We start from the raw sequence: 231424 nt of genomic DNA on the forward strand, positions 1-231424 counted from the left end.
GCATGCGGCCCTCTGGGACTACACGGGTCACACACCCAGGAAGCCAGCCCTCCAGCCAGCCTTCTGCCCAGACGGGGAGGGCCTGGGCCAGGCCACCCACCTCCTGGGACCGTGGCCCTGCCCATTGGTCAGGGTGGCAGCGGCAGGCCAGTGGCCAAGCCCCCAGGGCGCTCTGTGAGGGCTCGTTCACATGCTCCGGGAGGTCACTGTTTGCTTGAGCTTCTCTGGCTCCAGGGGAGCCTGCTGGAAACACTTCTCTCATCCCCACCCAGTCTGACCGGATTCCATCCCACCCCTCGAACCACACCCTCCAGACCTGCAGGAACAGTGAGGCCACAATGACAGCCGGTGTGGGCCACGCTCTGGAGGACCCTTCCCCCCAGAAGGAGACACTGGAGGTTCCTGGTCACGAAGCCGGGAGCGGCAAGGCTGTCAGACCTGCCCAGCTCTGAGCTCCAGGCCCACCCTGCTCTGTCAGACCTGCCCAGCTCTGCGCTCCAGGCCCACCCTGCTCTGGGCCAGCGAGGTCACAGCACAGCTTCTTCTCGCTGCAGAGGCTGCTGCTAGCCCTCCCCGTGCCTGTGCACCTGGCCACTCAATTTACATTAATTGTTTGAAAGGAAAAGCACACGCTTCTGAATAGCGAAACTGTCTCCCCGGCATCAGGACTTCTGAGGTGCTTTCTCCCAGGACCGCAGGTCTCGGGCCCCTGCTCACACTGCTGCCGACCTTTGGTTTGCAGTGACGTTTCCCCCCTTTTCTCTTCTGCTGAACTTCCATGTGTTTAATAAATTTGTTCACAGTGACGCTTGTATTTTGATATCCGGTTGGTTGTTTCCGCCTCCAGGCATGCAGATGAGGTGGGGACCCCCGAGTGCTCCTGTGACCCCTCTCTCGGGGCCTACCCGTCTCCTGCTCAGAGTTACCCTGATCCTCGCTGATGGCAGAGTCTGCCAGACCCAGAGCTCCAGGAAGCACGTGTTCCTTATCTCTTTCCTCCCAGCCTCTGCTTTGTCTTAAAAGAGGGATATATATATAAGACTAATGTACTCTACAGGTCAAAATATTTGGTGGATTGAATCAATGTTAGAGAAGCAGTTTCAAAGAGGATGGACTCGGGAGCCAGGCCTGGCTACTAAAAAAATAGTCACAACCTAAAAGTCGTGGGCTTCCTTTGTGGCTCAGACCGTAAAGAATCTGCCCGCAATGTGGGAGACCCAGATTCAGTCCCTGGGTCGGGAAGATCCCCTGGAGAAGGAAATGGCAACCCACTCCAGTATTCTTATCTGGAGAATCCCAAGAACAGAGGAGCCTGGTGGGCTACATACAGTCCATGGGGTCACAAACAGTAGGACATGTCTGAGCAGCTAACAAAAGTTGAAAGTTAGGTTATTTTTGGTGGGAATTTTTAGGACTTCAAGCCCCGATCTCAAATGACCCTGACAGAACTGCTCAGAGGAGGCGGGGGAGGAGTCAGTTTACATAGAAGTTTGCAACAAACGGCAGGTAGTCTGAACATCGAAAAGAATTTTGTGAATGAAAGAAAACCAGATATCTCAAGTTGAGGAATTTAGTGCTTTTCTATGTATGGGAGAAGGCAATGGCAAGCCACTCCAGTACTCTTGCCTAGAAAATCCCATGGATGGAGGAGCCTGGTAGGCTGCAGTCCTTGGGGTCGCTAAGGGTCGGACATGACTGAGCGACTTCACTTTCACTATGTATGGGAAGATGCAAGAGTCTAGGCTCAGTGAACTCGGTCGTCTCATATGCATCTTCCCTGATGGCTCAGGTGGTAAAGAATCCACCTGTAATGCAGGAGACCCGGGTTCGATCCCTGGGTTGGGAACATCCCCTGGAGGAGGAAATGGCAACCCTCTCCAGTATTCTTGCCTGGAGAATTCCATGGACAGAGGAGCCTGGCGAATTATAGTCCATGTGATCACAAACAGTTGGACACGACTGAGTGGCTAACGTTCACACCTGGGGCCAGTATCCTGTGTGTTTTCACAACCTGAGTTCCTCAGGGTTCACTGTAGGAAGTGGCTGCAGCCTGAGGGCTGGCTGTCAGATAGCGCAGGTGTTCTCCTTCCAGAGTGCCCTTCGGGCTCAGGAATTCACATTTGGAGGGTTGGAATCACTGATGACTGTGACATCCTTGTTTACTGATATGGCAGGAAATAACTCCATTTCCCAACTGCCTGGCTCAGGCACTTATGAGCTCTGGGCCCTGCAGCCAGCTGCCCTCTCTGGTCCTCAGCATCTTCATCTGTAAAATGGGGGTTATAGTACTAACTAATACCTCACAGGCCAAAAATGGGTTAAGATTGCTGAAGTGTTTAGAATAGGGCCTGGCACACATTAGCGCTATCCAAGTAGTTGCTAAATTAGTGACACTTTCCTCTTTCCCTCCTGAGTTCAAGATCAAGTGAGAAAGACACTGGAGATTCAAGTAGCAGGTTTACTATGAATAAGACTGAACGTGAGCAGAAGGCTTGACTCACGGCCACCATTATATACCCTGGTACAAATTACACTTGGGCACGCCCCAGGCTTGCCAGGACCTGTCCTGTAGCCCTGCGTCGTCCACTCCTCTGTCTCCTGTGACTAGAGGGCAAGGTGGGCCAGGCAGAGAAGGAAAGTGGGAACCAAGCCTACTCAATGCAGCGGCCACTCAATGGGAAAGGCTGCAGAGAGCCCAGAGTTGCCCCAGCCCTTCTTTCAAATGCCTGGATGAAGGGCAGGGGGTAGGAGGCAGATGATGGGGGAATTTTCCCATTTGCCAAGGACCACTCATGGCTGGCATTTATCAAACACCTACTGTGCACCTTGTATGACCTTCCTTGATCCCTCCTCATAACTGCCTTACAAGGAAGTGCCACTAACTTTTCATGGGACTCAGAAACCTTAGGTGACTGTCCAAGGTCACACAGTTAAGAAGCAGCGGAGACAAGATGCACTCTCCCCCTTTGCCAGGCTGACTCTGGCTCCCTGCACTTGAGCAGGGCCGGTTAGCTATGGTTCTAGGGGAGGCAGTGGCTTCAGTAACTGGTACTCGGCAGCAAGGACTGTCCGTTTCCTTGGCAGAATCTGCCTGGGCACTGATGCTCTGTGAGGCATGAGGTGGGTGCAGGTGACGGTGTTTATCTACTGCCATTGTGCCTTAGGCGTGTCTGGGCACAGACTGACGGGAGGGGTCCTCATAGGGCCCTGCGGGGCTCCTGAGAGGCAGAGTCCCCCACTGAGCTGACCAGACTGAGGGCCAGGAGCCTTTCTGCCTTTGAGACCTGGCCACGGAGTGACTGTCTCTGTCCTAAGGAAGCAGGAGGAAGAGTGAGGCAAAGAGTGAGAACCCTGAGTCTGCCAGGAGACACAGCGACAGGCTTGATGAGGGCTCGCTGTGCAGGGGACCGGAGAGGGAGCTGATTCTGGTCATCTGGGCACAGGCAACAGAAAGGGATTCTGGGTGATTCGAGTGCAGAAGGAGTGTACTGGATGGATATGGATCAGCCCTCATGTCAGGGGAAGATGCAAAGACCCACTGGCCCTGGGGATCCAGGTGGGTGACCCCCTAAGGATGAAAACAGCAAAATGGATGAGAAAAGATTTGGGGGGTGAAAGAGAGAGAGACTAGTAATGGGTTGGGTGGAGGGAACTGGGGTGGAGGGAGGAGTTGGGGATAAGGGACAGAGGCTGTGAAGAGAGGCTGTTCCAGGAGCAAGGACCACCTGGTGCGAGAGGAGGGCTTCCTTTTGGGGTACGTTGACTTTCATATGTCCCTTGGCCCCCCAGCTAGGCATTCTGGGCAAGAGCCTGGTCCAAGGTGTCGATATGAGGGTCACCCATCCAGGGTGACCATGGAGGCTGAGTGAGAACCCACAAGGAGCCACAGAATGAAGGGGGAGGGGCCGGGCCCAGGACCATGTCTCAGGAGCAGCTCCTGCCTGCCCCATCCCACCAGCTGGGACCTCTGTGGTCCGCACAGGCCTTGGGCACTGCAGGCAGCGGACTTCCTTGTCCTTCCCAGCACTAGGCCTAGCGTTTCACACCTAGCGGGTGTTCGATGAATTTAACAGTTGGAAGGAGAGCTGGAAGCAGAAGTTGCTCCAGGTTTGACAGGCCTCAAGGATGACACAGAAGGCGGTGTCTCAGTGGTGCCTGGGGTCCTCCGAGGTCACAGCTTCTGCTTCCTGACCCTTTAAGGCAAACAACCAAGCTTATGTGAACGGGAGTCCTCGACCTGGCGTATAGGTGCATAGAGAGGAGATACTGGATGACACATCCCTCCAGCTCTCAAAGCCTATGTTCTCTTGAGAAATGCAAACAAATCCCCATATTTAAATACAGGCCACCCACTTGCATCAAAGTGGGTGGATCCCTGGGGAGATAAGTACACACGGTTCTGCATGGGTTTACATCAAAGTCCTTCCCACAATCTCTCATTCACGGCCTCGTTGGCCTGCTACGGTCCTAATTTAGCATTCTTTGTTCCAGATGCCCGTGTCAAGTCTGCCTTCTCATGGGCTGATTTGGGGCTCTGGTCTAATCTGCATAAGACCTCAGCTGGCTTGTAACATCAAGTGCCTTGTGATTTGTTTGTCCTCGAAATCTGCCCGCTGCCGCAAGTCAGTGCCGCTGGAGGTGTGGGAATTTTCTTAGAGCATTGTTTTCAAGCAGGCAAAATGGCTTATTTATGGAGCACTCACTGCCGGCTTTGTGATTTGTGTGAGAACAAGGCTGTCCTTGCCCCCGAGAGCTCCCTGTGGGGGACCGCTAATGCCTGTCACAGAATAAATGTCACCCTTTTGTGAATTCACAGGATTTCAGAGCTCAAGGCCCCACCCCACCCCCGCCCCCCACCACCCTGGAGCTCACGGAAGTCCATGGATAGAGGGGGCTGAGGGACCTCTGGGCGGGAGAAGCAGCTGGAGGCTCCCATGCTGTGCTCTTTCCTGCAAGGCAGGGGGAACCCACGTTGACATCCCCAGGGCACTGCCTCCTTGTCCCGAAGCTGGCCAAGGTCCAGGCTCTCTTCCTGTCCCTGAGGCATAGGTGGCATCTCCACCCAGCTGAGTCACCAGGGTTTTTTCCAGGTGGAGATGGTAATTACCAACCAGGGCGAGCCTGGATTTCCTCAGCCCTTAGTGGAGGCATCTCTGGGTTGCCAAATGAGTCTCTCCATGTCAAAATGTATCTTCAGAGCCCATTTGTAGGTGGTCAGAGTCCTGGGCACTGTGGATGAATTACAAACTATGAACAAAGTAAAGCAAAAATGATGATTGTTAACACTGAGCATTCCTGTGTCCATCCAACAGGTATTTTAGGTGCCTCCTATCAGAGGGCTTCCCTCATAGCTCAGTCAGTAAAGAATCTGCCTGCAATGCAGGAGACCCGGGTTTGATTTCTGGGTCGGGAAGATCAACCCAGGGGGAAGATCCCCTGGAGAAGGAAATGGCAACCCACTCCAGTATCCTTGCCTGGAAAATCCCATGGACAGAGGAACCTGGAGGGCTACAGTCCATGGGGTCGCAAGAGTCGGACACGACTTAGTGACTAAACCACCACCTGTCAGAGGATGTCATGCAAGCAAGAGGTACCATAAGGAGTTCTTTCCTGTGCACATGTGGTCCACTTGTTACAACACCCGTTGGAGGCAGCTGGGACAACGGTCTCCATTGTGAAGACAGAGGAACTCCATTTTCTTTTTCGGAAGCTCAAGTCACTTTGTTTCTTCTCCTAAGGAGTTTACAGCTTAAGCAAGTTGAGAAATACAAAGTCAGAGCATCAAAGGCAATGACTGTGTCCATAATCGAGGAAGAAGGGAGTAGTTAGGGAAGCCTTCTTCGGTCTTTCAGGAAACACTGGGTTCAGTATGAAGTGATCCCTGTTATTGGTTGGGTTTTGCCCATTTTTCTTATCCACCTTGTGTCTCTGGTGCTAATTTGCTGATGCCCTCAGGGAGCCACGGACCTTGCCCGGCCTCGGCCTCTGCTCAGAGTGACCTCACTACCACCTACACTGTTGACAAGGAGGCTGTAAGAACCAGGGGATGACATTTGTGGAGTGCGGACATTTGTGGAGCGCGTCTTCCGAGGGGGGCAGGCTTTTCTCCTGTTACTTAGTTTTCGCTCTGATGCTTGTGAATGCCTTCCAACCCCGCTGCTGAAGTGTGTGCAGGGCCTGTGGGTTGTCACACACATTCATTATCCATTGAGGGTTAGAGAATACCACTGACTTTGTCTTGATAACTTTACAGAAAAGGCCGTTATCGCTGTTACAGTTACATGCAAGAGCACAAAGCTGGAGCCAACGAAAAGGAAAAGAGCCCCAACCAAAGGTAAAAGACATTTCAGGAAAAGCAGAAGAGGCAGATATGACGACCCATTGTAATTCAGAGCGGCAACATGTCTGATGACTTCACTGCCAAGTTTTCCGGTGGTTTCAGGTTGGAAAGGGGCAGGTACGCCCAAGCCAGATGGGAGGCCCTGCAGCAGGGAGCGGATTTGACCTGGGGCGGTCTCATCACCTCTCTGTGCCTGCTCTCTCATCCATAACCTGGGATAATAATAACGTCTAACCTGAAGGTGATGATAAGAGATTATGGATTCATACGCCTAGTGTCTGACAGATGCTCAAAACTGTAATACGATTGTTAAGAGGCTCACTAAGAGAAAGCAAAACATAGGTGCAGAATTAACAGGTGCTTAGAATGAATTTTGTTTTGTCAGACTAAAAAGAAGCTTTGTTTTTTACATCCTTGTCTTATTTGTTTCCAAATCCTGACAATATCATCTTACCAAGTGAAACAGCGTATACACAGAGGGTGGTGTGCTAACAAGTGTTCAGATACAGGCTCTTGGGAAGGGGAGAACCCTGACTGGTAGGGTTTGCCAGTTTTCACGGTGTAGCTATTCCCACTGTGGCAGAATTCAAGTTTCCAGTGTAGTGTCAGGAGATGACAACTAAATGCAACGTGGGTTCCCACAGGGGACCCTGGAACAGAAAAATGGAGAAAATAAAAGGAAATCTGAATGAATTATGGACTTCAGTTAATAACAATGCATCAGTGTTGGTTAATGAATTACAACAAATATATCATACTAACGTAACTGGGTGCAGGGCATATGGAACTCTGTACTATTGTTCTGTAAATCTAAAACTGTTCTAAAAATCAGAGCCAAAGAAGAAATGATGTCAAAAGACATTTTGGGAAGAGACAGTAGTGTTAATATTTATTTTTAATTGAGGGCTTGCTGTGTGCCCATAATTTTACATGCTGACTCTGGCTCACGTAAGGGAGGCGTGAGCAGCACATCCCCCAAACTGAAAGAGGAACGGCAGGCTGATCAGCAGTGAGCTGTCTCCTGGGCTGGGCCTGTTTCCCTCTCTGTTGGACACCAGGGCTATATCCTGGGAGACAGCCACCTGCCCGGGAAGAGGGGACCACATTCCCCGGGACACGTGAACTGTGGGCAGTGCATGTCCTGAGGGGCAAGCGGGGTCCTGTGACCAGAGGAGAGGGGTGAGGAGGACACGGCTGCTGCCCTGCCTGCTCACAGCCCCTCCCTTCGCACCACCTCTAGGTCTGCTTGCTCTCAGTTCCGTGGTGGGCAAGGGACCTGGCAAAGCCTGGCTAGCCAGAGCCATTGAGACTTGGGTTGAAACTACAGAAAAAGGAGCCAATTCTTCTCCAGAGTTTGCTGAGGGGACAGGAGGGGACCACTTTGCTATTACAACGGAAAAACTATGGGAGAGCAGAACCTGGAGCTGCAAGGCAGAGTCAGGCCTCGTCAGCCTGAATCTGCAGTTTCAGGACCTGAAATGAGTCGGGTCCCTCTTTTTGTCATGAAAAAGTATAATTCAATGTCTTTTAGTGCCTTCAGAGTTGTGCGATCATCTCCCCATCTCAGCGTGGTATTCACAAGGGCTCACAGAGAGGCTGAAGAATATTTTGCCATATTCCTTCATTTCTGTTACTCTAAATGTGTGGCTGTGTGTATATGCAGATATCACACATGTTGTATGGATGCAGAAGCACTACATATCAAAAGAGATACCGATTGTTTATACTGGTGACCAGAAGAGCAGGAAAAATGTACGTATTTTTTTGATTCTTTGCCATTACACGTTATTACAAGATATTGAATATAGTTCTTGGTGCTATACAGCAGGTCTTGTTGTTTCTTTTATATACAGTAATGCTGCTGCTGCTGCTGCTGCTAAGTCACTTCAGTCGTGTCCGACTCTGTGTGACCCCATAGACGGAAGCCCACCAGGCTCCCCCGTCCTTGGGATTCTCCAGGCAAGAACACTGGAGTGGGTTGCCATTTCCTTCTCCAACGTGTGAAAGTGAAAAGTGAAAGTGAAGTCACTCAGTCGTGTCCAACCCTTAGGGACCCCATGGACTATAGCCTACCAGGCTCCTCCATCCATGGGATTTTCTAGGCAATAGTACTGGAGTGGCTTGCCATTGCCTTCTCCGATATATATATCTATTAATTGGGCTTCCTAGGTGGCACAGTGGAAAAGAATTTGCCTGCCAATGCAGGAGACACAAGAGATGCGGGTTCGATCCCTCGGTCAGGATGATCCCCTGGAGTAAGAAATGGCAGCCCACTCCAGTATTCTTGCCTGGAGAAGCCCAGGGACAGAGGAGCCTGGTGGGCTACATTCCATGGGGTTGCAAAGAGTCAGATACGACTGAGCATGCACACACATTTATCTGTTAATCACTTATTTCTAATAATTTAATTTTGTTGTATTTTACAAAAGTATCAGTTCACATGGATTGGAAGGAAAAAAAAAGCTGATCTTTTACTTCAGATAGTTTTCCCAAACTAGTGCTCTGGATCACTGAGAATTAGCATAAGTCAAGATCTTGATGGAAATGGTAAATATGAGAATGGAGCTGGGAACTCAGTGCCTGAGAGCAGCTTCAGAGCCACATAAGCTGGTTTGGATCCTGTGTCTGTCGCTTACTTGATGGGTAGACTTGAGCTGGGTAGCCATCCCCTTCTAGTCTCAGTTTACCCATCTATAAAATGCACTTACTGGGATGTATCCAAGGTGGTTGTGAGAATTAAATGAGATAATAGATAGTCTGGGAGCAGAATTTCCCAGGAAATATGGCCCCCTTTCTTCTGTGGAGGCTGGTGAGGGGCAGTAGCTGGTGCATGGGAACCCTGGACACTCTGATTTGAGCTCTAACTGCAAATTCTGGGCCAAAGGGCTATCTCAGGTCAGGAGGGGCAAGTAGTTGTCCCTGGCCTAGACCTGTTCAGCACCATACAGGCGAAGGGTGTCCCCTCTGTGTGCGTGTGTATGAGCAGTGGGGGTGGGGGTTGGGAAGTGAGCAGGGGGCCAAGGCCTGAGAGCAGAATCCCTGGGATGCAGCACCGCACCTGTGTCTGCTGCTGGACGTGGGGTCCCTTCACTTTCACTAGCGGGGGGAGCTGAGGGTGTGGAGTGGAGGCGGCACCTGGAAGTGGTCCCACTAGTGCTCCTTGTATCAGGAACAGCCTGGGGGTGGGGTGGGGAGGGTGATCTGTATGAGCAGGGGGGCTGGGGCACCCCTAACTTCAGCTGGGGACACTCCTCCCATCTGGGATGAATTGCTCCCAGATGCTCACAGGAGAGACGTGCCTATTGCAGGCACTTCTGGGGGGCCTGACCCTTTCTCCCCACCCTGGTGGGCGAGAAGAACCCCACATCCCTACTTCCTACATTAAATTCCCTAGGAAAGTGAAACCTCAAACATGTAGCGAAACATGCATACACTGTCTGGGTGTCCTGTGAACCCAGAAGGTTCCTCGCAGGAGAGCCGCACCCTGTGGTTGGGGTCTATCTTGTCTCTACTTGGGTCAGAACGTGAAGGAGGAACTCTGCTTTCTGACCACTCATGCTGCCTCTCCTTTGGCCTGCTTCCCTTCGGGGCATCTTCCCTAGGGACATCCCCTGACCCTTTCCTTCTGCTCTTGCAGTCACCTCCCCTCCCCACTTTACAGATGAAAAGGTTGAAGCTCAGCGGTTGAGTGGCTACTTTAGGACCACTGGGTAGCATGAGGGGAGCTGGAATTTGAATCCAGGTTTCCTGGGCTTGTCTCTTCTTCCCCTGCTTCCTGCTGCCTGGTCCCTGAGTAGTCTCTGATCCTTGACACTCCAGGGCCAGGCCCACAGCTCCCAGGGGCACATCTTAATGGGCCTAGTGGTGGGCCAGGCACCTGTCTCCCTGGTCCCACTTTTTGTCACCGCAGCCTCTTTAGGCAGATGGCAGGCTGGTCAGTGCCATGAAGTGGGCAGTAACCTGGGACTCAGTCATCAGCTTGTGTGCCCTTGTTACCATGCATCCACCTTCTGACCTTAAATCTGTGTTTCCGCTTCCCTGTGGTGAGCGAGTCCCTCCTGCGGGCAAGCCCCTTCCAGATGAGAGAGCCGAGGGGCTTCTCCAGGGGGACCTGCTCCCAGGGTAGGTGCAGCTGCTCTGCCACCACACAGGAAGCCCTTCCTGAAAGCTTCCCACACAAGGTCAGCGCTCGGCCCATCTGGTGCAGGACAGGAAGGGAGAAGCCAAATGGCATTCTGTGTTTTGTTTTTTGTACTGGGCCTGAGTGCAGCAGAGGCTCGTGGGGAGAGGGAGGAGCACAGACTTCACAGTTGGACAGATTGGGGCTTTGAATTCCAGCCTTGCTGTTTGTCTGATGGCTTCACTTTCTTTCTGAGCCACAGTTTTCACATCAATAAAATGGGGATGATGATCACAGCACCCATGGGGCAGAGTTGCTAGGAGGTTTGGAGAGTGTCTACAGGATCTGACTCACAGAGCCCAAGTACGGTTGACCTTTGGCAACACTATGCTCTAGGGGGTCCTTTGGGTATCCTGTCTGTGATCAAGATTGGTAATCTGTACATTGATGCTGCAGCTAAGCAAGAACACTCGCTGAGGGTATACAATGCCAAGCACTTTGCTGAATGTTTTAGGGGATGGTCCATTTGCTCCCCATCCTTTGTAAGCCCCATTTACAGAAGATTGAGGCTCAGAGATGCTATGCAACCTATGGCATCAGACGCTGGTGAACTTGAGCCTGGGTCAGCTCTGTTGTTCCTCCATCTCCAGAGGTTGAGCACTTAGGCACCGCAGGTATGCTCCAGGGACAAGCAGGGTCTGTTAGACAGTGCGTTCCTCACTGTTTATCTTTCTCCTTTTGTTCCTCTTTGCCCTTCTCATTTGCATTGCTTCTTCCTCTCACCCTTTCCCTATTTTCTTTCTGTATTAAGTGAAAGAATTAAGCATCAAGTTCAAACAAATCAAGATAAAGTTGAAGAAACAAAGTATCAGTTGTCTATGGCTGTGTAACAAAATGACAGACTTACAACCACAGGTTTTTATTTTATTGGCTCGGCAGTTTGGGCTGGATGCAGCTGGACAGTTCTAGGTCTCTCTGGGTTTCAGGTGGCTGCAGTTGGCAGACATCTTCTCTGGGGCTGAGCGGCCCAGTGCGGTATCACTCATCTTCCTGGTGGTTGGCAGCCTGTTGGCCAGGGTGCTTCAGTGACCACTCGCTAGGCTCACTTGGGCTTGTTTAAGACAGTGAAAAGTGCACAGCCCCTTGAGACTTCAGCTCAGAAATCATACATTACCTGTGACACATTTTAGTGGTCAAAGCAAGTTAACAAGATCAGTCCAAATGTGTGCATGCTCAGTCTCTTCAATCATGTCTGACTCTTTGTGACCCTATGGACTCTAGCCCTCCAGGCTCCTCCCTCTGTCCATGGGATTCTCCAGGCAAGAATACTGGAGTGGGTTGCCGTGCCCTCCTCCAGTGGATCTTCCTGACCCAGGGATCGAACCTGTGTCTCCTACGTCTCCTGCATTGGCAGGCGGGTTCTTTACCACTAGTACCACCTGAAAAAGTAGATTCCACCTCTTTCAGGGAGAAGTATAAAAAATTTGGTGCCCACTTTTAGTCTACACACTAAGCACAATCCTCTCCCCCAAAGATATTGTTAATATAACACCTTTTGTCCATCAGTCCCCTTCTTCTATTCTCATTCCATACTTATACTTCTGAAAATAATTGCTTACTTCACACCACGCAAAGCTTCATTCACTCACTCAACAAATATTTTATTACGTGCCAGGGTCCCAGAAGTGAACAAAACAAATCCACTCTAGAGAATCTAATATTCTAGTGGAGGGAGGAGACATTGCAGAAATAAACAAGCACACAGTGTAGGGCTGTGATGGACAATAGGTGCTTTGGACAACAGAGCAGATGAGGGGGTGGAGCATGTGTGTGAAAGGGTGGAGGGTAGTGGGTGGTTTCTATTACATAGAGTGAAGGTTGACATCTAATGAGGTGACATCTGAGCCTGAAGGAAGTGAGGGAGTAAGAAGATCCAAGCAGAGGGTAAGATTTCCAGATAGAGCAGTCAGTGCAAAGGCCCTGGGGCTAACATCAAAAGACACGATTTCTTAAGTTCTTAAATGTAGTTAAAAAGAAAATCTTACATATTCAGGAAAGAACGATGAAAGGAAACGTTCAAAAATCGCAGAACTCTTGCTAAGCGAAAGCATTTTATTCTACCTGATTTAGTTATAACCGGCTTACAGCTTCTCGGAAGGGAACAGAGGGTCACCTCTCTGAGCTTCAGAGAGTTCACCTTTCAAAAGGAGAACTGTGTGCCTATCCCGCCTCTCGCCTTGTGGCGAGGATCAAAGTGACACCATGAAAAATGAAAGTTGCTCTGCTTCTGGTTTCGTTTCCTACCGCAAGGTTGCCCGTGATTTTTTTTTTTTGTAAAGAACACAAATCAGATATCACTTCCGCTTAAAATCCTGCAAAGGATCCCTGCTGCCTAAAGTATAGACGATCTAGGCACCTGAGCAAGACTGCGAGGCTCCTAGCCATCTGCATTTCTTACCCAGCCCCCATCCCCACTCCCCCACCCTGCTCCAGGCAAATCTGCTCTCGTCGCAGCTGCCTCCCTGCCATCCCCTCGTGAGTCTCAAGCCTCAGTCCCGCGGGAACCCGCGCCTTGGGGGTTCCGGGCCCAGGTCAGCGCCCCGTGGGTGCTCAGGCAGAGGTCCACCTTCCAAGATCAAACCTGGGTCCGCCCAGCACTGGCTCTGATGCCCCTGAACCCGCTTCCTCTCCGCAAAGGGTCCTGGACACCGAACCCATTAGGGTGGGCATGAAGCCTGGAGGGGACCCGGGCCGGTGCTGGCACACAGAGGGGCTCCAAACCCGTGCCTCGTCCCCTGGGGCCCGGCTGTGGGGCTGCCGACAGCGGGGGCAGTGCCTCCAGAAGGGCCGCGTCTGAGGCTCCGGGCAGGGAAGGGGTGCGAGGGCTCCCCCGTAGTCCGCTCAACTCCGCCGGCCCAGAGCGGCAGCCTCGGGGCGTCCGCTTGGCCGGGCGCGACTGCCGCCCCCAGCCAGGGCTTCCCCCTCGGCCGCAGTTCGGGGCCGCAGCCACGCCCGCTCCCGCCAGCCCGCAGCCCTTCTCCGGCGTCCCCCCAGCGCGAGCCCGGCCGCGCGCTGGGCATGCGCGGGCCGAGGCGCGCATGCGCGGTACTCCCGGGAGGCGGAAGCTCGGGGCAGCGACGCGGCCGAGCGCGCGCAGCGGCGGGGGTGGGGCGGGGGCGCGCCTCAGCCGGCCGCCGCGCACGCGCGGCCCGCGCCGACGCAGCACGGCCCCGAGGGCGCGAGCCCGCCGCCGCCGCCGCCGCCGCCGGGCCGGGACCGCTGTGCGCCCGCGGCGTGAGGCGTGGGAGGGAGCGCGGCCCGTCAGCCGCGGCGCCGCCCGGTCGTCGTCCGCTTCCGCCTGCCGGCGTCGCCGCGGTCCGAGTGAGTGGGGCCAGGGCCGGGGCCGGGGCGCGGGGCCGACTCGCGGAGCTGCTGGTTGGCAGGGCGGCGGCCCGAGGGCTGAGGGGCCGAGCTGGGCCGGACCGCCCTGTCCCGGCGGCGGGTGCGGCGGGGACCGGCCCCTCCCGCGCCGGCCGAGGCCCCGGGAGGCAGGGGCGCGAGGGGAGCTGGGGCGGTGTGGCGGGCCGAGGGGTGCGGGGCCCGGAGAGTCAGAGGGTCTCCAGGCCGGGGACTGGTGGGGGAGGCCGGGGCTCCGGGCGGCAGGGGCTCTGGGGGGGCGCACGGAGCGCGGCGGTCCCGGGGCTCGGGAGTCCGAGGGTCTGGAGGCCGCGGGCTCCCGGAGGCCGGCCGGCCTCTGCCGGAACGGGCCGAGGGCCTCCACAACAAAAGGGCCGGGAGAGGACTCGGCCGGGGCCGGGCCGGGCGGGCCTCGAGCCCGCGTGCGGGGCGGCCGGCCGCCAGCGGCCCGCGCTCAAGTTTTCTGCCGCCCGGAGCTTTTCCGGCGGCCGCCGTAGACCTGGCCGGACTCGCTGCGCTTCCCAAGTTTCCTCCTCTTCCCGCCCCAGCCCCCAACTCCGCTGCGAGCTGGCTCTGTCTCTCTCTCCGGGTCCTCCCCTGGCACCTCTTTCTTCCTCAGAGGAGGATGGATGTGTGTGTGTGTACGTGTACGCTGCTATTAATACTTGGTTTTATTTGACTGCAGAGTTTTGCAGCTTAATGCACTCAGGGTAAAGATTTTTTCCTGTTGTTGATGTTGTTTTTTGAGCCATTTCAACAGTGTCTTATTCTTGTTCAGTTAGCCTGCAGCTGGGTTTTTGGCAGTGAGACTAACATAATAGTAATATTGTGGTAATATGGTAACCGCTTGAAATACGGTCAAGTTGAAGGCTGTGTCAGAGTTTGAGAATCTGCACTTATCTGAATCTGCGCGACCATCATTGGGATTCTTACTTAGGATGTAAACTTCGTGGTTGGCAAAACAGGCCATCACTGTTCGAGATGAAATACCAGAGCCTCACCCTTAAAACTTTTTGTCAAACGGGTAATGAAAGTAAGTCTCTTTGAAATGACGCAGCCAAGCCCTCAGGTTAGTTGTCCTGTCTTTTGACAACCTCTGAAAAGCGGGAGGAAAGTATGTGGGTGACGTGATTTAAGATTCACAGTAAGTTAGCATTCAGCTTACTTTGTGAGCTGCAGTCTAGATAATATTTTGGTCCAATTGGTTCAGTTAATTTTTAAAACCGTGCAGTATTTAAGCACATGAAACTGTGAAAGGAAGTTTGTGTTTCAACTTTCAATTCATAAAGATACTGAGACAGTATCTTTATGACTATATGGTTTCATATTTTTGGCTATCTTTGGAGGGGAAAAGCTAGTCAAGTTTACCATTAGCATCTTCTTAACACTCATGTACTAAAGATAAATATTATAGATTCTTCTCTGGAGAATTTTTCAGGTCATTATCAAATAATCCAGTTTAATGATGAGCACTGGAAAATACTGTTTAAAATACATGTTCTCTTTTAAAGGTGCCCGCACATAAGACTTCAGGAAAGGACTGAACAGAAGGACTTGTACATCATTCAGAGGTGGTGCATTGAGGAGCAAGTGCTTGGCTAAATAAAGACCCTGAATTCAAAACTTAGTATTTATGAAGCGAGGCAAAGAATGCTGGCACTCTTGCTGGAGCTCTTCTGTGGGTCCCTGAAAGTGAGTTGCTGAGTGTTAGATCAGGAGTGATATTCCACTAGTGTAGTGGTCATAAAGTGTCTGGGAAAGGTGGGAGTTAGGAGTAATGGTAAGGATCATGAAAATGTTTTTCGTGAGTAGTGAAAGTTGCTCATTCCTGTCTGACTTTTTGCGACCCCATGGGCTTTACAATCCATGGAATTCTCCAGGCCAGAACACTGGGGTGGGTAGCCTTTTCCTTCTCTAGGGGATCTTCCCTACCCAGGGATCGAACCCCGGTCTTCTGCATTGTGGGCAGATTCTTTACCAGCTGAGCCAGCCACAGGGGAAGCCCAAGAGTACTGGAGTGGAGCCTATCCTTTCTCCAGCAGATCTATTGACCCGGGAGTTGAACCAGGGTCTTCTGCATTGCAGGTAGATTCTTTCCCAACTGAGCTATCAGGGAAACCCAGTTTAGTTTAGTTTTTAACTAAACTCATTTCTGTAACGCTGTGTCCTTTGTTGAAAAGTACAGGCATTAATGTTCCAATTTTCAAAACTAGGTTCTTCAGCTAGATAACTTTTCTTATAGAAGGCTGGAGAAATTGTCTAAATAACAAAATTGTATTGTTAAAGCCTACCCCTTTAAGAGAAATACTGGTGAGTTCCCTCAGAAGAAATTACTCTGTTGTGTTTTGTGTATACATATATAGTCTGTGATGTAATAAAGTGGTATGGATAGTAAAAGAAAACTTTGAAAATTACTATCTTTGCATGTTATTTTGAGTTAGCGAGGTGGGATCTTAGCTCATATCTCTAAAGGATTTATGGAAACCTTTTTTCATGTACTTTGAAGTGTCTTAATTTTCAAAAAGATAATTAAATATTGTTTTAAGGATAACAAAAGATGCAATTCAAATAGTTAATGCAATATATAAATCTTTAACTTTTGAAATAAAACATTTTCAGTTTAGATATATTTTCATCTAGAATAAATCTGGTTTTAAATTTCAGTGGCATGAAAAGTTCTATTATTTTTTATTACTGTAGCTTTATAGTATAGTCTGAAGTCAGGAAGCCTGATTCCTCCAACTCTGTTTTTCTTTTTCAAGATTGCTTTGGCTATTTGAGGTCTTTTGTATTTTCATACAGATTTTTAGAATTTTTGTCGTTGTTGTTGTTCTAGATCTGCAAAAAATGCCATTGGTAAAAAATTGTTATTTTTATCATATTTGCAAAATGAGGTTTTTTTTTTTTTTGGCTAGTAAATCAGAACAATTTAGTTTCTGAAGTACTTTACTTTGCCTTAATGCTTTAGTTTAAGAACATATTTTCATTAGTTTTCCCCTTACTAAAGCCCCTTAAATAATTAGCAAGAAATTACTGTAGGAGTCTTTGAGAATTTTCAATGCCGTCTGTATAGATTATTTAAAATGTTTGCTTATTGGGCAAAGGAAATGACCTTATTTGAGTTGGTAGTACTAAGCTCCAAGCAGTTTATGCATGCACAGAAGGCTCCAGATGCTCCGTTGCTCACCCATCCTCAGGACCCTGGGTGAGGGAGAGCAGGGAGAGCAGGTGTGGCTCCCCTCGGGTGCGCCTGTGTTTTTCTCGCTCACCAGCCACGTTCAAGAGTTAGGGTTTTTCCCCTTCTTTTCAGTGTTTACTAGTAGATTATTGGAGCCCTTTACTGTTTTTTCTCTCTACTGACATTTTGGCAGATTTTTTTTTCCCCTTCTTCATTTCATGACTACCAAAAGACAACTCAGTGCAAGAGAAATGAAATTCATGTCTATCAGTTTCTGGTATTAATTTCTAGGAATTCTGCCAAATCTTACCATTTAGAATTACACAAGTGTGTTTCTGATTGGAAATCTACAGTAGAGGAACCTCCTCTGTTCATATCTATAACAATTGCTTGGTTTTTTTTTTTTGACTAGGCTCAATGATGGAAATAAAATTCAGAGGGAGTTGCCTAGTGGTCTAGTGGATAGGACTCCATGCCTTCACTGCAGAATACCTAGGTTCAGTCCCTGGTCAGGGAACTAAGATACTGCAAGCTACATGGTGTAGCCAAAAAAAAGAATATTTTAGCAAAACTGTTAATTAAAGTGTGATTTGTGTAAACACGAATGAAATGACTTATAGACAGAAGTAGGAAATGTCTCCCCAAGTGGCACCGTCGCCACTCTTAAGCAGTCGGAAACCTCAGAGGGAAACGCTGGTGGCATCAGCACAAGGACGTGAAGGTTTTTGCTCACAGACTTTGCATTTAATGGAAGCGGCCCTACCTAAATCTTATTCGTATAGCTTGCCATTTGCTGTAAACTCATTTCTCAGATCGAGAAGAATGACTTCAGTTACATATTTGAATATTCTCCAGGGAGGGGAAGAACATCGCTGGGCACCTGTACGGGTGCCACGTGTTGGTGGGTGTTACTGCCTTTTCACAGATGAGTTAAGTACTGGAGAAGCTCTGTCCTGTAAGCTGCAAGTGTTAGACGCCGTGTGCCAGGGCAGAGCTGAGTGCTGTAGTGCTCTATCTGCTTTATTCCTTGTGAAAACTAGAGCGGTGCTTTGGTCTGCATCTTCCTTTTGCAGATGAAACACTGGAAGCCTAGAGTTCCAGTCGCTCACCTTGGGTCTTCAGCCCACAAGGGTGGACCCAGCTTGGCCGGACCCAGGGGACTGTGCATGTAAGCTCCCGACGTTGAGTGCAGCCTCCCGGGTGGGGAGAGCAGCAGCCAGTGAAACCCTAACCTGGTCTCCTGCGCCGAGAGTAAATGGTGTGCTAGTGTAATGACCGTGTCTGGGAAAGTCTAGGTGATTAGATTTTCACTTGGACCCGACACTTTGGATTATGAAGTTCTCATCTGGGCAACATAGTGTAGGTAACCATTTTGATGAGTATACCAAGATTGTTTCATTATTTGACATCTGTTTGGAATCAGGTAGATAAAATGTATAATGCATGATGCAGTGACTGATCCTTCTTATTTGTCAAAGGATGTGCGTTAGTAACCTCCACGTTTACAACTTTTTCATTGGTGACTTTTTTGGGAGGCTGGGTGTTGTTTGAAGACAGTTTTGTGGGAAGCAGGGGGTATGTAAGGGAAAAACAAATTGCACATTTCTCACACAGGTATGAGCCCCTTATGGTAATCCTAGTATTTATAATCTCTGACACATTGCTGCTCTATAAATGTTTCTGAAATGAATGTGCTCATTCTCACCAACTTAGAATTTTCCATTCTTCTTTTAAGAGTCGGCACACACTCTGCTCCTTTATTTGGGGCCTGTGAACCAAAACCAAGGCTTAGAAGAACCTAAGCTTTCGTGTCTGTGGGCTGTCTGTGCCTGGAATCTCCCTTCTGCCTCCATTGTCTACACTGAAAGTCCTGTAGCTTGGATTCTGCTGTGAACCATGGTGCTCGTGTCTGCTGCTGCTTCTGCTGCTAAGTCGCTTCAGTTGTGTCTGACTCTGTGCGACCCCATAGACGGCAGCCCACCAAGCTCCCCCCTCCCTGGGATTCTCCAGGCAAGAACACTGGAGTGGGTTGCCATTTCCTTCTCCAATGCATGAAAGTGAAAAGTGAAAGTGAAGTCGCTCATTCGTTCCGACCCTCAGCGACCCCATGGACTGCAGCCCACCAGGCTCCTCCGTCCATGGGATTTCCCAGGCGAGAGGACTGGAGTGGGATGACAGTGCCTTCTCCGGGTGCTCGTGTCTACTGGTGACCAAAGCACTGTGTATTTGTCTTTGCTGGCCTGAAGGAAGAGCTTACAATTTTACAGATTATATATATTCAGTGTCTTGTGTGTCTTCTCATGAGAATTTAAGCACCATGAAGGCAGAAACTTGGCTTTACATATTGTTGGGTCACCAGTGCCTAGCACAATATTTACTGAGTAGAACTGAAACTTGTTAATGATTGTGTGTTTGTTTTAGTCACTCAGTTGTGTCTGACTCTTTGCGACCCCATGGACTGTACCTTGCCAGGCTTCTTTGTCCATGGAATTCTCCAGACAAGAATGCTGGAGTGGATTGCTATTCAGTTCTCCAGGGGATCTTCCCATCCTAGGGATCAAACCTGGGTCTTCCACATTGTAGGCGGATTCTTTACCACTGAGCCACCCGGGTTGGAGGACAGCTATTACATCAGCCAGTCGTTTGTGGCTTTACTTGCCTTGGTGAAGGACCTCCCTTTAAAACCATGTGAAACTCGATACTAGGCAAGAATTGGATTATCTTTGTTTTCACTTCTGTCTGCTTTATTTTAGATTACTTCTATCATCATACTTGGACTAGGGAAAACATACTGCTCTTCTCCTTATGATTTTGAAGTGTTCTTTTCTAGAAACTGATCCTGTATTAATAGATCTTGTGTTCATTAGGAGGCATCCTAAGTTCTGCAGACACAGAAGACTACTCAAGGTGACACAAAATGAGTGGGGTTTATAAAAGCGCCTTGATTACTGGTCCAGAAGCTCTAGTGTGTGTTTTACTAATCAGCTGGATTCATTGGCTGCTGTACAAGAGTTTTACATTATGCCCCGAAACCATTTTTAAAAACCCATTTCCTGTTGCTGCATGCCAGTTATATGGTATGCCAACTTTTCCTTGCCACGACAGGTCCCTTACCTTTCAGTCATTTGGGGTGTCAACATTTGGGTAGCAAAGAGTAGTTTTTTCCTGCTTCATTGAGTTCCCCCTTAGTGTTGCTGTACTGTGCAGGGAAACACACACTTGCAGTGTCTGGGGAGCTCCAGATTGTTGGCAGTGGTTCTCAGGGTCGTCCCAGGTTAGAAGTGCAGAGGCTCCAGCCTGATTTCTGACCCACTGACTCTGGCTCTGGGGGCAGGGCCGGCTGTCAGTTCCAACTTGCTGTGCTTTCAGCGTATGCTGTTTGTGAACCACTGCCTTAGAGGGCTTAAGAGAAACACAAGTTGTAGCAGGCAAACATAAGTCATAAATGGCAGAGGTATGTACGAGTATGGTCTCTTTGACCTTTTTAGATTTGCTGACAAGGTTGTCTTCCAATCAGTACTCTTAAATTTGTTTTTGGAGTCTTGAGAAGACCTCACAGTTTCTTTTGTGTAGAGATTTTGAAGGTTTTCTGCTGAGCCCACTCAGTTCTTTTGAATCCTGGTGTGGATTTTAAATGAACAGTCTCATGTTGCAGTAGCAGTTTGTATGGCTCCCAGACTTGTGCCTTTTGGCAAATAGCAGGAGAGTGCATGCGTGTGAGTGTGAAGGCACACGTTCCCTGGTGGTTTTGTTTTGGTGCTTAAGAATTGGCTAGCTTATGCTAGAGTCAGGGTGATTGCCAAGTCTTGGGGTGACTGATGAAGCGGTTTTGTGTGAATTGATTCTCTGCCTAGCACTACATCTGTACCTGAATTTCATAAATTTGGTTTTGCCCCTCCTCTTTTTTCTTGAGAGGCAGACTGAGTAGAAGTTAGTGTTCCATGGTGCGATCCACCATGGGCCGTGCAGAGTTGGATGCGTGTGTTGGTAAACAGCGTATTGTCAGCTTGGGAACAAGGGTTCTGTGTTGTCTTTTCCTCGCGCTACGTGGTCGGTCAGAAATTGTGTAATGATGGGAGGAGGGTCCCTCCTGTTGGGGTCCTGGGAGGAGTCAGTCACCCAGACGAAACCAAGTAGCTCTGTTGTGGGGGCTTTGTGGGAGGGGGGGGTCTGTAAGTGTGACAGTTGTTACAGAGGTAGGGAAGCACTTGTCAAAGGCAGATGGAATTAAATGTAATCTCAGAACACTGAGAAGGTTGTTTGCACGTGAGTTCTGACCCCCTCCCTGATCTTTGAGTCAGCTGTGCAGCTCCATGAAGGCAAAAATAATAGAAATGAGTTGGTGGAGAGAGCTCTTTGGAACAATCTTTGTCTCCTTAAAATTGGCCAAGTGAAGTTAAAGTTCTCGTCAGTAGTCTCCCATGAATGTGACTCCGGTTAAATGTACAGCTGCCCCCTCCTGGGTTTCCGAGGGGTTGGGACCAGGACCTTCCTCAGATACCAGGTTCCTTGGGTGCTCAAGTCCCTTATATACAACTGTGCACACCGTCCTTTGTACTTAATAAACGACTCTAGATGACTTACAGTACCTGGCGCAGTGGAATGCTATGTAAATCGCTGCCAGTGTGGCAAGTTCAAGTTTCCCTCTTTGGAACTTTCTGGGCTTTTCCCCAGTGTTTTCAGCCTCATGTGGAGGACCTGAGGTTGTGGAGGGCTGACTGCCCTTGGCATGCCTGGCCGAGAGCAGCTTCTCATTGGGTGTCTGTGGATGGCCCTCCTGGGCCCCTGAGCAGCCTCCCCTCTGATGACAGCATGGGCTCCTGCCCGCCTTCCCTGGTGGCTTCCGCAGTATTACCACCTTGTGGTTTCAAACAGCCTTTTCCTGGTTATAATGAGGTTACACATCTTTCTATACATTTACCGGCCATTTGGATTCACTGTTTTTGTGAAGTGCCTGTATTTTTATGTTAGTTTTAAAAAATTTATTCATAGACTTCTTTATATGTTTATGACACAGGTCCTTTGTTGGTTATATATTTTGCCACTTTCTCGTCCCACTTTGTTGTGCAGTTTCACTGACACAGTGGATTTTCTTTTTTCTTTTTGTCTTTTGAATGAAGAGAAGTTCTTTTTACTTTTATTTTTTGGCTGCACCACGTGACTTGTGGAATCTTAATTCCCTGACTAGGACTTGAACCCCGGCCCTTGGCTTTGAAATTGCAGAGTCCTAACTACTGGAATGCTGGGAAAGTCCTGAGACATTCTTAAGTTTAATGTGGTTCAGTTTATTACTGGGAATTATACTTAATTCCCAGTGATCAAGTTAAAATATGAGTCTTCAGTTTTATTTTAAAAACTTTGTGGAAGTTTTCAGACATATGCAAAAACATTGTAATGAACTCTCCATGTTCATTACCACCTTTAACAATGGTCTTCATTGTTAACTCGATCAGTGGTACTGGTTTACATTTAAAAGACGTGAAGGAACTTGCTTTGAACATACATGCTTTTGTTGGCCAGATACCACGGCTCTTGCTGAAATGTGACATAACAATTTATGACACGTTTCTTTTGGGATGGGAAGGGGTCAAGTGTCACTGTACAGCTTTTTAAAGTCGGTTCTGCTCAGAGGCATCTAATAGTCGTAACCAGCTGGGTGTTAAGCAAGGCTGTGGATCTCTCCATAGCCTCAGAAGCTGGGGTGGAAAGGCCCTTCCTTCTTTCTTCTCTCCCTCCCTTTCTCTTTCTTTCTGTTTTTCTTGTACTTGAGTCAAAATAAACGTCGCTTGTTTTGCAGTGTTTGTTTAATGCTCCTGATAGCAGTATGTCTTTTTTTTTTTAAACTTAGTCATTAGGATGGAGAAGCAGAAGCAGCATGAAGCTTTAATAGAACAAAACTCATCAGAGAAATGCATTTAGTATGTTAGTCCTTTTCAGGAGATTATTTTGTTAAACATTGAAGAGATACAGAAGAACATGTGTGGGATGTGAGTAAGTTGTAGACCAAGAGTGCTCTGACCTCCCGGAGAAAGGTGTCCGAGGCCACAGAGGTGCCGGCCAGCTCTGGCGGAAGAAGCTGAGGCAGGGAACATGTAGGTTCTGAAGGCATCTAGGGCTTCTGTCTGTGCCCAGGACTCGGCCCTGCTATTGCGGTGCAAAAACAGCCGTGAACTCTGGGCAAAGGGATGAGTTGTCTGTTCCAATACAGTTTTATTTCTGGACCCTGAAATTTGAATTTCATGTAATTTCACATGCAACAAAATGTTATTACTCTTTTTTTAAAGTTTAAGTTTACTTTTGGCTGTGCTGGGTTTTTGTTGCTGTGCAGGTTTTTTTGTTGCAGAGCATGGGCTCTAGAGAACAGGCTCAGTGGTGTGACTCCCGGGCTCTACGGTACAGGCTCAGTGGTGTGACTCCCGGGCTCTCGGGCGCAGGCTCAGTGGTTGTCACTCCCAGGCTCTAGGGCTCAGGCTCAGTGGTGAGACTCCCGGGCTCTAGGGTGCAGGCTCAGTGGTGTGACTCCAGGGCTCTAGGGTGAGGCTCAGTGGTGTGACTCCTAGGCTCTAGGGCTCAGGCTCAATGGTGTGACTCTCGGGCTCTAGAGAACAGGCTCAGTGGTGTGGCTCTGGGCTCTAGGGCACAGGCTCAGTGGTGTGACTCCCGGGCTCTAGGGCGCAGGCTCAGTGGTTGTCACTCCTGGCCTCTAGAGAACAGGCTCAGTGGTGTGGCTCCCAGGCTCTAGGGCGCAGGCTCAGTGGTTGTCACTCCTGGCCTCTAGAGAACAGGCTCAGTGGTGTGACTCCCGGACTCTAAGGTACAGGCTCCGTGGTGTGACTCCCAGGCTCTAGGGTGCAGGCTCAGTGGTGTGACTCCTGGGCTGTAGGGCGTAGGCTCAGTGGTTATCACTCCTGAGCTTAGTTGCTCTGAAGTATGTGGGATCTTCCTGAATCAGGGATTGAACCCCAGTCTCCTGCATTGACAGGCGGATTCTTTACCACTGAGCTACTTTGGAAGCCCCTGTTATTATTTTAATAATTTATTTAATCATACGCAGTTGAAAACCATGAGTTCTTAACTCATGGGCTGTGCAAAAACAAACAATGGGGCCACCCTCGTTTAGAGAAGAAAGCCAGCCTGGCAGCTGTGGGCCAGTTGCAACAATGGAGAATCCCCTCCCGCCCGGAGCCCACCTGTTCCCTACCATGGCTCCCCTCTTACTTTGTGAAGCCTGTGTAGCCATCTTCCTTCAGCCCCCTGAGCTATCACCTCCTTCTTCAAGCCCTGATATTTTTATTTTACTCACCTTTATTTTCTCTGTCACTTGAGTGTGACAGAAAATCTGAGAGCAAAGTGTTCACTACCATATCCGCAACATTAAAACAGTGGTCACGGAATGAATGTTGCATTTATCATTTCTTTGTGTTAGTTTTGTCTGTGTTGAACTCTCTACTAGGGAATCACACTACATTTGTTTTTCTGCGACTGGCCTTCTTTCCGCTCAGCACTGTGGTTGAGAGACCTGTTGGAGGGCTGTACGTGGTCAGTGTTGGTTCACTTTCTCTGTTGTGTAATCTGGTCTCCAGTTGATGGGCATTTGGATTGTTTCCAGCCTCGCTGCTGCCCACGTGCGTGGATGTCTTGCCTGCCCACATGGGGTGCGATGCCGGTTCTGGCTGGCCCAGCCTTCAGCTTGCCTGCTTCCTGCCAGATTGCTCTCAGGGTACCTGCCAGCTCGCATCCCACTGATGCAGGGAGTGACTCCTGGCTGCTCTGCTTTCTTGCCAGTGTGCTCTGGTTGATTCTGTCTGTTTTCTTCAGTGTTGCCATTCTGGTAGTTATGTAATAGTATCTGTTTGTGGCTTTACACTGAATTTCTCTTAGTACTAATTAGCTTAATAATCTTTTAATATATGGGTTATATCTCTTTCTTATGAAGAGAAGACATTGGCCTGATTTTTCTGTTATGTTTTTCTTATTGACTAGTAGTTGTTTTCTATGTGTGGATTACTATCCATTGTTGTTGTAAGCTGTGAATATATTTTTCCAGTTTGTGGTTTATCGTTTTACTTTTGAGATGTCTTGGAACTAAAGTTCTTAATTTTAACATCGTTGATTTTATCAGTCTTTTTAAGATTAGTTTTTTTGTCTTAAGGAATCTTTCTTTACCAAAGTGTTAAGGTTTGATATGAGGTATTTTTATTATTTATTCATAAAGCATGTGTTGTTCCATTCAGTAAATATGTTTGATACTTAGGTGTTTTTTCTTTTGGCCATGCCAAACGGCTTGTGGGATGTTAGCTCCTCCACCAAGGATGCAGCCTAGGCCCTTGGCAGTGAAAGTGCCAAGTCCTAGCTACTGGACCACCAGGGAAGTCCCTGTCTTTTCTGACTTCCATAAAGATTCCTTTGATGACTCATAATTTATTTTAGTGTTTGATAAATTCCAAATGAATGAGTATTCTTTGATGTGACTTGTCGTGACTTATTTCTGCACTGGGACTGTAGTGGGAAAGTGTGTTTGTATGGAGCCACCTCTGGAATTAATGTTATCTTCACTAGGCCTGTGTGTGTGCTCAGCTGCTTCAGTTGTGTCTCACTCTCGGTGACCTCCTGGACTGCAGCCCGCCAGGCTTCTCTGTCCATGGGATTCTCCAGGCAAGAACACTTGTGTGGATGCCAGGGGTGTCTTCCCCACCCAGGGATGAACCTGTGTCTCCTGTCTCCCACTCGTGCCACCTGGGAAGTCCCAAATCCTAGTTCAGTTTGACTATATCTTGACCCTAACTCTCAAAGTTCTGGACACTTAAGTACATCTCACTTCTGCCTCCGGAAACACTTGTTTTCTTTCCAGCCTGAAGTTGAGGTGTTAATGCACATTATCAGCTCTTGGACTCTGAAACTTGAGGACAGGTGACTGCCTCGACTGCCAGTTTGTTTCAGCTTAGCCAACCAGACCGGCGGGGGTTCATGCTGTGCCTGCAGCTGCTTCCTTTCAATTGTTAATTAAGCTGTTTAATTTTACCTTCTCAAGACTGACTGAAAAAAAAAAAAGGAAGAAAATCTTAGTTTGTGGTTATAGCAGGGTCTTTTAGCCAAGTGCTTACTTTGGGTATTCATTTCATTTTTGTTTACAAAAAGTAGCATTGACTTGAAAACTATAAAAATTAAATAATAGGTCAGAAGTTAAATTTTATTCCTCCCCTAACGTCTCAGGTTGGAGAAGACAATGGCACCCCACTCCAGTACTCTTGCCTGGAAAATCCCATGGACGGAGGAGCCTGGTGAGCTGCAGTCCATGGGGTCGCAAAGAGTCGTACACGACTGAGCGACTTCACTTTCACTTTCCTGCATTGGAGAAGGAAATGGCAACCCACTCCAGTGTTCTTTCTTGCCTGGAGAGTCCCAGGGACGGGGGAGCCTGGTGGGCTGCCCGTCTATGGGGTCACACAGAGTCGGACACGACTGACGTGACTTAGCAGCAGCAGCATCTCAGGTATCGCCAGTTGAGGGGTTTAGGCATCATGGTTTGTGTAGAGAGGCAGCTCTTTTAACAGCAGTCTCATCTGGGAAGCAGAAGGCATGGGTTCAAATGTTACCCCTCTGCCTTTTGTGTTGTGACTTGACAAGTTGTTTAGTTTCTCAGAGTCTCAGTTTCCGATAGCCCTTATCTATAAAGTCTAGTGTTTATGATCTCTGTCTTTGAGGGTATGTGTGCAGCTGCTTTGTAAAGTGTAGGCAGATGTCAAGTGCCAGGATCAGGGTCTTTTTCAGACTTACATAGTGCTGGATTATTACAGGCCTAGCCTTTCCCACTCACATGTTTCCCTGGCTTCTTCTTGAACTGGTCAGGTGAACTCATTTGTTTGCTTAGCATTTGTAAACCCCTGCCTCGTGCCTCGTGCTTCACTGAGCTCTGGTGATGCAGGTGGGCGGCGTGGGGCGGGCTCAGGTCAGCGACGGGCACGGCCAGTGCTCCGAGGGCCGAGGACGTGGCCCCAGTGTGGGTCAGGCTCTGGTGTCGGCAGACTTCTCTGTTCAAGGCCAGGCAGTGGACGCCTCAGGCTTTGCAGGCCTTAGGTGGCCTGCCACATATTTCTTGAGTTTTCTTTTTTAGCCCTTTACAAAGGTAAAAAATACATTCTTAGCGCAGGGACCTTATAAAACCTGGCTGTGGGCCAGATGCAGTGGCCCCTGCAGGTTCTGAGTGTCTGAAAGGATCTGTAGGAGTTCAGTGGAAAGTGGGAAGCAGGAGCGCCCTGTACAGAGGCGTGGAGGTGTGAGGGCTGCAGGGGTGGAGTGGGCTGTTCCTGTCAGATCTGGAGCTCAGCATGGGCTAGGGAGGAGGGCGGTGAGCTTGGTGTGGAAGGCAGGATGTTTGCACTTGCTTCTGATCCATAGCAGATGTGTGGGGCAGGAGGAGGCTGTGACGGGATGAGTGCTGTGGCCCTACAGAGATGTGCTTTGGAGGGGAGGCAGGAAGCAGTCGCCTGTCACTCAGGAAATGGCTGCCCGGCTGGCTTGCTCAGGGGAACCGGTGGAGCGCAGAGTTCAGTTTCACAGTCTGTGCTCCTTTAATCATATAATGATGTACAAATAAATGAGGAAAGCCTTGATCAAGGGTGCAGCTGAGGAGCTGGAGAGAAGAGGGTGATTTGAAGCCATTTTCTGAGTTAATCTCTGGGTCCTGGCCAGGCACATGATGTGGCTGGGCGGTGAGAGGAGTTGCAGGTAGCTTTCCTGAGGTGACCCGCTCATGAAGCTCTGTTTGCTCTGAAATACTAGCAACCATGGTTGCTTTGAGGAGGAAACATTCTTTCCTGGGTCCAGGAGCCCCGGAAATTAAGTTGTAAGCAGAATTGTGTGTTTTTCCCTGCGGAGAGAACTTCAGGGCTCTTGTGGGATTACTAAGAAGGAGCCCAGCACCCAGGGGAGCCACTCCTTAATAAATTGTATACACCTGGTGCTCGGCAAAGGTTTAGGCTAATCATCCGAATCATGGGTTTTACTTTCCATGTAATACATCCCAAACTGCCAGGTAAACCCCAAACGCATGCAGTCCCTCCTAAATGGAGCCATCTCAACTGGGCTATTAGAATGTTTCTCCCACCTCTCCTTCCCTCCAGAGACAAACAGCGAGACACATATTTGGTACATAGGAGGCCGACCAGGTGTGTGGGACTCTGACAGGCAACGGAATGTTTTCAGCACACTATTGTAAGGTAGGCAGAGCTGAAGTTTACAGTTAGGCTTCTCTTCATAGTCACATGCCTGTGAGAGGTGGTCATGTGTCCCTTTTAAGTAGGATTTGCCATTACCAAAATTGAGGATAGTTTCTACCTAGGAAAGTGTGACCTCAGGCCCAGCTAAACTGAGGTAGCCTCATCAGGCAGGAGGTGCCAGGGCACAGAGGTGACTTCCTGGGAGCTGTGCGTGGTCCGGGCCTTTCCTCGGGTGGGCGAAGTTCACCCTTACTGCGTGAAGCCTAATTATTGCTAGACAAGTTAATTATTTCTGTCATGACTAGGGAGTTCAAGAAATTACTGCTTTTAGGGAGATGATATATGTTGCAACCACATGCGGTATAATTTACTACAAAACTAAAAAATCAGAATTTCTACCCCTAAGATGTCTCCAGAAGTGTGTTACACTTGACACCTGTCCTAATGTTTTCCTTCGGAACTTGAATATCAAGATCAGGAGTCATGCTGGGAGATAGAATTTAGAATCAGAATTTTAAAATATTTTGACAGGTTGTAATGAAGTGCTAAAATCAATAAGTTAAAATTAAAATTTATTAGGAATAAATGTAAAATGGTAGACTTAAATCAAAAAGAAAATCAACTGAGAAAGTTGAGGGTGGGTGAAATATGTCCTAACTGTTCCTGTGCACAGAAGACGGGGTGGTGGGGGATGCTGGTTGACTTAAGACCGGGATTTTCAAGCTTTTATGTGAATGGGCACATGGGAAATAGTTTAGGTTTTTCAGACTAATCGACAAAATCAAGAATATTATGTAAATACTTCTATAACAAGAGAGAACACAGAATTTTTTTCTTGGACAGAATCCAAATTATAACTGAGCATGATTTTTTATGGTATCGGTTCCCTGATGAGAGAATGGGATTCTCTTTCAGGGGAAGAAAGGGAGGATAACATTCTTAATTGGAGTTTTAAAGCTAGTGCTGCCTGTCATCAGAGTCAGTCACACATGTTTGTCTCCTAATGCTGATCTACCAAGGAGGTATTTCATCTTTGAAAATGTCTTCATACCGATCGGTACTCTCAGATCCTGATATCCGTGCAGGAGTGTATAATTTTAATTGAGCATATTCATTGCTTGGAAGGCATTTATAGAATTCTCGTAGGTTCTTCTTGATATTTGCCTTTTAGCGTGTCGTCGTATTGCAGATTAATCACTTCTGGTTGATGGTTGGAGGGGGGCCTCAACTGCACAGTTAAATGGATTTTGAAATATGTAAATTTTCATTATACTTGCATCAAGTTTTGAAAAATGCTGCTGGAACTGTAGCTTAAACTCAGAAAATATATTTGCTGTGAATTTGTGTGGGAATGGAAATCTCACTTCTCATAACTTCTGGTAGCTTGGGGAGTGTGTAGAGAAGCGTGGTGTTCCTTGTGATTCAGACGTTGGCTGTCATTGAAGTGACTTTACAGGAGAAGGGCCTCATATAAGCAGCCTTAGAATTTTAGGTTGGGTTCATTAAGAAATGTTATCAAGTCTTTCGTGTGTGCTAAGTAGCTTCAGTCATGTCCAACTCTGCGACCCCATGGCCCGTAGCCCGCTAGGCTTCTCTGTCCATGGGATTCTCCAGGCAAGAATACTGGAGTGGGTTGCCATGCCCTCCTCTAGGGGATCTTCCTGATGCAGACATAATATGTTTCCTGCATTAGCAGGTGAGTTCTTTACCACTAGTGCCACCTGGGAAGCCCTTAGCCAGTCTTTAGTTAAAGCTAATTTCATAGACTACAGTGTTCAGTAATGGTAGTAGTCTATTTCAGAGCAATTTCAGTCATGCTTCTGAGGTCAACAAGTCACAACAAAACCTACCCCAAACTACTAAATTGCTGTGTGAAAGGACAAGTCATAATATTTCAGTGAACTTTACTGTTGATACTGCTGGTTCAGCAACATGCAAGAGATTAGAAAACTTTGCACAGAATACCTGCTGATGAAGAATCCAGTGAATAACTGTAGTTTAAATAACCATGTTTAAATGCTTTAAACATCTTAATGTTTTCACAGTCTTTGTAAATTTGTCCAGCCAACGCTTTTCCTGCTTCCTATGTATTTTCAGTCAGCATTTGTATTCTGCTTCAGGTAATACTAAATTTAGTGTTTTGTCCAGTTCTTTGAAAATATTCTCACCTGTAGTCCACATACATTGTTCTTGGAAGCCAGTTCCTCAGGACCATCGACTCCTTGAATAACATCTGTTGACAATCAGCCAAGGAAAGCCCCCTAGAGTCGTTTGCCTTGTTCTTTGACTGACTGTTGATGCTGTTTCCTGCGCCCTCAGCGTTGAGCATCTGTTCTTACTGATAGTCCTGAGCAGGTTTTTTCTCAACACATTTCTTTGGCTGTGCAAAATTGGTGTAAACTGAGGGGCCATCTAAGATTGTGAGCAGAGACGTGGTCTTTGACTGCGATGCCCCGTCACCGGCTGTGTTGGGAATGAGCGCTGGGGCGGCCGGGGCGGGTGCAGGGGCCCTCTGTCCACGCTGCTCCTGCTCGGGTGAGTGATGGCGGCAGCGCAGGCCAGCATGGTGCCGGTGGCTGTGGCGCCGAGGCCAGTTTCTGGGTGTGTTTTGCAGGAAAAGCCGACATGGTTGGGTGGGGAGTGTGGGAGGAAGGGTGGGTGGGGAGTGTGGGAGGAAGGGTCAGGGGTGACATCCACTGTTTGTGGCCTTGTTTGTTGGAAGGAGGGGCTCATAAATGGAGAGGACCGTGCACAGGAGGTTCGTGAGGGAAGATCAGGCCTGAGCTCTGTTGGGCATTTTGTGCAGTTCCCCTTGGGCAACCTTTCGCTTCTCTGAGCAGACTTCCAGCTCAGATCCAGTATATCTGTCAGGGTTTGGTCAGGAACGGAGAAGCCACTCTAGATGTTTTTTCAACATAGGAATTAGAATTCATCACTTGTATTGCAAGGGCTGGCAGGGTCGAAGGTCGGGGAAGCAGCCCTCGCAGTGCGTCCCCGGGTTCCTCTGGGCTCAGCGGTGATATAGACAGTTGGCGCTGCTGCCGCTGATCTCAGTGCGTTGAAGCAGGTGGTTCCTGGGGTCTCTCTCTGGGGCAGCTGAAATTCTCCTTGGAACGTACCCGAGGTCTTGGCTGCCACATCAGCCTGCAGCTATGCTCCTGCCCACAGCTGCCTCTGGGGAGTACTTTTCTCTTTCATTTTATCAGTCTTGCAAGAGTTTCCTCCAGCCCTGAATTGGGGCAGGAAGCAGTTCTGGCTTCTCTGTGGTACTGGGATGCAGGGTGACAGCAGTCAGTCCAGGACGACAGCCAGGCAGTGGGTCTGAGCTAGAAACACACTGTAGAGCTGTTAGCGGGAGACAGCACTTCCGTTGAGCTCACCTGGGAGATAAGCTCAGCCAGGAGGACAAAGAACAGAGCCTTGGGGGCCCTAGAATGGACTAGTCAGAGTGAGCAGGTGCCATCTGAGCGCCAAGAAGAAAGTGGGGCAGTCTGTTGGTGGTGTTGTGAGCGCTAGTTTTTCAGAACTTAGTAACTCCCCTCTTCTTTCCTGTTACTGTGCTCACGTAGTCAGTGCTTAGTACAGATGGCTGGCAACCTCTGTGTCCAGCCCTGGCACAGACGCCCGAGACGCGGCATGCCCACCTGCGAGCAGCGCCACCGTGCAGTATTACAGTGTTTTTGGCGAAAATTAGTTTGAAGCATAAAGAAGCTTTTGTTTGCCCAGATGATTTTCATAATATATTCACATACTTTATATATTTTTGGTTTTTTAGAAAGTTACTTCTGACCTTTTTTTTTTTAAGAGTACAGGTTCCAGCTTGCCTAAGTACGAAACTGTTGGTAGACTGAGCTTAGAGGAAGGGCGGTGTACATGAAGAAGTTGTGTATTTTGGACACTGGAGACCATCACAGTTAGCTTACATTATTGCAGTGTTGTGAGTTAAGAAATAGTGGGTTTGGGCCTTATTTAACAGTTAGCATCAAAAAGACCAATTCTTCTCCTGGGTTTTAGTCTGTAGGCTCAATTCGAGCCAGCTAGAATTTGTCACTGTGTCGTGTTGAATGTTACTGAGCTTTCGGAAGAATTTTCCTGTCGTGGTTGCTTTGTAAAGTCCAGATCTTGTTCATTGTTTTAACAGTAATATTATCTGGTTACTTTGGGAAAGCAGAATAGCACCATGATTTTAAGAGTGCTGGTAAGCTAGTTTTGAGCTTCCCTTGTGGCTCAAATGGTAAAGAATCTGCCTGAAGTGTAGGAGACCCAGGTTTGATCCCTGGGTTGGGAAGATTCCCCTGGACAAGGGAATGGCAACCCACTCCTGTACTCTTGCCTGGAGAATCCCATAGACAGAGGAACCTGGTGGGCTATAGTCCACGGGGTCACAAAGAGTTGGACATGACTGAGTGACTAAAACTTTCAAGCTAGCTACCACTTGAATCCCTGATTGCTCCCTTGCTTCCTGTGTGACCTGGAGAATTTTATTTCGTTAAGACTTAGGTTTCTTATGTGTAAAATGGGAACACTGATAGTAACCAGTTAGTACTGTGAGGAACTGGTACTTGGAAAATGCTCAGGAGAAAGGCTGAAACTGTATGATGATCAGGGTTGTTTTGGAGACTTGGTGAGAGATGGGTGTCAGAAAGCTGGCCAAGTTGGATTGTGCATTGAAATGAGAACAAGATGAGCAAGGTGATAGAAGGAAATATTTTACCTGTTAATGAAACACAGGTTTAGAGTGTGTGACTGGTGGAAAATTTTAGTTCACATTGTTAGAAAGGGAAAGGGGTTCAGAGTAGCCCGGGTGTTTATTTCTACCCATCTTAAAACATACCTGTTCATGCCAGAAAGGTGGAGCTTATCCACCTTACAGCCATCTTCAGGGACCTGGTAGTATATTTTGTTACATAATGAGGCAAGTTTAGTTTCTCTTTATCTATCTGGAACAAAAGATTTTTACTTACACATTTTAGTTATACAGCTTGGGAAATATTTGATTTTCTGCTTTTTTTTGAACTAGTTCAGTTTTTATGCTTATATTTTATCAGTTTTGTATGTTTGCTAAGATGCAGAGCTTCATATTCTTAATAAAGATAGATAAGCTTATGGGATAAATAGGAGTGCTGGCACACAGCAGGCCCTGAGGTGTCCACTGCTAACATGGCAAGTGAGCAGCCCTCCTGTTGCTAAAATGGAATGCTGTTGCCTATGTGAATGCTCCTTCCAGTGAAGCAGAGAGCAGTCACAAGGCACTCGGAAGTCAGTGCTCCATTCATTTATTCATGCGTTGTCATTCAGGCATCAAGTGTGTGTTTACTGATTAAGTGCTCTGGGTGTCTGATGTGGTGTATATTATTGGGGTGTACAGTGGGGAGCAAAATCCAGACCTGGGGAGCAACTGGGATGTTTTGTCTTTCACAGCAAGGAAGAGACTTGCATTTTAATGAATGATGTTTTCAGGTTGTACTCCTCTAATAGAAAAGAGGCCAAAAAAAAGAGCAGAGTTTCTAAAGAGCACATGGTTGTTTTTTTTTTACCTCTTGGAACCAACTGAAGTCAGAATTTCACTCAGGCTTTATTTAATAGTGTGTAGGTCCTGAGGCTGCAGGGTTGAAGGGGGCTGCCTTGCTCCTAGAATTTTGTGTTTGAGTGGAGGGAGGGGTCGACAGGTGGGGTTGGATTTGACAGAGTTGGTGATAGACAGGGAGGCCTGGCGTGCTGTGATTCATGGGGTTGCAAAGAGTCGGACACGACTGAGCGACTGAACTGAACTGAACTCGTGGGTGAACCCTCATGGCTCAGATGGTAAAGAGTCAGCCTGCAGTGCAGGAGGCCTGGGTTCAATACCTGGGTCAGGAAGATCCCCTGGAGAAGGGAATGGCAACCCACTCCAGTATCCTTGCCTGGACAATTCCATGAACAGAGGAGCCTGGCAGGCTACAGTCCATGGGGTCGCAGAGAAGTCAGACACAACTGAGTGACTAACACTCATGCACATGCACGCACGTGCGGACACACACGTGTTAAACCAGAATCTACACCCCAAGGGTGCTTGGGGGCAGGACCGTGTCTCTCCTGTTCACTGATGTGTGCGCCAGTGCACGGCACGTGTCAGTGACTCCAGAGGCCCCTCCGGTGAGTGACAGGAGTGGGGGAGCGCAGGGGAGGGGCGTGGCCGGTGGCCGGAGGGACTGCCAGTGGCATAGAGGTGTGAGGGAAGGTGTGCATGGTCTGTAAACCGAAGTGGTTTAACTTTGCCAGAATGTAGGCTTCTTCGGAGACACTGATGAAAGATGTTAGACTCTGGAGAGTTAGACTGGGCTTGATCCAGAAGGGCCTCAGGCCCTAACGTACAGGAAGCGCGTTCCCGACTTCAGGTCGACGCTGCATATTACATGGTGCATGCCGTGTCAGAAAAGCTCCACTGTGTCTTGGGGTCCCACTCTGTTAGTGGTAACTGCAGTACTGAAATTCTGTGAGCCACTGGTGGACTTTTATCTTTGGGGGAAGATGAGGATATAGGATAAATAATTGTTTTCTCAGGAGTGAAACTAGTCTACACTCTTGAAGGACAGGAGTCTTCTATTTCTATGTCTTGACTCCTAGTTCCCTGGAAGAATGCCAGGTGTGTTGAGTAGATTCTCAGTGTGGCATAAACGAAACACACCCTTGGCTGTCGCGGGCACTGTTGCAGCAAGCGCTGTGGTGGAAGGCACTGCTGTTGGAAGGCGGCTGCTGAGAGATGGCCTTTGGCAGGGTCTCCAGGTGAGTGAGGGGCAGACAGGAGTGGGTCACTGATGACAGGACCGGGGTGCGCGCTGTGGGCAGGCCACAGGGAGTGCGAGGGACCGTTGCCTCCCCTGGCGCGCTCGGTCCCCGGCTGCTTAGTTCTCTTTCTACTTGCTGCTTATTCCCACCCTCTGTGGTAGCCTTTTAGTAAACCTTCCACAGGTCAGGCACGCGGACTCTTCACGTCCTCTTCCTGGGCTCGGCTTCCTGGAGGTCTCTGTTCTCCTGTGTTCTCAGCCGGCTGTTCTCATGCCTTTCCTGCAGCGTTGCCCCAGTCGTTGCTTGCTCTCGCCCTTCGGCGTCTCTCCAGGGTTGGGTTTCGTGTTTGGGGTACCCCTTGTCTTTGTCTTCCATGACTGCCTGCTTTGTCTTGGTCGAGCACCGCATCCAGAGGCAAATCACTTGAGAAGGATGATCAGGGTCTTGGCCAGGGCCAGGCCGCCTCCCACGGCCCCTCCTCCTGAGCCTCTCTGCTCCGACTGTCCTCTCCTGGCCCACAGCTCCTGTTCTGGAAGCTCCCTCCAGCGTCACGTCCTTGTTGAAGCTTGTGTTCTCCTGTGACTGCCTCCTACTTCGTTCTGCTTACGTTTCGGTGGAGGACCTTCTCCAGCGGCCTCCTGAGGTAGGGTGCGTGGGGCAGAAGGTTCGGGAGTGACTGTGTTGACGAGGGTGATGAAGGTGTGGCTGGTGTGGAGTTCTGTCGGCACCGCCCTGACCCATTGCTTCCTGTGCTCTGTGTACTGCTTTGCAGTTCAGAAGCTTATTCTCATCTCTTACTCAGTGTAACTCCCTCCCCTCCCATCTTTAGAAGCTTGTAGGAATTTAAAAATTTGTCCAATTCTTTTAAAATGTCATGAAGTGTGGGTTTCTTTTCATCTACTGTTCCACTTATTCAGTGGGGACCTTCATTCTGGTAACTTTCATTCCTCAGTTCTGGGAAAATTTTTTCAAGTGATTGTGCTGATGTTTTTCTCCCTTCTGTTTCCTTGTTCTTTCTTTCCGGAAGTCTTATTATCCACGAAACTGTCTTGGCTGTCGTAATTTTCTTATTCTTTCTCTCCAGTATACTTCTGTCCAACCATCCTTCCCTTTCTTCCTTCGTTTTTTATCCTGCCTTCAGGGAGATGTCTTGAATTTAACTTAACCTTCTTTTTAGTTTTTTACGTCTATGTTCACATTCTTTAATATTCATGAGCATCCTATTTTTGTTTATTGATTGCAGCATCTTCTTATCTCTAGGTTTTTTGATAGAAGAGTTTCTGTTTCTCTCAAGTTATTTCTTTATCTTCCAACCCTCCAGAACGCCTTCCTTCTGTCTGTCATGGGGTGGGCCTTTTGACTTTTACATCAGGGTATTATGGGTGGATGATTTGTTAGGGGATCCCCTGTGTATTTTCAGGTTTTTCTTCCTGGGCTGATTGTATTGCCCAAGAATATTCTCTAGTCTCTTTCATGTAGAATTCTGACTACAGAGACCTGGGGGCTGAGTGGGTGGGTGGGTGAGGTGTGGGGAGCACAAGGACCCACCGTTGAGTTTTGTATGGTGGTGACGTCCGCCTGTGTGTGGTCCAGCTGGGCAGGGGGCCTTCAGTCGAGAGCCAGTCTGCTTTCATTGGGAGTGGCCATCAGGGCTGGGGCAGTACTCGGACGCCTGGGGTTGAGGTTCTGGCTGCTGCTTGAGCAGACTCACTGCTCCCCTGTGGCCAGTCCCCATCCTGCCCGCACTGGTGCTGCCCGTTCTGAGCCTTCCGGGACAGCCCTGTGGAAGTGGAATTGGGTCTTAGTTTTTCCACTGCTGGCTTAGGACATGGCTTTCTTGGCTGCTGAGTCATTTACTATGCTTCCAATCTTTGATAGTTTCTGTTTCCTCCAAGTTCCCCCCCCCCTTTTTTTTTTAAATTTGTTTTAGTCTTTATCTTCCGTGTGAGCAGCTTTTTTCACAGGTTGCAGAATTCTCTTTTTCTCATGTTAGTTCTGCCTGAGCTGTGTTTTGGTTTTCAGTTTTTGTTTTTTTTTTTTATATCTCTTTAGTGTAATTTTAGTGGGAGAGGGTGAAGTAGATGTATGTATTGTTGGTGATCTTCCCCTGAGCTTACTGCTAACTCTGTGTCATATCAGTGCATGCTTGCTGATGCGTTTTAGTAGTCTGCAGGTTTCCACGCGTATCTTCTTGACCGAAATGTAGGTGTGCAGACGGGCTTGATGGTGTGTCTTTACCCCTCATCCCAGGTCTGGCGCCGCATGTGTGGCAGGCGATGGTGAGACTGACTCTGAGAGGGATGAACACAGTAGCTCTTTGAAGACGCGCTGGAGAGCTGGTTTTATAAACGCACGTTGTCTTTCCTTGTCAGGTTCTCTGTGACTGCTGAGGAAAGAGGAAAGAGAAAGGAGGAGTGTTTGTAAATCATCGCGCGACTTCCTCACGGGGTTTCGGTGGCCTTCTGAACTGTGAGTCTGAGTCTCTTGCTGCGCTTGTGTCTTGGTGTTTTGTTTTGTTTTGATTTTTCTTTCCTCTGTCATAGGGTTTCTGTGACACACAGTGGAAACAAACAAGAGGTAGTGAATTTTGCAGAGAAGGTGAGAGGGAAAATAGTTATTTAGTTCCTCTATATGTGTTCCTTCTATACTTTATATACCTTTCTGTATATATGGTTAACAACTGCAGTAACATCACAAGGTTTAGAATAGAGCCAACTCTTTGCAAACCCATGAACTGTAGCCCACCAGGCTCCTCTGTCCATGGGATTCTCCACACGAGAATACTGGTGTGGGTTGCCACGCCTTCCTCCAGGGGATCTTCCTGACCCAGGGATCGAACCTGTGTCTCTTACGTCTCCTGCAAGTTTTTTACCACTAGCATCACCTGAGAAGCCAAGAGTAGGGTCTGGTACCTTATAAATACCAGGGTATGCCTGCTGATGGGTCTTCTTCCCTCTCACATTTGCCTAACTGAAGGACAGTAAGGCTACAGGTCCCAGTGCAGAGCTGGAATGCAAACTGTTTCACTCAGAGCCTGTGCCCTTTCCTCTGATACCTGGTTCTCGGGGGTTCTGGATTCAGATGTAGCTTAGCTTCTTAACGCTTTACTAACTGCCTACACCTGGCTTTCCCATCCAGCAGGGCGTGATGATAACCCTTCCCCAGGCACAGGTGGTGAGACAGGTATGTGACGTGCTCACAGATGTCAGCAGTGGTCACTCCCTGGGAGGGAAGCTGGGCCCAAGAGACTGGGCTCTTTATGATGTGGCCGTTTGTAGCTGTGGGGTTTGTTTCATGTCCCATAGTGGGGAAGTGGTAGAGTTGAGGTTCTATCCCAGTTTGTCTGATTTCTGAAGACTGCTCTCTGGTGAGTCTGGTGGAGAATTGAGGACAGGCAGCCGGAGAAGATGTGTGTCTCCTGGGGTGCTGGCGTTGGTCAGCACTCTGTTGTACCAATATGTTGTGTTGGTAAAAGCCTCATGAACTCAGACTTGATGGATTCAGACCTCACGACAGTTTATAACTGTGTTGAATTTCACCTTGGCCAGTGTCCTTGTCTTGGATGTCCAGGTGGCAGGGCCCTGGTTAAAGTTTTTCCTCTTCCTTCTGAAGGTTGGCTCACTTTCCTGCTTTGTTCTCTCTCCCCACAAGCGGCTTCCGTCTTCACGGAGGCTAGGTATTGGGGAAGGGAAATTGTGTCACGCATTTTGAATCTCCGAGCAGGGCCCGTAGGTCCTAGTCCTGTTTCTCCGTCTCTCCCCGCTCCTCACTGGCTGTGCGAGGAGCCTGCGCTGTGCGCTCTGATGGTGCTGCAGGCCATGAGGCCACAGCCCAGCTCTCTGCATTCCCCTCCGTCCAGGTGATACGCTTCTTCCTGTGACTGTAATGTCCCGTTGGGTGCAACTTTGTTTCTTAGAGTCTTGGAAATAAAATTTATTTCACCTCTGCATCTTTTGTTTGATTCATAGGTGGTTTTTACTAAATGCTGAATGAAGGAATGTTTAATGCCTGCCACAAGATAACTTCTCTTAGTAGATCCAAACAAGGCAGAATATCAAGTGCAGCTTTTCAGCAACGTTAGTGCTTAAAAATACCTCATCTTGGTACTGTACAGGGGGCAATATTTAGTAGAAGGCACTCAGAATTCTTCTTGAAATATGATGCAGTGGAAGAAAGGCCTGGCGGGAGGGCGGTGAGACGTCAGGCAGGCCAGCCCTGTTGAGCCAGGGGCCTCTTCCCCAGCTCAGTGGAGCTTTTAGCACCAGGACTGCTGATAATCTACTGATTCTGGCTTGTCCTCTCCCCACCAGTATTTGAAAATACTTAAGCCCAGAAAGATAACCGTCTTTTAACTGGTGTTCCTCCAGACAGATGGTCAGAACTAGTAGGAGTCAGTCTGGCCTCCCCCAAAGTCAGTCTGGGGCTGCGATGCTAAGAGCCAGACCCCCATCCCCCTGAGTGCGCTGTCGTAAGCTCCTGGTCCTCCTGGGCCCTGCAGAGCGGCTCTGCTTCTGGAGCTGCTTTGCCAGAGTTGGTTCTTGGTTGTCGTTTGGTTTGGTGTGTGTGCTGGAGGGCAGGAACTTGGGATGGAGGTGTTTTGCAACCTTAATTCTAGGAAAGCGAAGAAAAGTTTTGAGGAGTTGAGTCACTGAAATATGTGTGGAGATAATTTTCAGGGTTAATGTTTGTGGGAAGGTGGTAGACAGAAAGGAAGGCTGCCTCAAGACCCTCTGAAGACCCCCATTTTGTGAATAAAGGTGTCTTTTAAGCATCAGGACAACTGAGTACAACTGAGGTAGATTGGACTCTGAGGTCTTGGGGCTGTTCACTCAAAAAATCTGTTTTTTAGTGTCTGGAATTCCAGACACTGTCCTGAGACTTCCCTAGTTGCTAAGCAGGATGGACGTGGTTCATGTTCTTGTATGACATCGGTTTTGTTGGGGTGCCGACCTCTGTTGTGGGGAGAGAGTGTATAGACAGCGTGGGGAGTCAGTGCTCACAGGGCCGGGACCAGCCTGGTCGGCACAGGCCCCCCAGGGGCTGCAGTGTCCACGTGGACCCCAGAGAATGAGTGTGTGTGGCCAGACACACAAGTGTTCAAGGAGCGAAAACGTCACATGCAAAGGCCTAGGCAGGAGAGCTTGGTCTTTGTGGATATGTGAGTGTAGTTTATTTAGAGCAGTGATTGCAGGTGTTCACAGGTGAAGTGTTCGCAGGTGAGGCTGGAGGGTAGTCAGCAGCCTGACTGTGAAGGAGGGTGCGGAACCCAGGTAAGGAACCGGAGCTTTATCCTGAGGGCCTTGGGGAAGGACTGCAGGGTGGCTTTTTGGTAACTCATGTAAGTACCGTTCGGGGTGGATGGTAGTGGGCGAGACCCTGCTGGAAGCAGTGGTTCCCTAGCCTCCCCGCCCCCAGCTCCACTCGGCATCAGCCCCTCTGTAACCCTCTTCCCTTGTGGACTTTCTGGAAGTTACCTCCCAAACACCGCATTCCATTGGAACCGTGTCATCTGCGGCTTCAGCTTTAGGTGATGTGTTGGTTTTCTGATGTGGGGTGTGTGACTGAGCCTAGTGGCCTGTGCGGAGGGCGGGAGAGTGCCTTCCCAGAGGGTTCTGCGGGAGGGTGGGAAGGGCTGGCTGTAGCAGGGGTGGGCGCTCCAGGGGAGAAAGTGCACAGAGGTGGAGCTGGATGGTGTGGAGACTGCACCCTTCAGAGATGTAAGCAGGCTTCATGGGAAATGTTGCATTCTGATTGTTTAACATTTGTTATACATTTTTAATGTCCCCAAATCTGAGCCTAGGAGAAACCAGAACTCCTGAATCCAAGTGATAATCTGAAACTGTTGATTTCATGTATTGACTCATGGGGAGAAAATCCTTATAGAACACCCGTTGCAAGAACTTAATACAGTTGGCCTCTATCTGGCTGTTCAGAGCAGTCAGTGGAGCCAGGCTGTGCTGTCAAGCTGTTCTGGTTGTCAGGCACGAACAGGGCATTTAAGAAGCTGCTCCACGTTTGGCTCACCGAGGGGTGTGGGCATCAGAGGGGTTGGAGATGTCACCAAGGTGTCTGAGCACCAGTCCCACCTGTGTGACATAGTCGTAGCATCCTGGAGGGAAGGAAGCGTTCTTGACGAGGCCATGCAAGACCCAGGGTGGTTAGATTGGATCCTTTTGAAAGAAGTATCACTGCATTTGCAGTGCTGAGGCAAAATCTTGACAAATAAGGTCCATAAAGACTCTCAATGATTGCCAGCTCCAGGGCAGCTCTTCTGTAAATGCCTGGCAGTTCTCGTGTATGATCAGGACCCTGCGTTGAGTTCAGTGGGTCCTCTGCGTGCACGTTACCTGCTGTGTGAGGCTTCAGTTTCATGCTCATAGCTCTGTGAAGAGAATGTCTTTATGTTTCCAGTCTTACATTGTGATTCAGAAATTTGGGTGAAGAAAATAGTCATAATCATAATAGCTGCCATTTATGTGTCAGTCATTGCGTCAGGTTATTATTTAATTTTTTATAATAGTTCAGTAAGGTAACACTTACTGTTCCCATTTTATAGAGAAACTAGACTTAGAGATGTTAAGAGACTTGCCCAAGGTTTCATATGGTGGTCATCGAGTTTTCAGGTTCCTTTACCATAAACCTTTGCCCTGATGGTCCTGCCGTGGGTCTTGCTTTTGTAGCGGAGAGTCGCAGACCATTCCCTCAGCGCTGTGCCTCCTGTCTGTGCTGTCAGCCGCGCGTCAACCGCGGTGCGTGTTTTCAGCGTGTCTGTGTCGCCTGTGCTGACCTGCATCACTGCTGTTGTGCAGAGCTGTGAACCGGTGGTTCACAGGCCGGGGTTCCCGGCTCAGACTGAGCAGAGAGGTGGTTTCACCAAACACTGGGAAAACTAGGGAAATGGGTCCATTCCTGTCCCTAGAAGTGGGGAGACAACTTTTCCTGTGGAAATTTTTATAGATTTTGGTCTACTCCTCGTGAATTCTGAAATCAAAATACACAAACTCCTCAGCATTTCTTTAACTGTCTATTAGAAAGGGTAGATGTTTCTTAAAAGAACATTTGCAGCGGGGTGGATGAACTTGGGAGGTATTATGCTAAATGAAATAAGTCAAAGAAAGGCAAGTGCTGTATGTTATTACTTATATATGAAACCTAAAAATACAACAAACTAGTGAATATAGCAACAAAAAAAGCAGACTTACAGAGAACAAGCTAGTGGTTGCCACTGAAGAGAGGGTACTGGGGAGGGACAGTAGAGGGTGGGGGTGTGAGAGGTGCAAACTATCAGGTGTAAAGTAAGTTGCAAAATGAGCAACATAGCCAGTGTTTTATAATTGTAAATGGAGCATAACCTTTAAAAATTGTGATTTGCTGTATTGTACACCTGTAACTCAGGTAATATTGTACAGCAGCATACTTCAGTTTTTTAAAAAGTTCTGTTTTTTGACCACGTGACATCTGGGCTCTTTGTTCCCCGACCAGGGATTGAACCTGCACTCCCTGCTTGGCACACACGAGTCTTAACTGCTGGACAACTAGGGAAGTCTCTATACTTCGGTTTTAAAGAAAAGATCTCAGTAAAAATTTCAGTTGAAAATACAGCCAGAAGGTTTGAGTAGGTATTTTGTTCATTTCATATGGATAAGAATAAGCACACAGAAAGAAGCTGAGCATCATTAATCATTGGGGAAGGGCAGACAGCAACTACATTGAAGTACCATTGCAACGCAGTTAGAATGGTTAAAACTGGACAACACAAGGTGACAGTGTCCATGACAAAGATGTGAAACAGAGCTCTCTTGCTTTGCTGGTAGGAATGTAAAGTATAACCACTTCGGAAAACAATTTGGCAGTTTCTTATAAAGTTGAATATATACTTGTCATACAATCCAGTAATCCTTTTTTGAGGTATTTATCCAAGAGAAATGAAAATTTATGTCTGTGTGCATGAATGTTTATAGCAGCTTTATTCGTAATCATTTAAGATAGAAAACAACTTGAATGCCCATCAGCTGGAAAACGGATGAGCAGATTGGGGTCTACCCCTGCAGTGGAATCCTATTCAGCAGGAGCAACAGGAAGGAATTAACTACCAACAGAGGCAGCAAAGCAGTGCATTTCCAAAGCATTCTGCCCGTTGAGAACATGAAGCGCTCGTGTTGCTGGGGTTCCATTGATGTAACATTCTGGTAAAGGCAGAGCTCTGAGAGCAGAGATGAGGTGAGTGGCAGCCTGGGGCTGCCGGAGAGAGACCTGTGTTCTGGGGACATGAGGACACTCCTCGGGGCGATGGAAAGTGGCCGTTCCTCCACGTGACAGTGGCCACGCCACAGAGGACGTTCGTCAGAGCTCCTGAGCCGGAGGTTTTTCTGTGTGGAAATCATACCCCGGGCTTCAAGATAGGTGGCTTCTGTGTGTATACTCACAGATACTGCACACACTTGAGCTTAGGTTTTCTTTCAGGCTGGATTAAACTTTATTTTTCTGGACGAGGTATCCTGGAAGTTTAAGAGAAGTAGATCTTAACCATAGACACAGCCTCTGAAAACGTGTAACCTTGAAGTCCTTGGCTGAGTTTTGTATGCTTATTTATTCATGACCTCTAAAGCCTTTGTAATGTAGTTTATCTTCATATAACATGATTGTATATTACAGATGTTGTGTAATTAGCATGAGTAAAAGATGTTTTAAAAGTTAAATTATTTTAGGCGATTTCAAGTTCTTGTAGCTCTGGAGAAAAATAGTTTTACCACCGTTTACAATTAATAAATGATGTTTCTCTGGTTAATGAGACAAATTTAATTATGTGAGTCTTCAGCTGTTTTGTTTAGTCAGCTGTAATTGAAGGATACAGGTATATTTTACACTGCTAGAAGTACCAAGAATGCACAGAGAAAATGGTACACATAGGCCTCACTGAGCTTAAGACTTAATTGCAACTGTAAGTACAGTTTTTTGGAAGCATGCAGGAGAGTTGCTTGTTATTGCTCTGTGGTGCTTTTTGATGTCCTCCAGAGCGGTTATTTAGCATTTTTTCCCAGTAGGCCCTTGTTTATGTATAGAGTGGGGAGGGAAATTAAAGTGGAAGCTTGTGTGTGAGGGTTTTAATTTTTATTTAAACATCAAATTTGTTTGACTTTAGACAGTAAGCAGGCCACTGTTTTAAACAATGCCTTCTGTGATGGGAGGACACGCTCTGTGTGGTTACAGCAGGGTCAGTGGTGCAGCGAAGCGGGTTTCGGCCCCTTTGTTGCATGTGCCCCTCGTGTTTGCGGCCCTCCTTACTCTCCCCTGGACATGTAAAGCTTCCCGCCGTGTGTGTGTCCAGCCCTGCTCACCGCAGCTCCTGCCTGCCATCCTCTGTACAGTGAGCACGTGGCCATGATCCTCCAGTGGCCTCTTGAGGAACAGAAGAGAGGGTGAAGTTGTCCTGCTTACGTTTTGCTGTCTGCCTCCATCCCTGTGTTTTCCTCTGGACCCTGCATTAACTTAATCCTGGTCCAGAGGCCGAGGAGAAGGCTGGGGTGCTTCCTTCAGTTGACGGCATTTCCAGATGCTGCGGGGCTCCTGTTACATGAACTCGGGGACGGTTAGTGGGGTGTTCACTTTGATTTGGCTCGTGTTGTTGCTGCACCCATGTGGAGTGTACCATGCAGTGTCTCCTGAGAGCTTTTGGTACGAATTGCTTAAAGTTACTGTATATGCAGAATAGCAAAAAATAGTGGATTATACAATTAAAAAATATGTAACCGTATTTATTTTCCTATATATTTCAAAGGATACTTACAGGTCTTCTTAAACAAAATGTGCTGAAAGATAGCAAACTCACTTTTAGCCTTTCTGGGGGACTTGGGGTCTGCAGTGTGAACCCTTGTCGCCTTCACTGTGTGGTAACACAGCTTTTGCCTTTTGCCGTTTTGTCTGCGGTAAACCTTTTTCTCTCCTTCAGGTTCCAGTGTTTCGGTTCATTGGGCTTCCTTGTGCTTTGGTCACGTGAACTGGGTTCAACAACACAATGATAGTGGTCTGCCTTGGGGTGACTGCCTCAGAAAGCCCCTCCAGCACCCTTTCTAGTTTGCTGCTCCTTGTTGTTTGTTTTTTAATTGTTTAAAATTGAAGTATAATTGCTTTACAGTGTTTCAGGTGCACAGTGTGTTTTGTTTTTTTAGATGAAAAATATTTTTATCTTTTATAGAAAAGTTGTAAGATGTAGTATAGGGAACTCCTGAATATCTCACTTCACCTAGATTCACCAGATGTTAAAGTAGTGATCTGTTACCTTTGCCTGCATGCCCTCCCCCAACAGTTTTCCTCTTCTCTTCCTTCCCTCACTCCAACCTCTCTTTCTGTCTTTCCATGTACATGCAACGTGTATTTACTGTGAGAGTAGGTTGCAGCGGTCACACCCTTTACTGCTTAGATACTGCGATGAGTCAGGACTGGGGAAGCAGCGACTCTTGGAGGGAACAAACAAAACCTTGTGTGCACCAGGAGGAAGGAGCAGTGGCCCCACGGGAGATTGAGCCAGCCTTGCCTGTGAGTGTTCGGGAGTCTCCGGTGGAGGCGAGGGGCCACAGTACCTGCCGTGGGCCAGGACACTGACTGCAGCAGTCCTGGGAGGTGCAGCATGCTGGCGTAAGTCCTTTTGCAGGAGGTCATCACTACCTCTGCCAAAGCCAAACTATAGGGAGGGAACATAGCCCCACTGGTCAGCAGAAAATTAAAGATTTACTGAGCATGGACTTGCCCACTAAAGCAAGACCCAGTTTTCCCCACAACTAGTCTCTCCCATCCGGAAGCTTCCACAAGCCTCTTATCCTCAGCCATCAGAGGGCAGACACAGTGAAAACCACAATCACAGATAACTGACCAAACTGATCATATGGACCGCAGCCTTGTCTAACTCAGTGAAACCGTGAGCCATGCCGTGTGGGGCCACCCAAGATGGATAGATCATGGTGGAGAGTTCTGCCAAAACATGGTCCACTGGAGAAGGGAATGGCAAACCACTTCTGCCTTCTTGCCTTGAGAACCCCATGAACAGTATGAAAGGAACAGAATGACCACGATGTAATTCATGTAATTATCAAATTTATAAGAGTTAACATTGCCTTTGCAGCTCATACACTTATCAAAATGTATAGACACCATTGTCATTTTGTTGTTGAATCCAAGTTTGTGTGCCTGATGCACACGGAGGCCAAACAAACCAAAATGCTGGAATTTGAAGGAGAGAAAAGTTTATTGCAGGACCAAGCAAGGAGAATGGGTAGCTCATGCTCAAAAGACCTGAATCTTGGGTGATTCTTGGGGTACAATTCCAGGGGAGAGGGTGACTGCAGGGTGTGTGACCCTCCTCTGATTGGCTGGTGAGAGGTAACAGGTTGTATTCAAGGAGTCTCAATCGTCAGTCTTCTGCTTCTGTCCAGTTTGGATTCTGCTTAGCCTGAAGTTACGGTCCTCCACCTGGGTGGGGCCCTTAGTTGCTGTAGAAGACCTGTATCAGATGGTGACGCGTTATCTACCCTTGGAGGAGGAACCAGGACCCTGCTTTATTCAGGGGCTGTTGTTTCTACTGCTCCTCCTCTCTTTCTGCCTTCCCTTACCCCTCTGATTAGTAACTGTTTGAATCTGCCCTTTGCAACTCAGGGAAGGTCTTGGAGGCTGAAACAAGAAATGGAGGACACCGCAAGGCTTTAGTGCCTGGGAGGGCCCCAGGAAGTTCCTTCCAGCCCCTCCATGGTCACAGTCCCTGTCCCAACCACTTGCTGCTCCCCTCCCCCCATAACTACTGTGTTCCTTCTACTTCAGGTCATTTTTGCCTGTTCTAGGAGTTCATGTCAGCAGAATGGTACACTGCGTATGACTGTGAAAGGTGATTTTTAGCACGATGTAGTAGAGACTCATCTATATGGCTGTGTAGTTGATTCCTTTCTATTGCTGAGTAGTAGTGTTTCTTTCGGAGAAGGCAATGGCAAGCCACTCCAGTACTCTTGCCTAAAAAATCCCATGAATGGAGGAGCCTGGTAGGCTGCAGTCCGTGGGGTCGCTAAGAGTCAGACACAACTGAGCAACTTCACTTTCACTTTTCACTTTCACACATTGGAGAAGGAATCCCAGGGACAGGGGAGCCTGGTGGGCTTCCGTCTATGGGGTCACACAGAGTTGGACACGACTGAAGTGACTTAGCAGCAGCAGTAGCAGCAGTGTTAACTTGCAAGAATCTATCCTGTTTTGTCTGTCCATTCTTTCTCCATCGGTTCCGTTTAGTCACTCAGTTGTGTCTGACTCTTCGTGACCCCATGGACTGCAGCATGCCAGGCTTCCTTGTCCATCACCAACTCCTGGAGTTTACTCAAACTCATGTCCATTGAGTCGGTGATGTCATCCAACCATCTCATCCTCTGTCGTCCCCTTCTCCTCCTGCCTTCAGTCTTTCCCAGCATCAGGGTCTTTTTTTTTTTAATTTTTTTTTTTAGAGTCTTTTCAAATGAGTCAGTTCCTCGCATCAGGTTACCAAAGCATTGGAGTTTCAGCTTCAGCATCAGTCCTTCCAATGAATATTCAGGACTGATTTCCTTTAGGATGGACTGGTTGGATCTCCTTGCTGTTCAAGGGACTCTTAAGAGTCTTCTCCAACACCACAGTTCAAAAGCATCAGTTCTTCAGTGCTCAGCTTTCTTTATAGTCCAACTCTCACATCCATACATGACTACTGGAAAAACCATAGCTTTGACTAGATGGATCTTTGTTGGCAAAGTAATGTCTCTGCTTTTTAATGTGCTGTCTAGGTTGGTCATAACTTTTCTTCCAAGGAGCAAGAGTCTTTTAATTTCATGGCTGTAGTCACCATCTGCAGTGATTTTGGAGCCAAAAAAAAAAAAAGTCTGTCACTGTTTCCATTGTTTTCCCATCTATTTGCCATGAAGTGATGGGACCGGATGCCATGATCTTGGTTTTCTGAATGTTGAGTTTTAAGTCAACTTTTTCACTCTCCTCTTTCACTTTCATCAAGAGGCTCTTTAGTTCCTCTTCGCTTTCTGCCATAAGGGTGGTGTCATCTGCATATCTGAGGTTACTGATATTTCTCCCGGCAATCTTGATTCCAGCTTGAGCTTCATTCTGCCCAGCGTCTTGCATGATGTACTCTTTTCATATAAGTTAAATAAGCAGGGTGACAGTATACAGCATTGATGTGCTTCTAGCCACTGATTTTACTATCTACAGAATCTCAGGCAATTTCCATTTTGACAGGGGGAAGCCTGTTCTTTCTTTTGGTTTAATTTCCATTTTGTTTTGTTATTGTACTGATATGGGATATTTGGTGTATTCTGCATTGTGTTTCATGCAAAATAGCTTTTCTTGCCTGGCTTACCAAACACGCTGTGTTGTTTGTCCTGAACATAACTGTTAATCCCAGCTCCTTCAAGCAGAGGTCATTTTCTTCCAGCCACTTACCCACCTGTCAGCGATGTGTTAATGTAGTGAGCAGAGTGTAGCTGGGCCTGGTGAGGGAGCGTGAGAAGGGAGACGCCTGAGATCGTCATTGGTCAGCAGACTGCCCAGCACCTGTGTGACCCCAGCCCTGTGCTCTGCACTGCTGAAGGAGAGTTTTTCCCCCAATCTTGCAGATGATTGGTTGAAGATTTGGAATCATTTTTGGCTCTTCTTGTAGTTTTTGATGTACATTTTAGTAACAGTGTCTCCCTTAAAAAAAATCTTTGTTTATGAAATTGAGATTAGTACAGCTTAAGTACTAATTTCTCATTATGTGAGCCTTTATGAAGTGACGTGTCATAGAATGAAGTGTGTACCTGCTACGCAGTTTCTACCTACTGGTGACAGTGGTTTTGAAATAAAAAGCTTGGTGGAGTAGTGGTGGTTGGGTGTATGCATGACATTGTCTCGTAATCTTTCTATCACATTAGCCACACCCCAGAACAAGGGGTGAATGTTACTTTCAGGCACCAAGATCAGACTCATTCTTCAGATTTAAGTGGGAAAGATTTGGGTGTCCTCAAGTGTTAGTTTTCTTCTGGACCTGCAGCATTGATGCGGGCTGCCTGTTGTGTTTATGTGGAAACTCTTGATCCTAAATTGATCCTCTTTGGTAGCTGAGGACAAGTGAGATTTGGTCAGTCTTGGAGCTTTATTTTCACTGTTCAAAGCTGAACTTCACTGCCTTATATGTCAGTAACAGGGGTTTTTAACATATTTGAGAAAACGGATCACTTACATGCTTAATTTTGTCATAATTTATAAAAGATTTTAAAATTTTCTAAAAATGTACTTGTTCTATTGAGTGTGACTTTTAACCTTTAGAGTAAATCTTTAGTTTGGGCTTCCCTTGTGGCTCAGCTGGTAAAGAATCCTCCTGCAATATGGGAGACCTGGGTTCAATCCCTGGGTTGGGAAGATCCTCTGGAGAAGGGAATGGCTGCCCACTCTCGTATTCTGGCCTGGAGAATCCCATGGACTGTATAGTCCATGGATTGCAAAGAGTCAGGACACGACTGAGCGACTCTGACTTGACCTGACTTAGGTGGGAAGTTCGGAGAAGGCAATGGCAAGCCACTCCAGTACTCTTGCCTAGAAAATCCCATGGATGGAGGAGTCTGGTAGTCCATGGGGTCGCTAAGGGTCGGACACGACTGAGCGACTTCACTTTCACTTTTCACTTTCACACATTGGAGAAGGAAATGGCAACCCACTCCAGTGTTCTTGCCTGGAGAATCCCAGGGACGGGGGAGCCTGGTAGGCTTCCGTCTATGGGGTCACACAGAGTCGGACACGACTGAAGTGACTTAGCAGCAGCAGCAGCAGCAGCAGGTGGGAAGTTCAGCATAAACTTGCGCTCATTAGGCACTGTGGCGTTTTCTGTGTGACGCATACTTCTAGATAACTGAAGCAAATGTATCTGCCTTTCTGTTTGCTCCCAAACCCCCCGGGTTCCCCAGACCTTACTTTTATTCAGGTAAGAATGGGAAAGGGGGCAGGGTGTAGCTTTTCTTGCAGGATATTCTGATTGTGAAAGTGGATCAGTTCTTAAGTGGATTTTATCTGGAAGAGGGTAGAAAGCATGGTGTTTGCACGGCATTTGTGCAGTAATCATGATGGTGGTGTTACTCCAGGTCACGTTGTGGCTGCTGGCGGGAGCTTTCCCAGACGGCAGAGCAAAGTGGTTTCCTTAGCTATGCAGCAGACTCCAAGGGTGCCTTCTTTTTGCAGTGCCTGACTCTGTAAGGGAGACAAAAATGGGTTTACTGTGAATTGTGATAGATGTACAGAGAGGAGACTCTGTACAGAAGAAAGGAGACTGGGGTTTCTTAGACAACTGTGAGAATAAGGTGGAGATTGACTGTTTTGTGGATGTTGGAATGAGATTGTCCTGAGTATAGTTTTCAGCAGAAGAAAGAATTTCAGTCAGCAACTGTATGTAGAGATCATATTGTAGCAAGCATAGGTGGTAACTGAGGCTGCATGGAAAGAGCTGTAAATGCCCTGGAAATCTCGGGACTAGGAATGTGTAATTACATTTTACAGGAAACCCTGCAGGTGGTGATGCTATTATTTTTGTGTTCTCTTTTGTTCTTGTTAGATGAATTCATATTTCTATTTTTTACTTAAAGATAATATTTGATTTCCATTTAAGGCTTGGGAAATATACATTGGGAAATTCCTGTACTCTGAGTTCTTAGGTGATAATTCAAGGATCCCAGTGAGAGGACTGTGCTTTAAACCACCTGTAATCATATCCAGACTGTGTATGTAGAGCAAAAAATAAATGCATGTTCTCTCATAAATTCTTTAAGTGCATTTTATATAGACATATTTATTTCATAACTTTTTTTTTTTAAGCAAAATCAGATTTGGAGTTACGTAAAGGCACAACTGAAGTAATTAAAATTTCCCTAGGAAATAACTCAAAAAGTATGCAGTAACGATTATAAAAAGAAAATTTAAAGTATCTTTGCAGATTCTTGACCCTTCTTCTCCCAATCACATAATGGGAAGCAAAACAGATTTTTTTAAGATGTGTAATTTTGGCATATATATTTAAGTAACTCTTCTATTATAGGAGACCCTTGTTCCTGTGTTTTATAATTAGATCTTATTTTTTCCCCTACAGTCAAAATTCGAATGTTTTAAGTTCTTGTTAGATACCTTTTCATCTGTTTCTGATGTTTAGTTTTCTTCTTTTGAATGAACCACTTAATTATTAGTTAAAGATGCATGCACAGGGCATATCCCCAAAGAAGAATAAGCTGTATAATAGCTTTATTTAACTGAAGAAATTTCTTCTCTAAAAGATGATCTTTCTAGGAAGTTTTTTTTAAATGTTGTTCTCTAGAATATCTTATAATGTAGGTAAAGGTAAAATGTTTAAATCATTTTTTAGATTTAAAACTTGCGTGGGACTTACGTTGAAAATTTTATATAGTGTTTAATATGCACGTTAAACACTTTTATGTTGGGCTTCTTTCACTGAGCATAATGTTTTCTGATTTCGTCCACATTGTAGCCTGCGTCAGTACCCTTCCTTTCATTGCTGAGTAATGTGCTGCAGGAAAGACTCTACGTTTGCTTTTAGGTTGTTAGCTTGCCAAAGCCTCTCATGCTTCTCTGACCTCTGGCGGCAGTTTTCTGTGGATGCTGAGCCCGGGGTCTCAGCCTCCTTCTTGTTCACAGAATTGGCAAATAAACACCAAAGTTCAAAGTAGCTGCGGGAGACCCACTCGGCTTTGTGGTTCTTCGCCCTCTGAAGTCTTAGCCCCCCTTGTTCTCACTCCCCAGCATCTCTCTGATTATTGTACTCTATGCATTTTTCCTGTTTTTCTAGGGGACATGCTGTTGCTCCTCCCTTGGATTCAGACATCTCAAAAAAAGGGGGGAGGAGGAATCTTTGAATAAGTGAGCAGTTACAGACTCTCCTCTCCTGTGAAGCCACCATGCCCTGCCCATGTGGCTTGTGAATTTGAGCGGTTGCTCCTCTTATTCCAGCTCTTAGGACCTAAATAAGAAGGGTTTCTGCTGTTTCTTAGGAGATGCAAATAACCTTCAGCAAGCATGAATTTTGCTTATCCATTTTTAGGGCTTGCCTCCTCCTTTTAAGGTCAGACATTAATGAATTCAGGAGTTTGTTGGTTCAGTGTAAAAATGCACCGCAGCTGTTTCCAGTAAAATAGGTAAGCTTTTCTGTTTGGTTACTGTGATCCTAGTGTTTAAAACGAAGTACTGAATCCCTTCATTGTTCTCAGAGGGAACTCTTAAAGTGGAGTGACTGTACTTAACACGCCTTGGGCAGAAATGTTTCTAGTTTCACAAAGCTCTAGGTGATTGCCCTAGGTGTGGGGAGCCTTGGGGCTGTGGTGGGTGGGCCAGTGGGCGGAAGTGGAGTGTGGGAATGGGAAGGTGTGGTCAGGACTCCGGCAAGGCATTTCTCAGGGACCCCAAAACACTCAGCCATCAAGATAAGTGATGTTTCAGCAGTGTTTTTAGAAGTCAAGAATCAATGCAAAACGTCCATAATGGATAGAACCGAACTTTTAATGAAGACAGGGTCATTATTACTCATTTTTCCTTTTGCCCCATCGCTGGTCCTTGTTCTGTCTTAACTTATACTTACTTTGGGTTTAATTTGCTAATGCTTTTTCTCATTTAAGGTGAAAAAAACCAGACAACTCATGTTTTCGCCCTTTAAATATAAGTGCTTAAAGTTAAAAATTTCCTCTGTATACTCTTTCACCTCCATTCTAAAGATTTTGATCTTCTGTTTTTAATTGTCAATCCTGTGCTGAACATTTTTTCAGTTTCTTTTTTGATGTGTTGTTTGACTGTGTGTTACTTAGAAAAATAATGGGAACTTTACTAGATATCATTTCTTTAAAATAGTTATTTTTTTGTGTTCATTTATTATTTTTATTACTTAAAATATATGTCTTGAAAATCCTTGCAGTTTAGAACTGGGAGTTACCTTAATTCTCTAGAGAACATGTTCCTTTTTTTTTTAAATTAATGAGTATTTTCCAGTACCAATGAAAAATTTTCAGCAAACACCGTTTGTTCGTTTGTTTTTTTACACATATATGTAGTCACTCATCTTTATGTTCCAGGCTTTATTTGCTCACTCCCCTTCTTGAAATCATAAACACAGGAAACTAGTCGATCTGATCACATGGACCACAGCCGAATGTGGTCCACTGGAGAAGGGAATGGCAAACCACTTCAGTATACTTGCCTTGAGAACCCCATGAACAGTATCAAAGGGCAAAATGATACGATACTGAATAAGGAATTCTCCAGGTCGGTAGGTGCCCAGTATGCTACTGGAGATCAGTGGAGAAATAACTCTAGAAGGAATAAAGGGATGGAGCAAAAGCAAAACCAATACCCAGTTGTGGATGTGACCGGTGATAGAAGCAAGGTCCGGTGCTGTAAAGAGCAATATTGCATAGGAACCTGGAATGTTAGGTCCATGAATCAAGGCAAATTGGAAGTGGTCAAACAGGAGATGGCAAGAGTGAACGTAGACATTCTAGGAATCAGTGAATTAAAATGGACTGGAATGGGTGAATTTAACTCAGATGACCATTATATCTACTACTGTGGGCAGGAATCCCTTAGAAGAAATGGAGTAGCCATCATGGTCAACAAAAGAGTCCAAAATGCAGTACTTGGATGCAATCTTAAAAACGACAGAATGATTTCTGTTCGTTTCCAAGGCAAACCATTCAATATTACAGTAATCCAGGCCTATGCCCCAACCAGTAACGTTGAAGAAACCGAAGTTGAACGGTTCTATGAAGACCTACAAGACCTTTTAGAACTGACACCCCAAAAAGATGTCCTTTTCATTATAGGGGACTGGAATGCAAAAGTAGGAAGTCAAGAAACACCTGGAGTAACAGGCAAATTTGGCCTTGGAGCACGGAATGAAGCAGGGCAAAGGCTAATAGAGTTTTGCCAAGAGAACGCACTGGTCATAGCAAACACCCTCTTCCAACAGCACAAGAGAAGACTTTAAACATGGACATCACCAGATGGTCAACACCGAAATCAGATTGATTATATTCTTTGCAGCCAAAGATGGAGAAGCTGTATACAGTTAGCAAAAACAAGACCAGGAGCTGACTGTGGCTCAGATCATGAACTCCTTATTGCCATGCTGCTGCTGCTAAGTCACTTCAGTCGTGTCCGACTCTGTGTGACCCCATAGACAGAAGCCCATCAGGCTCCCCTGTCCCTGGGATTCTCCAGGCAAGAACACTGGAGTGGGTTGCCATTTCCTTCTCCAATGTATGAAAGTGAAAAGTGAAAGTGAAGTTGTTCAATCGTGTCTGGCCCTTAGCGACCCCACAGACTGCAGCCTACCAGGCTCCTCCATCCATGGGATTTTCCAGGCAAGAGTACTGGAGTGGTTTGCCATTTCCTTCTCCGCCTTATTGCCATATTCAGACTTAAATTGAAGAAAGTAGGGAAAACCACTAGACCATTCAGATATGACCTAAACCAAATCCCTTATGATTATACAGTGGAAGTGAGAAATAGATTTAAGGGACTAGATCTGATAGATTGCCTGATGAATTCTGGACGGAGGTTTGTGACATTGTACAGGAGACAGGGACTAAGACCATCCCCATGGAAAAGAAATGCAAAAAAGAAAAATGCCTGTCTGAGGAGGCCTTACAAATAGCTGTGAAAAGAAGAGAAGCGAAAAGCAAAGGAGAAAAGGAAAGATATAAGCATCTGAATGCAGAGTTCCAAAGAATAGCAAGGAGAGATAAGAAAGCCTTCCTCAGCGATCAATGCAAAGAAATAGAGGAAAACAACAGAATAGGAAAAACAAGAGATCTCTTCAAGAAAATTAGAGATTCCAAGGGAACATTTCATGCAAAGATGGGCTCGATAAAGGACAGAAATGGTATGGACCTAATAGAAGCAGAAGATATTAAGAAGAGGTGGCAAGAATACACAGAAGAACTGTACAAAAAAGATCTTCACGACCAAGATAGTCACGATAACGTGATCACTGACCTAGAGCCAGACATCTTGGAATGTGAAGTCAAGTGGGCCTTAGAGAGCATCACGACGAACAAAGCTAGTGGAGGTGATGGAATTCCAGTTGAGCTATTTCAAATCTTGAAAGATGATGCTGTGAAAGTGCTGCACTCAATATGCCAGCAAATTTGGAAAACTCAGCAATGGCCACAGGACTGGAAAAGGTCAGTCTTCATTCCAATCCCAAAGAAAGGGAATGCCAAAGAATGCTCAAACTACCGCACAATTGCACTCATCTCCCACGCTAGTAAAGTCATGCTCAAAATTCTCCAAGCCAGGCTTCAGCAATATGTGAACCGTGAACTCCCAGATGTTCAAGCAGGTTTTAGAAAAGGCAGAGGCACCAGAGATCAAATTGCCAACATCCGCTGGATCATGGAGAAAGCAAGAGAGTTTCAGAAAAACATCTATTTCTGCTTCATTGACTATGCCAAAGCCTTTGACTGTGTGGATCACAATCAACTGTGGAAAATTCTTAAAGAGATGGGAATACCAGACCACCTGACCTGCCTCTTGAGAAACCTGTATGCAGATCAGGAAGCAACAGTCAGAACTGTACATGGAACAACAGACTGGTTCCAAATAGGAAAAGGAGTACGTCAGGGCTGTATATTGTCACCTTGCTTATTTAACTTATATGCAGAGTACATCATGAGGAACACTGGGCTGGAAGAAGCACAAGCTGGAATCAGGATTACTGGGAGAAATATCAATAACCTCAGATATGCAGATGACACCACCCTTATGGCAGAAAGTGAAGAGGAACTCAAAAGCCTCTTGATGAAAGTGAAAGAGGAGAGTGAAAAGGTTGGCTTGAAGCTCAACATTCAGAAAACAAAGATCATGGCATCTGGTCCCATCACTTCATGGGAAATAGATGGAAAAACAGTGGAAACAGTGTCAGACTTTATTTTTTTGGGCTCCAAAATCACTGCAGATGCTGATTGCAGCCATGAAATTAAAAGACACTTACTCCTTGGAAGGAAAGTTATGACCAACCTTGATAGTATATTAAAAAGCAGAGACATTACTTTGCCAACCAAGGTCCGTCTGGTCAAGGCTGTGGTTTTTCCTGTGTCATGTATGGATGTGAGAGTTGGACTGTGAAGAAAGCTGATCGCCGAAGAATCGATGCTTTTGAACTGTGGTGCTGGAGAAGACTCTTGAGAGTCCCTTGTACTGCAAGGAGATCCAACCAGTCCATTCTAAAGGAGATCAATCCTGGGTGTTCATTGGAAGGACTGATGCTAAAGCTGAAACTGCAATACTTTGGCCACCTCATGCGACGAGTTGACTCACTGGAAAAGACTCTGATGCTGGGAAAGGTTGGGGGCGGGAGGAGAAGGGGACGACCGAGAATGGCTGGATGGCATCACTGACTCTGTGGACATGAGTTTGAGTGAACTCCGGGAGTTGGTGATGGACAGGGAGGCCTGGCGTGCTGTGATTCATGGGGTTGCGGAGAGTCGGACACGACTGAGCAACTGAACTGAACTGAACTGAACTTCTTGTCAGCATGGAGGCAGTTCCCAGTTTTTTCAGTGTTTCAGATAAACCTCTGAATCGTTTAAGCCTCAAACAGTACAGGAGGTTTACTGGGGATTTCCTCGACCAGTCTGCCGGGAGCGTGGTTATGGGGACTTGTGTGTTTGTCCTCTGTGAGCGCTCAGCTTTCTGGAGACCCAGGCTCTGTCCTAGGTATTCTTGGATTCCTGGTGCTTATTAAGTCACTGTGCCAGCCCAGAAGATGCAAAGTAATACCCTGAGGATGTCAAAGCCCTTTATGTTATGATATTTAATTTTCCTAACAGCTGTGAATGGTAGATGTCATTTTGAAGTTCATTTAACTGATGAAAAAAGCAAGTCAGAAGTTTAAAAAGATAAAAAGTGCCCCAGGTCACATATCTACTGTGTGACAAGGTCAGAATTCAAGGAGTATTTCAAACAAACTGAATGGACAGCTTGGGGCTTTCAGGCTTAAGGAGATGGAAAGGTGACTGTCTTGGCTTTGGAGTCATATGTGGCCTTGACTTTTACAAAGTCTCATCGGATCCTATGTCCTGTACTAAGCCTGTTTCCTTTTTCTTGAAAATGGTGATACTAGTAATGATCTCAGATTTTATTCAGGGGTTAATTTTTGTAAGCCACATAAAGCCATTTGTTCAGTGCCGGACCAGTGTCAGCAGTGCTGGGCCAGTATCTCGCCTAGTCCAGGATAGGTTGTTGTGTTTTTCCTTCCTCTTGCACTTCAGGCTCGTTCTGATGTCTCCAGGCTTTCCCCCTTGTCCATACAGATAGACATAATTGTGTCATATTTGCATATTCGTTGTAAAATGTGAGATGCGTTCTTTTAAAGTGGTTTTAACATTTTAAGTTTTTATTGGGATAGGCAAAAAACACTGAACATAAAATTTGCCATCTTAGCTGTTTCTCAGTGTGTGGGTCAGTGGTGTTAGTGTGAACACCGTTGTGAAACGGTCTCTAGGCTTCCCTTGCACATCTGAAGCTCTGCACCCCCACCCCTTGCCTCCTGGTAGTCCCTGCTCTCCTTTCTGTCCTGTGAGTGTGACCACTGTAGATGCCTCGAATGAGTGGGGTCACATAGTGCACGCACAGTGCCTGTGCTTATGTCCCAGGCCACAGGGTTCCCTTCCCCTCAAAGGCTGAGTAGTGCTCCACTGTAATGCGCACTGCATGCCTGCATTCAGCCATCGATGGACACTTGGGCTGCTTCCTGCTTCTTGACTATTGTGGATACTTGCTGTGAACAGAGGTGTGCGGATCTCTTCAAGACCGTGCCTTCAGTTCTTTTGGATGTAGGATTCCCCAAACGGAACTGCTCGATTCTGTGGTGGTTCTAGTTTTGACTCCTTTGAAGAACGTCTTCTCTTTTCTGTAGCAGTTTTAGCATTTACGTTCCCACCAATGGTATGCAAGAGTTTCTGTCCCCATCTCTGCCAACTCTTGTTATTTTCAGATTTTTTTAAAAAACAGTAATAATCATCCTGATAAGGGTGGTGTTGGTTTTAGTAACTTTAAAAAAAATTGAAGTATGGTTGATTGATAATGTGCCAATCTCTGCTGTATGGGGAAGTGACTCAGTTATACACATAGGTACATTCTGTTTTTAGCATTCTCTTCCATTACGGTTTACAGAGGATATTGAAGATAGTTCTGTGTGCTGTACAGTAGGACCTTGTTTATCCATTCTAAATGTAGCAGTTTGCATGTACCAACCCCAGACTCCCAGCAGTTCCTCCCCTTCTCCCGTTCCTCCCTGGAAACCACAAGTCTGTTCTCTGTGAGTCTTTTCTTTATGATCATTTGTGCCATATGTTAGATTCCACATATAAGTGATATCATATGGTATTTGTCTTTCTCTTTCTGACTTCACTTAGTACGGTAATCTCTAGTTTCATCCATGTTGCTGCAAACGGCTTTGTTTCTTTCTTTTTTTATGGCTGAGTTTAATAACTTTTTAATGATAAAACTTTTAGGTAGAATTGAAAAAGTGACTCTCTATGCTTCTGGCTGAGTTGGAATAGCATCTACTGACCCAGTGTGACAAGGCCAGAGGCATGGAGGAGGGAGATGGACGAAGGAAGCCAGCCACTGTGCAGCTGTGTTTGGACAGAGAGAAGCCTCATTGGTGCCTCTTACTCGGAGTATGACTGGAGGAAGGACTGGATCCTTCCTCCAGTGCTGGGTGCCTCCGTTGGGTTACACTAGAAACGCCTTCTTTTTCCAGGCCACTGTGAGGGATAATTTAAAATGTAGGTGGTTGATGTGTCCCTCTTTATAGCTGAGGAATGTAGGTTGTAGAAGAGGCTCATTTATCACCAGGGGTCCCCCTGGCCCTAGTGCCCCTTTTAGCTATAGCCGTCTGCTCTCAACCTGCAGCTGCACGGCCTGGTTTTTAACCAGACACCGGAGATTCTCTTGGGCTCTCTCCGCTTCAGTTACCTAATTCGGGGAGCTAGTGCTTTGCTGTTTGCTAAATAAGGTGCATGGTCAAACTGTGGATAAATTGGATTTATAGGGTAAAAAATATATGGTGATGAAATGATGAGGTAAGTTGGATATGTTTATGCCTGTTCAGTAAAAGTTTCAAAGTTGAACAGTTTCAACATATTAATTAACTACTTGATTGCCTTTGAGTATTTGTGTCTTTTTGGTCAATATACACAAAAACCGCCCTCTACTTCATAACATGTTAAATATATTTAGGTTGAAAATTTTGGTTCGGTGAATGTCTTCTCTCACCCTGTGTTACTGTACCTCTGCTGCCCGTTGTATTTTGAAAAACTATAGCAGCATCTTCTCACACATTTCAGGGTCCTTTTTTTCCCTCATAAACTCTCAACTGATTCTTAACCTGGAATTTAGTGCTGATCTTTTATGTGGCAAAATAAATAAGAAATGGCTATGAACTAGTGTCTCTGGGAACCCTCTAGTTCAGAATTATATAGATTAATAATAGGTTCAGGGCTTTCTGCCTTTTTGGAAGACATTTTCCCTCTGTCTCATCTCTTGAGTGTGGCTTCATCTGTTAGGGTGGATGCGTGTCTCCTTGTGGTTTGGTGCATCTCTCAGGTGCCAGCTGCAGGCTCAGCATCTTGTCTGCGTGTGTTCGGGGCAGGACTGCTGGCGGCAGGGACTGCCGTGGGGTGCTGTGTCGGGAGAGAGTGGCCTGTCCGTCCTGTGCTCTGCCCTCAGGCACGTTTCTTCTCTTCCTCTGTGTCCCTTTGGTCTTCACCTTGACCCAGTAGTCTTCCCCTGGAGGCCAGCTGGGGCCTGCCTCCTGCCCCTCTGGAAAGCTTGCAGCCTCTGCAGGCAACATCACTGGGGTGGTGGTGGAAGGGTGTGGTCTGACTGGTATCCGAGTACTGGTGCTATGCCAGCTCCACCCAGCTGGCTTGATGTTAGGTATGCTGCTGCATTTCTCTGCTTCTCAGTGTGTTCACGTGTCACTTGTGGATTTTAACATCATCTACATCATTGGTTGTGTTAATTGAGAAAATAGGTGTAAGGCACTTAGCCAGTTGTGCTTCCTAGACAGCACAGTGGTCATGAATCCACCTGCCAGTATAGGAGACGCCAGAGAAGCGGGTTCAATCCCTGGGTCAGGAAGGTCCCCTGGAGAAGGAAATGACAACCCATTCCAGTATTCTTGCCTGGAAAATTCCATGGACAGAGGAGCCTGGTGGACTACAGTCCACGAGATCACAAAGAGTTGGACATGACTGAGCAGCTGAGCATGCATGCACACTGAGCAGGTTGGTAAGGAGCACAGACTGTGGGCCTCGCTGGCCGAGTTTGAGTTCCAGCTCTGCTCCTAGAAGCTCTGTGACCTGGAACAAGTTGTCTCTCTGTGCTCCAGTTCTTCATCTGTGCAGTGGAGGCGATAGAGTCTGCCTCATGGGAGTGCTTTTTAATAACTAAGTCAGCATTTTAAAAGTACTTGGAACTGGGCTTGGTGCATAGTAGGCATTAACTTGGCATCATTATTATCATATTTTCATTGCTATTAATGTGACTGTTCTGCTGTTTTGTGATTGACATTTTCATGGTTCAATAAGTGATAGTGGTTGTCCTTGTTTTTCAGGTGAACAGACTGAGGTTCAGGATGGTGAAATGACTCTTTCTTTGTCCCATGGGTAGAACTGGGGCTCCTTTGCATCTTCCAGTTGCAAAATTCAGTGCCTTCCTCAACTTCCCCAGAGCTCCTCCAGAGTAACGGAAGGGAGGTATGGTAATTGTCATGAAACTTGGCTGGGAAAACAAGTAACACCAGTACCATCACCTTTTGGAGTATGTTGTGTTTTGAGACCTATTGTCTGTTTGTCTTCAGAAGGTAATTATGTTCATTGTTAAGACGAAGTTTCTTTAGTTCTTACCAAGTCATAATTTTTATTGATATTAAAACTTTCCGAAAATTTTTTTCTGTGTTTATGATGGAGACAGTGAGTCACAGTGACATTGAACAGATAATTCTCTGAGTCTGAGTGGAAGTAAGCTTGAAACAGGCACCCAACTGACAGAAGTTGGGTATATTGTACCTATCAGTTGCTGTTGCAGGTACCATGTTGTAAAAGTGTTGATTTTATTTAATTCTGTAACTTTTGATTAATGAGGCATAAAGAAAGGCAAGAGAAGACAAATTTTGAATTGTGTATGATGTGAATTACATTATATGTTTTCACAAATTCTTCTTGTTGGTTGACTTAAAACCATTTACCAGTGCTTTACTCTTCTAAGAAGTACTGCCGAGGAGTTTTGGTCTAACTTAAGGCAAACTATGGAAACTGAGAAATATATGAGAACTTGAACGTCAGGGTTGCACCTTTGTGAGCTGCTGTTGTGACGTTTGTAAGCAGTTTGTTTCTTAATAGTTCTTTCCTAGTGACTTTCTTTTCTTTGTTATTTTGAAGATTGTTTATTTCTTAAAATTAAAATAAAAAAAAAAAGGTCTTTTTGGCTGCACCATGGGACATGTGGAATATTGGTTCCCTGACCAGGATCGGACAACAACACCCCCCCACCGCACCCCAACTCGCCCCGCTTTGAAAGAGTGGAGTCTTAACCACTGGGCCATCAGGGAAGTCCCCCCTGGTGACTTTCTTATTTCAGGCCAGGTTCTGTAGGGAAGCTAGAGTGGGCAGACCTACACAGTATGTGAAGGGTTCTTCTGCTCACTAACTTTGTTCATAGCGTTCTTTGCTAGCCCTCCAGTAGTTTTATCTAATCTTACACACTAGTATCATTTGGTTCTGTTAACATCTGCAGTGGAATTTCTGTTCGGAGTATCAGAATACTTCAGTTGTGTGGTTTATTTTTTATGTCAGATGGGGAAGGGCATTTCCGTATGATTTTCCTAGAATTCATATCAGTTTTTCTTTTTCCATTCTTATTGGGAGGAAAAGCAAGGTTTTCAACAAGTATGATGCACGTATGAATTCTGTGGATGTTTTTCAAACCCCTTTGCTGGATCTTGGAGGAGAAGCAGTGCCCAGGACCAAGGCTGGCCATCCTGTCACGGAACTTAGTGTCGGACTCTGCCACCTCGAACCTAGACTGCTCCTCTGCCATCTCCTCCTTACCTACGGGGCGAGAAGGAGGTGTGGAGTGTGGCCTATACATTGTACTGACCGTATTGGCAGTGAGGCCCTGGGGACAGTGTACAGACTCAGTGGTGTCCTTCCTGCTCTGGAGAGCGCGTTGTGGTGGGGCAGCTGGGCAGGGGACGAAGGGCAGGAATAAGTCACGGGGGGTTGTAGGAGGTGCGTGTGCTTTGGGGCAGATGGAACTGGGATTAGGGTATGGCTGTGGACTTCTACTCGAGGTGAGTGGAATGAGTAACATTTGAGCCTTGGGGTTATCTGAGACAGGAGTGTCCCACCTAGAGGGACAGGCTGTGTAAAGGCCCTGAGGTTGTGCATGCCTGGTGTGGCGCAAGGCAGAGGAGGTCAGTGTGGTTGGAGCTGAGAAGACCCCGGGGGTGGGCTTGGTGAGGACCCTAGGTGTGGATGGGAGGGGAGCCTTGAGGGCCTTGCAGACCATGCTCAGTGTGTAGGTCACCTGCTTGGGGAGCTGGAGAACTTTTGCTGAGTTTTAGCAAACCAGTACTCTTGCCTAGAAAATCCCATGGATGGAGGAGCCTGGTAGGCTGCAGTCCATGGGATCACTATGAGTCGGACGTGACTGAGCGACTTCACTTTCACTTTTCACTTTCACACATTGGAGAAGGAAATGGCAACCCACTCTAGTCTTCTTGCCTGGAGAATCCCAGGGACGGGGGAGCCTGGTGGGTTGCCATCTGTGGGGTCGCACAGAGTCGGACACGACTGAAGTGACTTAGCAGCAGCAGCAGCAGCAGCAGCAAAGTAGTGAAATGGTGTGCTTGATTGTTTTCAAAGGAAGGGTCAGTTGCAGCTGCTGGGTTGAGAGTGGAGTATGGGGCAGCCGGATTGGAGATGGGGGAGTGGGGTTGGCCTGTGGCTTTGACCCGTGTACAGGACGGCAGCAGACATAGGGCAGTGGTCAGGGAGAGGTCCTGGCCCCGGTATAGTTTCAAGGCAAGGATAATGGGTTTTGCTGATGGATTGCTTTGATCCTCAGAGACAGAGACAGGAGTCAGGGTGACTAAGGCTTGGGGCCTGAGCAAATAGTAATCTTTCTTGTAAATTTTAATTAAGAGTTTACTTGTTAAGTGGTCTTACACCTTAATTAGTTGTTCTTAGCTAGACAGATACTACGAAGAAGTTGTTTTAAATATCAAAGAACTTTCTGTATTAACATGTAGAATTTCATAAGTCAGAGCTTAAAGGAATTGCTTACTTTTTTCACTTCTGTTGCCGTGAACTGTAGGCCTTTCCTGACCTTTTTAAGATGTCACTGGATTGGGAGTTTAAAAGCAGGAGTTGTTTTAATGTTTAGCAAAAAGAAAACAGGAGTAGAGATATCACTAACGTGGCTAGGACTCGTCCTTTTTCAGCTCTTTGGCCTGAGTCAGGTCCACCTGGAACCTCAGAATCCTCTTCTGTAGACATGGGGGAGGAAGTGCTTTGTTGGGTTTGTGTTCAGGATTGAAGTCAGTCGTTTCCTGTGAGAGCAGCTGGCACAGGGCTGACTCGCAGGTGCTGCCCTGCTGTTCCCAGAGCACCTGCATCCTTCTCTGCTCTCACACCCGTGGCTTTTTCTTTTCAGCAGCCTCAGTGGTGCTGAGCGCTTCCCTTGTAGCTCAGTTGGTAAAGAATCTGCCTGCAAGACAGGAGACCCTGGTTCAATTCCTGGCTTTGGAACATCCCCTGGGGGAAGAAATGGCAACCCACTCCAGTATTCTTGCCTGGAGAATCCCATGGAGAGAGGAGCCTGGCAGGCTACAAGTCCATGGGGTTGCAGAGTTGGACACGACTTAGCAACTGACCCACCACCACCAGAGGTGCTGAACTTTCTTGTAGCTGCCGCTTAGGCCACCTCTGGTCCTCCTGTCCTGGAAAAGTTCTGCTTCTCTGTATCTTTCCAGCTTTTCGACCTTGCACATCAGAAGGTGACATTCGGATACTGAAATAAAGTATCCGTTAGCTTGGTTGGAGGGAAGGAAAGCTGCCGCCCGCTGGTTACCTCATCTGGACTCTAGGCTCCTCCCTCACGCCCGCTCTCCCTGGGCACTGTGTCCGCCTGCACTGCCCTGCATGCGCTCTGGCCCACCCACTGCTCTGGACAGCTGCCGCCACGCCTTCTGGGCTGTGGGTGGAGACCCTGTTCCCGGACAGCGGGTGGGTTTAGTGACTGTGCCTCTGCCTGGTTGAAAGGCCCTGTTTTTACTCATCTTTTGAAGCGGTGGTGGCACTGTTTTTGCTTTGATGTGAAAATTAGATGTAATCAGTATCTGCTGTGTGGAATACAGTTGGTGACAAGGAAAGGTAGCTTTGAGTTGTTTTTTATATTTTTGAGAATCTTAGGTTCCAAGAGAGAGTCCCAGTTTGCTTGGGTCATTTGTAGTCTGTTGGTTGATGGTTCAGATTAAGCCCTGAGCCCTGCTTGTGGGGCTGAACCGGACGCCCAGATACCTGGGATGTGCCTCGATGCACTCGTGAAGGCAGTGGGCCTTTCTGTCCTCGGCTCACCTCAGTAGCGGGGCAGGCTGGGCTGGTTTTCAGGACAAACACCAGGTCTGTCCGCCTCTTTCTTCTGCCCTCTTTCTGGCTAGCTTGCCTGTGTTTTCTGGAGCCCCCTTTCTTCTCACTGTTGCCTGAGTGCAGAGTTTTCTGTGGTAAATGATAGTTTTCACTGTGGCGTAGGGGCAGTCACTTGAGTTAGGCCTGCAGTTAGGAGCCCAAAGGTAAAGCCTGCAGACAGAGCAGCATCTCGATCTGTTGAAGCAGAACACCGGGCCCTGAGGCATCTCTGGACACAGCCTTTGTTCAGTCCCCACCCCCCACCCCCCAGAAATTAATGAAGTCTTAAGATCCTGTTCACAGTTAAGTAGAGTACTTGTCTTTTTATTAGCATGTTTGATTTTCTACTAACAAAATTACCCATGTATTAGGAGGGCTAAACTGTGCTCAGGCAAGGCTCTAGGAGCCTAGTTACTTATTATCTTCCTGCTAAGATAATATTATCTCACTGCGCAGATACTAAGTGTGGAATGTGTTCAAATAGCTGAATTTTTTAGATGACCTTGATTATCTCTCAGTTTGAATGAAGAAAGTAAGTAGCTTTACATTTTTAAAGGAAGTTGCTCTTACAGAGGAGAAGGCAATGGCAAGCCACTCCAATACTCTTGCCTAGAAAATCCCATGGATGGAGGAGCCTGGTAGGCTGCAGTCCGTGGGGTCGCTAAGGGTCGGACTCGACTGAGCGACTTCACTTTCACTTTTCACACATTGGAGAAAGAAATGGCAACCCACTCCAGTGTTCTTGCCTGGAGAATCCCAGGGACGGGGGAGCCTGGTGGGCTTCCGTCTGTGGGGTCACACAGAGTCGGACACGACTGAAGTGACTTAGCAGCAGCAGCAGCTCTTACAGAATATTAGTGTTTTTCTCTCCTAACTTGTTCAGTATGAGTTTATTATTATATTTTAAAGCTAAAAAAAGAAATGCATCTGGGATCCCTCAATATTCCATTAAACTAATTTTGAAAGTATCTGGCAACCTCACATTCCTGTTTTTATGTGTTTTCTAGATAGTTTTTATAAATTTACAAACTTGCTTTTCAAGTATCAATCTGAAGAAATACCTTAACCTCAGATATATTTGGGTTCATGTGGACATCGTTTTTACAGACTTGTTTTTAGTGTTGATCAGGATTTTATTTTCAAAATTATTCTTATTTCATTAAAGTAATTATTTTTAACTGTAAGATGAGAATTAGGCTGGTAAAATGCCAGAAGCACGACTTTGAAAACAAAAATGGTTTGCACGGGCACCTACAGACCTGATCTGGGTCAGACTTGATTTGCAGCTTACCCAGTTTTAGAATCGCCTGTCAGTTCTGTAAACAGAAGTCAGCCAGATGAATTGAACAGAAGGGTGAGATTAGCATATTAATAAGGCGCTGGCTCCCGGCTGCCCGGGGCTCCTCCCTCTGTCCCTCCTCCCTCTGTCCCCTCCTCCCCGCCCTCTCGCCCTCCTTCCCTGAATGAATCTAGGAACAGAGATCCTTGGGGTTACGTTACTTGCTGGTTTCTTTCTGTTCAGGAGCTTAATCCGGCCAGGATGGTCTGTGTTTCAGATTGCGGAAGCTTGAGAAGATTCTGTAACTGAGAGGCATTCTTCAAGCTGCTGGAAAATATTACAGAAGGAACACCTCCCAAATTTTGCTTCAAGCTCTGAAAAAAGGAGCGCAGAGGGGAAACTTAGTCTTAAATGTGGATCGAAGCAAGTCCAGTGGGAGTGATGACCGGGGACTTGGTGCGCGGATTCCTGGCGTGGTCTTTCTAGGACTGAGTTTATGTTGTTGGAAGTGGCGGGCCAAGGGGCCCTGGAACCCGCAGGTGCTGTCTGTATGGAGAAGAGCGGCTGTAGTCCCTTTCCAGTGTGTTGGGCTAAAGGTATAAATAACTTAAAAATCTGTTCAGTTTAAGTGTTATTTAGATTCATGCTTTTGCACTAAAAAGGTGGGTAAGAGTTTGTCTGGACTTATTTCAAATAGATTTACAGTTAAATTTAAGGAAAGATGGAAATTATTTGGTGTGGGTGTGCAACTATTGCATAAAACCATTTAGAGAGCATTTCAAATAGTAAATAAAGTTGTTTTTATGAAAATGCATTTAAGTGAGTATAATATTTTTTTTCTGTAGTCTGTCCTATGTCTCTTAAAGTTTCATGTTTTATTTTGAGTTTTAATCAAGATGTCATTATTCATTCTGCCATGTGGGAGTTTTTAAAGGATAAAGAGACTAATTTTGAGTTTAAACAGGACTATAGGAAAAGGAATAACAGATTTTCCTATTTCAAAAATTGGTTTCCTTTACTCACTGTAAAGATTGTATATTTATTTGGAAACTCCTTGTTATTGCAAGGTGGGCTTGTCTAAGGATTGGCAGGGCTGTGAATAAATAGCTTTCCCCTGTAATGTGGTTAGAGGCTTCAGTTATATAAAAATAAAAACACAAAATGTAGCATTTCATTGTAACACGTGTTTGAGGAACACATTTAGAAGTCAAGAATGCATATAATTCACATATGAATAAGACCAAAATGGGTAGGCTGATTTACTTTAGTAGTGAATATTTTATTATTGAAACAAAAATCTAAATATCTAACTAGAAGTATGAACTTTGGAAGAGATTGTAGTATTTTTGCTTGTCCCAAAGCAATCAGTTGCAGCCAGTTGTTTCTCCATTATGTTTGCTGACTGCAGAGTAAGTAAATAGAGGCGTTTTTATTGGTATATCATTCTGATAGAGGTGGGCTGTGGGTGGGAGAAAAGAGCTCACCTATATACAGAAGGAAAAGGTAGAGAGGGTGTTGAGGTCAGGTCCGCTGCCTGTATGGCTGGATCAGGTGTCTTCTCAGGTAGATCCTTGCAGAGCAGGTTCTAACAGCGCCAGGGGGTGGGGGGTGGGGTTGGGGCTTTTGCCCTGTCCACTCCTGGGACCGAGTCCAGGGCCCCATGGGTGTCAGTGCAAAGGCACGGTCTCAGGACAGGCCCCTCTGCCTTCTCTGCTTACTCTCTCACCCTTAGGTGTTCATCCCGATTACTTCTTGCTGTGTGATACAGACAGCAGTGTTCCTATCCAGGAATTGGCTGAATTGGTTATTTCAAGTGTAAAATCACTACTTTTAGATAGAGACAGACCTCAAACCCAGAGACTGTGTATCCAAAGCTTGGTCTGTAGTTGGATGTCCTGAAGCTCACACTGGCTCTAATCGGTCACATTAACTTCATAGAACAGCCATGGCCCGATGTAAGATGTGTAAAATCCTTACTAGAACAGGCCGAAAGTAATAGGACCTGTGTTTGTGTACTTTGAACTGAAACCTTTATCCTTAAAACAGTCTGGAGTCTTTTCTATAATAACATTATTGTATTGATGAATTTAATGTTCCCCGCCTTAGATTGCACCCAAGGAAGAGTGTATTTTAACATGTTTTAACATATTTAAGAAGACGTTGTTATAAATTGTGTTCAACTATGTCATAATTTCCTAGGCTTGAAGACAGTTTAAATTCAGACTGTTGAAGTAAGTGTAAATGTTTACAGTGCTGTGTAATTGGCTGCAAGGCTACTAAGTGCAGAAAGTCCTCCTTGGAAAGTTCTTTGATTATGTCAATGTGTGCATTGTTTGTTTTGTCCTTTTGAAAGACTGGGAAGTATTGAGAGGTGTCAGATTTGGTAGTCAGGAACAAATGTGATGTTGATCCCCCACACCCCCACCCCCGGTCTTTCAGTGATAGATTGAAATTGAATATACTATTAATAGTTCCTTTGTGTGATTCTGGATCCTTTGGTTAAAATCATGTTTTTTTCTGTATCAGTATTTTAAACATCCATCCGTCCATCTGTCCATCTCTGGGTATAGCCCGTCTTCTCTTCTATGTCTCAGAGTCCAGGAGTCAGCTGTCTCTTGATATCTACATGTTTTTCATAAGCATCTGATACCAGCTAGAGAGGAACTTATTTGTTGCCGCTGAAATCAGTTCCTCCCCAAATGCTCTGTCTGATAAACATGTCAAAGCTCCGTCCACTCAGTTGATCATGCCACAGACCCAGGGTGCCTCTCTGCTGCCTTCCTCCATGTATGCTGCTGCTGCTAAGTCGCTTCAGTCGTGTCCGACTCGGTGCGACCCCATAGACGGCAGCCGACCAGGCCCTGCCGTCCCTGGGATTCTCCAGGCAAGAACACTGGAGTGGGCTGCCATTTCCTTCTCCAACCTCCATGTGTAAGGGATCCATTTTTTTTGTCCTAACAGTTCCTCACCTTCTCCTGCTCTGGGCCGTGGGAGTTGCTTCCTGTTTGTCTTCCTGTGTCCTCACATGTTCATCCTTCACATACCTGCTGGAGGGATTTTGTAGAAACATAAATCTGGTGTTATTAAAACTGCCCGGTGGCTTCTCTCTAGAATGAGGTGAAGCTGCAACCCCTTCACCTGCCCTGCAGGGCGCCTCGTCTGGCTCTACCCTGTCTCCAGCTCTGGGCCGTTGGCCTCTCGTCCCTGTTGACTGTTCAGTGCCCAGAACACCCAGAGTCTTTCCTCTCAGGCCTCCTGGACCTCCCGTTGCCTCTTCTCTCCCTCCTCTACCCAGCCAGCTCCAGCCTACCCTTGTTGCTGCTGCTGCTGAGTCACTTCAGTCGTGTCCAACTCTGTGTGACCCCATAGACGGCAGCCCACCAGGCTCCCCCGTCCCTGGGATTCTCCAGGTAAGAACTCTGGAGTGGGTTGCCATTTCCCTCTCCAGTGTGTGAAAGTGAAAAGCGAAAGTGAAGTCGCTCAGTCATGTCTGACTCGTAGCGACCCCATGGACTGCAGCCTACCAGGCTTCTCCGTCCATGGGATTTTCTAGGCAAGAGTACTCTTAGGTCTCTGCTCAACCAGCTTCTGTCTGATGTCCCCTCCTGAGTCTTTGCTTCTGTCTTGTGTTTACTGTTATTGATCATAGTGTATTACACTTGTTTGGTCTCTTCTTTGCTGGATGGTAAACTTAACAAAGTCAGGGGTTGTGTCAAGTTTCTTCCTGCTTGACAAGTAATTGGCATAAATAAGTATTACCTAATGGATGAGCAAACGCTGTGTAGATTTGGCTAGTCCCCTCGCCTTACGAGTTGCTCAGCAAGAGCAGTGCTAGTCTCTGTGCTCCCGCGTGCAGCAGCGCGCGTGCTGCATTCTGGCTCTCAGCAGATGGGTCTGGGTCGGCTCCCTGGGTCTGACGGCTGCGCTGGGAGTTACCTCCTGGTCCTCTGCCATGCCTGTGCAACCACAGCCATGTGGTCTCACAGCTTGAGGAGCTAATTGACTTGTGGGGGAGACAGGTTAAAGTATATTTTTATATCAGTGTATAAACCATTTTATAGTTACAGGATGACTATCTGGATACCTGCATGTTTACAGTCAAAGAAATCAGATGCTTTCCAGAGGACAGCTGAGTTTCTGAGTGGCCAGCACAGGGAGCAGTGCCTCTGTGTCGTGGCCCCCAGTGCATGCTGGTCTGAGTGGGTCCCGTCCACCCTGTGCCTGCATGGGGCCCTGTCCGCCTCTGCTCCGTCCTCTCTCCCCCTCCCCAGCTCCTGCAGGCCCCAGCCTCTCAGCTCTGTGCGCACTTAGCTTTCTGAGAGGATCCTGCTGGGCTCGCCTTGTCAGCCTCTTGCGCTGTTGCTGCTCCTGCTGGAACTTTCCTTCTGCACCCTTGAAGCCTTCAGTCCTCTGCTCCGCGTGTGGCCCCATCTCTCGTGGGCCCCGGGGCTGGGCCCTGCCCTCACCGGTGTAGCTGGTGACTCACACACTCTGCTGAGTTGCTTGTCTCCTGTTACTTGATTCTTGTAGCCAGGCTCGGATCTCATTATTTTTTGATCCTCCATCGTGGGACATATTAACAGCACTCAGGAGTTGTTTGCTGAGTGAAAAAGAAACCTGAATTGGTAGAGTCTGGGGCATCTTTGATTCGGGCCAAGAGGGTGGGGAGGGTCCTCTGTGCTGTGGGGATCCGCACGCAGAGGCCCTGAGGATGAGGTGGTTGTGTTCTGGAGAACCTGGGCTTCGCCACTGATGGTAGTTTGAGTTGCACAAGGCCACTGAAGAGGGTGAGGAGGGAAGCCTTGCTCTGCACCCCGCTTCTCTGAGGGCTCTCCTTGCTAATTCTCTGCCCACCTCTGAAGACCGGGGCTCCGCGGCCAGGCCTCGGGCCTTGTCGCCCCCTCCCCGGGCGCCATTCTCTCCTTACCCAACCCCATGGGAGGCACACCTCGTCTGCCTCTGCCCCTCTGCCCGTCTGCCTCGGGCGCCATCCGCCAGTTCCTTGAACTCCTTCTCAGGTGTGGATGCGAGTCCCCCTCCCGTGACACCTCTCTGGTCACAGTTCCCTCTGTGAAGCCCCAGCCACCCCGGCTCTGATTCCCTGAGTGTCTCCCTGGTGCTGGTCCCTTTCGTCATTTCGTAGGGACTTCACTGTGTAAATGCTGGTTGTTGGTGTCCCCCGCAGGGGGCAGGTGTGTCTGGTGTGTGAGTTTATGGTAAACCAGGAACCGGACAGTAACAGGTTTCTGCTGCCCCAGGGAGGGTAGGGAGGGAGGGGACGGTGAGCAGCAGGGTGCGTTCCATCGCCGAGAACCCTCTTCACTCCTGTTTAGAGTCCTGTCTACACCAGTTCCCTCCCCCACAGGGCCGGCCAGTGAGGATTCAGACCCTTCACACATCCTCATTGTGTTTGGGGAAGGGGCTGCTTGTTCTTCCCGGGGTTCCACACGTGGCTCTAGAGCTTTAGCAGGACATGGGGTTTTTGCTTAGATACACCCTTCTCGGCAGGGTGGGGAAATGTGTGCCCCGGTTTATCCGTTTAACGCTCACCACCCCCACCCCCGTCAGTTCTCCTGGTTGACAGTAAGATATGAGTGTACCCCCTTGACCACCCTGTGTGAAATGGGAGCTTCCTGCCACTGCCCGCCCCCGCTTTCCCTTTTGCTCTCACCAGCGCATGCTCCCCTGCTCCCCTGTGGTGAAAAGCACACCTAGGAGGGAATCGGTCTGTCCTGCTCTCGGCCTCCTCACTCAGGAGGTCAGGAGCCTCCTGAGCAGGTGGCCGTATGGCTGCAGCAGCAGGGGCCTGCGTGGCCAGAAGCCATGAGAAGGGTGGTGCAGAGTTTTTGAAAAGTAAAAAACTACTGAGTTCTTTCTAGTGGCTTTATGGTTAGTGATACTGATTTTTAAAAATAGTGTTTACTGTTAATTTTTAAATAGTACTTGTTACAGTTGTCATTAGCCTCACATGTGAGACAGACAGAGTGTGTGTGCCTGCCTGCAGCTCTCCTAACTAGGCTGAACACTCTTCACGTTAGGGTTATGGCTTTTTTAATCCATCCTAGTAGTTGGCTCCATAAATGTTTGTGCAGAATTCGTTACTCTCAGGGAGGTGTGTCCCCTGCGTTTGCCCACAGGGTCCCGGCAGGAACAAGTGGACGAGGCAACTGGCTGTGAGAGCAGGCGGGAGCAGAAGTCCCCTGCGGCTGGCTCTCAGCAGAACCTGAGACAGTGTGGGTGACCGGGATGGAAGGAGAGGACGACCACTCAGCTGTGTGTTGCTGTGTTGCCAGGCAGTGCTGCGGCCCTCTAGTGACTGAGTTTTCAAGAGAAGGTGCAGACTCAGCACACCCTGGGCAGCAGGGCTTGCTGAGCAAAGGCTTGGCCTCTGCAGCTTGCCCTGCCTGGCTGAGCCCTGTTCACGAGGCCTGTGGGCTTGGGAAAATTGCTTCTCTTCCCACATCCAGAAAGTGGGGAAAAGAAGGTTATTATGAGAAGTAAACAATTTCATTTTTAAGTGCATAGAACAGTCCAGGCATGGTAAATGCAGCATGAATAATTCTTGAAGTAAACCTCAGAGCCTCTGGCCTCTGTCTCATGAGTGGCCTTTACAACAGCATGTTTCAAATCAAACAGTCGAGGTCAGTCTCTGCGTGTTAGGACAGTCACTCTTCATTTGTGAACAGCAGCTAAGCTCTCAATGGGGAATGCTCGCCTCATGCTGTTTTGATTTTGCCCAGTGCCCCGTTCCTCAGGAGAGAGCGCTCCAGTGGGAGTGTTTTCCCCAAGGCAGGTCTACTTCTCCTCCTTAGGAGTACAGCTGGGAAATCCTGTTTGTGTTTTAGAAGACTTCAGAGAACCCTCATCAAGATGTCCAAGTCATGTGTGTCAGGCCCCCCTTTCTCAGCCTGAGAGCAGCTGTGGTGGCCTGACCCTCATCCCGCTTCCAGAGTAAACGTCCAGAAGTCCCGGCTCCCTGCTTCCCTCCTGTAACCGGAGACATCGAGTGCCTCCTTCATCTGGCTTGAGCTCAGGCATTTGGACCCGAGTTGTTCCCAGTAGCAAATACCAAGCGGAATTGATCTTCTCCTTCCTGCCAGCCCCCTCCACCAAAAGGTCTGCCCCTCTTGTGTCCCTTATCTCAGTGGAATGCCATCACTTTCCCACTTAGCTGCCCAAGCCAGAAAAATGGCTGCTAACTGGCTCCTTCAGTCTTACAAATGCACTTTGATCAATCCTGTCCTCTTGGATTTTTTTTACAGCTTTCAAATCTTTGGTCTCAGGCCATAGTCAGTCCTGTCTGGGTTATAACAGAAGCCTTCAGATTGGTCCGAACAGACTTGCACCAAACAGGTGCAAATCCTAACACCGGCCAGGCTCTGAACCTGCCTTTGCAACCGGGCCTTGTCCTACTTCCCTGCTGATTGAATTTAAAGCCACGCTGGCCTCGTATTGGCTCTCCAGGGCGCTCTCACCACACCAGCCACCTTGTCTTTGGTCGGTTTAGGTTTTGATACCCACTCTCAGGACCCCAGCTTGGAACTCACCTTGTGTAGGAACCCCGACCATGTCCCAAGTCTGAGCTGGACCTTCCCTTCCCTGGCCTCTCCCCAGCACTGTGTGCTCAGTGCACTTGTCTGTGGTGCTTTTCTCAGGAGGACCTCTCATCAGGGGTTCCTGATTGCCTGGGAGAGTGCACTACATATAGGGCCGGGGGAGGTCGAGTTAGTAGGTGGAAAGTACGTGATATACTAAATAAAATTTAAGGTAGTTCAGTGGTTTTGATGCAGGTAACCTAGCTGACCGAACTTGCCTAGGGATCACACGGTGATACTGGCTGGCATGGGGTCCATTTGTACAGGGCTTGCACACCCTCTGTTTGCTGTGCTGAGGCTCTGTGGCTCGCCCCTGGGCTGGCCGGGATCTGCTGTGGAAGTGAGTGTGCACACTCGCAGCTGTGTGACCTGGGGCAGTCGCCTAACCTTGGTGCCTTAGTGACCACACGTGTAAGTGAGGTGACTGGTGGGCGCCACTGTGTAGGGCTGCTGTGCGAAAGAGACGAGTCAGCTGTGTGAGAGGAGCGATCCTACTGTGTGAAGGACTTCTTGAGGGAATCTCTTCCTAAGCAGGCGAAACTTTTTGATGCTGTATTAGACGTAAACTTAGAAGCGCTGGAGGAATAATTTAATGTAGGTTTTCTACATTGATTTTGATCATCTGCTTTGATGAATTCTACTTTAATTTATATTGTTAAGTATTTAATTATAAAATAATACAGAAAAATATTTTAACCATGTTTCTTTCATCTGTGAGATTTACAGTTAGTGACAAAGAAGTTTGAGAAAGTCTATCATGCTTAATGTATTCAGTAGTAATTGGGAGTCACCTGGCTCCAGGGAGACAGGCTCAGCATTGCTGTTCCCAGGAGACCTGCGGGGGGTTGTGTTGTGTGGCCCAGGTTCACCCAGGCACCCATTTCTGTCCAGCGTTCCAGCCAGCCACACTGCCGTCTGTTCTTTTCATCCCAGTAGCTGCTAATTGACTGCCACCAGCAGTGTTGGGGAGAAGGCCCTCCTCCTCTCATGTGACTCTGCCATGGCCAGTTGACACCAGAGAAGTTGTGGCAGACGTGTGCCTGCGACAGGATGTGTGACTCACAGGCTTTCTCCCTGATAGTCCCTGTGCAGGCTGGGGACCTGCTTTACGCAACATTCTTCCTTTCATTTGTGATCCATCGTATACATTCAGTGCTTGCCAGTGTTGTTGGGATGCAGTGGTGAAGAGCTGTGTGTGTCCGTACATGCTGAGAGCAGTGGACTGTGTCACTGAGCTTTAGGATTTTAGGGGCAGAGAATGTTGTTAGGCCAGACTTGATGGGCCCCTACAGTGTACCTGAACTGAAAGAGTTTTTCAGAGCTTCAGTCTCAGACAGTCACAACCCAACCACTGAGTAGCTTTGTGTTCCTGGAATATGGTGACTTTCATTTTAGACTTTCTACCTGCTAATGGAGCTAGGACTGAGCGCCTCTAACACTTGTGGTGAAAATGAAATTAAATGAGACTGTGTGTTTATGCCTTGCATGTAGAGCCACTCAGTAAGTGGCAGTTTTAATTATTTGTAATAAATGTTGGTACTAGCTAGACTGTTAATCTTAGAGCTAGGTTTCATGGGTCAGTTTTAAGGAAAAATGAATTTTGCAGCCACATGTAAAAATTTGTGCTTATTAGTGTCTTTGCATTTTTTGGCGATAATGTCCCATAGTTTTCAATAGAGTCTTAAAGACATCTGTCTTGAGTATGCGTACTTGTGCATATGTATGGCCATATATCATAAATACAGTTAAAAACTCCTTTCATAAAATATGGTAAATGAGTACTTTCATATTTGCAAACACCACACATTTTACTTGTTTTTCAGAATAGCACATGCATGTGCCATTAAGAGAGTGGCAGAGGCAGAAATGCAGAAATCGAGAACAGTTGGCATTTATAAAATGTGTCCTTGTGAATTGCTTCTGTGCTGGATTTGTAACTGTGGCTTGGGTAGTTTTAACTAGTGTGCTTTGGCACTGCATGTTTCTTTTGGTCAGTTGTTGGACAAGAGTCTTCTGACAAACCTTTTTTGTTCTCATATTTGTAAATAAAGATGTGTAGTTGAAGTTATAGCATCCATACAGTAAAGTGCATAAATCCTACATAGCCTGGCCCAGGTTTTCTGCCCGCTTCTGAATCAGTGTTGGATGGTTATCAGCTTCCCGCAGCCTCCCTTCTGGCCTCTTGCAGTCAGTGTCCCCAGAAAGGAAACCTGAGTTGATTTCTATCACCATGACAGGTCACAGTTAAAATATAAACAAATAGGTTATCATACTCTGAATGCTCTTAATTTTCAATCTGAAATACATCTGTCTTATCAGCATTAATTTGGGTTATTAATTTTGGTTTTATAAAGAACATATATGTTATATTTTGCCATTCTTGATTTCCTTAGGATTTTTTTTTTTATGTCTCCAATATTCAGTTACTTTTAAGGTCTCTAACTAATTAGGGATCTTATAAATTAAGTACACAGTATGGCAAAAACTTTTACTACCCTGTGGAAATAACTCTGTGGGACTCTAATTGAACATACATGAAGTTACAGAAAAAATTAGCCAACTCTAGGAATGCTGACTTTGCTTTTGAGCCAGATGTTCTGGATTTGCAGCCAAAAGAACTTAGTAAAGGTAGGTGTCTTTATTAAGTGAAGAAGTGACATGGCAAAAAGTTTGCGTTAGAGAAACTCTCAGGTGTTTCATGACATTGAAATTACAAAGAGTAAAATGTAGAAGGAAAGTGACCCAAACTTAGGAAGGCATGTGACATTTGTCCAGGCACTGAAAAGATGCTCACTCTGTATCTTTAATTTAACAGTGCAAAGAAGGAGGCAAGCATTGTCCACACAGCCTCTGGTTGTCATTTTATGTCCCACACTTCCAGGTGAAGGAAGAATCACTGCTGCGTATGTTAGTTGAACGTACACTGTTATCACTTGTCTGTTGCTGGAAATAAGACATCTGACGCGTAATGGCTTCGGATGACACGAGTTTTTGTTGTGTTCAGGTCTGCGGTCTGGGCAGGGCTCAGCAGGGCCGGCTCATCTCTGCTGTGTGGTGGTGTCTGCTGCAGCACAGCTGGGAGCCGTGGGTCTGTCAAGGGGGCTCTGTCTCAATTTTCCAGAGGTGATGCCGCCCATCAGTGGGAAGCTCAGCTGAAGCTGTGGTTCTTGGAGCTCTGATCTTGGGTTGCTTGAACTTCTGTCTAGTGTGGTGGTGGGCTTCGTGAGTGAGCATCCCAAGGGCACCATGGGAACCTCGGTTCCTTCTTTCCTTTTTTTTTTTGCTGTTGCCTTTAATGACCTAGCTTAGGCTGTATCTGTGAAGAAAGCTGATCACCGAAGAATTGATGCTTTTGAACTGTGGTGTTGGAGAAGACTCTTGAGAGTCCCTTGGACTGCAAGGAGATTCAACCAGTCCATTCTAAAGGAGATCAGTCCTGGGTGTTCATTGGAAGGACTGATGCTAAAGCTGAAACCCCAATCCTTTGGCCACCTCATGCGAAGAGTTGACTCACTGGAAAAGACTCTGAAGCTGGGAGGGATTGGGGGCCGGAGGAGAAAGGGACAACAGAGGATGAGATGGCTGGATGGCATCACCGACTCGATGGAGGTGAGTTTGAGTGAACTCCGGGAGTTGGTGATCGACAGGGAGGCCTGGCGTGCTGTGATTCATGGGGTCGCAAAGAGTCGGACACGACTGAGCGACTGAACTGAACTGAACTGAACTAGGCTGTATCTTAGCCTAGTCTTAAGCCAATTCAAGTTTGAGGGGAAGGAATGTAGACTATGCCTCTTGAAAGGAGTGTCAGAGTCACATTGGAAGAAGAGCACTGGGAAAGGGGAGAGTTTGAAAAATACAAAACTGTAACACACTGACCGGAGAAGGCAATGGCAAGCCACTCCAGTAATCTTGCCTGGAAAATCCCATGGATGGAGGAGCCTGGTAGGCTGCAGTCCGTGGGGTCGCTAAGGGTCGGACACGACTGAGCGACTTCACTTTCACTTTTCACTTTCACACATTGGAGAAGGAAATGGCAACCCACTCCAGTGTTCTTGCCTGGAGAATCCCAGGGATGGGGGAGCCTGGTGGGCTTCCGTCTGTGGGGTCACACAGAGTTGGACACAACTGAAGTGACTTAGCAGCAGCACACTGACATTATAATATCAAGTTCAGTTCAGTTCAGGTGCTCAGTCGTGTCCGACTCTTTGTGACCCCATGGACTGCAGCACGCCAGGTTTCCCTGTCCATCACCAACTCCTAACTCCCAGAACTTGCTCAAACTCATGTCCATTGAGTCGGTGATGCCGTCCAACCATCTCATCCTCTGTCGTCCCCTTCTCCTCCTGCCTTCAATCTCTCAGCATCAGGGTCTTTTCCAATGAGTCAGTTCTTCACATCAGGTGGCCAAAGTATTGGAGTTTCATATATATCCTTCCATGTTACAGTATCAAACATTTAAGTAATGTTAGCTTCTCTGTCTAGTAAAATCACTGTGGGACATTTAGGATACCCAGATCAGTCATTTTATGAGAAAATAAACCCAAATCATGGGTGAAAGAACAAAATTACAGAGGAAACTTTCACACTTGTCTAGGTTGTTTAAAGATTTACTTTAAGGTTATTATCAAATTCTTAAAACTCTTCAAACTAGTTGATGTCTTTAATTTTTAAAAAAATTTAGCTGTATCAATTTGCGTTCTTCGCTTCTCATGATTTGGCAAGCATCTCCAGTTTTATTAAAGGGCCAGCTCATCACAAGCTTACTGAGATTACTCTCTTGGTGGGATCTTAGTATGTACAGTGAATATAAGCAAGGCAGCTCTGGAGTAAGATTCTTGTTGTGGTCCTAGTACTTTTCTTCCTTTTTCTTATGTGCTGTCTTACAGAGCACTAATATTGGATTGTGCAGTGAGACTCGGGGTCAGTGCCAAGGCTTGTCAGCTCCTGTGTCCTCACTCCTATCTGCCTTGGGTTTGCCTTGCTTCTCCCAAGAAAGAAGTTAGCGTGTGAGTGAAAGGGAGTCCTGAAGCTGGAAGGTCGGCAGCCGCCACTGACAGACCGTCCGCTTTCCTGTTTCCTAGTCCAGCGGGTGCTGGCCTCTCGCTGCCCCAGGCAGCCTGGTGCCTGAGCAGGGACTCGGCTGGCAGTGGCCCACAGACTGGGGCTGTGCTGGGACTGCCCACAGTGTGGGACCAAGTAAGGGCAGAGTCTGGCACAGGCATCTGGAAACCATAGCAACGTGATGGTAGTTTTATGTTCATTGACACTAATGATAGAAGTTTTGTGCTTGGCTTTTGTGTGTCTTCTACTTTTAAATTTCATTTTTCTAGAAATTCCTCCCCATTGTATTTTACAAAGTATTGGTTTGTGACAGGTTGGAAATGAAAACAAAGCTGGTCACTTACCACTGATGGTTTGAACAGCGGGTCTAAATTACACAAGTAAGCCAACTTGAAAAACCTTTTCATTTCCTCTTCTTTGATAGTTTTTTGAAAAAGATATTCTATAGTGTGTGTGAGTAGCAGGTGTCTGTAACTGGTTAATCTTGAAAAGTTCTAAAAAATGCAGCCAGCCACAGATGGCAGCGGTCTGCAGCTACAAACTCCAGTTGGAACCCACCTCTCTGGTGAAGGAGAGTGAAGGCTCTTCTCACTTAGAGACAGAGAGTTGGCAGCCCCAATTGTACATCTTCAGCCATAGGCCAAAAACCAAGTAGAGAACCACACAAACAGCAGAGAATTCTCTTAATTGTTTGGAAGCAGAGGAGTCAGTATAGCAGAGAGCAGCACTTAGGACTTTTCTTTCTGTCGTGGACACCGTCCCACAGATTGACCGACCCACGGTTTTGTGCCAGGCTCTCTGAATCCTCAAACCTGCAGGAAGACAGATAGGAACACCACCACTAGGGTTAGGTGGTGGTTAGCAGACTTGCACATGGGACTGTCCAGAAAGGTCAAGGAAGGCTTGATAAGGTGGAGGTGCTGGCCAGTTTGAGAGTTCATAGTACAATTGCCTGGAGAATCCCAGGGATGGGGGAGCCTGGTGGGCTTCCGTCTGTGGGGTCACACAGAGTCGGACATGACTGAAGTGACTTAGCAGCAGCAGCACAAATGGCATTTTGACAAGCAAGTCAAAGCTCGAATCAATAAAGCAGAACCACATTCTGTCACGGAAAGCAGCTTCTATCATGGTGACATCACAAGTTTATCCTCTAAAAAAGGTTTAGACCTACTTTTTAGAGGTTTATGAAGGATTTTGCCATTGAGTTTTGGCCACAGGGGTATCTGGATCGTGCGTTGTTTCTGGTTTAGCACCTCCCTGACATGCTCCCTATCACGCATCTTGCTGACCTGGGAGCAGCGTAGGGTAAGGATGCCAGCCCTCATGCAGGGACAGTCCACGTGTAACTTGTGCTCAGCCCCCTGTGTGAGGGCTCCTCTGTACCTGTGGTTCCACTTCTGGGGACTCAGTCAACCAGGGATTGTATAGGTCTGTAGTATTTATTTACTATTGAAAAAGATCTGCATATAAGTGGACCTGGGCAGTTCAAACTTGCCTTTTTAAAGGGTCAGCTGTAGTGACTTTTTATCACTAGTGTTTCATTTCTTCTGACCACTCCAAAGATGGAATATTTCTTTTCAGGAAGCAATTGATACTATATTTATTCGTCCTTACTGTCTAATTTGGGGAGCAAAAGAGATCACTAAAATAAAGGATTTTGAAAATAGGCAGTAATATTAACACATTTTGCTTTCCTATGAGATATTTCTGACAAATTTAAAGTCTGTGATTTAAAGGGGGTGGTGGTGTTAAGTTACATTGTTTATAGATAACAGCAAGTTTTGAACAAAGGCGAAATAGGGTTCCCAGCCTTCTAGTAATTTAACAAATATTTATTATGCAGCTGTGAATCAGGTGCTGCTCTGGGTGGAGGGGGTGGGGGTGGTGGGAGGGGGCTGGTGGTGGGAAAGAGTGATTGTCCGGGTATAGGTCTCAGGTCTCCTCAGGCTCCCCTGCATGCAGCACATCATAGGGAGAGAACAAAGAACAGTGTTGTTATGTTAGTGTATCAGTAAAATATGTTTTAACCAGTAGATTTCAAATATTGTACACTGAAAAAGCTTATGTTCTTTTCCAGAATATGACCGATACCTAGCATCTAGCAAAAGAATGGCAGCTGCTTACCTTGACCCAAACTTGAATCACACACCGAGTTCAAGTACCAAGACTCACCTGGGAACCGGTGTGGAGCGTTCTCCTGGGGCCATGGAGCGAGTATTAAAGGTCTTTCATTATTTTGAAAGCAACAGTGAGCCAACGACTTGGGCCAGTATTATCAGGCATGGAGATGCGACCGACGTCAGGGTGAGTATGATTCACCCTCAGTGTGTGTTTAGGGTAAATGCTAATGACACACACTGAAAAGGCCGGGTAATAATTGCTATTCCAATATATCAGCGATGCTAGCTTTTCTCTGTAGTATTTACTGAGTTAATATGGGACTGACTAGAGTTTTAATTTATGTAAAATTTCTTAGAAAAATAACTGCATCATATATAATGCCATTGACTTGTTTTTCTTTCCTGTTTTTTAGAAGAAAATTCTTGAAGTACATAAGGAAACAAAACAATTAAAATAGCCTGTAATTCTGTGGAAATAAATTGTTTTCTAGAAAGTGTAGTTTTGAATCTGTTTGCACGATTCCAGACAGGACAGATTCTTAAAAAACAAATGTCTCCTGTATACACACGCCTCACGAGGTTCTGGGGGTGTGAAAGCTCCTGCCTGGATAGCCTCCAGTCTGTTGTGGGTGGGGCCTCGGGGGGCCTTAACCTCAGTGTGGTGGAGATGGCACTTCCCGGGGCCCCAGTGGCTGGGCCCATGGGGCGTCACTGCGTGTGAACGTGGGAGTCGCTGGACGGGCTTCCACCGGGTGCTGGTGAGAGTGGGTGGTGACGAGTTGTGGGGGCAGCACTGCGTAGGCAGAGGTTGCTGAGAGGAAGGAGTGAGCGCCAGAATCTCAGAAAACCTAGTTCGGAATGTAAACTGTCAGGATGTTTATTTGATCAAGTGTTGTGGAAGCCCCTCCTCTCTGTGGCTCCTCGGCTTAGTCCATATTCATCTTTAAGGAGGACAAGCATCCATCAGATATACTCCTTCCCTTTTATTATAATGAGATTAATTTACTACTCATTAGCTTACATGCCTTAACTATTTTTAAGCACAGTAAAGGAAGTGGTAGAACATAGACTTAAGGCTGTATATTACATATAAATTATATGTAATATTGTTACCTCTGTGATACTGTAATACTGACTATTCAAATGGATTATTAAAAGGAGAGTCATTCACTTAGGATTGAAATACGTGTTAGTATCTATCCATGTGCTGTACTTGAAATAGTCTCTTTTCACAAACTTTTTACGACACTTGCAGACTTTTTCTAGTTTATCCATAACTCTGTTTCATATTTAACCTTATAAATGCAATCTCTGGAGAGAGGAAACCTTGTAAATGTAACGTTTATGGGAAGGCTCTTAGGGTATGTTGTAGTTGTATAAATTTCAGCCACAAGAGAGGAAATTCTTTAAACCATTGCATCAACCTTAATAGACTTCAGAGTATTTGTGCAGGAGGGGGGGCCTTTCAAAGGTTATGAATTTCCCAAGACATTTAGGAGATGTTGAGTTTCTTGTGTCAGGAGTTTCACTTTGGGAAGGCTCCGTGACAGATGTACTGTGGTTTTAATATCGTACGTGCTGCATGTGAGAGGATTCATACTGTGGAAAGAAGCAGTGATCACTGGGCATGTGTCGGCTGTTAGCCAGTGTTAGAACCTCACCAGCATCAAAACATTCGTATTGTGAAGAAAAATTTAAATCAGATAGAAACACATACGTTATGAGAACATATTTCTCAGACTTCTATGAAGATTAATATTAACAAATCTGTGCGGCCAAAGAGCAAGTTGTTCTACTTAACAGTAATTGATCAGTGTTTAGAATTTAGCAAGTCTTAGCAGTTGGTGATTGATTTTCAGCATGAGGCAGAGAAACCTCGATTGGCATGGATTGACCCCAACCATCCCCAGAAATAGCATGAAATCCACATGATACTGGATCAATGATGGCAGGTGGGAATTACTCATAACCCACTTTCATCTAGTGCTGTAAAATCTGAAAATGCAGGATTTTCATGTAAATTAAGATGGATCTAAAGGCCAACCATTTTCTGAAAGGAGATAACCTATCGTTATCTCGAGTTGCTTAGTAATTAGATTGAGTCTCAGACCCTGTTGCTGCACTGCCTGATGTGGTAGCTGTATGCCACTACTGAATACTTGAGTGTAGCCAGTCTGACTTGATGTTTTCTAAATGTATTGGAAAGGACTGAAGCTGAAACTCCAATACTTTGGCCACCTGATGTGAAGAGCTGACTCAGTAGAAAAAGCCCCTGATGCTGGGAAAGATTGAAGGCAGGAGGAGAAGGAGGCGGCAGAGGATGAGATGGTTAGATAGCATCACTGACTCAGTGGCCATGAGTCTGTGCAAGCTCCGGGAGGTAGTGAAGGACGGGGAGCCTGGCGTGCTGCAGTCCTTGGGGTGAGCTGCAATCCATGGGGTAACAGAGAGTTGGACACAACTTAGCGACTGAACAACAACAAAGTAAAGGCAAAGCCTAGATCTCAGAGATTTAGTGTGAAAAGGCTGTCAGATAGTGCATCAGTAATCCGTTCGTTTTGTTCTTGGCATACGAGGTTGAAGGAAATGTATCATTAACGTTAAAGCCCCTCGTACCTTTTTACAGTTTTGTAATGTGGCTGTTAGACGTTTTTGAATGGTGTGCGTGGCCTGCGTCATGTCCCTGCTGGACAGCTGTGCTCTGCAGACAGTGGTTATCTGAGAGGCTGCTTCACTCAGCAGAACCAATACCTCTCAGGTTCCTTTTACCAGGAAAACGCAGGATTCTTGTTATAATTCATTACAGAGGTTTTCAGTTCTTTAACACATCTTACTCCTCTATTACATATATGTGCTAATCACACACTAATAGTATAGTGGTTGCTGACAGGATTCACAGGCCTCCGCTGTGAATAGGTGGAGTGTGCAGAGCAGCCACAGTAGGAGAACCGTGCTCATTGAAGGGCTCCGGACATCCAGGCCTGGGCCTCGTGGCCTTGACACTCCTGGCCGTCACCAGCCACATGTGCAGCGCCTGGGTGTGAGGAGGTGGGATCTGTGAGATGGGCACACAGGCATGCTCCATCTCCGTAACCAGCCTCACCCTGTGGCCACGTGCCACCAACATCAGGTGCGATTCGTAAATCCAGTCGTGATTCCTAAACAGGGGTACAGGCTAGTGTGTCTTGCCCGAGTAATCAGTAGCCCATGGTCACAGACATTACTTCCCTTGATCATAGCCTAGTTTCGGTGCCATGTTCCAGGCAGCTCTGGAGATAAGTTTGGGGTCAGTGCAGAAGAGCCAAGGTTAGTGTATGGAGAAGATCCAGATTCTACCAGAGAAGTCTCCTGCTTAGGAAGAATGGCGGTGTTTAACATGAGACTGTTATCAGCGATGCCAGATGCAGGGTAGCACTGAGATAGGGTCTTCAGAGGCCCTGGGGGAAGCACCTTGTACCTCTGAAGTCTAAACCAGGTAGAGTGTCAGCCTCCAACATGCAGGATGAAGGTGTCTGTGAGAGCAGGAAGGACGTGGAAAGTTCATTCTGCAGGCTGTCTTTGCAAACTCAAGTAAGTGACATATTGGAGCGCGAAGAGCTGTGGACCCAGAAGGAAGTCCTGTGAATACCAGAGGCTGGCCCAGGCCCCACCTGCGAGCCCCTGTGGTCTCTTAGGTCTTTGTAAGTCCTCACACTGGCCGTGGTTCCATCCCGTGTTCTGCTTAGTCCACATGGTACCCCGTTCTGGTTGGTCTCATCTTCAGTTGAAGACCTAACGCTCCCACAAGTGTATCTCTGCCTCTCTTCTCTGTCTTCACTTTTCTTCCTCCAGAAGAACCATCCAGTGCTTCAGATGAAGGGTTTCCCCTTCTTTTAGGTAAGTAGGCCCCTTGCAGCATCTTTTACAGCTTTTTGGTGGGCTTCCGTCTATGGGGTCGCACAGAGTCGGACACGACTGAAGTGACTTAGCAGCTTCCAGTATGTTAGCTTGTCCTGTCCATGTTGTCTTTATACATACCTGGAACCCACACCTCCCAGGGCCTCCCCTGCACACCTTTCTTGGAGCCCTGCGGTCTCCTGACTGATATGCGCCTTCCCCGTTGTCCCTGCCCTGTCTGTTCACAGCCCGGCCACCTGAGCCGTCCTGTTCACATGAGAGCCAGAGCACATCATCCCTCAACTCGGAGCCTTCCACACCTTCCTCTCTGGAGTGAGCACGCCAGCCCTCCAGGAGCCCCCGCCTGCTCCTCTCCCACTGTACCTTGTGGCCTTCGGTCCTGGCACCACCCCCCTTTTACTTCCTGCTTCCTGTCTCTTTCTCTCACGTGCCAGTCTTCTTGTCAGTAATCTGCTCAAAACCCCCACGAGCTCCCCGTTGTTCTGTGGCCCCCTGGGACCTACGGGATTGGCTCCTTGTCACGTGTCCCGGACCTTCCAGAACACAGCACATCCTTATTGATGCCTTGTCTTGGTTCAGTGATAGCCACTTCAGACTTGTGATCAACTGGACAGTCACACACTTGTGTCCTTGAGTTTGTGGCCGTTTGTTACGGCAGCAGTGAGGAACCGAGGATGACTGTCGATCATGGAAACAGAAGTGCCTGCTTTGTCCTGAGGACCGTTAGGAGGGCCCTGCGTCTGCTGCTGGACCAAGGACAGGAGATGCGCTGCCTTCTCCAGAGCAGGGCTGGCTTTCTGCATCTTGTTTTGGTAACTGAATGATGATGGGTTCCGACCTGTACGGGTGTGGTCAGAGAAGATGGTAGGAACCTGTTGGTTTCCGGAATGTGAAAAGTGTCTGAAGGAGAGCGCACTGGGAACAGTGACCCCTGGACATAAGAAAAGACACGCCAGCCCTGATGGGTGGACTTGGCCGTTCATAGGAATGATGAGATGGACAGTGTTGAGAATTATGCTCATGGCCTCAGATATCTCCTCTAATAAACAGCGAAATGCTGCACGTTATCTGTGAGGAGATAGCTGGACGTATCAGATATCCCTTTTCTCTTGTCCCCTGCCTCACCTTCTTCACAGACAAATTCTCTGCTGCATTGTTCATTGTCATGTCCTTCTCCTGCTCAGCTCTTGATCGCATCCTGCCATCGTTGCATTCCTGGCCCCAGACCAGATCACCTAGCTCTCTAGGTGATCACTGAATGAATAGGGCAGGGGCACACATCATGAGTAAATGGCAGTGAAGGGCAGAGTTGCATGAGTGCTCTCCACCCAAGGAAGGAGAAGGTCACTTCCTTTCAGAGTGCTGTCTAAATGATAAGTGGCCAGATTGAACCAAGCAACTTCCAGAAACAAACAGAATGACAGCTTCATCTCACTAGTTAGTAACCGTAGAAATTTAAATTTTAACAGCAACCGCCCCCCCCAGTCTTGGTCCATCAAATTGATAAACTTTTTTTTTTAAAGTTTTTCAGTGTTCTCTTTTGTCTCTCTTAGTGTCATTTGTTATAAGAAGCAGACACTGTTTAGGTTAGATTCATAATACAATACACTTACAGAATTACAGAAAAAGTCTCCATATATGACTTAAAGAAGTGTAATTCCTTATATAAATGGAAATGATTAAAAGCCACAGGACCTAGCAAAGATGTTCACTGTTGTAAAAGAAAAAAAATAAAAGGGAAATTTTACAGAATATGTTTGAAGGAAATGGTGGTTAAAAATAATAATGCTATTTGCTGATTATACACTACCAAATTCAGTCCACTTACTGAAATGGTTATAGCTTCAGGTACCACTGCCGTTGGTTCCTACCTTCTGTTTCCAATTTCCAAATCTCATAAGGATGGATACTGTGTCTACCTTCCTCATAACCCCAAATCTGCAAGAATGTTCAGACCAAGTAGCTATCAGTGGATACTTACTAAATGAATGAGTGACTAGAAATGCCCTGATTTTTAACCTATTAATAAGAGTATACTGATCCTACCCTGTGATTAATCGATTAACATACTTTTCTGAACTCCAGACCCATATAACCAAGTGCTTCCTGGGCATTTCTACTTGGTTATTCTAAAAAGCTGAATCTAAAATCCATTGAAATGTACTTGTCATTTTGCTGTCCTGTTTCAAAACCGCCTTCACATGAGTTTTTGTTTCACTGAATGACATAAACATCTATTTCGCTATCTGAGGCGAAATGCATTAATCTCCTTTTCTTTTATCCTCATATTGGATATCTTTTCCAGGTCACCAAATCTTGGTTATTCTACCTACAAAGTATTTTTAAAATACATTTATTTCTATCCATTTTTGTGTCTAGTCCCCTTATTCAAACCGCCACTTTTTCCCCTTAAAATACTGCAGTTATTTTTATTAGGTGTCCTTAACTTTATTTTTTAGCTAGTTCTCCTCTCAAGAGCCAGAGTGATTTTTCTAGAATGTGTTCCTGGCATTTCTCTTTTCTCTTGCTTCTCTGGCAGAATCCGTCTCTTCTCTCATCTTCACACTACACCCTTGCCTTCCTGAATTTCTTTTTTCTTTTTCTTTTTTTATCGAAGGATAATTGCTTTACAGAATTTTGCCGTTTTCTGTCAAACCTCAACATGAATCAGCTGTCGGTATACATATATCCCCTCCCTTTTGAAGCTCCCTCCATTTCTTCCCCCTTCCCACCCCTCTCGGCTGACACAGAGCCCCGTTTGAGTTTCCCGAGCCACACAGCAAATCCCCGTTGGCTGTCGATCTTAGATGCGGTCATGTCCCTATGACTCCCCCCATGCATCTCACCCTCTCCTCCCCTCTCCCCAAGTCTGTTCTCTGCACCTGTAAGAACATTGCTGCATTTCTCCATTGCTGCCCTGTAAGAAGTTCTTCAGTGCCATTTTTCTAGATTCTGTATATGGCGTTAGAATATGGTATTTATCTTTCTGACTCACTTCACTCTGTGTAATAGGTTCTAGGTTCATCTGCCTCATCAGAACTGACTCAAATGCATTCTTTTTTATATGACCCACTTTCTATAGTAACAGAAATAAAAACAAAAGTAAACAAGTGGGACCTGATTAAACTTAAAAGCTTTTGCACAGCAAAGGAAACTATAAGCAAGGTGAAAAGACAGCCCTCAGAATGGGAGGAAATAATAGCAAATGAAACAACTGACAAAGGATTGATTTCCAAAATGCGCATATAACTCAATGCTAGAAAAACAGCCCAATCAAAAAGTGGCAAGAAGAACTAAACAGACATTTCTCCAAAGAAGACATACAGATGGCTAACAAACACATGAAAAGATACTCAACATCACTCATTGTCAGAGAAATGCAATTCAAAACCACAATGAGGTATCACCTTACACCGGTCAGAATGGCCATCATCAAAAAGTCTACAAACAGTAAATGTTGGAGAGGGTGTGGAGAAAAGGGAATGCTCTTGCACATTTGGTGGGAATGTAAATTGATACAGTCACTATGGAAGACGGTGTGGAGATTCCTTATAAAACTAGGAATAAAACCACCATATGACCCAGCAATCCCACTCCTAGGCATGTAATCCTGAGGAAACCAAAATGGAAAAAGACACATATATCCCATTGTTCACTGCAGCACTATTTACAATAGCTGAACATGGAAGCAACCTAGATGTCCATTGACAGATGAATTGATAAACATTTTAAGATCCAGTGTTGGCGTAAGATCAAGGCAAGGACAGTCTGTAATGTCAGTTGCAGTTGGTATAGTTTTGTTGGTTTGCAGTTTGGCTGTCCTTATCAAAATGTCACACTGCCAGTAGCTCTTGACCCTGCACATCTGTGTCTGAGCCGCACTTGTCCATGTATGTGACGACAGCTGGAAGGTGCTTGTGGCAGGATTACCTGCACTTCCATCCCCATTTTGCCCCAAAACAGGGAAGCTACAAAAGAAAATAACCCTTCCCCAGCAGTAAAATGGCTGAATTGCTGTGTTCATGATGAGACGTGAGCACCATGCAGACACTGGCTTCTTTTATTTTCAAGTTTGGGAAGAACCCTTTCCTGTGAATATCTCACGTGAGAATTCAGTCAGGAAAACTTATGTGTTTCCAAGGCCTGGGCTGTGATATAAATGAGTCAACAGAGGTTACAGAGTAGCTAAGTATTGTTTTGTGTATTGTAGGACTGGTTTACCATGAGCCTTTAAAGCCAGGATGAGGAATTTAATTTGGGTCCCATGAGTGGCATATTGAAAGCCCTCATCCTGTTAGTGCTCTGGAGACAGTCCCTTTTCTAAAGATACGCATTCCACAAATCATGCACACATATACTGACGTATGTGTGTGTTTTGTGGATGTGGTAGTGTTTGAGTATTTAGCTCTCAAGTTGTTTGTTCACTTATCCAGACTGAATAGTTGATTCTCAGAATTACTTGTTACTGAGTACTTATGTGCATTCAGCATCAAATATTTAAGTACCTCCTATACTCACAGTCTTGGCTGCTGTCCCTATGGAATGAGAAGTGACATTTCTAAGGGTCCTGGAGAATGAGGAGTAGAACCAAAATCAATATGGAAGCATAACGGAAAGCGAAAAGTGAAATAAAAGGAAATGTCTGTTTATTGCTTTTTTTTTTTTTTTTTAGTAGAGAGTGAAGTTGCTGACTGTAGGATCAGGTTTACGTACCAGATACTACAGTTTGGGGACTCTGGTTACACAAACCCAGACTCGAAATTATCCTTGTGTCTTCTGGCAGTGTGATCAAGTGAACTGATGGAAATACTGTCTATTCCATTAAGACCTCAAGACTAGGAACCTACCTTCGCCCCTAGTCAGCACCACATTTTTTGCACCAAATCCCTGTAATTTACACCGCTTCTCTGCAGGTGGGCTCCAGTGTGTGCCCACGAGTCAGAGACATGAGGGAAACCTGTGCGAGAGGTCACCAGGGCAGGTACCCAGAGAAGGTGGGGTTCCTCCTGGGGTGTCGATGGCAAGCACGAGTGTAAGGAATGGTTTTTCTCCCTGCCTTACACCCTGCATCTGGCCATGGCGGGATCGCCTGACCAGGAGCATGGCGACAGGACGAGAGGCGCCGGTATGGTGCGGAGCCCTCGCAGGAGCAGGACTGCTCTGCAGCTGTTGCTGCTGGGGGACGTGGAGTCGAGGGGGCGGCCGGGTGACAAGAGCCTGTGTGCCCTCGGTAGTGAGCTGGCAGAACAGCAGCGGGAGACAAAGGAGCTTTTCTGGGAGCTTGAAAGAGGCGCCAGCTCCTGTCCTTTGCAGCCCAGGGATTTGGATGTTGGCAAGGAGAAGCTGCACAAGTCGCCTTTCAGAGAATTAGCAGAAAAAGATGTCCCTTCCCATAGGCAGAGCTCACACCCTAGAGCACAGATTTGCAGGCGAGCTCGGGACTGGATCTGGGTTCTCGCCTCCCAGTTCCCCCAACGCCCTGCAGAATGCCCTCTGGGAGTGCTCAGCTTGCACTGAATTCACAGTGGCCCTGAATCCAGAAGCCAGAGGGATGCTTTATGCTCATCCCAGTCCCCCCTCCCTCAGCTCAGCTGGTAAAGAATCCGCCCGCAATGCAGGAGCCCCCGGTTCGATTCCTGGGTCGGGAAGATCCCCTGGAGAAGGGATAGGCTACCCACTCCAGTATCATGGCTTGGAGATTCCTTGGAACGTATTGTCCATGGAGTCGCAAGGAGTTGGATGCGATTTTCACTTTCAGTCCCCCTGCCTGAGTTCTGTAGGCTGTAGACCCAGTGAGAGTTCACCTTCTTCCTGAAGCTGCTGGTGGCTCTTCCCACCGGGCCCTTTCTCTCTGGTGTCACTTGTGCTCTGTCTCCGTCTTCCCCCCGCCACTCCTGGGCTGCACACACAGCCTTGTGCGGGGGACTGAGGAGTCCACGAAGGTGGTCGGCAGGCGCAGGAGCATGGCGCACACCCTGCCTACGGTGTGGACTCACTGGGTCCCTGACAGTTTTGTATACAGTACACGTTATTGTTTATCTCTTCTTTGGGGTAGGGTTGGGAACACCCTTAATTGTTTTATCAACAGCATTGTGTCACAGAAAAGAAATACTAGTGTGTGCAGAACTTTTACATTGTAAGTTGTATTGGTATCAGTTAATTGGTAACTGTTATAAACCAGTGCTTTCTCTAGTAGACAGTACTGATTTTTCTTTATTAATAGACATTTTCATGTTAATATCCACATCATTTAAGAAAACTTATTAATGGCCTAAAAGATTGAGAAGAGTGCAGTGGACTGTGATTCACACGCCCTCATGGAAGGACGGTGTGTGGTTTCCATTGTATTCCCAAACGGGTCTTCCCGTGTGTGCTGCCCACTTACAGACGTGTACACATGACAGCCACGCCTCTGAGGGCACCTTGCCACAGCTCGGGATGAATGCCACCTTCTCTAGGGAGCCTTCCCTGATGCCCTCCTTCAGAGTTGTCCTCATCTCCTCTGAGCTCATGGACACACGTGTTGGAAGTGTTAGGTTTGGGGCTCTTGGGTATTGCTGTATATTAACCAGTAGAGAGCAGATGGTTAGGCCCAACCTGAGGTAGCTCTTATATGTCATCAATATTATCAGAAACATGACTTTAATTATGTAGTCCTAAATGTGTATTTTTTTTTTTTTTAATGATACTAAGGTTGCAACTTGTTCTCAGCAATACTGTTGTTTTAGAAAGTATAACCCTCCCCAGGTCTCATTCTTAGGAAGCTCCCCAAGGGGTGGCCCATGTGGGCGGATGAGTTGGGGTGATGCAGTGGTGGAGCTGCAGAAATCAGTAAAGAAAGGGGCAGTGCCTCTTCTTGTGGTTTTAAAAACACTTTACTTTGTTCATAAAAATACTGTTTGTGAAAAAAGATTCCTAAGTAAAATTAAGTGATTTATTTAAATTGATTCTTTTTTTACCAAAGGTTTCTGATGATTCACTGAGAGCAATGAACATTGCATTACTTTGTGGCGTGCAGCTTTTGTTGGTAACAGCCCTTTCTGGGGGGTGTGTTTTAGGGCATCATTCAGAAGATAGTGGACAGCCACAAAGTGAAGCACGTGTCCTGCTACGGATTCCGCCTGAGTCGCCTGCGGTCAGAGGAGGTCCACTGGCTCCATTTGGATATGGGTGTCTCCAGTGTGAGGGAGAAGTATGAGCTTGCCCACCCGCCAGAGGAGTGGAAGTAAGATCACAAACCTACTCGGGGGTGACTCGGGCATGATTTGTTTTGCATACTAGAAACACACACGAGAGGGTGATTATCTGTGTGTAATTTTCTCGCTGATGGTCACTGGGACTCCTGGACACATAGGAGTGGCCAGTACTTGTTAACCAGCGCTCTCCTCTGCACTTCGGTGTAGCCTGTCTTCGGGCACCCCTGACGTGGGCTTGCTTGAGCCTCTGATTGCTTCATTCTTCTGTGACGGTCTTTTGCTCCTCACCCTTCTCTTGCCAGTGCTGCTCTGTCCAGCCTCTGCTCTGAGCACTTCCTGAGTCCTAGTGCTTTTCCTTCCTGTGCTGCTGGCGTCCTTTCGTGCCTGGAGGTGACACACCGTACCGTATTAACGTGCTGCAGAGCTCACTTTGTCACGCCCAGTGATCGCAGCTCACCTAAAAGAGTCGGCATCTGTGTGATGTTCACATACAGCATTGATGCTGGAAGTGATCAGTGAAGTCATACTGACTTTAATGAAACTAAAATCATTCCAGGTGAAATAAAAGAAGTCCCTATAATTATCCTTTCCCTGGTTCTCTCCTAATAATTTTTTTTCACTTTTAAGTAAACCCTGGTGTTTGTAGGAAAGTGTACACCTAAAACACTTAACGTTTGAGAGAAGTATAAGGGAGCTCTTCCACAGGAGCCCCTGTTTCTATAGATAATGCTGAGGAAATAAAGATGATTGTAGCATAAAGAGGGCATTCAGATGTAAGTAACTTTCACTTCAAGGATCTAAATAGAGAAGATTAGACGTTTAAAAAGAAAAACAAACATGTTTAGGTGAGTAAATCTTTAGTTGAATAAAAATACTATCCCAATTACAGCTTATCAGAGAAATATAATGTTCAGATTTGTCAAGTAGTTGAAACTGACCTAACAAAATAGTCTGTAAGAATATAGTTTGGTTACTTTTCAACAATGGCTGAAAAAGATTTGACCTCCATCTATTTGGTCAGTTAATTAAACAAGTGTTTACAAACTAAGAATATCTAAAAGTTACCTGAAAGTATCTCTCGGTATCTTTAATTAAAACAATTGTTAACCTGAGTTTATGAGACATGTCAGAGACAGCCTTCATTATAGCAGTAGTCTTGAAAAGTGAGTGAAAGTCACTCAGTCGTGTCCGACTCTTTGTGACCCCAGGGACTATACAGTCCGTGGAATTCTCCAGGCTAGGATACTGGAGTGGGTAGCCTTTCCCTTCTCCAGGGGATCTTCCCAACCCAGGAATCGAACCCAGGTCTCCTGCATTGTGGGCAGCTTTTTTACCAGCTGAGCCACAAGGGAAGCCCAGTAGTCTTAGTGATCAGTAAATTGTTGAGTGCAGATCCCTGGGTATATAAGCTTTGTTTTCATTCTTTTAAGCCAACTTATTTAACCTTAATAAAAAGGATGTAGGCACTGTTTTATTTAGTGGGAGCCTGGATCCTCATAAGTAAGGAACACTTGAGTGACCCTCCTCAAATGAGGGGTGGTAAAGATGATGACATTGCTATGTTGTCACCATCGAGTGGCTGTTAGGAGCCAGGCACTGTGCCAGCTGTGTGCTGTTTATAATTCGTAAACTCTGTATTTCATTTACCCAAACCCGAGGAGGTAAAGACTTGTTATCCTTATTTTTTAGATGAAGACAGAGGCACAACAAAATGGATTTAAGTTGCATTCACATAGTTGTGGCACAGTTTCTATTTGGATTTAGCTATCTGACTTCACAGTATGATAGTTTTTAAAATAAACGTGCCCATCTCAGTGGGAATAATGTGATCTGTAGGATTAACAGAACAATCTCTAACTGGGTAAATCTAAATGCATACTTTGGCAGATTATAGCAAAATAGTGTGTACAAAAGAAAGTGAAAGGCTGTCAAACACAAGCAGAAAAATTAGACTGCTCACAGCATCATTGATGCTCACAGTGGTGAGGAAGTGTAACTGGCAGTCTGTGTTTGTCTGCATGGTTAAATTACCTCAAGAACAGGCGGCAGTGAGCACTGGCTTCATGAAGGAACGCTAGTGGTAACAGGTTTTAATACTAAAAAAAAGTTGAGTTCAGTACTGGGTGCAGGTTGGAACAGGGGCGATAGCATAAAGCTTTGTCAGCTAAATATGAGGGTAATAGCTCCAGCATTAGAAGTACAATTGAAATGGTCTTTGGGCAAGTAGGTATTAGAGAAATGCAGGGATCAAAAAGAAGGAAAGAAACAGAGAAGAAGCGTGGGGAAGCAAGAGGAATAAAAACCACAGATGCTAACAGTGAATGACTGTCAGAGGTTACTAGAGTGGATTAAAACATAAGATCAAGCTGTCTGCTGTTCACAGGACGTATCCAGAACAGTGACATTCAGTTTTCTTTGACTTGGAGGAAATAATGTATTTTACTGTGAGAGTTAGCACACATATATAGCTGTGTGTGTATCTCAGAGCTGTTTATATGTCCTGAATCTACACATTTCACCAAACTCTACTCAGCGTTATTATTTACGCTAAGGTCTAAAGGTTTTCTCTGCAATGTTCTGTTTTGTTCTACGTTAGTAAAATAAATTAATAAATGAATAGTGAAAAGAATTTTCCTGCCTTCTAATGAGTCCTGACTTTCAATTTGAAAAACTCACATAAAACTTGAGTATAAATATACCAGGCAAATAATAACCAGGAAAAAAAGATCAGTATTGTGCTGTTAACACCCTGTGAAATAAATTTTCAGGCAAACAAGCTATATTATGGATGTAGAGGGCAACCCATAACAGTAAAAGGCTCATTTCACCAAGAATCTAGTAAGTATAGAAATAGACGTAGCTCTTAAACTTATAAATTCCTCAAAATATATAAAGCAGAACTAGCCTTAAAGGAATAAGACTTACCTTTCTAATAATTAAAGGGAAGAACACAAACAATAGTAAGTAAACAGTAGTTTTTAAGTCATGTATTTAACTGTTTTCTCTAAGGTAGAAATACAGGATCCTGCACATAACTGTATATTAAGCAACTTAAAAACATGTTTCTAAGTAATTTATGGTTCAAAGAAAAAGGCCCAGCCTCCTGACGGCCTGGCTTTGATGGGGTCTGCCCCTTCACTGTCCAGTCTGCCCTCTGCAGAACCTCCTGGCTACAGCCAGTCACTTACTCTTGTCTAAGTATAGCCGCCCCTCAGTGTCTATGGGTTCCCTGGTTCCGCAGCCAGGGAACCAGGCTTCAACCAACTACAGATCCAAAATTCTGGGTGTGTGGGTGGCGGTGGGGGAGGGCGGATTCCAGAGAGTTCCAAAAAGCAAAACTTGAACTTGCTGTGCCAGCAACTGGTTACATAGCATTTACATTGTATGTTGCATTATAAATAATCCTGATGCTCTCAGTGTGGGAGAGTTTGTGCAAAGTTGTGCCAGCTTTCCTGCACAGACTCTACCATTTTACATGAGCATTTCGGGATCTCGGTGTCTGGGGGGTTCTGGAACTAAGCCCCTGTGGATACCAAGCGTGCTTTCTTCACTCAGCCTCCTGGATACCAGACTCTCTCCTGGTGAAGGTTTACCTCCTGCTTCACTGACCATCACTGTCTTCTCCTGCTGACCTTGATATTTGGGGCTGCTCCACTGACCTCTTCCTAGCCTCCCTAGACCTGCCTTTGGCGTTAAATTCACACTTTACTTGGATAAACTCAGGAAACCAATGGACGGGATACTACAATAACCCAAGAAAAAGTCACAGAAGATGATGGACCAGGAGAGTAGTACTTGGAGGAGCGAGAAGCAGCTATACTGAGATACGTTATAAAGTTGAGCTCACAGAACTTGCGAACAAATCTTTTAAAATGTAAACATCCAAAGAAATGTGTAAACCATTCCCGCTCAGATCCTTCTAGGAGCTACCCTCCGCGCCCTCCCCCGGCCCCCACGCACCTGGAGCTCACTCCCAAGTTTGTGGTTACCTCTTGGTCTTTTCTCCACCTCCTGCTCCCCTACCTTCACTTGAGCAGCTGTGGTCTCTTTGAAGTTTCCGTTTTCCTAGGTACTCAGGTTGGGGTCTCATTGAAAGGTCTCTTCTCTGTTGCCTTCTTGTTGAACAGAATAGCTCTTGTTTCATTTCTCTCTCTGCCTTTATCTTTTCCAGCTTTTTTCTTGCTCAGCCTTGGCCACACTGGCTCTTGGACAGGCCAGGAGGCTTGTCGCTAGTGCCTTTGAATGCGGTGCTCACCTGCTGTGTGTGCCCTTCTCCTGTTCCTGGCACGGCTGGGCCTCCCCTCGTTAGGGCAGATGCTCCTCTGTCACCTCCCAGGGCCTTCTCCAGCCTTTCCGTCTGCAGAGCCCACTGCCTGCCTGGGGCAGTCCTTCTCCCTCGGGGCCTCCATTGCATTCACTGCTGTACTGCTGGGTTCTGCTCATGCCTGGGATAAAGTAGGCACCCGGTAAAACACAGTGGGAGTGGAAGTTGAATCAGTGATAATGAAATTATCAACTAGGGACCGAATAGCACTACTTAGTCACAGTCTTCTCGTATTAGCTTGCTGCTTATTGGGTGTCAGACGTTGTGTGCGAGGCCTGATAACCTGCCCATGGTCACACAGCTTAAATGGGTGGCAGAGTAGAAACTGGCTTCGTGCACCAGCTCTGTCTTCTCCCTGCCTGTGTCAGGTGTGTGACTACGGGAAACAGAACATGGAGGTCCCCTCTCTCAGTCCATGAGGGCAGCTGCAGCTCTGGCTTTAGTTCTGAGTAGGAGGGAACACTGAAGCGAAAGTGCCAGGACTCATCAGAATAACTCTATTAATTTCTACTCCTATGAGGTTTCGAGCGTAGATTTTTCTGTTTCACACTGTCTGCTGTAGCATCTATTCATATTGTTAAGTAAACCTGAGATCTAAGCTTGTTTAATTGAGTCTTCACTTCTTCAAGTACCTCTGTACTGTACCTGCAGCACACATTTGGTAGTAACTGTCTCAGGCAGGGTGGCCCGACAGAGTTGTCATGACATGTCATTGGGGAAGGGAAGGGCTGGTTTCATATATGGCTGCCCTCATAGGAAGAGGAACAGCAGAGTTCGATCCTACCTTGAACAATATACAGAAATCCACCTGAGGTGGATCAAGTTTTTAAAAAAAGTTTAATGAAACATATAGTGAATATGTCTTTAATGGAACATATAGTGAGTGTATCTTTGGCTGTGGAGCAGGAAGATTTTCTTAATACCCCAAAAATGTTCACTCTTAAAAGACGAGAATAACAAATTTGCCCTTTATGAGATGAAAGCATTCTGTATATCAAAAGATGTATTTTTAGAAAGTGCAGAAAGGACAATTCCTCAGTGGTCCGGTGGTTTAGCTCCTTTTACGGCCAAGGGTCCGAGTTCAATCCCTGGTCACGGAACTAAGATCCCACAAGTTATGAGGTGTGGCCAAAAGGAAAAATGCAGAAACAAGTTGCAACTCATGTAATTGACAGAAGATGGTGTCAGGAGTTCTGCTGATCAATATAAGGATTGTAAATTCCTTAACAAATGGGCAAGAAACATGAAGGTATTCTCATAAAAGGGTAGACAGGTTTGACCTGTCATCACAGGAAGACACTGTCAGCTTCCTTAGTTCTTCCGTTCCATTCCGTTCCGTCGCTCAGTCGTGTCCGACTCTTTGCGACCCCGTGGACTGTAGCCTACCGGGCTTCTCCGTCCATGGGATTCTCCAGGTAAGAATACTAGAGTGGGTTACCGTTTCCTTCTCCAGGGGATCTTCCCGACCCAGGGATCGAACCCGGGTCTCCCGCATTGGAGGCAGACGCTTTAACCTCTGAGCCACCAGGGAAGCCCTCCTTAGTTCTTAGGGAGGTATGAATCTAGACCAGTAGATACCGTCTACACTGTCTGGTTGACAAAAAGTATTATTAAGTTGTCCAACAGTATTAATAGCGGGAAAGATTAAGGATCTGATAATGTTACTGAAACACCAGTCTGGGTGCCCAACACACTGTGAAGCCAAACAAACTGAAACGTCAGAGTTTGGAGCAGAGAAAAGCGTATTGAGGGCGATACAAGGAGATGGGTGGCTCGAGCCTTTAAAACCCCAAGCTCTATGAGAGCTTTCAGCAAAGCTGTTTTCTAGGAAAGGTGAGGGAGGGGCAGGGCTAGCCGTTGCAAACTGCTAGGTGTTAGAACCTTTGTTCCTAAGGTCAGGTCATGGCCAGGTAACGATGTTCCTGTGAATCTCCACCAAACGAATGGTATTCTCTGTTCTGACAAGAAAGGGCCAGGTCCCCACACCCTGCCCAGCTGTCATCACTGGGGGAGCCAGATGCCCAGGACCCAAAGGACCCTCAGGCCCTCAGTCCACCCAAACAGGCAGGGAGGGTCAGGTCCTGCAGACTACATGCTGTGCTGGCTGCTGCTACCATTAGGTCGCAGAGGCAGGGATGGGGGAGAGGGTCTCTGCCACCTCAAGGCCTGGGCCCGGCCAGTGGGTGTCCTTGACGAGGGCTCTGGAGTCCTGCAGGACACAGCCCGTGGCCTGTTCCCTGGACCCCTGGCTCACCGTCTGGTGCTGACCAATGGCTGAGCGGGACCACTAATGGTAGCTCACTGACCTTTGGTCACCTGGGCAGGGGCCCACTGAAGCACTGACCAGTGGCTGAGCGGGGCCTCTCGAGGTCTCTCACTGACCGTTGGTCACCTGGGAAGGGGCCACGTAGTACCAACCAAAGGCTGAGAGGGACCACTAACAGTCACTAACTGACTGTTGGTCACCTGGGCAGGGGTCCACTGAAGCACTGACCGATGGCTGAGCGGGGCCAGTAACCGTTGCCTGAAAGTGGGTGCAGAGTAGCATCAGGCACCACAGCTGCATGCTCAGGGCTGTGCGTGGCCGCGCTCTTCACAATTCAAGATCTTGCCTGCCTCCGCATTACATGGCCTCGGTCCTGCTGAAGTGGACTTCAGGTTCTGTCCTCGAGAGACTTGAGTTTCTATACTAGGCTGGAGACGCAAGGATGTTCATGCAGTAGCCAGTGACAGAATATTCTAAGTGGAATGTTGGACGAGTCAGAAGGAGGGAAGCATTGAGACTTGGAACTCTGGATGAAACTTAGCCAGGTGACAGTGTGTGACAAAAGGCAGTCCTGGGGCAGTGTTGTGGATGCAAATAAATACTGTTGAATTGCACAGTTTAAAATGGCTGCATTTGGTGGGAGTTACGGATGCCATGTGGCCTGTGAGAGCTTAGTTCCCCGACCAGGGATTGAACCTGGACCCTCGCAGTGAAAGGCCCGAGTCCTAACCTCTGGGCTGCCAGGGAATTCCCTGAAATGGTTGCTTTTTATGTGAATTTTACCTCAGTTAAAAAACAAAAAGTAAGTCCCAGAGGATGACATACAGCATCACATACAAGTAAAAAGCAAAATAAACGTAAAAGAATATTGTTGGGAACACATGAGGTGGGTGAGACAATATGGGATATGTAGATACAGGGTCAGGAGGAGATGGTCAGTCCAGGGCTTCTGCGGGGAGCGCGCCCAGCCTCCAGCCTTGTGAGGGCCTTCAGGAGCCTGTGCGGAGCCTCAGGTCTGCGGCAGAGCCCACAGCTCCTGCGCTGCACACACCCTGCTTCCTTCCCAGTGTGCTCACCTGTGCCCGGGGTCCTGGGAGATCCCGGTTGAGTTGGTGGTGTTTGCTATGCTATGGAGTCAGCCAGAGAAGTTCGGATACAATGCCCTTCCTAGTTTGTCATGTAGCCAAAAGTGCCATGCAGTTTTGGGAGCTTACCTCAAACAGATTTAAACTTCAAAGTTTTGTACCTAGATAATTAAATTCTAGCTAGCTAAATTTTGGTGTTCTGAAAGCACTTACACGAAGTGGTCTGACTCCTGATCAGGTTAATCAGATATCAATGGCCTGGTCCTTTTGGTGTGGGATTCAGGGCTTTGAGAGCCAGGCCTGAGAGGAGGCTCTGTTGGCCTTTGAGAGAGAACTGCGGGGCTTCGCTCGGCAACGAGTGAAAAAGAAAGTCCTTTTCTTTGTTATCAGATGTGGTTCACATTCCCCTCTTCACGGCCGTTGAACAGCTCCTTGATCTGCAGAGAGAGGATTCTTTTTTCAGACCTTTTGCATGAGGAAAAAAAAGTCTTTTATTTAGAGGAAAGGTATCCTTTTTTCATAGATGACAAAAGAAAATGACTAATGATAGCAGAGGAAGTTTCAGGTTGTATTTTGATGGTTTCTGTTTTATCTTGAAATGACATCATCTGTGCATATACCTTAAATTGAAAGGCTAGTCTTTCGTTATGACACTGAATTCAGCAAGAGTTCTTTAGAGTATTTAAATTAGTAAGACAGTAAATAGAGGCACATTCTGACAAGTTTGGAAGTGACACCTTTTTAAAAAACAGGATGGACTTCCAAATTTGCTGATTGATTAATTAAATGTTTACTGGATACTTCTGCACCAGACACAGCACAAAAATGAACAGATTTCTGGCTGGTCTGTGGCTACAAAAAGCTGATGTTTGTTGACCAGGCTGGTTTAAAACTGGCTCTGGTGGGTATTTAGTTAACGCAGCTACAGGACAGTCAGTCTTAAGTTTGTGAGAATTTATTTTTATTCTCAATGTATTATCAAAAAGTTGCAAAAACAGTACACAGAAATCCTATGTACCCTTCAGCCCTCCTCCCCTAAATGTTAAAACCTTGGTTAAGTACAGTTCAGTTATTGAAACTAGGACCTTTGCATTGCTACCGTAGTATTAACTGATCCGCAGATGTCATCAGGGTCCAGGGTGCCCATCTTCCAGCCTGGGATCCCACTCAGAGCACTGTGTGCCTCTGTGTCCTGCCGCCGTGGGTCTTCTCTGATCTGCGGCAGGTCCTCAGGCTGTCTTTGTCATGACCTTGGCCCTTTTGAAGTACACTGGCTGGTGGTTATGCTGTGTTCTTCAGTTTGGGTGTGTTTGGTGTTTGTTTTTTTTTCCCATGACTGTATTGAGCTTAAGCATTTGGGGAAGAGCACCACAGTCAAGCTGCTGTTTTCACTTAGCATTTTATCAGTAAGTCTTTGCTGATGATGTGATTCGTTTTACTGGTGGCTTTAACTTGGGTCATTTGATTGAAGGTAGTGGCCAGGTTTCTCTGCTATAAGATGGTTTTTCCCCCTCTTTGTAATTAAGTAATATCTTCTGGGGAAATACAGAGACTGTGCAGTTTCTCTCTCATTGTATTTTCGCCCGCTCAACATCATTGATGATTCTTTTTTGCAGTGTTTATTACTGTAATTTTTGCCAAATGGTGAATTTCTATTTCTAGCCTTCCTTCTAGGCTTTTAAAATCGGAAGTCTGTGTATGAAGAGCTGTCCACACCCCACTGTTTCCGAGGGTCATCTGTGTAGTTTCCTGAAATTGTACTTTTGTTTATTTCACTACACACAGTCTGACTAGCTGAGCCTTCTCAGTATCAGGGTTATCTGAATATTCATCCAACTCAACTTTCAAAAACATTTCCTACTCCTCCCCATCATTAGTTCATTAGTGAACTAATGGGTATCTTGGTGAACTTGTGGGTATCTTGGTGCTCACAGTTGGAGATAAGACTGAGGAAGTTAGGTGTTGGCAGCGTTAATGGTAATGTATCAGCTTAGGCGACAGAGGATGAGGTGGTTGGATGGCATCATCGACTCAATGGACTTGAGTCTGAGCAAACTATGGGAGATAGTGAAGGACAGGGAAGCCTGGCGTGCTGTCGTTCATGGGGTTGCAAAGAATCAGACACGACTTAAGTGACTGAACAACAGCAATTACTTGGAAGCAGAAGTGAAAGGATGGTTTTATCTGGGGCATGGTGTAGTTAGCCACTGTTCAGAAGTCATGGAGTGGCCTAGAGCAGAGATGTGGAAATGTTTATCAGGACACAGCCAGGCTCTTAGAATAGTAGCGGAAGTTTCACTATGAGGAAAATGGCGAGTTTCCTGGAGGAGAAGGGAGAGGGGATGCCGGCGCGGCTGGGCCGGGATGCTGTGGGCGCCAGGTGTGAGGTTTAAGGGCTGCGGCGAGGTGACTGGACTGGAATTGAACTCGGAGACTTGAGTGGAGTTTCAGTAGGGCTGTGAGGGAGGAAATGCTAGATTGTAGTGGGTTGAAGCAGGGAACACGAAACCCAATCACAGTCTAGAGACCTTGCCCAACCCCACAAGCAAGACCCAACCCACGTACACTCCTCTCTGTTCTAAGCATAGGTGTCTTCTCTTAGGTTCATGCTGCCTCTGGGCCTTCAGGCGTGTTTCTGCTGCAGTGGAATCCCAGGGCTCACCTGTTAACAGCCGTGGGACCTTGGCTATTACCGAATGTCCTCAAAGTCTGTTCTCTCCCATCGAGGAAGACGGGGTGAACTGGGCACCTGGTCACTATTACCAGTCCCTTCCTGGCCTCCTTGTGGCCCTGGTGTCTGCTCTTCACGGCCCAGCCTGGCTGGGCGCCAGGACTGTGCTGTTACTGCTCTGGCCACAGTGACCCTGGACCCCCTTTCCCACCAGGACGAGCCCTGGATTGTGACGAGCAGGGTCCTGTGTGGCCTGCCCGCCTCTGTTCCCCCCTCCCTGAAGCCCTTTTACTCACAGGGGCTGCGGCTGCATTCCTCCAGGCTCCCTCTGGCCACAGAGCGTTTACTTGTTTTCTTCCTGCACGTTACTGCCCTGATTCCTTCCTGTCCTCCTTTAGATCTGCGTTCAGGTGTTCTGAGTCAGCCTGCTTCCCTGGCTCCCTTTACAGAATGTTGCTTCATCATCTGTCGCTCCCCTTACCTTGCTTGTTTTGTCTCTATCACATTACCACCTCAGAGATACTTCACGTATCTGCTGTCTGGCTGCCACCACAAAAATAGAAATTTTCTGAAGGCTGGTACTTCCTGCCTGTTTTATTCACCAGTGTCTTCCCAGACTCTGTAATTGCATCTGTAGATGACTGGTGCTGAAATATTTGTTGAGTAGCGGATGATACATTGGATCAGCCGTCAAGACGGCTGTGATGTGTGCAGTGACAGCCCTTTCACTTCTCCCAGCGTCCTGATGAGGACTTCCCTGACGGCTCAGTTGGTAAAGGATCCATCCACCTGCAATGCAGGAGACTGCTGTTCGATCCCTGGGTCGGGCAGATCCTCTGGAGAAGGGAACGGCTGCCCACTCCATGGCCTGGAGAATTCCATGGGCTGTGTATAGTCCATGGGGTTGCAAAGAGTCAGGTGAGGAAATTGAGGCGCAGAGAAGTGATGGCAGAGAGCGAGCAAGGGGTGGAGCCAGAACTCAGGTGCAGGTGGTCTTGATGCAGAGCTTTCTTTCTGCTTCTCCTGGGGGTCGTTGCTGATGAAAAGAGGTCATTTGGTGAAAATGCTTGTCATGACTTCTGTGACATCCCGAGTAGTCCCTGAACGTTATTTGATATCATCATCATCATCGGCCGGATGATGTTAAGAGCCTGGACGTGTAGCCAGGCTGCCAAATGTTTAGCAGGCCAGAACAGGCTGCCAGTTTTTTTTTTTCTTTCTTTAATCATTAAAATGGGGCAGTGTTAATACCAAAGCCTCCTGCAGCCTGTTGTTCCTGGTGCTTCCAGCCTGGAAACTGGCTGCTTACTGCTTATTCTTGCTGAGTGTTGTTCTCCTGCTCTGCTGAATGTGAAAAATTACGCTCTTGTTCTCTGATTATTATGTCAATTAAGAGAAATGGTGCCTATAAGGTGCCTGCTAAGTGCTAAACTCAAAATGAAATTATTCTGCTTCTGTCAACAGCTCTCCAATGAGAATGTCTGCAGAAGGTTATTGAACTCCTTTTGAGATTCAAAGTACAATGGAACTTTATTGTTTGACAGTTGTATATTTTAATAAGATAGATCCTTGAAAATCTCAGCAAAACTTGTGTATGTGTACCTTGCATTGAGCCACCCTTAACTGAACCAAAAGAATTGTATCGACTCCTTTGCGTTCTTTTCCTCATGAGCTTAGTACAATTTTAAAAGATCAATTTACGAAATTTTTAGAAAAAAAAAAAAAACTCTATAACTTTTGTGTAAGCAAATATTTTATAAACAAAACACTGAAAGAATTTACTAAAAAGAAGAAGATAAGTAGGACTGCATAAAAACAAAAGATACCATTAAAATTAGAAGATTTTAAAAATAAGTTTTTAAAAGTATCATTAAAATAGTGAAAGGCAAGCCATAGAGTGGGAGAGGATGTATCTTCACTAAGTCTAACAAAGGCCTCACATCCAAAATTTGTAAAGAATACCTGCAAATCAGTGGGGTAGGGTGGGACAGACAGCTCAGTGGAAGCAATGGACAAAAGAGATCCATTTCCCTCTTCTCAGCGATGTGCAGGACTTCCCTTTAACAGACACTTCATTAAAGAAGATGACCAGAGTGGCCAGCTGGCAAACAAAGATGTGCCCATTCTTGTTATTCATCAAGGAAGTGCCGATTAAAACCAGTGTGCGCTCTTGCAGTGAACATTAGGGTGACTGCCACGAGAAGGTTAGGCATGCAAGTCGAGGTGAGGCATGTGGAGCCAGAGTGCCTGTGTGGCTCTGGCTCAGGGGCGTGGGGTGTGCACTGCTGCAGCCCTGAAGCTTGTTTTCCATCCTGTCTGCTCTGGACAGCGCACGTGCGTGTTGTGACCCAGTGATGTGTCCCTGGTGAACCCCAGCAGAGGTGCCCACGTGCGTGTGAGAGTGCGTACGGGTGGACACGCACACGCAGGGTGAGGCATAGAGAGGGCGCCCTGGTGAGGTCTGTCTTGGTCATTCTTGGGGTCTGGCTTCCTGAGCAGAGTTGCTGTTTTAGAGGACTATAAAACGCATTCATAGAATTACTCCTCACCGCCCTGAGGTGGGAACCACTCAGCAGCCATCAGGGTGAAGTGGATGAGTCATTGGGGTGTGTTGTACAGTGCAGGGCTGTCGGCCGTGAGCAAACGGAAGACACAGGAGTCTCCTGAAAGGAGCCAGACACATCCTGTGTGACTCCAGGCAGGTAGAGCGCGCCTTCCGGGTGCGGAAGGTGATGCTGCCCTCGGGCGGTGGGGCTGGAGGGACTTCTGGGGGCCCTCTGGGTATCTCATCAGGTTCTGTCTCTTACGGGAACCTCGGGCTGTAGCGCACTCACATGCACATTTTATTTTTTTATTTTTTGCAGCAAAAGGAAATATTTACACATTATATTTAAACTTATTTTTAGAATAATATTTCAGTAATTGGCAGTGTCACACTCAATATTGTTTGGACTGTGAAGAAGAAATGACTTATTTCTAATTGTTTTCCTTTGTTAATTATTTTTTAGATATGAATTGAGAATTCGTTATTTACCAAAAGGATTTCTAAACCAGTTTACTGAAGACAAGCCAACTTTGAATTTCTTCTATCAACAGGTATAGAAGAGTGCTTTAATACATTTTTTTCCTTTGTTTTTTTGAATCCTGTTTATTTCATGGTTTTATTTTAGAACTAGATTAAGCCTAACATTTGGGAGAATACGGATTTGTCACTGTTTGGTACTGAGATCCTTATACCGTGTAAGAAATTAGGAGTTTTTGTTACTTTGTGAATTTTTGTATACTTGGGCAAATCTTAAGTCTTATTTTAAGTAGAAACAGTAAGTCCTAAGTGATACAACCTTTGCTCTGTCTTTAATTCAAGTATAATTATCGTGCCTGAATATCAGCAAACTTGTCAGATGTTTATCGAGAGCCAACTGTTTCCATATAGTTTCATTAGTACTTTGTGTAAAACCAGAAGTGATGTTTTTAAACTAAAAGTAGCTTTTTCACTACCCATAAGGGTAGATAATACATACATGTGGCGTAAATTCTAACTTCTCTGTAAGGTTTTGGTTAGACAGTAAATACATGTGGCATAAATTCTGAATTCTCCATCTAGTGGGCTTCCTGTAAACAGTTCCTTTGTGTTCGGTCCTATGCTATTTGCGAGCGCAAGTGATGTGACGTGCCTTGGAGGGGTGCTGACACAGGGGAGGTGTAGAGTCCAGGTGGCTCCCTTGCCAGATGTCATCTAAGGAACTTTGTAGCTGAGGAAGAGATGTACTGTATAAAACACAGTACATGGAAATCTGTGCTAAAGTGGTTTGAAAGAAAATGGGCGAGAGAGCCGGGACCACACTGTGTAAGGAGCGGATTTTAGGTTCTCTCTTGCAGATTGTTGGGAGTATGTAAAGAATTTAAGTAAGGAATATCTTGATGGGAATTAAAAAAAAAAAAAGACCACCCTAATGTGGTGGCAGTGCTCGGGGTGGATTGGATCTTAAAAAGGCTGTGAGCAAGTTGTGGGCTCTTTAGCTATTTAGGCAAGAAATTAGAAAGTCGGGAGGCAGAACGGTGTGGTAGTAGGCAGATTTAGCGGGTGGATATGATGGATCAGAGACTGAACACACTGGAGCAGGAAGGTGAGGAAGGAAGAGGCTGATGGGTTTAGGTGGGCGACACACTTCTGTTCTTCTCTCTTGTAGACGATTTGAGCCGCTGGTGTGATTTCTTTGAAACAGAAATCCGCCCACTGAAGGCATCTGTGGCCACTCCAGTGACATTGATTCCAGCAGGCCCGAGACGGGCCTAAACAGCTCTCAGTTACTCCTTTTCGTCACTTCCAGGCTAACCTGAAAGTCGGCAGCGTGCTTGTTCCTTTCACACTGTTCCTAGGTTGTCCTAGTTTTTCCTTCCAGAAGCCCTTGCTTCTGTGAATATGATTAAAAGCTAGCACCCGCGCCGGCCTATCCCAGATTTTCCCTTACTGATGGGACGTGTCTCGGTGCAGTCTCTGTGACTCAGGTGAGTGGTCCCTGTAAAGCCCGAGGGCTGTGAGGCGTCTTGGAGTTGTGCCGTGCCAACCATACATATCACAACTTCTTGATGCCAGCTGCCTCCATGGGTTTCTTCACAGGGGGCATATAACACCTCCGAAGAGAGTCTTTATGTTGATGAAATGAGACACTACAGTCTGCCACCCTGGAATTACCGTCTGCAGACGGGACCCAGCTTTGAGGACTCAGCACTTCGCTTGCGAGTCCTGATCCGAGTGTGCGCAGGTTGTTGTGGGATGAGACACACCTCATCCTGCCTGTGTGCTCTGCATGCACACCTTCCTGCCCCCCCCCCCGCCCCCGCTTTCATCCATTCCTAAAGTTTCTCTTCTTTAGCCTGAAGTGAAGTCGCTCAGTCATGTCTGACTCTTTGTGACCCCATGGACTATACAGCCCATGGAATTCTCCAGGCCAGAATACTGGAGTGTGGGTAGCCTTTCCCTCCTCCAGGGGATCTTCCCAACCCAGGGATTGAACCCAGGTCTTCTGCATTGTGGGCGGATTCTTTACCAGCTGAGCCACAGGGAAGCCCAAGAATACTGGAGTGGGTAGCCTATGCCTTCTCTAGCCGATCTTCCCGACCCAGGTATTGAACCAGGGTCTCCCACATTCTTTAAAAGAATCCGCCTGCAATGCAGGAGACCTGGTTTCGATGCCTGGGTCGGGAAGATTCCCTGGAGAAGGGAACGGCTACCCACTCCAGTATTCTGCCCTGGAGAATTCCATGGACTGTATAGTTCATGGGATCACAAAGAGTCAGACACGACTGAACGACTTTCACTTTCATTGTAATAATTAGTCTAGTCCCAGGTGGCTCAGGTGGTAAAGAATCTGCCTGCAGTGCAGGAGGCCTGGGTTCAGTCCATGCATCGGGAACATCCTGAGAATTTCTTTTGTTTCGTTTATGCTTTTATAATGTCCTACCAAGTACCTGTGATTTAAAGGAAAATACAAGTGTGGTCATAGTAACTCCCCCTTCCTGTGTTGATGGCCAGTGTTACTGCTCATCTCGGCCCATGTATCAGGCTTAACTGACACTGTGTGGGGCTAGGTAGATATGCCAGAATCACCAAGAGGGAAGGAAAAAGAAAAATGCTATGATTTGTCAGAACGGATGAATTGACAGCAATACCAAGAGCTTTAAATAGGTTCAGATTTGTATGTGACACCATTGACATTGACAGTTTTGTAAGTTAAGTTGTATAATGGCAGTTTCGTAAGATCGGAACTAATACTTCCACTCTGGGGGATTCATTCTAAAGAAATAAGATGTGCCTGTGTGCATATGTGCAGGGGTGCTCATGGGCACATGTCGGGAACAAACAGAAAATTGGGACCGTTGTGTGAGCTGTGCTGACTCTTATTCACAGTGGCATGTTTTCTTGCGTGTGTTTTATGAACCTGGTATTTTGTTGAACTTCACGTGTGGGAATCTTTAGGGTCTACACTTTTGTTATTTCTGTTTTAAAAGAATTCAGTTAATTTCAGTTCAGTTCATTCGCTCAGTCATGCCTGACTCTTTCTGACCCCATGGACTGCAGCACACCAGGCCTCCCTGTCCATTCTGGAGTTTACTCAAACTCATGTCCATTGAGTCAGTGATGCCATCCAACCATCTCATCCTCTGTCATCCCCTTCTCCCACCTTCAGTCTTTTCCAGCATCAGGGTCTTTTCAAATGAGTCAGTTCTTTTCCAAAGTATTGGAGTTTCAGCTTCAACATCTGTCCTTCCAATGAACACCCAGGACTGATCTCCTTTAGAATGGACTGGTTGGATCTCCTTGCAGTCCACGGGACTCGTAAGAGTCTTCTCCAACACCACAGTTCAAAAACATCAACTCTTCGGCACTCCACTTTCTTTATAGTCCAACTCTCACATCCATACATGACTACTGGAAAAAGTATATCCTTGACTAGATGGCCCTTTGTTGGCAAAGTAATGTCTCTGCTTTTTAATATGCTCTCTAGGTGGGTCATAACTTTTCTTCCAAGGAGCAAGCGTCTCTTAATTTCACGGCTACAGTCACCCTCTGCCGTGATTTTGGAGCCCCCCAAAATAAAGTCTGTCACTGTTTCCATAGTTTCCCCATCTATTTCCCATGAAGTGATGGGACCAGATGCCATGATCTTAGTTTTCTGAATGTTGAGTTTTAGGCCAACTTTTTCACTCTCCTCTTTCACTTTCATCAAGAGGCTCTTTAGTTCTTCTTCGCTTTCTGCCATAAGGGTGGTGTCATCTGCATGTCTGAGATTATTGATATTTCTCCCAGCAATCTTGATTCCAGCTCATGCTTCCTCCAGCCCAGCGTTTCTCATGATGTACCCTGCATATAAGTTAAATAAGCAGGGTGACAATATACAGCTTTGACGTACTCCTTTCCTGATTTGGAACCAGTCTGTTGTTCCATGTCCAGTTCTAACTGTTGCTTCCTGTCCTGCATACACATTTCTCAAGAGGCATGTCAGATGGTCTGGGTCTTTTTATTATTTATTTTTTTATTATTTTGGCTCTTTTTTCAGAATAGAAAGAAAAGAATTATGTTTAAATTTCCTCTGTATCAGTTCCATCCTATGAAAGAGAAAGAAAGCTTATAATAAACTACTATAATTTTGAATCCTCACCCAAGCCCCTGCTCATCATGCCCCTTATTTTGGGTGGAGTCGTGAGGAAAGCGACATGTCAGTGGGCGTAGAATGCCGCTTTCCTGGTGGGAGATCAGTCTGTGGATGCACATGGTTACATTTAGAGATGTCCTAAATGTGACTACAAGTGAGATATGTCACAAATGAGCCACTATGTGTTTTGACCCATTTTAGAACATTCTGAAAGATATTAATCAGCACACTCTAAAAATAAGCTAGAATCTTGTTATAACCCTATTCACTGTAGAGCAGGAGTCTGAAGAAATAAGTTTACTTCGCTGCACGGCGTGGCACATGGGATCTTAGTTGCCCGACTGGGGGTCTGGCTCGCGCCCCTCCACTGGAAGTTGTGGACCCCTAACCCTGCCAGAGATTTTCTGAGTTTTTAATTGTTTATTCCTAAACAAATAATTTTTTGATGCCAAAGCTAAGGACTTATTATAAAGCACGAAAAGTATGTTTTGCTTTGAATTTGAGTTTTTCCTTTGCCAATAACATTTTATTCTTCTTTATCTCTCTGACTTGTTAAAAGTGTATTTGACTAGCAACCTTTTGCAAATCGTGGTGGCCATTAGTTTGAAGGGCCCTGTCCCCATTCAGTCAAGAAGTTGTTATATTAACTAGGTTTGCATCAACGATGCTGCAGTCGTGTGGGACCCATTTGGCACCTCTGACACTGTGAGCTTCTGAGATGCCTGCTTCTGTTGTCACTGTTTCTTCCTGCAAGTCTGTTAAGATTTAAAATGAGTGTATCTGTCTAGTGGCTCTTAGAAAGCATTGAATGTAAGAGAACTTGTGGCTTGTTTTGCAAGAAGAGTTGCAGTGGGAAGCTTTATGGTAACTTTTTGGTTTAGAACCTAAACTGCAGATATGTGTGAGGGGCCAAGACACACTTATTTTTTTAACAGGTTGATCAACCTTTCTGTTATTTTTACTCCAATTTTTAGTTTTTACACATTTTTATTCAGATAGTTATCAGAAATGATTTTGTTAACTGTACTTTGTTGGCTGTTAAGCTTTCTGTCAGTTAAAACATTTTGAAATGGCAGCTCCAAGTGGGGAATTTTAGTTTAAAATGTGAAATATTCAATCTGGGAATTATCAGCTGTCCTGTTCCAGAAAGAAGTTAAAATTAAATAGAAGTCTAAGTCTGACTCATTAGAAGATGTATTTTCTGTATGTCTTTAAGTAGATTTAATAATGTACATTTTTTTCCTGTTTTTCCACTCCTGTATGTTTTTGGTGATTCAAGAAGTTTTATTGTTGTCGTTAGGTAAACTCTGTCATGCTTATGTTGGGTTGGCCAAAAGGTTCATTTGGTTTTTTCCATAAGATGGCTGGCTGTAGTAGCACTTAGTAGTCTTTCAGTTCAGTTCAGTTCAGTCGCTCAGTCGTGTCCGACTCTCCACGACCCCATGAATCACAGCACGCCAGGCCTCCCTGTCCATCACCAACTCCGGGAGTTCACCCAAACTCATGTCCATCGAGCTGGTGATGCCATCCAGCCATCTCATTCTCCGTCGTCCCCTTCTCCTCCCGCCCCCAACCTTTCCCAGCATCAGAGTCTTTTCCAGTGGGTCAACTCATCGCATGAGGTGGCCAAAGTATTGCAGTTTCAGCTTTAGCATCAGTCTTTCCAATGAACACCCAGGACTGATCTCCTTTAGAATGGACTGGTTGGATCTCCTTGCAGTATAAGGGACTCTCAAGAGTCTTCTCCAACACCACAGTTCAAAAGCATCGATTCTTCGGCGATCAGCTTTCTTCACAGTCCAAATCTCACATCCATACATGACCATGGGAAAAACCATTGCCTTGACTAGACGGACCTTGGTTGGCAAAGTAATGTCTCTGCTTTTTAATATACTATCAAGGTTGGTCATAACTTTCCTTCCAAGGAGCAAGTGTCTTTTAATTAGTAGTCTTTAACTTCATTCAAAAAAATTTTGTTATATTGTATGTGACAGCTATCATATCAGCATGCATTTAAAAAATGATAGCCAAGTTGGTGAATTTTTGTGAAGCTATTTTAATATTGAATATGAAAGAAAACAACATTTTCAGCATGTTATGCTTTATTATTTCAAAGAAGGTAAAAACACAACTGAAATGCAGAAAAAAAATTGTTCAGTGTCTGGAGAAGGTGCAGTGGCTGATTGAACGTGTCACAAGTGGCTTGTGAAGTTTCTTGCTAGAGGTTTCTCGCTGGACAATGCTCCACGGTCGAGTAGACCAGTTGAAGTTGATAGTGATTAAATCGAGACATTATTTGAGAGCAATCAATGTTATACCACATGGGAGTTAGCTGGCATACTCAAAATATCCAAATCAAACATTTAAAGTCAGTTATACCAGCTCAGTTATGTTCATCACTTTGTGTTCGGGTTCCACATAAATTAAACAAAAATAACCTCCTTGACCGTATTTCCACGTGCAGTTTCTCTTCATGTAATTAATGAAAGTGTTCCACTTTTAAAACAAATTGTGATGGGTGATGAAAAGTAGACACTGTACAATAATGTGGAATGGACAAGATCGTGGGGCATGCACAATGAACCATCCTCAACCACACTAAAGGCCAGTCTTCATCTAAAGAAGGTGATGTTTTCTATATAGTGGAATTAGAAGGGAGTCTTCTATTATGAGCTTCTTCCAGAAAACCAAACAATTAATTCCAACAAGTACTACTCCTAGTTAGACCAACTGAAAGGAGCGTTGACCAGAATTAGTCAGCAGAAAATGCATAATCTTCCATCAGGGTAGCACAAGACTGTGTGTTTCTTAATGACCAGGCAAAAACTGTTAGAGCTTGGCTGGGAAGTTCTCATTCATTTGCCGTATTCACCAGACATTGCATTTCCATTGATTTCCATTTATTTCAGTCTTTACAAAATTCCCTTATTGGAAAAAATTTTAATTCCCTGAAAGACTGTAAAAGGCACCAGGAACAGGTCTTTGCGCAAAAAGATAAAGTTTTGGGAAAATGGAATTATGAAGTTGTTTGAAAAACGGCAGAAGTTTGTGAAATAAAAGGATGAGTATCCTGTTCATTGAAGTTCTTGGTGAGAATGAAAATGTGTCTTATAGTTTTAGCTTAAAACTGAAGCACTTTTTGGCCAACCCAATACTATTCAACCCATGTTTTTTTGTTTGTCTTCTCTATATAAGACTTTACAAATAGGAAGCAGAAATGATTATTCGGTCAGTCACTCTTCCCTGCTGATATTTTTAGCTTGCCTTCAGACCACCTCAAGGCATTCAATAAACATTTGTCGAACGAATGAATACCTATTATTAATAAATGCTATGTGAAATGACTTAGTTGTTGAGAAAGCATTTGAGTTATAAGATAGCATAATTCTTTATATATTTTTAAAGCTTATGTATGGAAGAGAAAGATCAAAGCGTTTGTTTTAGTTGAGAACTGCCTTTGAGTTCCTTTTGTATGCAGACTCTCTACTCTGCAAACTGGCAGAAACGCAGGGAGGAATGCTTGACGGTCGAGCCAAGTTGGCTGACGGCCTGGGATCACTCAGGTGGCGTAGCATATGAATGGTTATGTGCAGCAGGCCGTAATGGTTACATACACGTTTGTCTGCCCTCAGCCCCATCTTCTTTACACACACTGCTGAGGACTTTCAGGGCTGTGTGATACATTTATGTAGCTGACAAAGCATTCAGAAGAGACCGAAATAAGACCAAAACAATCTCATGAGGTAGCCAAAGCATTGGTGTGGCACATGGAATAAATTATGGAGTAATTTAGGATTAGAATTTTTTATTAGTGATGTGAGAGGTTTTTATATTAAAACCTGTGCTTAATAAGATGAAAAAGCTCATGAATGTAAATATAATTCTTGCCCACAGAAGGAAGTCCAGATACATCCTATTTTTTAAGTAGGAAATTGACATCAACATGGAAACAATTTAATACAATAAACAACTTTCAGAGGTCTTTGCTTGGAAAAAACTTGCAAATTGGCTGGATTTGGAGTTCGTCAGCAGTAGTAATCCGTGGTATAAGAGGAGAACACAATGGAAAGCAAGTGGTAAGGTGGAGTAGGAGATGCGTGTGAAGCCATTGTGTTAGACTCTGGCCTACCGGGGCGATGCGCTGTGGTCCTCACTGGTCGTTAATCTGCCTTCTGGTGGAGAACGTCTGCACTTTCTCAGAGTTCATGAGAAGGTGTAGGTACACACTGCAGCTTGAGTAGTGAGGGTCAGTGGATGGGTTTTGAGTTTTAACTTTAATGCTTGGTGTGTGACTTAATTTTGAGTAATTAAGTTTTCTGGTCTTCATGTGTAAAATAGGACCGAAGCCTGTCTTAAGGAAGAGTACAGACTACAAATACTGTATCTGAAACAGTGTACTGCCCAGCCCCTGAATAATACGCAGTGCCTCTGCTGTCATCGTCAGTCTTTTTAGGCCCTTTCTAAGGCTCTGAATTGGGGATTACAGTACTGTCCTGCTCACAGTGATGCTGTGAGGATTAAATAAGAGTCATACATAAATCTATCTGACGTGGCAATGAGTATATTTACTTGAAGCAACTCTATATCACACACATGTAATTCTTCAATAAGTTGCACTTATTTCACAAAAGAAAGCAATGAATTCTGCTGGGATTTAGTAGGAGATAAAAGTTAGTCAAGAAATGTTTTGTAAAGAAATGAGCACTGAGTGTTAAAAATCCTACATCTTGCAGAAGATTTCAAGAGCACAGCATCAGGTCATGATGTGATGTTCAGAGAACATGCCCTCTGGAACCTGGGGGAGGGGAGGGCGGGGGAGGCTCTGCTGAGATGGCTCATTCCACGTGGGTCAGCACGCCTTGCAGAGAACACAGGTCACCACAGTCGCAAACGGACCTCAGGCTGTGGGCACGCAGCCCTCAGTCAAGAGTAGTAGATCGTTGCTGTAGGAAAAACAGCACTCAGAAGTTTCAAGTCACGTTCGTACATAAAGGGGTTTTCCATAAGATGGTTGAAGTAATTTTCCCTCTTTTTTTTTTGCAACTAATATGAGCGTGGTTTTGATGAATGAATAAAACATGTGATTACCCTTTCCCACCTTTGAATAGTGTTTAAAAGTCCAACTAATTAATCTTAAGGCAGTTTTGTAACCATGTGTTTTCTTCAACGTGCAATTGGTGCTCTGCTGTGGTTGCTTCCAGGTCTGCACCAAACCGTAAACTGAGATCCCAGTGGACGCGTCGGTCAGAACAACGGTGGTGGTTCTCTAACTCACATAGATACTGTTTTCATCTCTTCATTTTTTGTGTGTTCAGTAATAAAACTCTTTATGATGCAAAAAGTTAGTTTTAAAATTGACTTACTTTTTGCTGTATAGAAGAAGCCAGCTGAAGTGTAAATAGAGTGATTCTAGAATCAAAGCTTTTTACTTAATTTAATGAGACGTTGAGTAATTCATTCCCGTTGATTCATTCCATTGAATCATAGTAGGCATCATTAAATGGAACAGAAATGATCAATGCTTGTAACTCTTACATGGAAAATAGCAGTCACATACAGAGGTATCCACATCCCAGTTTGATGACTTTATTCTTTCATTCATGGTCTCTCTCTTCAGTCAGTCAGTATTTCTTGACTACCTAGGTGTGGGTCCTAAGGCAGAAAACAGAGCAAAGGTTTCAGAGGAAGTGGTGTTTAGATCAGAACCAGGTGGCTGCCCGCTGCTGGCTGACCGGGCATGGCTCCCATCCTGGGAGAAGGCGTAAGTAGGTGAGCACAGGCGCCCCTCAGGTTGTAGGTTCTGGAGCTTTAAAGAGAAGACTTTCATTTTCTCTGTAAGAAAGGAATGTGGCAGGTTGACTGGAGAAATAGGAGTCTGTGTGTTGCCAAGCTTCGTGGGCAGGCATCGCGGAGTTTCCAGGCAGTTTCTGGTGACCATTTGAGGTCTGTCATTATGAATTTAAAGCAAAACACATAGCAGGGTTTCTCCAGTTGCTCAATAGTAAGTGTGGAGAGGGAGGGGGTGGTTGGCTTCATTATTTGCTGTTTTTACCAAGCAATTAAAATGAAGGGGTAAGGGAGATTGCGGAGTTGGGGGGTCTTTTCAAGGGGAGTTATCGTGATGAACTGTTAGTACGAGGTGGACGGAGTAGTTAACTGGGGAGTAGAAATCTTTTGAGCAGGTGAACTGACAGGCTGGGTAGCAGTCGTTGAAGAAGAGGATCTTTGGAATTTTTCCTAGAGCAGAGATCGGCACTCTTTTTCTGGGAAGGGCCAGAGAATGAACATTATAGGATTGAGGATCAAGAGGCAAAGTGGAGGGTATCCTGAAATACTTGTGTAACGAGACAAGACTGTTGTACAGAGTTCTGTACTGGTGAAATTCGTAATTTAATAATGGAGTGCAGTCTTTTGTAAGAGCCCTACTAACGAGAAGAACGAGTTCTTTTTGAGGGGAGATGTAACATTTCACTTAACTGAGGTTCAAAATGAGTGTTCTCCGCCATCAAAGTCAATTGCAGATGTTGGTCTCTTGATGCTTGTCTGTGAGATTTTACGTGTCTCATCTTTGAAGATACTTTCACACTGATAAGCACCCTCAGATACTGACCTCAGTCCCTCACAGTCATTGCTTGGAAGACAGCTGTCACGTTCTGTTAGAGCATTCTCTTTACATCCCACTTCAAGCACGTTGTTACTTTGCAGGTTCATGAGTTACAGTCGATGGTTAGGTGGAAGCATGTCAGTTGCAGGATTAAATGGATTTTGAAACAATGTCAGTTTTCCTTGCTCCTGTGTTGAGGTCCAGAAATGCTGCTGGGGCTGCAATTTGAGTTCAGAAAATTTGAACACAAGTTTGCGTGGAAAGGGACCTTCAACAACATGGGAGGGTATAGAGAGCCACTTGAGGTTCCGTGATTCGGATGACGTTTAAGTGCTCACGTATGATAAAAGTTCTTCATAAAAGAAGACTGACTCACTGTTCTCTGATAGTGCTCATTTTACACCCAGCATCGGGTGTCATTATGGACACAGTGCGTCTGAAGTATGGGGATGACACCCAGCACACTAAGTCTGCAGTGTACTGTCACGACACTTTTTACCCATTCCTTTCTATTCTAGGTGAAGAGCGATTATATGTTAGAGATCGCTGACCAAGTGGACCAGGACATTGCATTGAAGTTGGGTTGTCTAGAAATACGGTAAGAAGATAACTAGACATCGAGGTCTTTATTCAGCAATGTTTTCCTTTATTTTTTTCTAGGTATTTTCCTTTTCCTCGTAAAGATTATCAATAAAATACTGAATAAAAACTTCGGTAAAATTTAAGAATATTCTGAATTAGGTTGAATTGCTAATTGTAGAGTCTTTTAAGATGATATTTCATGGTAGTTAGAATGGAATGATAAGAGCACAAGTGTGTAAGCAAGTCCAAGGCTGAGCTCCCCAGGAGAACCTTCTGTGACAAAGGAAGTGTCTGTGAGATCCCCTTGCCAGCCGCTGGCTGAGGCGGACACTGATACTCGGATGTGCAGCGTTAACGCTTTACACGTGAGCGCGAACCACCGCCTGTGTCTAATGGCTACCCTTGTGGGGAGTGGGAAGCTGAGAATGCATTTCTTATTTCTGGTAGCATTTGTCATGTATTCTGTGCCACCATTTTAAACTTTGAATAAAACAATATTTCTGCCTTTGTCAGCTATGATTTTAATTAAAATTTACCCCAGGCTGCCAGTTTAAGATGAGTTGGTTAAATTAGCTAAAACTTGATTATGTCTACTCAAAACAGTGATAATTTTCCCAGGAGATCCCTGTTTTTTATATTATATAAGCTTATGAAATAGCAGTTCCTGTAAGACCCACAGATCATGAAGTATAACTCTCAGCAACTTCATTAACATTTGTTTTCAACCTTAATTATATATCGCAGGGAGGGGGAAAGCCATCTCTCACTGGTCTCCTTTACAGTTTTCTCTTGGAAAGCGAACTTGGACCCTTTCCTTCGTGTGTTAGGATCTATGCTGCCTGATGAAGGAGGAGTAATGCGGAGAATCAAGTTTATTGTTTACTGGTAGTTTGTCAGAATGTTTGTGACTGCGCAGTAGTTTTTAGTCATTTAACATCGCAGATGCTCTCCACACAGATCTGTGAGTGTCTTTCTTCTCTGCTTCAGGCGATCGTACTGGGAGATGCGTGGCAACGCCCTGGAAAAGAAGTCTAACTACGAAGTGCTGGAGTAAGTGTGGCGTTTAGGTCTCCCTGTGCCTATTCAGAGCTGAGTCGTTTTTCAGATTTAGATTTTATTAGTTTATCTTTACTTTAAAAAAAAAATCTATTATTGAATCTAAACAGTACTGTGTCTAAAATTTTTATATCTGAAAGCGGAAGGTTTTATTAACAAAAAAATTCTTGTTGACATTAATCTTTAATTGGGTTAGCGAACATTTAAATTTGTTGATAAATGTCTTAAGGCTAATAGTCTTTGGCTTGTTAACACATAAAAAATAAACTTTTTTGTCTCTGTAGATTTAACCATATTGGGACAGAGTTTCACTTCTAATATATACTGAATTATTATTATTTATATTCTCTAGGTTTATTACGGTTTTTTTTTTTTTTTTTGCTTAGTTAAAATATGGGAGTTATTTGTTGCTCATGTATCAGGGTATTTGGGATGACTGGACATTTTTCCAGTAGTGAAATTAGTGGGCATTAGACTGTTAGATTGTTTAAAGGAGGCTGAAAGTTCTGCAGATTGTCTGTTGATGATTAATTCAGCAAAGTTTTTGGTGTTTGTTGTTTCCAGTTTTATTTTCGTTAGCAGTGGTGCAGCTTTTTGCCAGCACCTTTTCCTGCCATGTTGTTACTGAAATTCTTGTGCTATTTGGAGGATGTTACTGCAGTGAAGTGAAAGGTTGTCAGTAAGACTTGACATGGCAGGTCAGCCACACTGTGTCACCCTGTGAAAATGTCATCTGCCATCATTTTGGAAACAAGGTTTTACAGGGGACATATGCTCATTTAAAATAAAAGTCGAGGTGAATGTTTGAAGGAATTAGTCTTGAGCAGGTCGAACTGTTTGAGATGATAGCTAGTGGTAGTAGCTGGGATAGTTATTTTTGCAATTATAGGAGCCTTTTTTGTATCAGTTGTCACAAGTGAGTTAGCACCCCGAGTGGTCTGACTTGTTTTAGTTTGAGTTCATCACTTGACTTCTGAACCTGATATATTAACGTGGTGAACTAAATATTTGTGGTTGATACACATGTCCCATATGTTGTGCCTCTTAACAAAGGATTAAGAATAAGGATTGTGCCATTTATTTCTTCAAGCTTTTCATGCTAGCCGTTTTGTGTTCTTTATCTGACAGTGACTTTTTGGGGCTGGACTGTCTTGATCTGCTTCCTGAAGCCTCCAGGTGGCTGCTGAGGGGGCTTCAGCGGTGGTGGGGGTGGGGGCTTCCGGTGAGAGCCAGGGCGTGAGCGGCAAGACTGGACCTCCCCTAGTGCCTGCTCAGCCCAGGCGCAGCATCCCCACCTGTAGGCTCTCTTCTGCCGCCAGCTCTTTGGGTGTGTTGGGAGGAGCCCTGCAGGCCTGTTTGTTTATCACTGTGTTGGCCGAACACTGTCTTGGAGTTCAGCCTGTCTTCTGATAGCAGGGCCCTTTTTCTTAAAGCACATTGTTTAGATTTTTTTGTGTCTTTGGTGGTGAAATTCTGCTTTTGTCATCTTGTCATTTCCTTTATTTTGCCTTGTGCTTGGAAGGTAGCTTTACTCTATTCACAGTTCAGTCCGTTGGTCGTGTCAAACTCTTTGGAACCCCATGGACTGCAGCATGCCAGGCTTGCCTGTCCATCACCAACTCCTGGAGCTTGCTAAAACTCATGTCCATCGAGTCAATGATACCATTCAACCATCTCATCCTCTGTCATCCCCTTCTCCTCCCCCCTTCAATCTTTCCCAGCATCATGGTCTTTTCAAATGAGTCAGTTCTTCGCATCATGTGGCCAAAGTATTGGAGTTTCAGCTTCAGCATCAGTCCTTCCAATGAATATTCAGGACTGATTTCCTTTAGGATGGACTGGTTGGATCTCCTTGCAGTCCAAGAGACTCTCAAGAGTCTTCTCCAACACCACAGTTCAAAAGCTTCATTTCTTTAGCACTCCGCTTTCTTTATAGTCCAGCTGTCACATCCATACATGACTACTGGAAAAACCACAGCTTTGACTAGATGGCCCTTTGTTGGCAAAGTAATATCTCTGCTTTTTAATATGCTCTCTAGATGGGTCATAACTTTTCTTCCAAGGAGCAAGCGTCTCTTAATTTCATGGCTGTAGTAACCATCTGCAGTGAATTTGGAGCCCCCCAAAATAAAGTCTGTCACTGTTTCCATTGTTTCCCCATCTATTTCCCATGAAGTGATAGAACCAGATGCCATGATCTTAGTTTTCTGAATGTTGAGTTTTAAGCCAACTTTTTCACTCTCCTCTTTCACTTCCATCAAGAGGCTTTTTTAGTTCTCCTTCACTTTCTGCTGTAAGGGTGGTGTCATCTGCATGTCTGAGGTTTTTGATATTTCTCCTGGGAATCTTGATTCCAGCTTGTGCTTCATCCAGCCCGGTGTTTCTCATGATGTACTCTGCATATAAGTTAAATAAGCAGGGTGACAATATACAGCCTTGATGTACTCCTTTCCCGATTTGGAACCAGTCTGTTGTTCCCTGTCCAGTTCTAACTGTTGCTTCTTGACCTTCATACAGATTTCTCAGGAGGCAGGTCGGGTGGTCTCTTGAAGAATTTTCCACAGCCACAGAATCAAAGGCTTTGGCATAGTCAATAAAGCAGATGTTTTTCTGGAACTCTCTTGCTTTTTTGATGATCCAGTGGATGTTGGCAATTTGATCTCTGGTTCCTCTGGCTTTTCTAAATCCAACTTGAACATCTATTTGGAAGTTCACAGTTCACATATTGTTGAAGCCTGGCTTGGAGAATTTTGAACATTAGTAGCATGTGAGATGAGTGCAGTTGTGCAGTAGTTTGAGCATTCTTTGGCATTGCCTTTCTTTCAGTTTGGAATGAAAACTGACCTTTTCCAGTCCTGTGGCCACTGCTGAGTTTTCCAAATGTGCTGGCATGTTGAGTGCAGCACTTTCACAGCATCATCACTCTATTCACAACTCTAGTCTAATTGTGGTCTTTTCTCTGTACTGTTTCCTGGGTTCTGTCTTCTACTGCAGCTGTTGAAAGGCCCGTGCAGGGCTGCGGTCGAGGTGTGGCTAGGGTGGTACTCTGTGCTCGCTGAGGCAGTCCTGCCCGGGGATGGGGAGCCAGGGCATCCGGCGGGTCTTCGCCGCCCTTTCTACTGTTTTTGCTAGTGGCCTAGAGCCACTTAGAAGTGTAGACATTTTCCTCAGTATGGAGAAGAATTATGTGAGTGCAGAGTGTTACTTGTTCTTTACTGTTTTATTCTGGGCTCTCTTTTTCCTTGCCCTTAAGAAGGAAAATTAAAATAGTCCATATAGCTTCTTAGTTTCTGCCAGAAAATTTATGGACAATCTCAGTAATTTATAACACAGTGAACCTTCAACTTTACCACATTTCAAAATAGCTATTTTCAATTTTGCAAAACAATAATCGGCCCCAATTTTGGAGAGTGGGAAAAACACTATCTAAAACTTTTTGTACTTTTTCTTTAACTAAAGAGTTAGTGTTTTTTCCTATGTCTTTCCCACTCTGGAAGAGCCACGGTGACTTTTCTGTAGGCAGAGGGGGACTTTTCCCCAGCCCCCACCCCAAAGCTTGTCCTCCTGGGGTCTCACAGTGCGAGGGCGCATGCTGGAGCGCACACAGACGGTTCTGTTACTGACTTCTCTTATAAAGCAGAGACAGGAGTCAGATGGGATGTGTTAAGAGAAATATTTCGTTATCCAGCTTAAAAATGGCATTGCTAACAATGACAGATGAAACCAAAATAAGCTAATAACACAGTGTTAGAATTATGGTTCCTAATGTGACATTGTAGAAGGAAGACTTATGTACCGGTGATTCTTCTCCACAGTACAGAATTGTTCTGTGAAAGTATTTTAAGTAAATCACATAACTTTGCAGTTCTGCTCATTTCCTCATGAAGTAGTTTGCTTTTTAAAGAAAGGTGTCTTGCTGTAGTTGTTTGTGTAACTATTTCTTCTCTGTTAGAGTAAGCTGTGTTGATGTAGGGAGCTTCCGGTATTTCTGGCATTTAGCAGTATCTCCTGCTTATTAGATATTCCATCGGTATTTCCTCAGTAAATAAATCTGATTTAAAATTAGCTGAGGTTGATTCTAGTTGTGCATTGTTTTCATTTCTGTTTTAAATTGTCCTTTTTGTCAATAGTGATCTAGTGCTTTCTTTAGTTGCCTGTGATAATATATTGATGAAGGGAAAGCTCACAGATTTGGCATGAATTGATTGACAGTGGCTTAACCAGGATAGAAGGTTATTTCTCTTGGTGCCAGGCAGTCAGTGTTCCTCATCACCAGGGCACCAGGCCCCTTGAATCTTGCCACCCATCCATCATCCGTAGATGCCACTTGGTAGCCTAGGGTGAGAGGTTTGTTAGGAAGCAACAACAGTTTCTCCTGAACTTAGAGAATTTTAACATTTATCTGTTTGTAAGAGACTATAAGGTATCATTTTAGAGGTTAAGGAACTTTAGTAGTATTCTTAATGGTACTCAATTCTTGACAGTTTGGGGGTGAGGATAAGATAGGGATACTGTATGATAACGTGCATTACAGTTATATTTTAAAGTTGATTTTGGTTTGCTTTTTTGCCTGAGCTTTAAATCTTAGAGGAATGATGTCCACAAAGTATTAATTAGTTAAAACAACAGACAAGAAGACTACTTCTGAGTCTTCTCGGAAGTAGTGCCAAAGGACAGACAAATTTATCCTTGACATGAGAGTTCATTTATAATAAGCTTAATGGCTTCCCTCATAGCTCAGTTGGTAAAGAATCTGCCTGCAATGCAGGAGACCCCGGTTCAATCCCTGGGTCGTGAAGAACCCCTGGAGAAGGGAAAGGCTACCCACTCCAGTGTTCTGGCCTGGAGAATTCCACGGACTATACAGTTCATGGGGTTGCAAAGAGTTGGATACGACTGAGTGACTTTCACTTTCACTTAATATGTGTGAATAAAGTTTCTCCAGCCTTGGGCCTCCCGATGCTGGCCCTGGCCTTCCCTTATCCCCTTTGCCTGAGCACTGCTCTGCACCCAGAGCACCTCCCAAGTCTGCTGTCCACCTGCCCACCTGCCTGTGTCCCCATTTCCTCCCCATTCTGCTCGCAGCAGCATCAGGTCACACCTGCCTCTGCTCAAGACCATGGCTGGTCAGGCACGTAGACCAGACTCTCACCAGACAGCAGGGGCAGCCGTGGTGTTTCCAGAGGAGGGGAAACTACCCCCATAGGGTTCTAGGTCCTTAACACCTCCTTATTTTCTCTCAGCACCACTGTTGTCAGTAGGAATTAGCGTCCCCATTTTACAAGTAAGTGTCACCTGAGATCGACAGGCATTAAGTCACAGCCTTTAAGACCCATCAGGCATTCAGATCCATCCTTCTGTAAAGCCGAAATTCCAGGGCAGAACTCTGCATAAAGCAAGTTCCTGCAAGGGAAACGGGGAAGAAAATGCTCAGGAGTAATGCCCTTAAGACTCCGGGGTGTTAGTTTATCTTTTATGTGCTTATTTTGCCACTTCCCATAGTGATTAGCTCCCAAATTCTTAGAATGCAAAGTTCCTGTCTTGTTAGGAGGCAGCAAGAGAGGCAAGAACTTGGGTGGACACTTTCGCCTTGTGCATATCTGAAAAGATAAGAAAGGGAAGTTATAAGCAAGAATGATTAGACGAATGGCAAGCCAAGAGTTATGTGAATTTGCTGATCAGTAAAACCAGTAAACAGTGTGTCATGGGAGCTGAGCAAGGATTTTGTAAGGACGTGCTAAACATCGTTATCACCATTATCATCATAGAATAATAAAAGGATATGAGATCTGAGACCAGGATTTAGCAAGGAGTTCACTGGTTTAGGTTCTAACTAGTGGAGTGTGAAAGAGGGGATTAAAATGTTTGAATATGGAGTCAACCACATAAACTCTGACTTGTTTTCTGTGGTTTTGTTTGTAGTACCTGCTCACTTATAGTTAAGGGCGAAGTCATCCTTGTTTTATTTTTTTATATTTTATATTCATTTTATTTTTTTAATGTAAAAGATACCTGTATTTCACTTTTCTCCATGATCCTTTTATATCTTCTATGTCTCCTGATAATCTTTCATGTCCAGAGGCTTTGCTTCATCTTGCTAGCGTATGATTGCCACCTAGTGGCCAAAAAGCCTGGCTCACTTATATCCAAAGTATCAATAAGTAGAAATTTTGTTGTTGTTCAGTTGCTCAGTCATGTCAGACTTTTTGTGACTCTATGGGACTGCAGCACTCCAGGCTCCTCTGTCCTTCACTGTCTCCCAGAGTTTGCGCAGATTCATGTGCATTGAGTCTGTGATGCCATCCCATCATCTCATCCTCTGTCATCCCCTTCTCCTTTAGCCTTCAGTCTTTCCTGTGAGGAGCCGCCATTCTCTCCACCTGTTTTCTCGGTCAGAATGCTGTGAGGCACTTGTTATTAATGGTTGATTTTGTAGCCTGATCTAAAGAAAATCCCTGGGACTTCCACCATGTCCTCACGTTCAGTTTTTTGACCTTAGGCCAATCACTTAATATATCTTTTTGTTTTGCTTTCTGTGTGGAACTTAGATTTTAAACATTGACTAATGTTTATTTTTAAGGATCATCAGATTTTAGGAATAATCGAAGGTATTTAAGCATCCCTGGTATAACTCATATCTTTTTCTAATCAGGCCAGCCTGCTTTCTATATAAATATTGCATTACCCAGCTGGAATTGAGGTTTATAAGGATAACTTTCAAAGAGTGTTAAAAAAAAAAAACCCAGTTACACATTGTAAAAGAGGCAGTATTTTAGAGGGTTTGCAATAGTTTGAGTGAACTCCGGGAGTTGGTGATGGACAGGGAGGCCTGGCGTGCTGTGATTCATGGGGTCGCAAAGAGTCGGACATGACTGAGCGACTGAACTGAACTGAACTCAGTCGTGTCCGACTCTTTGCGACCCCATGAATCACAGCACGCCAGGCCTCCCTGTCCGTCACCAACTCCCGGAGTTCACTCAAACTCATGTCCATAGAGTCGGTGATGCCATCCAGCCATCTCATTCTCTGTCGTCCCTGTCTCCTCCCGCCCCCAACCTTTCCCAGCATCAGAGTCTTTTCCAATGAGTCAACTTGTCGCATGAGGTGGCCAAAGTACTGGAGTTTCAGCTTTAGCATCAGTCCTTCCAATGAACACCCAGGATTAATCTCCTTTAGAATGGACTCGTTGGATCTCCTTGCAATACAAGGGACTCTCAAGAGTCTTCTCTAACACCACAGTTCAAAAGCATCAATTCTTCGGTGATCAGCTTTCTTCACAGTCCAACTTTCACATCCATACATGACCACGGGAAAAACCATAGCCTTGACTAGACGGACCTTGGTTGGCAAAGTAATGTCTCTGCCTTTTAATATACTATCTAGGTTGGTCATAACTTTCCTTACAAAGAGTAAGTGTCTTTTAATTTCATGGCTGCAGTCAGCATCTGCAGTGATTTTGGAGCCCAAAAAAATAAAGTCTGACACTGTTTCCACTGTTTTTCCATCTATTTCCCATGAAGTGATGGGACCAGATGCCATGATCTTTGTTTTCTGAATGTTGAGCTTCAAGCCAACCTTTTCACTCTCCTCTTTCACTTTCATCAAGAGACTTTTGAGTTCCTCTTCACTTTCTGCCATAAGGGTGGTGTCATCTGCATATCTGAGGTTATTGATATTCCTCCTAGCAATCGTTACAAAAAGATTTTTTGCCTAAACCAACTTGTCTCAATGTTTTATACACACATCTAGAAAATTACTTGTCCCAACTGTTCCATGACTATGCCAGTCATTTGGAGCTTTAATATATGTATTTCCTTCTTGAATAATGTGTGGAAAGTTAAATAATTTAAACTTCTTTTATGTTCTTGCAGCAGTGTCGCCATAGTTACTGATTTGGTGGTATCGTTTGTTAATTCACTTCTTTCTGTATTTCAGGAAAGATGTTGGTTTGAAGCGGTTTTTCCCTAGGAGTTTACTGGATTCAGTCAAGGTAATTAGCGTCTTCTTTGTCATAATCAGATGACCATGTTAGGCAAATTCCTCCCCCATGCCACGTGGTTTTCCCTCTTACCTGTAAAAGTCTTAAGGTAAGAAGCTGACAGCTACTCTAGTCATATTTATGGAAAGTAGGCTTTTAAAGGTGTAGCTTTCTCCCAGAAAACCGTTGTTTTGTGTCTTGATTGTGTGTGCGCTCAGCTCAGTACAAAACCAGGGACGTTGTGTTCACAGTGGTGAACGCATCACCTCAGTCTTTACAGTCTCAGGTTCAACTCAGAGAAGTAAAGAAGCAGCACGTGGAGCAGCCATAGGCATGGCTCTGTGTGTGTGTGCATGCGTGTGTGTGTGTGCGCGTGTGTGTGTGCTTGCTTGCATAGGCGTGCACTCTGAAGGTCTGTCTTCTCTTGACTGGTGGACACTCCTTCCTGTTAGTAACTTCTTGCAGAATGCCAGCTCCCGTCTCTGCAGCTCCCACCGCAGAGGAGGGGACAGCGGGGACGTGATGTGTGGCTCCCCAGCCCTCCCAGAACATGGTTGAGTGCGTTGTGAGAATACAGCTTTGTGTCAAGTTAGAGTCCAGCTCAGAGGAGCTCTGCCATTTCCTAGCCTCTTGGTTTTGGACCTGGTTTCTTATTTCCACAACAAAAGGAAATAGGGTAGGTAGGGTTGGTGTGGCTTTTTAGCACATCAGTACATATATATGTGTGTGTTTGTTAGTTGCTCAATTGTGTCCGACTTTGTGATCCCATGGACTGTAGCCTGCCAGGCCTCTCTGTCCATGGGATTTCCCAGGTGTGAATACTAGAGTGGGTTGCCATTTTCTCCTCCAGGGGATCTTCCCGACCCAGGCACATAACCCACACATAACCCAGGCAACTGTCACTGTCTAATTTATAAACTGTGGAACTGTGGCTGTTGCTGCTGTGACTTTGTGTCACTGAGGTCACGTTCCACACTGGAGCAGCCATGTGGACTCCATCCCGACGACTGACGCCCAAGCACAGTGGTTCAGAAAGCTGGTTCTGGAGCCGGCCTGCCTTGGTAAAGGTTCTGACCCGACACCTTGAGTTGTGTGGGGCTCAGTTTGATCTGGAGCTTGAGGCCCTAGTGTGGGCACAGAAGCCCGTCCTGTGTGCCCATCTGCCCTTTGCTGGGTGGACTGGAGGGGAGGCACTCACGAATGTCAGACACCATTCTTCTGCCCCGTTACAGGACAGAATAGCACATTGTCCAGTGTAGCCTTAGAAAGCAGGAAAGGGTGTGAAAGTGGCTGTGTCACCTTGGTAGTCCCTCCAGTGGTCAAGTGTGAGTCCCAGGGCGGCCTCAGAATTGTGCTGAGTCTGCTCAGAGCTGTGTATAGATAAGCAGTTATCCCAAGATGTATGACTGCTGGCATTTGGGAGTTCAAGAAGTTATCCTACTTTTAAAACGGGTCCTCATACTCAAAATGGGCCCCCCCCAGGTGCTGGCCTCTGGTGCTGCGATATCAGTGTAGCCGAGGTGAGAGGCCCCCGTGATGCAGCTTCTTGTTTCCTCCAGACTAACCTATAGAATGGCCTGATCAGTTAATGTCTGCTTCTCCAAGAGCCACTTTGTTTTCTATGCCTTTCCCCTTCATATCTGGATTTCTAGAAGATCCTTTGTAGTTAATGCTGACCCTGAAGTGTGAAAAGTTTACCTTATATTTGATGGAACTTAAGCAATGATTGATTGATTGATGGCAAATGGGATTGGGGTGTATGTGCCTGATTATTAACAATTTATAAGATATTTGAAACTTCTCTCTCTTTGATCTTAGTGCCAGAGGCACGTTTTTAAAAACACCAGACCAGTAAAACTAAGTCAGTCGCAACATGAGGGAACTGTCTACAAAATTCTGATTTTTACTCTTCAGAAGTATCAAGGAGCTGTGACAGCTGCAGGGGCAGGGGGAATGTGAATAACTGTGGTGTGGGGTCCTGGAGCAGCGGGGGCATCAGTGGGCAGACAGAAGAGTCTCAGTGAGGACCTCCTGGCGGCGCTGGTTTCTTATCTAACAGATGTGCCAGTGTCGTGTGAGTTGTTTACTTCAGGGCGTGGGGTGGGGCGGTCGATGGGGAATTTTACACTGTCTTTACAGCTCTTCTGTAAATCTAAAATTGTGTCACAAATAAAATAGCCAGATTTCAGCTTATTTGAGTATAATTCATAGTAGAAATCTCATTTCAGGACTAGAAATGTTACAAGATCCACAGTTAAGTATCTGTACTTCAGAGTAATAGAGTGATTTCCTAGGCCCCTCCCAGGAGCACTTAAGTTAGTCATTATCCCCGTTCCCGTGGTGAGCACAGAAGTACTCGGCTCAGCACTCACTCAGCCGCTGAGTCCTGGCCTGTGCACAGAGAGTGTCCCCTGGGTCTGGACACCTGTAAGGAGGGTGGAAAGGAGGCAAGCTTTAGACACACACAAACACGGAGGCTGGAAAGGAGGCAAGCTTTAGACACACACACACACACACACGGAGGGTGGAGAGAAGGCAAGCTTTAGACACACACACACACACACACGGAGGGTGGAGAGGAGGCAAGCTTTAGACACACACACACACACACACGGAGGGTGGAAAGGAGGCAAGCTTTAGACACACACAAACACGGAGGCTGGAAAGGAGGCAAGCTTTAGACACACACACACACACACACGGAGGGTGGAGAGGAGGCAAGCTTTAGACACACACATACACGGAGGCTGGAGAGGAGGCAAGCTTTAGACACACACATACACACACGGAGGCTGGAAGGGAGGCATGCTTTAGACACACACACACACACACACACACACAGGCTGGAAAGGAAGCAAGCTTTAGACACACACACACACACGGAGACTGGAAAGAAGGCAAGCTTTAGACACACACACACACGGAGGCTGGAAAGGAGGCAAGCTTTAGACACACACACACACACGGAGACTGGAAAGAAGGCAAGCTTTAGACACACACACACACGGAGGCTGGAAAGGAGGCAAGCTTTAGACACACACACACACGGAGGCTGGAAAGGAGGCAAGGTTTACACATACACACACACAGAGGCTGGAAAGGAGGCAAGCTTTAGACACACACACACACACACACACATACAACACACACTGGAATATGACTCAGCTGTAAAAAGGAATTCTTGCCGTTTGCAGTAACGTGGATGGTCCTTGAGGACGTTGTACTCAGTGAAGTCAGACGGAGAAAGACAAATACTGTATAAGCTCACTTATGTGAAAAGGAAAAGAAAGAACATCAAGCTCATAGCTGTAGAGAACAGGGGGTGGGACATGGGGTGAGTGAAGTGGGTGCAGGGGTCACAAGGTGCAGACTTCCAGTTAAAAGTAAGTCCCAAGGATGTGATGTAAAACACGCTGACTGTAGTTATCAGCACTGTGTCGTTTCTGGGAGATTAGGTCTTAAAGGTGCTCATCACAAGAAAAAAAAAGTGTAACAGTGTGAGATGGTGTGTTAACCAGACATTGTGGCAGTCAGTTCACAGTATTGATGTATGCAAATACTGAATCATTATGTTGCACAGCTGAAGCTAATACAACCTTGTATGTCAGTTACAACTCAATTTAGAATAACACACTTGACACGCACTTGTTAACAGATCTACAGTTAGCATCTGGTAGAGGGCGAGACGGAGAAGGCAATGGCAAGCCACTCCAGTACTCTTGCTTAGAAAATCCCATGGATGGAGGAGCCTGGTAGGCTGCAGTCCGTGGGGTCGCTAAGGGTCGGACACGACTGAGTGACTTCACTTTCACTTTTCACTTTCCACTTTGACACATTGAAGAAGGAAATGGCAACCCACTCCAGTGTTCTTGCCTGGAGAACCCCAGGGACGGGGGAGCCTGGTGGGCTTCCATCTGTGGGGTCACACAGAGTCGGACACGACTGAAGTGACTTAGCAGCAGCAGCAGAGGGCGAGATAACATAACTCCTCGATTCCTGTTTCTTAGTGTATTTTTCTTTTCTGGCATATTTTATTTAGGATTATATTAACCTTTTCATCCAGGAGGCCCTTGGAGGCCATTGTTCTACTGAGAGCAGCATCTGATAAATGTTAGATTGACTAACATAGGATTATTTCTGTTGTTCAGAAGGCTGCATAACAACACTTTCTGATGCTTCATCCTAGTAATACTGCCTTACTCTCTCTGTGTATGAACTGGTTGAAAACCAACTATCTGTCATGGATAGGTGCCTTGTTTCAAACACATAGAGGATATTGAAACCCTGTAAATAGGGAGGTATATTTATTAATATCAAGAGATTCTAGGGAGCCAGTTTTTGTAGAACATTTTCCTTACTGACAAAGAAGGAAAGAACTGATGCTTTCTAAGGCATCCTTCTTAGAAATGAATCTGGGGCTCCTCTCAGCAAGCATTTTCTAGTTCTTGCTCAGCACTGGTGCTGTATGTGAGATCTCTTGGTCCTCATGGGTGGCCACATTGAAGCAGAGACCCCGAGAAAGCTTAGGGACTCACTCCTGATGAGGCGCCCCTCTTGGTTGGCAGGAAGCCAGGGTGTGGCCCTGTGTCCCAGGAAGCTAGCCCTGTGCGGGTATGCTAGCTCCTGCAGCTGCTGCTCGTACCTTAGCCTGGTGGCATGTAAAATGCATAGTGAGCCAAAGCGAAAACTGAGATGGGCATTCAGTAAACGTGGCATGTTTCCTCGATTCAGCTGGATGAGACAGATTCGTAAAACTGTAGCTCAGACTGTCTGTCTGCTAACACTGCATAGTTACTGCTTTCAAACATCTTTGCCCAGTTACTCAGAAGTTTTCCAGCAGGTTCAGTGATCAGGTGTGCTGTTAGTTGACCCCTTGCACGGCCTGTGGCTGAGAGTTTTCGAAAAGAGGACAAGCCATCGACTGGACTCTTTGGTGAGGGGCAGATGACTTCACCCCTGCTCGCTGGGGGCAGCGCACGGCCCTTTTTTGTCTCTGATATGGGGACACCACAGCAGAAGTGGCAAGAGGGGCGGAGCTGGAGAGGTTGGGCACCTCAAGGGACGTCAGGGCGCAGAGCCAATCAGCACAGTCTCGTTGGCCCAGCCACAGGGGAGGGAGGTTCTCTTGGCGGCCCATCAGGTTTCAGGTGTCCTGGAGATCTCAGGTGGGTGAGTGTGATGCTCCAGAGGAGAGTTGGAGACTGTTTGCATAGCCTAGTGTCAGAATGGTGGTTGGATGCCAGCTCAGCTGTGGTGAGAGCGGCCCTTTGTAGGCCCTGGGTTCATGGCCAGAGCTTGGACAGGCCTTCCCCAAAATGCGCTCCCCAGATTTTTCTTTGCAGAGCGTCCACGGCTGACCACTCATGTTCTAGCCAACATCTGAGATTCAGTCCTTTCTGCCCTGGAACTCACTATGCTTCTCCTCGATTTAGTGTCTGTGGCCTCTTCAGATTGCCTGGGATCCCACCCCTGGCTCGCCTGTCCGAGCCCTGGCCCTGGCCACAGCCAGCTGTTGGCCTCCTGTGCAGGCTTCCGCCCGCGCAGTTCTCCCGCGGCCGCTTTACCTGCAGGAGCACCTCGGCTCCGTGCCTGTAACTGCGGCGCCCAGGACAGATGTGCTGACCCGCCCTGTCTCCCTCACGCGTGGTATGTGCGACCCCCCACGTGAGGCCTGTCTCCTGTGCGCTCCTGTGACAGCATCTCCACCACGCCAGGCTGTCTTATTTTCACGTGCGTGTGTGTGTGCCGCGATGTGGGGTCCTCTGCACACTTCTTCACGGAGCCTCCTCATTGCTGGGTCTTCACCTGGTTCTTTCATTATTCCTAAAGGAATATTCAAAGGTTGTGGTTTTAAGGTGTTTGATTTCTGTTACCAAACTGCTTCAGAAAGGATGTGTCGACTCCCCGGGCAGTGCGGGGCATGTGAGGGCTTTCATCCCCCTCCTCTGCCGACCGCAGGAACCCCCTGTTCCAATAAGCCAGAGCTGAACTGTATACTTTAAAATGGTTGAAAGTGAAGTGTTAGTCACTCAGTTGTGTCCAACTCTTTGCAACCCCATGGACTGTAGCCCACCAGGCTCCTCTGACCATGGGATTCTTCAGGCAAGAATACTGGAGTGGGTTGCCATTCTCTTCTCCAGGAGATGTTCCTGACCCAGGGATTGAACCTGGATCTTCTGCATTGCAGGCAGATTTTTTTTTTTAACCATCTGAGCCACCAGATGGTATATTATATATTGTGTGTATTTTACTATAATTTTTTTTTAAAAAAAGAAACAGAGCTCTGATAAATAATGATGTTTGGTGAATGCAGGTAGTATTACGTGGTGCTGGGGAAGAGATGTTCCTGGGTGTTGGGGGTTACTGCTGTAGTCTTCACTTACTGTTGACTCTGAAAAGATGTTTGTGATTTTATCACACAGGCCAAAACACTAAGAAAATTGATCCAACAAACATTTAGACAATTTGCCAACCTTAACAGAGAAGAAAGTATTTTGAAGTTCTTTGAGATCCTCTCCCCAGTGTACAGATTTGATAAAGAATGCTTCAAGTGTGCTCTTGGTGTAAGTATGGGGACTTGGTAGTAGGGGACTCGGTGGAATCTGTCTTTTCCATGAATACCTCAGTTTCTGATTGGAATCTCATTTGTCACGTGTTTAACATGAGAATATTTTACCACTGTACAGTGGGAAAACAATACAAAACATGTGTCAATGTGAGACTAAAACAATCCTTTTCTAGTAGCATGCCTGTGTTCATATTTAGATTTATTTTGATCCCAGCCCAGCAATTCACTGATTAACTGTTCTCTCAGGGCTAGTTTACCTACTCAGATAATCTTCCTAAAGAAACTGTTGGCTTGAGGCTCAGCGGAATGAGCTCAGTCTGTCTGTCTCTGCTTAGGCTCAGCAGATGCTGCACCATGGAGCTGTACATGCCTGTGTGCATCCTCAGTCGTGTCCGGCGCTTTGTGCCTGGACTGCAGCCTGCCAGGCTCCTCTGTCCATGGGATTCTCCAGACAAGAATCCTGGAGTGGGTTGCCATGCCCACCTCCAGGGGATCTTCCTGACCCAGGGATTGAACCTGAGTCTCTTTGTGTCTCCTGCACTGGCAGGCAGGTTCTCTACCACTAGTGCCACCAGGAAAGCCTGGAGTTGTACACATTTTGTATTATTTGATTACATAGATAAATAGAAGCTTGTCCAGCCCCCGCTTTGGTCCTTTAATGTTTCAGTGGTTCTTTATCTAAAACACTTCTTTTTCCTCCTGGTACCTTTGCCATCACCTGTTTCAACTTCAAGTCAAGCTGGATTATTTCAGTAGAGCTGGCGATTGGCCCCGAGGAAGGAATCAGTTACCTCACAGACAAGGGCTGCAATGTAAGTGTGCTTCAGTTCAGCAGGAAGGGGCTGGCACTTATGGTGTCTGAGAGGAGGCGGCCCTAAGGCTGAGAGTAAATGCATGGGATTCAACCCTGTGGACTGACGGCTGTCATGAAATGCTGGGGGTGGGACTGATGGGCATGTTGTGTCTGCATGAGAAGAAAAGCCCACTCTTCTTGGGAAATGAGCAGAGTCTCTGGTGGTGTGTCCGTGTGGGAAGGGTCCTTCAGATGCCCACTGTCTCCCCAGCACCAAAACCCTCAGAAGAACCCCAGAACGGGTCAGAGATGTTCTTTGCTCATGATGTGTTGAGACTGGGCACGGGTCCCTCTCTCTGAGAGAAGCAGGGCAGAATGCTCCCTGAGACCGAGACTGTCACCTGGAGAGTCAGGTCAGGGGCTCCCTCCCTCCTCCTCCTCATGTCGCTCTGGGGCACGGGGGCCCCCTCATCCAGCCCCTGAAGGTGGAGCACCACTCTGCCTCCCGGGGCACAAGAGGGCAGACACACCCCTGACCATGAAGTGAGCAGGTGGCCCTGGCGGGTCCACGCCCGCTTCTCAGAGGGAGAAAAGCCCCCTCCTCCAGGGGAGATGGACAGTCAGGCTCTCCAGACACCCCGTCAACGGGGTTACACAGGATAGTGCACGAGTGTCTGGCATCTGTGGTCAAGTGTTTGCCTTTTCTTCCCAAAGCCCACACACCTGGCGGACTTCAACCAAGTGCAGACCATCCAGTATTCAAACAGTGAAGACAAGGACAGGAAAGGGACGCTGCAGCTGAAGATCGCAGGGGCGCCTGAGGTAAGAGGATAAAGGAGATAGCCTCTGCTCATGCTGTGTCAATTCAGTCGTGTCCGACTGTGCGACCCTATGTCCCATAGCCCGCCAGCCTCCTCTGTCGATGGGATTCTCCAGGCAGGAATACTGGAGTGGGTTGCCATATCCTGAAACAATCATTATTTCTAAACTAGCCCTTTACTGAAATGATTGTTTCAGGATATAGATGAAGTTTTCATGGATGATCAGAATCACAGCTTTTTCTTACGTAATGAGCATCACATAACAAATGTGTGTGTGTGCTCAGTTGCTTAGTCACGTCCGACTCTTTGCAGCCCCATGAACTGTAGCCTGCCAGGCTCCTGTCCATGGGGATTCTCCAGGCAAGAATACTGGAATGAGTTGTCATTTCCTCCTCAAGGGGATCTTCCCGAGGGCTCAAATTTGTGTTTCCTGCTTGGCAGGCAGATTTTTTACTGCTGAGCCTCCTAGGATGCCCTGCATAACAAATTGTTGTTGTTTAGTCGCTAAGTTGTGTCCGACTCTTTGTGGCCCCATGGACTGCAGCACGCCAGGCTTCCCTCTCCTTCACTGTCTCTCAGAGTTTGCTCGAGTCCATGTCCATTGAGTTGCTGATGCCATCCAACCATCTCATCCTCTGCTGCCCCCTTTTTTTGCCTTAATCTTTCCCAGCATCAGGGTCTTTCCCAGTGAGTCAGTTCTTCGCATCAGGTGGCCAAAGTATTGGAGCTTGAGCATCAGTCCTTCCAGTGAATATTCAGGGTTGATTTTCTTTAGAATTGACTGATTTGATCTCCTTGCTGTCCAAGGGACTCTTAAGAGTCTGTTCCAGCACCATAGTTCAAAAGCGTTAATTCACTTAAAAACTAATGTAGTTTTTCTGTGGAAAAACTGGAATATTATCATGAATTACCAAGAAAATCAACCTCTTAAAATGATATAAATTCTGTAAACTGTGCTACTGTCCTATTTCCTGGACTGTGTTATATGTGATGTTCACTGTGTGTGTGTGATGGAGGGGACAGTGGGGAGCGGCACACGCAGGGTTGCTTCTGCATGAAGCCCATTTGGGGCACTCCCCTGGCCCCACTCGCTGCAGGGGCTCCACGCTGCTCCCGCCCCTGCTGGGGCAGGTTTGTTCTCGAGGCTTCTCTCATCTCGTTCTTGCTCCTCCTGCTTTGGAATCCTGGCATTTCTGAGGCTCCGGTCAGTACATTTGATTCTCAGAATTAAACCAGTGATGCCATGAAATATTGAAACCTTCAAATTTCCTGAAAATCTCTCAGTAATTTCCTGTCTGCACCGTGATTTTCAGGCTGTCCTCCTTTCTGTTTGCTGCCCCCAAACAATACTTAGGATGACGCAGGCGAGCTGAGTTGTTCCTTTAGCAGGAAGTTATGAAGACTATGTGAGTTAGGACATAAATGTGTTTGAAAGTAAAAATACCACTCTGATTATCTCCTGGATAATATTTAATGACAGGTCTTTTAGGAAATGTATCATAATTCTGTGTTTTGCCTTGAAAAAAGTGATTTCTAAGCTCTTAGGTAGAGTATGCTCTGCATGCTCAAAATAATGAAATTCCACTAATTTTCTTTAAGGTTAGAAAAGTTATGATGGATGGTTGATAAAAGTCTATTCCACACTTGTCTAGTTTCTAAAAGAAGCCATAATTGAGTTTACTAATTTTCTAAATTCTTAATTAGAGTATGCCTAAGGGGCCAGACCTTCTGTAGGAAACGTTCCTTTCCCCCACCTCTTTTTGTTCTAGAAAGTGGCTCTAAGCGATTTAAGTGTCTTTTTCTTTTTTTGTTGCTTTGCCTTCTGTCACACATTCTAGGAATAAGATCCTTAAATACCACGCTCCCTTCTCACTTCTCATCTCACTCCCACTCTTCTCTGTGCTCAAGTGCGTCTCGATCTGATGTCACGGCACAGCTGGCCCTCTGAGGAGCGGAAGGAACAATGACCGCTCTCTCTGGCTCTTCTCCCCTGTCCAGCCCCTGACGGTCACAGCCCCGTCCCTGACCATCGCCGAGAACATGGCCGACCTGATCGACGGGTACTGCCGCCTGGTGCACGGGGCCACACAGTCCTTCATCATCCGGCCCCAGAAAGGTGAGCCGCCCCCTGCCCCAGCTTTCTCTGTGCCGCCACCAGGCTCGCCCGCAGCCCAAGCCCTTCCTTCAGGTCACTCTGAATGTAAAGAGCGAACAAATAATTCAGCCCAGCAAATCTGTTTTCCTGCTTTTCTAGGGCAGCAATTCAGCTCAGTCTACGAGCTGGGTTTGGACAGAGCTTAAAGGACAGGTGGTTTGTGTTCAGACCCTTTTGATTTGAGCAACAGCCTTAAAGTATTATCTCAGTTACCATTAGTGTTTTTAAAATAAACTTTTGGGATTATGTTCAAGGGATTTTTTTTTTTTAAGTCCCTATAACTCATGTAAATAAAGGCTCTTTCCTATTTTTTCTAAAGATCTCAAAAGCTTAGAGCAGGTCAGAGAACAAACTCAGTCTGAAGCATGATGTGTTGAATCCTCGGAATGGGGCTGAGTCTCTACAGCCTTTTGCAAAGGTTAAGACGCAGTGTCTCTGAGGGTTTGGATTTCTGAAACAAAGAGGGAAAAAACTAGGCTTTGGAATTATATTGACCGATGGGTTCACATCATGAGCGCATACCATCTACTAAGTACTTAGCTTCCTGCGCCTCAATTCTGTCCGGGAAAGCGAGAAGAGTGGTACTTGCTTCTGTGGTCTCTGCGGGAAGCAGGGTGGAAATGGCCTCCCATTGGAGGTGGCTCGGGGCCCTCACAGTGTCACAGACTTCAAAGCTGCTGCTCGTTCCTATGTGATCATGATGCACTGGATGAGCCTTGGCTTGGGGACTTCTCGTCCTTAAGGAGGAGCAGCACCTGCTTTGTAGTGTGGGAGGTGGGTCCAGGTCCACAGTCACCCCCATCAGGCTGCCAGTCCGGGCAGGTGGACGCAAGATCCGTGCCAGCACTCCCCCACCCCCACCGTGGGAAGGATGGTCAGAGGAGGAGTCGGGGAGATGTGAGGGACACAGATGAGGCCCCGCACTCCTGGTGTAGACACTGCAGAGAGTCCTGCTGCCCAGCGGTCCAATCCTCTGTGCTGACAGCAGGTAGAGGGCGTCGGGGGTGTGGGATGAAGCAGAGGCGTCACTGGGACCTTTGTGTAAACCTTTGTTAGTGTCAGGATGTCATCCTCTGAGAAGAGTATCTAAAGCCATCAGCCAAAGGGCCAGTAAGTACATGAATTCCAGGACATGAATAGTCCACCATGATCAAATCAATAAAATCTATTTATTTATTTTCCCCTTAAAATGGAGTGTGTGTTATGATAGCTTTTTTTGTGTGAAATACAGTAATGAAGTTGCTTTTAGAAATTCTGAAGGTTCCTCTCATTTAAAGTTTTTGCATTCATGAGCTCTTGCGTTTTCATTTTGTGCTTTAAATGAAGGTATATACCTTTCAAGCATTGTTTAAATGTTTTGGGAAAGTTGCTTCACATAAAGATAGTATTCTGTTAAAAATGTTAAATGTACTATAGCACCTGTCTTCTTTTTGGTAAATAATTGTTTTATTTCACCCTAATTTACCGAAATGTTCATCAATTTGTTGGTATATGAAAAAATAACATTCAGACATTAGGCATTAAATGTTTGAAGCTTAAACATCTTCTTGGGTTGGTTTTTAGTTGACTTTTTTCGCCTGTTGGAAGAAACGTTTTGATATCAAATCTCATGAAGTGAGACGCATTAAATTCTTCATTCATATGAAGACAGCATAAATGAAATTGCTTCTCATAAAAATCTAGTAGGTCCGAGGCTTTTATCAATTTTTATGTGGTCTTTATAGAATTAATTACTAAGCCTGATAATTTACTTTATTCTAAGTCACAGCATATGTACTTGTGACTATTTTATAATAGATTCCTAAAGTGAAGTTATATTACCTAATTGAAATAATATATAAAGTCAAATGCTTTTAATGGGTTATAATTAGAAATGTGTGGACAGGAGCACATGTACACACTCTAGTTTCTTAAAATTTCAAGTAAATGTAAAGCATGTTTCTACAACTCTAATGCACCATTTTCCTGGTGCATGCTTTAAGGAACAGTTGCATTCGTACCCATCTGTTCTCCCTAGGTTATGTACTGCTTCATGGTGAGCACCATGCATGTGTTGGTGAGTGTAACAGTTCTAAGTGACGTCTAAGTTCTACACATGAGCGCCAGTGTGCCCAGGTGTGCTTGGTTAGCTCTGTAATCCACCATAATTGCTTCAGTTTAGAAAGTGCTTTTATAGGTGCTATCACTGGGGCAGAAAACTGTAAGAGTCACAAGCCACGTGCCTGAACCGGCTTCCCCCAGGGTTGCTATGTGATCCTGGGCCTTCTTGTGGGGCCTTATCTAACTTTTCCTTTAATTTAGAGAAAAATTAAAAACTCAGTGGCAGTTTTTCAATTTTTAGTTAAATTCTTCTCAGAGGAAAGAATTTTGCAGATTAGGGTCATAATTTCACATTACCAAGACCAGAGTAACCGTTTTCCCAGGGAGCCAGGGGACTGGTGGGACGGCTTTACCACCAGGTTAATCCAGATAAGAATGGTTAAACCAGGGGCTCCATGCTTCCTGGTTCACTAAGGATGGGTGGGAAGTGTGTCTCTCCAGCCCCTGAGCAAGTCCTGATCTCCCCTGTGATGCCCCGGCTGGAGCCCAGCCGTTATGGTGGAGGTCAGCCCCCATGTGGGGGCCCCAGCACCTCCCCCAGCTGCGTCCCCGGACCTCCTCAGGCTCCGAGGCTGCTGGCTGCCTGGGGCCTGTGTTCCTCTGGCAGCTACAGAGCCAGTGGGTTTGTTTCCTTTGAATTTCTGTGTTCCTTATTTAGATTTTGGAGTAGCCAAACCTACGCAGGGTGTTCAGTCTTCTTAAAGAATGTTGGCTTTGATTATGAAAAATTCTTTCTCTTCTAACATCTCCTGGGAAGAACAGCTTTCTTCTGTTATCCCTTAGCCTGGCTTTGAGAGGCAGTGCCTTTCCTATAGTCTGCACCTGCAGACAGCATGTTTATCATAAATACGGAAATAAAGCTGTGCTAACCCATCACAGGCAAATGACAGCTTCGTTTAAAGGGTTATTGCTAAAATTCTGGGATAGGACTCATCTTCTTTCTCTGGTTTCTACAAACAGTCTTTTCCAAAGGAGCCTCATCTCTCTCTTTCTGTTTTTTTTTCACAGAAGGTGAACGGGCTTTGCCATCGATACCAAAGTAAGTACCGCTCCGTGAGCCTTGTTATTCCGTTGCATTAGAGACTGGAAGTCTCTATGCTTTATTTTACATTTGCCTGAGTAATCAAATTTCTGCATGTATGATTAGGAAATCAGAAAACAAGTATTTCCAGGAAGGAATCAGTTGTAAATCATCTAAAGTATTTAGGTTTTTTGTTGTTGTTGTTTTAATTCATTTATTTTTTATTGAAGGATAATTCTTTACAAGTTTTTAGGTTTAGTCAGAAGTGTAAAGTGAATCTTCCCTTGAAGCTTAGTAAGAAGCTCAGGAATAGTGGTGATAACAGGAGAGAGGTCTGTTGTCAGATGGTTACTTTATATATAGGTGGCGACAGTCTGCATAGAGACCTGAAAGTCAGTACCATTCTGGCTATTTTACAAGTGAGAAAATTAAAGATATGCAACTTACATTAATTTTAAAATGTGTTTGTGTCACGGATTTCACAGTAGATACTTTAATCTGTAAAAGTAAAGAAAGCCTGAGCTTCTCTGTCCTCAGCCAGTTAGCTTCGGGACTGGGGAGCAGATGAAAGGCACCACGCTCACAGTCAGATATGCAGCTGGGTGCCGAGAGCTCAGAGGGAGGGACTTGAGGAGACGCCCCTGGCGCTGCATAGGGGCTAAGGGAGCAGAGCCTGGGTGCTTCTGACCTGTCGCTCCCTCTCCTCCACTGCCGGTCCCTGCCAGTCTCTCCCTTTCTGCTTCCAAACTGTCAGGCCCATGCACTTTACCTGCCCACCGCCCTCCCCGGTTGTTAGCTGTTAGCACCTGTCTGGGCTCTACTAGTAGACTCCTGTGTCAGGGTCCCTAGGACCATTCCATGCAGGGATTCTCTAGAAGGAACACCCAGGACTCGGCGCATAAAGGCTCTCGTGACTGCAATGCGTGACAACTGAGGGAGAGTGCAACGGCGTGGAGTCCAGAGGGGCCGGGCAGTCCCGGGGGCCCTCTCTCAGGGGCGCAGGCAGGACACGTGGAGAGTGGTCTCCCAGGGAAGCTCGTGAGAGACTCAACACCCCACCTTTATGCGGGCCTGGTCACGTGTGCACACTGTGCTTGGCATGTGCCCAAATTCCAGTCTTCCAAAAGGAAGGCAGGAGTTAAGCATGGGCCATATTATTTGTACCACTGGTCTCAGGACAGGGAGCTGTCCTGATCAGTAGGGATGGTGGGAGCCCTCCTCGACACCAGCCAGGGGCCAGCCTCAGAGGACAGCGTCTCAGACCCCCCTGGCTCCCATCCTCTTCGTGCCTCTGCCGGTCTTCTCTACAGCATCGGGAGGGAGTTTCCTCTTGAAGCCCTTGTGTGGCTGCTGCTGCTCTTAGGTAAATGCCCACATCCTTCAGCCGGCTGGGGAGAGGCTGTGTGGCCGTCCCCACCAGCCCCTCCAGCCTCGCTTCTGCTCCCGTGCTCAGGCTTCAGCTACACTGACTTCGCTTCGGCTCCTGGAGCCCACACCCCTCCTTCCCTCGGGCTTGTCCTCAGTGGGGCCCTGCTCAGGCCTCACCCTGCATCACCTCATCTGAAAACCCCCGTCACCCCAGTCCCGGAAGCAGCCCTGTGTTTCCCGTAACTTGTCTGGAGCAGCAGTCAGCTCTCTGCTGCTCTCATCCTCGGGCTTCACCGGCGGCCGAGGTCGGGGACATGTAGACCTGACGCGGAACAGTGTCTGATACTCAGGAGGTACACAGTAGCTGGGCAGGCGAGTGGTGGGGGTTGAGACCAACTCTCTCAGCTGTTAGGCTGTGTTTCACAGACCCAGCAACGTTTAATAGATATGTATTACTGTTTTGATGAATATTAATTTATTAAAGTTATTAATGTCTATTAATTATTAATAAAATCAGGCAAGGAATTAGTGCTCATTGTATCTTCAGTTGTAGAAAGTCTTTGAGAGATGACTTTGTGGATTAAACACACAGGAATTGTAAATACAGACGTAAAAGTGAGGAGTGAGGGAGTAGGTTAGAAGTGCTAACAGATACTAGAAAGGAGCAGAATTCCCACAAATCACAGAGCAGCAGACGTGTTGTTGCCACTGATCAGAGAGGTGATGAAATCCGTGTGTTTGTGAGCAAGTTGATTCAGAAAAGTGCCCCAGCCCACAGCAGAGGATGACCCAGCATCCTGTCTGCAGGACAGAGGCAGAGGACGTGGCCTGTGTGTTAGGAACACGCACCTGTGACCTCCAGATAAATGCAGTTGAGAGGTAGTTACGATCAGTCAGGTAGCTGCAGTGCAATAGGAGCTGGTGGTTTTTTAGAAAACTCTGTTTAAGCTTTTATAATAGACATACCATTTCAAACGTATAGCAAATTCAGTAAAAGAACTGAAGTGTATGGCTTTGTGCTGTAAACCTTCCCCAGTCACTTAGTTGGTAAAGAATCTGCCTGCAGTGCAGGAGACCCAGATTCAATCCCTGGGTCAGGAAGATCCCCTGGAGAAGGGAATGGCTACCCACTCCAGTATTCTTGCCTGGAGAACCCCATGGACAGAGGAGTCTGGTGGGCTACTGTCCATGGGGTTGCAGAGAGTCAGACACAGCTGAGCGACTAACGCTTCCTAGAGGTTGTGCGGTTGCACATTGAATATTTCTAGCTCTTAAAAGGGATATATTAAGCTCCAAGATTTCCAATATAAATTCTGTTTACTAAGGAAAATTCCTGTTCAGTACTTCTAGAGTAAATGTTTATGTATCAGAAAAAAAGTGTTCTTTTATGAAAAGAGCAAAATAATTTTGACACCTGAAGACTGTAGGGTTCCGTTTTCCTCTGTGTTTTATGCTTTTTCAAAAAGTTTGAATTGAACTATACTTGGATTTTTTTTTTAAAAAATGTGCTAAAACCTTTGGCCAAAATGTTATTTTATGTGGATGTGTGTGTAAAACACTACCATTGTTGAGCCATTTCATGAAACAAATAACCAGATGCGTTAACCTTACCTGTGTCAGTCTGTAAATAACGACAGTATGTGTCACCGTCCTGCTTGCTCTTGGACACGCTCTAAACGGCGGCAGGGCCAGTGCTGTGTCCAGAGCACTCCTCATTCGCGGGCATCTCCCCTTGCAGCCCAGCATCTAAAGTAATCCAAGCCATGTGCACCACGTTCAGTAGTGTTGTGGTTCAGCGTCCTCCCCTCGTCAGTCTGCACTTCTGGTCTTTAAAACATTAAAGCAGGCTTTAAGGGCCTTGGGTGGTAGACGGACTGTACCCTCTCCCTGGGAGAGGGCACAGCCGTCCTGGTTCTGGGCAGCTGGCGTGCGCGTGAATGCCATCAGCATGGTGTGGAGAGCGGGACACTCACGCTTTGCACTTCTGTTCCAGGCTGGCCAACAGCGAGAAGCAGGGCATGCGCACCCATGCAGTCTCTATGTCAGGTAAGAGGCTGCGCGGGTGGCAGGGGGGTGCCCACAGCGGTGGGAGGGAGCCCCGTGTGTTTGACCTCTGCTCATTTTTATGAGGATTACTTCTGTCTAGGTTAGCTTATGAACGTTAAGAATTAAAGTTATTTATTTTTAAAACTTAAAAATAATTTTAAAATTTGTATAATTTTACAGTAGTAGATTACTCACAAATTACTTAGAATTCCAAATTATGTTTCAGTTTTAATGCCATGTTAATTACATTTAGAGTAAAAATGTTTGCTTTTGAAGCTGCCATTATAATTTATGCTTGCAGTTCAGAAATTAACATAATATGCTTTGTGTATTTATTATTTTTTGAAGTTCAAGAGATGTGGAATATTTTTAAACAGCTTTTTTTGTTAACAATTAACATAAAATGGTGTTTGAATATTGCTTTTTTAAAAATATAGTTAAGATATTGACATAAGCATTATCTTAACTATTTACTGGTGTGATGAGCATGGTGTGCTTTCTTTGATATGTTTCTCAAAATACATGTGCCTTTTCCCCCCCATTTAAAAATGTAGAAAATAGAGGAAAGGTGGGGAAAAGCATCTTCTATGGCCCCAGGTTTGGTATCTTAAAATAAGTATGCTATACGTGTGTACATGTACATGTACACACACATGTATGTCCATATGCACATGTATGTAGCATGTTCTCACCTGTGTCACACTTCTAAAATAATCGTCTCCCAAAGCTCTACTGTTGGACAGTCTACCTTAGAAGAAATCTTATTCTTGTTGGTTTAATTTACATTGAGTGAATTTTTACCTAAAATTTAGTTTTGTGCATTTGCCTAGTTGATGGCTGAATTATTTATTAATGTTCTAGCATACAAATATAATTGCTTATTTTTTTTTTATCATCCACAAACATCCCACAACCATCTTCTCAAGAAATATTTGTGTTGGTATTCATGCTTTCGTGCTTAGCAGAGATGCTCTAGTGAGGAACCTCGTGGGGCAGGTGTGTGAGGGGAGCCCTGAAGCTCAGGAGTCAACCCCTTCCTGATGTGGGGAGAGGCCTGTTCAGTGCCAGAGCTTGTGCTGCCGAGCAGTGCCAGACACTGGTGGCTTCCCCTCAGCCCGGGGTGATGCCCGGGAGTTGAGTAGCTCGGCATCTCCAGTCTGCGGCGGCGCAGGAGATCCAGCAGGTGGGGAGCAGGCCTTCCAGGGTTGTGATCTTGTTGGAGAGAGAAGCCACCACCTGCCCGAGTGGCCCGGTGGTGGAGGACTCTGTCAGTTGCTGGCATCAGAGGGTGTTTTGTGCCGTGCTCCACAGAAGAGGAGCTATCAAGCCAGTGCTGAGTCATTCCTGAGTGCTCCAGGCCTCCCCCGCTGGACTGGAAGTGGGCCTGGGCAGCCGACCGGGAGGCACTGGTGGTTGTCACTGACCTGGGCGCCCCCGTGCCCCGCAGCCGCTCCGTGCGATGCGGAGCTGACACGCCCTGCCAGGCTCACCGTGACTCCGGGTGGCGACGAAACACGACAGGCCTCACGGAAGGCTCGGGTCTCATCTCTCCCCTTTCCTCATGTCCGCAGCGTTTCCCACAGCTGCCCAGTAAGACATTGCGGCTGTCACCTCTCCCCGCCCCCTGTCCTGACCCACCTTCACTGTCCTCCCCAGGCACCCTGGATTGGAGTTCACGCTGCAGCCCCTTGTCTACAGCAGCTCTCAGCATGCTCCCCCCTTTATTGAATGTAAGGAGGCGATTCCCTTGGCAGAATCTTTCCTCAGCTCTGCTCCGAGGCTTTCCAACGTCTCTGCACAGCCTGGCGCCTGTCCAGCCCGCCCCCGTCCTCCGCATGGGTCTTCACCCAGTTCTGTCAGACGTCCAGCCCCTCTGCCCACCTCCTTACCCCTGTAGTTCTGCTTGGACTGCCCCACCGGCCAGCACATCCTTTTCATCATCACACGTCAAAATCTTTTCATTCTTCAGAGTCAGTGGTGCTATTCCACACGTGACCACCACTTTGGTGGTTCACGGAACCACCAAACCTTCATTCACAGGCCACAAAGAACATTCCATGTCCCATGAATATTTAGTGATGGGACTTACCTCTTAGATTCCTGTTACTCCTTCGTCACCCTGCTCATGACTTGCTCCCTTCCATGGAGTTGGACTCACAGTGTGCAAAGACTGTTGAACACGCTATCCCAGCAGTATGGCTGACCAAGAGCTGCGCCTTGCATTTAGCTCATAAGCTGTTAAGGTGACACCTAGATCACCAGGACTTCTGCCAAACCTCAAGATTCTTTCTTATCTGGTAGCCTGGAAACCACGCGGGTGTGCTGTGGTTAACCTCAGCTACCCGCGGACTCAGTGGAGCACCATGCCTGTTCCCCACGCCACAAGCTGATCTGTCTCCAGAATGGTGGGGTGGTAGCTGAGGCTCAGCCTGACTGTAGCCAGCAGTCGTGACCTGCTTTTCTGTCATAGTCCATCCTGTCCCACCCCAGCAAACCCTGCAAGGTGGCTATTAGTCCAGTCTTAGAAATACCATCATCAGGTGCTGCTGAGTGCCTGCTCTGTGCTAAGGCGTTGTTCCAGATGCTGGGGTACACTGATGGACAGAACCAGGTTGCTCCCTTGTGGAGCTGATATTCTGTGCAGGAGACAGAGGCACTGAATTAAAATCAAACAGGCAGGTGAAGAGTGACGGTGGGGATCCAGGGATGTCCCTCTGAGCAGTTGACTGAATACAGTGAGACTTGGGGCCTGCAGATGCTGTGGGACAGCGGGCGCCAGGCCCTACAGCGGGAGCTTGGCAAACTCAGCACCAGCCGGAGAGCTCTGAGAGGCCGGGGCAGGGCAGGCGAGGGCACACCTAGTAAAGAGGAGACAACTCTCTCCTTGTTAGGTACTCCAGGTGCTGTGCATAGCATTAGACATTACCTTGTAATCCCTGAGATGACCTCCCAAGGTCTTTATTGTCTCCCCGTTTCACAGACAGGAGGAAAGAAATTCAGAGAGGGCTTGTTCAGTGTCACACAGCTTGAAAACGATGGAGCAAGGACTGAACTCAGGTCGTTATTGCCCCCTAGGCTATGTTGCCTTTCAGTAACAATTAAGGGAGATGACCCCAAGTACAGATGAAGAATCAGTTGGGAAGATGGAGAAAGTGGGACTTGCCTGATGCCCCTATTTTTTATACAGTCACAACTGAGAAGCTCTTCCCTAGTCTTTAAGACTGGCTTCAGATGCCACCCCCTCCTCGAAGCCCTCCCTGCCTGCTCCAGGACTCTCCTTCCTCAGAGTTGTCTCGCCTGCCATACATGCCACTGTTGTGGATAACCTTTAAATAGATACGAGCTTAGAAACCTTCTTATCCCCTAGACCACAACTCCATCATAGGCAAAGACATGTACTATTTGTCGTTACTGTCTGGGACAGAGTGCTCAGGGATTGTTTTTAGGTGAATTTGCATGCCTGAGCAAGGTGCAGAGTGGTGCTGTGACTTGGAGGACTGTGCTTTGGTGGGGGAGCAGAGGGAGAAAGGTAGGGACCCTCAGAGTGGATATTGACCTCGAGAGCCGCTGGGCTCACAGACCTCCCCAAGCGCTGGTCACGGTGAACCCTTCTGCACACACCCCTAGGCAGTTTGGGGCAAGGGTTCTGGAGGCCAGCCAGTGGGAAGGCTGAAGTCTGGATGTCAGCAAACAGTCCCCAGCTCATGATCACGGGTTCCAGGCCCTCCTGCATATCTCTTTGTGAGGAAAAGAGTTTCAGAACATCCTCAGTAGGGTCCAGTTTCAGTCCATGTTGAGTATATGCAGTCTTGTCTCTGAGATCCGGAGTTTCTAACGTAAGTGTGAGATGAGCCAGTTTACAGTCCATGTTGAATATATGCAGTCTTGTCTCTGAGATCTAGAGTTTCACTCTAACGTAAGTGTGAGATGAGCTGGTTTATAGAAATATCCAGCAGAATAGAGCATTTCCCTGGGTACTTTCTCTGAGGGCCTAGAGTCAACTTTTCTAGCCTATGTGTATGATTTTAGGAAACGTGTTTCTTCTGGAGTGCAGTTAGAAGTACATGGAGAGGCCTTCGCTTGTCCTAAGGGGTCTGTGTGTGTCAGAGAGGGGCACTTGGAGTGGGTGGGGGGTTGAGCAACGTTTGTGTGGATGAAGATTCCCTGAAATGCAGGTGCTCCCAAGGAAAATCAGTGAACGAAGCTGAATTTTAAATATTCCAAAGGTACAAACTTTGGTTTTCTGTTGGTTTTTGTGTTTCAAGGTTCTGTTTGTCTGTTTTTAAATAACCAGGCCTCTAGTGAAGCAGTGGGACCTTAAATGTAACATTGGCTCCTGTCTCACGTCTGGGTCATGGTAACGGGGCTGGAGATCAGAAGACCGTGTTCTCTCTCCTGTGTCTGTCACCACAACCAAGGCTGTGACCTGTTCCTTTCCTTAGAAATGTTTGGTTTAATTGTCTCTGTGGAGCCCTTGGAGGTGAACACATGTATCACTCTGTAGTGATACTTTGTGATGGGATGTTTATTATAAATTAAAAAAAATTTTTTTTTTTTTGCTTTGTAACAGATTCTTCTGGTTTAGTGGTTAACTTTGCAGCATCGTTCCAGCTATTTAAAATTACCTATAGTGACTAAATATTATCCTAAACTAAAAATTAACAAAAAAATGTCATTTGCATTAAGCTGCTTCATTACAAATTCTAAAGCAGCTACATAATGTATGTAGAAGTAGTTTGTGAAGTTCTGTAAAATATTAAGTGGTATATGTGTTGTTGTTCAGCCGCTAAGTCACGTCCGACTCTTTGCGACCCCATGAACTGCAGCACACCTGGCTTCCCTGTCCTCCAGTGTCTCCCACAGTTTGCTCAAATTCATGTCCATTAAGTCAGTGATGCTGTCTATAATAATTGCTTTTTTTTTTCTCCTTTTTTCTCATGGTCTTTGGAGCACTAAGCCTGATATTCATTCATTGTGCTATCACTGCTTTGTAACAAAGTACAAAGTAGTTACTTACCTATGAGTGAGGCTCAGAGATTATGCACACTCACAAGCATTGTCTTGTTGAAGCCTCAGGACAGTCTTCCTCCTTTTCCCACTTCACAGGTGAGCTGGGGAGGTGAGGTGTGGCTCATGTAGCTAGCCAAAGCAGAGAGCCTGGTGGAAACCCAGATCTGGGCTCTGAAACCTACTGTCTTCTCATCAGACCACACCGAATTGTTGGAAGGCAGGAGGTGTCGGTGTGAGAAGGGAGGAGTATTTTCCTGGAAGAGTTGAGTCCGATTTCAGGGTGGTTTTTCTTCCATTTATCAGGAATAGCAATAGCGTAGTGTTGACTCATTTCTGACCATTCTGTTGGAATCCAAATGTCTGCCCTACCTTCAAGTTTGAATGCGTTTCTTTGTCTGATTTACAGCCTAGTTTCACTTTTGGTAACACTGATTTAGAAGGTAGTCTCCGTCTATACTGAAAGCTTGATTTTAAGTGAAAGCTTTCAGGAATTATTTAAGTGCCCTAATTTAGAATACTGTTACCTAGTACAGGGGTCCCCAAACCCCTGGACTGCGGACCAGTACCGGTCCTTGGGTCCTCAGCTTGTTAGGAACCAGGCTGCACAGGAATAGGTGAGCCGCAAGTGAGGGAACTAGGCTTCACCTACTGCCCCCCTTCACTCAGATGACTGCCTGAGTCACCCCCTCCGTTTGAGTCATAGAATTACCATCTCCCATAAATCTAGTCCTTGTTGCCAAAAAAGTTGGAGATTGCTGGCCTATTACATGTGAAGCTAATTTTTGTAAATTATGTGCCTTATGACGTAATTTAATCAAACTAATGCTACTGATGCTTTTTATGTGCACTGGTGGCTCAGCTGGTAAAGAATCCGCCTGCAGTGCGGGAGACCTGGGTTCAGTCCCTGGGTGGGGAAGATCCCCTGGAGAAGGGAACGGCTACCCACTCCAGTATTCTGGCCTGGAGAATTCCATGGACAGAAGTCCATGGGGTCACAAAGAGTTGCACATGACTGAGCGACTTTCATTCACCCACTCATGTGGTAAGTATTGGGGGTTTGACTTATTCACAGTACTTGTCTTACTGGAAATTCTTCTGATTCCGACAGTCACAACTAGAGTCCTGCAGTCAGTGTGGGGTTAGGAGAGACGTTTAACTGTCTCTGGTTGGGTGGGGACAGGGTGACTGATTGTGTTGTACATGAATGAGGGAGTCATAATTGGCAGAGTACCTTTGCCCCGTGCACCGCCCCCCACCATGTGCTGTCTCCTTCCTCCCAGCACCCCGCCTCGCACCATCATTACAGCGTCTGGACTGTCCCTCCTTGCACCATCGTTACAGCATCTGCACTGTCCCTCCTCGCACCATCATTACAGCGTCTGGACTCCCTTTGCCTCTCTTGAGATTTGAGGCTGCTGCCTTATTGCAGCCCTCTCCTCTCTGGCTTTTACAGGAGACCCATGGGTCCTGAACTACCCACAGCGTGTGTTGTAGGCTAATGCCTTGAAAAAGCACCCAGAGCCAGGCTGGCTTCCTGTTCCTCAGCTGCAGGCTGGAGACGGGCAGACACATGTGGGACCCCCAGTGGGGACACTTTTGGATGAAAGAGAATCCGAATGAGATAGGAGCAGTCATGAGTGCAACAGAAATTTACAGAGGATATTTACTCAGGTAAATTCCTTCCAGGCCACAGATCTGTCCTCAGGCCCTGTGGACGTAGTTTCCAGAGTCAAGTGTGCCCTGTTGCTCCTTGTTGGCCCCATTCAGTAAGGGGCTGTGTGGTGCCTCTTCCTCAAGAGCACTCTGACCTGTATGTTCCAAGCTCTGGCCTGTAGGAAAGTGTCCCTCATGGTGGCCAGGGTTTGGGAGTATTTGGCTAATGAGTCATCTTATTCCCCTTGCTCCTGAGAAATCTGTATGCAGGTCAAGAAGCAACAGTTAGAACTGGACATGGAATAACAGACTGGTTCCAAATCGGGAAAAGAGTATGTCAAGCCTGTATATTGTCACCCTGCTTATTTAACTTATGTGCAGAGTACATCGTGCGAAATGCCAGGCTGGATGAAGCACAAGCTGGAATCAAGATTGCCAGGAGAAATATCAACAATTTCAGATACTCAGATGTCACCACCCTTATGGCAGAAAGTGAAGAAGGGCTGAAGAGCCTTTTCATGAAAGTGAAAGAGGAGAGTGAAAAGTTGGATTAAAACTCAACATTCGGAAAACTAAGATCATGGCATCCCGTCCCATCACTTCATGGCAAATAGATGGAGAAACAGTGGAAACAGTGACAGACTTTATTTTTGGGGGCTCCAAAAATCACTGCAGATGGTGATTGCAGCCATGAAATTAAAAGACGCTTACTCCTTGGAAGAAAAGCTGTGACCAACCTAGACAGCATATTAAAAAACAGAGATATTACTTTACCAACAAAGTCCATCTAGTCAAGGCTATGATTTTTCCAGTAGTCATGTATGGATGTGAGAGTTGGACTGTGAAGAAAGCTGATTGCTGAAGAATTGATGCTTTTTAACTGTCGTGTCAGAGAAGACTTGTGAGAGTCCCTTGGACTGCAAGGAGAGCCAACCAGTCCATCCTAAAGGAAATCAGTCCTGAGTATTCATTGGAAGGACTGATGCTAAAGCTGAAACTCCAATACTGTAGCCACCTGATGGTGAAGAACCGATTCATTGGAAGAGATCTTGATACTGGGAAAGATTGAAGGCGGGAGGAGAAGGGGACAACAGAGGGTGAGATGGTTGGATGGCATCACTGACGTGATGGACGTGAGTTAGAGCAAGCTCTGGGAGTTGGTAATGGACAGGAAAGCCTGGCCTGCTGCAATCCACGGGGCTGCAAAGAGTCAGACACGACTGAGCAACTGAATTGAACTGAATGAATGAACTTTGATAATCTTAAAATTTATTACTATTAATACAAGAAGCCCAAGTATCATTGTATTAAATATAAAAACAGATATTGTCCAAAGACCCAATTTTGGGGGTTGTTTTTTTTTTTCCCTTCGTAGAGAAAAATTTTAAAGGAAGGCTTGAAACTTTTTATTGACCTCATGGCTTTCTAGTCGCATGTCATGGCTGCATAATAATTGTGGAATTTATTAAAAATCAAACTGCATGACATAAGATAAAATGTATATGATAGTTTTACGTGTACAGGATCACGTGAGTGAATGGATATTGTTGTGCTTTTGAATTTTTAGCTTTTTAACTCTTTATCCTGGGAATTTCCAAATATAATACAGAAGTAGAGAGATTGGAACTATGTGGTGAATCCCCAGATGCTCGTCGCCCAGATTCAGTGACTAAAACCCAGTTGTTTCACCCCTGCCTCCACCCACTTAGTCCTCATTGATTGTCTTCCCTCATGGCTCAGTCGGCGAAGAGTCTGCCTGCAACGCAGGGGACCCAGGTTCCATGCCTGGGTCGGGGAGATCCCCTGGAGAAGGGAATGGCAACCCACTCCAGTATTCTTGCCTGGAGAGTCCCATGGACAGAGGAGCCTGACAAACTATAGTCCATGGACTCGCAAAGAGTTGGACACAGTAGTGACTGAACCACCGCCTCTCATTGTCTTAGAGCACCTCTAAGGCATAGTTATCTATAAATGTTTCTAGAAGATGAAGACTTTTTAAAAGCAGTTTTATTATACTATAAGAAAGTTAACAGTAATTCCTTAATGCCAACTGTCCAGTCTGTGTTTGCGATTCCTTGGTGTCGTCCAGTCAGGGATCAGACAAGCGGTGCTGAGTGAGCTTGGCCGTGTGCCCCTCCAGTCTCTGTGCGCTGTCCGTATTTATCTGTGGAGGAAATCATGTCCCTCACACCGCACCCCACGCCCTGAGTCTGTCCGACTGCAGTTCTGTGACGCTGTGCTGAGCGGGCCCCTCTCTGGCCCCTGTATTCCTGAATTTCCTGTGTGCTGGTCATTAAGGTTGAGAGGAGTTTGGTCAGGGAGTTGGGTGTGGGCTGAGGGAGGCAGGTGGGCAGATCCCAGCGTCTCACGTTGTTAGATCACAGAACACCCTGCGCCATCTTCATCCTGATCCCTGCCCTTCCCGGGCCCACCCCTGTGGTCCTTACCTTTCTTGACAGGACCCTGTGGATCTGCATTTAAACTGTGTGTGCCAGCTGCGTCTTCTGTCACGTGGTTGTCCCCCCTGCATATTAGCGGGTTGTGCCGCCCTTGTATTGACTCCACTGTGACGTGTCTGCTGTTGTCCTCACTGTACTGCAGTTGTCATGTCTCTGTTCTACTGTCCTGGGTTCTCCAGGAGGGCTGGCATCTGTCTTGTTCATCCAGCAAGTGCCTAATAGAGTTGACTTTCAAGGGAGTTTTCAGTACATGAATGACAGTGAATGAGGAGCGGATGCTGGTAGATGGAGGGCTTTGAAGCCTTGTGCTCAGATACCCTGGCTCCAGTTTTTTATGTGAAAGCAGTTTATTTTTGGTGTACTCTTAAGGTCTTGTCTTTGCTGATGGTTTGGGGGAAATTGGTGATGGACAGGGAGGCCTGGTGTGCTGTGATTCATGGGGTCGCAAAGAGTCGGACAGGACTGAGCGACTGAACTGAACTGAACTGGGGGAAATTGCTGATAAAACTCTTACAAATCAAGACCTGCTAGTTTTCCACACTATTTTCTTTGTGGTTGAGTGTTCGATGTTCATAAGAACCTTGTGTTTATCGGTCTTTGTTGTTTGTGTCTATGTGTCAGTTTTGTTCTTCTTAAGGCACCTGTTCCTTTGCTCGCTCTGCTGGCTTTGTGGAGCTGGCCGACCTCTTCATGTCTGCTTAAAGTTTCAGTATCTAGTGCTACTCTAAGAGGGAAAATTGCATTTTAAAATATTAATATGTTTCTCAAGTCAATTATATTAAGAAATCAAGTGTACTGGTAGTCACATAAAAGCATTGCAACTTTGTACTTGTCTTTATAGCTGTGCCTTACAATGTAACTAACATAAGTTTTCTCTGGTATTGAAATAATGTGTTTCTGTTTTTCTCTTCCCTCCTCGTGCCTCTGTATAAGGAGTCAGTCACTGCCAACCTAAGGTTAAGAAGGCTAGGCGCTTCCTCCCCTTGGTCTTCTGTGCCCACGAACCTCCTTCTGCGGGTACTGCACTCAGCTTTTGCACAGGCTCTCCTCTTAACCACAGCTGACCACAGCGTCCAGGCAGCAGTCTAACGATGCTTGTAGATGGTTCCTGCCCCGGGGTCAGTGTTGTGCTGCCCGACAGGGGCCTGCGGGCTGGGGTTTGAGGTGACTGTCTGTGGACCACCCTCCCACAGATAAAAGACTCTTTGTTTGCCTGTTCGCTCGTGTTTAAGTGCATGACAGGGCGAGAAGTCTCTTCCTTTGTGATCTCAGTGTTTTCCCAAAGGGGCTGGCAGGTACCACACCTCTGCCTCGTGGGTTTCCTAACACGGCATGTGAGTGATGGAGGAGGATGGTCCCCAGTGAGCCCCGGGGTCTCCTCGCCTGCTTCGTGGGCAGATATTCAGGGATGGTGCAGAGGACGGGCAGCCAGGGCCCCGGAAACATTATCTAGGAGAGGGAGATGACGAGGGTGTGGCAACCGGGACGGTCCTTCTGCAGACGCTGTGTAGATGTGAGTGGAAGTGCACTGGCAGAGCCCCAGGAGGAGCGGCGGGAGCCCCGGGGCTCCCTGAGGAGGCCTTCTGAGGGCTGTTCCCTGTGCACACACTAATGACCTGCGGTTCTCATTTCTGTCCAAGAGGATGCACGTTCCTTGTGAGGATAGTAGACTTGTCTTTAACATTTAACAGTGAAAAGCAATCAGATTAGCTTTGCTTAATGTGGCAGAAATGCACCTAAACTGCTGTTTACCTGGAGTAATGTGAGGAGGCTTCAAAGTCACACTAATGCCCTAAGTCAAGTAAACATGCTTACTCCTCCATCCTACAGTCTTTCTTTTACCTTCTGAATTAGACTTGGGGGGGTGGTTTTTGTGTTTTCCTTACACTTTGATTTGCTTGTCATTTTAATAGTGTTTTCCCTTCTCTCCCCCTCCCTTCCTATCTCTCCTCCCTTCCCCCTTCCCTTCCTCTCCCTTTCTTTGCATGCCACCCGGATCCGCAGATGAAATTAGTGGGGACGGTAATATTTATTTTCACGTTTGTGTTACTAATGTGAGATGATTATTTATGAATATAAATACCACTCCATTTTTAATGAAAGGCAAAATGTGGCTTAGATCCAACAGAATATGTATGAAATAAATGATGGTGTGAACTGGTGGTCTCTTTAGAGTTGTTCAGGGCTTCAACCCAAGAAGAGTCACCGTCAGTTTCTTTACCACGTCTTAGTGGTAAACTTGAGTTTATGTATATTCATAGGGAATTTTAGAGATCTCATTATTAGAACTAGAGGTAAAGGGAAATTGTCAGAACTGTTTCGTTCCTCACTAAATGGGAGAGACACACACTTTCCCACATGCGCGTGTGTAGTGACTTTTAGTCGGGAGTGTCGTGGCAGGCAGGAAAGAAGGAAAAGTGATTTCCAAGAGTCACAGGGATGAAAGCAATTAAGGGCCTGTCAGCAGTTGTTATTTTTCAGGCAGTTGAGGACACCACTTCATAAACTAGAAATCTGAAAGTCATGTGTAGTGTCTTGTATTTCATTTCCCTTGAGTGCTGCCTGCAGGAAGCTTTGTACTCTTTCATAATGAGTGAGATTTTATAAACTAAAATAAAGGGGGATTACACTTTTCCTCACTATTCAATGAAAAAAATACTTTCACTGAAGATTCCGTCTGTGCTCCTGTCTGTCGGGTTGGTGACGTGATCCTTATGAGCAAAGTGCTTGCGGTGAAAGGTCTGAAGTGTGCTGGGGAGAGTGTGTCTGCCCCCCGGGACTTGGGGCCGAAAACTCTGGGTTCCATGTCCCAGCTCACTGCTTGGTGGTGGCTGGTTGGAAGCGCCTCCATGGAGGGCTCCCCCTGTGTCTGCCCTTTATCTGTGTGACCGCCGGGTCCCCCGGCAGGGATCCCGAGCGCAGCTAGGTGTTGTCCTCACTGGTGAGCAGAGGGGTGAGAGACCGCCCAGGGCTGCTAGAGAGCCACCAGGGCCCAGGCTCCAGCCCTGCTAGCTGACCACCTGGGCGGCCTGCAGCAAAGTGCTTGCCCCCTGGAGTCTTCACGTGTAGAAGGCCTCGTTGCTTGGTTGAGGGTTACTGTGAAAGCATACAAACTTAAACAGATGAGTACAAGCAAGTGGTTATTACCATGTTGTTTATCTAAAGAAAACATTTTTTGTGTGCATTTCCCCACATTTGGATTTCCCAGTACTAGGAATCAGGGTGAGTATTATTATCCTCATTTTATAGGTGAATATGCTGAGCCCTAGGGGTTTAATCCCTGAGTCTAAGGCAGGGATCCACAAACTAAGGCCCAAAGTCCAATTAGAGCCCACCCCTGTTTTTGTATTGCTCCTTGAGCTAAGAACGATGATTATATTTTTTTAAATGGTTGAGAGGAAAATCAAAGAATAGTATCTGTGGCATCAAAACTATGTGAAATTCAGATTTCCATGTCCATCAGTAAGTTTCATTGGAACACAGTCATGCCTTCGGTCATGACCAGTCTGCTCACCCCTGCAGTTTAAGTGGCAGAGTTAAGTGGTTGCAGTGGAGACTGAGCAGCGAGTCTGAAATACCTACTTTCTGACTTTGTACAGAAACAGTGTGCTGACCCTGATGCAGTTCACAGAGCTGGTTAATGTCACAGAGCAAAGCAGCACCCTTCCTGGCTTCCTGAAGGCCCTCCTCCCCCTGCTCCCCACCCCTCCGCCTGCCGTCCCCGCGGCTTCCAAGGCTGACGGCAGGTTTGCCTGTCCAGGTGGCATGAGGAGCTGCGGTCACGCGGTCCCACTGCACTGCTGGGCAGTGGTGTCCCTGTGCATGCGCTGCTCTGGGGGTGGTGCATCTTCAGGCCCCCCCGAGGGCAGCAGACCCGGCTGGTGGAGGTGGGGACAGACTCGCACCGCCCGCCCCCTTCCCCACGAGGGGACTGAGCGCACCCGGGAGGTTGTGGGCTGCAGATCCCGGTCCAGTTCTGATATTTACAGCCAAGTGTCCACTGCCCTGCCCCTCCCGCTCTCCAGGCTGACCCTTCCCAGGGACTCCAGAGGTAGCAGGCCCTTGGGTGACAGAGCACAGTCTGTGTGTGCGTCCGTGGTTTCTGTAGTGACTTTACTCAGGCTCACTCACCATCTTTGAAAATGAGAACTTGATACTTTTCTCTCCTCATTTGAGTTGTCAGTTTCTGTCCTTTTAACATGTTTTCCCATCATTTTTATTTTACCACATATTGTGACACCAAACACTGTAAATTAACAGTGTTATCCAGGGTTTCAGAGGTCACCATTTTTCACAGTGTTTATTTTGAAATATTCAACTCATGGTCTGAAAAACCTTTCAGATTACAGTATTACCCATGGTTTCAGATGCCTCCATTTTTCAGAGCGTTCATTTTGAAATATTCAACTCATGGTCTGAAATTGTCTCCCAAGTGCACAGACCCTCTCAAGCCTACCTGGGCACAGCCCTGGAGCAAAGCTGCACCCACACTGGGGGTGAAGTCCGTGAGCACACTTAGGGGAGCGTGCTGAGGTCTCAAGGTTCAGGGGGTCTGGTCTCACAAGTCGAAGCCCCCAGAAACATGGAATGTGACAAAGAGCAGAGCTCAGAGCGCAGTGGCCTGGACGCGCTCCTGGAGGCCCCTCCAGTGCCTCTGGGGGCCTCGGGTTCCAGCCTGGGAAACAGGATGATGAGAGAGGGACCCACCATGTATGATTTTCCCGAGGTTAAGCAGTGGTGCGTGTGGTTGTTTGTGATGGTGTCTGGCAGGTGCCCAGGTCTCTGTTAGTCATGACCACCATGATTAAGTGGAGCACACACAGCTCTTCCCTTCATTTGTGCAGAGATCTTTCAACCTGACTCCTTTTCCCTTCTGTTTTCCTCCTCCCATGAGTTTATTTGGGGGCCAGGTGGTTTCAGAGTGGACTCCAGTTATTCAGGGACCGTTGAATATGTAAAAGTACCTCTCATATCAGTGTCATACTAGCCCATCATCCTAAAAACCAGGAAAGAAAAATGGAAAATAGAACCAAATCCATATCAAGAGTTCTTGGAGAAATGCGCCAAGTGTCCTCATGTGAAAAGCCCTGTACAGAAGAAGGTCACGTAAACCTTTGTAGGTGCACTGCCTTCACCAGTGTTGACCCTGCCACGTGAGAACCAGCTTGAGAAGAACACAGCAGCAAGAACTCCCCGTTCACCTGGCGTCACAGCATCCACACCTACATTCATCATGAGCGTTGCCCAGGTGCTTTGGATAATCCCCAGGGCTTTCTTTTGCAGCATTCACATAGCACCAAAAGACAAAACCTGCAGACTCTTTCTTGTGATGGTGTAAACTAAAGTTTATGCAGCTTGTTTTTTCCCAAATCAGTTTTGTGTGCCAGGCTGATGTATGAGCCATCTTCTTTCTCCCTGAGAGCAGTTCAGAGGTTGTCTCTCTGCTAAGGGTTTTATAAAAAGAGGCAGTCCTGGGAGCCGCTGCAGCCCCACCCGCAGGGCTCCTGCCAGGGAGGCCTCAGAAGCAGAGGGCACCAAGGAGATCGCAGCCCTCAGTCACCTGTCGTCTGCAGGGCCCACCGCAGCTTGACGTGCATCTCTGTAATCCTCATGACAACCCCCACAGGTGGACGTGTTCTCATCAGACACGTGAGGGTGCTGCTGAAGCAGACAGCGGGCTGTGGGCACCCGTGTGCAGCTCTCCCTGGCCTGGCTCCCCCGCCTCAGGGTCGAGGCTCCCCCCAACGTGACTGGAGTGCACGCCTGCTTTCTGTTCAGTGAGTGCTCACTGGGTGCCTCCCCAGTGCTGGCTCCGGTTTGCAGGCTGAGGACACGACAGTAGATGAGATGCAGTAGGACCTGCTGCCCCGGGGGCTCTGCTCCTGACGAGGCATACAGTTTTCAGAGGACCATCAGAGAGCTGGTAGTGACGGGCCCTGAGCAAAGCATGTCGGGCAGCATGATCGAGAGTGGCTGGGGGCCAGGAGGGGTCCCTGAGCAGGTGGCACCCAGGCAGCAGACGTTGTTACTTAGGGAGACGGAAGGACAGGGAGACAGTGACCCCGGCAGCCCTGGGAAGCCTGCTGAGTCCTGGGCCCCTGACATCTTCTTAGTGGAGCCGAGAGCCCAGGGCAGGGGCTGATGATTACTCCAGGGCAGCTCTGGTAACAGGGCAGCTGGGGCAGGGAGGCACGGCAAGAGTTCTGGGCAGTTTTATGGCAGAATCCGGCCTCCTCGGGGTCAGCTAATGTGTTTTGCCTCTATGGGTGTGTGTGGTGTGTGTGAAAGAGGCCCGTGGGGGTGGATCTGTGGGTGCAGGAGATTGAGTCGCCACACCGCAGACAGTGTGGACGGCTAAGCGTCCTCGTTCCGGCCCCACCTAGTCCTCTTCCTCACTCCAGCCTTGGTGGCACACTCTGTCCCCAAATTTCATTTCGCAGTTTCCGCTCAGCCACCTTACACAAAAGCAAGGATACTCCTGGTATCCATTGAGAACAGGATGTCGTGAGAACAGGGTAGGAGAGAGGAATGTAGGAATGTAAGGTGTGGGATGGATCAAATAATTTTTTCTTTAATCCTGAAAGTAGTAATATTTATAAACACGTAAGAATAACTAAATTACCCACCTGTCATACAGGGCTTAGGAATAGAGCACATTTTCTAAATGCCTAAAGGAATACCTGTTTATGGACTTCATGTTCTGCCAGTTGAATTTGTTGTTACTTGAATTACTTTTAATGATGATGACAAATTAAGAAATGAACTCTTTGAACTACTTTTACATGTGATCTCAGTTGTTAGCATGGCAGTATGCAGAACAGTTGACTTCCTGGAGACTATAAACAGTGTATAGTCTCTCTTGTCTTTGGTTTCTGTAATTTTAATCTCTGAGTGAAGTAGTGATGGCAGCACAGAGGAGAGAGCTTCTAACTGTTTAGAGCTTAGAGCCTTTCCTGGGGCCCAGCAGCGTAAGCCCTGTGCACAGAGCTGCTCAAGGTTTCCTCCCTCCAGTACGAGAAAAACAGCGGAGACCTGAGTGATTTTTCAGTATAATTATTATCCAAGTGAGTGCGTGTTTTCCTCCAAAGGAGTTTTCCCCCCATTAATGTGGAGGTGGGTCGTTAAGTTCCTGCACTACTGAAAGGAATTAGTGGAAGCATTGGAACTCCTTGACGTTACACCAGAGAAGAATTCGATTTCTATGCTATTCTGATTTTATTATTTTTGACACATCTTTTACCCTTTTGACATGAATATACACTGTTCAAATATCTGAGTGAAAAGTTACAAGAGCAATTCCTGGGTTGCTTTCACCCTGAACAGATAAAGTAAGTTATCTCACACGTCTGTGTGCCATTCTGTTTTCCGAAGAACATGCAGAATATGCCGTGAGGTCTGACTGCGAATGAAGTCTGAGCTGTGCTTGGAGAAGCCCCAGTAGACGGCAGTGCGGCTTTAGAGTGAGCTCGGTGTAGTGAGCGGGGCTTCACGGTCAGCCCCAACCGCTTGGTGCATTGGAGTCATGCACACAGTCGTTTCCTGTCTTCTGTTTTCCACAAGGGTTTTCTGTGTCAGTCTGTGTGCTCTCCGAGGAACAAGTCTGTGTATTATGACGTGGTAGACCATGATGTCACCTTTATTTCCATAAATGACTCATGTGTGAGCAAAAATTGAGTAATAGTGTTTTAAGAATATGTCAGCATAGCAGGGGATGCAGGCACATCATTTTGCCTTTTCAAATTAGTTCAAGGCCAGGGGGTTGGAGATTTAACCTCTTCCAACATACGTATTTCCTCTCCTACAGAAACGGACGATTATGCTGAGATCATAGATGAAGAGGACACTTATACCATGCCCTCCAGTGAGTATTTTCTGGTTTTGCTCCTGTTCAGATTTGACAGAGTTTTAAATACCTCGTGTTTAAATGTTTTAGATGTTTATTGTCCTTTTAATACCTTATTGAGTTCATAGTAGAAATACTCTCTGCAGCCTTCCGTGCCCACTGCCAGGTCAGAAGCCTGAAAGTCAAATATCTATTGTAAGTCAGTTTGCTTATGGGGATTTTTTAATCTTGTGTTCTTGCTCTGTGATAATATATAACCTTTAATGATTAAAGCATTTCCTGTTTGTAGGAAATTAGTATTTAAACACACACACACACACATACAATTTGTTGAATGCACACCTTTTAATGAGTCACATTTCCCCTCTGAGGTTTCATTTCTTATTGCCCTTGACTAAGCAATTACAAAGAGCTTCCAGTCCTTCTAGCTCAGGGTGGGAGGTGTGGGGAGAGCAGGACTCCTCGCTGCCCTCTGCCCCCCAGCAGCCCGGCAGTGTCACCCTCTGCTTCTCTGCCGTGCGGCGTGCTGGTGAGGAGAGCCTGGGAGCCCCAGCTGTCCAGGTGGGGTATATATAGTCCCAGTTCTGGAAAATTTTAAAGGCGTGTCTCAATTAAAAAAAAAAAGTTAACCCTACCTCTTAAAGAGGCCTGATTAGGAGTCCACCTTAAGCCTTTGGGACTTAATAATTCAACATCTAATATCCTGGTTTTGGTAAAGCTCTCTGTGTTTGTGAAATGTTTCAGGTGCTTTACCCTGTTGTATAAATTATTTCAAAAGTTGTTCTCAATAGATTTCCTTCACATGTTAAGGAGATTTACCAAAATAAAGAGAAATAGCCCAGTCCAGCTCAACCCCGTGGGTTATTCTGCGGGGGCAAAGGTGGGGGTGGGGGACTGAACTTCCTTCTAAGGGCTCCTGGGTTGGAGATTGGAACAGAGGCAAGAGTTGATACTTAAATGGGTTTACTCTGATGCGTGGTAGCAGTTTGGAGAAATGTTTAAATTTTGGTTTCAAGGTTTGGTTAGCCGCTTAGTCTTTTGTACATTCTTGCAGACTATACAGATTTTTGTTCGTATATTATTCATAGTTGAGCAGTAAATGTCCAACATGCTAGCTTTTATATAAAGCCCAGGAAAATGGGTTCTCATGTAAGGAGTTCTGGGCTGGCAGCACAAAGTGTAGAGTGCGTTGCATTAGCTTGAGGGTGGTGTGTTCTCACTTGTGTTTGGTCCTCTTTTGTGACTCATGTTCGCAGTCAAAGTATTTGACAAAGTAAATATTGAAATGTACTCTCCGAGTTTGTTGTTGTTAACCTGATTGCTGTTAGTTATTTCTAAGCAAGGTCTTCACTTTTTTTCTCTCTTAATTGCGATACAGAAAGCTATGGAATAGATGAAGGTAACAGGATTCCTTTAAAATAACTGCATTTGCTTGCAATTGCAACCCATGGAATGATACGGGGTGTCTCAGTTTCCAGTTAACTTTTATTTTTAAACTTTTTCATTGGTTTACTCATGCTGTTAAATCAATGGAACTACCAGCTAAAGTGATTTTAAAGAGGAAAATGACCATCTAAAATTTGGGTTGAATTTTCCATGTGATTTCTAATTTGACAAATTAGAAGAAATCAAAGTACCAAGCAGGTCATTGGATTAGAATCATCTCCTATGTTCCCAGTGGGTAGTTTCTTTCCATGTGCCTCCAAATAATTGGGTTTGTATAAATCATGACAATTGAATATATTAATTTGAGGCTGATGCTCTCAGAATTATGAAATACTCGTAATCTATTATGTGATACATTCAACCTTGTTCCCAAATCTTCTGACTTATAGTTGGTCCTGGAAGCTACCTCTTTAAACTCGTTTAGCTCCGTGAATAATATAGATAGGATTATAATGAAGTGGAACACTCTTAAACTTTTAAAACACAAAATTACTCATGCCACAATTTTTCCCCTCCGTGTCTACAGACTTTAGTTACTTGTGAAATAATTGCTTTAAATAACCATTTCTTAGACTTCATATATTAATACCTGAACTAATAGTATGTATTAATTAAACATATATAAACTTGGAGCAATTATTTAGCAGACTATCGAATTAATCAACTGAAGCAGGCATTCAAAAATATAAAAAACCTACCTTGTATAAAACTCATCATTTTGATAATTTAAGCAGTGCCGTAACACTTACATAATTTCCTTCTAAAATACTCGTTTAAGAGAATTCCACTCTGTTGAAAGCATTTTCGTAGAATGATGTGCCACCGATGAAATTCTTACTCATCGATGATGATGAAATGAAACATGTCCCATGTTTTCTGCACTGGGGATGTTGCACTGAAGTGTCTTCTGGTGTGTGGATCGTGTTTTGCAGCCAGGGACTATGAGATTCAGAGAGAAAGAATAGAACTCGGCCGGTGCATCGGAGAGGGCCAGTTTGGAGATGTGCACCAGGGCACCTACACGAGCCCGGTAGGTCCTGTCGGGCGGCCCCCCACCGTGCCTGCGCTGCCCCCCGTGTGGCCTGCTCCTGTCTGTCCTCACGAGGCCCTGCTTCTTCAGGGTATTTGCCGTTGTCCTCTGCAAGGCTTACCATATACGTCAATTCACTTGCTGTGTTCAGAAACCCAAAGTGGCAAAACTAGCTCCTGAGAGCTGGGTCTGTTCCAGTCTTTCATTCGGCCTCTGTCATCAGTAACAGTTCGATAGCCCTTTGCCCATGTGCTGCCCCGAAATCTCAGGCTTAGCATCCATCTTTAGAGAGCAGTGCTTCTTCTGCATTATTTACTGTCTGAAGAAAGCACCATGTTCAATATTTGAGTGTGAATTGACAGGATTGACTGATTTGTGGTCTTACGAAAGTTTCTGTTGTTATTCAGTTCTCTTGTGAAAATGGGCATTTTGTGTCATTTCTAAAATATATCAGTCAGCCTTAGGTTCACACAGAGGTAGAAGTCATGGTGCTGGTCCTAGAAGTTTGCCGTCTCGAATTCAGAGCAGTGTGGTATGTCACTGGAGACTCTCAGAAGGCCCCAATCTCAGGCATTCAGCAGACAGACCTCTGTGCCAGCCGGCTGCTCTCCTCCAGAGGCCTGGCGACCGCTCCCTCCTGAGTGGTCCTGCCACATGGGCACACTTCCCACAGGGTTGGAGAGGGACTGCAGTCCCCCGAGTCTGTGTTACAGTTTTGTGGCTATTTATGTCACTCTTGCTAGAGAGCGTGTCCTAGAATCACAGGGTACAATTAGCATGAAATCTAAAACAAATTAATGCAATTGAGGATACTTTTAAGATACGCAAAAAAAAGACACACCCTGGCCATGACTTGGAAGTGAGCCTTTCCATTTAAAAGAACAATATTAAAAGCGTTTGTTAATTCCACAAGTATTTATTGAACATATACTATGAATCAGGTGCTGTTCTAGTGAGTTGTTTTTTTTTTTTCCTTTGGTGAACGGGGCACCTGAAATAAGAGAAATAGATGGTTCTGGAAGGGACCATCCAAAGCCAAGGATAGGATAAGCACATATATTTCCAGTTAAAATCTTCCCTGGTGTTTTTTAAATTGATTTGCTTTAAGTGGCCTCTTATTTCTTGCTTTTCTTTTGAACTTGGATGAGGAAGTTCAGCTTCTTTGGCTCCCAGGGTGACATGTTTTCTTGGTTTCTCGCCACCCCCCCCCACCTTGGTGTGTTGCCCCTCTCCCTGAGGTGTGGAGGGGCTGGAGGGTGCCATCTTCATACCTTTGTCTCCCTGTGGGGTTTGTCTAGCCCCTGCTTCCAACACTGTCTGAACTGCAGCTGCCTCCAGGACCCTTCCCCACCCCACCCAGCGGTGACGCCCACTTCCCAGTGTGACTCACTGTCCCACCGACATCTCAAGCCCGTCACGTTCAGAGCTAGGCTTCTGGTCAGCTTCAGAGACCCCAGCCTGCCCTCTCCCGCCCAGCCTGGCATCCTCTCCCCCGTCACCCCCCAGCCCTCCACATCTGCACCTCTCTCACCTCCCTGGAGCGTTCCTTCCTGGCCAAGGTCAGCAGGGCCCTCCTCTGCCCAGACCCTGCCCCGGGATGGGGGGCTCTCACTCAGGGTAGAAGCCACAGGGCCGCCCCCACTCCTGCTGCAGGTCTTTGCTCTCGTCCCCTCTCCGCTCTCTCTCCAGGAGCTTACCTTCTAACCTGCTCTGCAACATCTCAGTATCTCGTTCACGGTGTCTGTCCATATCCTCCACTGGGACATCAGCGGCAGTGCACAGGGTTGCCGGCCCTTGTTCCCGGTGTAGCCTGAGCCCCTGCGGGAGTCTCGGAGGCACCATGAGTGGGGGTGGGTTTGTGGGACACGAATCACCTGCAGCGTTTTACTTGCATGTCTGCTTTCAGGGGATTTTCTACAGAGGATTTGAAGTGTTCCTCCCACTGTTAAGATTTTATAGTTCTGACTCTCTGATCCAGAAGCCACAGAGTTGCAGAATAAGCCGCCTTTCCTGAACGTGCCCAGTGATTAACACAGAGACCTCTTGTTCCGTGTGTCCCCCTCACAGGAGAATCCAGCTTTGGCGGTTGCAATTAAAACATGTAAAAACTGTACTTCGGACAGTGTGAGAGAGAAATTCCTTCAAGAAGCCTGTAAGTTTATAGATATTTCTGTGGGACTCCATTTTGACTTTCTGTCTGTGAAATCAAAATGGTCTCTGAAGAAGTAAGAAAAACAATGTTTTGACTTTTATGAGGCAGCTGCATTTATTCTCTTGCCATGCAGTTCATATCTGTATTTGTCGAGGCTCATGGGTACAGAGTTCTCCAGGGCGTCTGTCACATTTGGGGTGTGAAGGCAGACTGACTTACTGCCCCTTCATCTGCTGGCACTTTGTACCGTGACCATCTCCACACTGGGCCTGGGTGGACGCAGTGATGCCCGCAGGCCCTGGGGTTGGGTGGTGAGCAGGACAGACAGAGTACCTGCAGGATGGAACCCGAGGATGAGTGGGGAGCAGGGCCCAGACCACCCTGAGGGGCTGCCGTAGAAAGTCGTGTGTGGTGGGTTCTCTCCTGAGGACAGACCCGCGGAGAGCGGGCCCTGGTCCTGCCTGTGTGCACATATCGGGGTCCTTCCCGCCTGCCGCAGGCTGGGTCCTTCATCCTGCTTCCACTGGGCCTGTTCCTCCTGACCATCAGAGTTAAAGGGTCTCTTGTTCAGAGGCTTTGTCACAGGAGCCCGCTCTTTCCCTTCCCAAGTGTCCATATTAAATACAGGGTGCCTCTCTCTCCCTCTAGACTGTAAGTCCCAGTGGGGACAGGGACCGTGTCTGTTTTGCTCACGGCTCAGACCCAGAGCCAGCACAGGGCTTAACTCACAGAAGGTACTTGTAGCCATTGGTCGCATGAATGAATCTTTGTGTCTTTCATCACATGTACATGGAATTTCAATAAATATTTACCACCCAGCAGTCCAATAAGTGATAAGTCTTGGAGTAAACCAGATGGTCACCTCATAAGTTAAGTCAGAGCAAGTCCTGATCCTGTTCTTTGATCTTTGACTGTAGTACAAGACAGGGCCTGGCGATGACTTCCATCTCAAGTAGTGTGCTTCTTCAGGGTGCCAAGGCTGAGAAAATATAGACTGTATATCAGCCATCATTACCTGACAGCCTATGTGCTTTTCCTTTGGTGGTAAAATGCATTATATATTTTCAAAAATGTACATTTTAAAAAATTGCTTACCTTTCTCTAAAATTTTTGCAAGTAGGTATTATCTTGTGATTTTTGTAAGACTTTGGAATCATCATTACAAAAATCAATTTTAGCATTTTGTAAGTAGTCAGGTCAAACTAACCTTGTTTTCTGTTTGAAAGGCTGTTATTTCAGAGAAACATGCTACAGGCAGTATACCCAGAACCCTGTAGGGCTTTGACAGGCTCTATATGTAACAGTGGCAGTGTGGCCTAGATCAGGGGTCATTCAGCTATTTCTATAAAGGACCACGTAATAAATATCCTGGGCTCTGCAGGACAGGTGGTCCCTGTCACGGCTGCTCAGCTCTGCCGTCAGAGTGTGGAAGAGCCACAGACAACTCAAAAGGGGCGAGCAAGACTGTGTTGCAGTGACTCTGGCCTGTGGAAGCCAGTAGCCACCCTGGCCAACGCTCCTGGCCCTGGGTGAATGAGTCAGACTGCTGCCCCTGGCGGGCTTCAGTCCAGCGCGGATAGAGTTTCCTAGTGGCCGCAAGAGTCTCCTCTTGGCCCTGCAGTGTGCGGTGTTTTTAATAATTACTCCAGAGGAAATATAAAAGCTCATTAACTATATGTTAAGGGTAAGTCAGTTGAAAATAAGAGTAAATACACTGGGTTCCTGAATGTCTACCCCAAGCCATCACACTAGACTGAAGTGATGAACTGTACTGACAAGATGACTTTCAGTGGTACATTTTGGATTTTGTGCCAGGTGTTGATGTGTGTGGTGATTTTTGTTTGTTTTGAACTAACAGGTCCTATTTTTGGAGTGCGTGGGGAAACTGAGGGGAGAATACCTTACAGGTCTGAGCTCTCTTAAGTGAGGGGATGGTCAGTCTGCAGGAAGAGCGAGTGTGGTCCTTGGGTGCGGTGGTAGGATATGCAGTCCTCCATAGCTCCAAGTTCTACAGCCACAGATTCAACCAGCTGTGGGTTGAAAATATTGAGAAGAATCCCAGAAACTCCCAAAAAGCAAAACTTGACTTTGCTATGCTCTGGCATCTGTATACATGGCGTTTATGTTGTATTAGGTGTTACAGGAGACAATCAAAGTATGTGGAGGCTGTGCACAGGCTACATGCAAATACTCCGCTGTTTTTAGAAGCTCTTGAGCGTCCACAGATTTTGGTCCCCCCGCCCCGGGAGTCCTGGGACCCGTCCCCTGTGGATATGGAGGGTCAGCTGTGTGGTGTCCAGAGTGAAAGCAGAGAGGCCTGTCCTCCCCAGACAGACCCGGCACTGAGCTGCAGTCCACACTGGGCTCCCTACTAGAGTGGGTATGACGAGACATTTTCTCCTGCTGTGTTGCTTGTGTCCTTGCTTGGCAGCATAAAAATCAACCCTGAATTGGTCCCCCAAATTAAAAAAAAAAATTATTTTCATTTCAGTAGTCTGTGAAATCCAGGTGCTTTGTGTGGACCGCTGTGCTCGGTTGCCTGTAAAGTTGCTTCCAGGTTTGAGGTTCTATAGTTCCAGGAACACTGTCCTGCATCTCAGTCATCCTAGCGTACTGTGCAGGTGACTTCCTTAACCTGATGTTAGAAATGTGTACATGCTTACAAACAGCTCCCACATCTAGGTCTGTGTGTACATGTGCAGGGCCCTCTTGATCCTCTTAGGCTCAGCAAAGCAGTCACACTCACGTGATGGCCACATCTGGTGTCAGACTTTCTGAGAGGAGTTCAGGACTAGAAGCCACATGTTGGCATTTCTCCCCAGGGAAGTCCTCACAGTGGTCCAGGAACTGCTTACTTAGCCCTGTTAGTGCTGGAAGGTGATGCAGCCACAGTGGTGGATGCCAGAGCCTCTCGGGTCAAGGAGAAATCCTCTCAAAGCCACCAGCATGGACTCTGGGGCCCTGCAGGGGACGCCCAGCAGCACTCACACTCAGGAAAGTGTCTGCTGCCCCACCAGCAATTTACCAATCAGGTAGTTTTATCATGAAGGGTATTTCTTAGAGAATGAATCACACATTCCAGCTTGGTCAGCTTTCCAGAGGAAAACCTGGAAAGTTAGCCTCAGGTCAGATTTGTCCCTGGAAAAGAAGAGGAGGTTTTCTCAGCCAGTGAAAAGCACTGAGTCCTAACCACTGGACTGCCAGGGAACTCCCGTTAGCCCGGAGTCTTAACTGAACTCGTCTTCAGGAAACCAAAAGATCTTCAAAAGAATGACGGTGGACACCTGTTTCTCCCCAGTAACGATGCGTCAGTTTGACCACCCTCACATTGTGAAGCTGATTGGAGTCATCACAGAGAACCCGGTCTGGATCATCATGGAGCTGTGCACACTCGGAGAGGTACCCGCCCCCATCTGCTGCGCCTGCACCCGCAGGAGAGTGTGTGACGTACACTCTCATAGTATATGAGAGTGTGTATATGTGTGCATATGCATAGTGCACACTTGGAGAGGTACCCGCCACACCTGCACCCGCAGGGGAGTGTGTCACGTACATTCTTGTAGTGTATGTAGGAGAGTGTGTATATGTGTGCATATGCATACTATAGTAGTATAGTGTCCTCTTTAAATTCCCAAGTAGTCCCCTAGCTCAGTGCAGGCAGCAGGGTCTTCCCACCCCAAAGCTTTGTCAGGACAGGAAGCGGCAGGTGACCGAGTGGTTCTGTTTATTCCCTCTCTCTTGCTGTTGACTGAAGAACACACCCACTGATTTGAGTCTGAAAAAAACAGTGTTAGTGGAGTTTGGGTAAATGAGTGCTGAATTTAGGTAAAGCAGAACTACTGCTTCATCTTTGGGGGAATTCACTTTCCGTGTCTTTCAGACCAACTAATGTGAGTCACAGTTTCTTCTTAAAACTTAGCAGAGTGTGGGCGGTTGTCCTTATTTGACTCCAGAATGCAGAAGCTCTTTAGTTGGTGTGTCACCACCACCTGGACGCGGGTCCCCACCCAGGCCACTGAGTCATAGGAGGGCGGGCCACTTGGGCCCCGCCCTCTGTCCGTCTCCAGGCGTCTCCATGGGCCCTGCGTGGGGTAAACCTTCCAGATGTCTGCACGTGACGTTGGTGCTGAAATCTAGTAGTTTACCCGTCTAACACATTGTGCATATTACTTCTTTCTGGAAGGACATCAGGCAGTTTTGCTTTTAGTGAGAATTGGGGTTTTAGTTTCCAGGAATCCGAGATGGCCTGGGCTCTTCGTCCTCTCATGATGATGTCAGCCCTGCCTTCTGGGGACAGGGTGCTGCTGGTGGCCCCCCTAATCACCTCCCCAGCTCTGATGACAGCTCTGTGAGGCTCTAGAAGAAACTGTGACTAACATTAGACGGTCTAAAAGACGCTGCAAAGTGAAGTCCCCCAAAGGTGAAACAATTTACCTAAATTCAGCATTCATTTATCCAAACCTCTCTAACATTGCTTCTTTCACTCTCAAATCACTGGGCATGTTCTTTAGGCAACAGCAAGAGCGGGGAGAAAATAACCACTTGGTCACCTGCCACTTCCAGTCCTGACAAAGCTTTCTGGTGAAGGAAATATCTTAAGGCCTTTAGGATTTCTCTTCTTCCTCTCCCACACCTTTCCAAATAAAATGGAGTGTTTACATAAATTGTTTTTTTCACATTATTTTTCTGCTTTTGTTTTTGGAGAATTTGCTAATTCTTCTGGCTTAGATTGTTAGTAACATGTCTCCTTTATGTGCAGGGAGACTGTGTAGGATTGGCGTTCATCTGCCGTCTTTGCTATATTAGCATTTAGCTGAATTAGTCCTGATGGTCATAGTATGGACCCGTAAACCTGGTGCACGAACACCCGTAAGCACATGACCATTGTGCCCTCTTCACCCAGGACTCCCTGGTGGCAGAGGGGGCACTTCCTGCCTCCCCTTTGTCTTCATCCCCTTGTGCTCAGGTCAGCCTGGGGCACAGGGTGGTCTGGGGAAGTGGGCTGACCGTGGTTATGGAGGAGGCTTGTTTTGTAACTAGAATTTTTTTTGTTGTTCTCTGGCTTTCATTATCTGGTGGCATTTTATACCACACCTTTATTCATTCCCTGGAACCATCTTTCTGTATTTTTTCAGAAATGTGTCTGTAATCATGAGGACTCTAATTTTTGCAATTGGATCCCAAATGAAGAATAATTAAACATGATTTCTGAGATGATGTGTCTCTTTCATTATACTTGTTTTTTTTTTCTTTATTAGGATAGAATTGAAGGCATTCTCATAAAAATGCATTTGGACCTTTCCAGATCGTTGTTGAATGTAGCTCTTCTGCTGTTGATTTTTAGTCTCTGACACTAATTATTTTTCTTGTTCCTTTTGGTCACTGTTGAAAAAGCTGCGGTCGTTTCTCCAAGTAAGGAAATACAGTTTGGATCTAGCGTCTTTGATCCTGTATGCCTATCAGCTTAGTACAGCCCTTGCGTATCTGGAGAGTAAAAGATTTGTACACAGGTGAGACCGGTCATGAAGCTGGTGAACTGCCTCTCAGTAGGGGGTGGGCGGAAAGAGGGTCTCATGGGGCCTGAGACCCTTTGCCCCTCTTGACTCCTACACAGATGGCACTGAAAGTCCTGCTGTGTAGTGCCATGGCATGGGACCTCATGGAATTGAGGGGTTTTCCTCACATGGAGTTTGAAGCAGATCACTGGTTCCTTCCACAAATACTGTTGACAGCCTCTATGCGGCACTGTGGACCTAAAACATATTGTCATGGAACTTTCTAGGACACCATAGCGTCATGAGTAACATCTGTTGGCCTTCTGCAGAATTTCTGTTCTTAATCTGGGTCTCTCATTTGAGTACAAGTGAAAGCCCCTACAATTCGTTTGCCTAGTATTTTGTGTTACAAGTGTTCTGAAGATCATTTTAATTGTATTTAATGAGATTTGTTAGTAACAGTAGGGTTACACACCCTGGCTCTGTACTGTCCATCAGTTATTGTAGTGGGCAGTGTGATTGTATGAAAAGTAGTAAGTGCTTTCATTATTTGAGAATTTTCTTTGCCTTCATTCAGGATACTAATCACCATATTAAGTGAGTAAATATCTGCCAAAAGGAATATATTTGAAGTAAACAGTAAAAGCATCTCTCTTTTTCAGTGTATAATAAAGTTCCTGTTTGTATTGTATGTAAGTTGTCTTTCAAAGTTCCTATATGTCTTTATATGACATAGATCAATTTTGGGGGTTTTCCCCTCGTATTAATATTTATTGTTCCACATTCTTCCTTATCAGGGACATTGCTGCTCGGAACGTTCTGGTGTCCTCAAATGATTGCGTAAAATTAGGAGACTTTGGATTATCCCGATATATGGAAGATAGTACTTACTACAAAGGTAAGAAATCAGAGCGACAAGTAGGAAATACGCTCAGTGATTTTTAGCTCATAAAAAAAGTACATTTTAATGTGCTTGGCTGAGCTTTGACGTAGGTGTGTAGTCAGGTCCATGGAGCAAGGACAGCCTTCTCGGTGAAGGTGCTAGAGCAGTTGGTCATCCCTGGGCAAGAAACAGCCCACAACCTACACTCACTCCCCATTAACTCAGACCCATCATAGACTTAGTTACAAGACCTAGGACTGTAAGACTTTTAGGAAGAAAAATAGAGGCAAATCTTTTGAATCTAGGGCCAGGTGAAGAGTCCTTGGATTTGACACCAAAAACATACATAAAAGGGAAAAAGTAATAATTTGTTCCTCATCAGAAATTAGAACCTTTTGTTCTGCAAAAGACCTGGGCAGATTTATGGAAGGGCCAGTTACAGAGTGGGAGGAGACATCTGCTAACCTCATCCCCAACAAAGACTGTTACCTGGACTATAGAGAGAACGCTTGGAGCTCACAGGTGAGAAGGGAAGGAACACAGGTGGAAAGGGGGCAGGAGCCGTGAGAGAGGCCTGCGCAGGCTACTCGCCTGGCGCAGGGCACGTCGCCCTGGGGAGTGCAGAGCAAGCCACGGAGAGGCGTCGGGCACACCTGGCGGGTGGCCATGGCCACAGTAGTGGGAACATGGAACACTGGCAGACATGGGGAAGCCAAGGCGAGCTACCTGTGAATGGTTTGTGAGGATGTGGAGCGTAAAGTGATACAGCCACTCTGGAAGAGTTTTGCAGATTCTTAAAAGACTAAACATGCACTCTCATATGACCTAGAAACAGACACCAAGTCGTCTTACCCAGGGAAACGAAAACTCACATTTACGCAAAACTGGTGTTTGTGCATTGCAGCTTTGTCTCTAGTTGCTGACAGCTGGGATCAACTCAGATGTCCAACCCCTGACCCTCTACCTGGGAGACACAGCTCACCACCTCCCAGCAGAGGGGTGGGCACCCCGGCTCAGTGAACACAGTTCCCCCCGACCTTCCTACGGAGCTCCAATCTGCTGACTCCAGAGACTTCTATCCTTTAGTTTTGGAGCTGAAATTTAGCTGATGCGATTTTTTTTCTTCAATTTTGCCAATCAGAGTCAGATTGACTTGGTTCTTCAAGTTATTATTAATTTTCATATTCTTAGTACTTGAGCTAAGGAGTGGACTGTTAAGTCTGTTGGCTGTAAGCTTATGGCCACACCCTGCCCTGCTCCCCGCCTCCCCACGTCACCCAAGTGACCAGCATCGAAAGGAAGGGGAAAGCGGTTCTCCCAAAGACCCCATAGTGGAAATCTCAGCTGGCTCTAATTGTGAAGTCCCTAAGCAGATAACAGGGAGGTTTTACTTTCTAAAATTAATCTTCCAGCTTCCAAAGGAAAATTGCCTATTAAATGGATGGCTCCTGAGTCAATCAATTTTCGACGTTTTACCTCAGCTAGTGACGTGTGGATGTTTGGTGAGTATTTGAGAACCTCTGTGGTTAAAATTACAGTTCATATGTTCTACGGAATAAACTTTGCGCTGTCTGGTCAGACTCGGAAGTTGGTCTGCCCTCCCCTACCCGACTCCCCCCATCACATGCCGTCCTCACCCATCTGACATGGGCCTCTTCCTCCCTCACGGGGGTAAGCTCTTTGCTGCCTTCCCTCCTCTCTGCAGCCTTCTGTGTGCCGTTACTTTTACGTGAGTGATGTAAACGGTTGACCTGCCCGTCGGGTTATGTGATGGCCCCCAAATGCAGCGTGTCTGAGACTGACTGCCTTTCACCTCTCTCTGGAGTCTACCCTTCTTCCCAGCGTGTCTCAAGGCTTGAAAGCTTGTCCCTTCACGTCCTGTAGCGCTGCTGCTCCGATGTGCCCCCCGCCAGCTCCGGTGGTCCCTGCCGTCCCCCTCTTGCCCTCTGCATCCCTGCAGAGCCCGCAGGCGTGCGTATGTGTGGCTGACGTTCATCCTGCAGCGCTTCTTACCCCTTCCCACCTGTGTTTTTAAATGACTCACCTCGCCCTACTTTGCAGACACCTCACCCTGACGCCCGGTTCTGACTTCAGGGTCACCTGACTGAACCCGGTTCTGACCTTCAGGGCCACCTGCCATGTCCCCTTCCCACATGTGCAGCAGGTGTGCCACCCCGGCACAGGCCCCCTTTCTCCACTCTCCCTGTGCTTCCTCTGTCAGTCACAGCACTCACACGTCGATCCTGTGCGTAGTCCTGTGTGTGTATTTCCTCTGCTGGATTTCAAACAGCTTCCCAGGAGATGCTCTGTTAAGTTTATGCACCTTCTTTTTCCTGTAAATAAAAACAACTTTATGTTCCTCAAGTATGTGTTCTCATTTTCTCTTCTGCTTCCTTGCTGTTCACTTTCAACAACCATTTAGTGCCTTAACCCATATTAGTTGAAAGAAGAAATTCAGTAAGACAGGAAATGGTGCCCTGCGATTGCAGAAGGGGCTGCAGTCCAGTTGGCTTCAGATCCTGAGATCTCACTGTCTGCGTTGCGACCCCTGGAGCAGGTTGTTTAACCTCTTAAGGGAATTCCGCATTTCAGGCTCTGAGATGCCTCTGTTTCTTCCTTCGTGTTTCTGGAACTGGGGTCTGTGGCAGGCCAGCGGCATCTCACCGTTGGTGTCGTCTGGGTGTCTTGTGTGGTTGCTCGCGTGCTCTTGTGTGGACTGTATTTTGTTCAGAGCAGTGCTACTATCTTGTCTGAATGAGTTTAGAAGAGCTCTTTGGTAAGAGTAAAATAATTCTAAGAGCTAACAAAGGATCCCATTATAATTTAGTTGGCAGCATATTCCCTCCTTTCCTGATAATATAAAATAATAATGCATCTTAAAATCCATAGCATCTTAGATTTCATAAACAGCAGTTTTTAACAAGATGACTGTGGATCACAATAAACTGTGGAAAAATCTGAAAGAGATGGGAATACCAGACCGCCTGACCTGCCTCTTGAGAAGCCTGTATGCAGGTCAGGAAGCAACTGTTAGAACTGGACATGGAACAACAGACTGGTTCCAAATAGGAAAAGGAGTACGTCAAGGCTGTATATTTTCACCCTACTTATTTAACTTCCATGCAGAGTACATCATGAGGAACACTGGGCTGGAAGAAGCACAAGCTGGAATCAAGATTTCCAGGAGAAATATCAATAACCTCAGATATGCAGATGACACCACCCTTATGGCAGAAAGTGAAGAGGAACTCAAAAGCCTCTTGATGAAAGTGAAAGAGGAGAGTGAAAAGGTTGGCTTGAAGTTCAACATTCAGAAAACAAAGATCATGGCATCTGGTCCCATCACTTCATGGGAAATAGATGGGGAAACAGTGGAAACAGTGTCAGACTTTATTTTTTTGGGTTCCAAAATCACTGTGGATTCTGATTGCAGCCACGAAATTAAAAGACGCTTACTCCTTGGAAGGAAAGTTATGACCAACCTAGATAGTATATTAAAAAGCAGAGACATTACTTTGCCAACAAAGGTCCGTCTAGGCTATGGTTTTTTCCAGTGGTCATGTATGGATGTGAGAGCTGGACTGTGAAGAAGGCTGATCGCCGAAGAATTGATGCTTTTGAACTGTGGTGTTGGAGAAGACTCTTGTGAGTCCCTTGGACTTCAAGGAGATCCAACCAGTCCATTCTAAAGGAGATTAATCCTGGGTGTTCATTGGAAGGACTGATGCTAAAGCTGAAACTCCAATACTTTGGCCACCTCATGCGAAGAGTTGACTCACTGATGCTGGGAAGGATTGGGGGTGGGAAGAGAAGGGGACGACAGAGAATGAGGTGGCTGGATGGCATCACTGACTTGATGGACATGAGTTTGCGTGAACTCCGGGAGTTGGTGATGGACAGGGAGGCCTGGTGTGCTGTGATTCATGGGGTCGCGAAGAGTTGGACATGACTGAGCAACTGAACTGAACTGACTGAAGGTTTGAGGATTAAGGATGATATAAATTTCAAGGAAGAGTTCCAGACACACATTGAAGTCTCAAGAAATGACCCCCGGTGTTGTCATTACTAGTGATATTGTCATAATTACTGGTGAGGAAAAAAACAGTAGTAAGGCAGTTTTTGGGGGGAGGCATACAACTCTTCGAAATTGTTGGCTTTTGGCTAATGTCAGATCTAATTCACATTGACATGAAGTTGTGCCTTCCTGTCTGAGGCACACACCAGCTTAGGTGCTGAAGATGCCAAAGGATAGTCACAGCCCCTCTGCCCCTGCCCTGGCACCAGGTGTACTGGGCACACTGGTGGTGGGGCAGATGGGAGCTCCCAGGGTCGAGGGCGGCAGGCAGGGCAAGGAACTCAAAAAGGCACCTGCAAGAAGAGAGCTGTGATGGAGATGATGAGCGGTGTTGAATCTAGAGAGTTCAGCACCAGCAGAAGCTCCAAGGGGCATGTTCTCGGGCACATCTGGATGGCCAGCGCACCAAGTGATGGGGCCTTGAGAGGAATCTGAGTCCTGAACGCGTTAAGACTTGAGCTGCAGGGTTTTCTCTGTCAGGCCTCAGGTCAGCTGCTGTGATCGTGAGCAGACTGGACTAAAGTGGAGGGGAATCTAAAATGCATTCAGCCTCTTTAAAATTGGTTCACTGAGGTATGCTGTGAAATATCACTGTAGCTGGGGGGCGGTGTGTTTTCTAGTGTAGATTTTTTTAAAGAGATAAACCTCTTAGACAAATAATGTTTTTTTGCTTGATAATACTGTTTCATTATTCCCATCCTACTAAACTAGCGTTCCTGTTTCTGTTTGATAGCAGAGCTAACTGAACGCTGCTTTATTTGGCCCATGTGCCAGCTCTGAAGTCACTCCTGAAACGTGGGAACTGCCCTCCTACTAAGTTCACGGCTGTGTTTTTACTCCCTCCCTACAGGTGTGTGTATGTGGGAAATCCTGATGCATGGCGTGAAACCCTTTCAAGGCGTGAAGAACAATGACGTGATCGGGCGCATTGAGAATGGGGAGAGACTGCCCATGCCTCCCAACTGCCCTCCCACCCTCTACAGCCTCATGACCAAGTGCTGGGCATATGACCCCAGCCGGCGGCCCCGCTTCACTGAGCTCAAAGCTCAGCTCAGGTAGGAGTGGGGTGGGGGACCAGGCCGGGGCAGGGGTGGGGGCAGGCCTTGGCCACCTCTCCCTGGCAGATCTTCTTCTCAGTACATCTTGGGCAAGCATGATTACGTTACTGATTTGTGTTTATTACCTCGTTAGTCTTAAGAAGCACGTGTCTTAGAGTCTTCCTAAAGTTGAGAAGGTGATCATATCTCCCTGGCTTGACTGCTCGGCGCTGCTCCCGGGTCCTTCCTGACCTGGTCCCTGCTCAGCTCTCCATCTCTCTGCACGCACTACGCCTTCTGCTCTAGCCGCACCCAGCCCCTGACCACCTGGACCTCCCCGCACTATCTTTCCTTCCATCCGCCCCCACCTTTTGCCTCTGGGGTGCCCCTCTTCAGTCTTCATAGCCCAGCTCAGGCGTCGCCTCTCTAATCCCACCCGCCCCCAAAAGAGACAGGCCCATCCGTGTGGTGCCCTCTTAGAGCTTGTGTTACCGTAGCTCAGACGCCCACCTTGCCCGCTCGGCTGCCTTCTGTGGCCCCTGCTCTGTGCCAGGTGCCGCTAGACCCAAGCCTGCAGCAGCCCCGTCCCTTGGGGGAGCACACGGGTCTCCTCAGTGTGCTGAGTGTCCGGAGGGGCTGCGCAGAGCTGACCGGGCACCGGCGGCCTTCCTCCAGCTTACGCATTCCTGTAGCCCCCGGGCAGAGCTTGGGGTCAGTTAGCTCGTCCGTGCTCAGGAAGCAGTTGTTGAATTAAGTCTAGATTGAGGCTTAATACTTGAATCAGCAGGACACTTTAATATAGTACATAACCCAGCCAGCTAGCACCATGGTTTAATGTGCCAGATCACCTGGCTACTGTTTGGGCTACTCCCTGATCTTAGGCAAGTTTCTTTATTTGCTGTATTTCAGTCTTTTTTCATAAAAATCACTGAATGTCGGGGTGCAGAATCCTGGGCAGCTCCTGTGGCCCGCCCTCACCCCCAGGGCTTGAACCCTGTCTAGCCTGGCTCAGCACAGGCAGCTCAACACAGAAAATGACTCCAGGAGTGAGCAGGGCGTGGGTGCGAGGGTGCAGCGAGCCGTCCGGTCAGCAGCTGCTGTGCTATGTCTCCTCGTTCTCAGCTAGGCTCTGTGGGCCCAAAGGGAGCATGCACAGTCCTGACCCCAGATCTTGAAGTCCGGCGGAGGAGGAGGGGGTCGACGTCCTTGGCTGCACCGTGACTCCCGCAGCGCCCACCACCCGCCCACCTCCGTCCTGCTGCAGGGTCTCTCCATGATGGCCCCTCAGGTCTCTTGAAACAGCTTTCTCCAGTCTGAAAGTCTCCATACAGTTCAGCTATATCCACTGCCACCGCTGGGGCTCACTTTCAAACATGCTTTATTTCATGGTTTTCTCCTACGTGTCTTTGGTTCCTTGTTGACCTTTCCTTGGAGTTTGACAGTTTCTGTCCCTGAATCTCTCCACTTTGATGCCAGGCTCCACGGCGCATCCTTCTCCGTCACTCGCGGTATCAACGGACTTCTCCCCTCATCCCCTCAGCCCCTTCTGGGTTCATTGTCTTAACCCCCTGTGGCTTTGCTTCCAGCTCCATCTGCCATTAGCTTCGGTTCTGCCTTTTCTCGCCCGCCCCAGGCCTGGGCTCCCCGCTGCAGGACACCGTGTATCCTGGAGCACAGCTGCTGCGGCTCCTCCTGCCTGGTTCTTGCCCTCACCTTCTGTGGGTCATGGTGGGGCCTTTGTCTCCACTGGCATCGGGAAGCCGTCAGTAATTCCCCACCTGCCTGCCCGCACCAGCTGACCAGCTAGGGAATCCTCACCTCCATGTCTGCAGACCCGCTCCCCCAACCCAGCACACCTCACCCGTCAGTCTTACCCTAGCTCCCTGCTCAGGACAGTTTTCAGTGGGTTCCTGCCTCCCCCTGTCAGGTAGAGGCTTCCAGAATAGCAGTTTCTTGAGTCTTGGCCAGTGCCCTCCTGCCCTTTCTCACATCTTGGCCACGCTAACCCGCACCTTTGCCTGGAAGGCGCACGCCCGCACCTGCTGAGATGGGCCCTGGCGTCCTCCTCAGCCTCCTCCCTGCTCTGCCCGCAGGCTGCCTGGAGCTCTGGCTGCTTCTGGCCATGCTCGCCCTGCACAGCCCCAGGCGGCCGTGGCCCGGTCCAGTCGGCTGCCCCAACACTGGGCACCACGTGGCTGGGCCAGTGCTGGTCACTGGGCAGGAGGACCAGACACTTTTCCTGCCCTCGAGGAGCTCACAGTCTAGTACGTCTCATCCCCTACTAGACTGAAGCTCCTTGAGGACAGGGATCGTCATACTCACCTTGGTGTCGCCCGACCCCCAGGCCAGGCTCCAGGACCCAGTGAGGACCACACAGCTGCCGAGCCCATGCTCAGCACACAACAGTGCTGACATGGCTGGAGGATGGCGGCGTGAGGGTGGGGTAGCTCCCCAGAGCGTCCCGGGTAAGGGTTTAGGGCTAAGTGCAAGTATTTTATACACATACACGCATGTATAAAAACATCAGGTCCCAGTTTATAGATGTTTTCTTGTGAACAGGTAGCACAGGTCATTGAGTATTAGTTTATCCTGTTTGTTTTGTACTAGTCAGAAATGAAGCTTAACTTTGTATTTGGAACATGTAGAATATGGCTACCAAATAAACCCAATAAAATATAACTTTGTAACATAATAGCTTGCTTGAATAGCTATATGTGACAATGAATCACAAGAAAACAGAATCTTTTAGTGACTTTTCTGAAAGTTTTATTATATGCAAGATTCAAAGAAAATAATAAATTTTGGGTAATACTTATCCCAGGTCACTTAAAAATGTTCCCCAATCCCATTCTCCTTGTCTGCCATAGAGAAACACTGCGGACAGACTCAGGTTCTCATGGGCTCCTCTCCTCTGGGATAGGACCACCACTTGTTTTCACTGTGTCCTAAATTAAGAACAGTGGCTCTCAGAGACTCTTGTTGGTAGAGGGTCCTACTGGGATGGGTCAGCTCTGACCAAAAGGCCGGTCCTCCTTCTGTCCTGGGTCCTTGTTCATAGATGTGCCTTAGTGAGGAGAGTGAGGTCCATCTCTCAGCAGCCTGTTGGCAAGTGTAAAAAATCCCTCCATAGGAAATTTCTCATAGTGTGTGCCCTAGCATTTCGTACTGTGTTCCTGACAAGTTATAAGAGTGCACTGAATATTCTTTGAAGGAATCATTTAGTCCCTTTCTGGTTCAGTTCATCGTGTGGCAGATACTGTGCCAAGGAGACCACATAAACCACGGGTGTATTTTCCCCTTTGGAGGTTATGTTCAATGTTAGCGTTGCTGGGCAGCGCTCTGTGTGACTAAGATAGCTGTGCTTCCTTATAGGAAGAGATTGTCAGCTTTATCTCAGGAAAACATTTAACATGCAGCTTCTTAAATCCCTTTTAGACAAATAAATGCAATAAATAAAGTTATCCATTTAAATTTTGTACCTTAATTTTTGTTATTTAAAAAAAATTTTGTTGACATGCAAAGATGCGAACTTACAGACCCAAGAAGTAAACTCATTGAATTTTCATAAATTGGGCACAGTAACCAGAACAAGAAAACAGCATTGCCTGCACCCCAGAAACCTGCTAGAGACCTCTTTCCAATTAGCGCTCCCCCTCCAAGGGCAGCTGCTCTGCATAGGTTGGTTCTGCCTGTTTTCAAGCTTTATGTAAATGCTGCCATTCAGTGTGTACTCTTGTTGATGACTCACTTTTGCACAAGGCTTAGTTTGAGGTCGATGGTTATCCAGCTGGCTGTGCCTCATCCCCGCTGCTGTTTGTGCTCCGTTTATGGCTCCACCGTGGTTTCTCTCTTCTACTACTTCGCACCTTGGGGCTCTGAGACACAGACAGCATCAGGACTGCTGCTGTGTGGACATACCAGACGTGTCTTTGGGGAGCACATGTGCACAAATGCCTGGTGGGTGCATGTTCGTGCATCCGCGTGTGTGCAGGCTGTAGCTTTATGTACCGACAACGCCGGTTTTTCTAAGTGGATGCACCCGTGCAGCATCCCCGGCAGTGATGAAAGCTCCTGTTGCTCCATCCATGTTTTTTTTAAACCTTTGGGAATTGATCCTTGTTTCTAAGTGTGTCGTTTTCACGTGTGAAGGGTAGGCTAAACAAACAAACATAAGTGGCATGTAAACAACTTATCTGATCTTTTCGATCCTAAAGCACACTGACCTAGAAGTGTCTGCCTGGAAGGCCCCCCAGTCCCTGGGCGCTTCAGGAAGCCCCTAAACCGACACTGTGCTCACCGGGAGCAGGTCTCCATCCTCTGCAGTCACCCGTAGAAATCACAGCGTTGAAAACCAGCGTGGACTGAGTGCCATGAACTCTCACACAGTACTTCATCTGAACCCTCATGATCCTTGGAGGTGTAGGTGATGTTGTCATCATCACTTTACAAGTGGGGAAATGGAAACAGGCCAGGTGGCTGACCGACCATGGGTCATGACCTGGGATTCAAGGCAAGTCCACCTGACTCCGGGCACAGGCTGTTGCGCTCTGTGCTTTGATCTGAGACCCGGCTAAAGTCAGTCAGCTCCCTGGCTATGATTATGACTGGTGGACAAACTTTTAACACTGTTTAGTTTAAAAGGAAAAAGAAGAAAGAAAAACACTGTTACATGGAATTCCTGCAGCTGATTTTCTTATATTTGCTTGAGTGTCAGACAGAGAAAGTCCCCCAGAACAAAGGCAGCATCTCTGGCTTAGGCACAGGGGCCCCCACTCAGGGACTCTGAAGGGTGGCATAGTTTCCATGGGTTATCACTGTTGTGCTGTTCCATCTTGCATGTGCTACATTTGGCCGCTGTGGCCCTCTGTAATCCCAGAGTCCGTGGGAGCAGGTTTGTCGGTTTTCCGTGAGGGTGCGTCTCTCCAGGGGCACTTGTGGCATATAGCGGCCGGCCACCCAGTGTGCATTAGCCGGAGCCCGTGCTTGCCTGCTGCGTCCTCATCCTGTGTCCGTAATACATAGCCTTGTCTGCAGCTTGGATCTGGGAGGAGTCCTGGATGTTGTGTGCTGGTTGTTATAACTTTATATTGTCGTGTTTGCTTCTTAACTTTATCATACAAAACTGGCCTTCGAGAAATCTATTTGACCTGGAGGAGGGCATGGCAACCCACTCCAGTATTCTTGCCTAGAGAATCCCCATGGACAGAGGAGCCTGGGGGGCTATAGTCCATAGGGTCACAAAGAGTCAGACATGACTGAAGCAACTGAGCACACACGCATGACCTTAGACTCCCTGGAAGAGTGGAATCACGAGTCCTGCCTATACTCCAGGACTAAATAAATAAAATGCGTTTAGTTTTCATGCTTGTGGTGGGCACACATACTTGGTAAGTAAGAGTAAAAACAAAGCTTCGTCTGAAGATCCACAGGGAACCTGGTAGTCTTGGGCACAGAAAATGATAAGTTGCTGTTTTTAAAAAAGCTAATTATTCACGTTTAAAAGTGGTAGCTATTACTGTACAGATACCAAAACGCAAGTCACATCTTTTTGACATTTTGTAGATGTCTATGGATGTCTTCTACAGGTGTGTGTTTTTTTTTAATCCTTTCTGATTCTTCATTTATCCTAAAATGGGAACTCTAGATTAAAAATTCTAGGTTTGACTAATGAGATTACTTGTGCTTCTTCACTGTATTTTTCAGGTGGTTTTGTATCTGCTCCCAAAATTCCTCTCAAAGGTGGTGTCTGAATTCCCCCTTAGTCATCATATTGGCATCTTCCTTCTCATTGCCATCTTGCTGGTCTCGATCTTATCTAGAAGAGTAGCCTGTTTTTCAATTATTCCTGTATTTACAGTGTAAAATGTTTGGGGCCTTAGCCTTCCCAGTAATAAAAAATAAATAGTAAATATAAATTTAATAGGAACTTAATGTACAATTTAAATTGTTTTCCATGAAAAATTACATCATACCTGTTCCTTCCCTGTGGGGACTCCACACCCTGATGTTCAGACCTTTACAGGTGCGGCTCTGCTTTACCTTCAGCTCCTCAGCTTGGTTTTGCATGAAGTAAACAAATTTCTGGGGAGATTTAAAGTTAAATTTCATAAAAGTTGACCCTTTGTACTTACGTGGCTTCACAGACCATTTACCTTGCTGATCTCACAGTAGTTCTCAAGGATGAGATACTGTTGCCCTTTTCACTCAAGGCTCAAAACACCCTGTGACTTGCCCGGATCGTGCAGCCAATGCAGGGTGGGTGCAAGACCCCAGCCCTCTTCTCCCCAGTCCAGGACCAATATCCTGGTCTCTATCCCGGGGTGCCCCCGTCCCCACTGGGGGGGTCGCTGGCTGCCCTGCCCCTGCACTCGTCCTCACTCTGTTGGCCTCCCCACCTTGTCTTGTTTGTAAGAGAACTTTGGATGAAGCTCCCCCTGCAGCTGGAATCCACACGTTTACCAGTTACCATCCAAAGGCCACCCCCGGCACCCACAGCGAAATCCTCACACTCGCCGGGCAGCTGGCATCACTTCTCCCTTCACCCCTGTTTCTGGCACAGATTTCCTCCTCTCTCTGTTCCTAATTCCCTTTTCCCAAATGTCGTCTTCAGGGTTATCCCTGAAAACGTGGAGAAAGAGTGGAGCAGACATGGACATCTGCCCTCCCGTCTGGACAGTGGACGACCGGTGGCTGCAGGTTAAGGGGGCGGGCAGGTGAGGTGGGTGCGGGGGCTCCGGGACCGATGGGAGCAGCACTGGCTGCTCCGTGTGGTCCCCGGTCCCAGGGCACCTCAACTAGACTGGAGGACGCAGCAGCCCCTTGGGCACCCAGTCTGTTCTCGGTGAAGGGGGCTGGTGCTGCGAAGCCACACGGGCTTACCTTCTGCACCTCTTCCTCTCGTTTAACCTCCCAAAACTTGCAATTTAGAAATGCCGTTTGTGTCATACTTTAGTGATTGCTGTAAGTAGTAGCTGTACATCTTTACCTTTTCACCGTCCTGTTGCTCAGTCGCTCAGTCGTGTCCAACTCTTTGCGACCCCATGGGCTGCAGCACGCTGGGTCTCCCTGCCCTTCGCCATCTCCTGGAGCTTGCTCAGACTCTTGTCCGTCGAGTTGGTGATGCTATCTACTTAGACTTAATCTTTGTATTTCACTTAAAATTACCGCCTCAACCCTTTCTGCTCTAGGTGTCATATATATTCATCTATGTTAGTAATCTTATAAGATTCCGCTTTGTGTTTTAGATAGCACTTTAAGGAAAGTAAGGGGGAAGTCTTATATTTAACCCCAAACAGTGCTCTTTGTTCTTTCCTAAAGGCCTTTCTTGAATTATCTATCGAAGAGCTTCTTTAACATTTCTTGTGGTGTGGACCTGTTGATTAGTTTGGGGGGGTGTTGTTTTTTTTTTAATCTGAAAATGAATTGAGCTTCATTTCAACTGTATACAGAACTCTGAACTGATGGCATTTTTCCTTTTTTTTTTCCTTTCAGCACCTTAAAACTTTCTTTCACTATCTTCCATGGAGAAGTCACTGGCCTTTCAAACTATTCTTCATCTTATGTCATGTGTCATTTTTTTCTGGCTGCTTCCATAATCTGTTCTTTATCTTTGGTTTTCAGCAGTTTATAACTAGGATGTGCTTGGGTGTGGTTTATTCACTGTATTTGGGCTTCACTGAACGTCTTGAGTCTGTAAATGTGTCATTTCTTCAGCTATTTTTTTCCGCTCCATTTTCTCTCTACTTTTAAAACTCTCGTTCTGTGTATGTTAAGTTTTTTGATAATGTCCTTCAACAGAGTCCAGAGACTCTGTTCCTTCTCTCTTTTCCCCCAGTCTTTTTTCTCTTAAGTCCCTCAGACCAGATAAGTTTTGTTGATATATTTATTCTTAGTCTCCCTGACTCTCCTCTCATCTCCATCCCACTGATCATCTGGTCCCATGGAGATTTTATTTCAGATATTCTGGTTTTCGTTATGGAATTCTCATTTGACTCTTTTTTATAGTTTCTATTTCTCTGTTGACATTTCCTGTCTTTTCATTAACCATGAACGAATTTTCCTCTATGTCCTTGAAAATAACAGCTCTTTGAAGTCCTTGCTTGCTAATTCCAATTTCTGAGTCACCATTGGAGTCAGCGTCCTTTAGATTTCTTTTCCTCTTGAGACTGGATTACATTTTAGTGTTTGTATGTCAAGTGGTTTTAGATTATGCCCTGGACTTGTGGCTGATAAGTTGTGGCAACTCTGGATTCAGTGTCATTCTTCTGAAGACTGGTTGGTTGGTTGACTTAGCAGGAAGCTAACTAGGCAGGTCTCAATTGCAAGCTCTCTCCGTTCTGTGAGCTCCAGTCTCAATTCAGCTGAGTTCAGTCTCAGCTGGGCCACCTGGAGCCTGCCCTATATGCGCATGGTACAGGGGTCAGCAAGTGATTCGGGCAGAATTTATACTCAGAATTTGAAGTACCTCCTCCCTGGCTCTCTTCTTCCTGGCATTTCCCCCCTCATATTCCACCAGCTGTGGTGACCCAAACTCATTCTTCAAACCAACGGGATGGCAGCCAGCTTTTTGGCCAGTGGCCATTAAAGTGGGGCCTCGCCCACTGCCATTCTTTCCTCCTAGGGTCCCTCGCCCCGGAGCCTGATGCTCAGTGCTGTCTCAGGCCCTGGTTGTTGGCTAGGTTGTCTCTTCTGTCCTAGTCTCTGCAAGAGGAGGGGTCACATAGGAGCTTCTCCAACTTGCCCAAAATGGCCCAAAACCATTTTCAAGTCAGATTTTAGTAGAAATAACTTTTAAGAATAATTTTGAGATGTGTGACACTGTAGCCAAGCAGAAGCGCCTAACTTCCTGAAGTTTGAGACACATAGTAAGTAGAGAGAAATGCAGATTTTGTGTTCGTGAAACGAGATGCTGGGTCTGCTGCGTGTGTTTATCAGAGAAGGAGGGGAGAACCCCGTGCTGCCGCAACGAGGTTCCTGCAGCTGCAGAGACACCATCCCACCATCCCAGCCTTGTCTCAGGCCTCCAGACTTGTTTTCTGCAAAGATCCCCCAGCGGGGGTGGGGGGGAGTGCTTGTTGAAAGGTCAGTTCCATTCCTTTGTGGTGAGGCAGTGTTGGGTAATTATAAGAGATCATGTTTCAAAACTGGTATTCCCATGAACTTGCTAAAACAAGCCATTTCCCTCTTGGCTTTTTTTTTTTTCTTCATCCAGTTGCTTGCTGCTCTTTCTCTGGGTGTTTTCCAGATTAGCCTAACTAGCTATGAATCCAGACTGATTTTCTATCCAAAACAAATTTTGTGATGTCATCAGAAAATCATTATGTTTAGGTGATCAGAGTCCAATCTTTTTTCTTTTTTAAGTTATTTAAGCATAGAAGAAATGTGGTTTCAAAGGAAAGAATAACAGTATAATCACTATCAGGAAAAACACTGCAGAAATGAAATAGGTTAAAAAAACCCAAGGCATGTAAAAGTAAAGAACTAGACAGCATTTGCTGAAATGTCCTACTGGTTTCCTTCCCCTCCTTTATTTCTCCGTCCTGACAGTGAATGGGACGGGCAGTGTCATTGTTCTTTATGCACAGGGACACAAGTTGAGATGGCCCGGCTGCCTGTGGTTACCCTTCTCCCAGCCTTGTCCCTTCTGCTGGGACAGTGGGAGCAGCTGGTCACCCCTCAGGACCAGTGGCCCCATCCACTTGAAAGCTTGTGCTGGAGATTTGCTTTAGTATCTCCGCTTCGTGATGGAAACGAAGAAGCTGTCAGACCTCTTTCTTGCTCTCCATGAAAATACCTTAGACGTGAAGTCACATCCTGGGACACCTCTCCACAGCAGCTTGCGGAGCCTGGGAGGCCAGGTTCACAGGGCTGCTGCCACTGGAGTCAGAGCGTGCTTTCACATGTTCACGTCCTTTTACTCTGAGCCGATGACTTGTTTTTTTTCCTAAAGTGAGGAAAGTAAAAACAAAACTCACATTAAATAGTTTTTTCCCCCTCTTCCCAATTCTTTTCCTAGATAGGGCTCATGGATAAAACAAAGAATGATTACCACATGCTCTGCTACTGCTACTGCTGCTAAGTCACTTCAGTCGTGTCCGACTCTGTGTGACCCCGTAGACGGCAGCCCACCAGGCTCCCCCATCCCTGGGATTCTCCAGGCAAGAACACTGGAGTGGGTTGCCATTTCCTTCTCCAACCACATGCTCTAATGTTTGTTAAATGAGAAGTCTTACTATCTTCTACTGCTTTATCTCTCGGTGGGTTTGAGACTTAGAAACCACTGTCCCAGGAAGAAGCATGCAGGCTCATTGCCAGTTCACATTAGGCAGCTAAAAGCTCTCAAATGGAATGTATTGCTACTAAAAATATTTGTAGTTTGGGAAAGTATGTTTAAATTTGACCTTCTTGACACTCTGCGCATTCCAGTTTTTTTGCTCTGGGTTCCACAGCGACTGTAAAGAGAAAAGCTCAGAAATGTCTCCATGGGCACTGTTACTCCATCTATGGAAGAGTCCTCCCCTTGTAAAACCAAATTATGAGTTATTTATATTCTGAGCTGCTCTAAGCAACAAATTACTTTTTCTCAGAAACATTTTGACATGTTGTCTTGGGTATGAGGCTGAAGGAGCGCACTGCTTGGTTGCCCCTGTGTTCGTGTCCAGTGTAGCAGTGATGAAGCGTTGAGAAGGAGGTTCAGAAGGGGGTCAGAAAAGAGGGGGACCATGAGTGTGGGTGCAAGGCTTGGGGGGGCCCGAGGGGTCTCCCAATGGCAAGGGCCTCCCGTGATCCATTTGGAGGTATTTGTGGGGGGCAGTCATCTTCAGGTCAGGGTGACCCAGTTCAGAAGACAGGCCATGTGAGTTAAAGTGCCTTCATGGGGGCTGTTTGAAGTAGAGTTCCCATTGCCTTTAAGAATAGGTCACACGTGGCCTTCTCACAGCTTGCCTGTATTTTAACAATTTGAGGAAGTTAAAAATAAGGACAGTTTGGTTTGCTTTTGTTTTTTGTTTGTTTTTATTTTGGGGACTTTTCAGTTGTTTAAAACTACAGAAACTTTGGAAATTATGATTTGGAGTCTGTTACTTATTTTGAGGGTCAGGTGATTGAGAGCAGGGTGCTCGCGATCGGAGATGACCCCTCTCTCAGGCCGGTGGACCCCTGCTCCCGTTGGCCTGCCTGTATCCCCTGTGAGGCATGGGCCTGAGGCGCGCCGTCTTCCTCGGCCGCCCGTGCTGGCTTCAGTGCCCACCGTCCCATCGTCACTGCAGCAGTGTGACCCGGGGCCCGTGCTCATACTGGTCGTGTGGGAGCGGGCAGTGCTTAGTGCAGCAGGGGCCACAGCCTCTCAGGCAGGCATACACGGCGCATTTTGACCCGTGAATCATAGTATCTGAGCCAGGTCCCCACGGTGCTGGCTCTCAGGCCCAGCGGCCTCGGGGGTGCCACCTTCCTGCCCTGTCGTTTAAAAGTTTTGTGTTGTTTTCTCAGCCACGGTCGTCTATGTGGAGTAGGAAGGAAACCGAAATCATATTTTGAAGAGGGGATGGGCTTTTTTGACTAAATTTCACGTTTCTCTAAGTGCTGATGTGGTCATTGAGGAAAACATTCCCTTCCCTTTAAAAAAAAAAAAGCCTCCCATGTGTAGTGAGGGCTTGCTGACTCAGGGCAGTCGTGAGATGGATTGTACATCTTCTCCTGCTGTAGCTGCGTGAGAAGCAGCCTGCCCTCGCCTCCGGCAGCCCGAGCGTCTTCTACAAAACAGGCGAGTGGTTCTCAGATTAGAAGGGGAGACTCTGTGGCAGTTGACCTCACTCTCTCACGGACGCCTCCCTGGGAGGCTGGGGCTGAAGCAGCCTCCGTATGCAGTTGCGGGGCGGCGGGTGGGGGCTGCTGTCTGTGCCCAGCGGACCGAGGTCCCTACCGGCCAGGTGGGGGAGGGGCCTGGCGCCTGGGGCCTGAGCCCTGAGCTGCCTGGCGGGTGAGCAGCCACGAGACCTGGTGCTGCAGGAATTTCAGAAGAGATTTCTTTCTTCCTGATGAGACGAAGTCCTGGTTAAAGTGAAAGCTGGCAGGAAGGTCATCCGGGCTGTTTGGGGCGTGTCTCCTACAGCACTGATGTGGTGCCTCTGTGGGGCTTGCTCAGGGAAACGGTCCCACTGAAGGGAGCCGGGTGTCCAGACCGTCCGTCCTGGCTCCGCTCTGGTTTTTCAGCTTCTTCCTTCCCAGCCAGCTGTCCTTCCTTACCTGGGCCGTGACTGTAAGCGGACCTGCCCTTTGCATCCCAACTTCTCTGGAGTCCTTCTGGGAAGCTGGAAACCTGATCCCCTCTCCCCTTCTCATTGGGGCTCCTGGTGGCAGGGCGGGTCCCGAGTGTTCCAGCTCCTGGCAGCAGCTCCTCACACCCTGTGTTGTCTCCCCAGCACAATCCTGGAGGAAGAGAAGGTCCAGCAAGAAGAGCGCATGAGGATGGAGTCCAGAAGGCAGGTCACCGCGTCCTGGGACTCCGGAGGGTCCGACGAAGCGCCGCCCAAGGTAGCAGAGGCCCCCACCCCAACTTGGCATTCCTCCTGCTGCCTCTTGAGGGTTTGCTGTGGGCAGCTGCGTGCTCTGTGTGGAGAAACCCACACGGCAGGTTGTTCTCAGAGTCGGCGCTGCAGCTGTGGTTTCTCACTTGCTTCTCTGCCCACCAGCCTCCTGCGCACTCGGTTCCCCAATCTGTGCCGCGGCCGCCAGCTGTGTGAAGCCGCGGATGATTGGATTAGATGTGACCTCCCACTCCCTGACCGCCCGCCCCCATCGTCAGGCTCTCTCTTTGCAGAAGCTGGGGGCTAAGCCATAAACGCTTTCTAGTTTGCTTTGTTTTGAGAGGAGTCTGCTTCCACCTGACCCTGTCCCTTGGGGTTTGGTTTTCTTCTACTGAGAACCTGGAGCACATTTTCTGCCCTTTTCTGGCCTGTGGCCAGCGGCTGGGTTGTCTGTGGAGCAGGCAGCGCGTTGCATCCGCTTGTTGAGGTCAGTTGGCAGCATCCCGGCCCTGTCCTCTGTGCTCCCGGCCTGCAGCCGGTGGCCAGGCCTCCGCGCTGCACAGCCGTGCTGGGGCCGGGAGGCCCTTGATCGCTCCTTTCAGGTCAGGATTCTTTGTCCTCCTTTTGCCGTGGACAGGATGGTGTTTTCACACACCAGCTCGCTTGCAGAGAATAATCCATTTCAAATCGTTTTCTGTACGGTATACATAAAAGGCTCTTTTGCAGTTAATGGCTAATTGCTATTTGACATTTGATGACCTAAAAATATATTAAAAGAACTCTGACAGTTCATTCCCTTTTTGAAAAGTGTTCAGAAATCTGTTTTAACACAAAGTGCTATTAAATATTGTACCCATTTTTTTTCTTGGTCATTATTTTAAGCTGTGTAACAGAAAGTATTGTTACACATTTAGAGTGAATACACATTATTGACCAAGTTCTTTAGAACTTTAGAGGTGAAGGGTTCTGTAGTCTGGCTTCCTCCGCCAATGGGATAACTGAGGCTCAGGGAAGGAGGGCCACGTGCTTTGTTCTGAGGCATCACTGTGAGCCAGTTAGTGACAAGACCAGAACATTTCTCTGTCTCCCCTCATTTAGCAACAACAGAATCCCTGGGTACCCACCAGAAAGCTGTGAACCCCAGCTCCTGCGCCTCCACAGGCCTCCTGCCTGTGTACAGGTTTGCCTGTTTTCTCAGCCACAGCTGTGGAATGGTTTGGCACTGGAGAGCCTCGGAGTTCGTGTCTCAGGCCCGGAAATCAAGTGCAGCTGCTCACAAGTGGCTCGGATGGCCGGGCAGCCCCCTGCGCGGCCCCGGCCCACTCTCCTTGTCTGTGCAGTGGGGGCGCTGGCGTCCCTGCCGGATTGTGTGCCCACAGGAGGCATGAGGAGCTCTGCCTGGTTGGCAGTGGGCACGAATGACACAGCAGTCCCCCAAAATGCGCGGAAGTGAAGAACTGTTTCCATCTGAACGTGATTTTGTGTCTCAGTCTCTGTGATTTTTAATAATTTTCATGTGACTGAGTTTTGAAAGCTCTGCTATCAAATAAGTTCATGGGCAGAGGTGGAGGTAATTGGGCTTCCTTGTTTTACAGAATAAAGGTGAAGCCAGCTTAAATTTTTAAATAGCCTCACATTTTTTTCTTTAGGACATTTTCAAAGTGTATATTTTAAGGCTCCTTTCTGTAATCAGAGATTGTTCTAGCCTTTAACATGGGTCAGCAGACTACACCAGTGCCTGTTTTCTGTTGATGAAAATTTATTTTATTGTGTGAACTTACCCCTTCCCTTGTGTTTGTTCATGACTAGGTCCCCCTACACAGTCGAACCTAAGTGGTCCAGTTACTGTGTGGCTCAAAAGACTAAAAAATTACCCTGTGGGAATTCCCTGGCAATCCAGTGGTTAGGACCTGGCGTGTTCAATCCCTGGTCAGAGAACTAAGATCCCACAAGCTTTATTCCATTCATGAGTTGTCTTTTCACTTTCTTAGCCTCATTATTTATAATGCAAAAGTTTTTAATTCTGACCAAGTTCAATTTATCTTTTTTTCATTTGTTGACTAGCTTTTGGTGTCCATTGCCTCACCCAGGGTCACACAGGGCTTCCCTTGTGGCTCAGCTGGTAAAGAATCCGCCTGCAACACAGGAGACCTGGGTTTGATCCCTGGGTTGGGAAGATCCCTTGGAGAAGGGAAAGGCTACTCCCTCCAGTATTCTGGCCTAGAGAATCCCATGGACTGTTTAGTCCATGGGGTCACAAAGAGTTGGACGTGATTAAGCGACTTTCACTTTCACTTTAGGGTCACAAAGATTTACTCCTGAGCCGCCTTCGAAGAGTTTTTATCGTTTTAGCTCTTAGGTTTAGAGATATAATCCATTAGAATGAATTTCTGTGTATGTTGTGTGGACAGGGTCTGGCTTCATATTCACATGTGGTATCCTGATGTCCAGCATTATTTGTTGAGAAGACTGTTACCCGTAATGAAATGTCTTCACACCCTATATCATTCTTTCCAACTAAGCTCTTACAGAAAATTGTTTTTTTGTGTTCTTTTTTACAAAAGGCAGATTCACCAAAACAATCAAAACACTATTCATATGATGCTTTGTTGATCTGTCCACAGCCCAGCAGACCTGGTTATCCCAGTCCGAGGTCCAGTGAAGGATTTTATCCCAGCCCACAGCACATGGTACAGACCAATCACTACCAGGTATGCATCCACTCCCGGCACAGGATGTGTTCTTTTGATCTTCACATTCAGAGTGGGGAAGTACATTATATGTATTGATACTGATAAATTAACACGTATATGTTTGATTCCATTTGTAAGATGTGTTCTTTTGTTCTTCACATTCAGAGTGGGGAAGTAACATTATACATACTGATATTGATAAATTAACACATACGTCTTTGTCATCAAACAGATGACCAATTCTCTCCCAAGCGCCAGGTTTCTTCACCTTGATAAGAACAGCGATAGGGCATTTCCCGCAGGCCTTGAAAGGCTCCTTTCACGTGGTTGGGAGTTATATAGAAAAACTGCCTTAGATGGTTTGAGATCTCTTTGTTGTGAAAATTCATAAAGTTCTCTGGCAGTAATATATCCTTTCTGACTGAAACACAGTACTGGTAATAGCATGTCATGTTTAGTAAAATATTTTTTGATTAAAATATTCAAATAAACTGTGAGAGCTGCCTATATAAGTTATTTAAAAGTTTACTCTGTGTCATCAGTATGGAATTTTGGTATAAATCAGCGCCTAGAGATCTTCACTGAAGGGTGTGTTGATGTTTGGAAATTCAGACTCGACTGCACTTTATCTCGTTAAAAAGTAGCTGACAGTCCTGCCATCCAGAAGCAGCCTGATGAGTTAGGGAAGCGAATTCAGATTCCTTTCTCTCTCCTCCTTTGGACTGAACGAGAACTGTACAGAGAAACGCCTCCTGCTTCCCTTCTGCTTTGCCATTTCTCTTCACGTCCAGCTAAACGCTCTTTCTCTGACCGCGCCATCACTATCAGACTGTGCAGCTGCGTCTCTCCCACCACCTGCCCTGGTTCACGAGAGGACAGGCCTGTGGGGGTCTTGTTTCTTCTTCGCTGGGGGCATCATGGTGAGCTGGGCAGGAAGGGGCCTGTAGAGCGACAGCTGAGCTGTGTTTCTGGCCTCCTGTTGCTTCTGCATCCACGGATGGTCTGCGCTCAGCATTGTCACAAGTTTGCAAAGGAGAGAATGTGTCAGAGTGTGTGCTTTCCTACTGTACATTTGCACTGGCCATCTAAGCCAACAGATGACCTTTCTGGAGGCCACAGTTTGAGAGTCTATTTCCTTGCTTTACTGGATTCTAGAGGTACCTGCACTCCTGACTCGCGACCCCCCTTCTCCCATCTTCCACACCCCAGTATCTCTCTCACCCTTCTCCAGTAGTCACACCCCCTTTTCTGTTCCCTTCTGCTTCCCACTTGCATTTTAGGGACCTTATGGTCTCCTTGGGTCCACTGGGATAATCCAGAGCAACCTCCCCATCCCAGGAGTCCTGACTTATAATCACATCTGTGCGATCCCTTTGCCGAGTAAGGTGTTCACAGGTCCCAGGGATCAGGCCTTGGACATCTTTGGGGAGCTGTTTCTCTGCTGCCACACTGTCCTCTGCAGTCTTAGTTACTTCCTGTCACCTGGAAGCAGGACTGTGCAGAAGCCACACTGTGTCAGAGCGTGACCTGGCCGCTTCGCTCATCCACAGGTCTCTGGCTACCCACATGGAGTCACAGCCATGGCTGGCAGCATCTACCCAGGTCAGGCATCTCTCTTGGACCAAACAGATTCGTGGAATCACAGACCACAGGAGATATCCATGTGGCAGCCCAGCATGGAGGTAAATTGGATGTCCTTGGGCTTTGCCTTGTTAATTGATGAGGCTGTACCCAAGACACCTTTCATTCTGAATCCTAAGATTTCTCGGTTTAGATGACCTGATTCTAAGATCAGATGCTCTCTGGGTCTGTGAATCTTTTTAATTAAAAGATGAAGAGATGCTACCATCATTAGTCCATTCATTTGAAAAACAGAGCCCTCCATGAGGCCAGTGGACAGATAGAGCCTCCAGCTCAGCCACCCGTGTAAATTTTTACTAAGTTTTCCTGGTGAAACCAAGAACCACTCCTGTAATATTAAAAAACACTTCTTTGAATCCAAGAACGTCTGTAGTTGTCAGCTATTCATGTTCTTTTCCTTGGAGTAAACATGCCTTACACTTCATAACATGCATGTGTCACATTTAACCCTCCTCCATTGTTTTCCTTCCAAATCGTTTCCACTTTTTTTTGCTCTATTTAATGATGCATTCTTTGCACACATCTTGAATTACTTCTTTAAAATAGATCCCTGCAAGAGAACAGTTGTATACCTCTTAAAAGCTGTGTCACCCACGTTAACCTGAAGCCTGAGGAAAAGTGACTCCCACAATCAGAGCATAAGAGAGCCTATTTCCACCACCCTTGCCGTTCTGCTTAATTTTTTTGGAAAGACACAGAAAAGCAGTAAGAGTACCATGCATGGCCACCTGAGAGTGACCCTCCTCACCCCCCCAGGACTCGGCGGCGCTGGACTTGCGCGGCCTCGGGCAGGCGCTGCCCACGCACCTGATGGAGGAGCGGCTGATCCGGCAGCAGCAGGAGATGGAGGAGGACCAGCGCTGGCTGGAGAAGGAAGAGCGGTTTCTGGTAACTGACGCGCCGGGTGCTTCCACTCCTTGAGCCCTGGGGCACCCGCTGTCCCGCCAGATGACGGCAGGGTTCATCTTGTCCAGAGTAGCAGCGTTTGCTCCCTCAGACTTGTAGTAGTGGGTCGTTTGCTTTTCCCAACTGACTTTTTCTGGATAAATTTCTAGGATGTCCGCAGTGGCATTGCGGACTCAGATGTAGAACTGTTTCTGTGGCTTCACATGACTGCCACGCTCACACAGAAATGACTTCCGCTGAAGTGGCCACTTGCACACAAGACACTGCCTCTCACCACTGCAGGCTGGTGACTAGACGGGCAGGCCCCGGTCTTGCCTTCCTGGGTCCTCGAGTTCACGGACTGAGGGGCATAGCCCTCCGCCCACACACCTCTGGGATTCCTGGCAGGAAGTGTCTTCTTGGGACAGCTCTTGCCAACAGGCCCTCAGAAGTCCCTGGGGACAGAGGAGTGGTGACAGCGGTCTCTGCGTGTCATGGGGTCCTCAGTCTCCTGAGCCCTCCCCCGTTAGTCCTCCTTCCTGAAGTAGCGGAAGAGAAGGATGGCTGGATGGAGCAGGACTTGGGGAGCCGTCGTCACACAGCCCCACACCCGGGGGTCCAGGGCTGGTCCCTTGGGCCATAAACATCCCCTGGGGCCTCTCGTCACCCTCTGTGCTGAGGGACCAGACACCATTGATGAGGGGGATACAGCTGTCTTCAGGACTCTGGGAGTCCTTCAGGCACAGAAACACTTTAATCAACAGCCAGTGGTTTATAAGACAGCCTGTTTTCCCTCATTGATTTGTATTTTAAAAGTGAATGTCACAAACTCTCCAGATTAGGCTGAATGTATTGCAGTACCGGTGTCTGGTCTGTGGTTGTTCCTAGGGGTTGAGGAAGGCCGAGGCTGTGAGCTGCTCTGAGTGGGGGGAGCTGGGGGCACTCTGTGGAGCTGGGATGCCCGCAGTGCCCAGGTGCACACAGATCGGGGTTTCAAGGCGGACAGGCCCAGGAGGCATGCTCAGCCTCTCAAAGAGCTGGTCTGTGGGGAAGCGGACTGCCAAAGCCCAGCTTTGCCGTCTGAGTGATGGCAGGTGTCTGGAATCAAGGCTGGAGACTCTGCCGGCTGTCACTTGTTGGGTTTGTTCCTTCTAACTGAGATAACTTACATACCACACACACACAGATCCTAGGTGTACAGTTTGATGAGTTTTGATAACTGTGTAAGTCCATATAACCTACTGTCCGTACATAGAACTTTTCTGTCACTCCAGTAGCCTCCAACTCATGTTCAGGGTCCATTAATGAATCGTGTAAGCTACACCACGGGGTTCCAGTCAGTGCCGTGTCCTATGATAGGCGTGGTGTCGCTGTCCCGTGAACTCATGGCGTTTCCATCGTTTGTTCCTGACGCTTATTCCTCCCTAACAACTTTGTGATCTCCTCTAAGCCCACCTCTTGCCTCATTGAATCCCTGCCTGTTCGTTCAGAGTCTCCCTCACTGACAGCTCGGTGTCTCATTCTCATTGACTGCTGTGTTAGTCGCTCAGTCGTGCCCGACTCTCTGTGGCTCCTCTGTCCGTGGGATTCTCCAGGTGAGAGTACTGGAGCGGGTTGCCATTCCCTTCCCCAGGGAATCTTCCCGACCCAGGGATCGAACCTGGGTTTCCCGCATTGTCAGCAGATTCTTTACCATCTGAGTCATTCTTAGTTATTATTTTTGTATATGAATATGCATTGAGTTTTAGGAAATTACCTTGTATATAACAATATTTATCACATGAAATCTTTTTGACTGATTTCCTTGGACTATCTGAATGCACCATTGTCACTTTTTAAAAACATTTTTTGCCTTCATTTTCAGTTACGTATCTCATATTGCCTGTGAACCATCTCTTTCCAACTTTTCTATTAAATAACTTCTTGCCTGCTTTTCTTCCTTTTATTTTTAAAGTTAACGTCTGTAGTAGTTTATTAAGTATAATGTTGGCTTTATATTTCAAAAAATAACTTTTTAAAACCTTTTAAAAGGTTTAATGTGATGAAGTGTCTGAGGCATTTTACTTGGTTTTATGCTGGAATCACATTCCAGAGAGGAGTCCCCAGTAAGTCATGGTTGACATCCTTTTAAGGTCCTGGTTTATCTTGTTCATGATGTTTCATTAGCGTTTCCTGTTCATCTTCGTAAGCAAGAATGGTTTATCATTGTTATTGTTATGGTTTCAAAATCAAACAGTGTTGGTGCTGTGAGACAAGTTGACTAACTGCTGCTGCATCAGCTCTGGGTCAGGTAGCTGGGTGGGGGTGGGGGAGCTGAGAGCAAGCAAGCCGTCAGCCTGGGTGACTGGTGGACAAGGCGCAGCCCCACCGACCGGGGAGCAAGGCGAGGAGGTGGGGGAGTGAATGCCACACCTGGCCTCTCTGCAGTCCTGTCGCCTCCCAGCTGCATCTCCTGCCCCAGTGTGGTGACGTTTCTAAAACGCTGATCCTGTCCATCTCTGACTCAGAGTCTGCCGGTGGCTACCACCAGGTGACCACCCGGGGCCCTCCATCCTTCCTGCTGTCCGGGGCAGAGAGGACGGAGCCTGGGGAGGCGTGCAGCGCCGGCCTGGCAGCTGAAGGGCGTTCCCAGGCAAGGGCACACCGAGTGCCTAAGCCTAGACTCGGGTTAGCTGGATGAGGGCTTAGAGACCTAGTTGTTGTGACCCACATACCTGTTTGCCATTTTACGCTTTCACGCGGTCATCTGTGAAGGAGCTATCCTGTCCTCTGTAAAGGGCAAGAGCACTTTTCTGTCGGGTGGAATTGAGGATTAAGCGTGTAACCTGTGAACAGTGGAGAGGGGAACGGAGCACACCATTACCTCTCCAAGGGCTTTTCTATCAGCCGGGAGGTGGTGCTGCTGAGAGTCTGGATTCCTAGATTGTGCACCTCAGCCAGAATACCTGCGAGCCGCTCCCAACCGTTTCTTTTTTTTTCCCCCTAAACCATTATACACCTGATACTCGAGTAAAATAAAAAGCAGTTACTAGAAAAAAGGAAAATGTTTTAAAGATATAGAAACTTTTATTATGAGCTCCAACAGACCTAAAAGTTACTAGATTGCTCTAGAAATTTCTGAAGATGGTTGTCCTCTGCTTCTGTCTCACCACACCCTGGTACCGACAAGTCTTTCCTGACCTGCCCTCGTCCTCGGGCTGTGCTGGGTGCAGAGCTGCCATGCCATTCCCGGAGGTCAGCTTGCATCCTGGTGGAGGAGTCCCCTTCTTTGAAAACTTAATGTTGCTTTGTCAGTAGTGATTCCCGGATTGTTTTCTAATAAATCAGAATCAGCAGCTATTTATCGAAGCATCCAGTTTTAGGCCCTACCTCGTTGTGTTAGGTGATTTTATCGAGCACTTTGGAGAGTCGCGCATCCCTCAGGTCCCTCCCCCTCCGCTGGCACACATTTGTCAGGGTGGCACACTCTTGCCTGGAGCACAGGGCCGTGACCTACAGTGGGATCTTGGTGGCATGTCCCCACCTCCTTCTCTGATGTCATGCAGCCCATGCAGTTTCTGAGATGGCTCCACGGCGGTGAAAGCTGTCCTGCAAACTGGCCAGAGAGAGCCAGCAGCCTTGACTGGAACCTCAGTGAGCCGGGCGGACCTGCTTTCCTCTTGGGTGCTGCTTTCAAGGAGAGAAGCTTTGCTCCCTGTTTATTTTGCTTGCTGTGCGCACAGTCATTCTCTAATGCAGGGCTGTGCTGAAGGCAGGGTTTTAACTTTAAAATGAGAATGTTTTGAGTATATAAAAGCCGTTTTGTGTTCTGAGAAAGGAAAGGAATGTTGGAGCTGTTTTCCCCCTCGCGGCAGAGTCAGCTAACGGGAGTGAAAGATAAGTGTCAGGATGGGGTCAGGGGGTCCCAGAAGGGACTCTGCTCCCAGCCAGGCCACAACCTTTGTGTGTCCTCCATGGTCCAGGTCTGAAGACAGGGTGGTGCATGGGGAGAGGACTTCAAGTTGGAAGCCTTCCTTCAGCACATGTTTGCTAAACATCTCGTACGTGCCCATTTCTGTGCCAGTTCACTTCGGTTGCGTCCAACTCTTTGCATCCCCATGGACTGCAACACGCCAGGCCTCCCTGTCCATCACCAACTCCCAGAGCTTTCTCAGACTCATGTCCATCGAGTCGGTGACACCATCCAACCATCTCATCCTCTGTCGTCCCCTTCTCCCCATGCCCCAATCTTTCCCAGCATCAAGGTCTTTTCCAAGGAGTCATTTCTTCACATCAGGTGGCTAAAGTATTGGAGTTTCAGCTTCAACATCAGTCCTTCCAATGAATATTCAGGACTGATTTCCTTTTAAGATTGGCTGGTTGGATCTCTTTGAGAGCCCAAAGGACTCTCAAGAGTCTTTTTCAACACCACAGTTCAAAAGCATCAACTCTCCAGTGCTCAGCTTTCATTGTAGTTCAACTCTCACATTCATACATGACTACTGGAAAAACCATTTCTGTTCCAGGTACTTACTTAATCCTTGTAAGAAACATGCGGGTGAGGAGCTGGATCAGGAGAGGTGCAGCCCCTTGTCCACGGCAGCTTAGCACCCGTGTGGTGAGAAGAAACAAATGTTGTGCCATGCAGGGAAGGGGCGGGGGAGTCACAGCAGGTGGCACTTCGCTTGTTGACTGGCCGTGGGTTTTCAGTGAAGTCCAGCAGTGTGAGGGCACAGGGCTTCATGGACAGAGGCAAGCTCAGGACAGGCAGCCTGGCAGCTGACACGCTCAGCTTTTCGCATGTTCAAACCTTGCGGCTCAGTAACTCAGCTCTTAGAAGCATGTGCCTTTGAACGGCTCAGGAATTTAGTCAAAGGTTTGTGCACAGAGCTGTTCACCCAGATCCTGTTTATGCAGGTGAAATTTTGAAAATGGCCCAGATGTTCAGCACACAGCAGGTGAGCCGTTTATTATGCTTCACACGTACGTGGCAGTCTCAGTGCTTTGCCAGCATTAGCTTGCTTAATTTAGACAAGCAGCGAGTGGTGTCACCTACAACCCGTGTTACAGATGAAGAGGTTGAGGCCCAGGCCACACAGCTCGAGGGGGCAGGGGCCTGACCCAAATCCCACGCCCTCCGTGCATATGTTGCTCTGCTTTGGTGGCATTTTCTACTCTGAGGACAGTGGAGGTTGAGTGCTTTTTTTCCTTTGAGAATGAACTCGTACATCAGATGGCTAGTGTCAGAACCCAGGCTTCCACCTTGTTTTGTGTGTGACAACATTCACACTCTGGAATACTGTACAGCACTGTCCCATGTTTGCCAGTTTCCACTGTGTAATGTCATATGAAGGCTACGGAATTATATGACATGGTTTCACTTTTGAAAACGCATTGAAGCAAAGCGAGAGACAAAGCTCATTTATCCGTCACCACCTCTGACAGGCGCTTGTGGCTAGTGTCCTCAGTGCCATGCCCTCATCAGGACATTCTTTCCCTAACAAGGGTAGTTTCTCCTGTATGGTCTCTGCCAAATACAGGGTTTCTGAAAGAGACGGTGCACTGGCAGAGACCAGGAAATGAGTGGTCAGCCTGGAGAGGTCAAGGGGAATGTACCCTGAGATGGGCTTTGGCCAGTGTGTCTGGCACGGAGGGGCAGGTGTCGGTGTGGCTGCCTGTGGGCTCCGTGAAACCCACACCGTCATGGTACAGGCTGGGGCCACTGCGTGGCGTTGTTTTCGTGAGGAGGAAAACACCCTGACAGCATGTGGCCTACTTTGTTAAGTCTTCTCTTAGTGAAATTCGCCCACTCTTATTAAGTCGAGATTCCTCTGTCTGGTTTCGAATTCTGGATGCACCATGGGGTGGGGGGTACCCCTCATCAGACCATTTGCTGGTTTGGCAAGACAGCCAAGTGGGAATAAGCCTCCACCTGCCGGGAAGACGGCATTGGTGCCTGCCCCCAGGGCAGGGGTTTCTCAGGAGAGAAACTGCGCTGCTGGGGAGAGAGGTGAGGCCCACATCTTCATGTGTCGCGTGGGGCAGGGCACAGGCCAGTGCTGTTGGCTGTATATGTGTGTGGCGAAGGCGGCTCTGCTGAGCCCTCTGGCCTGCACTTGTCATCTCTGGGCTTTGAGAGTTTTTCTGAAACTGCGCAACTTTCAACTCTGCAAGATGCCTAGTATAGAAATACATCAGTGGTTTTCAAGCCATGAATGAAACTGTGTGGTTTGCTCTTGTTTCTCCAGAAACCTGATGTGCGGCTCTCTCGAGGCAGCATTGACAGGGAGGATGGAGGTCCTCAGGGCCCGGTAAGCAGCTGCCCGCGTCCTCGTCAGGACCTGGACCTCTTTGTGTCATGGGATGTCCACGCTTTTTAGTATTTGTCGTACAGAACACAGTGACTCATTCCATAACTGAAACCGGCATTCCCGCCAAGGTTATTGGAACATACAGTACACAAAATTTCTCCCCCATTACTAATACAGTCTTTTCAGTAGCAAGCTGAAATACTGAAATACGTACACACGTTAACAGTTACTACAAGTTGTCATCTGGCCAAATATGTATGCTCTTGTTTCATGTTTTATAAAAGTTTCCACAGTCACAGAAAATTTGTTCAAGCAGGAGATTTTTCTCCTGGATGTTGTAGGAGAAAATGCCTGAAATTCTCTTTGAAGACCTAGCTTATTATTATTCTAAATATATTTAAAGCCAGCTAGAAATATTACCTGTTCTTTAGGGGAGAGTAGTTAAAATTATTTTATTAGGATTTCCGTCAGTGGATATCTGGTTAAAATAAAGAAAAAAATAATAAAAAAAAAACTTAAAGAAGTTCCCAGTAAAAAAGGGAAAGTGCCACTTGCTGGGTAATGGACTTAAGGAGATAAATTTCCACCCTAATAAGGCTTCTGGGTAGATATAAACCACTTCATTTCTAGACACACATGCCTGGCTACATACATACGTACATATGTACATACGTACATGAGACCAGGTTGTCAGCCAGCTCCAGGATGCATAGTTTTCCCTAGTCTAAGCTATAAAATCCAGCTCCCCTAAGACCTGGCCCCTGGAAGATGTGACCAGTCACCAGCACGTAAGGGTTTGGCCTTTCCCATCACACACACACACACAGTGGGCTGTAGAGTGTTGGGCGTTCACACACACACAGACACACACTCACACACACTCACTGGGCTCTACGGACAGAGTGTTGGGGTCTTCAGTCCACATGTGCAGAATCACATGGTCCCCCGTTTAACATCTCCATACACAGTGCTTCTTCCTTATGTTGGAAAGACGACATATGCCTGAAAGCATCTTCCTCTAAGATCAGGAACACGACGAGGATACTGACTTTTCTCACATTTATTCAACATAGTATTGGAAGTCCTAGCCACAGCCATCAGACAGGAAAAAGGAATAAAAGGAATTTAAATTAGTAAAACTGTCACTGTTTGCAGATGACATGATATTGTACCTGTTCTGTTCTGTTCCGTCGCTCAGTCGTGTCTGACTCTTTGCGACCCCGTGGACTGTAGCCTACCAGGCTTCTCCATCCATGGGATTCTCCAGGCAAGAATACTGGAGTGGGTTACCGTTTCCTTCTCCAGGGGATCTTCCCGACCCAGGGATCGAACCCGGGTCTCCTGCATTGAGGGCAGACGCGTTAACCTCTGAGCCACCAGGGAAGCCCGATACTGTACCTAGAAAACCCTAAAAATGCCACCAGAAAGCTATTAGAACTCATCAGTGAATTCAGTAAAGTTACAGGATAAATTAACATACAGAAATCTGTTGCATTTTCATACACTAAGAATGAACTATCAGAAAGAGAAATTAGGGAAAGAATCCCATTTACCACCACATCAAAAAGAATAAGATACCTTGGGATAAACTTAATGTACAGAGACCAAAGACCTGTACTTTGAAAACTGCAAGGTGCTGATGGGAGGACCTGAAGACAGCACAAACGGCTAAAAAGATCCACTGTGGGTTTGGACTGGGAGCAGGGGCGTCTTGAAAATGACCAGTGCAACCCCTGTCAGAATACTGAAGGCATTTTTAACAGAACCAGGACAGATACATTTAAAATGTGTATGGAAATACAAACGACCCTGAGTAGCCAAAACAGCCTTGGGAAAGAGGAAAGCTGAAGGAATCACCCTTCTTGGCTTCAGACTGTACTGCAAAGCTGCAGTAATCAAAACAGTGAGGTCCTGGCACAAAACAGACACATAGGTCACTGGAACAGAATAGAGTAGCCTGAAATAAACCCCCCAACTATGAACAAGCGGCCTTCAGAACAGGGAGTGTTCAGTGACCTGGTGGGAGCCGCTGTGGTCCTGGGTGAGGAGCAGCTGTGGCTGTGGGTGCTGTCTCACGGTCCTTATGTTTTAAAGAAGTGGGTCTCTGCTCAGTAAAAAGCAAAGCACCTTAAAATACTTGTATTTTAACCAGTTTATTGTTTTACAGTAAGCAAGGCAAGTCTCTCTTCAAAAGTAGGGATGCTGAACATACTTCTTTTCACTCAGTCAGCCTAGGATAGGTGGCTCTGATTGCAGCTATCGGCACGGCAGCCTGGACGAGGGCTGGTCGTCTGTGTGCCTGCCTGTCTGTCCTGTCCCTGCCTGGGGTGGTCTGGCTTCCTGGCTCAGCCTGAGGCTAGTGCAGAACAGATAGGGGTGTGCCCCCAGGTCCTTCAGGTGACAGTGACAATGCAGATGTCCCAGTGCTGTGAAACCTCCTCGTTGCTGTCCCTAGTGGCACCCCTTCCTGTAATGGGGGTTGGCACATCCAGACACAGGCACAGTTTTCACTCTCCTGTAGGCCAACTGGAGACGTCTGTGGACATAATTTCTTTAAAGAAATTCTGAACTTGTGACCGCCCTGACCCCACACCCCGTGGATATTTTGTGCTTATTAACCTAACTGCCCACCCCCACCCGAGGCCATGCAGGCAGGCCCCTCCCGCGTCTCGTTGGTCTTTGCACCCAGGGTTTAGCGCAGGTGTCCAGGGCGGTGGGCAGAGGGTGGGTGGGACGGCCGTTGCCTTGTGGTACACCCTACTGCACTGACCCTGTGTCTTTTTTCCCCACAGACTGGAAACCAGCACATATATCAGCCTGTGGGCAAACCAGGTAAGTTAAGAAATGGATTGCGCGTCACACAGTTTGTGTAATTTGGAGGGAGTGGGTTTTTGATGTGTAGTTTCTTAGCTTTGGAATGCCTCGTGATGTGTTCACGCTTCTCCCGCTGCAGACCACAGCATGTGTGATGTTTACCAAATTCAGCCCACGCCTAGAGTACTAGAAAACAGGAGTTACTGCTCTAATGCGTCAGAAACGCCCCGCCCCCACCCCCGCAGGGTGCCCTCTCTGAGACTAGTGCCTGTTGTAATAACTCCGTTTGTTTGGCAGTCGTTTCTATTCTTTCCATTAATGGACGTTACTCAACGGGGCTCATTCCTTTACCAGATCCTGCAGCGCCACCAAAGAAGCCGCCACGTCCCGGAGCCCCTGGACACCTGGGCAGCCTGGCCAGCCTCAGCAGCCCTGGGGACAGTTACAACGAGGGCGTCAAGGTGAGCGCCTTTCATCCCAGGTGACAACCCTGCAGTGATGTGTGGGTGGGCAGGCTCCTCCGTTGGCTTCAGACCCCGCTTGGAGTCAGGACCAGCTTTACTGGGGACTCTTTTCTGTGTTCTCTCACGTGATAGTCCAGGGCCTCAGTCAGATCCTATCTAAAGAGTGTTTTCTTATCAGACAGGATGTTTCTTTGAGGTGAAATGCTAGGATACCTTCTGATGGTAGAGATGAGTTGAGCCCGATGCCTGGGGGACATGAGACCTTGAGCAGGCGCAGTGTCTCCAAGTCCAGGGTGGGGGGTGATTTCGATCCTTCCCCATCCGGGGCCACAACTGTGTGTGTCCAGCAGCATGTGCTGTGGCTGCAGCTGCCCCTCTGTGAGCCCACTCAAGGGAAGGGGCACCTCCACTCCCCATTAGGTCGGTTATCTCTCAGAATATACCTCTAAAATCAAGATGGTGTGTTGATTTGATTGGTATTTTTTCCTTCTTCATGGTGTCTAGAACCCAGTTAGAACCCAGTAGCTGTGGAATCAGTCTTGATAAACTGTGTTTCACTGACAACCACCATTTATTGAGTGCCAGCTGCTGTGGCAGAACCTGCCCCGTGTAGTTTAAAGCTCACATCAGCCTCACGGGATTGGTGGTCTTACCGTTTTTCTCACTTTTCACGTGAGACGTCCCAGTTCCCAGAGGTTAAAGGGCATTTCAGAGGTACAGCTTCCCTGTAGCTGACCCAGCATTTAGCTGTAGACCTGGCTTTCCGTCCACATGCTGTGTGCTGCCTCTCCAGGTTCACACCAGACACCAAGGGGCTGATTCCTCATAGAAGCAGGAGAGTCAGAGAGGTGGTCCCGGGCAGAGAAAACATCATGTCCAGGCGCGAGTCAGCCTACAGCCCAGAGACCGCTCTCTGGGACCAGCCTGGCCCCTGCAGGGGCAGTGCGGAGGTTAGCATGGGCCCAGAGGCACCCCTGTCCAAAGGGCAGGTCCTCAGCTCCCAGAAACCAGAGTGTTGGTCCTGGGGATGGCCCGGGGCTTGGCTTCCACAGCTGCCAGGCCTCCAGGCCCAAAACTCCAGTAGCAACACAGAGAAGCAGAAGAGGACAAACCCTTTCCTGATGTGGTTTCTTTACACAAATTTTTAAAATGAAGAGAGAAATTGAGTTAGTGAAATTTTATCATTTTCATAAGCAAAAGAAGAAATTTTTTAAATGACTTGTATTGCAGTGCAAAACCAACTTTAAAAGTAGATCAGATGCCAGCTTAGACCTCTGATCTGTGTTCATTTTTAACATGTGGACTAACATATGAATAAATATAATGGGGAAATACCCTTGTTACAGGGTATATATAGGCTATTGAACAAGTAGAAGTCTTTGTGGAAAGAGTGTGCTTACTTAAAATACACTGATTGATAAGTATGAAGTATTTATGTCCATTGTCAAAGCCAGTCTGAAAGAAGCGCTCTCTTTAATACAGAAACGCTTACCTTTACCTGGTATAACCGGTATTCATCCAAATAATAGCCAGAAACCAGTCTCAGTATCTGCTTGGTAGGTTTACATTTTGGCTCTGAATTACCAAAGTCTTCCAGGACGACCCCTCCCACCACGAGTGGTTGGATTGCCTGTGTCTCTGTGGGTCGGTGGTGTGTCCTGACCTTCTGCCAGGGGCCTCCAAGTGGTCAAGCTCCAGAAAATAGGAGGCCAGTGTCAGCTGTCTGCAAAGCAAGCTGGTGCTTTGGGAGGGTCCCCATGTGTGGCCCCTGGCAGTATGGTGACAGTGCTACCCTCACAAGAGCTGGGCAAAGGATGAACACAAAAGAACGAGCTTTGAACAGAGTAGGACAGACCGCCCTCTCCTGCGGGAGCCCAGGGTTGTGGTTCCTTGTCGGAGCCCCGGCTGCCGCACCTGAGGAAGCCTCCCTCTCCACACTGATTGATGCCCTTTGAACCCGCCATGTTCAGCATCTCAGTGCCAACGCCCCTGCTCTCAGAAGTGATGCTGTTATGAACAACTTCCCCCTTTGCAGCGCACACAGCGTGCAGGATTGGATCTCAGAATTTAGGATTCTGCTTAGTTTCTATACCAAAGGGTTTAGAACTCAGACAGTTCTGAAGAAAATTCATGAAATCCATGTTTCTCTCAATTAACTTTGTCGGTCATATTACAGTAGAATAGCTTTAAAGCTACAGAGGAAAGAAAGCATTAAATAAAATTTCTAGGCTTAAAATAAAGGAAGAACCCAACCATAAGAACTGGTTCAAATGAGGGGTATTTTTTGTTTGTTTGTTTTTAAATGAAGCTCCTGGTGTCTTTAAACACAGCCCCCAGCCAGGCATCTCTGTCACAGCAGGATTTCTGGGTCGAGGCCCGTTTCCTAGGATGCCGGGTGTCGGGAGAGCTCAGGGACTGAGGGTGTGCCCTTCCTCCTGAACCTCAGGAGTCCAGTGGGCAGTGCTGTGTGAACACAGCATAGATACGCCTCCTTTCTTTATGAAAGACCCCCGATTCTGTGGACCTCGCACGGCTGCCGGCTTGTCACGCTCGGGCTTTGCATGTTGTTTTCCTCATTTGTTCATGAAAACAAGCATGGCGCATGGCAGACCCCTACTGAGTATACGGGTGCCCTGAACAGACCGCCCGGCGGCTGCGCTGTGCTGGCCAGCGAACCACGCCCACAGGCGGAAACCTGCTCCTCTTGTTCTGCTCGTGTGTTTTTACGGGGGGTTTGTCTGCGGCTTTTATTAATACTGTTTTTCTTTTTTCCCTTTCTCTGACAAATTCCTTTAACTTGTCCTCACCTTCCGTTCGACAATAGCCATGGAGGGTAAGCACATGGTGTCTGTGTGTCTGTTCAGCTCTCCATCACTCCCTGCTCTGCATGCACATCTGGACCAGGAGGCGGGAAGCCTGGGGAGGACGCGTTCACTTGGTTTGTCCCCACAGTAGCACGTGCATTTGCCGCAGCGTGAGCCACGAGCGTCTCTGCAGCGGAGGGGCACCCCTGTCGCTTTCTGTCCGTGGCTCATAGGTGGCCCTAGAGTCTGAGGCTGAGCACTGGCAGTCGGCCCATAGAGGACAAGTGCTGCTGCTGTCACCCGGTCTTGTCAGGATAGATGCGTGCTGTCCTTGCGTGCCTGGGTGGCCACTGTGAATTTTTAACGCACTGGCGGTTCCTCTGGGGCCTCAGCGCAGCCTTCAGGCCTCAGGTTGTCTTGGGTAGCACTTGCTGAAGCCTGTGTGCCCAGGCCCTGCGGTGGGCACCTTCCCATGTGCTCCTTCACTTCACGCCCATCTCAACTGTGGGTGAGGGAGTAGGGCCCCCCACAGAGCAGCACCCGCGCGGCTCCCGCTGCAGCAGTGCTCAGCACACAGAGGGTGTCCGTGTAAAGAGGACTTGCACTTGTCCACTTGTCATAACCATAAATCCTCGGAGAGGCGTGGGGTTCCCAGGTTCTTCCTCTTCTGGTGAATGATTTTGGGGGGTTAGGATAGTGGATTACCTCTCTGAATGAACCGGGACTTCGAGTGCAATGCGTGCGATTCCCTCTCATTTCCTTTAACTGAGCTCAAAGTTAGAAAAAGTTGTGCCTTAGTCATTTGTCACTTGGATGAACTGCTTTCCATCATCCTCAGACTGAAGTGTGTCCCCTAAGACAAGACCCCTTCAGTGATCCGCTCTGATCTCTCTTAAAGACCCTTCCTAGCCACGTTGTGGTCATATGTCGCCATCTGCTGGGTGAAGGAGAGATAACTGGCTTCTGTATTGGCAGCTTCAGCCCCAGGAGATCAGCCCCCCTCCCACTGCCAACCTGGACCGGTCCAACGACAGGGTGTATGAGAACGTGACGGGCCTGGTGAGAGCGGTCATCGAGATGTCCAGCAAGATCCAGCCCGCCCCACCGGAGGAGTATGTCCCCATGGTGAAGGTGAGCTGAGCCCCGTCATGCACACGGCAGCGGGTCCCCTCGTCCACCCAGCCGCTTCAGAAGGTCCGCGCTGCCCGGTGACCACTGCCGCTCCCGACCTCGGCCCCGGAGTGTCCTGTGCAGAAGAGTCATCAGCGGCTGCTGGTTCAGGTGGTCTCGAGTGAGAACAGCTGCAGGAGAAGAATGCAATCTGGTGCCGCCATGGCAGGGGAGGTGGTTACGTTTTAAAGGGCCAGACAGGTAACCTGGGGAGACCCTGCTTTCAGCTCTGTAGGGCATTCACCCAGAAGTGGAATTGCTGGATTGTGTGGTTATTCTGTTCCTGATTTATCTTTTTTGGAGTAATGTCTGTCCAAGTCCTTTGCTCATTTTTTAGCAGGATTATTCCTTTTTCTGTAGAGTTGCAGGATTGAACAACCTTTTTAGTGTACCAATGAGCCATCTCTGGAACAGCTATTTTTAAACCCCACTGTGGAATAGCTGCTCGGAAGTCATGCTGTTTTGTGGACAGCCCAGTTAATCCATTCTGGTTGAGTTTGTAGCCTACTCCCATAGCAACTGTAACCAATGTTCTTAAGGGTCAACTTGCAGGAACCGCAGGCATTTTTTTTTCTAAATACTAATAAACTCAACTGTATACAAAAGCAGTCAGGATTTTGTACATAATAAAACTTTTTAGGGTGATTTTATAGAAGCTGCTTTTTTAACTGTATGATACTTTTTGTTAAGTGGTAATAAGCAGCCTGTCCTTACTGGTCTTATCTGTGCTGCAGACATAACTTAGCGCCTGAGTCCTTACATAGTTGACCCCCATGGCGTCACACCATTTTTAGTTACACTTGGTCCCTTTAAACGCTGAGTGGCCAGGGGAGGGCTGTTGCACCCCGTGTGCACAGTATACGAAGCCCCAGGGTCAGCGTGGCCCCCGAGCTGGTGCTACCTGGCGTTTGCTCCCACATGTGGCAGCAGCCACAGCCTTCCCAGCTGCTCCTTGAGGCACTCCCCAGGAGTGCACTGGGGAGAGAAGAGAGTCTCTGCACACTCTGCCCGCTTTCCCTACCTGAGCCCCTGTTCCCCGGACAGAAGAGCAGTGGGTGTTCAGAGATCTGAATCTGCCTCATAACGAGATCAGGCTCAGGACTGTGGAAAAGAAAGACAGAAATGTCCTGCAAAGTAGTAAAAAGGAAATGAAAGTCCTGTCGCTGGAAGGAGACACCGTCACGGCTGGCATGGAGCTGCCTGGTGTGCATCCTAACGCTGGTGTGGTCTCCTGTCTGTCAGGAAGTCGGCCTGGCCCTGAGGACGCTATTGGCCACGGTGGATGAGACCATTCCTGTCCTGCCCACCAGCACCCACCGAGAGGTAGGGCCTCATCCAGGGGGCAGCGTGTGGGCCCTGGGGGGCTGCGGTGACCGCTCTGCAGGGTGTGACCTTCTGGCCAGCGCCCCAGTCAGGGACTCTGAGGACCAGCCATCCATCCTGGGGGCCGCGTGGGGTGACTGGCACCCGTGCCGTGAAGAACGGGGCATCCTGAGGGCGGGTGGGAGCACGGGTGTGGAACTGCGGGCGCAGTGGAGTCCTCGGGAGCACGGACGGAGCAGCGGACTGGGCCTGGAGAGGCCTTCTGCCCGCTTCCTCGAGTTCCTCTGTGAGCGACCCTGGATTCCTGCTGAAAGCAGCGAGATAAACACCTGTAGCCAGTAACTGAGTTTAGCGTCTGGGCTGCACCTGGCCTTCTCACTGCCCATGCCTCGCCACCCCTGTCTCCTGCGTCCACTTTTCTGCTTTCTCTCTGGGGGCCCATGGTCTGTCCTTCAGCCCAGCATGCCTTGTTTTTGTTTTCTTTTTTTTTTTCTTTACTTTTTATTTTGAAATGATTTCAGACTTATAGAAAGTTTCCAGAATAGCACCACAAGTTTTCAGGTCCTCCCGCCCCAGTCCGTCGCCTGCCCCGTTGGGCCACTTTTGCAGTCTCTCTGTGTCTGCTTGCTGGCATCTGTGTCTCTGGGGCCCCCTGGGAGTGGCTGTGCTTGTCGGGCCCCCTGCTTGTGGTCTTTTCGCTCGCCTTTCCTGACGTCGGGGCTGTTCTCTTACTCCGCATGGTCACCATGACCGGGGTTTCACACCAACCAGCAGGCTTGTGTTCCGGCTTCTCCCTCTGGTGGGCGACAGCCCGGGGCTCATGGGGCCCCTGACACCAGTGTATCTGTGTGCTTCTCCTGGGCCAGCTGCTCGGGCGCTTGCTGTCCCCCATGACGGGACCAGGCTGCGGGGCTCCAGGTCCCTCCTCCCTGCTGCATCCCCTCGGGAGGCCGTGTCCCAGGCAGCCCACCCAGCCGGTGTCGGGACGCGTGGGGCAGCTGGGCACAGCTCTTACGCGGGTCTTCTGTACGTGACATCGATTCCCCTGCACGACACCACTTAACGTCATTTTGGAAAATGGTTCTGACTGGTTGTCACCATGTAACTTTATGTTTCTCTCCAGTTAGATTAGTTCCTTTGTCTGCTTTATTAGAACTTTAGTTGGTTTTCTACAATGAGCAAGAATTTTGCACCAGAATGAGGAAACTCCAGGTACCAGAAGTGAGGAAACAGTAGCCCACCAGGCTCCTCTGTCCATGGGAATTCTCTAGGCAAGAATATTGGACTGGGTAGCCATTCCCTTCTCCCGGGGATCGTCCCCACCCAGGGATCGAACCTGGGTCTCCTCCATTATAGGCAGATTCTTTACCGCCTGAGCCCCCAGGGAGGCCCCACATGACCAGGTCTGACTGCAGCCGTAGCTGCCAGGCCTGCCATGGCCCCGCCCTGTCGCTGGCTCTCCTGCACACGGCTCCCTGCCTCCTGCTCTCCTGCTTCCTCTCCCGCCTTCCCACCCGTCTGCCTGGCCGGGTCCCTCTGGACTCAGTGTTAGCATTTCTCTACTTCTCCTGCCAGGGGTCCTGAAGGCCACCCCCATCCCCCGCCCCTAGTCCTGACTCCCCGGTGGGACCCCCGGATTTCAGAACGTCCCTCCCTCTGACCTCGCTCGCTACCCCCACAGCTCTTCTCTGCTGCCCTGAGTGTGACCACCCCAAGGTGCCTCCCAGTGTGTGTTCACAGACACCTTTTCTCCGCGGCAATTCTCCTGACACCTCCAGGTCCCGATGTTTCAGGGCTGCCCCCCTGCTGTCAGTGGGCCTCCCCCTGAGCCCTGGGCACCGGCTCTCTGCGGGAGTCTGCCCCTACCGCACGTTCTTCCTGCGGCGTCAGTGGGACCAGTGTGCACCCACCACCCTGCCCAGCATGAGCCACACGTGCATGCGTACATGCATGTGCGCATGCACGCACAGACAGCCTGCTGTCGGCCACACGTCTCAGGTCAGGCCTTGCTTCTCCATCCTCTTGGCCTCGCCCCTCTTCCCTGAGGGACCACAGCCTCTCTCAGCTGCTTGCCCTGCCTCCGGGCTCTCCCCACCGTCAGTTCAGCCCTTCATGCACTATTGCCCCCTCTGGGTTATAGCATTCCCCTTCCTGAAACTCCTCGGGCCTCCCCCATGCTGCGTTCCACAGGAGCACGGTGAGTGGGGGGGCTGTGAGGCCCTTCATGATGGAAGCCGGCGAGCAGGTGCAGTCTCGGCCAGCTGCAGGGGCGCGCCCCCCTGTGGCCTCTCTGTTGCTCTTCAGAGCTGTGACCTGTTCTTCTCTGGGTCCGTCTCTGTGGGGTGGTTTCTCTGATCATCTCTGTGTCCACAGCTCCGGGGGCCTTGTACACAGTAAGTGCTTGCTGACTGTTTTAAGAGCAGGTGGATAGATCACTGTCTCGCCCAGGGCCTCTTCTGTCACTGCAGCCCCCACTTCACCCTCTGATCTGTTTGGAAGGGTTTGGAGTTGACATCCAAGTGGAGCGAGGCCTCTTGACATCCTTGAACCACCTCCCGTGTAGCAAAGGAAGGTCCCACGGCAGGTGCAGTAGAGGCAGGCAGGCCTGGAGGTAGAGACCCAGTTCTGTCTTGTTTCCAGGGAAGAAAGAGAATCTCTTTCTTAGGAGGCACCTAAGAAGAGCACCTAAGACCCCCTGAGCAGTGGCCACAGGCGGCTCTCCTGACCCTCTTGTCCTTACAGATAGAGATGGCCCAGAAGCTGCTGAACTCCGACTTGGGGGAGCTCATCAACAAGATGAAACTGGCCCAGCAGTACGTCATGACCAGCTTGCAGCAGGAGTACAAGAAGCAGATGCTGACGGCCGCTCACGCGCTGGCCGTGGATGCTAAGAACCTGCTCGACGTCATTGACCAGGCCAGACTGAAGGCACTGGGGCAGCCGAGGCCGCACTGAGCACGGGCCTGCCCCCGCCCCCACCAGCAGTGAGGCCCGCCTGGAGGGTGCCGGCACACCCAGCGCCAACCTTTGGACTGACGGCTGCTTGAAAATCTCACATAAGTTTAACTGCATTTTGATTTGGGTTGTTTTTGTTTTGGATCTTTAAATCATGGTGTTCAGAAAAGTCCGGGATCCACAGTGTGGCATTTTTCTGAGAGTAAAAGTTGTATGTGAGAAGCTCTTAAAGAATGATGAAGGACAGGCTGTGCTCATGTCAGGATATGCTTTCGTGGAAATGGCCAAGGCGATTCCTGAACTGGCCAGACCTCGCTTTGGAAGAAGAGGAGGAAGCGGAGGGTTCCAGGAACCACGGGGCTGAGAGGCCCTTTGCCAACCGCAGACTTGCGATCCAGACTGGAATTTTTGTCGTCAGAACACTCTTCAGTTGCAATATGCTAATACCACTTTACAGAGGAAGAATATAAAAGCTATATTTTGAAGACTTGAGTCATTTCAGAAGAAAAAAAAAAAACTACAACCCTCTCCTCCTTCCTGCCTTTTCCTTTCATGTGGGTGTGTGAAACATTTGGTTGGAAACTAGCTGTAGAACACACTAAAAACTTTTGTCTTTTTTCACCAGAATAATGTGCCAGTTTTTTGTAGCGATGTTATTTCTCTTGGAAGCAGAAATGCTTTGTACCAGAGCACCTCCAAACTGCATTGAAAAGAAGTTCTGGAACCATCCCTGTTTTCCATTTTTATATAATTTATAAAGAAAGATTAAAGCCATGTTGACTATTTTACAGCCACTGGAGTTAACTAACCCTTCATTGTGTCTGTCTTCCCATGAGAGAATTGGGCGAAACAGAGATTTGGTTTCCCTTTGATGTCCAGTTTTACCATCCATTCTGTTAAATAATTTTGAAAAATACACCCTCCCTTTAGTTTGTTGGGGGATATAAATTATTCTCAGGAAGAATATAATGAACTGTACAGTTCCTTTGACCTATTAAAAAGGTGTTGCCAGTAAAGTTCTTGGTGTAATAGCTTTTCTTTTGGTTCTGTTCCTTCGGATCATTGGAAATTTCTCAGATAACTTGTCAGATCAAGTAATATACAGGCAAGTTCCCCTAAATTATTCATTTCTTTTACTCTCTGTCCTCTCGACAAGTCAAGAACACCACTCAGAAGAATGGCCCAGCCTAAGTTATGCTTTTCCTCCATCTTCACAGTGAAATAGGAAATCAAGCTCTGCAGGCTTGCCATGCTTGCCACCTGTCTAGCCGTGTCGGGAATCTTGCTCTCTTAAGGGGACCATCAGCTTGAGGCCCCAGGCCCAGCCTCATCTCCTGGAGCCTTTGGGCCGCCAGACTGGGGTTTGTAGCGCCGGGCACCCTGGAGGAGAAGGCAGAGCCCAGCGCCCAGTGCAGGACCCAAGGGCCCGGCCGGCAGGTGGACACAGGTGCCCGGGGCGTGGCCCTTCCCTCTGGGCTGCAGGGTGTCCTCCGCACCTGGAAGGAAGGTCGGGGATGTCGCCCGCCCAAGTCTGTCTCAGGATTTTGAGTCCCCACATCCTCATCTTTAGGTTGGTGATTGTAAGGTTACATACAACACGCTGGGGTGGTCCGTGAGCTGCCCCGCCTGCGTCTTGGGTTCAGCTGCGGGGCTGTGAACCCGGCCTCAGCGCGTATCCTCTGCCTCCTGGCCGGACTGTCTGTCCCTCTGGCACCATGAGCCACAGGTGAGTCTGGAGAGGTCCTGTCGGTCAGAAGGAGAGCCGTCTTGTTTGTGAGATAGGGTGGAGACAGACAGTGGGAGTGTTGGGCGCCGGCTCGGGGCCCTGAGGTCAGAAGGCCCGTCCTGGGACTCAGCCTCACTGTGCTACGGGCAACGGCTGCCTGACAGGCAGTTTGACGCTGGTCACACTGGGCAGAAGAAGCAGTGGAGGAAGTGAATATGCACCTGCTCACAACCTCACCCTCTGTCTTTCTCCTAATGCATGTGTTTTAACGCTATTTTAATTAAAGAGTAATTTAGATGGAGAAAAGGGCACAAATACATTGAGGTTATTGAATTCTTCACAAAGGACCACGCTGGTGTCGCTGACACCCAGACTCGGGAGCAGGACAGCACCCCGAAGGCCCAGGGCCCCCCAGCCACTGCCTCTACAGAGCGGTTACAGCCCCCCATTTTCCCTCTTGACTCTACTGAGACATAACCGCGCACTGTCAGCCCTCTGAGGGAATGGCAGGGGCGCTGTCTTCAGACAAGCACGTCCAGCCCCCTGTGCAGCTGGTCCCCACGCCCCCAAGGCAGCGGCTGGCCGGGTCTCCCGCACCGGAGAGCTGGTCTTGCCCTGCGTGTAGCTTTTGGAACTGCTGCACACACCCTTCGGTCTCTGGCTTATTTCCTCAGAACAGTGATTTGGGGTACTACTATCGCTGCTCATCAGGGTTCGTTCTGTTTCTGACGATGCTTCGTGGTCTGACAGCCTCACAGCTAGTTCACCTGTGCACCTCTTGGTGGAGGAGCCATCCGAGTTGTTTTCAGTTCCTGGTTCTTCTTTTTTTGGCTGCACCATGCGGCATGTATAGTTCTGGTCTGAGTTCCCCGACCAGGATGGAACCCGCTCCCCCTGCGCCGGGAGCATGGAGTCCTAACCTCTGGACCAGCAGGGAAGTACCAGTCTCTAGTTACTATGAATGAAGCCGCCGTGGGTGTTCACGTACAAACACGCGTGTTTTCACTTCTGTGGGCAGACAACTGTGACTGAAATTTCTGGAACTTATGCTAAGTGTGAACTTTATTAAGAACTGCCAGTCTGTTTACCCATGTAGAAACCGTTTTACACCCCAGCCAGATACATGTAAGACTTCCTGCTGCTCCACCTTCTCACCAGGATTGGGCATTGTCAGTCTCACACTTTTAGACTTCCTAGTGAATGTGTTCCATCTCATTTTAATTTGTGCTCATGTACAATGATGTCGAGCAGTCTCTTCCTATACTTATTGGCCATTTATATATCTTTACGGAAGTCTCTGCTCAGATATTTTGCCCTATTTAATCAGGTCATTTGTCATTTTGCCCCTGGGCAGTAGGAATTCACGGGTGTCCTGGATACACGTCTCTGTTAGATTCTTGTTTTCCACACATTTTCTCCCAGTCTGGGACATGGCTGTTTACTTTCTTAACTATACCCCAGCGTCACCTTACCCGAAAATTCAGTGAAAGAATTGTTGTCGCTGGAGCTTTATTGACTTTATAGGTCAGTTTGAGGAGAATTTTGTCTTCACAGATGTGAACCTGATGTGTCTCTGTTTAAGTCTTGGTTTCAGTAGTGTGCTGCTGTTTTCAGTGTGCATAGAGGTCTTAAGTGTCCTTTGTTAGTGTATTCCTGTTCTGTGTTTCTCATGCTGTCGTTTTAAGATTTCTTATTCTTACTTAATGTGGGTGTGCACGTGGCATTTTCTACCCTTTTTAACTGAAGTATAGTTGATTTGCATTGTTTCGGGTGTACAACAGAGTGACTCAGTATACACACACATTGTTATTATTCAGTCACTAAGTTGTGTCTGACTCTTTTTCTACCCCATGAACTGTAGCCTGTCAGGCCTCTCTGTCCATGGGATTTTCCAGGCAAGAATACTGCAGAAGGTTGCCACTTCCTCCTCCAGGGGATCTTTCTGACCCAGGAATCAAACTCACATCTCCTGCATTGGCCAGCAGATTCTTTATCACTGTTTATGTGTTCTTTTTCAGATTCTTTTTCATCACATCACTACAGGATACCGTGCAGTGGGAACTAACACTAGCAGATAGCAGCGGGCCCTTGTTGTCTACTTTATGTATAGCAGTGTGTAACCGCAGATTTGTTTTCTCGGTCTGTGAGTCTGTTTCTGTCTTGTGAATAAGTCCATCTGTATCATTTGGGGGCCCACATGTCAGTGATACCACATGGTGTTTGTCCTTCCTGTCCGACTCTCCTCACTGAGAGTGATCACCTCTAGGCCCACCCACCTTGCAGCAGATGGAATTTTCAGTTGTCGGTGGCTCGGCTCACAGATGCGCAGCCATTCACCCTGTCGCCTCGGTGGGCCAGCTCTTCCCTGCTGCCGCGCGCCTGCCCCCGCCTGGAATGGTGCTGCTCCTGACGTACCAGAGAGCGGGCGCCCTCAGAGGAGGCGGGCTCAGCTCAGCTGCTCTATCCGGGTCCCCTCGGTGGGGCTGACTGCCATGTTCCGAGCCCAGGTCTGACCAGGTTTGTGTACCACCAGCTTTTAAATCATACTTGACATTAGTTTGTTATTTTGCTGAATTTGACAACAAGAACAGACAATCGTTTTTTAGGTTCTTTTCCCCTCTGGGGGAAGAACGGTCTTTTGATTTACCCAAACATTTTTAGGCGTTGACTTCTTTTTAGAAATTCATCTCTTTTTTTTATTTATTACATAAATGTACGAGTGGTGCTGTACACTGAAGAAAATGAGAAAATTCAGCCAAATCAAAGTTCCAGCCAGAGTGGTTAGGCACAAAAGGAAATAAAGGGTGTCCAGGCTGGAGAGAGGGGAAGCCACTCCTGCTCACAGGCGATATAGACGCAAAACATCCTGAAAGGCCCGCAAGGACTGTTGGAGACAGTAAATTCAGCAAATCCACATAGCGGAGTGTTACTCAGCCATAGAAAGAGGAGAAGCTCAACATGGGTGGACCTAGAACACACCAGGTTGTGAAAGAAGCCAGACAGGAGGCCACAGAGAGTCCATGTGATTTTGTGATTTGTAAGGAAGAGCGATTGGGGACTCTTCTATGATTAAGTTAAAGGTATTGATGTGGGTCTATTACCCTGGACTGTGGGGTTGGACCTGGTGTAATTCAGAGGCCCTTACAAGAGGGAGCATTTGTCTACAGGAGCAAAGGCAGGGTGACATTAAAAGCAGGAACTGGAGTGATGCACCCACAGGCATCCTGGGCGACTCTGGAAGCTGGAAGAGCTGAGGAGCGAATTTTCCCCTGAGCGTCCAGAAGGGGCCCTGCTGGCCTGGCCTGCATTCCTGCAGGACCGAGCGCAGACTGCTGGCTTGCACTGTCAGAGAAAGCCTGTGGTGGTCTACGCCAGCAGCACTTGGAATCTAAGGCACATGGGCTGTTGTTCAGTCACTAAGTTGTGTCTGACTCTGCAACCCCATGGACTGCAGCAACCAGGCTTCCCTTTCCTTCACTATCTCCTGGAGTTTGCTCAAACTCACGTCCATTGAGTTGATGGTGCCATCTAACCATCTCATCCTGTGTCGCCCTCTTCTCCTTCTGCCCTCAGTGTTTCTCAGCATCAGCGTCTTTTCCAATGAGTTGGCTCTTCCCAACAGGGAGTTAAAGTGTTATAGCTTCAGCATCAGTCCTTCCAATGAGTATTCAGGGTTGATTTCCTTTAGGATTGACTGGTTTGATCTTGCAGTCCAAGGAACTCTGAAGACTCTACATGTGGACATCACTGTGAAGTGAAAGTCACTCAGTCGTGTCTGACTCTTTGTGACCCTGGGGACTATACAGTCCGTGGAATTCTCCAGGCTAGGATACTGGAGGGGGTAGTCTTTCCCTTCTCCAGGGGGTCTTCCCAACCCAGGAATCGAACCCAGGTCTCCTGCATTGTGGGCAGCTTTTTTACCAGCTGAGCCACAAGGGAAGCCCATCACTAGGTGGTCAATATAGAAATCAGATTGATTATATTCTTTGCAGCCGAAGAAGGAGAAGCTCTATACACTCAGAAAAAACAATATCTGGAGCTGACTGTGGCTCAAATCATGAGCTCCTTCTTGCAAAATTCAGGCTTAAATTGAAAAAAGGAGGGAAAAACACTAGACCATTCAGGTATGACCTAAATCAAATCCCTTATGACTGTACAGTGAAGGTGATGAATAGAGTTGCCCTTGGACCAGCCTCACCCTTGGTGGGCAGAGTGCAGCCCAGCCCCTCCCTGCTGCGCCTTCTCCAGGCCTGGGCCCCAAAGGACCAAACCTCCCCATCCCCAGGCCCTCACCTCCCCAGGGATCCCCCAGGGACACTCAGATAATCTCAAAAGAGACCTCACTTCCATCCTTCGTCTTCCCATCTCCCTCACCTGAAGTCACAGCCCTCGAACAACTTGCCCCGACAAGGGAGGGGAGTCCTGGCAAATCGCCCCTCCCGCAAGAAGCCTCAGTAATGGAAGAATAAGACGACCTCCCTGGGTCTCAGCCAGACCACCTCTACTGCCCGGCTTCCTGCTTAGACCCTGGCTTGCCGGTTTCCCAACCTTGGGAAGTAATCTGGAGAAGACGGCTAATGAGTCACTTCCCAGGAAATTATGAGAAGTCTGCTGCCAGAGTGAGTCACCGGAAACGGGGTGGGGGGAGTTGGGGGGTGACCCCCAAACGCACACGCGCAGCCACTGCAAACCCAGTGCCCGCTGTGAGGCCATGAGTGGGTCCCTGTGAGCACGTGAACGGTGCCTGTTCCTTCTGCTGTGTTGTCTTTCTTTTGCGCTTTCTTCTCTGCTCCTGATGGAACATTTTACTTGAATTCAAAGCCCCAAATCTTTTTTTTTTTTAGCTCTTTAAGGTCAAAAATCATTGATTTTTCTGTTTACGTATTCTTCCATTACTTTCAGATATTACTTAGCTTCAAAATCCCTACTTGGAATCTTAGTTTTTTGAACTCAATGTCAAGTCTTTGCCGGTCTTGCTCTGAATGACTTCCTAGGACCTTGCCTTCTGGTGGTCCTGAGATGCTGTCATTCAAGGCCACGGAGACTGCCGCTGCCTCCCTCTCCCCTCTGCCTGGCCCTGCCTGATGGACCCGGCTGCCTGGCTCTGAGGGGTCTTTCTCTAAGACAACCCTCAGGGGCATGTGTCTCGGGGGATACGGTTCATCTCAGAGCCTGTGGGGCTCCATCCCTGCCCCTGTTGTTGGGGTCCCTTGGGATTGGGTGTGGGTCTGGAGAGGGCAGTGTCATATCCAGTGCACACTGCTCAAATGTAGGGGGGCTTCACCCCCTGGTGACCCCAGGACAGGTCAGATGCGGCCAGACTTAGGTCCCTGTTCCTCTGGGCAAGAGCAAGCCAGGCCCAGCCTTACCAAGGCTGTGGACCCGGGACAGCCCCGCCCCCAAGCTGAACGGGCCCAGATTCCACTCTCGGGGATGGAAGCTCTGCTTTGCAGCTGCTTGATCCACATCCAAGCAGGAATGTCCCTGACACTTGCCACACCGGGTGTTATTAGTAACAGACCCTGAGGAAATGATGGAAATCCCTGGCTCCTTGGGCTGAAAGAGACCCGAGCACTCAGACTGGTTCATTCAGTATCCCTTTCCCTCACGAAGGCCAGAGAGACTCCAGAGCTGGGGCCAAGCTGCTCCCAAGCCCCCGGATGGTGCCCTTGCTGGAGGTCCTTGGCGCGTGGTGGGTGAGGGGCTCTGGGTGGTGCTGGACCTTCATCTCCATCACAGTCGCACTTGGAAACCAATGATGGGCACGCCACCCTAGAGATAAAAAGGGCCCTCAGGACGCCAAGGCTCAAGTTATGGACAGTGCAAGGAGGCAGGCACACAAGGCCACATGCTCCATGACTCCGTCCGTACGGTGACTCCGCGAGGCCGGACCCAGAGAGCAGAGTAGTGCTTGCGGGGCTGGAGCGAGTGCTACTGAGCACAGGGTTTCCGTTGGGGGCGCTGACAGAGTTCTGGGCCTAGACAGAGTGACGGCAGCACAGCGTGATGAATGTACTTGATGCCACTGAAAGTGTACTCTGAAGCGGTAGCTTTTATATTATGTGCATTACGTGTTCCGTGCACTTTACCACAATAAGAAAAAGAGAACAAGTGCGGGGGACTGAGGCTCACGATCTCGGGTGTCCCATCGGGATTCACCAGGGATCTGACCCATCTATGTGGCCCAGACCAGACCCCTTCTCTGTCTGCCTCCCTCTTGGAGGCGCTCGGCACAGCTGTCCCAGCCCTGTCCGGTCCTGTGGATAAAGTTGGAGGCAGAAACCTAGCAGTTAAATTTCCCGGCTGCGGGTCATCGTAACACACAAGCGCCCTCTTCACATCTTGTGTGGGAGACGCAGACCACAGTCCCTTCCAGCAGCGACATGGGATGGCTCGGAACCCTGCATCTTGTGCGTGTGGCTCCCACGCTTCCTGACCCGGGGAGCCCTGTCCAGTGTCTCCAGGACGTTGTTAGTCTATGTCCCGGAACCTGGACGAACCACAGTCTTCGAGTAGGGTGGGGGGGCAGCACTCTGAGGGCGCCTTCCCGAGGCTCCGCTTCCCCAGATGCTTCTCCCTGTGAAGAAAGACGGCCCCTCACCAGCCCCAGGTCCAACCCAGGCCTGGACCTGAGCACAGGAGACCATTCACCACCCGGCCAGGACTGGGGGCCCTGGGATCCAGACTCTGCCGTGCCCGGGTGCTCTGAATCCAGGGCAGTGATGGAGTGGGGCTGGGGAGGGGTGACCTGGACTGTTGCCCTGGTGTCCCCAACATGCCATGAGGGGCATCTCATGAAAGCAAAGCAAAGACATTGATAAGGAGTATAAATGCCAAAAATACCTTTGCAAATGTATGTCAGCAATTCTCTTTTTTTGCTAACCTCAGGACTCATCCCAGTTGGCATATCCTTAGGCGGAAAGAGAAGCCCCTTCATAGAGCTGGGACAGTCTGTGAAATTAAGCTGGAGTATTTTCTGGAACTATCCCAGTTTTCAAGATCCACTGGATAAAAACCACATAAGATGTCTGCACAGTCTCTTTCATCGTGAATGAGCATTAGTCAGTGAGGTAGCTAAAACCAATTTATTAAATCGTTTCAAGAACTGCTCTAATTTTGATCAATCGTCATCTTGTTTCATTATCTTCAACCTTCCTATTTCCCATTTCCAACAGCAAAAAGAAAACACAGCGCGTAAGCTGGCAGACTGATTGTTTCAAGCAGCACATGCCCTTCTCTTTCTTTACATTCATAAGAAAATCTGATCATGATGTTTGACGAAATAAATGGATTTACTTCTGGTTTTTATACTCAATCCTCAATCTCAAAAGTCAAAAGAACACATATCAGTCCACACGTTCACACACGTTTACCTAAAGAATGCCATGCTTCCTGTCAAGCCCCTTGCCTCTTAAGTACCCTATCACACTAGGTACACACCACATGGTATTATTATAAATTAAATCATATTAAAGAGCATAGTGGGCTTCCCAAGGGGTGCTAGCAGTGAAGAAGCCACTGCCAATGCAGGAGGCCTAAGAGACAGGGGTTTGATCCCTGGGCCAGGAGGAAAGTGCGGCAACCCACTCCACTCCCGCATTCTGGCCCACAAAGAGCATATTGATCCATTTTCTTGCTCTGGAAACACATAAAATAGATACATTAATTATATGAGACCTTCATTAGTTTAATTTTGACTGCTTTTAGTAATCTGTCTTACAAAATGCATTCCTTAATTTCATTCTCAGTGGGTTCTGTAATATTCCTGGAAACACGTTTTAGCATTTGAATTGTGAAACGAAGTCACCTTCTGACAGAAGCCTGTCTCTTTGGCCAATAGGTCTAACAAGGAAGATGGGCTCTACCAATCAGATTCTGTGCCAAATTATTGCATAAATTGAATACACTAAATCTCCAGCTCTGAGTTTGACAAAAAAAATTTTAAAAAGTGATAAAAATTGTTTCATTAAAAAAAAAACACATTTTATTGGCAAAAGTATAAGTGAATGAACAGTATTTTATGCCCCTCAAATCTAGAGTTGAACTTGGTGCCTCTCAGAGAAAAACAGTCATCATCTGCCTGGGGCCAGTACTCTCCTGCCTGGGCCATATCACCTGAATGACTGTCACTTTATAATCAGTGTTGAAGTTACTGGCGTGAGTCATCTAACCTTGTTCTTTTTTCCAGCTATCTCCCTTTGGCTCTTCTAACTCATTTTCAGTTATATATAAAATCTGAGGGCATTCTCTGGCAGTCCAGTGACTAGGACTCTGGGCTTTCACTGGCGAGAGCCCAGGTTCAGTCCCTGGTCAGGGAACTAAGATCCAACAAGCTGCATGGTGTGCCCAAAAAAAAAAAAAAGGAATCAGTTTGTCAGTTTCCCATTTTTAAAAAGCCCCTGGGGTTTGAGTCAGCTCTCACGGTGGAGCCTCACTCTCTCACTGCACCCTCCGCACCAGCCGGCGGCCAGCTGACCCAGCTCCGCTTGGCCCAAGGCTCCTCAGCCACCCAGGGCCAGGACGAGGAGCGATCCTCGCAGTGGCCTGGGTGCGTGGTGGGGCGGGGGTCACGCTCCGGGCCGAACCCCACAGCCGCACCTCAGGCCTCTTAGGGCAGCTCTGCTGACATCCTTGGCCTAAGCAAGTCACGTGGCTGAGCCTGGCCTCACGGGAGCGAGAAACACGCCGTTCTCGCGGGCGAAGGCCTGGGAGTGCCGACTTCCCATCGGTGTCCGACCCGCCAGGCCTTTCGTGCAGCCTCTGCTGACACAGTCGTAAAGGCCCTGTGAAAGCCAGGTGCTTTCCAGCCGGGGCTTTCCTCACCCTGAGGGCAGAGCTCATAGAAGGGTCAGCCGTGGACCGCCACGCAGAACAGTTGCGGGGAGGTCACTGCTCGACTTCAGCATGTCGCCTGGGAGGGGTCAGAGCTGCCATGCCGCTGAGGAAGCGCTTTCCACTCGCACCACTGACTGGACAGTCGGCGCCGACCGCTCCAGAAACGAGCCTCGTCTCAGTCGGGCCAGCAGTCCTGCCTGGGTCCCTGAGCTGTGCCCCAAGGAAAGCCCCATTTGCTGCTTAAAAGACGTGTTTCCATCAGGAGTGCCCTTTTCATGGCTAAGGATTACTCCTCCAAATATATAATATACTTGTGTTTTGATCAGTTGTGAACTGATAATTGTGATGATCAATAAATCCAGAATTGAGTGTTTCTTTTTTTGACACTTAGAGCCTCACAGGAACTAAAAAAATTCAACATTTCAATTAATATACACGTTTGTGTTGCAGAGAAGTATGTCGCAGAGTGAGCTGTATGACTCTCAAATGGTAGAGATGATTTCTGTGGATAACAAAGATGTGGCGGGTCTCAGTGATGAAGAGTTTCCTCGTGTGCTGTTTGTAACGTATTGTGGTGAATGTCAAATCGATATGGTATTCATATCCCATCTGGTTACATTTAAAAGTGATACGACAGTTTTATTTTTAAGTGTCAATATTTACAGTGTGCCAGAAATTGTATTCTTTGTAGCTATTTAAGCTTATGCAGTCTTTTAGGTGTCAACTTAATGTGTGAGGGGAATAAAACATATTTTAAATGACTTTAGGGAGTATGTGAACAAAACTGGGGACCAGTGCGTCAGTGAACCTCACAGTTGGAGGAAACCAGGAGACGGGCTACGACCCCTCAGCGGGACAGCACCTCCACACCCGATCGGGAGGCGGCTGGTGTCAAGGATCGGAAGAAGCCACTTAGTTCAAGCCTGGCCTGAGGACTGGAGAAGGAGATACATGTGGTGCCAAGAACAGACCCTGGGGCCAGAGGAGGCTTGCAACGCCGGGAGGCGAATGACAGAGCCGCGCTCAGCTCTGCTTTCTCAGGAAAGGCAGAATGAGACTCTTCTCCTGAACTCGAGAGCCCAGCAAGGTGGATTGAGTCCCCTGTCCTCGGCTGACTGTCTGCATCCAGACGTGCCCCAGTTCTGGTTGTCCGGTGCGCACGGCCGTGGAGAGAGGGGCCCTCTGCTGGGTGCTGGGGGACCGTTACAGAGCACCCACTGGCATTCCAGGCCCCACAGTAGGAACAAGACCTGTGTCCTCTCGCCACTGGCCACACCAGCCCAGGAGGTCCCAACGGGGATGCCACGCTAATCCCAGCAGGTTCAGGGTCCATGAGGCTCCACCCACAGCCTCTTCAGAGAAGACAGGCCACCTAGCTTCACCAGGATGACCTTCACGAGACAGAAACCCGAGCACGGCTTGAAAGTGAAAGTGTTAGTCACTCAGTCGTGTCTGACTCTTTACAACCCCATGAACTGTTGCCCGCCAGGCTCCTCTGTCCATGGAATTCTCCAGGCAAGAATACTGGAGTGGGTTGCCATTCCCTTCTCTAGGGGAATTTCCCAACTCAGGGATCAAACCTGGGTCTCCTGCATTGGCAGGCAGATTCTTTACCAATTCTTGACATTGACAAAGAGCCTGGTTCTAGTCAGAAGTGGAGGTGAGGTTCTAGATGTGGGCAGAAGACGAGCATGTGGGCCTGTGACTTCCTCCAGTGTGCACACCCAGATTTGCCTCTGGGATCGCTTTTCCTAACTCCCTCAAACCAGGCTCAGGGCAGCAGGAGGATGAGTGACAAAGGTGGTCAGGGTGGCCCCACACACAGCAAGGTGGAGGGTTGAGGGCTGTTCCCCAGGAGGCAGGCCACGCCTGGCTGTGTCTTTACCCCCACAAGCAAAGGATGGCGTGTGAAGCTTTTCACGCTTTGAAAAGTATGGCGACTGGACGAGGGCAGGCCCAGGGGCCTCTGGGGCCGATGTCAACAGGTAGGCCAGGAGTTCTCTGGTGTTGAAGAGCTGACTTCCTCGGTCATGGGGATGGGTTGGCCGGTGATGGAGAGGAATGTCTCACATGAAACATTAGGGGAATTCCCTAGCAGTCCAGTGGTTAGAACTCAGTAACTGCTGGGGGCCTGGATTTGCTCCCTAGTCTGGAAACAGACCACAAGCCGTGCGGTGTGGCGAAAACAAAAAGAAAGAAAATCTTTATCTACCCCGTGAAAACAGCCTCCTGTGTTATCGTGTCTGACTCTTTGTGACCCTGTGGACTGCGGCACGCCAGACTTCCCTGTCCTTCACCGCCTCCCGGAGTTTGCTCAGACTCCTGTCCATCGAGCCAGTGAGGCCATCCAGCACCACTGTACTTTTCTACAAAGTTGTTACTGTCTCACCTTGCATGTGAGTCTGGAATCTCCTTGGAATTGAGTCGCGATGCATTTTCCCTGGTGGATCCCTAACTGTCGCAGCGCCGCTTATGAGAAAGCCATTGTCGCCCATGCTCCGAGGTGCCCGCCTCCTCACCAGTCAAGCCTGCACACGTGTGGCTGCTTCCTGATCTCCGTCTTCTCCCATCTGTCTCTGTCTATTCACAGGGCGGTGCCGCTCTGTCTTAATCACCGCGGCTTCATAGTACAGTCTTGACCTGGGAGAGCAAACCCTGCCACCCGGTTCTTCTCAAGAGTGACGTGGCTGTTTTTGCCCTTAGTGTTTCCACACAAATTGCAAAATAAGCTTTTCAAGGCCGTCCCCTGCTGCCACCCCAACAGCAACAACAGAAACAACCCATTGGGATTGCAGTGAATGTATAGATCAGTTTGGGGACAAGTGACAACTTTACATTAGTGAGTCTAGGAAATGCTCTTTCTCTATTTGTTTAGGTCTTACGAAATGTCTCAGTAACGTTTTATAGATTTCTGAAGTGTTTTGCACATCTTTTATTACATGAATTCCTGGATTTTTTGATGTTTCATTCTGCTTACATTTAATTTTAAAAATTGTCCTCAGTACATAGAATTATGGTTAATCTAAAAATACTGACCTTACAGCCAAAAACCTTGGTGAATGATAGTTCATCAGTAGATTGTTTAGAAGAAACATCACACTAAATGATAAGAATGACAGTATAAAGCTATTGTTGTGTTGAGTTAAAAATGAATACTGGTTAGCACTTAATATGCTTTAATGTTTGCTTAATGGCTTCTCCCTATAGGAAAAATAGCTTGTATTTGTTTCTTTTGACTCCAGGAAACACTACAGGTTGCATACACCACATCCGCATTCACCCCCAAGGTCTCGGGAGAACATGCAGCAGCAGGAGAAGTTACAGCAGAAACGAGTCAGTGGCCTGGTGGGGGATGTGGTGGTCCTCTCCAGACACCTGGGCCATCCTCAGGCTGGGACCAAGGGAGGCAAGGCCACCCACACCTGGCAGGTGGGACCCGGGGGTCCTTCAAAGAGGACTTGGATCTTGCGTTAAGTTGAAGGGGCGTCAAGTAAGTGTGCCTGCTGGAAGGCGGAGGTCAATCAATGGACACCAACGGACATCAATGAAGATCAACGCCCATGTCAAAAATGCAGCAGCTTAAGGAGAGACTGTTCATAAAACCGAAAAGGACTCGCCTTGTCTGGGGAAGCAGAATGTGAGCTCACAGAGGACAGAATGTGACATGCAAGCCCTCTACCCCGGCCCGTTAGGCGCCAGACCATCAGACCCTTAGAGGGTGGTGGTGGCAGGTCAGAAACAGGCCCTCACCATGTCACCACGACACCGTGTGGTCACCTCCATGGCCTTCCTGGTGGCTCACCTCCAGGCTCTGTGCGTTGGACGGAGCTGAGGGGTCTGGAAGGCTCCCATTCCACCGCCAACCCTCTTGTCTCTGGTCGGACAACGAGGCTGTCTTTTGGCTGCTTCTGTTACCCCCCCCAATAAAGGTGGCAGTCAGGAGAATACAGCCTGCACAGTATACTAAGTAGCCGTGAGACACTTCGGGATGTCATATATAAAGACATGTGCCAAACATCACCTGAATCGCCGAGCAACTCAGCTACTAACTTAGTTCTTCCAGGAGTGCATGGCATCTCCATGGCGTTTCAGCTCTTTTCAGATGATCAGTAGTTTGCACTTGATGGGTAATCCCATAAGGCACCCAATGTGTATGTTTAGTATTTCAATGACAAATGAAGGAAACCAACAAATAAACAGGTAGAGCTCTGCCAGTGCACATATGTTCCTGGTATTTTTTTTCTGACAGTCCTTGATGGTAGGGATGGAACCAACTACTTGAGCAGTGGGGAACGGGGGTACAGAGAATGGGGGTTACAGGGTTGGTAGTTGGCCTACAGCCCCCATCCTTGAACCTGAGGGGGACCATTCAGGTGACTCTCACTCACACAGCTTCCAGGAAAATGACCTTGCTTGGGAGTTTGGCTTGTATTGTAACTCCCCAGAAAGTACTTTCAAACATCTTAGAAACTGTTTTTTTAGAGGTTTAAGTCTAGGACCTGACTTCTCCAGGCAGGAAAGAGACATTTCTTGCAAGATGCATTGGCATCAATCTAATAATTCTGTCCTACGGTATCTGTATGTGTTTGCAGGGGTGGGCTTCTAGCACACAAGAGTGTTTGTATTATTAACCTTTTTGCTTTGAGATTATTGTAGATTCATGTGCCATTAAGTAAGAAATAAAATGGAGAGATCCCAGGTACCCTTTATCCATCTCCCCAAGGGTAATAACTTGCAAAATTACTGTACAATATCATAGCCAGCATATTAACTTTGACAAAGTCAAGATACAGAACTTTTTGACCACCAGAAGGGTCCTTCATGACACCCTTTCATAACCCACCATCTTCCCTATCACCCGCCCCTTTTCAGCTCCTAGCAACCACTAACCTGTTATTCCTTTCTGTTATTTTGTCATTTCAGGAGTGGCATATAAAAGCAATCATACAGCATGGAAGCATTTGGAGTTGGCTTTTTCTCCCTCTGCATAACTCTTGAGATTCATCCAAGTGGCTATGTATCATTTGCTCCTTTTTACTGCTCAAGAGTGTTCCATGGTATGGACCAACCACAGTTAGTTTAACCATTCATCCAGTGAAGGACATTTGGGTTGTTTCCAGTTTTAGGTTATACAAATAAAGCTGCTATAAATATTCATATACAGGTTTATGTTGTAAACCTGAGTGGTCACATCTCTGGGAGAAATGCCCAGGAGTTTGACTCGCTGGGCCATGTGGTAGCTGTATGTTTGATTTTTGAGAAACTGCCAAACTGCTTTCCTTGAAGACTCTACCATTGAATGTTCCCACCAGCGAAGCAGGACTGATCCAGTTTCTCCAAGTTCTCTTCAGCTTTGTTGCCTCCACTGATTTCTAATTCCAGCCATTCTGATAGGTGCATGATGTTACCTTATTGTGGGTTGAATTCAAGTTTTTCTAGTGGTTGGTGGTGTTGAATCTGTTCGCGTGACCGTCTGCACAGGCGGCTCCTCTGTTGCGAGCGTCTCTCCGTCTCTATTGCCCGCGTTCTGCATGGATTGTTCGCTCTTATACAGTGGGATTCTAAGAGTTCTATTTCTAGATCCTGGTCCTTTGGCAGATGTGCGCCATGCAAATATTTCCTCCTACTCTATAGCTTCTCTTTCTATGCTTTTAACAGAGGCTTTCACAGAGCTTTAATTTTGATGAAGTCTAAGGCATCCACTTTTATTTTTATGGATTGTCCCTAAGAACTGTTTGCCTAGCCATAGAACCCAAAGATTTTCTCTCTCCATTATTTTTAAAAAGTTTTATAGCTTTATGTTTACATCTAAATCCTTCCTCTGAGTGAGTTTTTTCCTGTCAGTGGCATCCTGGCTGCTCTTTCCTCATTACATGGAGGAGCAGACACACTACAGTAAACTGTGTCTCCTGGACATAGATTAGGTCATAGATTAGGAACCCCAGGCTTCCGGGTTCCAGGGGATGACAGCTGACAGTGGGTGCTGCAAGGAGGTGGCCCTCCTTGTTTGTGTGTTCAGGATTCTTGACTTAGCCTCTGTTGAGTGCATAAATGCCAAAAGTGATTTATGTATTCAAACTAACTGGTTTCCATTTAATGTCGGGTTCAGTTCAGTTCAGTCCAGTTGCTCAGTCGTAGACTCTTTGCGACCCCATGAATCGCAGCATGCCAGGCCTCCCTGTCCATCACCAACTCCCAGAGTTCACTCAAACTCATGTCCATCAAGTCGGTGATGCCATCCAGCCATCTCATTCTCTTTCATCCCTTTCTCCTCCCGCCGCCAATCCCTCCCAGCATCAGAGTCTTTTCCAGTGAGTGTGATGAAATTGCTTGGGAGTATAAGCACATTTTTCCTGAAATGAAACAAATGTGTTTCACTTGTTCCTGAAATGATAGGATCCAGGGAAATCCCTAGAATCAAAACTCAAGACTGTGTTAAATGCTCTGAGAAGGGCTGTAGCCAGTGCATCTATTCAGTGTTGTTTAACTCAGTGCTTCCCAGTTTATGTAATCTCCTAACCCCTCATTTATCACATGCAGAACATGTTTTTGGAAACTGTTTTCTCTCAGTGCCCACACTTTAGTCTTGAAGAGACAAAGGAACCCTGCATTGAGCTCCTATGGGCCTGATGACCACAGCAGCAAGCCTGGTGTTTTCCGAGTGTCTTTTGCTTTCTTGCAGGGTTACTGCTACAGATCCAGTGACTCCCATGTGCAGACCTGGGGATCCCTGGCTGTGACTACAGCCCTGCAGGTCTAGCCAGGCAGAGGGATCATATAGGATTCAAGTATGTACGGAGCAGTGAATTACATCAGGGAGAAAGACTGGGCCCCAGAAGACCTGCGAATCCACCCCATGTGGTCAACACCCGAGTGTTGGATTAAGACCTGGAAGAACAGAGATGGGCCTAGAGGTGTTTCACACACAGTTGAGTGGATTGGACTAAGTGGGTTAAGTGATCTCGCTCCTTGGGGGAGAGGCAGAAGGCAGAGGGGCCTGGGTTTTTTTTCCCTGTGGATGGTAAATACTGGCGTACTGGGGACACAGGAGAAAGAGCTGGGAGGAGGGGATAGGAGAGGGACGTGGCTTCATGGGGTAGGCCTGGAGCTAGTGGGAGACGAGGCGGAGAGCAGAAAGCAGCTGGACTCCCGCCACCGGGAGAGGTGGGAGAGAGGGTGCCCTCGTGGTGGAGCAGGAGCGGTGGGTAGGCTTGCGCACTCTGCAGAGAAGCGCTCAGGAGACCTGGTCTGGCCAGACCTTCAGAGGAGCCCTTGCAACAAAGTTACCCAACACAAGCCATCAAAGAAGCGTAAGGCTGAGCTGAAAGGAAGGGAGGCAGCAATTGTAGCACAGTGGAGAGGCCAAGGATCGATAAAAATAGTGCGGTGGGAATGGTGAGGGAGCCGGGCGGAACGGAGCAGTGCTGGGCGTGAAGGGTTCCGAACTAGAGTGACAACATTTATGATTATGATTTTCAAATGTCTTTATGGTGAAATATAGCGAAGGTACAGAAAAGTATATAAAAGTAAATGAGCAGCTTAAGAGACTTGCATAACGTCCAGCGCCGTCGGGCAGGATGGCCTCAGCCCACAGCCCCAGGCCTCTGGTGGTCTCAGCACCCCTACCCACAGCAGGACCCCCATTCTGACGCTGAGGTAACCACCTTTTCCTTTCTTCAGCATTTTACTGCTCAATGATGCTTCCCTGAACGATGTAGTTCGATTTGCCTAGTTTTAGAACTTTTACAAATGGGCTCATGCAGTATGGTTTCTGGCTTCTTTCACTCAACCTTGGAGAGATTCATCCATGTTGTGCTACTTTGATGAAAGGTGTTCATTTCCATCGCTAGATTCCACCTGGTGAGCAAACATCCTTCTCATCACCTGTTCTAAGGCTGATGGCACATCTGGGTGGTACCCAGTCCCACCCTGGCGTGCCTACTTACCCAGGCTACCTGGGCTCCTAAACACACGTTCAGCTGAGTCGCTGCCTAGGGTCATCTGTGGATTTGTGTTTTCACAGCATGAGGGTCAGGTGGAGAGGTGGTCTGGGCCCCTATGAGGGTGGGGGTGGTGGGCAGAGGATTAGATGGGGAAGAATGGACATCTCTGAGGCTGATACCATGGGACCCCCTCATTCATATCAATTACTTGGTGAAGATGGAAGTATTTTTACATTTCTTTCTGGAGGACAGGTGGATTCTTTTGCATTTATTTAAGAATGTCCTTGAGAATCGCAGAGAGAGAAACAAACCTATTGGATGCTTGCAGGCAGAACTCCCGTTCATCTTTGTACCATCATGGCAACCCACTCCAGTACTCTTGCCTGGAAAATCCCATGGACTGAAGAGCCTGGTAGGCAGCAGTCCATGGGGTCGCTAAGGGTTGGACATGACTGAGCAACTTCATTTTCACTTTCATGCATTGGAGAAGAAATGGCAACCCACTCCAGTGTTCTTGCCTGGAGAATCCCAGGGACGGCGGAGCCTGGTGGGCTGCTGTCTATGGGGTTGCACAGAGTCGGACACGACTGAAGCGACTTAGCAGCAGCAGCAGTAGCAGGCCTGATGCTAAAGCTGAAACTCCAATACTTTGGCCACCTCATGCGAAGAGTTGACTCAATGGAAAGGACTCTGATGCTAGGAGGGATTGGGGCTGGAGGAGAAGGGGATGACAGAGAATGAGATGGCTGGATGGCATCACCGACTCGATGGACATGAGTTTGAGTGAACTCTGGGAGTTGGTGATGGACAGGGAGGCCTGGTGTGCTGTGATTCATGGGGTCGCAAAGAGTTGGACACGACTGAGCGACTGAACTGAACTGAGGCCAGCGGAACACACAGTCACAGGCACTCCGTGTCAGATAATACTTGCTTACTAGAGGAAGAAAGGAGCAGGCAAATATGTTAAAAAGATGACAAGCAATTTTGGATTGTATTTCATCTTCCGGTTTCTAATCCCTCATCAAGTAGGGGAGAAAGGTGTTGACCTCTGGCTCGCCTCCCTGGAAATGGCTCCGAAAAACAAAAACTGGATGCAGGGATTTGGCTGGAGGGAGAACGTTTCTGCCCGAGGGGTCGAACACAGATGTACGGAGGAGCACGAGGGGGTCCGATAAAGGGTCCCAAGTGAAGGAACAGGGGAGGCCCGGAGGGCTGGAATGAGGAGTTACAGTTTGATCTGACCACTGATAGCGGCTAAAATTGACCAAAACCTGAAGCTCTTTATAGGGATTCTCTAAGTAGGTTCTCCGCCGGGAGGTGGCGGTGTAGTAGTGTACGAGGACCCGGGCGCGTTCAAGTTCAAGCTCCGGGTTCGGAGGAACCTTCGCGACATTCATGTTTCCTTTATCGCTTAAAAGAGCCCGGCTGCGATGCCGGGGCGCCGGGGCACGGGCCGCACCGCGCCCACACGGGGCCCCAGCTCGCCCGGCGCGGCGGGGGCTCGCGATGGGGAAGGGTCAGCCCGCGCGCGCCGGGGAGGGGAGGGCTGTGTTTTCTTTTCTTTCTTCCCGGTCTCGGCGGCGAGGGTAGGGGGGGCAGCGCCGCGCCGCCCGCTCCGCCCAGTCGGGGGAGACGTCGCGCTTCTGAGTGGCTGCAGGGCCCACCCCGCCCCGCGTGCGCTCCCGCTGCGGGGCCTCGTGCCACCCCCGACGCGCCCGCCCGGGCCGCCGCGCCCCGCGCCCCGGCCCGCC

The 231424-nt window shown here is 47.3% G+C and overlaps 1 protein-coding gene across 30 annotated transcripts; it reads left to right on the forward strand.

The window, feature by feature from the left end:
• The first annotated feature begins 13655 nt into the window (after positions 1-13655).
• PTK2 (protein tyrosine kinase 2) lies at positions 13656-212185 on the forward strand. Of its 30 annotated transcripts, XM_055431789.2 has the most exons (39): positions 13722-13841; positions 34881-35039; positions 35564-35685; positions 37415-37511; positions 60706-60847; positions 80793-81019; positions 91791-91957; positions 105283-105370; positions 116554-116633; positions 117605-117667; positions 125609-125663; positions 132074-132214; positions 132954-133031; positions 133727-133834; positions 135832-135949; positions 138006-138044; positions 139097-139127; positions 142471-142523; positions 152579-152662; positions 153650-153667; positions 159450-159506; positions 160867-160887; positions 161867-161964; positions 164032-164116; positions 167415-167515; positions 169511-169626; positions 170409-170509; positions 171907-171996; positions 175420-175624; positions 188026-188137; positions 190755-190841; positions 192374-192505; positions 193221-193352; positions 199577-199639; positions 202432-202471; positions 202808-202914; positions 206697-206852; positions 208134-208214; positions 210957-212185. In XM_055431789.2, exons 6-39 carry the CDS (start codon positions 80825-80827, stop codon positions 211167-211169), a joined length of 3315 nt encoding a protein of 1104 aa, XP_055287764.1. In that variant the 5' UTR covers positions 13722-13841; positions 34881-35039; positions 35564-35685; positions 37415-37511; positions 60706-60847; positions 80793-80824; the 3' UTR covers positions 211170-212185. The 30 variants fall into 30 exon arrangements, with proteins under 30 accessions (XP_055287771.1, XP_088700964.1, XP_088700960.1 ...); XM_055431791.2 differs by lacking the exon at positions 34881-35039; XM_055431787.2 differs by lacking the exons at positions 34881-35039; positions 35564-35685 and having other exon boundaries at positions 13705-13841.
• The last annotated feature ends 19239 nt before the right edge of the window (positions 212186-231424 follow it).

This window comes from Moschus berezovskii, chromosome 16 (assembly GCF_049115385.1).
Source record: "Moschus berezovskii isolate FMDL1 chromosome 16, NW_MosBer_1.0, whole genome shotgun sequence".
In the NCBI taxonomy this organism is placed as follows: Eukaryota; Metazoa; Chordata; class Mammalia; order Artiodactyla; family Moschidae; genus Moschus; species Moschus berezovskii.

Excerpts from the sequence above, each read along its gene's own strand:
- PTK2 (XM_055431775.2), top strand. The coding sequence starts at position 66,556 with ATGTTGTTGGAAGTGGCGGGCCAAGGGGCCCTGGAACCCGCAGGTGCT. Across the intron at positions 133,032-133,726 it reads TCACAGACAAGGGCTGCAAT|CCCACACACCTGGCGGACTT; the intron begins GTAAGTGTGCTT and ends TTCTTCCCAAAG. Across the intron at positions 135,950-138,005 it reads CATCATCCGGCCCCAGAAAG|GTTATGTACTGCTTCATGGT; the intron begins GTGAGCCGCCCC and ends TGTTCTCCCTAG.